This window comes from Nycticebus coucang, chromosome 21 (assembly GCF_027406575.1).
Source record: "Nycticebus coucang isolate mNycCou1 chromosome 21, mNycCou1.pri, whole genome shotgun sequence".
Taxonomy (NCBI): domain Eukaryota; kingdom Metazoa; phylum Chordata; class Mammalia; order Primates; family Lorisidae; genus Nycticebus; species Nycticebus coucang.
In genome coordinates, this window is record NC_069800.1 from 50823898 (window position 1) to 51051879 (window position 227982).

Here is a 227982-nt window from a genome sequence, read left to right on the forward strand (position 1 = left end):
CCCAGCTACTCAGGAGTCTGAAGCAAAAGGATGGCTTGAACCCAGGAGTTTGAGGTCGCAGGGAATTATGACACCACTGCATTCAAGCCTGCAATGAAATGAGACCCTGTCTCAAAAAATAAAAAATAAAAAGTGGGACCATGTTCTCTCCTCTCCTCCAAATGCCCCAATGGCTCCCTATCTGAGACTAAGAACCAAAGCCTACCAAGGTAGAAAAATGGCCTACCAACCTCCCCCACAATCTGCCCCCCTCCAGACCCCATCTACTCAAGTCACATTCACTGATTCCCTCTGCTAAGAATGCTCCTTCCTCAAATGCCCCCATGACTCCCTCCCTCCCTTCCAGTCTCTGCTCAAATATCACCTTATCACTTCTGACCACCCCAAATAAAATAGCAACTCCCTACTCCTACCCTAGCCCTAACCCTTCCTCTCCATACCACTTACATGTTCATCTTTCTCCACTAAGGGCGATGATATCATTTTGCTTACTGTTCTAGTTTCAGCATCTAGTACAGATTGCCTGGTGTCTTGTAGGCACTTAATGTTCATTGAATGAATGTTCAATGAAGAGTTGTTAAATGAAGGCATGTGAGATCAAGATGCTACTTTTCCAGAACATCAAGTAAAACAATCCCACAGTTCACAAACTGAACTCATTTTCCAGTAAGTCACATCGACAAATCAGTCTAATGTTCTGAAGGACATTAAATATTAAAGCCCAACTGGGTCTGAGCAGAGTAACTTTTGACTTCAAGATTCATGTTTTCAGTAAGATTTTTTTTTTTTTTTTGGCAGTTCTCGGCTGGGGCTGGGTTTGAACCCAGCACCTCCAGCATATGGGGCTGGCGCCTTACTCCTTTGAGCCACCGGGCCGCCCGTTTTCAGTAAGATTTTAATGAGATGTACCTTACAACTAATTCCCACAAATAATGGAATGCCAAAACTTTTATCCAAGTTGGATTTAAGTTACTAGGTCACTGGAACTTTGTCCTTTTCACTCCCTACTCCCCTTCTGACAACTTTGTATGAAAAGAATATGTATCGTTCTTCATTCTCCAGTGACAGCTATGTTAATGTAACAGCATTGAGTAAATACTCAGACCACTAGCTTAAAAAGCAAAACAAAAAGGACTTAAGAACTAATCTTAATTCAAGTAACACATTAAACCCACTTAACATGAACTTGAATTAAGTAGTTCACTATCGTGACAATCACTTCACTACTCTCCATAAAAAGGGTAAGGCAAAACAGTAGCTGTGAAGGTAAGGGGGAGGTCGTACCTTTATAACCAGAAGCTTGAATAGCTTGGATTAGTGGTTCTCAAAGTGTGGTCTGCAATCCTTTCAGGGAGGATTGAAGAGATCAAAACCATTTTTATGGTACTAAGACATTATGGGGTGAGTACCCCTAATCCAAAAATCCAAAATATGAAACTTTTGTTTTTTATTGCCCTCAGCAGAGTGCCATAGCATCACAGCTCACAGCAACCATCAACCCTGGGCTTAGGTGATTCTCTTGCCTCAGCCTCCCAAGTAGCTAGGACTACAGGTGCCCACCATAATGCCCAGCTATTTTTTTGTTGCAGTTTGGCTGGGGCCTAATTTGAACCCGCCACCCTCGGTATATGAGGCTGGCGCCCTACCCACTGAGCCACAGGCACATCCAAATACAAAACTTTTTGAGTGCTCAAATAACATGCACATTGAAATATTTCAAATTTTAGGACTAGGGATGCTGAACCACTAAGTATATAGTGCAAATATTCCAGAATTTTTAAAAAATCCAAGATCTGAGATATACTTCTGGTCCCAAGAATTTCCTATAAGGGATACTCAACCTGTATTTGGCTTTTTCACACTCATTCTCACAAGTACACAGGAGGTTTGCTGGAGACATCAAAATGCATGGTATCCTGAGAGTAAATGTAGAAGCATATATGAGAATCTTTTATTAAGCCAAACATTAAACAGATTTGCAAAAATGTAGAACAATGCCACTCTTATTATTTTGGAAAAGTTATTTTTCATTTTAATTGTTTTATTTATGTATTATGTTAGCTCATAACAGGTTGTTTTTAATTTTTTAATTTCTTAATTTCTAATATGACAAATTTTGAAATATAAACCACAGAAACAAAACTTCGGGGTCCTGAAAAGTGAGTATAAAGCAGGCTAAAAATTTGAGAATTGCTGCCTTAGATATACCAGTGTACTTTCTATTAAGAAATCTGTTACAGCTTCTAGTGCTGTGATGGGCATTTTGCTGCCTCACTGGAACCACTACCTTCAGGTGTTACTAAATCTACACAAAGCTAATAGCCAGCAGGTGACCCCTACTACTTAAGCAAGGTCAGAGCTTTTCTAGTGAATACCCTCACCACTTCTCTCAAGTATAAATCACCTATTTGTGAAGCCCATACCCCATGATCATGAATTAGCCATACAGCCAGTGGGATGTTTTAATAAACACTCTAAACCTATTTTGTAATATAAATCTAACAAACTTTCTGTTAACATTCTGTTAGCACAGCTAAACACTGTCACTACATTTGATCGATATGCAATGGTCTAAGATAAAATACAAGCTATGTGGCATATGCAAAATTCATTTTGGAGCTACCTGAAAATGACAGGGATTTATTCACCCTCCAGTTGAAACTAAGGACAGATTTTTTTTTTTTTTTTTACCAAACTTTGAAATTTTGGGATGGTTGACCAGAAATGTACACAATTCTCTCTGGGGATTGCTGGGATGAGAGGGAAATTCATAGAAATAATAACCATTCTGAGATACAAGACTTATCTCACAACTAATTTCAAAAAAAAAAAAAAAAAAATCCGTATGTAATAATGCCAACGGTGAGGAAGATACTTACTAGTTTCAAATAGTACATGCCCTCCTTCCAACTGAAGCAGCCAACTCCAAGCTGCTTGAGAAGCTTCATGTAACATGCCTTGCAACAAACAGCACCAGCAAGGGTTTACTTAGTGATGGTTAATAATTCTCTCAAACAATACAGGGCAGGCCAGCTAGTTTATTCAAATTGAATCTAAACTTTAGATCTCTGGCTTAACAATAACATTAAAAACGTTTATAGATACAATAAATCTTGTGTTAAATCAGAGATGGTTTAAATTAGTCTTGTAACTTCTAATATTAAGGGCTGGCAACTACAGCACAACAAATTTTCAGTACAGTTACAAAACCACATCTGTGTTTCCTTGGCTACCAAATCTTAAACAGATCTAAAAAATGCACTGTATTACAAAGGCTTTTATAACACACTCCCTTCTGCCAGTTTCCAGTAATTATGGTTTCTTCATCCCCCAGGGACATTTCTAAATGAGAGGGATTTTCTTTGATCTGCTTGCCTTGATGGGTATGTAAGAACTCAGAGAGCAAGTTTAAAGAATGAAGATAAGATTAACTGAGATGCCAAGAAAAGTTTTTATTGCAAGCACAGTGAGCAGAAAGAGATGTCTTCTCACACAAAGTGGCTGCAAGGTCTGTCATTAACTAAATCTCTTTGATAACCCTTCATTGGTTTAAAGCAAATGGATTAGCTTCCTGCTATCAGGTGTACATCATTTCTGCCATGTGGGACATTTTCTTGGGAATATACAAGTAATACTCCATGTAGCCTGATAGGTCCTCAATGGTCACATCATCCACATAGACTCGAGCTTGCTCAGAACAGGAGCGAGGAGAGCCAGACAGAGTTCGGGTGTGCAGTGACTGAGAGTAGTCCTCAAGGGTTGATCTTCGTTCTGGAGCCAAAGGAGGGACATTCTGCAGGCCTGAAAAGGAATACACCTCCATATCGTGCCATCTCTTACACTGGCATTCCTTGCCTATGCATGCACATGGCTTGCCCTGGTTTAGCTTGGAAACAGATCGAAAGTCAGAGAGATCACTGGCTTTGAGACTTGCTTGGGAGACTTGGGTAGCATCAGAGGAGTCTTCTTTCTTACTCTCTGATGGGAGCCTTGGAACCGAAGTTCTCAAAGGCTCAATGACTGCCCCCATATGATTAGCATCAAGAGAAGTTGAGCTTTCTCCTGCACTGAACTCTTTAGGAGTTGAAATTCCCAGCCCACTGCTGCCATCAGGGGAGTCAGTCTGGCTTCTGTGCCTGAGTTGGCTGCTGGAAGAAGATGCTATTGTACTGCAATGAATAAACTTTGGAGGATGAAGGACCGGAGACTTAGAACGTCGACGACGCTGAGTTCTCACTGCTCCTCGTGAAGACTTCCTTGTAGACCTAAGAGGAAAAAAATATACAAGATGTTGGGATACAGAGCCCTCCTAAACAGATACTTTAGAAGAGTTGGAAATTTACCTCCTCTCAGGTTTGAGTCTAAGATCATAAATTTTCCCCAAGAGAAATTTCCAAGAGATGTGTCTGCTTCCATTTTCAAGCTGCCTAAGTCTTCGTGTCTCAAAAACTTCAACATCTTATTAGCAAGCTACAGAAATAGATGAGATAAGGGTAGTTTTTAATTGATTGACTTGGGACAAACAATTGGTGCAGAATGCCTGCTCTGTTCCAACTCCAGCCTTGGGAACCTGGGGGAAGCACCTCACAAAGGCCATTTAAATAGTAAGCCTAAAGGCTGTGCCCTAAACCTGAATGTAGCAGCTTCGGTACCACTGTAAGGTTAAAGCTATAAATAGTCACTGCTATTAAATAGAGAGCAGATTTTATGACTCATTTCTATCACTGATAACAACCTATAAAAAAACAAAGATTTAGAACCCGTGAAGTTTTCAAATACTGGACATACCATAAAGCCATTTATAAAATATTTAACTAAATGAAAGAACTGAACAAAGGAAAAAAAAATAGATTAGAGGAAAAAAACCAAACCAATTCTTTTATTATTTTTTGAGACAGAGTCTCACTATGTCACCCTTGGTAGAGTGCTGTAGCATCATAGCTCACAGCAACCTCAAACTCTTGGGCTTAGGCAATTCTCCTGCCTCCACCTCCCAAGTAGCTGGGACAATAGGCGCCCGCCAAAGCACCCGGCTACTTTATGTTGGAATTGCCAGTGCTGTTTTAGCTGGCCAGGGCTGGGTTCGAACCTGCCACCCTCAATATATGGAGCCAGCGCCCTACCCACGGAGATACAAGTGCCACCCAAAACCAAACAGGATGCTAAAAAACAAAAAATTTTACATTTGGAACTAAACTAAATGGGTGGCCTGAATAGCAGAACACAGCCATCCCCTCTTATTTGTGGTTTCACTTTCCACACCTTAAGGTACCTGTGGTCAACCATAGTCCAAAAATATTAAATGGAAAACTCCAGAAATAAACAATTCATAAGTTTTAAATTGCACACCATTCAGACTAGTGTCATAAAATCTTGTCATATGCTACTCTGGACCCTCTGGGGTGAGAATCATCCCTTTGTCCAGCATCTCCACACTGTACACATTACCTGCCCATTAGTCACTAAGTAGCTGTCCTGGTTATCAGATCAACCGTTATGGTACCTGAACACAGTGCTTGTTTTCAAGGAATCCTTATTTTACTCAATAATGGCCCCAGAATACAAGAATGGTAATACTGGCAATTCAGGTATGCCAAAGGTAAACTACAAAGTACTTCTGCTGTGGTTTGAATGTGTCCCTCAAAAGTTCATGTGTTAGAAATTTGATTCTCTGGCTCGGTGCCTGTGGCTCAAGCGGCTAAGGCGCCAGTCATGTACGCCTGAGCTGGTGGGTTCGAATCCAGTCCGGGCCCACCAAACAACAATGATGGCTGCAACCAAAAAATAGCTGGGCATTGTGGCGGGTGCCTGTAGTCCCAGCTACATGGGAGGCTGAGGCAGGAGAATTGCTTGAGCCCAGGAGTCAGAGGTTGCTGTGAGCTGTGATGCCACAGCACTGTGTTAACTTGATAACTTTTTTTGATAACTTAAAAAAAAAAAAAAAAAAAGAAATTTGGTTCTCGGAGGTGCCAGTACCTTAGTGGGTAGGGTGCCGGCCATATACACCCAGGCTGCAGGTTTGAACTCAGCACGGGCCAGCTAAAATAATAACAACTGCAACAACAATAAAAATGGCCAGGCACTGTGGCAGGCACCTGTAGTCCCAGCTACTTGGGAAGCTAAGTCAAGAGAATCACTTAAGCCCAAGAGTTTGAGACTGCTGTGAGCTGTGACGCCACAGTACTCTACCCTACAGCTTAAGACTCTGTCTCAAAAAAAAAAAAAAAAAGAAAGAAAAAAAGAAATTTGGTTCCCAATGCAGCAATGTTGAGAGGTAGGACCCTTGAGGGGGTGATAACTCTTCAGTACTAAGGGCTCTGCCCTCATGAATGGATTATGGGTTAGAGAGAGAGTAATTTAGCTATCAAATCCATAGTAATGAAATGATGCGTAGGCATTGTATTAGGTATTACAAGTAACATAAACATGATTTAAAGTATATAAGAGAACGTACATAGGATATATATGCAAATACTACACGATTTTGTATAAGAGATTTGAACATCCTCCAATTTGGGTATTCGTGACAAGGGGTGAGGGGAAATCTGGAACCAATCCGATCCCCAGGGATACTGAAGGATAACAGTATATTTACCAAAAGGCCATATATAACTCCAGGGGACAAGTTTCAAATATATTTTATGCGGAGTTATACAATGTAGAGGCCCTATTTACTAATAGTAAGTCTGAACTAAAAAACGTTAAGAAAGTGACCCCATATGGAAGGTCTGAGGTAGAAAAATGGTGTGTAAATAACTATAAACAAGTAGAAAAATCTAAACAAACACTATTTAAGTAATAATAACAAAATTCTGTGAAATCAAACAAAACCCATCAAACCATTTTTAAAACAATTTTTTTTTTTTTGCAGTTTTTGGTTGGGGCTGGGTTTAAACCCGCCACCTCTGGCCTATGCGGCCGGCGCCCTACTCCTTTGAGCCACAGGCACCACCCTAAAACAAATTTTTTAATTAAAAATTATTTTTCTGATTTCTGGGGAAAAGGAGAAAGGTACGAAGAAGAAAGAAAAGAAAAAAAAAAAAAACATAAAAATCCAGGCTTGGCTCCCGTAGCTCAGTGAGTAGGGTGCTGGTTACATACACCGAGTCTGGTGGGTTCGAGCCTGGCCCGTGCCTGCTAAACAACAACTGCAACTAAAAAATAGCTAGGTGTTGTGGCGGGCACCTGTAGTCCCAGCTACTCAGGAGGCTGAGGCGAGAGAATCACTTGAGCCCAAGAGTTGGAGGTTGCTGTGAGCTATGACGTAACAGCACTCTACCGAAGGCGACATAGTGAGACTGTCTCCAAAAAAAAAGCCATAAAAATCCAGCTATATATCATTTTTATGAGACTATCTAAAATTTAAGAACACAAAATGGAAACTATATTAGCTATATTAATTCCAGACAAAGTGGACATAAAGACAAAAGCCATTATGAGGGATTAAAAATGTCACTGAATAGTGTAAGTTTCAATTCACCACGAAGAAAACATTCTAAACTTAAATGGACCTAGGTTGTATGAACCTAACAAAATAACCTCAAAATATATAAAGTAAAAATATAATAACCTATTTTTTCCTAGACACTCAGGAAAGAAAATTCAATAATATTTTAAGGTATTGGGATAAAAACTATCTCAATAAGAAGCTCTTACCCGGGCGGCGCCTGTGGCTCAGTGAGTAGGGCACCAGCCCCATATGCCGAGGGTGGCGGGTTCGGACCCAGCCCCGGCCAAACTGCAACAGAAAAATAGCCGGGCGTTGTGGCGGGCGCCTGTAGTCCCAGCTGCTCGGGAGGCTGAGGCAAGAGAATCACCTAAGCCCAAGAGTTAGAGGTTGCTGTGAGCCGTGTGACGCCATAGCACTCTACCTGAGGGCGGTACCGTGAGACTCTGTCTCTACAAAAAAAAAGAAAAAAAAAAAAAAAGAAGCTCTTACCCATGCCAACTATCTTTAGATGCACATGTGGTTTTAGGTTTGGTATCATCTGCTGCTGTTCTGACGGATGCTCTGACACTTGTGCCCTCTCCAACAGAAAGAGATGCTACGGACCTGAAGAAAAGACCAAAGTTTACTGCTATAGAAAACTGTATAATGAGAACTGATTACTGTTACCAACTCAAATACAACTTTTATCAATGCCTTAATTTTCTTCCTAGTTTGCGTTTCAAAATTTGCTCTGGTAAATATTCCTTCAAAATCAAATTTAAAGGATTCCTAAAAGCCCACAGTGGCAAAACCATAAGCAAAAGAATGATTCATAAGTGTAACCAGGAGGATATAAATAGACTTTTAGGCTGTTTCTCTGGGGCAGATCAGGCCTATGTCCAGAGAGAATGCTAATGATACTGGCCGGTTATTTTACACGGGCAAACTAGAGCTGTGAGAACTAAGTTTAGAAGCAAAAACTTTAGGAGACTCAATCTAACTTAAAAATGAATACTTATTCATGTATGCAACTTTTAGAAACATATTCTAATTTTTACAACTAATAAACTTGAAATATTACTGAGTTAAATATTTGTGGTTTAAAATTACACAGATAACATGGGATTCCCAGTAAAAATCATAAAAAAATTTGAAAGAGAGAAAAAGAGAATCCATCCATAATCTCACAAGCCAGAGACTGCCAATGTTTAACATTTTGGCATAAATCCTTCCAGACTTTTACAATACACACACACACACAAAAAAAAACACCTACTATACATGCTATGGTAGTGACAAAATCCTTTAGGAAGACATCAAATCTATTTATGTAAAAAGATGCTCAATGAAACACAAAATAAACAGTAGCTGGGAATAACGTAGATATGCAACAATAGAGAAATGCTATGTTATATAAATCACAGCACACCTATACAATGGAATATTAGGACTTTATTTATTACTTTTATTTTTTAATTTTTTTAGGAATTGATTAAAAATTAAGTATACAAAGAACTTGCAATGATATGGGAGGATGCTTATGAGAAGAAAACAGCATAAATAAATACCTATTCATACAATTTCAACTATATTAAAAATGTCTATATGTCAACCAGTTATAATAAATTATAATTCTTACTTCTTTTTATCCTGTTTTTACAAAGTGTTCTATAATAAGCATATATTGTTTCATAGATAAAAAGGATTATTGCTTCATAAAAATATGTAGAGATTTGTTGTGATAAGACAAATACCATTAGGAATCAAAACCTGCTGAACAGGATCCCTCTAAATTCCTCGCAAAGCTTGGTTAGTTTATGAGTCAGTCACTCAGATGTCCCATTTTTAAACTGGCAATAATATGAAACAAGTAGAAATGAATGTTACACTACACAGGTCTTATTCTGCTTAGTCATGCTAATGACTCACCCCTTATACTCTTATTTGGTTTTCTCAAATGTTCTCTACTGTTCCTTCTCGTCCCACAATTTTACTCAAGGCAGATAAAAGCTACAAATATATAATTTTTGACCATATATTATAGATACTTCAAAAGTTTTTATAATGTTCCAAGTAATTTTTAGGGATACCAAAATGCTTATTTTATATTTCAACTTCATAAAACATCAGCAAAGAAGTTTGTATCAAGAGCTACTTACATAAATTTATACACTGAGATTTTTATGTATATGCATGTGTATACATTCCTAGTATTTTCCCAATTTAAAAAAAATGTTTCTATACAAGAAATCACAAAGGAATAAATATACTCCAACAACAATCTGTAACTGATTCTCTGCTTTGTTTCTGTTTCCCAAAATGGCTTATCAAAGGACTGATATGAAATAGCAAGATGACCATATTGGAGAACCACTGGAAGAAAAGTGCTGTTTTGAAATATCATAGAAGCAAATGTAAAACACCTGTAACACCTACTGGGAAAACCTCTTAGCATAAAAATCTTACCATTTGGTAGGCCACAAATAATTCTAGTAATAGGGTGACAGCTACACTATTATCTACTTAATTTTTACTTTGTGCTAGGTACTGCATACTTCAAAGTGACATAAAAGAATGATTAAGAGTACAGGTCTGGAGACAAATTATCTAGGTTCTAATCCTGGCTCTGCAACTTCCTACCAATTTGACCTTTAGCAAGTGACTCAATTTGTGTCTCATATGTGAACAGAACAGACAGTAATATCTATCTTCTAAGGTAAGGTGGTTGGAAGAGTAAATAATGTGCATAAAGTACTTTATCCAGTGTTGAAGGCACAGCATGTAAGTAATAAACATTAGCAATTGTTATTTATGGAATGTTCTACTCTTAAGATTTCAGTGTTTGATTTCCATTCATCAAAAGAAAAATTCTTGTATCCATTTAATTTTGAGATTTCTTTTGGTCTAGGGCAAAGAATCGGGGTGAGAAGTCTTACACAGAACATTCTGCAAAGGGTAAAATATTAACATTCAGATAGCAGCTGGTCTGCAGGTGCTCTAATTAGTCTGACCAAAGGATCCAAGATTATTGATCTCAGTGACAGAACCTTACTGAATAGAGGTTTCCATAGTGATAGACTCAGCAATCACAGACCATGAAATCGACAATATATTCACAGATTTCTATTGAGCCAATTCACTTTGACTGAAAATACTGTCATTCCCTTGAGAAACATGAGGAAATCCATGATGGGACAATGCTTGATAATCTCTGATTAAAAAGAGAAGGGGAGGAAGCCTCCTTAAAGAAAACACCTAACCTTGGAGTACAAATAGCTGCTACTTATCAAATTTAATAGAAGAGTTTCTTTTTAAAATATAACAATACCCTGCAGAAACTGGTGACATGTCACACTATCAGTATTTATATCTTCTAAAAATAATGAGAAATAATAAAAGAAGAAGGGGAAAGAAACTGCGTATAATTAGTAAATAAATGATTCTAAATAATATATTACATGTTTAATTACCCTGATGCATCCACTCTTAATTTCTTGAAAGCGGTTTGTAGACTCTCCTCCTCTCCATCCTTGGCTTCAGATTTCATTGTGAAAGTTTTTACACTACTACGGATGTTCCCGTTAATACTAAAAAAGAAAATAAAAATAAGGTAAGCAAAGAGAAAACAGGCGCAATCAAAAGCATGCCTTTTGTTAAAAATATATATTCCTGATATCATTACTGTTGGAAGAAAAAAGCAAATTTTTATTTCTAAAAGGAAGTTTAAGTGTAGATAATTAGGACACTTTAGGCTTTATATAAGAGGAAACAAATGAAGTGATACAGAAAATGGACAGAATTTAAAGTCTCTAAATACTTGGTGCCAACATCTTAACTACACAGTTTTGGAAACTACATCACCTGAAATCTATGTTTTAGTTACTTTCTAACAGGGAAAAACAAAATCTCAGTTGATCTAGAAACCTATGGACAAAATGACTTTTACATCTGAAAAAAGAAAAAAGCTCAAATCAGACCACTCTGATTCTTTAAAATGGAACAACTCTGAGTCTTTAACCAACTTTTTGAGGCCTTGCATTTTCAGGGCTTAACAAAAAAAAAAAAAGTGATACTGAGCTATTTGTCTGGTCTAACACTAACAATTCTAGTTCATAATACAGGGCAGTGTATTTCTAAAGCAATCAATATTCACAAAAACATGTTTTAGACAACAATAAGTTACCATAGTTAAAGCAGAATTAGAAACTTCTTTTAATGCTTACTGATTACACTCTTCCTATAAAGTTTATACCTTCATTTCGTTTTTTTCATAGCTTTGAATAATTATTAAACAAGAAAGAAAATAAGTGAACTATACTTGCAACTCAAACAAGAAAATTTTTCTTTAGACAAAACAAAGAAATAAAGAAAAAACAAAATTACTGTGCTGTAGATACACCTTTAAATGATCTCCTCTTAACTACATAGTCTGTTTAACCAGTTTTCCATTTCTCCCACACAAATTTTTATACTTAAAGAGGATAAAAGACTAACCAAAGCAACAAGGAACACAACAAAGTCTGTTAATAAACCCTTGAATGCAGTTTCCAAATTATTTTTTCACTTGTAGTAATTAGTACCAAATCCCAAAGAAAAAATAAGCAAACCATTACCTATAAACATATCACAGGGATCAGAAAGGAAAAAAAAGGTGAAAGGAAAAAAAAGGTTAAACAACAAATGGAAGATAGAGAATTTTTGAGGCCTTCACTTTACCTCTTAATTTCTAAGCTGTTACCCCCTACTCCCCACCCCCACCCCCATGGCACACTCAGAGTGAGCAGTGCCTCTTTGGACCCTTGGGTCCTCTCTGATTCCGTATCTGCTCATTTCTTGGGGGTGGGCTTGATGTAATTGTGAGACCTCTACTATTCCAAAGGTCAAAGTGTCATAATGGCAAAAAAAGAGACAAAGAATCAAGATTTTTCACTGTTTATCTATATATAGAAGTTAAGAATTTAGGAAGAGCTATCTAGGGAACCCTGAAAACAGTCTCAAAAGAATTCTAACAGAAAACGAGCTTTCACCTCAACTTAAGACATTTAAATACACTCCCCACACATATTTTGCTGATTTATTTAACTAGCACTTTAACATGAGGAAACATTCATACAATTCTATGCTTCACCAGTCTCTAATTCTTCTCAATTTAGAGCAGGATCCTTTCAAATATACAATAATGGCCTATATATCTGGGGGAGGAGTGAGCGAAGATCATTTATTCTAATATTTTCAAAGTTCCACAGCCTCCAAAAGAGTGCTACTGCGTTGTAAACAAATTCTTCCTGCTGCCAGGACTAAATTAAAGTTTGACTTATAGTTCTCAATTACCTTATGACTAGTCAAAGGGTAGGTCCTTACACAGATTTAAAAAAAAAATCACCTAAGCCAGTCTCCCCAACCCACAGACCCCATACAGTCCTCCTTAGGCGTCTCCAAAAATTAGTCAATACTTAAGTAGACATCACATCTAGGTATAACTGCTGAATTCTATAGCTGGAAATTCATCCCTTCCACAAATGTTTACAGAATTCCTACCATGAGTGTAGCACTAGATCCTAGGGATAGAAGCTTCTGAACTCCATTTCTGTAAGGACTGGAATCTCATTCCTGCCCTCCAGGACCAGACAATATAACACTGTCCACCCACACATGTAACTTTTAATTATACCATGCTGACTTACTATCATGGCTGGTGACCATGCTAGATGTTAATACAAATTTAGCATTCTAAAAGATCTGCCATCTAAAAAACAAAATAAAAATCTGGCTACAGACTAAAACTTCAGGTATGAAGTCCTGTCTAAACTATTTTCAGAATTTCAGCATTTTGATTACTCACCTTTTTTTTGTTCAGTTATTTTAACCCAGAACAAACATGAGTCGTAGACATGACTTTAAATACCAGATGAGAGCCATGTTTGTAATTACAAAAAGCTTATTATGCTCTGTATTCCCAGCTTCCCATTCACGGAAAGCAAGAGCAGTCCAACTAACTCCTGACTACAGATATAATTGGTTTGTCCTTCCTCATTAACTATTATTAATAAAATTGTCAAACACATTCTTGCCGTTTTCACTGCAGTGACTTATTTAAGTTGAATAATCTCCAAAGAGATCTAACTTTTAAAGGCCTATTAGAAGTTATTTGTATTAAGTAAAATCACACAGGGCAATTTAACTTTGCCTTGGATTTTCCCCAATCTTTCAAAAATGGTCAAGTTCTTCTAAAGTTCCTCCATCAAAAGGGCAAATTCCTGGTTTTCTCTGTCGACGACTCTGTGTCACAATCTAATTTACATCTTGCCATTTTAACCAAGACCTCTTGAACCCCAAGCCTCGGTCTAACTTTTCCAGGACCCCCGAAAAGACCTGAGAATCATAAATAAGGGATCCGCGAGTAAGCGTGTCATCCACAGTGTTAAAAGATTTCAAAAATTTCCCAGACCAGCGGAGAGCGTGAAGTCTGGGGTAGAAAACCCTGCCCAGCAACTCTGCAAGAGGTAAACAAGACCGAACTGAAACAATCGGCACCTAGGACAAAAAACACATTCACGCCTCTCTTTGCACACCCACTCATCCCTTAACACTCTCAGTGCCACAGCCAAAACACTACGTTAATCCTTTTCACCCAGACTCTGGCTCTGTCGCGGTTAAACAGAGTCGGGGGCAAACTTGGGGGACATGGAAATAAGGGACAACGCCGAATGGAGAGCTGTCCAGGGCGTCTACCCGTCCAGGGTCTCGAGCTGAGAAGCTGCCCCCTTCAGAGGGTCTCCCGGCCAAAAAGAGCGGCTGGAGCAGGGCCAAGGCACAAGGAAAGCAGGAGAAGAAAGGATTGAGGCCGAAGAGAAAGGGGCCAACGAGCACCGGGCTCACAAGCTAGCACGAAAGGGCGGGAAGGGGCAAAGGGCGGCCGACGAAGGCAAAAGGGGAAGCTACGGCTGGGCGGGAAACCGCGGAGGAGCGGGACCAGGCGGGGGCAACCGGAGAACTAGATGGCGGACTGTTGGCTGGGGAGCTCAGGCAGGTCCAGGCCGCAGGGGAAGAGGGGACGCGGGGAGGCCGAGGCCCAGGCCCGGCCCAGACAGTCAACGCCGGGAAACGACGAGATAGGAGGCAGGCGGGCCCACAGGAAGCCGCCTGCGACCAGGCCGGGCGTGGAGGCCGAGATGCGCTGCCGCGGCCCCTCCCCGTCACGTCAGGACACTTACCTCCTCGCAGCTGGGGCGCTCCGGTGATCCGGTCCCGTCAGTTCAGATCGTCTCTTCCCCGAGCGCGGCGCCTGACTGACCCGGATCCAAACCCGCGGAGAGGGGGCCCGCGCCTCCGGAGTCGCACTGCGCCTGCGTCACTCAGGGACACGGCCCGCCCCCTGATCATGCTCCTCCCACCCCAGTGACTAGGCTGAGCTGCAGGCGGCGGCTGCGCAAGCGCGGGGCGGCCGCCTTGCCTCTTAAACGCCCGGCACCTGCCTTCTCGGAAGCACGTGCGCCTATGTCATTTCCTGTTATTCTTTTCTGTCCCTGCTCCCTCCCGCGAGGTTAGCTCCAGACTGGCTTTTGGGGCGTGCCTGCTTCCTCCTCTCTGTCAGGTGAGTGAGTAGGCGTTATTTTTCTCAGACTGCTTCCACTTCCCTGGCGTCTCTTTGTGCTTAACCCTCTACCTGGAGGCACCTAGAAGAGGGAATTCCTCGGGGGTGAGGACGGGATGTTGGAGTCTTTGTCGCAGTCAAGCCCTAAGCGTTTGGTTTGATAAGAATCTGGACCGCTTGCTTTATCTCCTGGGCTCCAACACGAGCCCTCTCCTCCTAGGATCTTTGAGGTGCCGTAGAGAAGCGAGTAGGTATTGGATAGGGCCACGAAAGTGAGGCTAGAATTGGAATTGAATTGAAATGCCTTCGCTTTTGATGTTCCTGTTGTTGAGTTGACGCATCTGCTTTCTGTCTCTGGACCTCAGCTTCTCCATCTAGTAAGTGAGAAAGTTGGGCTGTACCAGCGAATCTCTCTCTCTTTTTTTAGGCGTAGACTCCTTTAAGTATATGGTGAGAGCTTTAGACCCTTTAGCCAGAGAAATGCATACCAAATTTTGCAACAAGATTTAGGCAGTTCATCTAAGTAGGTGATTTTTAAGGATCTTTTTACTTTTATACCCCGAAGGTTGCTCCAATGGCAGGCAGGAAATGGTGATCTGTGCAACAGTCTCCACCAACTTCATCACCAGGACTGATTCTGTAGATGTAATTGTGCCCTTTCCTCTCCTGCCACTCCCTTGCTCCACGTCTACACTGCTCAAAGCTTCGTGGGAGACGATGACTTTCCTCAATAGAAGTCTCTGGCATTGCCCAGCCCTAGAGTGAGGATTTTTCCTTGAACCAAAACTGTACCCTCCCTCCCCCATTCCCCATACCTTAGGTATAGCCAACTAACTAGAGTGCCTGCTGAAGATTGTTTAGCTATGTCCAACTGAACCACAGTCAGGCCTTGGAATGCCTGGCCTTTGTCTGGAAATGAAGTCTACAATTTATTGTATATGGTTGTTAAATAGTCAGCCCTGGGTAAAACATTTTAAATTTCTCTTTGTTCATAACAAGCTCAATAACTGACAGCAGTGGGGGGGAGGGGACCATTAACCGCCCTCTACTGAGCAGCGGTTATGTACATATTCTTGCATTTAATGCTTTTGTGATTTTACCCATTGTACAAAGGAGGATGACTGGAGCTCAGGAAGATTTGTTCTAGCTCTCCTTGTCTTGTGTCACACAGTGCTATTAAGTCAGAACTTCAGCTGTCTTAAAAGCCTGTTCATCAGGCGGAGGGAGGGTGATTGGTGGGATTACACCTGCGGTGCATCTTACAAGGGTATATGTGAAACTTAGTAAATGTAGAATGTAAACGTCTTAACACAATAACTAAGAAAATGCCAGGAAGGCTATGTTAACCAGTGTGATGGAAATGTGTCAAGTGGTCTATAAAACCTGTGTATGGTGCCCCATGGTCGCATTAATGTACACAGCTATGATTTAATAAAAAAAAAAAAAAAAAGCCTGTTCATCCATGGCTGCCCTTCTCCACATCACTTGGGAAAGAATAAGACAGCAGGGCAGCGCCTGTGGTTCAGTCGGTAAGGCGCTGGCCCCATATACCAAGGGTGGTGGGTTCAAATCCGGCCACTGCTGAACTGCAACCAAAAAATAGCCCGGCGTTGTGGCGGGCGCCTCTGTAGTCCCAGCTACTCAGGAGGCTGAGGCAAGAAGAATCACTTAAGCCCAGGAGTTGGAGGTTGCTGTGAGCTGTGTGATGAGAGCCATAAAGTGACTCTGTCTCTACAAAAAAAAAAAAAAGACTAAGACAGCAGAAAATACAATTTTTTTCAGATCTTGACAAGTGAACAGCATCAAGACTAAATAGTATTTGTAAGCTGCCATTTCAAAATAATAGCTTCAGATAAAATCTAGTACATGATGGAGGGCAAAGGCTATGTCTGGATCACTTTGAATTCCAGAGTATAACATAATTCCTGGGGGTTAGTAGATGCTTAATACAATTTTGGTGAATTCTCACTTTACCTGATGTCCACCTGTTACAACATTAAATACTAACACCTACTAAGTTGAAGTATTTGATATTTTTGTAAGCACATCTCCATTGTAAAGTTATGATGGAGAATGTGACTCATTACTCAAGGAATACTTAGAAGATAAGAATCTTTTGGGAATACTGAAGTCTCTTAACTCATGCACCTGATGTCGCCTGAAGGTTTAAGTCAGTGGTTCTCAACCTCCCTAATGTCACAGCCCTTTAATAAAATTCCTGTGGGTCCCGACCCACAGGTTGAGAACCGCTGGTTTAAGCCATTATACATAGGACTGGCTCACTGTGTGGTATGTCATGACTTGGAATGAGATAGAGAAGCTGCAAAACTTGTGATCTGAGTGAACAAAAGCCAGACCTGGCTCTGCGCTCATAGCACGGTGGTTACAGCCCCAGCCGCATACACTGAAGTTGGCAGGTTCGAACCCAGCCTAGGCCAGCTAAAATCAACAATGACAACTGCAACAACAACAACAAAAAAATAGCTGGGTATTGTGGCAGGTGCCTGTCTAAGGCAAGAGAATTGCTTGAGCCCAAGAGTTTAAGGTTGCTGTGAGCTGTGATGCTGTAGCACTCTACTGAAAGTGACAAAGTGAGATTCTGTCTCAAAAAAAAAAAAAAAAAAAGCCAGACCTTTCTCTTATTCCAGCAACACAGGGTCATTTTAGCCATGGAGGGGAGAGGGCGGGACCCTGAACTTGTGTTTGGAAATTATCTTGGTATTAACTTAATGCATATAAGTTAAAGTAATTTAATTTAAAAGCTATGTATGGTGGGTAAAAAATTCCTCAACTGTGCTTCCTTCTTGTTACAGGTATCTTAGAAGTAATTAAATAGAGACTTAATTCCATCTTTTTTCTTTCTTTCTTTTTTTTTGTGTGTGTGTTGGGGGGGAGGACAGAGTCTCAAGCTGTTGCCCTGGGTAGAGTGCTGTAGTATCACAGCTCATAGCAATCTCAAACTCTTGGGCTTAAGCGATTCTGTTACCTTACCCTCCCAAGTAGCCGGGACTAGAAGCACCCGCCACAACGCCCGGCTATTTTTTGGTTGTAGTTGTCATTATTGTTTGGCGAGCCCAGTCTGGATTCAAACCCGCCAGCTCCAGTGTATGTGGCTGGTGCTCCAGCCACCTGAGCTACAGGCACCGAGCCTTAATTCCATCATTTACACTGCAGAAACGATGAATTTATATAGGAAGATAATTTTTTATTTTAAAAAATAGCTTCGAAGAAGACAAGTTCAAATTCTTAAATTTATTTCCTTACCAATGTGGCCGCCATCCTACCAGTTGGTAATCTAGAAAAGTATTCTTATCCTTTTCTTTATCTCTACATTTTTTATTGAATCTAAGCTGTGTATTTTCCCACAATTTAGCACCCTTAAAATCTGTACGTCTTGGAATTGACAGTGTGTCCTGGTATAGTGTAATAAGTAGTATTTTTTTTCTTTCTTAATTGTACCTACAACAAATGGTGAGTCTTTAGAGTTGATGAAAATACAGTATGTCCCCACAAGAGTTGAGGCACATAGTTGGCACTCAGTAATTGTTTATCAGAGAAAGGCATTGAGTGTTCACCCTGTAACAGAAAATACGTATTTTTAATCCCCATAATCATCCTGTTACGAAATACTTCCTGTTACCAAGGCATTGTGGTAATGGGAATTAAATGTGTGTGTTGATCATTTTGGAAGGCTGGTGCAGTGAACAGAGCTGCTTCTGGTGGCTCAGCTCTGCTGTGGGACCTCAGTGTGTCAGGTTGCCTCTTGTGTCCTCAGTTTCCACTTGTTCTTTTAGTGAACACCTGCTGCTTGCCTGGTGCTGTGCAGAAGCTCTTTAGTCTAGCTGGAGAGCCCCCAAATCAGTAGAAACACAGGATGCTGTGTAGGTACCCAGGAGAGTTGTCTAGCCACTTCTGGAAGTACAGGGCAGTGTCTGGGAGAAGCTCCTGGGACAGTTTGAAAAGTCAGTTTGCCTTGACAGTTGGAGGGGTTAGAATGAGCCTGCAAAGGGAAGCCAGGCCAGCTCAGGGAGAGAGTTCTGTTAAAGAGCTTGGATTTTGGCTTGGCACCTATAGCTTAGCAGCTAAGGTGCCAGCCACATAGACCAGAGCTGGCGGGTTCGAATCCAGCCTGGGCCTGCCAAACAACAATGATAACTACAACCAAAAGATAGCCAGGCATTGTGGCGGGCGCCTATAGTCCCAGCTACTTGGGAGGCTGAGGCAAGAGAATCGCTTAAGCCCAAGAGTTTGAGGTTGCTGTGATACCATGGCACTCTACAGATTTTTGTCCAGAAGATCATAAATGATTTTCAGCAAACTGGTGATATCTCAGCAATTTATATCATTCTAGCAGCCTCTTAAAAAGCAGCTGGGGTTGGGGGGCGTAAAAGTTAGAAAACACTTGGCATTATCTTGGGGAAGGCCAGAGCTGAAACCCCAGCTAAGGACAGTGAGGAGGCTGAGCAGGGATGTCTGGCCTAAGTGAAGCCAGTAGGTGGCCCATTCACTAAGGAAGGAAATCTGGGAAGAAGAACAGGTCTGGGGAGTGGGAGAGTTTGCTTTTGGTCATACAGAGTTTGAGGTGCTGATGAAAGGAATCGGGTCAAGAAGGATCTTAAAGCCCATGGCGAGGAGTTTATCCAAAGGTTTCTCCTAAGAATGATGGGAGTTAAGGAAAAGAAAAGAAATGACTGCATTCATTTTAGTAAGATTATTCTGGTCTCAGTGTGGCCTGGGACAGTGATCTAGGCCTAAGGTGGCAGTGATCTAAAGAAAGGTAGCCACAAGTATTTAGAATAAATTCACAGATCAAAAAGTTGTACAGATGAGGCTTTGGCAGGAGATTGAATGTAAACAATGAGAGAAAGTCAACAATGGTATTTTGCTTTCTGGTTTGAGTATCTGAAAGGATATTATTGCCTAATTAAACTACCGAATCCAGTTGACAGCAAACAGAAAGAACAACTTGTAAATGGAAGATAATAACGGCAAATACTAGCTCTGGGTACGTGTCAGAAAACTCATTTTCATTCTCATGACAATCTTATAAAAATCACTGTTCTCTTCGTTTTTCCCCATTAGGAGACCAAAGTAAAGAGAAGTAACTCATCTGAGGTCATATACCTAGTATGTGGTAGAGCTCGAATTTGAACCTAGGCTGCCTAGCTAGAGTCTGTGCCTCCCTGTGCTGAAATAGCTGTAAATGAAAAGCTCAGTTGGGACTTGGTGTTTGAGAGATCCATCAGGCAGCCACATGGAGGTGTCCAGGTGGAAAGAAGATATATGGAACTGAAGCTCACATGGAAGATTGTGGAGTCTGCGTATAGGTCGCCTTAAAGCCACCAGAAAGGATGAGGACCCCCAAGAAGCGAGTGAGAAATAATAGGAGGAAAGAGGCAAGGGGAACCCTGGAAGGCAAACATGATCATTCACTTGTAAGGAGGATGTTTTCCCTTCCTTGATTTGGCATCTGGCTTATAGATCATCCCGTTAATTATTGAGTCCATCCCCCTAAATTGAAAAAAAAAAAAATTGTAGAGATGGTCTCACTGTGTTGCTCAGGCTAGCCTTGGACTTCTGGCGCAAGCAATCCTCCCACTCAGCTTACCAGGCTGCTGGCATTACAGGCGTGAGCCCCACACCTGGCCCATTCCTGCCTAATTTGATCAACCCTGGGTACCTGACAAAGTAGATCCCTAGGACCCACTCCGGTGGTGATCCTTCATCCTCCCCACTCTCTTCTACCATGAGCTTCTACTTGATGTCCAGTTGGCTTCCCAAGGCATCTGCTTTTTGGCCAATGTCATTTCAAGGCCACTCCCTGTCTGTAGTATGCCAGTAACATGTTACTTAGAACTTCTTCAGCTACCCCTTTAAGTTATTTTTTAGCCTTTTATCCCTATATCTCTAGCTAGATTCTAAATTTCTAGAGGACAAAAAGCATCGATTACATTTTCTTTTGCTTTCCCACCACCCATAGCCGTCGTTCCCCTGTGTGGGTTAGATGCCCCCACTCTGTCCCCAGCACTTCACTCACAGCACATCAGAACAGTGGCTGCATTTTGCTCACCTATTCTAGCACAGGGCCTACCATAGCATGTGGTTGAACTACCATAGCATGTGGTTGAGTGACTGAGCCAGGGGGTCCACCAATCAGTCATTCAGTCATCTCAGCAAATAATTCCATTTGCCTGCTGGGTTTTTAGAGCTGTGACTAGGAACTGTGGACACCTTTGACAGGTGATTTGAGCATCAAGGTCTTTCACACCAGTCTCGTTTTGGGAAGTGGGAATTAGCTGCCCTTTCTTGTCATTCTCTTCATAGCCTGTCATTTTGGGAGTTGAAGTGTTGGTAACAGAAAGGGCGTGAAGAAGGACTCTGTGATGTCTTGATAAGCAACCTGACCACGCGCCTCTGTGCAGGTTCCCCTTAAGACTCCAGTTAATCCTCCCATCTCCAGGAGGGGAGGGGGGCGAGAGGCTTTTGGTCTTCCTAGTATCTACTGATTACCACCAGAGGGAGCCTGAGGATCGTAGGGCCTCTTTCCTTAACGGTGCTAAAGCCTTTGTGGGATTTCAGACTTGAAGACCCAGGGTTGTGAACTGCTTGCTGTCTCACTCAAATTGTCATTCTTTTGAACTTTGCAATTTGAACTACATGATAACACTAGGGAGATGTTAAGGCTAAAAACAGAATCAAGTGTAGCTACAAAAGATAAGAATCTTTAGAAAGTAGTGGAAGTGCCCAGGGCCCAGTGGCTCATGCCTATAATCCTAGCACTCTGGGAGGCTGAGGTGGGTGGATTGCCTGAGCTCACGAGTTTGAGACCAGCCTGAGCAAGAGCAAGACTCCACCACTAAAACCCACCAGGCCTTGTAGCGGGCTCCTATAGTCCCAGCTACTCGGGAGGTTGAGGCAAGAGAATCGCTTGAGCCCAAGAGTTTGAGGTTGCTGTGAGCTATGACGCCATGGCACTCAACCCCGGGGCAACTGAGTGAGACTCTTGTCTCAAAAAAAAAAAAAAATAGAAATAAAGTAGTGAGAGTGGCTTCTGGGGTGATGGTAATATTGTTTCTTGATGTTGGTTGTGGCAGTGTGTGCTGTAACATAGTATGTGTGCATTTTTCTGTATGTATATTTAAATTTCAATTAAAAGCTTTAAAAACTTAAAAGACAAAAAAGACCTCTATGTGGTGGCGCCCATAGCTCAGTGGGTAGGGTGCCGGCTACATACACCAGGGCTGGTAGTTTCAAACCTAGCGCAGGCCAGCTAAAACAACAATGACAACTGCAACAACAACAACAAAATAGCCAGGTATCGTGGCCGGTGCCTGTAGTTCCAGCTACTTGGGAAGCTGAGGCAAGAGAAACTCTTAAGCCCAAGAGTTTGAGGTTGCTGTAAGCTGTGATGCCACAGCACTCTCTGAGGGCAACATAGTGAGACTCCGTCTCAAAACAAAACAAACAAAAATAAACCTCTGTGTGTATACCACAAGATATTAGATTAGGATGTTATATTTTTTTCCCTTACAATTCTTAACCTTAACTGAGTTATTCCCTTGAGAAAGCCACAAATCCCAGGTGAAGAACTTTTGCAGCAGCAGTATAGAAAAAATGAGCAAAAGACATGAATAGATGGTTCACAGAAAAAGAAATACTAACCTTATGAAAAAATGTTCAACCGCAACCTTCAAAGGATAAGTGCTTATTAAAAGTGCACCGAGATACCCTTTTGAACCTATCAGATTGGCAGAAATTCCAGAGTTTGATAGCACATTCTGTGGATGGGGGGGAGGCGGGGGCAGGTGGGGGGTGGTAGGCAGCAGGCTGGAGGGATTGTAAAGTAGGTTCCCTGTTAATTCAGTAATATCTATAGAATTACAAGCCTAGGAATCTACCCTGTAGATGGTATTTGTAGTTACATGTAGCAATTTATGCAGAAGACAATCCATGTAACATTGGTTGCAATAACACAAAATTCCATCTGTAGAGAACTGGGCAAAAAAACTGGTACACAGAGTGATATGTTATGTACCTGGAAAAAAGTTTGAGGAAGCTCTGTGTACCCTGAGGAAAGATCTATAGGGTATATTATAAAATAAATGAAAAAAGCAAGATACACAGCTAGGAATATATGTTTGTTTTGCTTATGTGTGTGTAAAAAAACACTAACAAGATAAGAAACCTAGAGAAGTGTTTTTCAGAAAAATAGCGGGCAGGCAGGAGGGGCCAGGCTTCTTAATTTGTATCATGTGTTCTGATTTTTGAATCACATCAATGTATTACCTGTGCAAAACAAAAAACCTAAAGAGCCCCTGCCCTAAAGCTGTTGAGTTAAGCCTTTAAGTATTCATAAATTATGCCATCTGCCCAATTGCAGAATCCCTGAGTTTGGATTTGGGGGTTGATTTATCTGTGTCTTGGTGAGAGTCTTCAGCTTATTCTATATTTGATCTATTGGATGACAGTTTCCTGGCTCAGCCTTGCCTTGCCCTACTTGTGTTCTAAACCAGTCTTCCCCCTCAAATATTAACACTTGAGTATCATTTTTCAAATGCTATTTGATAGTATTTCTTCTCTCCTTATACATACAGGAGCATCCAATTCTGCCTGAGGGAGAAAGAAAGGTTTCACCATAGAAGTGTCCGCAGAACCCATTAGATAGGAGATCTGACTCTGCATCCTATTCTTTGCCTGTCCCTGTATCTCTTCTTTCCTTCTTCCTCTTCTAAGACCAGCCCCTATCACATTGGTTCTCACCTCTGCTACCTTCTCAAGAAACTCACAGTGTTCTGAACATGAAATACACATTGTATCTTCTCTCATATCAAAAAAAAGAAAACAAAAAATGGAAACCCAAACAATGCCCCTTCCACCCAGATTTCCCCTAAGGCTCCTTTTTCTCTTTTCTCTCTGTTACAGCTAGAGTCAGTGTGTCTGTAGGGTGTTCCAAAAGTCTTCATACATAGGAAAATGAACAGGCTTGTATTTTATGTCTTAATACTTTTTATACTTTCAGATACCCTAAAAGAATGCCACTGTCAAAAGAAGAGCGTACTGAAATAATCCTCATGGCTGGTTCAGGCAGCTGTCGCAAGGTTGCAATGGACTTTAACAGGAAACATGGCAAACACATCACACATGACACTGTGGCCAAACTTATTGAGAAGTTCAAGAAAACTGGAAGTGTCATGGATCAACAGAGAAGTGGACATCCACTGACAAAGGCACAGCTGTCCAGGTACTGGCAGCATTTGCAAGGAGTCCGCAAAAAAGCATTCGACAGTTATCTGCAGAAACCGGTGTCAGCAGGTCAAGTATCCAGCACATTACAAAAAATGAAAAATGGCATCCGTACAAAATGCAAATGTTACACCATCTTCGTGAAGATGGCCCGGATAAGAGGCTTGAATTTTATGAATGGGCTCTAAACAAACTAGACAAAGATGTAAACTTCACAGCTGACATCCTCTTTACTGAGGAAATCAGTTTTTATGCCAGCAGAGAAGTCAGTTCCCAAACCTGCGTTACTGGAGAGCAACCCAAACTGGATGAGTCCATCAAAATGCAAGGTGCTAGAAAAGTGATGGTGTGAGGCGGGATATGGGGCAACAGAATGGTTGGACCTGTTTTCCTTTGACACAAATCTTACTGCCGACTTTTACTTAAACATGCCACAGTACAACATACTGCTCTCTCTCAAATGAAAACGGAGACTGTCCATCTTATATGCAGGACAATGGGGCACCACCTCATTACGATACCCCATGTCAGTGCACTGCACTGGTGGGATCCGCAGGTTCCACTGTTGTGGACGAGTCACCGCAGCCCCGTGGAGTAGCCACTTAAACGTTGTGATTTACAAGGAAAAGATTAGAAACATGGATCGTTTAGACAAGGAATGCATTCCAAACGCAAATGCTTGCCTAACAACAGATAATCTTGAAACGGGTTCACCATGAGTGGGAGAGAAGATTGCATGTGTTTGCAAAAAGAATGGCCAACACCTAGAGACTATTTTGTAAATACAGTAGAACCTCCGTAGTTGAGCACCTCCCTAGATTGACCCCCTCCCTAAGTTGACCTAATTTTCATAGACAGGTCATGCACCACGTGTACAGATCAGTACAGTAGAACTAGTTTCTTACGTTGACCAGTTTATTGCAGTCCCTTCGGTGATCAACTTCCAGAGGCTCTACGGTATTTTGTAATGAGTATTTTGTAAACACAGGCACATTTAGCTACAATTTCCCGTTTTCCCTATGTATGATGACTTTTGTCCTGGTTTTGCTTCTGTCCTTCTTTCCCTTCCTCCCTCTCTCTTCAGCCTCTTGCAGCCAGATTCCCATTCCACTGAAACATATCTCGCCAAGGCCATGAATAATCTTTGCTGAATCCAGTGGCCCCATCTCATTCTTAACATTGCTTGAGTTCTGCGCACTGCCTGACACACGACACAGCCTCCTCCTTACCTGACTCTCCTCCTGGCCTTTGCAGCCACTGACATGGGGATGTTCTCTAGGACTCTCCCTGTATTTTTCTGAGAACACTTCCCCCACCCATCTGCTGATCCGCAGGGCCACACTTTGCCTCTTTTCTCATCTCACACTCACTTCCTGGATGATCCTGGTCAGAGAATAGAGAAAACAACCCTGACTTGCTCTGATGGGCATCCGTGGCAGGGTCACGTTCCTATTGAGATGTAAAAACAATGCAACTTCCCTTTCTGCCAATCGCATTTTCCTCTCAAACTTCCATTCTCCCAAGGGTGGGGAGCGTTGCAGTCTCTTTCAGTTTCCATCACTCAGTTTTACATACATGCTCGATATATCAGGGTTTCTCCTCTGTCCACTTCCATTCCCTTGGAGGGCCATCTGGGTATCAGGGGTAGGGGGTGAGCTGTCTCAAGCTTCTCAGTGGTTCTCTGTCCTTTACTGGTCTTCTCTGCCATATAGCCACTCTGAGCTTGTCCCCCAGGATTATGGTAGAACCCACCAAGATGAGGCTGACCTGACTGAGTTTCTGAGCAGTGCACTACCGTGCTTAAATAATCATGAAAATAGTGTCTGTAGTTGTGAGGTATTCATGTGCCATGTCCCTCAAATTGCCACCTGGCCTCACTTTGTCAGCCTTTCTTAGCATATCACTGAGGCATATGGACCCTTCCAGATCACCTACGTGGCACCCCCAGATCAAGGGGAAAAAGGGAGCTGCTGTTGCCCAGCACACAATCTCCCAGGGCTCCTTAACAGTTCAGGGGCAGCCTTGGCATGGTCACTGGGAGGCTCCTCTGAGAGGCCAGTGCTATCTTTGGGCTGTGCTTGGTGAAATGGGACATCAGTGTTCCCCAGACCCATCTAGGTGCTAGCACCACACAGGGGATTTGACCTTGGAAGAGGGTGGGCCAGAACACTTGCATCTGAACCCTTGTCCTGCCTTTTCTCCTTGGTAGCACCAGTAGGCTTTTTTTGTGTGTGTGTGGAGACAGAGTCTCACTTTATTGCCCTCAGTAGAGTGCCGTGGCATCACACAGCTCACAGCAACCTCCAACTCCCGGACCCAAGCGATTCTCCTGCCTCAGCCTCCCGAGTAGCTGGGACTACAGGCGCCCACCACAACGCCCAGCTATTTTTTGGTTGCAGTTCAGCCAGGGCCGGGTTTGAACCCGCCACCCTCCGTATATGGGGCTGGCGCCCCACCGACGACTGAGCCACAGGCGCCGCCCGCACCAGTAGGCTTTTGTCCCTTGTGGTTTGGGAGCTTGTCTTTTGCCTTGGTCTATGTCTTATCCACAGTGCAGCTTAGTGAAAATGTATCCTCTCATGCCCAGGTTCTCTTGATCTGCAAAAGGGAGACTTAGAAATTAGGAAAAAGTTTTGTACTGTGGACTTCAGAAAATTTGAATTTAAAACTCCAAGCTGATCACATGGCTAAGCATGGCGGGGAGCTGCAGGCTAATTAGGAACTATCAGCAACAGCCCTGCGTTGGTTTAGATCTCAAATCTCCTTTCCACCTACCATGGCAGATGTGCCTACTTCTTGGGCGGCAGGGCAATTTGATTGTCACACCAAGACTTTGTTGAAAGCTTGGGGAACCCATCCTTCTCCAAGGGGAGAAATGGGTTGCTATTACCCAAGGGGGTGGAGGGGAAGGGGGCAGCATCAGGCAGCGTCCGCTTGTAGTTCACACATCAGTGTCTCCAGCTCATGTGTCTCCTCCACGCCACACCTCTGTCTCTCCACTCTGCTACTAGTCATCCAAGAGAATGTCCCTCAAAAGCCTAGTAAAATATGATGTGTTTCATACTGAGCTGCTTATCTTTCCCTCTAAGCCGTGTCTTCTGGCCTTTCCTGGTCCCTTTGAATTTTATTGAATGACATTAAATTTGACCACCTCCCATCTGTTTGGCAGTTGGGTTTTCAATACTGTCCTCTTGTATTCTGGAAATATTTTAATGTGTTGATATTTTCATAATATCCAATTTTAACAAAAGAAAAATATGTCTGTATAGAAAATTTAGGAAACATAAGATTACCAGCCCTTTGGTCCCAGCACTCAAGGACGTCCGCCATAGCGTTTATCATAGTGTTACAGAAAGCCTAAGAGCCACAAGGGCTCTGCTAGCACCCCTGTCTCCCCATGCCCACCCTCTGGTGTGGCCTTGGCCACAACCCAAGCCACTCCTCTGAATAATGGGAATAACAATAAGGCATGCTTTAGAGAACTTGGAGAGACTGAAATGGATAAGGAGATGGAACCCTGCCTGGCTCAGAGCAGCCAATGTTAGCTACTGCTATTACTATTACTACTCTTAATATCATCATTACTGTTTTAAATGTGTATATTTTTAATGCTGATAAAAGTGTAAGTTTTATATCTTGCTTTTTTTTCGTTACTGTTAGGAGCATTTCCATGTCAAAATATTCCTTAAACATGACTTTTGTGACTGTATAATCCATCGTTTAAATATATTGGTAATTTATTTGGGAACAGTTAGTGTATAACTCTGAGCTGAACCCCTTTGTGTGAATGTATACATATAGAAATGTGTGTGTCTGTGTGTGTCTACATCTGACCACGAGACTGATTATTTTTTAGAACAGACTTTTACCCCTGGTACTCCTATGTGAGAAGTGTGAACTTTTTAAAGCCTCCAGTAACAGATAAATTGCTTACAAGGGAGGTAATCAACCACACACACGCAGCAGTCCATGTAATGGGGCCCGCCCCACCACACCCTGTCTGGTAGTGAGTGGGACTATTTTAAGGTAGCCTTTGTTGACACTATTTCTTTACAAGATGGGTTTTACTACATTCCCCTGGGATAATGGTCCCATGACCAAGGAACTTCCTTCTACATTACTTTTTTAAAAGTTAAGTTAACCGAGCAGTTCCATAAATCCTGGTGGACATATTAACCTGTTCCCTGCCTGGTCTGTTTTCCTGCGTGTGGAAACATAATCTGCAGTGCTGGTAATTCATTGGTTTTTCTTATTTTCTTGTTGCCTCAGCGTTGAGATGTTTATCATTGTGTTATCTCTCCCTGGTGACAGCACAGGTCTCAAAGCCCAATAGTAGGTTCTAAAGAAATCTGACTTGGCTTAGGTGGACCGACACATTTTGGTTTGGTTTGGTTTTTGTTTTTTTTTTTTTTTTTTTTTTTTTGTAGAGACAGAGTCTCACTTTATGGCCCTTGGTAGAGTGCCGTGGCCTCACACAGCTCACAGCAACCTCCAACTCCCGGGCTTAAGCGATTCTCTTGCCTCAGCCTCCCGAGTGGCTGGGACTACAGGCGCCCGCCACAACGCCCGGCTATTTTTTTGGTTGCAGTTTGGCCGGGGCCGGGCTTGAACCCGCCACCCTCGGTATATGGGGCCGGCGCCTTACCGACTGAGCCACAGGCGCCGCCCTGGTTTTTGTTTTGTTGGACTGATTCATTATCTCAGCTCTGTGTGTGGCCTTCCCAACTTCCATGCCAACACAAGTGCCTGTTACAAGTTTATATTTCCCTTCCGCGTTCTCTCCCTTGCAATTATCCTACTAGTGTTGTAAACTTCCAGAACGAGAGCTAGAGTTTTAGTCTGTTAAACTATCATTGTTAAGTGCTTTATAATTTACAAAATGCATTCAGACGTGATTCCTTTGATCCTCAAATCTAGAGGTAGGTACATTTATCTCCATTTTATAGATGGGGCCCAGAAAAGTGAAGCCGTTTTATGAGTTGGTGAGTGACAGAGACAGATGTGCTTTCTAGAAAATTTTGCCTTCAGAAAAGGAGAGCCAGAAGGATGAAAATTATTTTAGAGAGATGAATACCAGCTGTGTTTAAAGGACTACGCGCTGAAGAGGAGTTGAAGGTGTCGAGGCCCAAGCTTGAACAGGCATGGATGTTAGAGCCATGGTTCTAAGAGCCTCTTACAGCACCTGCTGCTGTTAACTTAAGGGGATGCAGCTGAAGAAACATCCTGGGACTCCAGAAATCTGGGTTCCCCCTAGATCTCTCCAAGGTCACCACTTCCCTGGGCCCTTCGGCACTGTTCTTCTGAGTCTCAGTTTCCCCATTTGCAAAATAGAAATAACCACCCCTCTCCAACTTAGAAGCATTGCTTCAAGGCTCTGATAAGGCAGTACATGTATGGATGACACTGCCTTGGGGACTTTATAGTGGAGCACAAGGAGCCCCGTAAGCTGGGCTTGCTTACTCCAGGGGACGGGAGGGCGGGACTCCAATCATGGTTCTTTTTCCCCTTTCTTCCTTTCCAGCTTCATATTTTTATCTTTATTATTTTACAGTGTCCTTGTAAGACAACACAAGTGATGCTGGAATATTTTAAGTAGAAACAAAAGATTCCATGTGCTCCCCCGTGCCCTTGAATCCTACTCTGCAGAAAGACAGCTGTTTGTGGTTTAGCACACTTCCTTCTAGGCTTTAACTAAGCAAAATCCATACATAGTTCTATGTATGCACTTTCATAATACATACACACATACACTTGTTCATATAATTTTTTGTTTTTAATTTTATAAAATGTCTTCCACATTGTCCATACCTTGCCTTTTCCCCTTAATAATTTTATCTTGAAGACTTTGCTACATCAGAGTTCAAATTCTTTTCTAGAAAGGCAGACATAGAAATTCTTTTCACCCAGGAACAGTAACCCACGCCTGTAATCCCAGCAGTTAGAGAGGCCAAAATGGGAGGATCGCTTGCGGCCAGGAGTTTGAGACCAGCCTGGGCAACTTTGCAAGACCTTATCTCTAAATACTTTTTGAAAAATTAGCCAGGCATGCTGGTGTCCACCCAGGAGTTCAAGGTTACAATGAGCTGTGAACACGCCACTCCACGCTAGCCTGAACAACATAGTAAGACTGTCTACAAAATTTTAAAAATAAAAAAATTATATCTGTGCATTTGATATTTAACATATTATTTAATTTGGATCATTTCCTATTTTTAAAATATTACCAATGGTGCTGCGTTAAACTGCTTGTCAAATAAGTTTGTACTCGCTGAGCATAGTGGTGGGCACAGGGAATTCTAGATACTCGGGAGGGTAAGGCAGGAGGATCGTTGGGTGGCACAAGAGCTTGAGTCCAGACTAGACAACATAGTGAGATTGTCTTTTAAGAAATATGTCCACCAAAAAAAAAAAAAAGCCAAAAACAAGTTTTTACTCTTGTAAACATATTTTGAAGTGAAATTAATGACACAAATTTTTTTTTTAGATTTCTTTTTATTTGAGACAGAGTCTCATTAGCCCTCGGTAGAGTGCTGTGGCATCACAGCTCACAGCAACCTCCAAATCCTTGGGCTTAGGTGATTATCTTGCCTCAGTCTCCCGAGTAGCTGGGACTACAGGCGCCCACCACGATACCCAGCTATTTTTTTTGTTGCAGTTTGGCCGGGGCTGGGTTTGAACCCACCACCCTCGGTATATGAGGCCAGCGCCTTATCCACTGAGCCACAGGCACCGCCCAATGACACAAATTTTAATAAACAGGACAATCTCCTACAACAAAGAATTGTATCAACAAAGCCAATGTTGAGAATTCCTGGCCTATACCCTTGCCAGTACTATATTGCCATTCTTTTTAATCTTGCCAATCTGGTAATTTAAAAAATGATACCATGTGTATGGTGCCTCTTCAGAATAATGGAGTTATTTTTATTTCTTTCTTTAAATATTGTTTGAATTTGTTATAATGAACATGTAATTTCTATAATTCTTGTGAAAACCATTAAAGTGTTTTTTTAAAAATCTACATTGACTGACTTTGCAATCTGTTCTTGAGTTGCAATTGTGTAAGTGCTTATTTTTCCCCGATAAGGTATAGAACAGTGATTTTTCAACTGGGGTAACTGTGAAAAATTTTAAAGGTAATTAATTATTTTCAAGAAGTTCAAAGCACAGTAAGTATATATACATTTTTTTTTGATCAACATAATTTAAGTCTGCCATGGAAGTTTAACTTTAGTTTCAAGTGTGCCGTGAGATAAATAAGGTTGAAAAACACTAGTATAGAAAGAAGTTCCTCCGTGTGGGTCTCGAGGAGCCATCTTTGCTTCAGGTTCAAGTCTCTGACCTTCAGAATTTCTCCATTGCTCTTACAAAGCACTTGCACCTGGTGGCGATGTCTCTTAAGAATAATCTTAGCCCAGATCTACTCCTCTTCACAGACTGGGGCTCCAGAACAAAATATGCCCTGTGGCTGACCTTAGGAAATCTAGATCACCTACTATGGGCTCATCTGCCCAGACATCAGGCAGAAACCTCACACTCCTTCCTCAGCTTTGAAACCTGAGATCCACTTGCCCTGCGAACTTCAAGCTGAGCCAAACCCCCTTGCTGCATAGAGTCTGGTAGGGCATGAAGGCAGTCACATCCCTTCACCTCCCTTAGGTCCTATCAGAGTAGAAATGGAGTGGGGCTCTGTACTAAGCCTTGTGGGGCACTTGGTCTGTACTCCCAGGGCAGTGCCTCCCTCCCCCTCTTGGTTCAGAGCAATCCAGAGCCTGCCAGGATGACATCTCTGATGGACTTGTCAGTATCACTTGGCTGTTCCCAAGAAAATCTCCCATGTGGCAGCCTTTGCAAATGTATGGAGTGCAGTCCCCCAGTTGCAAACTCTCAAAGCAAGCAGACAACTCCTGGCCCTGGTGCCAGAAGTTCTATGCATTCCATTTGCAGCCCAGTGTGGTTTTACAGACAGGCAAAGGCATGGAGGCTACCCGGCCTACTGGCTCTGCACTCTCTAGAATCTACACAAACCACGTCGGGAATGGAGCTTCCAAGTCTAGAGGTCAAACCCCCCTGTCTCCCTGGGCAACCAGAGGAAGCCAAGCATCTACTCAGATGGCAACCACCACGGAACAGATCTGGGATGGAAACACAGGCCCCGTGAGTAAAGGGTTTGCCTGAGGCGGTACCGACCTGGGTGGAGCATGGGGACTAGAAAGGCATGGGCAGAGCCAGGAAATTCCCAGGGAGGGGCTGACCCAGAGGACTGCTTTACTGAGCCTAAGATACACCCGGCCCTCAGGGGATCGTCAGCCTATAGACAAAGGAAGACAGGTAGCTAGAACTGACAGCTAACCTAATACAAACCTGCAGGAGCAAAGACAGGGTCTGAGGTGCAGAGGTGTTTCCTCTGGGAACTCAAAACAGCTTCTCTTCTGCAGGGGAATTTAGCAGGGACAGAAACAAATTCCCGCAAAGTTGTTCTGTTCTGTTCTGTCAGTAACATCAATCAGGGGCGGGGCTGGAACTGAGTGAACACCCCCCAGCCTCCATCAAGCACCCGAGGTTGTCAGGCCTCATCTCCCCCTGCTAGATAGAGGCAGAGTGCAGTGGCCTGGCTGAGCAGAAATAGATATCCTTGTGATTTAGACAGGTGCAAACCCCTGGAGTGTCTATTCACTACAGGCAACTGGGTCAAAGCCCTGCGGACTATCAGTGACTGGGTGTGACAGAGGTGCAAGGTGGGGAAGGAGGCATCAACCTTCCCAGACTGATCTATTTGCTGAGTGGGTCCTCCTGACTCCACAGAGCACTGGAGCAAGCCATATCAGAGTAGGCACCAGACCCCTGCAATCCAGTTGCCAGAGACCTTTTAAACTCTCCCACTTGAGACAGGTGCCGACTGAGACAATTGATTTGGACCTTTTGAAATGAGCCAATCGCCCGAGGACTATTCAGGTAGTGCCCTGGGTGTGGGGTTGTAGGAAGGTTTGATTTTCCTTTTCCAATTATTGCCTGTGGGGGGCGGGGTGACTTAATTGCTGGTATTTCTCCACAGGTGAGACTTCAACCCAGAGTAACTGTTTCACTAGGGTCGAACAGAGACCAGCTGAAAACAAGACAGAACCACTTAGCCTCACAACACCAAACAGGTCCCCAGTTTCTCAGGCCATAGCACTGTACAGGTCCTCAACAAAGCTCCAGGGGAAAAAAATCAAATGCTGTAAAACAATCATGGAGTGGAATCAGCACAAAAACTCTGGTAACATGAATAACCAGAATAGATCAACCACCCCACCCCCACCCAAGGAAAGATATGGCAGATATAACTGAAGATCCCATTCATAAACAGCTGGCCGAGATGTCAGAAATCGGATTCAGAATTTGGTTTGCAAACAAGATTAATAAAATGGAGGAAAATTTGGAATTGGAAATTCGAGCAGCAATTCAAAAGTCGGAATTAGAAATTCGAGGAGAAATTCAAAAGTTGTCTCAAGAATTTAACGAATTTAAAGACAAAACCACCAAAGATTTTTATGCACTGAGGCAAGAATTTGCAGCCCTCAAAGATCTGAAAAATACAGTAGAATCACTCAGTAACAAAGTGGAGCAAGCAGAAGAAAGGATTTCTGACATTGAAGACAAAGCCTTTGAACGCTCCCAAACTCTCAAAGAGGAAGAGAAATGGAGAGCAAAAATGGATCATTCTCTCAGAGAGCTCTGGGATAATTCGAAGAAGGCTAATATCCACCTCATTGGAATCCCTGAAAGTGATGAAGTGGCCTCGCTAGGCACAGAGGCCCTTCTCCATGAAATTACAAAAGAGAATTTTCCAGACATGCCAAGAGATTCTGAAATTCAGATAGCAGACAGTTTCAGAACCCCAGCATGACTCAATCCCAATAAGATATCCCCCAGGCATATCATAATTAACTTCACTAAAGTTAATATGAAGGAGAAAATTCTGAAAGCAGCCAGATGTAAGAAATCCATTACCTACATAGGGAAGAATATTAGAATGACTGCAGATCTCTCTGCGGAAACTTTTCAAGCCAGAAGAGGGTGGTCATCCATTTTTAATCTCCTAAAGCAAAATAACTTCTAACCCCGGATCCTGTATCCAGCTAAACTGAGTTTCATTTATGATGGAGAAATTAAATACTTTAATGACATTCTATGTTGAAGAAATTTGCCATAACCAAACCAGCTCTTCAGGATATTCTCAGACCTATCCTCCATAATGACCAGCCCAATCCTCTACCACAAAAGTAAACTCACTCAGAAACTTTTGATCAAACTCCAACTTCCACAGTGGTGAAAGGATTAAAAATGTCCACTGGACTTTTGAAAAACTCAATACCCCAAATTTTACCAGACTTATCAATATTCTCCATTAATGTGAATGGCTTAAACTGTCCTCTAAAGAGGCACAGGTTAGCTGACTGGATACAAAAACTCAGGCCAGATATTTGCTGCATACAAGAGTTACATCTTACCTTAAAAGATAAATACAGGGCGGCGCCTGTAGCTCAGTCAGTAAGGTGCCGGCCCCATATGCTGAGGGTGGTGGGTTCAAACCCAGCCCTGGCCAAACTGCAACAAAAAATAGCGTTGTGGCGGGTGCCTGTAGTCCCAGCTACTTGGGAGGCTGAGGCAAGAGAATCGCTTAAGTCCAGGAGTTAGAGGTTGCTGTGAGCTGTGTGAGGCCACGGCACTCTACCGAGGGCCATAAAGTGAGACCCTGTCTCTACAAAAAAAAAGAAAAAAGATAAATACAGACTCAGGGTAAAAGGGTTGTCATCCATATTCCAAGCAAATGGTAATCAGAAAAAAGCAGGTGTTGCAATTTTATTTGCAGATACAATAGGCTTTAAACCAACAAAAGTAAGGAAGGATAAGAATGGTCACTTCATATTTCTTAAGGGTAATACTCAATATGATGAAATTTCAATTATTAATATCTATGCACCCAACCAGAATACACCTCAATTTATAAGAGAAACTCTAACAGACACGAGCAACTGATTTCCTCCAGCTCCATAATAGTTGGAGATTTCAACACTCCTTTGGCAGGGTTGGATCGATCCTCCAATAAGAAGCTGAGCAAAGAAATTTTAGATTTAAACCTAACCATCCAACATTTGGACTTAGCAGACATCTACAGAACATTTCATCCCAACAAAACTGAATACACATACTTCTCATCAGCCCATGGAACATACTCCAAAATCAATCACATCTTAGGTCACAAGTCTAACCTCGGTAAATTTAAAGGAATAGAAATTACCCTTGCATCTTCTCGGACTACCATTGAATAAAAGTTGAGCTCAGTAACAACAGGAATCTGCATACTCATACAAAAACATGGAAGTTAAATAACCTTATGCTGAATGATAGCTGGGTCAGAGATGAGAATAAGAAGGAAATTGCCAAATTTTTGGAACAAAACAACAATGAAGACACGAATTATCAGAACCTCTGGGATCCTGAAAAGGCAGTCCTAAGAGGGAAATTTATAGCACTGAAAGCCTTCCTCAAGAGAACGGAAAGAGAGGAAGTTAACAACTTACTGGGACATCTCAAGCAACTGGAAAAGGAAGAACATTCCAACCCCAAACCCAATAGAAGAAAAGAAATAACCAAAATTAGAGCAGAATTAAATGAAATTGAAAACAAAAGAATTATACAACGGATCAATAAATCAAAAAGTTGGTTTTTAGAAAAGGTCACTAAAATAAATAAACCTTTGGCTAACCTAACCAGGAAAAAAAGAGTAAAATCTCTAATCTCATCAGTCAGAAACGACAAAGACAAAATAACAACAGATTCCTCAGAAATTCAAAAAATCCTTAATAAATATTACAAGAAACTTTATTCTCAGAAATATGAAAATCTGAAGGAAATTGACCAATACTTGGAAGCACATCACCTTCCAAGGCTTAGCCAGAATCAAAGTGGAAATGTTGAACAGGCCCATATCAAGTTCTGAAACAGCATCAACCATACAAAACCTCCCTAAAAAGAAAAGCCCAGGACCAGATGGTTCCACAACAGAATTCTACCAAACCTTTAAAGAGGAATTAGTACCTATATTACTCAACCTGTTCCAAAAGGTAGAAAAAGAAGGAAGACTACCCAACACGTTCTATAAAGCAAACATCACCCTGATCCCCAAACCAGGAAAAGACCTGACAAGAAAAGAAAATTATAGACCAGTATCACTAATGAATATAGATGCAAAAATATTCAACAAGATCCTAACAAACAGAATCCAGCAACACATCAAACAAATTATACAGCATGAACAAGTCGGTTTTATCCCAGGGTCTCAAGGCTGGTTCAATACACGTAAATCTATAAGTATAATTCAGCACATACACAAATTAAAAAACAAAGACCATATGATTCTCTCAATTGATGCAGAAAAAGCTTTTGATAATATCCAGCATCCCTTCATGATCAGAACACTTAAGAAAATCGGTATAGAAGGGACATTTCTTAAACTGATAGAGGCCATCTACAGCAAACCCACAGCCAATATCATATTGAATGGAGTTAAATTGAAATCATTTCCACTAAGATCAGGAACCAGACAAGCTGCCCATTGTCTCCACTGCTCTTTAACATTGTAATGGAAGTTTTAGCCACCACAATTAGGGAGGAAAAGGGGATCAAGGGTATCCATATAGGGTCAGAAGAGATCAAACTTTCACTCTTCACAGATGATATGATTGTATATCTGGAACACACCAGGGATTCTACTACAAAACTCTTAGAAGTGATCAAGGAATACAGCAGAGTCTCAGGTTACAAAATCAACATTCATAAATCGGTAGCCTTTATATATACCAACAATAGTCAAGCTGAAAAAAACAGTTAAGGACTCTATTCCATTCACAGTAGTGCCAAAGAAGATGAAATATTTGGGAGTTTATCTAACAAAGGACGTGAAAGATCTCTATAAAGAGAACTATGAAACTCTAAGAAAATAAATAACTGAAAATGTTAACAAATGGAAAAACATACCATGCTCATGGCTGGGAAGAATCAACATTGTTAAAACGTCCATACTACCCAAAGCAATATACAATTTTAATGCAATCCCTATTAAAGCTCCACTGTCATACTTTAAAGATCTTGAAAAAATAATATTTTGTTTTATATGGAATCAGAAAAAACCTCAAATAGCCAAGACATTACTTAGACATAAAAACAAAGGAGGAGGAATCACACTACCAGACCTCAGACTATACTATAAATCATTAGTGATCATAACAGCATGGTACTGGCACAAAATAGAAGTAGACGTCTGGAACAGAGTAGAGAACCAAGAGATGAATCCAGCTACTTACCGATATTTGATCTTTGACAAGCCAATTAAAAACATTCAGTGGGGAAAAGATTCCATATTTAACAAATGGTGCTGGGTGAACTGGCTGGCAACATGTGAAAGACTGAAATTGGACCCACACCTTTCACCATTAACGAAGATAGACTCTCACTGGATTAAAGATTTAAACTTAAGACATGAAACTATAAAAATACTAGAAGAGAGTGCAGGGAAAACCCTTGAATAAATCAGTCTGGGCAAGTATTTAATGAGGAGGACCCCCCGGGCAATTGAAGCAGCTTCAAAAATATACTACTGGGACCTGATCAAAGCTAGAAAGCTTCTGCACAGCCAAGAACCCAATAAGTAAAGCAAGCAAACAGCCCTCAGAATGGGAGAACATATTTGCAGGTTATGTTTCTGACAAAGGTTTAATAACCAGAATTCACAGAGAACTCAAACGTATAAGCAAGAAAAGAACAAGTGATCCCATCGCAGGCTGGGCAAAGGACTTGAAGAGAAACTTCTCTAAAGAAGACAGGTGCACGGCCTACAGACATATGAAAAAATGCTCATCATCTTTAATCATCAGAGAAATGCAAATCAAAACTACTTTGAGATATCATCTAACTCCAGTAAGATTAGCCCACATCACAAAATCCCAAGACCAGAGATGTTGGTGTGGATGTGGAGAAAAGGGAACACTTTTACACTGCTGGTGAGAATACAAATTAATACCTTCCTTTTGGAAAGATGTTTGGAGAACACTTAGAGATCTAAAACTAGATCTGCCATTCAATCCTATAATTCCTCTACTAGATATATATACCCAGAAGACCAAAAATCACATCATAACAAAGATATTTGTACCAGAATGTTTATTGCAGCTCAATTCATAATTGCTAAGTCATAGAAAAAGCCCAAGTGCCCATTGATCCACGAATGGATTAATAAATTGTGGTATATGTACACCATGGAATATTATGCAGCCTTAAATAAAGATGGAGACTTTACCTCTTTCATGTTTACATGGATGGAGGTGGAACATATTCTTCTTAGTAAAATATCTCAAGAATGGAAGAAAAAGTATCCAATGTACTCAGCCCTACTATCAAACTAATTTATGGCTTTCACATGAAAGGTATAACCCAGTTATAACCTAAGAATAGGGGGGAGGGGGGCAGAGAGAGAGTGGTGGGATTACACCTGTGGTGCATCTTACAAGGGTATATGTGAAACTTAGTAAATGTAGAATGTAAATGTCTTAACACAATAACGAAGAAAATGCCAGGAAGGCTATGTTAACTGGTGTGATGAAAATTTGTCAAACGGTCTATAAAACCAGTGTATGGTGCCCCACGATCACATTAATGTACACAGCTATGATTTAATAATAATAAAAAAAGAACTTCTGTGTCTCTTCCTCTTTTTATAAGGACTAGAGCCTTATTGGGTTAGGGCCTCACCCTTACAACCTCATTTAGCTTTAATTACTTCTTTTTTTTGAGAGAGAGAGAGTCTCACTATGTCACCATCGGTAGAGTGCAGTGGCATCACAGCTCACAGTAACCTTCAACTCTTGGTCTTAAGCGATTCTCTTGCCTCAGTCTCCCAAGAAGTAGCTGGGACTACAGGCGCCCGCCACAATGCCTGGCTATTTTTTGGTTGCAGTTGTTTAGCTGGCCTGGGCCGGGTTCAAACCTGCCACCCTCAGTGTATGTGGCTGGCGCCAAGCCCTTAATTACCTTCTTAAAAGCCCTATCTTCAAATATAGTCACCTTAGGGGTTAGGGATTCAATATATTAATTTGAGGGAACACAATTCAGTCCATAACAGAAGGAAAACCAGAACCTCCAATTAAACAAAATAAAAAACAAAAAACTCCATTCATAATCTCCTCTTACCCTTCTTTGCACCCACCCCAATATAGCCACATAACTATTATTGAGCTTTAGTTGACTATCCTTCTATAACTTATATGTTTTAAAAATTGAATTGTACATATTTTTTGAAAACATATGTTCTTATACATTGTAAGCATTTCAATAACCTAAACTAAATAGACTTTTTAGGGCACCTATTATAATTGTTACCTGTTTTTAAAATCCATACATATCAAAAAAAATAAAAAAAAATCCATACATATCATGACATCTTCCTTTCTCATGTTTAGTGAATGTAAGTTATTCCAAGTTATGGATATACTCTATTTTTTCATCTCATCTCCTATTGTCTGGACACTTAAATGTCCATTTTCTATGGACATAGTGTCTTAGACTTGTGCTAATAATAATTTCATCCATCTGAGCATCAGTTTTGTCATGTGTATTGTCAGGATAATAACAATATCTATCTCAGTTAAGATAATATTGGTAAAGCGCTTAGCACGGTATGTGGCACATAAAAAACTCTCATAGCATTTATTACAGTTACTATCAATTTGTACAAACTTGAATACCTAGCCAATTGTTTCCACAGGGATAAATTCTTAAAAAGTCAAATTCCAAGATCAAAGCATAGGCACATCTGAAAGACTTTTGCCAAATTTTCCTCCTGAAAGACCAGGAAAATCCCCAATCTATTGTCTGAAATGGATTTTTGGGGGGGTGTGTGTCTGTGTCTGTCACCCTGGGTACAGTGCTGTGGCACCATAGCTCACAGCAACCTCAAATTCTTGGGCTTGAGCCATCCTCTCGCCTCAGCTTCCTGAGTAGGTGGGACTACAGGCATGCACCATCATGCCTGAACCAGGGAGGCTAATGTAGCAACTAGGACTTAATAAAAATGTAGCTTCCTGGTAACCAAGGAAGCAAGAGAATCCTATGGCCACAGAACATTTGTTACCTGGTAGAGGAAGGACGCTGATTCCTTACCAGCCCTGCTTACACTCCTGGGGAGTGCCCAGGAGTAGAATGACCAGGTGGGGGCTTCGAAGCTTATCTTCCTATTATAACTATTTGCATCTGCTGTCTCTGGGTCTGCTTTTGTATTGGCTCAATGCTAAATAAATTGAAACGCAGTATGAGGGAATTATGGGTGTATCAGGAACATCATGTAAAGTTCCCATGCACGTATCCTGAAGGATACACTCTATGGCGGTGAAGACATTATAGGCTTTCTTTGGGCTCATCTGGTTATGCGCTGGTCTCCCAGGTGAGAGTGTGACCTTGGACCAATGACTTGACATCTCTGAGCCTCACCTTCCCCATCTAGGAAAAATGATTATTGGGCAGATGAAATGAGAGGATGTGTGTAAACTGCTCAGGTTGAGAAACGCTGTCTGTGCTGTTGTTTCTATCACTATCATAACCTTATGGCCAGAATACAGACTCTGGAGCAAAACTGCCTAGGTTCAAGTCAGCTCCATCACATGCGGGCTAGATGACCTTGGGCAAGGTCACTTAGCCGCTTTGTGCCTCAGTTTCCTTCTGTGTAAAATGAGGCTGATAGGATTGTTATGAGGGTTAAATGAGTGGATGGTTGTGAAGCCCCTGGAACAGGGCCCGGGCGCACAGTAAGCACTAGGACTAAGTGCTTGCAAAATAAATGATAGTTTGTTCCCTTCTGCCCCTAGAGACCCTTCAGGGGAAAACTTAGAAAATAACAGTTTCAAAAGTGAGAGGAGTTATTTTCAGACAGTAATTTCTAAAAGGAATAGATGTCTATAACCACGATTGTCCTAAGAGGTATCTGCTTTTTGGAAGATTGTAAGGCACCAGTGCACGCGTTGATAATGGTGGAGTCTTTGGCAGGTGACCGGTCGGATATGAGCTGTTTTGGGGGCCCTGCCCCCTGCCCTGAGGCTCCATGCACCCTTGCAGGGAGCCTGACAGAGCTGGTGGCTTTTCTGGTGCAGACCAGGGACAAACCTGAGGGTGAGGGGCGATGGGGAGGGAAGGAGCTCCCGGGATCCCCTAGCCCTTCCCCCCACCCCACCCCCACCCCCCGCGTGAGTAATGACATTCACAGAGGAGGGAGGGAGACCGGCAGCTCGGCGAGGCCATGTGATGCTGGGCGCGAGAGAGCCGCTGCCGCTGTCGCCGGAGCCTCTTCCTTTCCTCGGTCGGATTGAGGGCTGTCATGGCGACCCCCAACAACCTGACCCCCACCAACTGCAGCTGGTGGCCCATCTCGGCGCTGGAGAGCGATGCCGCCAAGCCGGTGGAGGCCCCCGACGCGCCCGAGGCGGCCAGCCCCGCCCATTGGCCCCGGGAGAGCCTGGTTCTGTACCACTGGACCCAGTCCTTCAGCTCGCAGAAGGTACAGCCCGCGGCGCCGGGAGCGGGGCGCGCATGGGGGCCGGGCGGCTGGGGGGAGCGGACCCCTGCAGCTCGCGGGGTCTGAAGGCGGTGAGAGGCTTCAGCGTGAGGGTGAAATCTGGGCTTTGGGGGGGCCCCCGAGGACGAGGACGTGGAGATACAAGGGTGCTCTCCCGAGAGGTGACCGGCCCTGCTGGGCCCCAGAAGCACAACCTCCAGTTCTGGGAGCATCCATTCTGCCTGTTTCCCTCCCAGAAAAACCCGGTCTCTTGAGGGGCTGAAAAGAGAGACAAAGGCAAGAGGAAGGGGTTGGGCACTTCTGAGAAGGCGGCCTGTCGTGGGGCTGCAGGGAGGAGGAGAAGCGCTTCCTGGGGTCAGACTCGCAGGCCAGCCTCGGGCCCTCCCTCCGCGCTGCTGTCCTGGACACTGCAGACCCCCAGGTCACAGCTCCTCTGCCCCTCTTTCCGGGCTGCGGGCCTCCTTCTGCTTGAGGCTTCGAGGGTCTGTCCCCAGTCGTCACCTACCCGACCCCCCTCTTGAACTGAGAAGGAAGGAGTTAACCCATCCCCTCAGACCGGCTGGGCTCAGCCCATCAAATCCGTGTTGCTCTTAAAGACACAGAGTGGCTCTGCCCCTTAGACCCTTCTCAGACCCAGGGGAGCTGGGGGGAAATTGGAAATCCAGTCTGGTGCTGAGTTTCAGGGCTCCAGCTTTCTGGCGGTAAGGCCATGTACTGCGTCCCTAAGACAGGGACGCCATCTGCCACCCCAGGCGGCTTTCCGGGGCCCGGATTCAGCACCATGGCCAGGGCCCACAGGAGGGTCCCGCCGAGGCCTGCGCCGCACCTGCTGCCTGATCTTCCTGCTCCTTTTCTTCCTGGAAGGTCCTTTTGTTCCAGTCACTCGTTTTCCAGATGGAAAAACAGATTCCGTGGAAAGAAATGGCCTTGGAACCAAAAGACCTGGGTTTGAGTCTTGGTCCAGGCTTAGTTTCATCATCTGGAAAGTGGGATAATAATAATAGCTACTTCTAAGCACGGGTTGTTGAAGAAGCAGTGTAACTTAGTGTTCTAGGCTGGCACTGTTTAAACTTGAGCATGCATGAGAATCACTAGGTGATCCTGGTTAAGGCTGGATTCTACCCCAGAGATTCTGATTCTGTAGGTCTGGAGTGGCACCCAAGGTGCTGCCTTTCCACCGGGCCACTATGGGATGCTGATGAAGCTGGTCCACTGATCACCCTTTGAGTGCCCCAGTTTAGAATATAAACTCTGAGGCCAGATAGTCCCCAGTGGGAGAGCCATCCTCCCCACTACTCACTGTAAAGCATTAGACAGGTCATCCTGTCTCTTCAAAGCCTCAGTTTATCAATCTGTGAAATGGAGCTAATGAAGTAACTTCCTCAGAGGGCTATTATGAGGATGAAATGTGACAGGATGCACAAAAAATTGCTGATAGCAGTGCCTGACAAGAGGTTAAGGCTCTGCTAATAATGGGTGTTATAAGGTTATTAAAACTCTAGGTAAAGGAGGGGCCAAGTTTAGCCAAGGTCATAGTGGGACTGGGACTCGTCCTCAAATTCTGCACATATTTGCTGACCACCTACCACGGCAGGCTTGTGGAAAGGGCTGGGGGTTTGGAGATGAATCAGACTGACCTTCAGATTCCAGAACCTCTTCCCACCTAGAATCTCAAGAATCAGGCCTCAGTGGCTAGGACCAGAGGGCAGGGCAGAAGTACCTCCTAGAACCATGCTGATGGAGCCTCCTGCTCTTCCCCACTAGAATATTTTCTATTCAGCTTGAGGTAGCCCCTTAGTCAAGGCTAGGACTATATAGTACAACCCCTCTTTTGACCAAGTTTCTAATCAAGCTAGCCTGGGGGGACCTCCCCTGTCGTGGTCTTCTCCCTGCCTAGGGGCTCATTGTAGATTCTAGAAGCAGTGTAACTTGGCAGAAAGAGCATGATCTTGGCAGTCTGATAGTCCTGGGTTCCATTCTCATCTTGGATACTTCTTGGCTGTGTGACCTTGGGCAAGTCACTTCACCTCTCTGTGCTTCAATGTTGTTATCTAGGAAAGAGGACTTTTACACCTAACTCTGCAGAGTTCTTGGAGAATTTAGAGTACATAGGCTTATGTTAAGTGCCTGGTGTGTGGTATGTGCCTAGCAGGGAGGTTTTCTTCCTTCCCTCCGGTCCCAAAGGGCCTTGCCGGCATGAAGGTGACAGCCCCCATCATGAAGCATGTGAGAAGCCCTGAATGGCACATGGACTATTAATAGTGGGAAACAGCCACTTCTAGGATAGTGGTTCCATCGGGCATCTAGGGACCATTACAGACCTGGAGGGCAGCAGGACAGTGTGGAAATCCAGGACCCAGAATCTGGGGCCAGAATGCCTAGGATTCAATCTCAGCTCTACTACTGACCAGCTAAGTGATTACTGCACAACCTCTCATGGCTCAGATATCCACATCTGTAAACTGAGGCTATTATTAGTGCCCCACAACAGGATGGTTGTAAGGATTCAGCAAATGTTCCCATGCAAATCACCTACCATAGGGCCTGGCCATAGAAAGTGCCAGTTAAGTGCTGGGTGCTATTATAAAGATATGGATTTTGGATTCAGCCACACATGAGGTCAAACCTTACCCTGCTACTTCCCAACTGTGTGACTTTGTAAAAGTGTCTCCCCTTCTCTAAGTTTGGTGGTAATTGCAGTACCTACTTCAGAGGGTTGGGAAGACTGAGTGATATCATGCACGTTCCCATACTCAGCACGGTGCTTTAAAAAACTGCATACTATAGCCAGGCGTCATGCTAGGCGCCTGTAATCCCAGCTACTTGGGAGGCTAAGGCAAGAGAATCCTTTAAGCCCAACAGTTTGAGGTTGCTGTGAGCTGTGATGCCACAGCACTTTACCTAGGGCAACATAATGAGACTCTGTCTCAAAAATAAATAAAAAATAAAAATGGCACACTAATAATGAACTTCCAAGCACCATCACAAGTGATGGTTTGGAGCCACAGGGTTTAGAGAAGCTCTAAATGCATTGTATAAATGTTAGTGTGCTTCTGAGGCTGTTCCTGCCCCCAGCCTCCTCCTCTTTTGTAGGGAGGAATGAGCTTGGGAGGCAAAAAAATGCAGGGAAGTCAAGAGACCAAGATTCTCTAGACCAACCGGCTGTACAACTGACCCTCCTGGTCTTCAGTTTTCTCGACAGGAACAAGGACTAGACACTTGATATGACCTGCTGCCCTCCAGCCCCAGGCTGGAGGAACTGCCCTACTTCTCTGTGCCCCCTCTGTCCTCATACCTGCCAGCTCTTCAAAATCAACAATCAAGATTGCTACTTCCCAGCTGTGTGTCTTTGAGCAAATCGCTTACTATCTCTGTGCCTGTTTGCTCTTTTGTAAAATGAGGGTACTAGTAGGTACCAGTACCTACTTCACTGAGTTTTGTAAGGATTTAGAGTTAAACACGGAAAGCCCTTAGAACAGTGCCTCACACAGAAGTGCTATATAAGAGTTTACTGTTATGGGTGGCGCCTGTGGCTCAGTCGGTAAGGCGCCAGCCCCGTATACCGAGGGTGGCGGGTTCAAACCCGGCCCCAGCTGAACTGCAACCAAAAAATAGCCGGGCGTTGTGGTGGGCGCCTGTAGTCCCAGCTACTCGGAAAGCTGAGGCAAGAGAATCGCTTAAGCCCAGGAGTTGGAGGTTGCTGTGAGCTGTGTGAGGCCACGGCACTCTACCGAGGGCCATAAAGTGAGACTCTGTCTCTACAAAAAAAAAAGAGTTTACTGTTATTATTGCTGTTATCTCCACCAGAGTGAGTCTCGGAGGGCCATCCCTGCTCCCTGAAGCAAGCCTGGTTCAAGGTTCCCTTACCCCTCCTTCTCAAGGTCTGCCCTGTCTTGAGTGTATATGTGGGGGACCCCTGGCCCAGCCTTCAGCCCCCAGGTCCTCACACCCAAGTGTGGCAGGAGGGAATCAAGAGGAGAGGAATGACCTCTACTTCCCACCCTGGCCTTGCCTTTTGAACTCTTGGGCACTGGCCCCTGGCCTTGTCCAGGCTGCCCTTGACCACTTATCACCTTTCCCCACCCCAGAGGAGACCCAGAGATGAGAGCTGATGGTGGCAACGACACAGCACATCTTGTTACCTCTCTGCTCATAAGCCTGCAGTCACTCTCCAAGCCCCTTCAGGAAACATCTAGAGTCCTCACAATGGCCTCAGACACCTGTAGGGTCTTAACCTTGCTTTGGTCAGGATTCAAGTTGGAGGAAGCCTCTGGATCCTTCTCAGAATAATGTCTTCAATTGCATAAAATAAAATTTATAGGATTTTTAGGTTAGAAAGCAAACCAATCTTATTGAAGCATAGCATTACATGTATTATTACATAATAATACATACTATTATAAATTAACTCCTCTATATAACACAACCTAGTGGCAGATCTGATAACTACTGTCATACTGAAGTCGTGATGAGTATGCATGATATTTTGAGGTAACTGTAACAACTGCAAAGTGATGAAAATATCTGATTCCTGGTGGTGACAATATTGCAGGCACAGCTAACACTACCATACTTTTATCGCCTACATTCATAATTGAAGAGAATGCTGATTGTCAGTTTGAGATGACTGAAAATAAACATGTAATTTTCCCATCTAAGTTCAAGGACTCCCTGAATTGATTCATAGACCCCTTGGCCCAGGAGTGTTGATCAAAAGCCCCCACACATGATCCTGTCTGCTTCTCTCCTCCCTGTCTGTCCCATACCCTGCTGCAGCTATGTGGATATATTCACTGTCACTCCGATGTCTGATGTGTTTAGGGGCTTTGCACTGTCTGTTCCTGCAGCCTGGAGAGCTTTTGCCCACATCCTGTGTGGATCACTTCAGGCCTTTGCTCAAATGCCACCTTTGCGAGAGGGCTGCCCTAACAGACCACCCAAAAAATGCCTCTGTCACCTTTACACTCTAGCACCTGATTCCCCTTCCCCACTGTAGTTTTTCTTTTCTCTGAGGCACTCCACAACTTTTGACAGACTGAATCATTTTAACTCCTTATCATCTGTCTGACCCCACTAAGTGTCAGTTCCCTGAGAGCCAGGATCTTTATTTTGTTCATTGGCACTCAGAACAAGACCTAGCACATTGTAGGCACTCAATAAATAAGTTTTAGAAAGCGATGAATTTGTAAATATAAAGCATTATATTTTAAAAGTATATTAAAAATTAGCTAGGTATTATGGCAGGTGCCGACAGATCTAGCTACTCAGGAGATTAAGGAGGAGAATCGCTTGAACCCAGGATTTTGAGGATGCTATGAGCAAGGCTAATGCCATGGCACTCTAGCATGGGTGACAGAAACTCTGTCTCAAAAAAAGAAGGTATATTTAAGAAAACTGCTCTTTAAAAAAATCTATTAATTTCGGGGCGGCGCCTGTGGCTCAGTCGGTAGGGTGCCGGCCCCATGTACCGAGGGTGGCGGGTTCAAACCCGGCCCTGGCCAAACTGCAAACCAAAAAATAGCCGGGCGTTGTGGCAGGCGCCTGTAGTCCCAGCTACTCGGGAGGCTGAGGCAAGAGAATTGCTTAAGCCCAGGAATTGGAGGTTGCTGTGAGCTGTGTGAGGCCACGGCACTCTACCGAGGGCCATAAAGTGAGACTCTGTCTCTACAAAAAAAAAAAAAAAAAATCTATTAATTTCTTTTTAAATGGTATTTTAAATAAATTGGGGCTCAGAGATGCTAAGTGTCTTTTACAAAGTCATACTGCAACTAAATGGCTGGGCAGAGATGCCAACCTAGGTGGCGTCTTCCAAACAAGGGCCTGGGTGAGGAGGGACAGTGCCTAACCCATAACAGTGCAACACCCATGGGTGATTTTCCCACAAGGAAAATGGTTTACCCAGAGATGGCTGATGTCTGGTCATGCTGAGTGGTGACCACTTCACTCTGATCCAACCTCCGGGAGGCAGAGATGGCAGATGGCCTTGGTGGCTGCTTGCCCTTCCCTTGGGCTTGACTTCCTCTCTGGGTCTCCCTCCCCCACAGGGTGACACATGGCCTGCAGCTCAGCTAAAGGTGAAGGTCTCCTTGGCCACCTGCCAGGATGACCCTGAGGCAGCTCCAAGCAGGATTATTGTACTCTAAAGATAGTCCCCTCCCCAGACAGCAGCCACACCTGACACCTTCACTGGAGCTCCAGGCTAGAAGGAAGGCCAACTTTCTGGACCTGCCAAGGGCAAAGACATGGTTTGGTCTCTGTTTCCATTCGTTCAGAGCTCCCAGTTCTGCTCAGAGGTTGGAGGGCCAGGCTGAGGCCCCAGGATGCCAGGGCTGGCAGGGATAAGAAAAGGGAGCCATTTGTTCCAGCTGAACTCCAGAGCACAGGCCACCCATAAGCTCAAAATACATACCTATATGTCCTCTCACTCTTGCACACTCATGCTGACACATGCACACACACAAGGCCCACACTCACAGGCACACACCCCCTCACACCCACATTCATGCAATACTTACACATACACTTGTCCTTGCACACCACACTCACGCTCACACAGGCATGCACACTCACTTGCTCACTCATACACACACTCAAACAGATGCCACCCCAGTGTGCTGCTCACTCTCTGCAACATTTCCTCCCCTCTCTCAGACAGAACCAGCAGTTTCCTCCCACTGCCAAGGGCAGAGGCAGAGCCAGCCCTGCCTTCTGCATGGTCGTGAATGTAGTAGTGTCAGCTCCCAGCGTGGCTGCAGGGCTCTCCATGACAGAGAGTCCAGGACCTTCATTTGCTGATGAGAGAAAGGATGCTCAGAAAGGGCAGTGATAGAGCTAAGGTCACACAGTATTGGTGTGGCACGTCCTAGCCCAGAGGCTCTGCCTGCACCACGGGCCTCACCTAGGACCTGCTTTGGGCTGATGGAGCAAATAAATCTATGACTGAGTTTCAGGTGTTCAGAGGTAAATTACCTCTTTACAGTCCACAGAGCAAAGGGAGGGTTCGTGTTAGCTGTGAGGATGGGGCATCAAGCAGGGGTGCAGGGCAGTCTGTGTGCCTGAATAATGTTAGTGATGCTAGAACCCCTGTATTGCTGGGACTCTATCCACATCACTCCATATCCACCCCATGCCAGCCTTGAAGGAGTGGATTCCATTCCTTACTTCACACAAACTTGAAATCAGAGAGAGAAATCAAAAACTTGAAACTTGGACTTGTCCAAGGTCACATAACAAATAAGCAGTGGAGCTAGGCTTCACATTAGGTCTGTCTGCCTCTAAAACCTGGTTTAATACAAGTAGCTAAGACACAGTACCTGTACTGTGTGCCAGGCACTATTCCACAGAGACATTTAATCTGCACAATAGCCCTCTGAGGAAACTGCTGTAGGATTCCTATTAGGAGGGGAAACTGAGGCACAAAGACGTAAAGCTACTTATAAAGCCAAGTCATCCAGCAAGTATGTGCTAGAGCTGGGATTTGAACATACCCAGTGCGAGGTTCTGCCTACAACGCCATGTTGTCTTTTGGGAGTGCTTAACTCCTAGTGTCCAGCAGGGGTACTGGGGATGCCCAGTTCCGGGAGCTACCATCTCATGTGTGTCTGGAGACCCTGATTTGTGAAGGGAATAAGCCTTTGCTTCTCTCAGAGATGCCCTCCCTCTCCCCTGGACTGGGGCCAAAAGGTAGGGAGAAGAGTGTAGGACTGAAGCCACTTGTCATCCTCTTGCCCGAGGACCTTGGACAAGCCCATCCTTCTTTCTGAGTCTCAGTCTACAGGTAGAGGGCAACTAGACTAGGAGGTCTCTAACTATGTTCTAGCTCAGAAATATCAGGCTGAGTCAGGAGCATGCCCCAGTCTCAAGGCTGTCTGTTAACTTCTACCAGCTCAAATGTTTGTCTGGACCCCTCTAGAAACATAAGGAAAGACTCAACAGAAGGCAGGCCCAGAACTACCTGGAAGGAGCTCTCAGGGAAGAGAGCACTCATCTGGGGTCAGGAACTTGGCTTCCAGTTTTAAGTCAGCTGCTGGATTGCTGGGTGACTTTGGATAGGTTACTTACCCTCTCTGGCTTTAGCTTTCTCATCAAGAAAAACAGAGCAATACTCCTTCTCCTAGGGGGTTATTTTGTGTATCCAACCAGGCTGCTAGATGAGAAGGTGTTTGGGAACAACAGAAGGCTCCACCGATGTTGGCAAATTATTTTTCACCCCCGCTTTGTCCAAATAATTTGAGAAATTTAGCTATTGATTATGATGATGATAAGAACTTCTGTGAATTTCCTGGCCAGATCCACACCTGGAGGCCAGGCTGAGTGTCCAAGTCGTGATAATGATAATCATAAATAGAGTCCCACCTATGTGCCAGATATTCTGTTGGTATTGTTAATACTCCCATTTTACAAATAAGGAACCGAAGCTCAGAAAGTTTAAGGAATTTGCCCACGCTCACACTAGGAATCCTATCCCAAGTGTATGAAACCCCGCCGCTTAACCACCAGGCGGCGCTGCTGCTTGCCTCCCGAGCAGTGCTCTGTTCCTCCCACCACCAGGCGTACGCCCTGGGAGATACAGCCCCAACCAGAAAGCCCAAGAGTGGGCTGAAAGCAACAGTGTCCCCTCCCCCACCTCTGACCTCCTCTCCCGCACGCCCCGCCAGGGCAGTGTGCCCTGTGCCGCCCGCCTGCCCCACTCTGACCCTGGCGCCTGCAGGTGCGGCTGGTGATCGCCGAGAAGGGCCTGGCTTGCGAGGAGCGGGACGTGAGCCTGCCACAGAGCGAGCACAAGGAGCCCTGGTTCATGCGGCTCAACCTGGGCGAGGAGGTGCCTGTCATCATCCACCGTGATAACATCATCAGCGACTACGACCAGATCATCGACTACGTGGAGCGCACCTTCACAGGAGGTACGGCTGCTACCGCCACCCAATGCCATCGGCTCAGACAGGGCACACCCTTCCCACCCGCGGCCTCGGGAGGTCTGGGGAGACTCGCTGGGGCTACGGGCAAAGACGGTCTCCCCTGTAGGAGACACAGGGCTCAGATGCCCCCCCAGCAACCACAGAGCCACAGGCACAACCACAGGTCCCTGGGGACCCCAGACTCAGGCCCTTGATACTCCAGGGAAGAGGCATGGCCAGACACCCTCTAGGAGTGCTGGGGTAAAGGCCCCCTTCCCCAGGAACTCTGGAGTCACAAGCATAGCCACAGACCCTCAGGAGCCCCCTGGACATGAGCAGGACCCAGACTCCTTTCCAGGTCCCCACAGACAGAACCCAGATCTCCCACAGGACCTGGGAAAAGGCAAGACCCAGCACTTTCCCCCTCCAGGCCTCAGACTCCCCATAGATAAGATCTCAGACATCCAGGAACCCCACAGAAGAAGTACAGGGCCCAGACACCTCCAAACAGAGGCAGTTAGTTCCCAGACACTCCAGAACCCCCAGACCCAGGCAGGGCTCAGACACCCCAGAATGCTGCAGACAAGAGGCAGAGCCCAGAAATCCCCAAGCCCCACAGACAAGTGTAGGGCCCAGACACCCCTGAGCCCTGCCTCTGTCCTCTCCCTCCTTCAGCATTTCTGTAGGCCCAGCCTGTGCTACTCACCTACCACGGAGGCAACGCTTGGGCGGGGATCAGGGCCCAGAAATGTACTGTTGAAAAAAATATGAATTAGCTGCCAACATGTAGAAATCAAGGCAACCTGAGTTTTAATCACCCAGGTTGCCAGCTTTTCTTGAAATCCGGCAACATTGGACCCAGACTCCCACAGGGCAACAAGTCTGAAGCTGAGAGAGGCTGCCCCTCAGGGGGACAGCATGGGCCCAGGCATCTGGGTGGAGACATCTTGGGTTCAGAGTGCTAGAGGGCCGTGGCCTTGGCAGGGCCCTCCACTGCCCAGCCCAGCCCCTGTCGGTGTCCCACAGAGCACGTGGTGTCCCTGATGCCCGAGGTGGGCAGCCCGCAGCACGCACGGGTGCTGCAGTATCGGGAGCTGCTGGACGCGCTGCCCATGGACGCGTACACACACGGCTGCATCCTGCACCCTGAGCTCACCACCGACTCCATGATCCCCAAGTATGCCACGGCTGAGATCCGCAGTGAGTGCTGGGGTGGCCGAGAGAGCCCCTTCCCTTGCACCCTCGTGGTTCCATTCTTCCTTTCAAGGGGAGTCCTCCCTCCTGCACCTTGTGCTCCCACTCCAGGGGCTCGCTCTCTGTCATCCCGGTCTTCCTCCTCCTCTCCCTGGTGCCTTCTCCAGGTGACCCCGCCTTTCTCTGCATATCTAGGGATTCTGACTCTTTGCCTCCTGCTGGCTTTTTCTACCCTTTTCTCTCTGGCCTTCCATCTCTTTCACCCTGTTTCTAATTGTCTCTCTCCTCCTCTGCCAGTCTCTCTCTCATTCCCCTCCCCTGCCCCTGGCTCTTATCCTGCCATCCCATACAAAGTCTATGGGCCTGTCTGTCCCTCACCCCCACCCCAAGGCTTGTTTTGTCCAACCAGAGCTGGGGAACTTCCTCCCAGGAGTCCCAGCCACATACCCTCAGGGTCAAGGCCCTGGGAGGGACACCAACAAACAGGGCTGTGGTTGGTGGCCAAGGATACTGAGTGACCCCAGGTTGGGGCAATAGTCCCCACCCCATCTAGTGTGCTACTATTGATGTGCTTAAAAGGGGGTTAAATGGGTACACAGGTTCTTGCAATGCAAGGATTATTTCTAGAAGGAGGCACCAGACGCTGCCAACAGTGCCTGCCTTTGGGGAGCAGAACTAAGAGACTACAGGTGCAGAGCAGAGAGATTTAATTTTACTGTATATTCTCCAATATTGTTTGAATTTTCAACAAATATGCATATGTAACCTGTTCAAAAATAAATTAGAGAACTTTTAAAACCTAATACCAATCAGTTATGAGCAGGGGAGCAGGGAAGCAGTGGGACCATGGGGAAGCCCACCCCAGCTTCTGGGGCACAGGAGGCTTCTGAAACGCAGCAACAACCAGAACTGAGTAGCAGGTGGAAGGGAAAGACAAGAGAGAATCAGTCCAATTTGGTGGACAGAAGGAAGTTGAGTGTGGTGGGACGGTAGCCCCAGGTAGATGGGAGTGGTCAGGGAGTGAGTCTAGGGACGTCTGGCAGAATCAGGATTTTATCCAGAAAGCAGTGGAGAAACAGCGATGGGAAGTGACATGGTCAGATCTGCATGCTACAAAGATCATTCCCCAGAGGGAAGAATGGATGGGCAGTTACGGGCCACAACTGTTACATAGGTGAGCAAAATTTGGGACCTGGATGAGGACAGAGGCAGTCTCATTGCTTCTGGGACACACTTCCAATCCTGCTCTGAGTTGTTGGAAGGTGCCTAAAAGTCAGTGAGTCCAGAGCAGGCCCAGCCACCATCCCCCTTCCAGGAGGTAGAGAGGATCTCCAGGCTCCAGCCAGCTGAGGGAGGGCCAGGGGACTCACAGGAAACAGAATGAGTACAAGCCAGGCTACAGCAACCCTCAACTCCTGTCATCAGCCAGAGGTCTTCTCTCAGCCTGGCCTGCTGTCCTGGGATCTAAAGAGAGCCACATGGACAGCCCAAAGTGACCAGCAGGAGGGAAGATGCTGTCCTTGACTTTCATATTCATAAAACATAAATGAGACTTAATATAGCCCCGATGCTGAAAGAGCTGGGAATGTGTTTACTGGGGTTTACATCAGGCCAAGTGGGGTGGTAGGTGATGAAATCTCAGACAATGGAGCTGAACAACTGCAATGACCCATTCCATTCATTCCTTTATTCATTCATTCAACACTCGCTGGGCTCCCGCTCTGTGTCAGGCCTGTGCTGGGTTCTAAGGGGACAGAGATGAATCTGACATAGCCACTGCTCTCCAGAAGCTCAGCTTCTAGTGAGAGACATAAACACGTACATCTAGGGATAACCACATTAGCATCAACATTCCCATATACAGCAAGCAGTATAGGCTGTGCACTGCACAAGTCCAGGGGCACATTAGTCACATCAACTACAAGGTTAATAGGGTTGTGCCATGGCAGTGTACACTGGGGAACAAAGGCACTGAGTGGTCATATCTCCTAGAGGATGAGGAAGGGCTTCATGAAAGATCCTGCAGCTGGATCTAGAAGGTGGATTTCAGGAATAGAGGATAAGCCTGTTCCAAGAGAAAGAAGTAGTGTGAGCAAAAGCCTGGAGGTTTGGGACAGTCCGGCACAATCTGGGAATAGTTAAGCAATTGGAGTGGCTGAAATGTACCCTTCAGGGACAGAGACACTTGGGGGAACTCAGTGAAAAATGGAACAGGTGAAAGGGAGACCTTGCAGGCTCTCTTAGGGCAAATTGAGGATCTGGGACATTATCAGAGGGCAGGAAAGAACCAGGCTGGGTTCTAAACAGCGAGTGGAGTGGCCACTTGTGTGTTTGCTGAACTGTCTCTCTGGCAGAGGTGGGGAGGAGGGCTTGCAAGGCAGAGAGAGGCAGTGATAGAGCTGGAACTGACCGGAGGAGGTTTAATGTGAGAAAACATGAGAAAGATGGAGGAGGAAGGTCAACAGCCCTGGGCCTAGTTTGCTGTAGGGAGGAGAGAGAGGGAGGAGTTGAGGACAAATCCCAAGCATGGGGCTTGAACTTCATGCGGGGTGGGGGTGGGGAGAGGGCGCGCTGCAGTTTGGGAAGACGGCAGGAGGAGAGGCAGGTGCTGGAGGGAAGAGGACCAGGACCAGGGTCTGGGTACTGTCCATCTTTGGAACCCCTCCCCCTCCTCCTTGGTGAGCTCTCCTGGCCCCTGGGTCCCTCCCAGTAAGTTCAGTCTTTGTTAGACATTGGCCATGCCATGTGCGGGGTTTTTCTCCCACTAACCTGAGCCTTGGGCAAGCTGCTAGCTCACCTGTCCCTTGTAGGGGAGCCTTCAATGTCCTCTACATGCTGCCCACTGCTGTGGTGCTTCTCTCACCAGTGTTTGGCTGGAACCTCCTTCCAGTTGTGTGAGGGACGTGATTGGGAGGCTCTAGCTCTCAGAGGGACAGGACCTTTCCTATTCTCTCCCCAGGACATTTAGCCAACGCCACCACAGACCTCATGAAATTGGACCATGAAGAGGAGCCCCAGCTCTCCGAGCCCTACCTTTCTAAACAAAAGAAGCTCATGGTGAGGCTGCCAGGCCACATTTTCCATGGAAATTAACTGGGAAGAGCTGGTTCTAAGTAAAGGATCTGATGATGACATGAAGCAAGACAACCAGTGGCTGGTGCTTCTAACCCTCCCACCTCTGTCACTTACTGGCTATTAGACCCTGGGCAAGCCACGGCTGCTCTGGGACCTCAGTTTCATCAGGGGTTAGGCTGTGTCCCTAAAAGCAGAGCAGTGAGTAGAGGTTTGTGGAGGTATCAAGGGAGTGCTCAGAGGAGGAGCCAGGAAGGATGGGCGGGATGGGAAGGGAGGCAGCCAAGTGTCATCTGACCTCCAGGAAGCTCTGGAGCTTAAACAGTGCCCCCAAATTGGTCCATCTGAGGCAAGGGGGCAGCCTGTTATACCCATATTATTAGTGATCGGCTACAGATCATCTGGGAAGAGGGGTAACCTCCTAAGTCTTTCTGAGCAAGGCAGTTCCTCTTTGGTTGAAGGCAATTCTTGGAGAAGCAGCTGTGTGCCACTAGACCAATCTCCCAGCAGCTGGGTGTGTAAGTGCACCAGCTCCGTGAGAGGGACCCAAGCAGGACAGCCCATCTCTGGGGAGTGTTGTAAGCACCAGATGAAGGTGCTTTGTGACAGTGGGTCATCCTATGCCCTGGGGGATATTTGGAGGCTAGGTTTGAAGAAGGGGGTTAGCAAAGCTCCTTCCATCCCGGGACACCCTGGCTCAGCTTCTCTGACTCCTGTCCTGCCCCCAGGCCAAGATCTTGGAGCATGATGATGTGAGCTACCTGAAGAAGATCCTCGGGGAGTTGGCCATGGTGCTGGACCAGATAGAGGCCGAACTTGAGAAGAGGAAGCTGGAGAACGAGGGTGGGTGCCAGCCCTGGGGACGGTGCGAGCTGCAGCCCACCCCACCCCTGCTCCTTCCCAGCCTTTTTTCCCCCCCAAAGATCTCAGAAGACTTCCCAAGTGGTTAGGATCATGGGCTACGCAGTCAGATAGACCTAGATTCAAGTCCCAGCTTGGCCACTTATTAGCTGAGTAAACCATGGGTCAGGCGCTCACTTCTTTGGACCTTAGTTTCCCATCTATAAAATGAGACTAATAATAAGACCTAGCTCAGAGAGCTGCTGAGACACCATGTGAAATATTACATGGAGAGTGCTTAGATCAGGGCTTGGCACATAGTAGGTGTTTAATTAAGGTCGGTGAAGATAATGTGGTGGTGGTGACCACTACCCACCATACCATCTCACCTGCCCTGCTCCTTGATCTGCATCCAAACATCTACAACTCACCTAGACTCTCCGACCTTGACCCTTCCTCCTTCCAGGTGGGTCTCCAGACCCTGACATGCCAGCTTCATTCCCACCGCCACACCTTTGCTCCTGCAGCTGCTCCCTCCTGGAGTAATCTCCCCACATTCTCTGCCTCATTTTCGCCTATCACACACCAGTCACACACCACAAGAAGAGCTTTGCCACAGCTCTTCTTCGGATTTCATTCTGGACCTTTGTATCTAGCTCTGGCTTTGGAGATTTGTCAGTCTTGCCTCCTCAACAGTGCAACTTTATGGAGCACACAGCTCTCTGTGCATCTGTCTATGTGAATGGGAAGGCCACAGAGCCCAGGGTCAGAGCGGGATCAATTGGAGTTAGAGTTCCAGCTGCTCTGCCTGTAGTCTGTGACCTTGGACAGATGGCTTTCCCTGTTGGAGCCTCAGTCTCCTCATCTGTAAAATGAGATGGTGATAATACAATTTGAAACCTTAACCCCATCTTGCTGGACTCCTGTGAAAAATGGAAAGCGCTCAGCACAGCGCCTGGCACATTACTTACTTAATATCTGTGACAGCTAACAGCAGGCACATTCTCCAGGTGAGAAAATTTACACAGCTCAGGGCAAGAACAGATTTCCTCTCCATCGGTCCAGTGTTCTTTCCAGCATCTCACAACTGATACCACAAACACAAGACACATGCAGAAACCTCATGTCCCAAATAGGGACAATCGTCCCTACTGATGCCAGCTGCCTTAAATCCTTTCTGGAAAAAACATAGTATGACTAAGTGATGAAAAACAGTACACACCTCAAGGAGAACTTTCCTGATTCTAGCAGAGGAGGAGCCATCACAGGAGAGCTCTCAGTGCTTCTGAGACTGGCTTTGGGATCAGTCTCAGCTCTGCCCTTCTCTCACGGGGCGACCTTGAAACTCAGGTGTATGTTATTGATTCATGCATTAGTGTGTCAGGGCTGCTGTAACAAAAATACCACAGCCTGAGTGGCTTAAACAGCAGAAATCTATTATCTCATAGTTCCAGAGCCTAGAAGTCCAAGATCAAGGTTCTGGTGGGGTTGGCTTCTCCTGAGGTCTCTTTCCCTGGCATGCAGGCAGCTGCTATCTTGCTGTGTCCTCACATGGCCTTTCCTCTGTGCTGCACACTCCTGGTGTCTTTGCATGTCCAAATTTTCTCTTATAAGTACATCAGTCACACTGAATCACGGCTCACACTGACCTCCTTATTTTAACTTAATCATCCCCTTATAGGTCCAAAGACAACCACATTTTTTTTTTTTTTTTTGTAGAGACAGAGTCTCACTTTATGGCCCTCGGTAGAGTGCCGTGGCCTCACACAGCTCATAGCAACCTCCAACTCCTGGGCCCAAGCGATTCTCTTGCCTCAGCCTCCCGAGCAGCTGGGACTACAGGCGCCCGCTACAACGCCCGGCTATTTTTTGGTTGCAGTTTGGCCAGGGCCGGGTTTGAACCCGCCACCCTCGGTATATGGGGCTGGCGCCTTACCGACTGAGCCACAGGTGCCACCCGACAACCACATTTTGAAATACTGGAGCTTCGGGCTTCAACCTGTGAATTTTGAAAGTAACACAATTCGGCCTATAAAAATGTATCTATTTAACAACACTAACTGTGTGTCACGCACTCGTCTAATTGTTTCACAAATTTCAACCACTTAATCCCCATAATACTTGTAGGATGTAGGTAATATTAGTGATCCTGTTTAACAGATGAGGAAACTAAGGCACAGAAAGGTTTAGTAACTTTTCCAAGGTCCCATAGAAGTGGTAGAGCCTGGACTCAAACTTCAGCTCCTGGAGTCTGAATTCTTGGCCCTAGCTGTGGGTTCTCATTTCTTCTATAAAAGGGAGATAAAACGAGTGCCTACTTCCCAGGGCTGGTGTAACACTTAATCCCCATAATACTTGTAGGATGTAGGTAATATTAGTGATCCTGTTTAACAGATGAGGAAACTAAGGCACAGAAAGGTTTAGTAACTTTTCCAAGGTCCCATAGAAGTGGTAGAGCCTGGACTCAAACTTCAGCTCCTGGAGTCTGAATTCTTGGCCCTAGCTGTGGGTTCTCATCTCTTCTATAAAAGGGAGATAAAACGAGTGCCTACTTCCCAGGGCTGGTGTAAGGATCAGTGAGAAAAGACACGTCGGGCTTAGCACAGCACCCAGTGCATAGTATGGAAGTGTAAGTATTAATTGGTGTCATGATCAGGGATACACAGAATCTGACCTGTGTGGTCAGAGCTGATAGCCCAGAGAACACATATTCCCGAGGGAGATTTCTACACAGGGAGGAGCCTGATCCTAACCTCTGACCTGACATCTTCTGAGAGGAAACTGCATCACATGGCCCCATGGTGACATGACAGATTGTTCAAGATGGAGAAGTGTCAATAGTTCTATGTCTCTGGGTGGGGGGGGGAGGGGGAGGCAGATCCCCCAAGAAGGTGACTATGGGTTTTAAAGGCCTAGCTGGGCCCACTTGGCCTCTGTTGTTCATTTACCCACCAGGATGCCTGAACCTGAACTGGGGGTGGGTGGGGGGCACTCACACTCTCCGCTTCTCCCCTGTGGGCAGAATGCAGAGCTGGTAGGTATTATCAATGTCATGCCACAGTTCAGAGCCCTTGCGTGAAACTAGATGATAAGAATGCAGGTTTCTGATCAACTACCCTCTAGCTCTGTGACCTTGCAGAATTTGCTGTACCTCTCTGAGCTCTTCTGCAAGATGTATAGAATAATAGAATCTGACAGTGAGGATTCATGAAGACAGGAAGTGTTGAGCACTTTGCACAGTATTAGGCTCAAGACATTATGCCTTCGAAACAGTAGTTTTTTTTAAAAAAAAAAATGACTATTACCATTCTTTCTCATTCATTTATTCAAATATTTACCAAATACCTACTGTGTGCCAGGCCCTAGGGATAAGATTATGAGCAAAACCCAACACTGTTCTTGTTCTCATGGAGTTTACAATCTTGGAGAGGAAAAAGACATCAGTCAGGGGATCCCGTAAGTAAACACAGAATTACCAATACCGGTAAGTGTCAAGATCAACGATAAATAAGCACGACAAATTGGATGGAGTTTCTTTAAGGAGGCGACATTCAAAGTGAGATGAGAAGGAGCCTAGTGAAGAGCAGAGGAGGTGGGTCCCAGACTGAGGGATGCTCTGAGGAGGGAGAGTGCTGGGACCTCTCAGCTGTCAGACGACCACGGGGAGACTCACGGTGGCGAAAGTGACATGAGTGAGGCCAGAGGGAGTGAGAGAGGATGAAGTGAGGTCTTGGGCCCCAGAGCCTGTATTGACATGTTTAGATTTTATACGAAAGACTGTGAGAAATCTTTGGAGAGGTTTGAGAGGTGGATTGTTTCAGTTAGATTTTGCTGCATGACAAACTACTCCAAATCTGAGTGGCTTAGCAAAAGAACCTTTTATTTGCTCCTGCTTTGTGGCCTGGCAGTGTAGGCTGGGCTCAGCTGGGGCGGCATGCCTCTGTCCCACAGGGGATGACTGAATTCACTTCTCTTTGTGGCCGGTGGGCAGTTGGTGGCTCATTGGCTTGTGTGCGGTTGGCTGGCTGTCAGCAGGGCCAGTGGAGGTACCTGCACCACAAGCCGCCTGTCACCCTGAAGCCTAACCCAGGCTCATTCACGGAGCGGTGGTTGCAGCGAGAGAACAAAGTCCCGACATGAAAATCCTCCGTAAGCCTCTGCTTATGTCACATTACTGAAGTCCATGTGCTAAAGCAAGTGACCTAGCGAAGCCCAGATGAAAGAGGTGGAGATTTAGTCTCTACTTCTTGGTGGCTAGAGCAGTCAAGCCATGCTCCAAAGGGACAGGGGGTGTGCACTGGGAATGGGAAGGGCTTGTGGCCATTGTGGCAGTCTACAAAGGGGTAAGGTCTTCCCAGCCTATGTTTAAGAGCACGAAATACAGCCCTTACTCAACTTGGCTCCACCGCAGGGAGGAGTCTACCGAGTAATTCATGGGTATACTTCGAAACTACCACACCTGCCCTGGGACTCGCCCATGGTGAGGGGACTCAGCAAAGTGACTGAGCACTGGCCAGTGAGGTGGGAGGACCCTTGTGTCATAGGAGTCGAGAAAGGATTACATCTTAAGGAGGCAGAATGGTGTCTGATGCTGCTAGGAAATGTATGTACACCAGAACAGGAAAGTGTCCCCTGGGTTCCTGCCATGGATGTGGGTGGTGGGAGCTTCATTGGAACATGGGGGCAAAAGCCAGATTGGAGTAAACTGAAGAGAGAATGGGAGGCGAGCAATGAAAGTGGTGAATGTGGCACCTCTTTTGCAAGCAGCGTGGCTGTAGAAGGGAACAGAGAATGGAGTGGTGGCTGAGGAAGGACGTGGGGTTCCAGGAGGAGCTGTTTTAAGATAGGTGATGCACAAGTGTATTCTCACGCTGGTAGAAAATGTGCCTGGCGAGGAGGAATTGATGGTGCCAGATGGCCATGCAAAGGCCAGGGCATCCCAGGAGAACACAGAGGACACCTACAAACTGGGTGGCTTGAAGAGGAGTCCCTTACAAATGCAGGGACTCCACAAGGCAAAGATCAGTGCTCAGGCCTAGGGCCATGGTCATGAGGTCATGAAGACAGAAAAATAAGCCAGGCATTGTGGCAGGCTCCTAGAATCCCAGCTATTTAGGAGGCTGAGACAGGAGGGTCACTAGAACTGAGAGGTGAGGAGTTGGAGGTTCCTATGAGCTATGACACCATGACACTCTAGCCTGGGCAACAGAGTGAGACTCTGTCTCAAAAAAAAATAAAAAAGAGAGAGAAAATAATAATAACAGAGGTAGTATAAAGATATGGCAAAAGTCATTGAAGTTGGACAGGAATGAATGACCCTTAGGAAACATGCAGGGGACAGCAGACAAAGGCCAGAAATCCACCCCATCCCTCTTCTCTCCCACCCTAGGGCAGAAATGTGAGCTGTGGCTCTGCGGCTGTGCCTTCACCCTCGCGGATGTCCTCCTGGGAGCCACCCTGCACCGCCTCAAGTTCCTGGGACTGTCCAAGAAATACTGGGAAGATGGCAGCCGACCCAACCTGCAGTCCTTCTTTGAGAGGGTCCAGAGACGCTTTGCCTTCCGGAAAGTCCTGGGTGACATCCACACCACCCTGCTGTCAGCTGTTATCCCCAACGCATTCCGGCTGGTCAAGCGGAAACCCCCCTCTTTCTTCGGGGCCTCCTTCCTCATGGGCTCCCTGGGCGGGATGGGCTACTTTGCCTACTGGTACCTCAAGAAAAAATACATCTAGGGCCAGGCCTGGGGCTTGGTGTCTGACTGTTGGTGTCTCTGTGCTGTGTGATTCCCAACAAGCTCTCCATAACTCACTGTCTCATGAACATGCGGACAGCCATCCCCACCCCTCGTGAGTAATCCCGTCGTCAATGTGAAAACATTCCATAGTTTAGAAGTAGACATTGCCAATGCCGTGACTTGAGGCCGTGGCTCTACTAAAGGAGAGAAAGAGGTGAGAGAAAGGAAAGAAAACAGAAACAAAACGCGAATGCCTTTTCTTTTGATGCAAGGTCTCAAGATGGAACCGTGGGGACTGGTTGGGATCAGAGGTGAGTTCCAGGCCATCTCATCCACCAGGGCCCAGATTCTGGGAGGTGCTGCGGGCTGCAAGGGCCTGACCCCTCACCTCCCCTTCCCTCTTGCCAGGGAACTCTTCCACAGAACAAAGCCAACATCCAGACTGGACTCTTCTAAGCAGTCCCTCCAGGTGGGACTGGAGAACCAAGACAGGTGGGAGGCAGGGGCTCCATGCTTCTCCTGGACATGCGCTGAGACCGCACTGGCTTGAGCCAAGGCAGTGGCACCAACAACCAGGCCATGATTGGGACCAGCACCATGAACACACCCATTACCCTCCAGATTTGGCCAGCGTGTTTCGTTTGGCACTTATGTAACAGAAATCCTTGATGGCAGCATCTATTATCCTCTTCCTACTTGGAGTTGCATTTTCCTACCCTGTGGGGTGGAACTTTCAGTAAAAGCCATGTTGACCTCACACATGGTCATCCTCAGCCCAAGTGCAGGGGTGAGTTTGGAAGTGGATGAACCCAGGTTCCTCTCCCAGCCTCTGCCCAAGCCTTCTCCTTCATGCACACCCCTCCATCACTCCCCCTACAGTGCACTGTGCCACGCAGGGGGTCTCTGCACCCATGCTGCCACCCTGGTTGGGTCTTACATTCCTGTGCCTTTTGCATGATGGGAAAGGGTCTAGTGTCACTGCCACTCATGCTTAGAAGCCACTGAAAGCCCCCAATAAAGCTTCCTGGAGGAAGAGTTGCTTTTCATTTCTAAAGGGGCCAGAAGGGTAGAGATGTGAGGTTTCAGACTCGGTCTTCTAGAGATGTGAGGTTTCAGACTCAGTCTTCACAAGAGCAAGCAAGAGTTGAATCTGGGTCTAGAGCTGTTGGGTCTAGAGCTGGCCTATGAGTAGACTTTCCAAAGCTCTGATCTTGACATAAACCCACCTCACTTGGGCACACTATTTTATAGTTTACACAGCATGTTCACAACCATTTTTTCATGTTAACCTATACATGGGCCTTAGGGCGTACCCAGGGCACCTGTCCCCAATTTCCCACAGGTAAAAATGTGTTCAAATGCCCAAAGAATATTAAATCCTTTATAGAACACAAGGAATAATTTTGTTTATTTCCCAGAAAAAGTATAAGAATTTAAACATTTTTTTTTGTTGTTGTTGTTGTTGTAGAGACAGAGTCTTACTTTATGGCCCTCGGTAGAGTGCCATGGCATCACACAGCTCACAGCAACCTCCAACTCCTGGGCTTAAGCGATTCTCTTGCCTCAGCCTCCCGAGTAGCTGGGACTACAGGCGCCCGCCACAGCGCCCGGCTATTTTTTGGTTGCAGTTCAGCCGGGGCCGGGTTTGAACCCGCCACCCTCGGTATATGGGGCCGGCACCTTACCAACTGAGCCACAGGCGCCACCCAAGAATTTGAACATTTTTTCATCGAGGTATAAAGAAAAATTAGCTGGGGCCAAGAGGGCAAGGGTAGAACTTAGTGACCACAGACACTAACCACCTCTTGGACTGCTCAAATATCCACAGAGACCCTCCTCACTCATAATTAAACCTCTACTCAGGAACAATGAGCTAGCACTCTGAGAGGCCAAGGCAGGTGGTTTGCTTGAGCTCACAGGTTTGAGACCAGCCTGAACAAGAGTGAGACTCCTCTTCTCTAAAAATAGCCAGGCATTGTGGCAGGCCCCTGTAGTCCCAGCTACTTGGGAAGCTGAGGCAAGATAATTGCTTGAGCCCAAGAGTTTGAGGTTGCTGTGAACTATGATGCCATGGCACTCTACCAAGGGCAGCAAAGTGAGTCAAGAAAGAAAAGAAAGAAAGAAAAAGAGAGAGAACAATGAGAGAGAGAGAGACAGAAGGAAAGAAAGAGAGAGGAGGAAGGAAAGGAGAGGAAGGAAGGAAGACCTAGCTGGGTGCACCTGTAATCCTAGCACTCTGGGAGGCCAAGGCAGGCGGATTGCTTGAATTCACAGGTTCGAAACCAGCCTGAGCAAGAGTGAGACCCCCCATCTCTAAAAATATCCTGGTATTGTGGTGGGCGCCTATACCTTGTAGCTACTTGGGAGGCTGAGGCAAGAGGATCCCTTGAGCCCAGGAGTTTGAGGTTGTTGTGAGCTATGATGACACCACGGCAATCAATCCCAGGGCGACAGAGTGAGACTGTCTTAGGAAAAAAAAAAGAACAACGACCTCATCCTTACTCCTCACAGGATCAGCTGCCCTCCCAAAATGAGATGTTCACCCTCTCTCGGAGAATGAGACTCACGAAGCCCCATCAGGCCGCAGCAGCACTCTGGATGATGCTGGATTCACTCCTCATTCCTCTTCTAGCTCTAGAGCTCACAATCACATCTCAATATACTGCAATATTAAAATGTAAATGTAACCATCACCAGCATTCCTAATGGTATTGGATGCATACATACATAAGCAACAAAAAGGAAAACACTCATGGCTTCTGTGGTGCTCATTTCCGTAATTGACTTCAAGGCCATGGCTGACACTTTTCATTTCCCATTTTGTGTGCCTCAGCTGGGTGGAGCATTTTACCTGGTGAAACAACTCAGACTTTGGTGGGCCTTGGGTTGCTGTGGTCTTCCATTAATCTTTTACGTGTACGACTGGACATGGAAGTATTATGGGGCATCCCAGAGAATCCCCTAGTTTCATGCCTCCCTGCATAGGAGCAACCCAGTTTACCGTTGGTAAGCAGGACTGGTCACCCTACCAGTAGAGTGACGTGCTTCTTTGCCTATAGTTTCCATGGTATGAGGAGCTCCAAATGCCAAGCAGCTGTCTCAACTTCTGATTCAGTGGAACTACTGACATGCTCCCCCAGTGGGAGGGTGCCTCCCTTGGGACCTATAATCTCCAAACCATCAAAGTCCAAAGTTTCAGAGTGGGAAGCAACAGTTTTGCGAATGGGTTACTTCATGTAATAGTGAGAGTTACTGTTGCCTCCACCTCAGCTGTTTTGAGCTACGTTTTTTCAGCTGTGGGACAAACAGTGCTGTGGTTGGTTCAAAGTATACACTGCCCCCTACAGGAAAACGCTTAACACTGCAATGTCCCCAGCTGTCACAGTCTCCAACTGGTCATTTCTATGTTCTCTCAGTCCAGCTGCTTCCAAGGCAAAACGGTACAAGGTAAGGCCAGAAAACTCCACAGGTATGATCACACTGCTACATTTCTTTTGCTGTAATGTCAACTCTTTGGTCCGGAGTGATGTTAAGTGGCATACCAAAACTGTAACCAAGGTACTGGTCAGTCCATGTCAGAGAAGACAAATCCATACACAGGATTAGTAAAGACAAATCACTTCTCCCTCTATGATGGATGGAGTTCAGTGTAATCAATCTTCCATTACATGGCTAGCTCCTATGGTGGATGACGCCGTATCAGGAACCCTACAAGTCTGGCCTTCAATAGTGGTAGTAGCTAAATCGGCCTGGATGAGAGGAAGTCTGTGTTCTTGGTGTGGATGCACCCAAGTCAGTGGTAGGTCTTCTGAAGGGCCGAAAGAAAGATCATGGTTTACACTCCTGGAAGTCACAGGGCCTTTCCTCAGGGAGATCCAACCTTCCCTGCACTCATGGGGCTCTAGGACTCTGAACCAGGTAAGAGGTTGTGAGTCTCTATTGTGATGACTGCTGCAGGATAGTTCTCCAGGTGGCTTGCATTGACCCAGTTCCCCCATCTTTCTTGCTTATAGTTCTCAGATGTACAGTAGAATGTGTGGGAATGTAGTATCTTGGGACAGGAAAGGATTGGCCAGGTCATCCTAGAATCTGTTCCAGTCCTCCTAGAACAGTGTCCTACAATGCCTTAGTTTGGTGAATCACATTTCTCCTGCATATAGAACCCAAACCAGGCTTCTTTCTGGGATCCTCAGGTTTGTGGCAAGTGGGCACATGCATTTGAGACACTGCACCTGGGTAGCCTTCCTGAGCCTTGGGGACCAGGCTTCTGTTGTCCCTTGTCTATCTATAAGTAATAAATCGGCTTCCTGTAACTTGTGCATGTGAGTGTTCTACCTCACTGGACTCAGAGAAGTTGGTAATCAGTAACTAGGTAAAGTTAGGCCTCTGCTCACTGGTATTAGAGTTTTTCTGACAATATAGGTCAAATAAAACTTCAATAAGCTTCCCATATATAGAAGAACCTCCATAGCTGACCACCTCCTTAAGTTGACTTAATTTTCATGGACGGCACATGCACCATATATACATATCAGTACGTAGGTCTAGTTTCTTTCTTCCTTTTTTTTTTAGACAGTCTCACTTTGTAACCCTGGGTAGAGTGCCATGGCATCACAGCTCACAGCAACCTCAAACTCTTGGGCTCAAGTGGTCCTCTTGCCTCAGCCTTCCAAGTAGCTAGGACTATAGGCACCTGCCACAGTGCCTGGCTATTTTCAGAGACGGAGTCTCACTCTGGTGCAGGCTGGATTCAAATTCATGAGCTCAGGCAATCTACCCACCTCAGCCTCTCAGAGTGCTAGGATTACAGGCAGGAGCCGCCACACCCAGATGAGGCCTAGTTTCTTATGATGATCACTTATGTATGTTGGGCAATTTGTTACAGTCCCTTGGGTGGTCAAATTGGGACCTTACGGAGGTCCCAATTTTGTTTCTAGGGACAATATGATCAATTCACCTCCAAAAAAAGTCTCTGTGAGTCGGGGCGGTGCCTGTGGCTAAGTCGATAAGGCGCAGGCCCCATATACCGGTGGTGGGTTCAAACCCGGCCCCGGCCGAACTGCAACCAAAAAATAGCCGGGCGTTGTGGCGGGCGCCTGTAGTCCCAGCTGCTTGGGAGGCTGAGGCAAGAGAATCGCTTAAGCCCAGGAGTTGGAGGTTGCTGTGAGTTGTGTGAGGCCACGGCCCTCTACCGAGGGCCATAAAGTGAGACTCTGTCTCTACAAAAAAAAAAAAAAAAGTCTCCGTGGGTCAAAACATTCCAGTTGCTCTGGCTATGATCCCAGGATGTTAATTGTACCCAGATCACCTCCAGCAGTATGTGTTGCCACGTGGGTCCTGCTACTCCCCACCAAAACCAGAAAGTCCCTTTCAGTGGTGGCACCTCCCCCTGTCACCCCAGGCTACAGAGGACTGTACCCCAGAGCTTTTGAATGATGCTGGTGCTTTCTTTACCAATTCTTTGCTAAATGGCTTAGTAAAAGAAGTGCCCTCCACACCTTCTTGGTGAACTCAAAAGTAGGTGAAAGGACCAAATCATAAGGAGTAAATCTATCCCAACATTCCTGTCTCCTGAAACCTCTGGTGTCCTCCCTCTAAAGTCACTTAGGGCAATTCATTGTCATCTCAATGTCAATGAATGTAGACCACCACTGAGCCCAGATTTCAGTCAATCAATACAGTAAATTATTTTATTAGAGCCACTTTCAAATGCTGGGATAATATATTGAATCTAGACTCTCCAGTAAATGCAACATTTTTTTTTTTTTAAGATAATACATCACTCTGTCATCCTGGGTAAAGTGCTGTGGCAACATAGCTCACAGCAACCTCAAACTCTTGGGCTCAGGCAATCTTTTTACCTCAGCCTCCCAAGTAGCTGGGGCTACAGATGCCCACCACAATGCCCAGCTAGTTTTTCTATTTTCAAAAGACACAGGTTCTCACTCCTGTCAGGCTAGTCTCAAAATCCTGAACTCAAATAATCCACCTGCATCAGCCTTCCAGAGTGCTAGTATTATAGCATGAGCCACCGTGTCAGCCAAAATGCAAGCGTATTGATAAATTTAATTCAACCCGGCAGGGTTTGCTCTTGTTGGCTCTACCTTTATAATCCATTCCCACACATACTAGCCCAGGTTTCTGTCAACAGAATATTGTGATTCTTTTGTGTCTCAGGCTCTTCTTGTGGGTGAGACTTTATACTTGTTCCCCTGGTTTGCATTGGTCTGGGGGAAATAAAGGGTGCTGGGGTAGGTCTGAGGAGATGAGACATCCCTTCGCAAGGCAACTGCCTTGAGTGAGGTCATTACGGTGTCTTCCAGCCAGAGAAGAATGGTCTTTTTAGAAGAAGAGTAAGGTGTTTCCACTGTCAAAGGAGGCTGAGGTTGATTTGGAAGTCCCAGGTTGTCAGATTGATCAGAGCTTATCCAAAGGGCTCCCAGCTATTTCTGAATAGCCCCCACAGGTGCCGCTGAAGTAGAGGCACTGCTGTTGCTCCTGAAGATCATGAAACTCCACCGTTGTTGCTGGAAAGGAAAACAGGCTACTCCCCAGCTCCCACTGATGTACTAAAATGCTTTTGATGTTGTTAGAGCCCAGGACCATTTGTAATCACCTTCAGTCATCCACTGCCGCTGACAAAGGCCATTGCTAGAATTGGGGAAAAGAATTAAAATGTCCTCACTTCCACCTCCTGCCCTCTACCACTGTCCCCCATTGGCAAAACACAAAGGGAAGCGAGAGGAATGTACAGGAGAGCATGTGGAGGGGTAAGTGTGAAGGTCAGAGACAACAGACATTGCCCAGTACACTAATCTTTCTGAATTTCCAGTCTCTCACTACAAACACAGAATTAAAAATTCACACCCTTGTGGGTACACACCTGGTGAAAAGAGAACACTCGTACACTGTTGGTGGGAATATAAATTAGTACAACCTTTGATCCTTCAATCCTACCACTGGATTCTACCCAGAGGAAAAGATGAAGTAAACATCACCCTGACACCCAAACAGAAAAAGACCCAAGTAAAAAGGAGAACTTCAGACCAATTTCACTAACGAATATAGATGCAAAAATTGTCAACAAAATCCTAGCCAATAGATTACAGCTTCACATTAAAGTAAATCATGCATCATAATCAAGTAGGTTTCATCCCAGGGATGCAAGGCTGGTTTAACATACACAAGTCCATAAACGTAATTCACCACATCAACAAAAGCAAAAACAAAGACCATATGATTCTCTCAAAAGATGCAAAGAAAGCATTCAATAAAGTTCAGCATCCTTTTCTAATTAGAACATGTAAGAATTTAGGCATAGGTGGCACATTTCTTAAACTGATTGAAGACATCTATGACAAACCCACAGCTAATATTATACTGAATGGTGAAAAACTGAAAGCGTTTCCACTTAGAACTGGAACCAGCCCAGGTTGTCCTCTGTCACCACTACTATTCAACATAGTGCTGGAAGTTATAGCCAATAAATCAGGCAAGAGAAGGAAATGAAGGGTATCCAAATGAGGGAAGAGGAGGTCAAACTCCCTCTTTGCCGATGACATGATTTTATGCTTAGAGAACCCCAAAGACTCAACCACAAGACTCCCGGAAGTAATCAAAAACTACAGAAATGTCTCAGGATATAAAATAAATGTCCAAAAATCAGTAGCCTTTGTATATGCCAATAATAGCCAAGATGAGAAGCTAATCAAGGACAAAATTGTCTTCATAGTAGCTTCAAAAAAAAAAAAAAATGAAATATCTAGGAATAGGGAGGCGCCTGTGGCTCAGTCGGTAAGGCGCCGGCCCCATATACGGAGGGTGGCGGGTTCAAACCCAGCCCCGGCTGAACTGCAACAAAAAAATAGCTGGGCATTGTGGCGGGCACCTGTAGTCCCAGCTACTCGGGAGGCTGAGGCAAGAGAATTGCTTAAGCCCAGGAATTGGAGGTTGCTGTGAGCTGTGTGAGGCCACGGCACTCTACCCAAGGGCGATAAAGTGAGACTCTGTCTCTACAAAAAAAAAAAAAAAGAAATATCTAGGAATACACATAACAAAAGAGGTGAAGGACCTCTACAAAGAGAATTACACAACCCTAAGAAAAGAAATAGCAGAAAATATTAACAAATGGAAGAACACACCATGCTCATGGCTAGGAAGAACCAACATTGTGAAAATGTCTATACTTCCCAAAGCAACCTACAGATTTGGTGCAGTCCCCTTGAAAATAACAACATCATATTGTCAAGATGTGGACAGAAAGGTCAGGGAGTGTTACATTCCTTTTTCAGATGAAGAAATTGAGGCTCCAAGAAATGAAGTAACTCGCCCAAGACCACACATGAAATGGGGGGGCAGAGTGAGATCTGAGCACAGCTCTCTTGACTCTCTGATAATGTTTTGATCATTCACTTCCAAAAAAAAAAAAAAAAACAAGCAGAGTTTGTTGTAACTGGGTAATCAAGCTGAAGCAGCGTGGCAGACTGGGAGTTCCTCTACACAGGAACTTTACCCAAATGCCGAGGATATGGCAGACAAAGGCAGAGAAGGTGCTGCAAAATTTAAACCCACATATACCCACCCGGTGTTATGACCCGTTGGAGATGACACTCGTATCAGCCCCTAGCAAGGCTAAACAGGAGCCATCCTGACCTGATTATTCAAGACCTTTTTATTAGGGGTTTTTGAAAGTGTGCATACACAAAGGCAAAAAGTGAGAAGGTAACAGTTTCATGTTTCAGTTAAACAGGCCGTCCTTTGTTCAAGGAAGTAAGCTATCAGGCTCAAGGACAGAGGTGCACCAAACTACTGAGCAAAGAAACTACTTTCTGTAGGATTGAATGAGGGAAAGTTACAGCCTACAGTTCAGGATGGCCGCAGCTGCAGGGTATCTGCAGGGAAGTTATCAGTTATTTTTTAGCTTTATTTATACCTGTCTCGAAGCTGCTGATCTCTATCTAGACATTTCCCAGACTATTTTCTCACCTACTCTGCTGAACATTCCAACACACCCTCACCATCTTAGACGGCATCACAGTGGAGGGGCTGAGGCCCAGAGCCATTTTCCCAAATGAGTCCTTGGGGACGCCAGCCTACTCTAGCTTTCACCCATGAGAGATAACTGCTTGAGGGCTCCATGATTAGAGCTGGGGAGGACGCAGTGCGTCAGCCCCTTCTACCTGCAGGAGCAGGAGAGGAAGAGCAGTGCGACCCCAGGCTCGGAATCCCTGCAGGAGGACCAGGAGGGCCTTGCACACACTCCTGCAGCACCTGCCCTGGATCAGACTCCTTAAACAGGACCCAATTTCCAGCCCTAGGGAGTCTCCAGCCCGGGCTTAAAGGTAAGGGGAGTTCTGGAAGCAGCGGGGAAGCAATTTTTAGATAAGTGAAGGCTTAGCTTGGACTACTAGGGAAGGGGCCGAATGATCAGCCAGAAGAGGGGAGGTTTGTTTGGTCCCGCTGAGACTCGGAGATGACTGCCCGCAGAAAAGATGGAGAAATCCATCTCAGTTGGGAGCTAAAGAGGGTCGTTCATTGTTAGAAGAGTTTGAAATTCTTCCTACAACCTACAGAAGGACTTGCCCAACTTGCCCACCAAATGCCTAACACGTGGTGGCTCTTCCAAGGGCATGGCGAAGAAGGAGATGGAGCACGGGGGTTTGGGGAATATAGACTCATCAGGGTGTCTCTGAGCTTTTTTAACAAGAGGAAAGAAACACCAGGGGCTAAGAGAGTACACGTTCTGGCGTCTCCCATTAACAAAGTGGTGGCGCAGATGTGCACAGAATCTCTTCCCTGTATTCATTCTTTTTTGCCCTACCTTCAAGTGTGTTTATCTTCAACTGCATGGTCACAACTTGGTCATGGGACGCCCAGCTTTTATGTGACAGTATGAGAAAAAGAAGACAGAAGACCACACGCCCAGCAAACTGGGCCCACATGGCCAAAAGGCCTTAGTTTTCTCATCCCTGAAATGGAGCTGATAATAATAGCTACTGTCTATTGGATACTATGTGTTAGGAAATTTACATAAATTATTTCTAACCTTGAGAAGCACAGATTTTTAGATTTCATTGATGAGGAAACTGAGGTTCAGAGAGTTCAAGCACCCAAGGTATAAGCAGTAGGCTGGATGACTGTTCCTCCCTAACAGGATTACACATTCACAGCCTTTGACCTGAAATTCTGCAACACCTCCCACAGTAGGTCTATTCCCTGTGCAGTTGGTGCCGGGCTTGTCCATGTGACCTTCTTGTCATATCCTTCCTTGTTGGCATGGAAGGATGTGACAGGAGCAGAGGCTTTAAATGTGTATAGTGTGACGAAAGGATGTGGTTGCTGTCACTTTAGTCTGGACAGCAGAGGGAAACAAGGGGAACAGAGCTGAGCCCAGCACAGTGGCCATGCAGCCAGCAGCAGAGCTTGCCAGCTGAGGCCGGCCCTTGGCAGCAGAGCTATACTTGACCTGGGGGCATTTGTTGCTAAGCCAGCGAGCTCTATGGTGGTGTGTTACAAAGCATTATTACAGCAATAGCTGATAAATACAGTGGCAGATGTGTTAGAAGCCAAAGCTCCTTGCTATTTTATCTATGGTCTAAGTTTTGGGGAACTACAAGTGAGAAAACACAGTAAAAAATCTCAGGCACCAAATTAAAATATCAAGAACAAATGCTAGCTATTGATTGTATTCATTGTTGCTTTTTTTTTTTTTTTTTTTTTGAGACAGAGTCTCACTTTGTTGCCCTCGGTAGAGTGCCATGGAGTCACAGCTCACAGAAACCTCCAACTCCGGGCTTAGGCAATTCTTTTGCCTCACTCTCCTGAGTAGCTGGGACTACAGGCACCCACAATGCCTGGCTATTTTTTTTGCAGTTTGGTGGGGGCCGGGTTTGAACCCACCACCCTCGGTATATGGGGCCCGCGCTCTACCCACTGAGCCACAGGCGCCATCATCGTTGCTTTTTAAAATTATGATATGGATGACACTAAGTCATTGCAGGGTTATTGGGGACATTAAGGAGCTATCGTACACAGGCATCTGAGCGAGACATTCAGAAGGCAGAAACAAATGTCTTCAAGCAGCCCTCATATGTGCCCTACATTGTAAAGCTTATATTTTCCAATCCATGATTTTATTAAGCCAAAGATCAGAGAAGCAGAAAGAAAGCATTCCCCTTACTTCATAGTTGAGTAACAAGCTCAGAGAGCCTGAGTGATTTACCCACCTACCTTACAGATGAGGAAACGGAGGCCCACAGATATGAAGGGACTTGTTCAAAGTCACACCGCCAGGGGGTGCGGCAGAGTCAGGATTTGAATTCAGGCAGTCCGTGGCAATCTCCTCACACCTTCGCTTCTCTAAGTGTTTTCTGTCAAAAATCTCTGAGCTGTGACAACGTCAGGGTGTGTTGTGAGAACACTCTGCCTTGGATGCTCAGCACCCCGGTCACTGGTTTCGTGCCCAGCTGGACCGTCAACCCACTGAAGGAAGGGCTGTCGGTCTCTCAGTTAATGCCGCATCCCCGCGGCCCAGCACAGAGCCTGGTACACTTGCTGCTCCTCTCTGCGGTGAGCCGCTGTGAACCCCACCTGGCACTTCAAAACACAGGCTCAGAGCGCTGACTTGGCCGAGGACACACAGCTGTGAGATCCATCAGCACCAGCCCAGGCCTCTCCACCTTCAGACTCCACACCAGACAAAACTTCCTCATTCTTTTTTTTTGTAGAGACAGAGTCTCACGGTACCGCCCTCGGGTAGAGTGCCGTGGCGTCACACAGCTCACAGCAACCTCCAACTCCTGGGCTTACGTGGTTCTCTTGCCTCAGCCTCCCGAGTAGCTGGGACTACAGGCGCCCGCCACAACGCCCGGCTATTTTTTTTGTTGCAGTTTGGCCGGGGCTGGGTTTGAACCCCCCACCCTCGGTATATGGGGCTGGCGCCCTACTCACTGAGCCACAGGCGCCGCCCCAACCTCCTCATTCTTTGCAGTGACTACATTCTGTCACTAAGACAGAGTTACCATAATGTATTTTAACTGCTTGACATTTGAGTCCTTGACAATTTTTCACTCTTACCAACGGCTGTAATAAAATCTTTGCCCATGTTTTTAAGCATTTCCAAAGCTGAAATCGCTAGACTGAAATTACCAGGTCTGCACATTTTAAGTTTGGATACTACAGGAAACTCTGTTACCCAGAACGCAAGCAACTGGCACGTGACCCTCCCCCCAACAAAAAAATCAGAGTTGAAACTTGGTGCGAGGTGCCATCAGGAAGCCCACACTTCCTGTATCACTCCTGTGGCTCCCACAGGTTCTCTGTGTTAATGTGTTACTTCAAGTTAAAAAAATATGGTAATGAAGTTGAAACTATATTGACTGCCATTTAACTCAAACTGTACCCTCCATTTACAAAGCTGTTTTATAATACGGTAAAACTGTGTTACAGTAAGTGAAGTTTGTCATTGTCTTAATTTGCTTTCATTAATGTATTTCAGGATTTTTTTTTTTTTTGTAGAGACAGAGTCCCACCTTATCACCCTCGGTAGAGTGCCGTGGCCTCACACAGCTCACAGCAACCTCCAAATCCTTGGGCTTAGGTGATTCTCTTGACTCAGCCTCCCAAGTAGCTGGGACTACAGGCACCCGCCACAACGCCCGGCTATTTTTTTTTTTTTTTTTTTGTAGAGACAGAGTCTCACTGTACCGCCCTCGGTAGAGTGCCGTGGCGTCACACGGCTCACAGCAACCTCTAACTCTTGGGCTTACGCGATTCTCTTGCCTCAGCCTCCCGAGCAGCTGGGACTACAGGCGCCCGCCACAACGCCTGGCTATTTTTTGGTTGCAGTTTGGCCGGGGCTGGGTTTGAACCCGCCACCCTCGGCATATGGGGCCGGCGCCCTGCTCACTGAGCCACAGGCGCTGCCCAACGCCCGGCTATTTTTTTGTTGCAGTTTGGCTGGGGCTAGGCTTGAACCCGCCACCCTCAGCATACGGGGCCGGCACCCTACCCGCTGAGTCACAGAGGCCGCCCTGTATTTCAGGATTAATATTAAGTCACTATGGAGTTTATGGCATGGTAACATATGGGATATAGAATTATCCTATTTTTATTTATTTATTTTTGCAGTTTTTGGCCATGGCTGGGTTTGAACCCACCACCTCCAACATATGGGGTCAGCGCCCTACTCATTTGAGCCACAGGCACTGCCCAGCTACACCTATTTTTAATAGTAACTCTCAAGCAACCAGAAACTACATTTATCTGGAATCTACCTATCCCCATGGATATGGATAAGGGGGTGATGACTGTATCAGGTCACCATCTAAACAGGTGATACCAATTTACCATCCCCTTGCCCCCTGAGGTACAAGAATACCTGTTTTCTGTATAGTGTGTGTTCAATGTTAACCATCCCACCTCCCTCGGCGCCGAGACTGTATTAGAGGTTTCTAGAACAGTTCTAAGGGTGTCTGAACTGTACAGGATTTCTCTTAACAGAACCTACCTTCTTGACAGCTATTAAAAATATTTTGAGACCCCATCTCTACTAAAAACAGAAAAATTAGCTGGGCGTTGGGGTGGGCACCTATAGTCCCAGCTACTCGGGAGACTGAGGCAAGTGAATTTGAGGTTGCTGTGATCTTGACGCCATGGCCCTCTACCCAGGGCAACAAAGTAAAATTCTGTCTCAAAAATAAAATACAATAAAATAAAACAATATAATGCTTTGATTTCAGAAACTTTTTTTTTTTTTTGTAGAGACAGAGTCTCACTTTACTGCCCTCGGTAGAGTGCTGTGGCACCACACGGCTCACAGCAACCTCCAGCTCTTGAGCTTATGTGATTCTCTTGCCTCAGCCTCCTGAGCAGCTGGGATTACAGGCGCCTGCCACAACGCCCGGCTATTTTTTTGTTGTTGCAGTTTGACCGGGGCTGGGTTTGAACTCACCACCCTCAGCATATGGGGCCGGCGCCCTACTCACTGAGCCACAGGCGCCGCCCCGATTTCAGAAACTTTTTAAAAGATTTTGGCAGTTTATCCCTCTGGGAATTAGGTTCAGTTCTCGTGTCTAGTAAGCCCATGTGAACCCAGGCAATCAGGTCCAAACTAAAGCATAGTGTTGACGCAGGGGGGAAAAAAGGAGGCAGGGAGGTGATCAAATGCTCCCAGAGGTCGGTTCCTCCATCACTCACCAGGAAACCAGCTGCCACCTCAACTCTGAGTGGGAGGTTCTTTTCATGTTGTTTCCAAAAATAAAATCCATAACCAGCTTGGGAAGAACTTTTCCTCAAGCAAAACAGAGAAATAGAATGGAGAAAATTAGAAGAGTTGGTGAGATTATTCAGTCCACCCCCATCATTCATTAGATGAAAAAATTGAGACCCAGGGATGCTGAGTGATTAGGTCAAGGTCACACCAAATAGCAGAAAAGACTGTCAGAATGCAGCTCAAAGCCTGGTATTCTAAGCTAAGTATTTTCGTCTGTTTTGTGCTGCTACAACAGAAGACTGCAGACAGGTAATTTAAAAAGATCAGACTTCTTACAGTGCCAGAGGCTGGGAAACTCTAAATCGAGGAGTGAGCATCTAGCCAGGGCCTTCTTAACTCCATCATCTCATGGCAGAAGGGAAAAGGAAAAGAGATTTTGAGAGGGTCAGCTAGGGTGGGCGGGAGGTTGAACATAGCCTTTATAAGAATACCACTCATGAGGGTGGCACCTGTGGCTCAGTGAGTAGGGCACCAGCCCCATATACTGAGGGTGGCGGGTTCAAACCCAGCCCTGGCCAAGCTGCAGTAAAAAAATAGCTGGGCATTGTGGCGGGCACCTGTAGTCCCAGCTACTCGGGAGGCTGAGGCAAGAGAATCACCTAAACCCAAAAGCTGGAGGTTGCTGTGAGCTGTGATGCCACAGCACTCTACTGAGGGTGACAAAGTAAGACTCTGTCTCTAGGGGAAAAAAAAAAAGAATACCACTCACCATTCCCACAATAACAAACTCATGCCACCAGTAATGACATTAATCTATTTGTAAGGGCAGAGCCCTCATCACCTTTTTTTTTGGTTGCAGTTTTTGGCCCGGGTGGGGTTTGAACCCGCCACCTCCAGTCTATAGGGCTGGCACCCTACTCCTTGAGCCACAGGTGCCACCTGAGCCCTCATCACTTCTTAAAGGTCCTGCCTCTCAACACTGTGGCATTAGCAAGAAGTGTCTTGGATCTGTACTGACAGTCCTTTCAGTCTGTCTTTCCTCCATTCTTAGTTGCTTTTGAAAATGATAGGAAAATCAGGTTTCTTAAAAAAGAATGTCTGTCGGCGCCCTTAGCTCAGTGAGTAGGGCGCCGACCACATACACCAAAGCTGGTGGGTTCGAGCCCAGCCTGGGCCAGCTAAACAACAATAAAAGCCAGGCGTTGTGTTGGGTGCCTGTAGTCCTGGCCACTTGGGAGGCTTAGGCAAGAGAATCGCTTAAGCCCAAGAGTTGGAGGTTGCTGTGAGCTGTGACGCCACAGCACTCTACCAAAGGTGACATAGTGAGACTGTCTCAAAAAAAAAAAAAAAAAGATGTCTAAATAAAAATCAGGGTAACATTTCCACATGCCTTTGCATGTGTTGTTCTTACTGCTCTGGATTCCCATCTCTGCCCAAATGCTTGAACTCCTCATCCTTCAAGACCCCCCCAAATTGTGACTTTCTGTGAAAATATTCTGATTCTCCAGGGCAACTGGTTGTTCCTGCTTTATGTTCCCAGGCCCTGACCTTGCCCCAGCACGCAGAGCACTTTATGGTGGAACTGGTGCTTCTCCACAGAGTAAAAATTCCTCAAGTGCAGACATGTACCAAATGCATCCTTGGAACCTCAGCTCATAGCTTAAGCGACAAAGAGATGGACTTCGGAGCACAAACTCCGTGCAGCGGGGTAGGGACTGTTCTGCCCCAGCTCCGAGCTCACAGCATGAACTCAAGGAGGATTTGTTGCTGCCAAAAGAATCTAAACAGGGAACTTTCACAGTGGGAGGAAATTCTAACCTTGGAGCCATGGAGCTTTCCACAGATACTACCTTGAGGTGCCAAGCAGGTCAAGCTGGCAAATGAGTTCAGTAACTAGTAGGCACAAGTAACTCCCACGTGCACAAGGGCCTCCAGGGCTACAACGCACTTGCAGAGAGACCTCGTCTGAGTGAACTGCTCTTCACTGCTCCTTCCAAGGGGGTTACCTCTTCTTCTGCCAACAGGAATACCCCCAAGTCAGGCTGATCTAGACCTTAGTATTGTAAGACACAAAAGTGTCATGGAGAGAAGGAACTAAGAAATATGTAACTGAATATACACTTACTTTACAGGACTTACAGGAAAACGTGGGCATAACCACAGACACAAAATACCCCGTATGCAATGAGTAACTTCAGAAAGAATTATCTACATTCTTGAAGGGGATTCTGGACTTCATTAAGCACTATTAGAAAGGAACACCCGTTGGTTGCTGTGAGCTGTGTGAGGCCACGGCACTCTACCGAGGGCCATAAAGTGAGACTCTGTCTCTACAAAAAAAAAAAAAAAAAGAAAGGAACACCCGAAACACAGGAATGTGGGATTGCATTACCTCCAGTTTATTTTAATGTGCTTGTTTACACACACGATCTGTGGCAAGAGCCCGTCTCTAAATACAATCTGGTACCCAGACTATGACAGATGCATGTGGAAAATGAGGCTTCAGTGAGTGAGCCTCAACATGGAGAGGCAAAAGCAGCATGCCCATGTTCAGGGATCACAGACCCCCCAAAGTCTCTTGGACAGCACCACACTTTTCAAAACAATCAATACAAGACTATTATTTTGTAAAAGAGGAGACCTAGACTCCAGATGGCACCCAGATGTTAGTTTCTCTGCTTTCCCTAGAGGAGCCAGGAAGTTCTAAAGGCCTTAGTCTATTAAAAAGGTGGCAGAGTGGTTACCACCTGCTAAGCTCATAGATTGGGCATTTTACATATATCATTGCCCTTGATCCTAACAGAATCGTATCTACTGTACAGGTCTGCCATGGTCATAAAGGTATGAGTGGTGCCAAGATATTATGCCAACCCACATCTCACATTTGCCTGAGCCCAGAGTCTTTCACTAACGCCACACTGTCTCTTATAGGGATTGAGAGCCCGCTCCCAAGGAAAAGGCCGATTGCGGAGCTCCAACAGGAGGCTCGGCAATCAACACTTTCCACGTAGCGTTAGTTCAATGCTGAGCTTGAATCAGACCCACATGAGAAGAACATCTGGAGATTTAAAGTGTGACAAAGGACTTCTGGAGACACACTGTGCCTATTCCCTTTTGGTGCTGAACATGAAACTTAGGAGCGATTTCAATCCCTTCAGCAAGCTCCCGCCATCCACCCCACCCTGATTCCCGCCCCCGGTTTGTGGATATAAACTCCACGTGGCAAAAAAAAATCCTCTTGCCGGACCTATCACTTCCTGCCAGTGCATCCAAAGCACCACAGGGACACTTCCAATACCTCATTGTCTGTGCTTCTGTCCCTTCGGATACAACATATCACGCCTCACACTGTTATCAATAAAGTTAACCTGAAGCTCAATGGGATATAAAATATTTTAAATATATCTTTATGTTAAAAAAGGTACCATTGAGACTTACCCTCAACTCCTGACAACCTAAACTTGAGTCAATGCTTATCAGTAATGCTATTATCAGGCTTGACTGAGGAGAGAGGGCCATCAAAGCAGCTATTTATTTATTTATTATTCTGAGACAGAGTCTCACTCTAGTGCCGTGGGTAGAGTGCTGTGGCATCATTAAAGCTCACAGCAACCTCAAACTCCTGGGCTCAAGCAATCCCCTTGCCTCAGTTTTTCTACTTTCAGTAGAAACGGGGTCTTGATCTTCTTGGTTGGTCTCAAACTCCTGAGCTCAAGCAATCTGCCTTGGCCTCCCAGAGTGCTAGGATTACAGGTGTGAGCCACCACACTTGGCCTATCAAAGCAACTTTAAAAATGATTATCCAAACAGCAGGGTTGGTTTAAAAGGCTTAAGGAGATAGTCTGGGAGAGGAGAGGAGCCCTCTCACCGGAGTGTAGAACTATGCCTTTGACCAAGCATGGTGGCTCACGCCTCGAATCTTAACTCTTGGAAAGCAGAGGCAGGTGGATAGCCTGAGCTCACAGGTTTGAGACCAGCCTAAGCCAGAGTGAGACCCTGTCTCTAAAAAGTAGCCAGGACTTGTGGCAGGCGCTTGTAGTCCCAGCTGCTTGGGAGGCTGAAGCAAGAGAATCACTTGAGCCCAAGAGTTTGAGGTTGCTGTAAGCTATGCTGCCACGGTACTCTACCAAGGGCAACAAAGTGAGACTCTGATCCTTCACTCTCACAGCAAAGGCCACAGAATGACAAGGCTGGGAACTGAGGAGTTTTGAAAGAGGAAAGAAAAAGTGAACTGATTTCTAGGCTCGATGAACAGAGCCACCTTTGGTTTGGTCTGGTTGATGAGGCAAGAAGAGGGAGGAACCAAAATCACGCCACCATTTATTAGTAATAAGGAGGATTTTGCAAACGGGTTGGCTTTTTGCCATCAGAGGGAGGCATTTGACTTCACTTCTGAATTATCATAATCTTGTCCAAAAGGTAAAAATGCCCTCAGCCACAGCAGAGTGATCAAGGCACCCAACACAGGACCCCGAAGCACCGTTCAGTCTGTATCACTCTTCTGTGGTCAGGAAAGTTTCAGTGCAAATATGTATTTTGCAAAATTATTTTGACTTAGCTTAAAATTCATGAGGCTTTTATTAAAATGACTGCTTTCTACTTTTATTCTTCACAGAGAAAACAGCCCCATGAGGTGGAATTTAATACTATAAGGTCAGAGTTTGGTTTATAAAAAGTAACTTAGTGTTCTAGAAAAACAAACGAAACAAAACAACAACAACACCACCTTAGAACAATCTACATGTGCCAAAGTGCAGCACTGGAGTTGTCTGTTATTTTCAGGAGTTTTGTCAGCAAAGAACAAATGCCATAGTTGTTATTAAAACCATATAAAGTATTTGCTCAAAATAGAAGAAAATAAAAGATTGCCTTATCGTTCTAAAAACCAACATATAATAACAGACAACAGACAGAAAAGATCATTGTTCATTTCCGTAAGAATCATCCCACAGAGGCAGGCACTGCCCTTTAACGGGCCTGTTTTGTGGCCATTTGTAATAGATAACATTCAAGGAATGAAACAAATACTACAAGAGAGTGTCCTTCAGGAGTTTGGTGTTTCAGACCCTTGCCAGAAATAAATGCTTATGCAAAATTGGTCAGAGAGAAAGGCTGTTAGACAACAGCATTAACAGCCATTAAACTTAAAAGGCAACTTGGATCAGGAAGAAAGTGCAGGAGAATCCTGAGGCCACACCACAGGAGCTTTCCTGATCCTGTCCTTTCCCTGAGCCTTAGCTCTCCCCTCTAGGGACCAAAGCCTTGTTCCAGATTAAGGTCAAGTCTTACCAGGAACAAAAAGTGCCTGACTGAGAGTGGTGGTGATTGTGACACAGATGATGTTGCCAAGAATAGCCTGGGGGCTAAAGCCCCCACTCCCCAGATTTCACCACAACCCAACCCGAACTGCCTGGTAAGCTTCCCCTCTAAAGTAGGATCAATAATTTAGCCAAATAACTAAACAAAAGAAATGATAAAGTTATCACTGTCCTCCCTTTTGTCTCTATTTTATTTCTTGTAACTCTCTTGCTTCAAATTCAAACTAGAGCTCTGGGGAGGAAGTCCTGGGGAAAATGATTTCAGATACCAACACCCATATGTCCCATACCAGCCCAGCAAACCGAACAAGGTGCCAAACACTTTCTGGGACAAGTCGTGGAAATACACAGCTGTGCACAGAAACATCAACACCCAAATGCAAGTCAGGAAGCCCAGGGCGACGACCAGGGTGGTGATGACCGTGTGGAGGCAGTGGCTTCGGTCCATCTTCACCTCATGCAGCACAGACATCTCCTCCACAATCATGAGGGCACAGAAGGTCAGCAAGAAGGAGTGGCCTGAGATGTCAAAGCCGTGCCAAAAGCCTCCTTCCCCGTGGCACTGCTGCTTACTCTGGTACTCCTTTCTGACCCTCTCCAGAGCTGGCGAGTGGTAGCAGCTGCCTGTGTAGTGTTCGATGTTGGAGAAGAGGGCTGTGCAGACATACCAGATGGCCGTGCCCACGAGCAGGGTGCTCAACCGCCTCAGGACCAGGCCTGCTCTGCCTGTCAGGTGGTAGTTGGTGAGGGCAATGAAAGGCAGGAGAAGGCAGAACGTCCAGGCCCAGGCCATTTTGACAAAATACCTGACAGAGGAGGAAAGTGGAAGTGAAGACAGGGAACACGGCAGAGGAGAAACAATGTCATGACTCAGGTTTCTAGCCTGCCAAGGGAGGGAAAATGAGAAAACTCAATCAAAGCTGTAGATCACAACAACTATCACGTTCTTCACTTATTTCACTTCACTTACTAAGCACATCAAATGCATTAACGATTTAATCCTGTAACAATTCTATGAAGTAGGGACTGTTCTGACCCTCATTTTACAGATAAGAAAACTGAGGCATAGAGAAGTGTCATGTCCAAAGTGGACGCGATTAAGGGGTGAAGCTGGGATTCAAATCCAGGGTCTGTGGTCTTAAGCACTATGTTATTTACTCAGGAAAGTATTACTAAATGTCGTGAGTTTTCACACACATTTACTTCCTCATAGAACACTATAGTGACCCTGGGAGGGAGGTCACCCTGTCCCATTTCATAGACAAGGAATCTGAGGCCCAGAACAGTTCAGTACCTTGCTCAGGGTCACGCTCACACAACCAACAAGCACAGTTTAAACCACATTTTGGATGGCCCCAAAGCCTATGCTGTCTCTACCATACCATGGTTTTTTCCTAAATGGTACAAAGTCTTGGAACAAAGAGCTTTACTTCAAGTCAAAAAATTCAGGTTCAAATCCTGACTCTGACTTAACCTGTTACTATACCTTTCCAGGCCTCGGTTTCCTGAACGATTTTTTTTTCTTTTGAGATAGTCTCACTCTGTTGCCCCAGGCTAGAGTGCCCTGGCGTCATAGCCCACAGCAACCTCAAACTCTTAGACTCAAGTGATCCTCAGCCTCCATGAGTAGCTGGGACTACAAGCATGTGCCACTCAATCCAGCTAGTTTGTTCTGTATTTTTTTTTAGTAGAGATGGGGTCTCACTCTTGCTCAGGCTGGTCTTGAACTCCTGAGCTCAAGCAATCCACCCACCTCAGCCTCCCCAGTGCTAGGATTACAGGCATGAGCCACAACACCCAGCCAAACCAGATGATTTTTAAATCATTTCCAGATCCAATGATCTACTAGTTCCCTTACATTAATTAGCACAGAGGTTTGAACAAAACACCAGAATCCATGGCTACCCCCAAACAGCAGGGACTTGTCTGCCAGGCTGCTTGGCTGTGCACTGCTGCTTACTCTGGTAAGCAGCTGCCTTGTCTGCCTCCTGTGCTCATGAAGGGTGGTGACCTGGGGACCAGCTGCAGTAAACACACGGCCCAAGATGTGGGGCCACCACCACTTTCACACTCTATTCTTAGCCCAGCCTCTCACAATGGGTGAGGAAGGAACATCAGCCAGGAACAGAAGGACTCTTTCTTGGGTTCCAGTAGTTTGTCAGGCACCACCCAAGTGCTTGTCACTAAAACATTCACTGGGACTGATAAGGAAGATACTGCCCCAGCCAAGACCTATCAGGCATTTGACCAAGCTGCCTGGGAGAGAAACCAAGTTTTTAAGTAGATAACCAAAGTTGGGCCGAGTTTCAAAAGATGCTGGAGACACTAATTCAGCAGAAAAATTAGGCTCACATCAAAGGACCAGTTTTACCTTTCAGAGTTTCTCTTTTTTACCGCAAGTGTTTCCATGCAATGAACTTTTTTAAAAAAGAAAAGGAGTGGGTGGAATTAAGGAGATGTTTCAAAGAGCCCAGCTGGCAATGCTTTTCTGGGCCACTGCCATGCACTCAGGGTGGCTGAGAAGTCCAAGGACCAAGGAGATCCAGGGGAAAGGTCATAGACTGAGGGTTCCACTCCTCTGTGAGTATCTGGGAGTGGGGGCCTCTCTGTCACAGGTTGGGGCAAAGTTCTCAAAGAGGGGAGGAAATCTTTCACAGATGGTGATGGGATTCTGTCACAAGCTGGGGTTGGGGGAATCTTACACAGGAAGGCACAAGGGAGGTGACATCTGCCAAACAGGGCAGGGGCTAACTCCTAACTCCAAGGGGAGGTGGGGGAGGAAGCGACTAGGCTGGTTTATCTCACACACACACCCCCCACTCCACACCCCTACGAACACACACAGACCTGCTCCCACTGCCTGCCCAGTCAAATTCACGATATCCTATTTGGGTCCGCAAACACGAACTGCAAGTGACACTAACTATTCCAGGATCCCTCAGTCGCGTGCAGGCGCTATTGTCACGACTGGGAGAAGGACTACCCTTGCAATGACTCGTCCACCAAGGCAGCTAGCCCGCAGCTTTTCGGGAAAAGTCGACAGAGGGCCGGCTTGGACGGGGACGGGAGAGGACACGGGGTGCACTCACACGTTGAGGACGTTGCGCTTGTTGCTCAGGTAGCTCTCGGGCAGCGGAGAAAGCTCCTTAAGAAGGGAGCCCCCCAGCATGGAGGCCACCAGCGCCCAGGGCAGGTAGCGCCTCACAGCCGCCCGCACCAGCGTCCCGCGGAGGAACCACGCGCAACGCTCCAGATGCTCCATCCCCGACCTCGTCGGCCACCGTCCTTCTCCCGTGCCCTCTCAGCCACCGTCTTGCCCTTCGCCCGGCTCCCTTTGAGCGCATGCGCGCCACCAGCGGGCCCCACCCCTCGCGAAGCGTCCGCGCGCTCCCCCTCGTGGCCATTTGTGGCCCCTGCAGCGTGCGGGTCTCCAAACTCTTCGCTCCGCCTCTCTTTCTTTCTTTCTTTTTTTTTTTTTTTTTGTAGAGACGGAGTCTCACTTTATCACCAGTGGTATAGTCCTGTAGCGTCACAGCTCACAGCAAACTCCAGCTCTTGGGCTTAGACGGTTCTCTTGCCTCAGCCTCCCAAGTAGCTGGGACTACAGGCGCCCGGCTATTCCGCCTCTCTTTGTGTTCTCGCCCGCCGCCAGGCGACGCGCTCGGGGTACTGCAGGGTGCACTTGGCCTCTGCGTCCGGCCCTGGTCTGCGCTTACTCGAGTATTTGCTAGAGGTTTGGGGAGAATAAATGTAGCCCTGCAGGAATTGGAACAGTGGTCTCCAGCATCAGATAGAGACGTTTCCTCCATTTGAGCCTTAGTTTTCTCATCTGTAAAATGCGGGTGACAAGTGATCAGCCTTTCCCAAGAGGGGTTTATTATGTTGGTCCCGGTATAGGGACATGAAATTTTTCAATTTCTTTCTTTTTTTTTTTTTTGAGACAGAGCCTCAAGCTGTGGCCCTGGAGATGGGAGATGTTAAGGAGATGTTTAACAGAGCATCACAGAGCATCACAACTCACAGCAACCTCCAACTCCTGGGCTCAAGCGATTCTCTTGCCTCTGCCTCCCGAGTAGCTGGGGCTACGGGCGCCGGCCACAACGCCCAGCTATTTTTTGGTTGCAGCCATCATTGCTGTTTGGCGGGCCTGGGCTGGATTCGAACCTGCCAGCTCAGGTCTATGTGGCTGGTGCCTTAGCCGCTTGAGCTACAGGCGCCGAGCCTGAAATGAAATTTAATTAAAAGGTAATTAAATGTAAACTTAAAGTGTTATATTTACTTTCACTTTTAAAACAGCTATGTATATTGAATGAAAATGGGTTAATGGAGATCACACGAGGGTGTCAGTGACTCAAGTTACCCAGTTTATCCCAGAGCAGAACCTCTCACCCACCCTTGTGGCTGGGTGTCTAAAGGAGCATTTCCCAACCTCATCTTATTCCTTTACCCCTATATTAGTTTCCTGTGGCAGCCGTAGCAAATTACCAAGAACTCAGTTTAAAACAACAGAAATTAAATAAATAAATAAATCAGAAATTTGTTCTCACAGTTCTAGAAGTTAGAAGTCCAGAATCGAGGCAGCTGGCTGGTTGGTTCCTTTGGGAGCCTCTGAGGGAGAATCTCTTCCTTCCTGGCTTCTGGTGGCTGCCAGCAGCTCTTGGCATTCCTCGGCCTGTAGTTTTGTAAGGGCAATCTCTGCCCCATCTTGGCTTCTCCCTTCTGTGTCTCTGCCTGGCTGTCTTCTCTCCTGTTATAAGGATACCGGTCATTGAATTTAGGGCACAGCCTAACTCCAGGTTAATCTTGAGATCTTTAATTTAATTACGTCTGCAAAGACTATTTCCAAATAAGGCCACATTCCTAGGTTAGGATGGGGGCATATCTTTTTAGAGGTCATGATTCAACCCATTACAGCCACCTACGCCACTCTTGCTATGTCCATATGCCATCAATTATATTATTTATTTAATACTGTGTCTATCTTTAAACAACACACATTTATAACATATACCTACTGAATAGCTTCCCAAGTAAAATTATCCATGAAACCATGGATTCTGTATGCCAGTTATGTTTCTTCTATTACAAGGAAAGCATTTGTATTAAAATAGTCTTCAGTGCTGGCTGCCTAAAATAATCTCATATTCCTGTACCAAAGATGGCCACCACGCTTTGGGAAACTCTTGTCTGATTTATGCCTAGAGGAGACTGATGTTTAAAATCTTGTGTAGAAAATAAATAGATTAATGAAAATAAAAGTAATAGGCTTGGCACCTGTAGCCCAGTGGGTAGGGCACCGGCCACATACACTGGGGCTGGCAGGTTCGAACCTGGCCCAGGGCCTGCCAAACAACAATGATAACTACAACAACAAAAAAAAAATAGCCAGGCGTTGTGGCGAGCTACTTGAGAGGCTGAGGCAAGAGAATCACTTAAGCCCAAGAGTTTGAGGTTGCTGTGAGCAGTGACACCACTGCAGTGACACCATTCTACCAAAGGTGACATAGTGAGACTCTGTCTTAAAAAAAACAAAAAAGAAAGAAGTAAAAGAAAATAAAAATAATAATTCCTAAAAACTACTTCAAGATTATCTTCATATTTGTAAATTACATTTATCTGATCAGCATTCTTAACTAGCAAGATGTCTCTGGGCATTCCAAAAACTAGCTTTTAGGGCGGCGCCTGTGGCTCAGTGAGCAGGGCGCCGGCCCCATATACCGAGGGTGGTGGGTTCAAACCCAGCCCCGGCCAAACTGCAACAAAAAAATAGCCGGGCATTGTGGCAGGCACCTGTAGTCCCAGCTACTCGGGAGGCTGAGGCAGGAGAATCGCCTAAGCCCAGGAGTTGGAGGTTGCTGTGAGCTGTGTGATGCCACGGCACTATACCAAGGGCAATAAAGGGAAACTCTGTCTCTACGAAAAAAAAAAAGAAAAGAAAAGAAACAAAAACTAGCTTTTAGAAAGAAAATAGAAGCTCGGCGCCTGTGGCTCAAGAGGCTAAGGCGCCAGCCACATACACCTGAGCTAGCAGGTTCGAATCCAGCCCGGGGCCTGCCAAACAACAATGACGGCTGTAACCAAAAAATAGCCGGGCATTGTGGTGGGCGCCTGTAGTTCCAGCTACTTGGGAGGCTGAGGCAAGAGAATCGCTTAAGCCCAGGAGTTGGAGGTTTCTGTGAGCTAAGATGCCATGGCACTCTACCCAGGGTGACAGCTTGAGGCTCTGTCTCAAAAAAAAAAAAAGAAAGAAAGAAAATAGAAAGATGATTATATCAATTTGGCTTTTCATGATTTGGAGTAAAAACTATGCAGCCAGGGGCACCTGTGGCTCAAGCAGCTGAGGTGCCAGCCACATACACTTGAACTGGTGGGTTCGAATCCAGCCCAGGCCCGCCAAACAACAGTGATGGCTGCAACCAAAAAAACAGCTGGGTGTTGTGGCAGGCACCTGTAGTCCCAGCTACTCGGTAGGCAGAGCCAGGAGAATTGCTTGAGCCCAGGAGTTGGAGGTTGCTGTGAGCTGTAATGCCACAGCTCTCTACCTAGGGCAACAGCTTGAGGCTCTGTCTCAAAAAAAAAAATAAACTATGCAGCTAGAAAAGTTTTACCTGGGGCGGCGCCTGGGGCTCAGTGAGTAGGGTGCCGGCCCCATATGCTGAGGTTGGCGGATTCAAACCCAGCCCCGGCCAAACTAACAAAAAAATAGCCGGGAGTTGTGGCGGACGCCTACAGTCCCAGCTGCTCGGGAGGCTGAGGCAAGAGAATCGCTTAAGCCCAGGAGTTGGAGGTTGCTATGAGCTGTGTGAGGCCACGGCACTCTACCGAGGGCCATAAAGTGAGACTCTGTCTCTACAAAAAAAAAAAAAAAAAAAAAAAAAATTTCAGAACTTTTATGTATTTATTTTGGGGACTTAGGCAATTCTCTTGCCTCAGCCTCCTGAGTAGCTGGGACTACAGGCACCCGCCACAATGTCCGACTATTTTTTTGGTGCAGGTTGGCCGGGGCCAAGGTTTGAACCGGCCACCCTCGGCATACGGGGCCGGCACCCTACCCACTGAGCCTCAGGCACCACCCTGCCTCCATTATTATTAACCTCTGGCTGCCTCTCCTTCTGGCCTGAGGGGAGGACTAGTCACTCCCTGGAGTGAGGCACCTGAGCAAACCTGGTGTCTGCCAGAGGCCAGGCTGCCTGACTGTCTAACTGGGAGGGGGCTATACTCACTGGTTGGGCCCTGAAACACACACAGCCCCAGGCTACTCGTTACCTGGGCCCACTGGGGCAAGGGTTAGCAGGGCTGGTCCTGAGGGCAGAGATTGACTTTACTCATCTGTAAAGGCCGGTGGGAGGAGGGGTTCTCGAGACCCTGTACACACCCAGTAGCCTTGAAGCCCCTCCTGCTCCCTTCTCTGGCCTCTATCTACTGCAGACCTAGTTCTTTCTGTGTCAGTCAGTCAGTCACAGGGCCAAGAGCTGGGAGCTCTTTTTGCCTGAAAGAGCACTGGTAAAATTAGAAAGAAAAGCAAGAAAATGAGTGTCCCAGTGTCAGGATGGCACTTTACCTACACGGTGGAAGGAGGGCCCGGAGATCTAGGGATTTCCATGGTGCAGACAGTGTTCTAGCTCATTACCTGGGGATGGGGTAGTCACATAGGTGTTTGCTTTAAAAATATTCATTAAACTAGGCTGGGCATGCTGTCTCACGCCTGTAATCCTAGCACTCTGGGAGGCCAAGATGGCAGATTACTTGAGCTCAGGAGTTTCAGTCCAGACTGAGCAAGTGTGAAACCCTGTCTCTAGTAAAAAAAATTAAAAAAAAAAATGGCGGACTGTTGCAGTGGCTCATGCCTATAATCCTAGTACCCTCCAAGACTGAGGCAAGTGGATTGCTTGAGCTCAGGAGTTAGACACCAGCCTGAGCAAGAGCAGAGCGAGACCCTGTCTCTAAAAATAGCCAGATACTGTGGCAGGTGTCTGTAATCCTACTGGTGAGGCTGAGGCAAGAGGATCACTTAAGCACAATAGCTTGAGGCTGCTGTGAGCTATGATGACACCACTGCACTCAACCCAGAGTGACAGAATGAGACTTTGTTCCCCCTGCAAAAAAATTCATTAAACTGTACATTTATATTTTTAAAATCTTGTATGTTTGTTGTATTTCACAATAAAAAACCTGGGAATAAACTGCCTAGGCTTTAAGAAGAGAAACTATTTTACTGAGCCTTACTAAGCACCAGGCACTGTGCCAAGTGCTTAAGTGATTTTGACTCTCCTTTCTCACATCAACCCCAGGGGTAGGTGTGTGCCTACTGTTATTACTCCATTCTGCAGATGGAAACACTGAGGTGTAAAGAGACTAAGAAACATAGCCAAGGTCACACAGCTAGCAATCCTTTAGAGCCAGAATTCAAACTAAGGTCAGTGTGCCCTGTGGGGCAAAGAATACAACTACTACCCCACACTGCCTTCTGGATCTGGAGGGTGCCCTTCTAACCTCACCTGCCTTCTGACAATAAAGACCTGCGTGGCCATGTCACAGTTGATAAGTTCTAGAGGCCATATAGTACCTTGGTTAAGAGCACGGTCAGGCAGACGAGGGCTCTGGTCTAGACTCAATGTTTACCTTATTTTTCCTGGTTTAATGCATTCTAGTACATAAAGCCCATTCATGGTTTTGGCCCAAACTTTCAGGACAATGCTCCTTGAGAAAGTGGCTGGCTCTTGGTTAGGAAAGACACATCTGGGGAGGGCTAACGTGCCCCTGGTAAACGTGCAGATTTCAACTTCCTGCTCTGGGAAGTCTGCCCCTTTCCTCCCCACCATGTCAGGGCATGTGCAGCTCGTGGGGTGGGAGCTTCTGAGGCTGCTCGGCCCACCTGGAGGCAAGACAGGTCTTTGGGGCCTGCACCAGGCTCCCAATACCCTCTATAGGGCCTGGCCTCGGGCCTTGGCCCTCGCCCCGCACAACCATGACCCATCTCAACAGCCTTACCACAGCCGCCTCCCTAATCATAGTACTCGGCACAGGCCACTCTGCCCAGCTCCCACTGGATCCCAGATACTCTTGGACTGGAACCCTGTATGCCCAGTGGTCCCAGGAAGCACGCTGGGCTCCCCCTCCTGAGCTATACCACCCATGTATAATGTGCAACCTTATTTTTCTCTCAAAAATTTGGGCAAAAAAATACATATTATACATAGCAAAATTTGGTATTCTCTCTCCTCATCTCTGTTTTCTCACCTGAAAGATGAGAACAGTGTCATAACGTTGGCACCTGGATAAGTATGGGAGATCTTATTTCGTCTGTGGTATACAATAGGTGCACAATAAGTGGTAACCTCTAAAATAAAGATGCTCATAGTAGGTTGTGAAATAAGCCAGGCAAAATGTCACTGTCCCCATTTAACGGATGGGAATGTTGACTCAGTTTTCACACCGCTACAGAGCTGGAGGCCCAGAGGGTCCCAGGTGTCTGCTCTGGTCCCCTACCTGTTGAACTCTTGGGATCTAGCCCAGAGGTGGCCTTGGGCTCCAGCTCCTGGCCCCACCCAGGAATGTGAGGAGCACACCGGCCAGTAGCCAGGCCTTTTCCCTCGAGCCTTGCAGGCTGGTGACATAGCAAATTCCCTGGCCACACCCATCCATCCAGCTGTCTGGGCTGGACCTGGGTGAGGATTTCCCTGTCCTACAGCCTCTGGCCCCTGAGGTCGCAGGCTTCACCCAGGGGCTTCCAGGTACTCCCTTATGGCCGACGCATCCTCTCACCTCTGTCAACCTCAACCCTTTTGTACCCTGGGGTGGGAGGAGGCTCTGCCTCTGAAATGGTGCTGGTCCTTCCTGGTCTCAGCCCCACAACCAATTGTTAGACGGGACTAGACCTTTTTGATACCCAGGAGAGTGAAGGGGTTCCTGGCTAAGCCCCTGAGAACACCCTGCTCAGCATCCTTAATGGGAGAGGGAGGGTAGAAAAGGACTCCTTGGGCGGCGCCTGTGGCTCAGTGAGTAGGGCGCCGGCCCCATATACCGAGGGTGGCGGGTTCAAGCCCAGCCCCGGCCAAAACTGCAACAAAAAAAAAAAAAAGAAAAGGACTCCTTGGGGCAACCCCTTGCTTTCAGAGTTCTGGGGGGTCCATGAGAAATCAGCTCCTAAGCTCTGATCTGCTCTCCTCACCTTCCTCCTACCCCTCCCCCCCACACCCCACAGGACGCCAGGCCTGGAGACAGAGCAAAGCTTTGAAGGCCTCCACCCCATGAGAACCTGCTTCTCTTTACTTCTGCGTCCATCTCTCCATTCTCCTCTCCATTCTCTTTGAGACAAAGTCTTCCTTGGTTACCAGCTGGGCTCAAGCCATCCCTGCCTCAGCCTCCCAAATGAGTAACTGGGATTACAGGCTTGAGCCACCACGCCAGGCTTCATGACCTCTCGCAGTCTCTCTACCCTCAGTCCTCTGTAAGCTGACCCCAAAGTACCCAATTCCCTCTAGCCTCAGTCTGCACCCGGGCCCCCTGGCCTTACCCTGCGTCCCTCCATTCTCCTCTGTGTTCTAGCCTCCCCTTTGCTCAGATAACCTGTTATTTTTCTGTTTCTGGCTTAGCTCTCACCTATTACTGACATGACTAATAAAGTGTTTGGAAGATTCTTGGGCTATTGTTCCTCTACAAGAAGTTTACAATCAGCTTTCCAACTTCCTTCAGAAACCTTGTTGGAGTTTTGATTGAGATGATTTTGAATCTATCGATTAATCTGGGCTGGGTGAGATGGATAATAGATAGATAATAGATAATATATAGATAATCCTAGCACTCTGGAAGGCTGAGGTAGGTGGATTGCTTGAGCTCACAAGTTTGAGACCAGCCTGAGCAAGAGCAACCCCCCCGCCGCCCGTCTCTTCTAAAAAAAAATAGCAAAACTAGCCAGGTGCCTGTAGTCCCAGCTACTCAGGAGGCTGAGGCAAGAGGATTGCTTGAATCCAAGAGATTGAGGTTGCTGTGAGCTGTAATGTCACCAGGGCACTCTACCAGGATGACAGAGTGATACTCTGTCTCAATGGGAAAAAAGTGAATCTGGAACGAACTAACAATACACATAAGTTTACTAATAGTAACCTGGTGTGAGTCACTGAGGCTACAGAGACGAATTAGACATAGCACCTTCCCTCGAAGAGCTTATTTGTTTATGTTCTCCCTTTGTGTTTCGTTTTATTTTGTGCAAGAAGATCTTACTGTACCTATTTTACAGATGAGGGGACTGAGGCTTGTGAGTTGATGTTGTGACTTGCCCTAGATGCCGTGGTGAGGAAGTGGTGGGGTCAAGACCCCCGCCCACCTCTGCTTGGCTCAAGAATCTGCCCATCCGGGGTGGCGCCTGTGGCTCAGTCAGTAAGGCGCCTGCCCCATATACCGAGGGTGGCGGGTTCAAACCTGGCCCCGACCAAACTGCAACCAAAAAATAGCCGGGCGTTGTGGCGGGCGCCTGTAGTCCCAGCTACTGGGGAGGCTGAGGCAGGAGAATCGCCTAAGCCCAGGAGTTGGAGGTTGCTGTGAGCTGTGTGAGGCCACGGCACTCTACCGAGGGCCATAAAGTGAGACTCTGTCTCTACAAAAAAAAAAAGAATCTGCCCATCCAGTCAGTTAGGTCCATGGGTTTGGTGTGTGTGTCTCTGTGTGTTTGCAGGTAGGTTGTGTTTCTACGTACTCAGAGCGGAAAAGCACCTGTGTTTAAAGATGAGTATATTGTGGAGTTGCAGGGGGTGTGGGTGTGTCTGCTCTATTAAACGGTGACTTCCATTTGAGTTGGTGTCGGGGTCTCTAGCTATGTGTATACAGTGGGGGAGGCTAATGAGTCTATTAGGGAGGGTATCTATGTGTATTGGGTAGGAAATGTGTCTTGGGGGGCAAGAAGGGATATTTCTGTTGGTATGTGTTTTTCCTAATGTAGGATTTTAGTTGTATGCTTGTATTGAAAGAACCCTTGTAAATTAGACAAAGATTTTTTTTTTACCATAAATAACTCTAACTTTTTTTCATAAAGGGTTTAAATGTTTTAAGGATAGGATAGAGTTACCTCATAATTATAAAAATTACTTACAGAATAACATTTTTTATTAAGGTGTAATTTAATTGTAAATGCCCAAATCTTGTGTATAACGAGATGAATTTTTACATATGTAAAATTCATCCAGGTAATCACCATCCAGAAAAAAAACGTAAAACATACACAGCTCGGGAGGTTGAAGCAAGAGAATCGCGTAAGCCCAAGAGTTAGAGGTTGCTGTGAGCCGTGTGACGCCACAGCACTCTACCCGAGGGCGGTACAGTGAGACTCTGTCTCTACAAAAAAAAAATACACAGCACCCCAGTAGGAGCTCCCTCCTGCCCCAGCTGAGTCAATAGTCCCCCAAAATAGCCACTGTTCTGACCTTCATTACCCTAAACTAGTCTTGCCTGTTCTTGAACATCTTGGAATGACACAGGGCTTCTCTTTGGGGGAGGTTAATAGCCAATATTGAACACACTTTGCCTTATGTACTAAGAACTTTCCACATCTCTCTGAATTTCCTATAATCGCCAAAGATGGTAGGACCTGTTTACTGTTCCCATTTCATAGATGAGAAAACAGAGGCTCAGAGACTGAAGTACGTAAGTTGCCCCAGGTCACTCAGAGCTATCTAACTCCACAGCTGTGGTCTTTGCCTACTAGACCACCCTGCCTCCCTCTGGGTGTCCTGTGGAAGAGGTGATACTGCTTGTCTGGGAGCAGACAGAGCATGAGACAGAGGCTGGAGCTCAGAGGTGGTGTGATCCATTGTCTGAGGCGTTGGCTTCTCTGAATCTGTCCAGAGGCCTCTGCAAGTCCCCTGCCAGGGACTGCCACCAGCAGCTCAACCACCTCTTTGAATCTCAGTGTCCTAAACTGTTAGAAAAAGATTAAAGTCCTCGTACATGGTTAAGGCAGTAACAGAAGAAAGATGTCACTGGATAAATTACTATTGACTTTTTTTTTTTTTTGAGACAGCGTCTTGCTCTGTTGCCCAGGCTAGAGTGCAGTGGCATCATCATAGCTCACTACAACCTCAAACTCCTGGGCTCAAGCAATCCTCTTGCCTCAGTTGGGACTACATTGCACCACCACACCTGGCTAATTTTTCTATTTTTTGGTAAAGACGGGGTCTCATTCTTGCTGAGGCTGGTCTTGAATTCCTGGCCTCAAGCCATCCTCCTGCTTCGGCTTCCCAAAGTGATAGGATTATAGGCACGAGTCACCAGCCTGATTTAAGTTTTAAAAGATCTTTTTATTTAAAAATAAAATATAAATATAGAAAGTCACATAAAACAGGGCGGCGCCTGTGGCTCAGCAGGTAGGGCGCCGGTCCCATATGCCGGAGGTGGCGGGTTCAAGCCCAGCCCCGGCCAAAAAAAAAAATAATAATAATAAATAAATAATAAAATGTTTCCTAAATCTTTAAAAAAAAAAAAAGTCACATAAAACAAACCTGGAACTTACTGGGTTATTATAAGGTGAACCACCTATAATCACCAGCCAGACCAAGAAATAGAAGCCTCTCAAAGGCCCCACCCCAGTCACAGCCTGACTTTGATAGTATTTCCTTGTGTTTCCTTATAGTTTTATAACCCAAATACATGGCTTTCAAGTCCAGTGATTACCCTCACATCCCCTTTGTTTCCTTAGTTTATGTTTTAGAAAACCTGGTGTATTTGATGTAAAGCTTTGAGCACATCCTGGGTCCTCACTGGTATTTTCCACACATGTCCCTCTCTGTAGCTCCCTCCCTCTTCCTCCTGCATGAATTTGAAGTAACATAGATCTGAATTGCAATCCTGAGTCTACTAGTTCCTGTGTGACCTTGGACAAGTCACTGAACCTCTCTGAACCTCTTTCCTCAACTGGCAAATGGGAAGGTGACCTATAGTAACCTCTCTCAAGCACCAAGCTCCTGACCCACAATTTCTTCTCAAAAACAACTTCACTGGGGATGGTGCCTGTGGCTCAAGGAGTAGGGCGCCGGTCCCATATGCCGGAGGTGGTGGGTTCAAACTTAGCCCTGGCCAAAAAAAACAAAAAAAAAAAAAAAAACTTCACTGGGCAAGAAGATCACTGGGGCAAGAGTCAGAAAGACCTTGCCTTGGAATCCAGTTTCTACTGGAACTAGCTGTGTGAACTTGGGCAGATTACTTAGCCTCTCTGAGTGTCCACTTCCTCATCTGTAGAATGGGGATTTTTTTTTTTCCTTTTGAGGCAGAGTCTCACTGTGTCGCCCTCGGCAGAGTCCCGTGGTGTCACAGCTCACAGCAACTTCAAACTCCTGGCCCCAAGCGATTCTCCTGCCGCAGCCTCCCAAGTAGCTGGAACTACAGGCGCCCACCACAATGCCTGGCTATAGCATGGGGATCTTGACCCCAAACCTCTGAAGCTGGGATGAGGCTTACATGAGTTCATGTACATAAAGCATTTAGTGCCTGCCATTTAATATATGCTGTGTAAATGATGGTTGTTGTTATTATTTATTATCATTTATTTACTGACTGCTTTATCGACTACTTGCTCTGTGCCAGGCATTGTTTCAAGTGTCTTAAGAGGTACTAATTCATTCAATTCCCACAACCGTGCCAGGAGGTTGCCTCATTTTGTAGATGAGGAGACTGAGGCATTTAAAGTTTAAGAAACTTTCTGACAGCCACACAGCTAGCAAGCCATGAACCCAGGATCCAGAGTCTGCAGCATTCCCCACCAAGCACTCTGCCTAGAATCCTGCCATGCTCTGGAGAATGTCTCCTCCACTTCCCCCAGCCCAGAATTCCGGTGGGGGTGAGGACGGAGGATGGGACAGCCTGGGAGTAAAATCCCCCCACCAAGATGAGAAAGATGTTCTCAGCCTAGGGGAAAAAATGCCCAGGGCTTTATCATCCCTGATTGTTTCCTGCCCCACCCCTTAACACTTTTATCAGTGCGAATCTGCCAAAGTCAAATTGGGAACAGCCTCCTTGGATGAGGGCAGCAGAGAAGGTCCCCCCAGGTGGAGCGGCCAGGAACATTGCTGTGTGTTTGCTACTCACTGATTTTCTGGGTTTCTGTGGCTGTGTGGACACGTCAGGTAGGAGATGGTGGTTTTATCTGTGTGGCTGGGCTGTGGAGCTTCCTCCAGTGTCTGTCTCTGTGGAGAGGCAGTGTGGGATGTACAACCCGTTTCTGCTACTCACTGGATGTGTGACCCCAGGCCAATAACTCACTTCTTTGTGCCTCAGTTTCTTCATGTATATAAAAATGAGTTTGGTGATAATAATAGTATCCTTCTGAAGATTAAATGAAATCATCCATTGTAAGTGGTTTGGAGAGAGCTGGGCATAACTTCACACTCCCAGGCTCCTAAGTGCTAAGGCTGTTTGTATCTGCCTCCCCTGAGCTGCAGAGCTCACCCTGCTGTGCTAAGTGTCTCCAGTGGAGTGTTCAAAGCCCAGAGAAGGCTAGAGATTTGCCTCAGGACACCCAGCATACCAGAGGCAGAGATGGGACTACCCTGAGCTGGTCTTTCTTGTCCTCCCGGTGTGGTGGGAAAGCCCTGCAGGGGTCAGGAACTACTGCTGCCCCCCCTCCCAGCTCTGTCCTTCCCGCCTTCTGCTAGTGGCCCGCAGCCAGCCTCCTAGGCTCCGGAAGTGGCTCCCGCAGGAAGGTGCATGCTCTGGAAGCCTGCACTGTCTAGGCTGTTGGGGTCAGGGCTGGGCGGCTGCCTGGAGCAGGAATTCCACAAGCATCATCATCTGCCCGGGCTGGGCCAGCCACCGGAGTCCAGGTGCAGCCCAGGGATTCTCAGAGGTGGCTGGAAGAGGCGTCTGAGGATTGCAAATGCTGCAACTTGTATTTTTGTATATGACACCTTTCTTGTTGTAAGTCTACCCTCTCCCATGACAAAAATGATTCTTATTATTTGTGGGGAATACAAGTAATAAAGAGGAGAAAATTGAACTCTTTCTTTGTTTTCTTTCTTTCTTTTTTTTTGAGACAGAGTCTCAGTCTGTCACCCTGGATCCCTGGATAGAGTACTGTGATATCATCACAGCTCACAGCAACCTCAAACTCTTGGGCCCAAGTGATCCTCTTGCCTCAGCCTCCCAAGTAGCTGGGACTACAGGTGCCCGCCACAACGCCCAGCTATTTTTAGAGATGGGGTCTTGCTCTTGCTCAGGCTGGTCTCAAACTACTAAACTCAGGCAATTCACCTGCCTCGGCCTCCCCGAGTGCTAGAATGACAGACCTGGATGAGAAAATTGAACTCTTCCTTAACCCAGAAGTTCAGCAACTCAGACACCAACGTGGCTTTACCAGCACATACACACACATGTCCAGCCATCTGCATACTCACACATGCACCTGGACACACACACGTGTGACACACAGACACTCATACACACAAGCATGTGAGCACATGCACAAACACATACACAAGTGCACACAAACACACATACTTAGAGACCACACAGTATGCCCCAGCCAGAGTTCTAAGTGCTCCATAAACGTTAACCTACTTCATCCTCATGGCAGTGCTATGAGGGAGGCGCCACTTTTTCTCCCACTTTGCAAATGAAGCACAAAATGATTTAGTAACTTGCCTAGCACCCAGTTCATGAAGGAGTGGAATAACAGGGTTTTTACCCAAATCCATGGGCCTGATTAATTATGCTGCCTGGTGCTGTTTTAGTGGCATCGTGATGAATAGCCCCCTACACTTTTTCCTCCTATGCAGCTGTATTTGGTTTGCCAGAAAGATGGCTTCATTTTGCACACTCACAGTCAGATTTGGATTTGAATCCAGCTCTGTTGCAGACTGGCTGGCTTTTCTTTCTTTTTTTCTTTTTTCTGGCTAGCTTTTCTTTGGGCTTGTTCCCTCACCTCTCTTGGGGTTCAATTTCTTCATCTGTAAAATGGGCAGCTATCCTACCCGCTTCTGAAGACTGGCTGAGCTTGTGGGTAAAGCACTCAGCCCTGGGCCTAGCACTTAGTAGGTGCTCATCAGACAGAGCTGTAATAATTGCCTATCCTGAGGCTGGATGAGAAGTGCCTTAATATGTCGGGGTGTGGAAGGTACAGGGAAGCCTCTGGGTCTGGGGTCTCCTGAGGGGGATGAGAATTTTTTCCTGGAATCCCTGGCCTGTTGCCACATTCCTACACGGACCAGTCCTGGACACTCCAGGAGCAGCAGAGATGAGAGGGGCAGGAGCAAAGCCCACAAAGCTGCAGGTGGAGCCTCCAGGTCCAAGCCTGGCCTGCCTGGAAGGGGAAGGGTCTGCGGAGACGTCAGAGGCCATCAGCTCCCAGGGGACCGTTAAAGTTGCTGTGCTGCCAGGTGGGCTAGGGTATCTGCAGACATTCCCAGCCTGCTTGGCTGCCCCTGCTGGCTGCCCGTCCTGGGTATGTGGCCCTGGGGAGCCTGCTGCCTGGTCTCTTGTGCCTCTCCGCCTCACTTGTCTTTCTCTGACTTTCTCTCTCCTTCTTCTCTGTTCTTTTTTCCCCGTTGTCTCTGCCTCTCTCTCCCTCTATTTATTTATGTCTCCCACATTCTCTGCTGCCCCCCCACCAATAAATGTGTACGTGCCTCTCTTTCCTTTTCTTCTTCTCTCTCTCTTTCCATTCCTCTTCATTCCTTTTCTCTGTATCTCGTTTTTTCCCATCGCCTTCTGGTCTGCATTTTTCCTCTGCCTCTTCGGTGCTCTGCCACCCTGTTCTCTCTGTGTCTCACTCTCAGGGATGACAAGGCCCTGCAGTGTGACTTGGGGGCATCACCTGAGCCCATGCAAGTAGGATTGGTGAAGAGGATTTGTGGGCTGGAGAGGATGGCCGTCTGTCTCCTGGGCTGGTGGGACAGAGCCCCGGCGTTGAAGTGGTGGCACCATCTCACCCCAGGCCTGGTCTGGGTTAGCCACCGTCTGGGCATTTCTTCCTGTTGGTCGACATGCTCAGTCCACTGGAGAGGGAAGGGAGGGTGCAGGGCATCTGGGCCAGAGCTGCACAGGAGGTCTTTGCAGGTGCCCAGGGAGTAGCATCCTCTGGGTTGGCGGTGCTAGAGAACACTCAGGGTTTGTTGCTCTCGTGCCTGCCCCTTCCAGGCAGTCGGCTCTGATTGCACGAAGCAGACATGTGACCCCTCCAGCCAGCACCGTGGGCCTGGCAGGCCTGCTCTTCTGGGCAGTCCAAATAGTGAATGCCTCGAAGCTGCCCTCTGCTTCCCTCACCCTGACTCGGCCTGAAAGCACAGCTATGCAGCCCCTGAGTGGCCTGGGGGTGCCCCAGTACCACCGGAAATACTACATCTCTGCCCAGGACATGAGTGTTTATTGGATTATCACAACCACATCCAGGCCAGCATGTACCCACCCGCTGCCAACATGGAGTACATGGTGAATTCCAACACCCCAGGGCTCCTTCTAGCAAACGCCAGCTGACTCACCTTGGCCGGTCACTGGCACTGAAGAGCTGGACCATTTGCCAGCCTGGACCCCACTCATCAGAATCTGGGTGTCTGGGACCCGTGAAAAGGGCAGGAATTAGTCTGTCCCTGTTACATATGAAGAGACTAAGAGATTGCACAGATCTCCCAGTGAGTACTTAGGGAGCACTTTCCGTAACCATGAGTGTACGCCTCGTCCTTAAAGGTGAAGGTCATTTTCCAAATGAAGAAGCTGAGACTCAGAAAATTAATCTGTCTAAAGTCAACCAGGATTCCAATCCCTGTCTGCCTGCTGCTAAGGTCTTGATCTTAAGCAGCATAAACCCTGCCCAAGAATTTCAGCTTCCTGCGGAGAGGAGGGGAGCAGTGGCTAGCTCTTTCTGTGCTACCATGTCTTTGCCCTAGGGGTGTGCCTGACACACTCAGAGCATCCTCAGGGAGACTGTGGAAGTAGAGTTTGGAGCAGTGGGGACAGGCACCGGGAACTCAGGCTGAAGAAAGGCAGCAGCTGAGCAGTGGAAGTGGGATGTCTTCTCTCAAAGAGGCAGGGCTGGTGGCATCACTTGTCCCCCCCTCCCAAAAACAGACTGCAGTGGAGGAGGGAAGCATCCACCTTACTGTGACGCCTTCCAGGACCACGGTCCCAAACAGACCTGGAGAGGTAGGCTTCTAGCCCACCCACAGACTTCTTTAGGGAGCTAAAGAAGTCTCCCTAAAGTCACTCCTCAGTCTCCCTAAAGTCACCCTCAGTCTCCTACATTTGTGCCGTGTCTGTTGAGTTACAGGTCTGTGGAGCCAGCCTGGGCTCAGCCTTGTGGATACCGCCAAAGACAGACAGATAAGACCTTTCCCTTGAGGAGCTGATACTAGAATGAGATATACATGATACATTGTCAGAGGTAACGAGACATTGGAAAGGGACAGAAGGAGCAGGGATGGCAGGCAGAGGTGGGGTCATTTATTTGTTCACTGACTCATTCATTCATTAGCACAGGACTGGGGCTTTTTTTTTTTTTGTGTGTGTGTGGTTTTTGGCCGGGGCTGGGTTTGAACCTGCCACCTCCGGCATATGGGACTGGCGCCCTACTCCTTGAGCCACAGGCGCAGCCCAGGACTGGCACCTAGAACACCCTTCATTTTTCTTTTTTTTGTAGAGACAGAGTCTCACTGTACCGCCCTCGGTAGAGTGCCGTGGCATCACACGGCTCAGAGCAACCTCTAACTCTTGGGCCTACGCAATTCTCTTGCCTCAGCCTCCCGAGCAGCTGGGACTACAGGCGCCTGCCACAACGCCCAGCTATTTTTTTTGTTGCAGTTTGGCCAGGGCTGGGTTTGAACCCGCCACCCTCGGCATATGGGGCCGGCGCCCTACTCACTGAGCCACTGGCGCCGCCCCCACCCTTCATTTTTCAAGCAAATGGCACGTTTACTGAGCACCCCTTGGGTGTACAGGGCACCTGCCCTAGCAGGTGTTTAATGCAGCATGGAAGCATATGGAGCCAGATGTCTCACCAGGGAGTCTGGGGAGGGCCTGATGTTCAGGTCCTTCCCTCAGTTTACCCCTTGGGAGCATGAGGGAACACTGTTCTGCTCGTCCTTAAGAGATGATGAGTCAGACAACCCTGGTGGGGGGGGTCTGACCCCTCTTTTGGATCCCTCATTTTTTCTTCATTGACTTCTGCCCACGGAACAGGTGTTTGGCTAAACATCTGTCACTCAGAAGCCATTTCTCCCACAATCCCTAGAAAGTTTGGGTCCCATTTCACATTCTCACACCCACCGGGATCATAATAATTGATGACTCGTTTGGTGTCTCCTTTCCTTGTTAGACTGTGAGTTCTCAATGCTTCGTAATATCGTTCAGCAGCCAGGTGATGTGCCTTGTGCCTGTAATCCCAGCATTCTGGGAGGCTCAGGCAGGTGGATTGCTTGAGCTCACGAGTTTGAGACCAGCCTGATCAAGAGTGAGACCCCCGTCTCTAAAACTAGCTGGGCATTGTGGTGGGTGCCTGTAGTCCCAGCTACTCAGGAGGCTGCAGCAAGAGAATCGTTGGAGGCCAGAAGTTTGAGGGTGCTGTGAGCAATAACTCCACGGCATCCATATGGGTGCCAAAGTGAGATTCTGTCTCAAACAAAGAAAAATATTGGTCAGCATTTGCTGAATGAACAAATAATATCTCAGAGGATTCCAGAAAGTCAGATCTGGAAGGGAAATAGCATTTTATTAAGTGACACTTTTTTAGTTTATAAAACTTGGGTAATTCTGGCTCAGCGCCCGTAGCTCAGTGAGTAGGGCACCAGCAACATACACCGTGGCTGGCGGGTTTGAGCTTGGCCCAGGCCTGCTAAACAAGCAAGGTGCAGAATAGAATGCAGCTATTTGTCAAATTACACACACACACACACACACACGTGTGTGTGCGTGTCTATAAATGTTTATACAGGTATAGAATGTCTCTGGAAGATAATATAAGAAATAGTGGTGATTGCCTCTGGGGAAACAGGAAGGGTGGCTAGAGGGATAAGTGTAAGAGATTACAGACTTTTCATCTTTCCTGCTTGGATATCTTATATATGAAATTTGTGCATGTTGTCACTATTAAAAAAAGCTTTTGCTACCCAGGGAGGCTTAGGCAGGAGGATCACTTGAGCCCTAGGAGTTGGAGGCTGCAATGAGTTATGATTGCACCCCTGCACTCCAGGCTTCATAACAGAATGAGATCCTGTCTCTAAAAGAAAAAAAGAAAGCATTTGAATTAAAAGTTTTCATGTTGGGCGGCACCTGTGGCTCAAGGAGTAGGGCGCCGGTCCCATATGCTGGAGGTGGCGGGTTCAAACCCAGCCCCGGCCAAAAACCACAAAAAAAAAAAAAAGTTTTCATGTTAAAATAAACACATTTAGAAAATGCTATAAATACAAATTTAAAATTAGCTATTTTCCCATCACCCTGGGTTCAGTCACTTCCAGGGACTGCTGAGAATTCCTGGATAAATGCTCAAGGCCCTGCTCAGAGCCACAGAGCCCCTGAGATTGAAGTCTAGTCAGCAAAAAAGGGCACCAGACTCACAGGAAGGGACCTGGGTATAGATCTTGGCTCTGATGTGGACTTGAGGATGACCTTGAAGTCATAGGCCTTCTCTGAGCATCAGATTTCTAATTCATCAAGTGTGTTTGTTGTAGGGTTCCAAGGAGATATGGGAGAAATGGCTCCAAGACTCTGATGGTGGTTAATCTTCTGGAGCATTTCACGGCCATTCTTCCTCCAGGTCCGGGATAAGCAGCTAGCCAGGTCTGCCAAGGCCTGGCCCACCCAGAGCATCTGGGCCCATGGGCCCTCACAGCTGATGAGATATGTGGGCCAGAACCTCTCCAACCATTCTGGCCAGTGAGTAACCCCTCTGCCCTTCTTTCACTCAGTCATTCAACAAACGTTCATTGAGTGCCTACTCTGTATCAGGTGTTTCACTTGGCAGTAGGATGCAGGGGTGGACAAGGCAGGCAAGCTCCCTACCTGCAGGGAGTCCACCTTCTATCACTTAGGACAGACAGGCCGTAACTGGCTGAACAATCACCTGCACAGACCATTTTGGAGAGTGAGGAGTGGTTTGAAGGCTCAAGAGGCAGGATGAGGGGTCAGAGCCATGTGGAGCAGAGTTGGGGGGCAGAGGATGGTGGATCAGGCCCCAGGATGATCCGCTAAAGCCTGAGAATGGCAAACCACTCTTCTGACCTCACTTCCTTACTACTATTCCAACTGTTGAGCCAGAATCTGGGACCTTCTGATCTGGGTGGCCTTGGGAAATTCTTTTCACTTTCTGAACCTTGGTATCTCTGTCTGTAAAACAAAGCTGCTGGCCTAGCTTAGTTCATTCCAGACTTGTAGATTCCACAGACCAGTATAATTTCAAAAGGATATTTAAGAGACTGCCACACAATTTTCATATTTTTATTTTGCCAAATAAGGATATTGGAAAAATAACTGTCCTTCCCTGCTCACCATTCTGCTGTAACCCCAGAAAAGTGGGAAAGTTGAGATTACGGCCAGTCCTTTCAAACGAGCTCCGTGGAAACTCAAGGTCCTGTCTGCATTTTTTCATGTCATCAACTACTCAGGGCCAGCGACAGGATGTGGGAATGGTGAATGGTCCCTCAGAGCCCCACAGAGCAGACATTAGGGGGTTCAGTCTTTCCTCAAAATCATCTCCCTGTCGCCTGTCCTTAAACTCTTCCTGCCAGCCTTCAGCCTACCCTGTGGCCATCTCTTGAGAGGCTCACAGTGGAAAGGAAATGGTGCTGGGGATAAGATGTGCCACTGTAAATTATGAGTGTGAATTCGCCAAGATTTTCCCCCTTATTGGTTCTTTTGTGTACTTGTGTCTCTGTGGAGGGGTGGGAAACCCGTGACTTTAAGGCCACATGTGCTTCTAGGTCCTTAAGTGAGGACTTTTGGCTGAATCCAATTTTTTTTTTTTTTTTGTAGAGACAGAGTCTCACTGTACCGCCCTCGGGTAGAGTGCCGTGGCGTCACACGGCTCACAGCAACCTCTAACTCTTGGGCTTACGCAATTCTCTTGCCTCAGCCTCCCGAGCAGCTGGGACCACAGGCGCCCGCCACAATGCCCAGCTATTTTTTGGTTGCAGTTTGGCCGGGGCTGGGTTTGAACCCGCCACCCTCGGCATATGGGGCCAGCGCCCTACTCACTGAGCCACAGGCGCCGCCCTGAATTCAAATTTTTTTTTTTGGCCGGGGCTGGGTTTGAACCCACCACCTCCGGCATATGAGACCAGCGCCCTACCCCTTTGAGCCACAGGTGCCGCCCTGAATCCAAATTTTAAGAAACAAAATTTTTGATTAAAAGGGGTGCAGTGGAGAAAGACAAAGCGTTTCTTGCCTCCTTTGGTGCTTACAAAAGAATAATCTTGGACTGGGTGCAGTGGCTCACACCTGTAATCCTAGCACTCTGGGTAAGCCAAGGCAGGAGGATCGCTTGAGCTCAGGAGTTCGAGACCAGCCTGAGCAAGTGTAGACTCCATCTCTAAAAATAGCCAGGTGGGCTCGGTGCCATAGCTCAGTGGTTAGGGCGCTGGCCACATACATGGAGTTAGCTGATTTGAACCCGGCCCAGGTCTGCTAAACAACGACAACAACAAAATAGCTGGGCATTGTGGCAGGTGCCTCTAGTCCCAGCTACTTGGGAGGCTGAGGCAAGAGAATCGCTTAAGCCCAAGAGTTTGAGGTTGCTGTGAGCCGTGACATCATGGTACTCTACCAAGGGTGACATAGTAAGACTCTGTCTCAAAAAATAAACAATTAAATAAATAAATAATAATGGGGCAGTGTGGCATACACCTGTAGATCCAGCTACTGGGGAGGCTGAGTCAAGAGAATCACTTAAGCCCAAGAGTTTAACATTGGTTTGAGCTATGATGCCATAGCACTCTACCAAGAATGACAAAGTAGGACTCTGTCTCCAAAGGAAAAAAAAAAAAAGAGTTCAAGGGCAGCCTGAGCAAGAGAAAGACCCCATCTCTACTAAAGATAGTAAAACTAGCCAGGCATTGTAGTGGGCACCAGTAGTCCCAGCTACTCTCAAGGCTGAGACAAGAGAATCGCTTGAGACTCAGGTTGCTGTGAACCATGATGACACCACAGAACTCTACCCAGGGCAACAGGAGTGAGAGTCTATCTCAAAAAATAAATAAATAAGTAAAAATGTTTTAAAAAAGAACAACCCTGAAATCAGAAAGCTGCAGGTTCCCCACCCCATGGTCCAATGACATTTTTCTTCCCTAAAAATACAAGCTACCCTGTCTGAGAGGCCTGCCTCACACACGGCCCCTCACAGGACAAGAGCAAGTGTGTTTTCCTGAGCACTTACTGTGTGCCAGACTCAGGTAAGCACTTTACATGGGTGGTCTGGCTTCTGTTGGGAAAACCCCTGTGAGTCAGGTGCTACTATCCTCATTACCATTTTTTTTTTTTTGAGACAGACCCTCAAGCTGTCCCCCTGCGTAGAGTGCGTGGCATCACAGCTCACGGCAACCTCCAACTCCTGGGCTCAAGTGACTCTCCTGTCTCTGTCTCCCAAGTAGCTGGGACTACAGGTGCCCGCCACAACGCCTGGCTATTTTTTTTGGTTGCAGCCGTCATTGTTGTTTGGCAGGCCTGGGCTGGATTCGAACCCACCAGCTCAGGTGTATGTGGCTGGCGCCTTAGCTGCTTGAGCCACAGGCACCGAGCCCCTCATTCCCATTTTTTAAAGGTGAGAAAACCAAGGGGAGGGAAGGTGACTTACCCAGGGTCCCCATCAAGCCACTTTTCCACTCTCCCACCCAGCTTCTTTTTTTTGTAGAGACAGAGTCTCACTTTACGGCCCTCGGTAGAGTGCCGTGGCATCACACAGCTCACAGCAACCTCCAACTCCTGGGCTCAAGCGATTCTCTTGCCTCAGCCGCCCAAGTAGCTGGGACTACAGGCACCCGCCACAACGCCCAGCTATTATTTGGTTGCAGTTCGGCCGGGGCTGGGTTTGAACCCACCACCCTCGGTATATGGGGCCAGCGCCTTACCGACTGAGCCACAGGCGCCGCCCCCAGCTTCTTTTACATTCTCCCGCACCCGGGGACCACTCAGTGGTAGACCTGGTGAGGTCTTGGTCTGAGGAGAAGCAGCATTACCTGTTTTCTGCCCTGAAGGACTGTAACCTGCACTGCCCCTGGCACAACAGCGGCTCTGTTTGCTCCCACTACACCCAGTTACTCCTCTGCCAGGACTGGGATGGGGGAGCAAATCCTGGTCCGTTAGAAGAAAAAGAATGTGGCTCAGCGCCTATAGCTAAGGGTGCCACCTACATACATCAGAGCTGGCAGGTTCAAACCCAGCCCGGCCCTGCCAAACAATGATGACAACTACAACAACAAAAATAGCCAGGCATGGTGGCAGGTGCCTGTAGTCCCAGCTACTTGGGAGACTGAGGCAAGAGAATTGCTTAAGCCCAAGAATTAGAGGTTGCTGTGAGCTGTGACATCACAGCACTCTACTAAGAGCAACATAGTAAGACTCTGTCTCAAAAAGAATGTGGTATAACAAATCAGAATTAAAACAGACGCCCTTTTATTAAGATATACCCCTCCAGATCTGTGGGTTCTGTATCTGTGGATTCAAACAGCAGCAGATGGAAAATATTTGGAAAAAGTGTCTGACTGAACATGTACAGGCCTTTTTCCTTGTCATTACACCCTAAACAACACTGTATAACAAGATACAGTATAACCACTGTATAACAATATAGTATTTACACTGTATTAGGTGTTATACGTCATCTAGAGACGATTAAAGTATACGGGAGGATGTGCATACGTTATATCCAAGTACTACACCATTTTATACCAGGGACGTGAACATTCTTAGATTTTGGTACCTGGAGGGGGTCCTAGAACCAATCCTCTGTATCTGTGGATTCAAACAACCCACCAATGGGTTTTGGTATATCATGTTACTGATTTTTTCAAATTGTGGTAAAATATCTTTATAACACAAATTATTATTATTACTATTATTATTTTTTAGAGACAGTCTCATTTTGTTGCCCTCGGTAGAATGCTGTGGCATCACAGCTCACAGCAACTTCCAGCTCTTGGGCTTAGGCGATTCTTTTGCCTCAGCCTCCTGAGTAGCTGGGACTACAGGTGCCCACCACAACACCTGGCTATTTTTTTGTTGCAATTTGGCTGGGGCCAGGTTCGAACCCGCCACCCTTGGTATATGGTTCCAGCGCCTATTCACTAAGCCATAGGCACCACCCTATAACACAAATTATGCCATCTTAACCATTTTAAGTGTACTTGGTATTGATTATAATCACAATGTCATGCATCCAGCCCCATTATTTCCAAATCTTTACATCAGCACAAAGAGAAACTCTATTACTCAATAACTCTCTCTCCCATCTCTCCTTAAAAGGTGGTGGTCTTTTTTTTTTTTTTTTTTTTTGGTCTATCACTTCTTTCAGTTAGTCATCTTCCCTTGACTTCTAACTATTTTCCCATGTATATATTGCAATCTTTATAGGCTTAAAATTACTGATCTTTTCTTTTGGAACAATTTCTTCAGACAAGCATTTCTCTCTTTTTTTTTTTGCAGTTTTTGGCCAGGGCTGGGTTTGAACCCACCACCGCCAGCACCCTACCCCTTTGAGCCACAGGCGCCACCAGGTGGTGGTCTTTTGAGAGGATTAATATAGGAGCAGGTAGGATGGATTTGGGACAAAGCTGTTGAAGAAGTGCCCACAGTGGCCATGATGAGACTCGGTGGGTACGTCCCCCAGGGCTGAATTGAACTTATCATCTCATTATTCTAGCTCTCATTTGTACAGCACTCATGAAGTCACCAAGTGTCTTCTCATAGCTCATTTCACTTAATTTTCACAGACATCATTCAGTTTATTTTAGTCAGAGGAGAAAAATCAAGTCTCAAGAAATGAGGCATCTTCTCCTGTCACTAGGTAGCAGGTGACAGAACCCAGAACCAGACTCAGAACTGCCTACTCTGGGGGGAATGCGTGGAGTAAGAAAATCAGCCCTTACAGGGGAGTCACTTGTTCGCCAGGCACATTCACACATACCTCCATTTGATCTTTGCATTTCTGAAAGGTTAAGGGTCAAGGGGGTCTTCTTGTGAAGACACAGCTTCTAGATGTGTCTTGCCCCAGGGTACTCGGATAGTCAATGGCAGTCCTGAGATTTGGACATCCGTGTGAAGGTTGCTCACCTAAGGTGGGAAGGTTGCTCCTCTGTCCCCCAACCCTGCTTCCCTGAGACCTTTTCTCTTCCAGGGGTAACTGGATCAGCAAGGCCTCAAACAAGATGGGGAGGCCGTATTCTGCCGGTCTACCCAGCTACCAAGGCATCTGCAATAGCAGCATGTGCTTCTTGGGGCTGAAATCCAACAGGCTCCTGTGGGTCTGAATTTTCCCAGTCTTTGGCTGGGCCCACCTTCAAAGATCCCTCTGCAGACACTGGGGGTAGAAATGATTTCTTTTTCTTTTTTTTGTAGAGACAGAGTCTCACTTTATGGCCCTCGGTAGAGTGCCGTGGCCTCACACAGCTCACAGCAACCTCCAACTCCTGGGCTTAAGCGATTCTCTTGCCTCAGCCTCCCAAGTAGCTGGGACTACAGGCGCCCGCCACAAGGCCCGGCTATTTTTTGGTTGCAGTTTGGCCGGGGCCGGGTTTGAACCCGCCACCCTCGGTATATGGGGCCGGCGACTTACTGACTGAGCCACAGGTGCCACCCGAAACGATTTCTTAAAAAAGGATATGAGTTGGGATCACCCCACTGAATGTTCTCTCCTAGATCCCCTTTCCTAGGCGTTTAGCATGTGTCAGAAGAAAACAACCTCCTTGCCTTCCTTCTTTCCTAAGTGACATCTGTCTGTTCTCCGGCCTCTGGGAAAGAGACCTGCATCTTTTATTAACTCAGTTCCCAGAGAGCCAGGGCTGGAAGGCACAGGACTGGCATCTCGGTTTTGTGACTCAGAAGACTTTCTCCATACAATGAAAGGCATTTATTGTATCATATTTAGTCTGAAACTCACCTTCATTTACCCAATGATAAGTAACAAGCTTCTGGGAAGCCTTGGAGGATTTGTAGTTCCCTCCCTGAGTGGTGCCCATGTCACATCCATGCTTCTAAAAAACAGTGAAATTAACTGTAGACATCCCACCTCCACTCTCAAGACACATCACTGGGGCCACCACAGGGTCCAGGCCTCCTTTTTAGAGATGGGCATGCTGATGCCCAGAGAAGGGGTGTGGTTTACTCAGAGCTACCCAGCTTGTTTTCCATGACGAGATGGCAGTTCAGGCTCTGACAGCCCCTTCCTGCTTTCTGACAGAGCCCAGAAGCAAAAACCAAAGCTGGCCTGAAGGAGCTCTCTCTTTCTGGGCCACTTTTTCTCTTTCTGTATCTTCTGGGTCTCTGCCTTGGTCTCTCTCTTTTGTCTATTTCTCTGCTTTGTCTATTTTTCTGTCTTAATCTCTGTGTCTGATTCTCTTTCTCTCCCATACAATTTTATTCTCGTTCCAATAAACTATTTCCCTCTCCCCACCCCATCCCACCCAGAGACCAGAGCACACAAAAGTCCTTTTGTCTCCGAGATAGTAAAATCTCCTTCTTCAGACCTTGCCCTCCAGCTGGGCCCACTCCCTGCCTGGTTGGGGACAGTCCCAAAGACTGGGAGGGAGAGCAGGCCCTTGTCACAGAATCCCTGCATTGTTCTGCACTGAGTTTTCTTTCCTCTTGGTCATTTGCACCCAAGCCAGAACTATGCACATTACACTTTTCTCCTCTGCCCCCAGTAAAGTCCAATGCAGTGGTTCTTTCTGGTCCTTCCCTCTATCAGCTCCAGGGAGGGTCAAAAGATGAAAGAAGAGAATTGGGTTTGGGGGAGATGTGGTTAGGGAAAAAACCAGCTCAACCAGAAGACCAGGGGAGGGGACTAACAGCCCATCCTGCCCCCTATTGGTAGACCAATTCGGGCGTGTAAGTACATGTATTATTACTCCATTTTACAGATGAGAAAAATGAGGCTTCAGGTGAATATAAATTTCCAAATGTTGGAAATGAATGAAATAAGAAAACCCAGGACACTGGTGTGAGATTATTATCCTCAGATTTTATCTTCCCTATTTTACTCTTTCATCACGGGCTCTTCTCAAAGGCAGCATCAGAAATGGTGAGCCTGAGCGATCACCTGGGATTCCCACCCTATCGTGGCACCTTTTGTTTAATTGTTTCTACCTTGGTCCAATCTCTGAGTTTCTCCTCTGAGCTGAGAGGCAAGAGAGTAAAAGGGTTAAGACCCTGATCTTTTGCACTAGAGAGCAGATTCAAAAGCAGCTTCTTGGTGCCTCTGTGAAATGGGGATGGGAACCGTGCCAATTCAATGCAATTGGGGGTGTAGGCTGCTGGCAAACTGAGCAGTTCATACAGGTCAGTGCTTGTCATTCTCCCTGTCCTGGTGCTCAGGGCACAGGAGGGCCAGTTCAGACAGCACAGGCTTTGGGAGCAGATGACACTGAAATCTAATTCTTTCTCTGCTCCTTACTAGCCATGTGACCTTATGCTACTTAATCCAGGGATTCACACACCACTTATATGTCCATAACATTTTAAGAAATTGGCATAGGGTTGGCAAATTTTTCCCCCACCTGAAATAAGAATATTAATAGCTTTTTTTTTAATCTAACATTTACTTTCAGCACGGTTTTATGAAAGATAGCACATTTTAATGCACCCATGACCATCAATGGTTGGGGCAGGGATGGGGCCTCCTTGAGGTGACTGAGTCATTACCTGTGAGAATCCAAGCAACCAACTTCTCTCTGCGCCTCAATTTCTTCATCTCGGGGCTTAATTTAGACGTGGCAATGCCTGTATGCAGCTCCCAGTATCCAGTAGGCACTCAATAAACACAGTTCTCCACCCTCCTTTTCTCTTCCACCCCTCCCTCGCTTCTCTACTCCTTCCTACATCGCGCCACACCCATACTTTGGAGCCATAAAACCCAACCCAGGTTGGACTCTTACCTCTCTAGCCCCTCCTGCTTGGTCTCTTCCCTCAGTTTTGGGGGCTGGTGTCCCTTACCTTTAACTACAGGTGCCCCTAACCCCACGGTGCAGGACTGGGGCCCGAGTGGACCGCGGGTCTGGCCAGGTCGCCATTACCATGGTGACAGCAACAGTCCCCAGCCACAGGTTCCCTAAGTGACTGGTTACTCTTTAACGTATCCACCCACCTTGGGTGATTAGAAGAATCAATAAGATAACCGGCTGGTGGCAGCTGGCTGCGCTCACTGCCTTCCTGGTGGACTGGTTCCTGGTGGCCGTACTGCTGTGGTGTGTGGGCCCCGGCTCCTCCATGCCCCGGGGTCCCCAGCTGGTTGGGCTTGGCCATGGTCAGCGTGAATGCATCCCTCGGGGCTCCGGTGGAGAGTCCTTATGGTAAGTGGGCTGCGGACAGGGGAGGACTGTACACAGCACGACGAGGATCAGGTTTGAGAGGCCACAGGACGGCTCCCTGTGTGTTTCTGATGGTCCCAAAGCCCTTCCAGGGTCTCCTCTCCACTCCCAGGCCTGTGGCTGGCTGGCTGAGCTCAGGCTGGGCCTGTTCAGTGTGGGAAGTGTTGAGAGGAGCTCTGCCCCAGGGCAGGGGCTTGGCTCACTTTGCCGGCCTGCCCTGAGGCTTTTCTATGCAGCTCAGGGGTCTTTCCAGAATTCCACAGAGTGTGGGGTTGCAGAAGCATCTCCCAGCTTTGCTGAGGGGCAAACTGAGGTCCACAAAGAGTCTTGCTGGGCCTGGGTCATGTAGCTGGTTCCTGGTCTACCCCAGGAGGGGACCCAAGCAGGTAAATGCCTTCAGACCATTGGCCGGGTCCCTCCACACCTGTAGAAAGGGCCGCACAGCACAGGGCGTTGGAAAATGAGACTGAATGTGTGTAACTCAGACGCAAGGCCAGGAAAGTGTGTTACTGACAGAGAAGGGCTGTGCTACTTGGGGTGACCCCAGCTTGTCCCTCAGCAGAGGGAGGAGGTAAATAAAGTAGCCGCATCTTTACTCTGGAATGCCATACTCTTGTTGACTGGAAGACTGTAGATGGAAGTCTCTTTCTTCTCAACTGTCTGCCGAGAAGGAAGAACCTCCAAGTTACGCGAGGTGAAAACAATAAGCTGACGGAACGTGTTTAGTTTCCGACAAAGCGGAAATCGATGTATATATGTACATATGTGTTTTATATTTGCATAGCAAATTTGTGGAAGACACAAAGAAGCTGGTGACACTTTTGTTAGAAGCTGGTGACACTTTTGTTTGTGAGGAAGGAGATTCAAGAGGATGTTTGTTTTGCCTTTTCTGGATTCTTACAAAAATGAGGTGCATTTTAAAAATGTATTAAAATCGCACGCATGTAAGGAGCTTGGCCTCTGGAATCCAATAGCTCTCAGTTCTAGTTCTGTGACTTGAGTCAAATTTGTCAACATTTCTTTGTCTCTGTGGCTTTCCTTCTGAAGTAGAGACATCACTTGGATGTGTCTTAGGGTCACTGTGGACAGCTAAAGGGGACCAAAAGTGTAAAGTCCTCGACACCAGCGACTCATAAATATTACCTCATGTCATGGATAGCTGAAGACAGATGGCCAGTGCATGACAGAACCGGGGACTGGCCTCCTGACTCTGGTCTGGGAGATCTTTTTTGCTTTGCCCCACCATTAAGCAGGATTAGATATCCTGGAAGTAGCAGAGGCTGAACAACCAAACTTCTGGAGGACCCTTCGCACACACCAGCTGTGTGACCTTGGGCAAGACACTTCCCCTCTCTGAACCTATTTCCTCTTCTGTAAAATGGAGATAACAACAGAACCTATCTCTCCGAGAAGGGGGGGATTAGAGGAGATAGCAGAGCTAAAGGGCGAGGCATCCTTTAATCTATAAGACCTGGTATAAAGACACCAAGCACAACTTGGCTGAGCCTGTAGCCAGAGGAAGACCCTGCCCCTCTCAAAGGGACTGGACAGGCAGCTCCCGCAGAAGGACAGTCCAGGTCCTGGAGCAGGAGGCCCCACAGAGTCCCTCTCAGGGGATAACACGATGGTGATTTGACCTGACAGCCTCTCACTGTCTCCAGGTCGCTGCACCTGGTAGGGCGCCCTTGTTCCTCCATCTCGGCCCCTAGCAAGCCTTCAGCAATTGTTGAAATGGCTGGTTGGACGGATGGTGGATGCTCTTTACCCATTAGTTCATTCAATTCTCATAACCACTGTGTCTGAGATAAATCATATTGTCAACTACAAGGGGAGAAGAGAAAACTAAGGCTCAGGATTATTTTTTCTTTCTTTTTTTTTTTTTTTTTTTTTTTGAGACGGAGTCTCACTCTGTTGCTCTCAGTAGAGTACTGTGGCGTCATAGCTCACAGCAACCTCACACTCTTGGGTGCAAGTGATCCTCTTGCCTCAGCCTCCCAAGTAGCTGGGATTACAGGCACCCACTACAACGCCCAGCTAGTTTTAGAGACAGAGTCTCATTCTTGTTCAGGATGATTAAGATTTTTTTTTTTTTAAATCATCTGACTCTAGACCTGCTGCAGTGTAGCTGATGAGGACTCTCTGGTCCAGGCTGGAGATGTGGCTGAGCAGAGAAGAAGGGCTGCAGTGACCAGATTTGCAGCACACGGCAACAAAAAAGGACATTTGTGCTGGGACAGTGGGACATTAGCTGTAGTAGTATGTGTGATAGGGCCTAAAATGCCTTGTTTTCTAGACAAAATAAGACTGGGTTAGCATCTTAGAACTGCTACCTCCCCCTTTTATTCCTTTTTTAAGCTATGTGGCCCTATAAGTCACTATCACCCTCCAGAACTCATATATTTCACCTATAATGTGAGCTAGTGAAGTCTGTTGGGAGGCTCCGGAAGAAACTCACTTTCTGATAAAACAAATCCTCTCATGGGGTTCTTGAATGGGATGGCAATAACTGTCTCCTGAGATGACAATGGCAGAAGTGAGTTGCTGGGTAAGGGACGCGGCACGGCGCAGAGCATGAGTTAGAGGGAGTGGAGGGCACCATGGTGGTGAGGACCCCTAGGAGGAATCCCCGCAGGGTGTGGACCGGTGGCGACGCAGTAAGCACACAGGAAAACCCCTCTGTTGTTTTACTGTCTTGGACCTGAGCAGGACTGTGTCTAAAGAGCTGCTCTTGGTGTGGACTTGGCCTTCCTCAGATTCTGGTGCTTCCAGGGCACCCTGGATTCGACTTCGTCCTTCTCGCCATTGTTCTGATCAGATAGTTGTTGGTATGAATTGGGGTGTCTGTGTCTCCCTGCACCAGGCTGTAAACTCGGAAGGTCTGGGACATCGGTAGTTTGCTCTCCTCACTTGTCTCACAATGCCTCATGCTGTGTGACTGGCATGGAAGAAATGCCCTGTAAGCATTCGAGGAGGGGCTTGGAAAGAGCTCTAGACAATGGTCATCAGTATCGCCCACATCCATCTCTTCCCTTCCCTCCTCTCTTCATGGCGTTGGCTTGTGGTCCTTGTGTTTGTTCCTTTACGACCCATGGTGTCTGTCCTAGCACCAGGCATCACATCTGTACTTAAGCATCTGAAACTGGAGACAGGAGGAGAAGGGGTTTTCCTCAATGCACCTGTTTCTTGTATCCCTGAAACCTCCCAGCAGATTTCCCAAGTTCAAGGGAAAAAAATGAGAAAGTCAAGTCTGGCCTAGATTGGTGATTTTTCTCTTGGGGTCTGGCACACTATGACTCCACACAAAACTGAGGCTTTGGCATAGTCGAAGGGCTGTTAACCTCAGCACCATGGACATGTTGGCGTGGATAATTCTCTATTGTGGGGGTTGTCCTGGCATTGTGGGATATTAAACAGCATCTGTAGCCTCTACTCACTAGATGCCAGTAGCATCTCCCATCAGTCGTGCCAGCCAATAACGTCTCCAGAAAGACAAGTGTACCCCAGCACACACGAAACACCAGCGTGTTATTGATGAGCCAGAGCAGCTGCAGGGAAGTGTCCACCACACTTGTGTATTTTATGACTCTTGTGTTGCAGTAATTTTTTTTTTTTTTTTGAGTGCCAGGATCTAGCTCAGAGACAGATTTGGGGCTGCCCTGAGCGACTGTGCGGATAAGATACTACAGTGTGCTTATCTGTGTCCTAACCTGACTCCTGGCCTTATTACTTTCCTACCCTTGTTTTCATTTCAGTAAGTTTCCCTGGGTTATTTATTTTGGCTCTTTGGTAGTTTGCAATTCTGTAAGTACCTCAAATCTCCTAGAAGGCAAGGTCTACATTTGCCTGATTCTTTTTGTTATACATACAGGCTGCTCCATGTAGATTTTGATGAAGGTTAATTGAATGGATGAATGAACGGGAAGATGGATGGATGTCTGGATGGGTGGATTGGTAGGTGGATTGATGGGTGAATGGATGGATGGATTAATGGATGTCTGGGTGGGTGGATTGGTAGGTGGATTGATGGGTGGATGGATGGATGGATGAATGGATGTCTTGGTGGGTGGATTGGTAGGTAGATTGATGGGTGGATGGATGGATGGATGAATGGATGTCTGGGTGGGTGGATTGGTAGGTAGATTGATGGGTAGATGGATGGATGGATGGTTGGAATAGATGGAAAGATAGATGGATGGGACAAATGGATGAATGAGTACTTATTTGTTTTACCTGAAAGTGAATTTTTCCAGAATAAGTGAATAGATGGGCGGATGACTTAATGAATAGATAGATAGGAAGGGTGGAGAGAAATGAAGATGCAGGTGATACATGGGTGAATAAGTAGTTGGATGGGTGGATGGTTAGGGGAAGGACGTATGGATGAGTGATATGATTGGTGGTTAGGTAGATTAAATGATGAATGGATGGATGGATGAATTACATAGAGTGAGCTGAGATGGCCTAGAATTGCTAACAGCACCTTCAAGAGCTCCGGACAGGACAAGCAAGGAAACAAGTGATGACTTAGCCACTGGCCAATAATTCTCCATCAGGATGGTGCTGTGTCTGTTTCTGCATGCTAGATGAGCCTCGTTTTCCCCAGGTATGGAGGCTTAGTCCCTATGAGCAATAGCATCAACCTCAGGCTAGAGCAGAGGCCGCCATCACAGTGGTTTGGTTCAGCAGCTTTCCCCCTTAAAACTCTGTGAAGGTGGTGCTTTGCTTCAGCTCCCTGTTCCTCAATTTCTTAATCCATCAAATGATGGATGGTTGTTGTAAAGATTCCATGAGCTAATGAAAGAGAAAAGGTGATGCAAACTATAATAGGCTTTGTCCCTGTGAAAGGCCGATGGGGGCCTAAGTTGGGTTGGACAGGGGACGGTGTCTGGAAGGCTAGGGCTGTTCCCACCCTTCATTCCTGAAGTATAGTCTCTGCCCACTCCTTTCCCACCTCCCCTCTCCTGTCATCATCCCCTCTCACCTCAATTCAGTCTTCAGCCCCTGTGGTTCATAAACTCAGTTGCACATGGGAAACTTTTCTTTTTTTTTTTTTTGAAACAGAGTCTTACTATGTCGTCCTTGGTAGAGTGCCGTGGTGTCACAACTCACTCACAGCAACCTCAAACTCTTGGGCTTAAGTGATACTCTTGCGGGCGGCGCCTGTGGCTCAGTTGGTAAGGCCCCGGCCCCATATACCGAGGGTGGCTGGTTCAAACCCGGCCCCGGCCAAACTGCAACCAAAAAAAAAAATAGCTGGGTGTTGTGGCGGGCGCCTGTAGTCCCAGCTACTCGGGAGCCTGAGGCAAGAGAATCTCTTAAGCCCAGGAGTTGGAGGTTGCTGTGAGCTGTGTGACGCCATGGCACTCTACCAAGGGCCATAAAGTGAGACTCTGTCTCTACAAAAAAAAAAAGTGATACTCTTGCCTCAGCCTCCCAATTAGCTGGGACTACAGGAGCCGGCCACAATGCCCGGCTATTTTTTGGTTATACCCTGTTTCCCTGAAAATAAGACATCCTCCGAAAATAAGACCTACTTACAGGAAAGATAAGACGTCCCCTGAAAATAAGACCTAGCGCATCTTTGGGAGCACACCTTAAAATAAGACACTGTCTTATTTCGGGGAAACAGGGTAGTTGTCATTGTTGTTTGGCAGGTCCAGGCTGGGTTCAAATCTAACACCTTCTGGTGTATGTGGTCAGCTCTGAGCCCGTGCGAAACTAACTAATTTTCTTTCTTTCTTTCTTTCTTTCTTGTGTACAGGTTTTATTATTATTATTATTTATTAAATTATAACTTTCTACAGCCAGGCGCGGTGGCTCACGCCTGTAATCCCAGTACCGTGGGAGGCTGAGGAGGGAGGATTGCTTGAGCTCAGGAGTTCGAGGCTTGTCTGAGTGAGAGTGAGACCCCCACTCATGGGAAAAAAATGGAAAAACCCAGCTGGACGCTGCAGCGAGTGCCTGTAATCCCAGCAGCTTCGGAGGCTGAGGCAGCAGGATGCCCACAGCCCGAGTCTGAGGTTGCAGTGAACTACGATGCCATTGCCCTCTGCTCAGGGCCTAGGGTAGAACTCTGTCTCCACAAAAAAAAAAAAAGGCAACTGTGCGCATATACTCATCCCAAATTATAACTTTCTACATTGATGCATTTATGGGCTCCATGCAAAACTTTTTTTTTTTTTGAGACAGAGCCTCAAGCTGTCACCCTGGGTGGAGTGCTGTGGCATCACAGCTCACATGAACCTCCAGCTCCTGGGCTCAAGCGATTCTCTTCCCTCAGCCTCCCAAGTAGCTGGGACTACAGACACCCGCCACAGTGCCAGGCTGTTTTCTTTGGTTGCAGCATCATTGTTTGGCAGGCCCAGGCTGGATTCGAACCCACCAGCTCAGGTGTATGTAGCTGGCACCTTAGCCGCTTGAGCCACAGGCACCAAGCCTGTGCAAAACTTTCTTAGTCACTATTTTCTTTTTTTTGGTTATTGGCTGGGGCTGGGTTTGAACCCGCCATCTCTGGCATATGGGACCGGGGCCCTACTCCTTGAGCCACAGGCGCCACCCCTGTGCAAAACTTTCTTAAACCAACATATTTCAAGGGCTCCATTCCAGACTCAGTGAATCAGAATTTCCTGGCATGAGTAATAAGAATCTGTAACTTTTGATTGAATTCCTTATGTATTTTGGGTAGCCAGGTCATCTGGAATATGCGAAGCGCCTTACTTTGTCCCATTTAGGAAAGGGAGGAAATGAACACCCAGAGTGTATTCTGTCTCCCTCTTCTCCCAGAAGCCTCCTGCATCCATTCATTCCTTGTTTGCTTAGGTGTCTACGGGGGGCTCACGGTGTGCAAGATGTTTTGCTAGGCGCTGGAGGAACATGTGAGGTTAAAACTTGGCTTCAGATCCCAGATGCACCCAATTTGGTGGGAAGACACCAAGCCAGTAGCAAGCAAGGACAGAGGGCCATGGTGTGGCTCAACAGGGCACTGAGGGACTCAGAGGGACTTGGGAGGAGGGGGACAGGCCAAGGGGCTGTTCACCTGGAGGTGTGGATATCTAAGCTGAAACCTGAACATTTAGCAGGAGTCAGTGGAAGAAGCGAGAGAAGAGTGTTGCAGTTGAGGGAACAGCATATGCAAAGGCCTAGAGCCTGGCTACACACCACACTGATTTCACTTGTACTTGACTACATTTCATTCCGTCCTTCATTGTAGGTATCTTGGGACCCATCTGGTTGTTTCATGAATGATTTATCTTGTTCCTAAAGGCATCCTGAGATGCGTTTTAAGTACAGGAACTGTGCCTTCCATTTTTTCTGACTTAACTGCCTCTAGCATAAGGATGGGCCTATAAGGAGGAAAGAAATTTGTTTCCATTTTAGACTCTTCTATGTGATGGGCTGGATGCTGGCTATGTTATATGTCTCCTCTCTGTTAATTCTTGAAATAACCCTGTGGCTCAGTGAATAGGGCGCCAGCCCCATGTACCAAGGGTGGTGAGTTCAAACCTAGCCCTGGCTAGACTGCAACAAAAAAGTAGCTGGGCGTTGTGGCGGGCGCCTGTATTCCCAGCTACTCGGGAGGCTGAGGCAAGAGAATCGCTTAAGCCCAAAAGCTGGAGGTTGCTGTGAGCTGTGACGCCACAGCACTCTACCAAGGGTGACAAAGTGAGACTCAGTCTCTAAAACAAAAAGAAAGAACCTGGTGGCTCCTGAGGCTCAAAGGGGTAGGGCGCTGGATCCATATGCCAGACGTGGTGGGTTCAAACCCAGCCCTGGTCAAAAAACTGCAAAAAAAAAAGAAAGAACCCTCAAAGTTATTTTATAAAGAAAGAAATTGAGATTCAGAGTTGTTAGATGAGTTTCCCTGCACTACACAGCAAATAGGTGATTAAAATCTAGCCTGGCACCAATGTTCCTTCTTTCATCTGCACCTGTCATCCCTCATAATAGCATCCAAGGAGCTGAGACTCTGGAGTCAGGCTGCCTGGGTTCGATGATCAGCTAGTCTCTGTGTGACCTCAAGTAAATTTACTCCGTCTTTTGTGCCTTAACTCTCCACTTGTCAAATGGGGTTGAAAATCACAGCATCTACTGCACACCTTTTGGCTGGTGTGAGACCAACTGAAATGAATGAGGTCCCAGGATGCAACTGTCTGGCTGGAGAGTCAGGACGAGGCTTTGTTACAAGCCTTCTATTGCCTGTGATGCCTGGGGTCTCTGGTTCATGGCTGTGAGCCTGTGTGGCTTCTTTACAAAGGAGGAGCAAATAGGAGGCATAGAAATGGAGATGTCAGACCTGCCCCGGGAGATGGCTGTGGCCCTGGGTGGCTGTTTGTGACCTCATTCAGGTCATTCTGCTGCCTCTGCATCTAGTCTTCTGAGAAATGGAGGCATGACAATCGCTTGGCCCAGCGGATGTCACACAAGGACAGAGTCAGGACAGATGCTCCGGGTTCACTTGTGTTCAAATGGACCAGACTCTCCTCACCCTACAACCTCTGGTTCAATCAGAGACACTCCATTTTGACTTTTGAATGAATCATTTAATGAAAGGACTCCACAGTTCAAAAATGTTTGGAAAACCAGAGACTAGACCCGTGTCTTTTAATTGCCATTTTGACCCAGTAAGGGTCATGCGATTGATTAGCTTGTGTTTGTTCTGGCAGTACTAGGTGATATAACAGGCAAACCCAAAATTTAAGTTAGAAGTTTATTTATCTTTGTCTCATAGTCATCCAGGAGGCCCAGCAGTGCCCTGGCCCAGAATAACAGAAACATCGCTTCTGGTCACACTCCATTGATGACAACTAGTTACATGGCCCTAGCTAAGTGCAAAGGAGTCTGGGACATGTGGTCCTTAGCTGGGCAGAACTAGCTTTAGGCCGGGCTCAGTGGCTCACACCTGTAATCCTAGCACTCTGGGAGGCTGAGGCAAGTAGATTGCTTGAATGAACACCCACTCAAGCCTGAGCAAGAGCTAGACCCTGTCTCTAAAAATAGCTGGGCATTGTGGTAGGTGCTTGTAGTCCCACCTCCTCAGGAGGCTGAGGCAAGAGGACCATTTGAGCCCAAGAGTTTGAGGTTGCTGTGAGCAATAATGCCATGGCACTCAACCCCAGGGCAACTAAGTGACACTCTGTCTCAAAAAATGGAAGGAAGGAAGGGGAAAAAAAGAAAGGAAATAAAGGAAGAGAAAGAAAGAAAGAGAGAGAGAGAAAGAGAAGGAAGGAAGGAAGGATGGAAGGAAGGAAAGAAAGAAAGAAAGAGAGAGAAAGGAAAGAGTAAAATAGAATATAAAATATCATAGTGAGGGCGGCTCCCATAGCTCAGTGGGTAGGGCACTGGCCACATACACTGAGGCTGGTGGGTTCAAACCCAGCCCGGGCCAGCTAAAACAACAATGGCAAGCAATAAGAAAAGAAACAGTCGGGTGTAAAACAAAATAAAAGAAAAATGAATAAATAAATAAATAAATAAATAAATAAAAGAAATAGTCAGGTGTTATAGGGGGGTGCCTGTAGTCCCAGCTACTTGGGAGGCTGAGGCAAGAGAATTGCTTGAGCCCAAGAGTTTGAGGTTGCTGTGAGCTGTGATGCCACAGCACTCTACTAAGGGTGACATAGTAAGACTCTGTCTCAGAAAAAAAAAAAAAATTATAGTGCATCTCATGTAATGCAAGGAAGATTTGTGTGTGTGTGGAGATTGTTTCATTTATGTATGTCTAAGGATAGGTGCTTGTGGTTATGATAACAGCAAAAAATTACGGAGCACTTACTAGGGTTTTATACATATTAACTACTAATTCTCAAAATGACCTTGTGAGGTAAATGCTATCATGGTCATCCCCATTTCATAGAGGAAATGGCCCAACTCAGGCAGTTGGTCTCCAGGATCTGTGTTTTGACTACCACCCTTTACCACCACTGTACATAAAGTATGTGGAAAAAAATGTGTTTCTTACTTAGGGTCATGGTCAAAAGGTTTAAAAGCCACTAGACAGAATGTTCCCAGAGGTTTTTTTACAAACTTAAAAATACCATACTTTTCATAAGATGTACCCTCAGAGTACAGGGGCTGATTTTAGGTTGTACGTGGACACTTTTAAATCGTGCGCATTTATTTTATTGCATGTTAAACAAAGTTATATATAGAATATTAAAGCATGCAATAATATAAAGTATCTTTAAAAATTAACAAAAGTCTTTAAAAGAAAGAAAAATATCAAGTAAATAGTTATTGGTAGATAAAGTACAGATAATAGGCAGAGATGGTAATAGTCATGAAAATGAATAGAGTGGTGTCTCACACATGTAATACTAGCACTCTGGGAGGCCCCGGGTAGATTGCTTGAGCTCAGAAGTTCAAGATCAGCCTGAGCAAGAGTGAGATCCAATCTTTAGAAATAGGTAGGTATTGTGATGGGCACCTGTGGTCCCAGCTACTTGGGAGGCTGAGGCATGAGAATCACTTGAACCTGGCTCGGCACCTGTGGCTCAAACGGCTAAGCGCCAGCCACATACACCTGAGCTGGTGGGTTCGAATCCAGCCCAGGCCCACCCACCAACAATGAAGGCTACAACCAAAAAATAGCTGGGCACTGTGGCAGGTGCCTGTAGTCCCAGCTACTTGGGAGGCAGAGGCAGGAGAATCGCTTGAGCTCAGGAGTTGGAGGTTGCTGTGAGCTGTGATGACACAGTACTCTACCGAGGGTGACAGCTTGAGGCTCTGTCTCAAAAAAAAAAAAAATAACAAAGAGAATCACTTGAACCCAAGAGTGTGAGGTTGCTGTGAGCTATGATAACACAGTGCTCTACTGAGGGTGACAAAGTGAGACTCTGTCTCAGGAAAAAAGAAAAGAATGGAAACAGCCCAAGTGCCCATCAACCCATGAATGGACTAACAAATTGTGGTATATGTATGCCATGAAATATTATGCAGCCATAAAAAAGATGGAGACTTGGGATGTGGTGCCTGTAGCTCAGTGGATAAGGCGCCAGCCACATGCACTGAGGCTGGTCTGTTCAAACCCTGTCCAGGCCAGCTAAAACAACAATGACAGCTGCAACAACAACAAAAAAATAGCCAGGCATTGTGTGGGGCACTTGTGGTCCCAGCTACTTGGGAGGCTGAAGCAAGAGAATCACTTAAGCCTAAGAGTTGGAGGTTGCTGTGAGCTGTGATGCCACAGCACTCTACCTAGGGTGACAGCTTGAGACTCTGTCTCAAAAAAAAAAAAAAAAGATGGAGACTTTACATCTTTTATTTTTACATGGATGGAGCTGGAACATATTCTTCTTAGTAAAGTATCTCAAGAATGGAAGAAAAAGTATTCAATGTACTCAGTACTATTATGAAGCCAATATATAATCACCCACACTTTCATACGAATGATAAAACAAAACTATAGTCAAGAATGAAGGAGGGAAGAGGAAAGAGAGGAGAGGGAAGGGGGGAGGCCCAGAGGAGGGAGGGTAATTGGCAGGACCTCACCTATTTGCACAATATAAGGGTACATGTCAAAACTATTAAGAGTAGAGGGCAGCGCCTGTGGCTCAAGGAGTAGGGCGCTGGTCCCATATGCCGGAGGTGGCGGGTTCAAACCCAGCTCCAGCCAAAAAAAAAAAAAAAAAGAGTAGAGTATAAATGTCTTAACACAACAAGTAAGTGAGGTGAAAGCTATGTTAACCAGTTTGATGTAAGCATTCCAAATTGTACATAAAATCAGAACATTGTACCCCATAAATGAATTAATATACACAGTTATGATTTAATTTAAAAAAAGAAAAGAAAAGAAAAAGAAATGCCTGGGGCTTGGGGGCCAGACACTGAACTTGGCATCAGAAGGTCCAGATCTGAGTCCTGGCTCATTCGTTTTCTGGTTCTCAGTTATTTTATCCTAATATATACTTACTGGGGGGTCAGGCACTGTTCCAAGTAAGTACTATATAAAAATTAACTCCCTTAATCCTCACAGCTGCCCACTGAGGAAAGTAGTGTCACCATAGCCATTTCTCAAGAGAGAGAACAAAGGCTCAGAGAAGTTAAATAGTTTACCCGAAGCCCATAGCTCACGAGATGCAGAGCAGGGATTCAAATCTAAATACTGTATTAATAAGGATAATACTGGCTCGGTGCCCGTAGCATAGTGGTTACAGTGCCAGCCACATACACCAAGGGTGGCGGGTTCGAACCCAGCCTGGGCCAGCTAAGCAATGACAACTGCAACAAAAAATAGCCAGGCATTGTGGCAGGCACCTGTAGTCCCAGCTACTTGGGAGGTTGAGGCAAGAGAATCACTTAAGCCCAAGAGTTTGAGGTTGCTGTGAGCTGTGACGCCATGGCACTCTACCCAGGGTGACAGCTTAAGACTCTGTCTCAAGATATATATATTTATATATGAGGACAATACTATCTGCCCACAAACCCAAAATGTGAGAGGACTTTATCTCCTTCACACAGCTGTCCAGGGACTCCTAACTCCTTCCTTCCTAGCTGGAAAATTGATTGATGACATCTCATGAGAAGTCAACCATCTCCCTACACTGACACTTCCTCAAGTTGACCTAATTTTCATAGACCAGACATGCACCACGGTATGTGTCAGTACAGTAGGCCTAGCTCCTTATGTTGATCGCCTCTGTATGTTGACCAGTTTGTTACAGTCCCTTGGGTGGTCAACACAGAGGTTCTACTGTGTTGAGTTACCTCCAAATGGGCTATAGTCACTGATACATGAGATCTTTCATACTAACAAGTTAACACATTACATTATAACTGAAAAATCAAGAAGTAGCGCATAACCAGGATATTTAGAAATACAATTAGAGGAAAACACCAGGGAAGGAATAAAGCAGCTAAAATAGTTGCAGGCATCATTCTTTTTTTTTTTTTTTTTTTTTTTGTGGTTTTTGGCCAGGGCTGGGTTTGAACCTGCCACCTCCGGCATATGGGACCAGCACCCTACTCACTGAGCCACAGGCACCGCCCATGCAGGCATCATTCTAAATGATGGGGATTTGGTTCAGAAAATGCAGGAGCAACGACTGCCATTATAAGCTTTGTAGTATTTGACTTTTTCAACTGTGTACATATACAGCTTTGATTAAAAAGTTAGAAAGGAGGCTCGGTGCCTGTGGCTCAAGCAGCTAAGGCGCCAGCCACATACACCTGAGCTGGCGGGTTCGGATCCAGTCTGGGCCCGCCAAACAACAATGATGGTTGAAACCAAAAAATAGCCAAGCGTTGTGGTGGGTGCCTGTAGTCCCAGCTACTTGGGAGGTGGGGGCAGGAGATTCGCTTGAGCCCAGGAGTTGGAGGTTGCTGTGATCTATGATGCCACAGCACTCTACCCAGGTTGAGGCTCTGTCTCAGAAAAAAAAACAAAAGTTAGAAAGGAAAGGAGACTAATTTCAAACACCCAAGAATTGGGGCAGAAAGTCATGGAGGGGAAAAAGCAGCATTACAGGAGAAGTTCAGGGTCAAATCCCAGCTGAAAACTCTCTAAGGGATTTGCATCACCCTTAAGAAAGCTCAAGCTCTTTTCTTTGCCCCAAAAGGCCCTGCAGGCTCTGTCTCTTGTCTGATGGTCTCTTGTCTTTCTCCCTTTTGCTGACTCCTGTCAGCCACACTGGCCTCTGACTGCCTTTCAGCCAAGCTAAGTGCTCTACTACCTCAGGGCCTTTGTCCTTATAGTTCCCTCTGCTGAGAACACCTTTCCCCAGACCTTCCCGTAGCTCATTTTTTCTCTCAGGTTGAGCTTTAGCTCGAATGGCCTCCACTCAGAGGGGCCTACCTTGAACACCCAAATCTAAGACTGGCCCACCTCCTCCATCATGGCCAATCCCATTACCCTCTATAGCTCTGACATTACACGTCCATAGATCTGTTTACCCTTTATCTCCTTCATTACAACAGACGTTCCATTACCGCAGGGAATCGGACTGTCTTGCTCCCTGCCATATCCCCATCTTGGAGAACAATGCTTGGCACACAGTAGGTGCTCCATAAATGTTTGTGGAATGAGCAAATACAGATGAGGACAGCTGAGTCAGTGTGCTGAGCAGCTGGATGGGTCAGTGACGTAAGGAGGAAGCTGCAGCCTCTGCCTGGGCTCTGCCCTGGGTAAACAGGCCTCCCTCTGCCCAGACAGCCTCTGTTTGACAACTGTCTGCAGTGGGACTGACCACACCTGGGCCACCCAACTGCAAAGGCCCCAGGGTTCCCTGGGACAAACAGTGGAGGCAGCCATGCCTTGGGAGCTTACTAAGAACAGGTCAAAAAGTTATTCAAATAGGCGGAGGAGGTGGTGAGGCAGGCAGAAGGCAGGCGGCCCTTCCCTGGGCAGAGCCGAGAGAGGCCAGGGCACACACCCTTGGGCAGCTTCTCAGGCGGGACTCAGCTGTCCTCAGGCTCAATATGAAGACCAAGGAAGGAACCCAGGTGTGGTCCCACCCTGGTCCTAACGTGCCATCTCTGGGCCTAAACTGAGAAAGCATGGGCAGATAGGTGGTTTTCGGGGGGGAAAAAAAGTCAGTGAAAACGTTCTTCAAACAAAATCTTACCCGGAAGGCAGTTCACAGGAAGGATCTGCGAGGCGCAAGGGTTAAATAAAGCAAGTGTGAGGTTCAGGAGGCTGCCCACCCTTAGCCCCTTGCCCCTCAGAGGAGCCCCAGGTGGAAACGACTGGACTCCTTATTCTCTGAGGTTCTTCAGCCTGGTGAAGCGGAAGGGAGTGTAGCAGGTGGAAGCATCTAGAAGCTTGTAATCACCCATAGACTCAGATTCAAGCCCCACAGTGTGACCTTGGGCAATTTTCTTGACTTTTCTGAGCCTCAGTTACCCAAACAGTACCCCCTGCACGGTGTCATCCTAATATTGTATGCACAGTACAGAACCTGGCCTTGAGTAAACGCTCAACAGCGGAAAAGCAATGTTTGTTATTAGCTTCATAGCAGAAATGACCAGGGATGGGAACCTGAAGAGCTAATTCCTGGTCTTTGCTGTGAGATGGGAAAACATTTAACCATTCTGAACCTCAGTTTCCTCTTCTGCACGATATGATTTAAACTTGTAAAAATGCTTTAAAGGAGACTTGGCGCCCATGCTCAGCGGTTAGGGCACTGGCCACATACACTGGGGCTGGTGGGTTTGAACACAGCCCAGGCCAACTAAACAACAATGACAACAACAACAACAAAATAGGCGGGCGTTTTGTGGTGGGCGCCTGTTGTCCCAGCTACTTGGGAGGCTGAGGCAGGAGAATGGCTTAAGCTCATGAGTTTGAGGTTGCTGTGAGCTGTGAGGCCATGACACTCTATCCAGGGCAACATAGTGAGACTCTGTCTCAAAAAAAAAAAAAAAAAGTGGTTTAAAAGAGACCAGAGGTTGAGGTCCAGCCCAATTTTTTGTTGTTTTTTTTTTGTTTGTTTGTTTTGGTAGAGACAGAATTCTACCCTATGCCCTGAGCAGAGTGCAATGGTGTCCTAGCTCACTGCAACCTCACACTTGGGCTGTGGGCATCCTGCTGGCTCAGAATCTGAAGCCACTGGGATTACAGGTGCTCGCCGTGGCACCGGGTTGGGTTTTTCAATTTGTTTCATGAGTCGGGGCCTCACTCTCACTCCAACAAGCCTCGAACTCCTGAGCTCAAGCAATCCTCCAGCCTCAGCCTCCCAGTGCTGGGATTACAGGTATGAGCCGCTGCACCCGGCAGCCCACTGAATTTTTCAAAAAATAAAATCTGAATTGACTGTTAACCTTTAAAAATCTTGACTTCCAGTTTCTTTCAAAAAATTAGAAACTGAGAGAGGGCGTGGCTTATGCCTATAATCTTAGCACTTTGGGAGTCAGAGGCTAGAGGACTGCCCCATGTCAGCAGTTTGAGGCCAGCCTGAGCAAAAGCAAGACTCCATCTTTACAAATAATAGAAAAATTAGCCAGGTGTGTAGTCTCAGCTACTCAAGAGGCAGGAGGATAGCTTAACCCCAGGAGTTTGAGGTTGCAGTGAGCTATGATGACACCACTGCATTCCACCCTTGGCAACAGAGTGAGGCCCTGCCTCAAAAAAGAAAAAAGTTTTAGCAACAGTGATTCCCCCTATATGCATGAGGAGGAGTCTCCTGGGACTTCTATTGGGTGTGCTTTCTCAAATTTGCCACAGTCCCCACTATTCCTTAGTGTCCCTACACTGATATTATATCAATGAATATAAACCATTATATCTGCTGCATTGTTTTTCTTACAGGAGAGTGAAATTTCTCATACCCCCATCTGTTCCTTATGTTTCAGTTACCCCTCTGGGCATCAAGGGCTCTTAAGTTTGGGATTGCTAAGACCAAGGGAAAGCTCATTATATGTAAGAGCAATCTTCTGTTTCTGTAGATTTACTGCTTTTTAAAATGTGACTATGAGAACATTTAAAATTACATCCGTGTATTGCACTTGTAGTTCTACTAGGCAGCACTGGTCTAGTCCCTTCAATTCGCTGCTAACTTATTCTGTCTCCATTTTCTATTACTGAATGGACCACTTCCAGCCAAACCTCTTTAGCTGCGTCTCCTCCCCACACCCAAATTATCTTTGGTGTCTTCGCCTTGTAGCCTAGCTACCCCTTCAGTCAGAGGCCAGGCTCCAGGACTCCAGGCGTATCTTCTAGAATTGTCCACATGGGAACTCTCACTCCCAGCCCCCATCTGGCAGCCATTGTGTTCTCTTTATCAAACATTCACATAAAACAATGGTCAATTTGAAACTTAATTACACACCCATTCTTCTGTCCCCTAGCTTGTGAATTTACCCCAAATCCAGAGATTTGAGGGGTGGAGTTGGGATGGGGAGAGGCTTATTTTTTTCCCCTTCTCCAGCTCAAGTTGATAGTTTTTCTAGAGAGAAGGTGGGCTGAGTTTGGGGGAAGGACACAGGTCTGGGTACAGTGGAGGTGCAGAGTTTTGTTTTTGGAAGAGACTGGGTCCATAGTTCCTCTCGAGAGATGAGAGAACCCTGAAAACTTAGGGAGTTGGGAGGAAAAGGAATCTTGGCAGCAATGAAGGGTCCCTTCACAGGAGGAGGCCTACTGTGGTAGTGGCTGAGAATTTGTGCTGCAGAGTCAGAGCTACTCCAGCTTTATGCCCTTGGACAGTCACTTTACCGCTCTGACCCTCATCTGTACACTGTACAGTCATCTCATCTGTTCAATGAGGATAAGAAGTTAAATGAGCTATCTTAGTTTGTCCTCAGCACGAAGGCTCCATAAACACCAGCTATCATTTTACCTTTTGACAAGTGACATTTGGGGAGAGTAAATTTGGTTCTTTTTTGTTTTACTTCTCTGTGTTTTCATAATTCCTCTACTTTCTGATTTAGTTAAAGTAAGAAAAAGTTAATCAGTGAAAGAGGGATAAAATTAAGTGAAAATGTCATCTACACTTAGGGCTCCAACACCAGGTTTTAGAGCAGGGAAAAGGTAAGAGACATTATAGTTTAAACTTCACACACCCACATAATAGCTTAATAAACTGAGGCCCAAGAGGAAAGGCAATTAAGCCAAAGTCTTACGTGTTAGTGGCAGAGCCCGGAACAGAGCAGTGGACAGGTGGAATGGAAAGGGAACATTGAGGTCACTAAGTTAGCCTTGCCCGAGACGAGACCACTCAGACAGAAGGAGTCTATTGTTAGATGTTTGAAAAAGATTGGATTAAGGAAAGCTGCAAAATTTCACATCAGAGAACTTCTTAGACACATGGCAATGCCTTGGCCACTCCATCTAAGAGACAGCGTGCAGGGCCCCTACACAGGTGCCCTTGAAAAACACAACACCTGTTGTTACAGCTTTCTCTGACCCTAGAAGGAGAAATACTATATTTTCGAATATTCCTTGCTGTTTTTTAAAAATAGTTTTCTGGACTTTTTCTCATGGTTGTTTGTCAGTGTACAAATTTTCTAGTATTATTTTAAGTATTATTAAAGTATTAAGTATTTTAAAGTATTATTAAGTATTATTATTATTATTTTTGAGACAGAGTCTCATGAGCTTTGTCGCCCTTGGCGTCATAGCTCACAGCAACCTCCAACTCTTGGGCTTAAGTGATTCTCTTGCCTCAGCCTCCCAAGTAGCTGGGACTACAGGCACTTACCACAACGCCCGGCTATTTTTTATTACAGTTGTCATTATTGTTTAGCTGGCCCAGGCCAGATTCAAACCTACCAGACTTATTTTTTAAAAATTATACTACCAAATTATCTGTTGCTGTTATATAGGAAGGCAGTTGGTTTTTCTTTCTTAGTCTCTTTTCTCTGTTTTTTAAAGAAGGAAAATTATAACTATGCAGAAAATAGAATAATATTGTGAAAATCAATGTATTCACTGTTCAATTTCTCAAATCCTATGACATGGCAATATTTTCTTTGGATTCTTTTTTTATTATAATAAAAAATAAAACATTGTACTTAGAGTTGAGGCGCTCTGTCCTCCCCCTGATACCTTTCTCATAGGTAACCACTGTCAACCTTTCGTGTTTATCATCACTAGACATGTTTTCATACCTTTACCAGACATGGTCACATACATGATATATAATATTATTTTGCATATCTGGGATATCTATCTTTTTACAGGGTCTCACTCTGTCACTTAGGCTGGAATGTAGTGGCATTAACATAGGTCACGGCAGCCTCAACCTCCCAAGGTCAAGTCATCCTCGTGGCTTAGCCTCCCAAGTAGCTGGGACTACAGGCCCATGCCTCCACACCTGGCTAATATTTTATATTTTTTGTTCAGAAGGGGTCTCATCATGTTGCCCAGGCTGGTCTCAAACTCCTGGTCCCAAGGGATGCTCCCACCTCAACCTCTCAAAGTGGTGGGATTATAGGCATGAGTCACAGTTCTCTCCCCTGGAAAATTTGTTTAAATGGTACATCATAAGCATCCTTCAGCAACTTTCATTTACTCCACATAATGGCTTTTTAGTAGATCACCTATTTAAAATGCTGTGTATGAATATCCAAAGTACCTTTATTCTGTTCTTTTTTTTGTTTGTTCTTTGAGGCAGAATCTCACTTTGTCACCCTTGATAGGGTGCCATGGCATCACAGCTCACAGCAACCTTAAACTTTTGGGCTTACACAATTTTCTTGCCTCAGCCTCCCAAGTAGCTGGGACTACAGGCGCCCACCACAACACCCGGCTATTTTTTTGAGACGGGGGTCTCGCTCTTGCTCAGGCTGGTCTCGAACTTGTGAGCTCAGGCAATCCACCCACCTCAGCCACCCAAGTGCTGGGATTTCAGGTACAAGCCACTGCACCTGGTTTTATTCTGTTTTTTGACAATGGAGTTTTTTCCAATTTGTCACTATCTTCAATGACACTCCCAAGAACATTCTTATACCTGTGGATGGGAGTTTCACTAGGGTAACATGCAGGAGTGGAATTTCTGGATCTCAGGCAATGGACATCTTCACTTTCATGAGCTATTGGTAAATTGCTCACACTCACCTACCCATAACACTTCAGCCAGTGGTGTTCAGGAGTTAGGGTTGCTTTGAATCCTCATTGGGCCTTGATTTTGTAAGATAATTCATATAAAATGATACTTCACTTTATAATCACATTTCCTCTCTTACTATAGAAGATGTTCTTTGTATCATTTGGGTTTCCTCCGCTGTGAGTGTGCTTCTTCATATCCTTTACCCATTTTTCTATTGCATTATTTTTCTTCGCATATCAATTGGTAGGAACTTTTTTTTAGCACTTGTAGAAACATCTTTTATACATGAATGGAATCACATAGTATTTGTACTTTTATGGCTGCCTTATTTCCCTTAGCATAATGCCCTGAAGAGTCATCTATATAGTAGTACCATGTGGCAGAATTTCTTTCCTTTTTAAGGTTGAATAATATTCCATTTTAAGGATATACCACATTTTATTTAACCATTCATCCACTGATGGACACTTGGGTTGCTTCCACCTTTTGGCTATTATGAATAATGCTGCTATAACCATGGTTATACAAATATCTCCTCCAGATCCTACTTTCAATTTTTTTGATACACATCAGAAGTGCAATTGTAGGATCATATGGTAATTCTATTTTTAATATTTTGAGGAACTGCCATACTGCTTTCCCTAGCCCTATTTTAAATTCCCACCAGCAGTGCATGGTTTTTCTCCATGTTCACTAATATTTGTTATTTTCCTTTTTTGTTGTTATTTTATAATATCCATCCCAGCAGGTATGAAGTGGTATCTTATTGTGCTTTTGATTTACATGTCCTTAATGATTAATGATGTTAAGTATCTTCTTATATGCTTATTGGTTATTTGCATGTCTTCTTCAGAAAAAATGTCTATTTAATTCTTTTGCCCATTTTTTTTTTTTTTTGCAGTTTTTGGGCCGGGGCCGAGCTTGAACTTGCCACCCCTGGTATATGGGGCCAGCACCCTACTCCTTGAGCAGCAGGCACCACCCTCCTTTGCCCATTTTTAAATAAAGTTTGTTTTTTTTGTTTGTTTGTTTGTTTTTTGTTTTGAGATAGAGTCTCACTTTGTTGCCCTCTGTGGAGTACTGTGGCATCACAGCTCATAGCAACCTCAAACTCTTGGGCTCAAGCGATCCCCTTGCCTTAGCCTCCCAAGAAGCTGGGTCTACAGGCACCCACCAGAATGCCTGGCTGTATTTTTAGAGACAAGGTCTTGCTCTGGCTCAGGCTGTCTCAAACCTCTGAGCTCAGGCAATCCACCTGCCTCGGCCTCCCATAGTGCTAGGATTATAGGCATGAACCACCATGCCAGGCCTAGAGTTGTTATTTTTGTTGTTGTTAAGTTGTTGGTGTTCTTTATATAATCTGTGTATTAACCCTTCATCAGGTACATGATTTACAAATATTTTCTCCCATTTAATGGGTTGCCTTTTCACTCTGTTATTAGTGCTCTTTGGTACACAAAAGTTTTTAATTTCCATATAGTTCAATTTATCTAATTTTTTTTTTTGAGACAGAGTTTCACTATATCACCCTCAGTAGAGTGCCATGGCATCTCAGCTCACAGCAACCTCAAACTCTTGGGATCAAGCGATTCTCTTGTCTCAGCTTCCCAAGTAGCTGGGACTACAGGCACCCGCCATAATGTCTGGCTATTTTTTGTTGCAGTTGTCATTGTTGTTTAGCTGGCCAGGGCTAACATACACCAACTTCAGTGTATGTGGCTGGCGCCATAACCACTGTGCTATGAGCACTGAGCCTATTTAATTTTTTTAATTGCCTGTGCTTATGGTGTCATATCCAAGAAGTCACTGCGTGTCTAATGTCATGAAACTTTTCCTGTGTGTTTTATTCTAAGAGTTTTATAGTTTTAGGTCTAATCCATTTTTAGTTACTTTTTTGCATATGTTATAAAGAAAAAAAGCCCAATTTCATTCTTTTACCTATGGATATTCAGTTTCCCCAACACGAATTTGGTTTTGATAGTATTTTTTTTTTTTTTGAGACAGAGTCTCACTGGATCACCATAGGTAGAGTACCGTGGCGTCATAGTTCACAGCAATCTCATACTCTTGGGTTTGAGCAGTCCTCTCGCCTCAGCCTCCTGAGTAGGGAGGGACTACAAGCACCCACCACAAAATCTGGCTAGTTTTTCTATTTTTAGTAGAGATAGGGTCTCACTTTTGCTCAGGCTGGTCTCAAACTCCTGAGTTCAAGGGACACCCTCCCCCCATCCTCTCAAGAGTGCTAAGATTACAGACATGAGCCATCATGCTCAGCTGTTTTGATAGTATTTTATTTAAGATGTTTGCACCTGTGAGATACTGCTTTGATTAGATCTCTGACCTATTCCTTGAATTCTCTCACCATCCTCCCTGGCAGGTGCTCATTTAGCTCGGGCTTAATTCTTCCAATGACAGGACACTTACTATTTAACAAAGCAGCTTTTTCTCTGGTAGAACAATTGTGTCTGATACAAGGGTCATTTTGAGCCTAAGCTTTGCTCCCAGTAGCATTCACCTATTGGTCCTGGTTTGTCCTCTGGAGTTTTAAGAATCAGCAAGCACTGTTTTCCAAAGGGAACTACTTTGAATTTGTAAGTAACACAATTACAAGTTGGGTGACTACATGTCAGGTTTATAAGACTTATCACATTTATTCTGCAAAGAAGTCTATAAAGAGGTCCTATTATTATTATTTTATTATTTTTTTTTTGTAGAGACAGAATTTCACTTTATCATCCTTGGTAGAATGCCATGGCATCACACAGCTCACACCAACCTCCAGCTCCTGGGCTTAGGAGATTCTCTTGCCTCAGCCTCCAAGTAGCTGAGACTACAGAAGCCCACCACAATGCCCGGCTATTTTTTTGTTGCAGTTTGGTTGGGGCTGAGTTTGAACACACCACCCTCGGTATATGGGGCCGCCCTACCCACTGAGCCACAGGCACCACCCAACATGTCCTATTACTGATTCCTATTTTTTAGATGAAGAAAATCATGCTTAAAGAGCCTATGGTTTTTGAAAGTTCAAACAGCTGTGTAGATGGTGCCATTGCTATCTCAACAGCAATGGCCTCGAACACTGTACCATACCACTTCTCTCCTCTTGTTCAATACGTAGGACTCCTTTGGATTTTCAATGATTGCTCAAGGGGCATAGCTTTCACATCTTGTCCCAACCTAGGAAAATTTTAAGTGTTCTATTAAAACATAAACCAAGCACAATTGTCCACATATGGTCCTCTAAGGATACAATGCAGAGGACCTCTTAGCTCTTTTGACATGACACCTCATTCTCCCCAGTGACACACATAAGACTGGATTAGAGGTCGGGGCAGCCACCCCCACGTAAAATCTCTAGAGTGTTGTTATGTCACCTGTTGCATAGATAATTCTCCCCATCTCACTGTCCAGATGATTTATTTTTAACCAAAGTGGAGGGTTTTTCATTCCTCTCCATCAAATTCAGACATTTGTCTAAACCCATTTGGATCTTGTCATTTTATTTTTTTAATTTTATTATTATTATTTTTTTGAGACAGTCTCACTATGTCACCCTTAGTAGAGTGCCTTTTCTGACAAAGAGAGAACAGAAGCTTTGAAAGGTAAAAAGCATTAAATCAGCATATGATATAATGTTTTATTTCATTCTGTTATTTTTCCATTGCTTTCTACTTATGATACTGGATGTTAAACTGGATAATAACATTTCCTTCTAAAATAGATCTAAGTAAAAAGAAGTGAGTTGATGTAAGAAAAAAATGTTATGTAAGTGGTTTTCAGATAGGACAAAAATCATTATGGTCATAGAAAAATCAGTGAAGCTTTGGAAAGATAGTCAGGGGAGGTTATGCTGCAGTAACAAAACAGGCTCCAGAGGGCCAGGTGAGGTGGCTCACACCTGTAATCCCAGACTCTGGGAGACCGAAATGGGCAGATTGCTTGAGCTCAAGAGTTTGAGACCAGCAAGATCCCATCTCTAAAAATAGTTGGACGTTGTGGAGGGCACCTGTAGTCCCAGCTGCTTGGAAGGCCGAGGCAAGAGAATACCTTGAGCCCAGGAGTTTGAGGTTGCTTTGAGCTGTGACACCACAGCACTCTACCCAGGGTCATAGAGTGTGACTCTGTCTCAATAAAAAACAAACAAACAAGAAAAACAAAAACAGGCTCCAAGTCTCAGTGACTTAGCACAGCAGATGTTTATTACTGACTTACGTACATGTCCACTGTAGATCATCAGGGGTTCTCCTCTCCGTGGTGACTCTGTATCTATTCTTCCTTCCAAGCTACAACACTGGCTCTTAAAGCTTCTGCCCGGGAATAACACAAGTTGTTTTCTGCTCACATCTCATTGGCCAAAACAAGTCACACGTAGCTTCAAAGGAAGCATGAAAGTGTAGTCCTCCTGGGCCTGAAAGGAGGGAAGTGGAATAGTTGAGAACAGCCCACAGATAGACCATGAATAAGAGAGCCTAAAAGAAGGTCTGGAAGATGGGCTGAGTCACGACTCATTGGGTTTGTCTGACTTTGGTTACTATGACCAAGCTTACCAAGTGGCCTTCAGCACCTGTTCTCAGAGATGAGAGTCTGGTCCACCAGGGAAAAGATGGGTCTGACAACACAATTCTGATAAGCAGACATGTCTCCCAGGCAACAACTCAAGATTTCTTTTGTTTGCTGGTGGAGGCAGGAGATACTGTTATATCCTAAGTGGTTTCGGCTAAACTCTGTGGTCAGTTTTTGTCTATTCCCTGAATGAAGACGAGGCAATTTGGGCCTTGGTCTGAGCTAGAGTTTCATTATGTCGCTAGTTTGAAAAGATATTCAGGGGAAGGTATTGGAAGGAGGGGAACTCAAGGGCAGGGTCCTGGTGAGTTGGGATCCTGGTACAATGCTTGGTTACTTGGTTACCAGGAGGCTTCCTGGAGGAGTTTTCTTTTTCTTTTCTTTTTTTTTAAGAGACAGAGTCTTTGTCACCCTTGGTAGAGTGGTGTGGCATCACAGCTCACAGCAACCTCCAACTCATGGGTTTGGGCGATTCTCTTGCCTCACCCTCCCGAGTAGCTGAACTACAGGCACCTGCCGCAGCAACACCCGACTATTATTTTGTTGCAGTTTGGCCGGGGCTGGGTATACACCCTCAGTATATGGGGCCAGCGCCCTACTCACTGAACCACAGGCGCCGCCCCCCTGGAGGAGTTTTCAAAGTAGGGTCTGAGGGCCTGTATCATTCCACCCCAAGGAAGCTCATTAACTACCCAGTGCCTTGCCCACTGTTGATCCTGGCCCCTGAGGTAGGGTACCACTCATCTGAATTTGTATTAATGGCCCCAGATGATTCCTATGGACACTAAAATTTGAGCAGCACTGAATCACTGAGAGAAAATTTCTTGTAAGTTTAGAGGGTTCACATAGTGATTCTCAATGGGGGATGATTTTGACCCTCAAGGAACATTTTTAGTTGTCTGGGACCCATTGTCACACTATGGGGTGGGGAAAGTGTTCCTGGCATCTAATGGGTAGAGGCCAGAGAGGCTGCTAAGTGGCCTGCAGTGCACAACACAGCCTCTCCACAACACAGAATGGTCTAGCCCAAAATATTGGTGGTGCCACGGTCAAACTGGCAGTTTGGGTCCTTCTAAATGTAGGAGCCCAGATGATTTTAAAATCTCTTCATTTATTTTACTCTCTACAATTTCTAATAGAAGCCTAGACTCCTTTCCACTAAGCACCTACTCTGTACGAAGTGTAAGCACTTTATATGCATTATTATCCATTCCTCCTCAAAAAACCTTTTCAGTCATTCATCCAGCAAATATCTATTAAGTACCTACTATGTACTTAATTTTAAACTGTTCATGATGTGGAGGGTACTCTGGGGAATATAACAGACAAGGATCATCTCCCTCACAGGGGTTGAAGTAATGGAAATAGATAATATACAAGTTACTAATCACATGTCTAATTTTAAATTGTGATAAATATTATGAAGAAATGACAAGTATAGGGACCAAAAATAAAAAGGTGAGCAGTGGGGAGAACCTATCTAACCAGGAAGGAGAGTTTTCCCAGAAAAGGTGACAATTAACTTTTTTGCCAGTGATGCAAAGAACCAAGGAGGCATATTCCAGGTAGAGGGGAGAGGATGTGCAAAGGCCCTAAGATGGGACAGAAAAACTAAAAGAATGGCAGAATGGTTGCTGCCAATAGGGGTGAAGGCAGTGGAACGAAATGAAGTTGGAGATGTACGGATATAGAATCAAGGTCACGTACAGCTTCACAGTCTATGGCAGGAATTTTATGAGGTTTATTATGAATGCACAGGAAGTCACCAAAGTTGAACTGGGGGTGGGATCTGATTCAATGTGTGTTTGTGCTAGATGGCTCCTGGCCCCGGAGTGGTACAGCCAGAGTGGACAGAGAAGAGGAAGGACTTTTGTAGACTCGCAGAGATGATGGCAATGTGACAAAGGTGGGTGGGTTGAAGATGAAGAGAGGATGACAATTCCAGATGACCGTCGGAAGAGGCAAGAACTTAATTCTGATGAGTCGGGGTGAGAGGGAGGGGACAAGGACGGTGACTTGCAGGGTGTAGGCTTGAATCAGGGGGCGGTGGTGGAATATGACACGTAACTATTACTCTTATTCTCTTTTTAACAATTGAAGAAAGGAAAGTGAAGCATCCTGCTTCACCAGGCCAGCATATGGACTCCAGTTGAGGTGTGTCTAACCCAGAGGTCATACTTTTCCCTCTCTCCTGTACTCATACATTAGGTTTGATAATGGGGGGGGGGGAGTAATGTTAAATAATAGTAATGTCATTACAATGTCCCTAAACGCTAATGCAAGCTTCTACATGGAACTCTTCCAAAGCTTGGGACCGTCCTCAAAGGTGTCTGCACATTGAGACAGTGCTGGGAGCAGATATTTTGTCATTAGTGGAATGACAGCAAGGTGCTGGCCTTGGGAATTGGTTTTAAAATCCTGCGTTCTGATAGGTGCAGTGCCCAGGCAGGTGTGTGATTGGAGAGAAGTTCGCCTAAGTAACTAAATCGAACGAACTGTGATTGGTCATTATGCTAGCTGGATTTGAAGAGCCATAGTCTGTGATTGGTGGGATTGTAGGGCGGCCTTTGCTGTGACTGGTAAAACCTGTGAGGCTAAGTTTTTCAGCGCCAGTTCCTACATTGGCCACTAGGAGGAGCCCAGGAAGCGCAAAGCTCGGCAGTGCCCAGCAACTCGGCCGCCTCCTCCTGGACGCCCTCCGGCTTACGGCGGTGCGAGGTCTGTCCTGAGCCCTGGGGCAGCTGCGGGACAGAGGAGGGGTGGGGAGGTGTGTCAGGGTTCCCAGCTATGACCTGGGTGGCCACGTTTCTCTGCACAGTTCCTTTGGCCTCTTCCTCTGGCTCCCAGCCCTGCAGAGGACATTGGCTAGCCGGAGAGGTGGGGCTGCGGGTTGGTAAAAGTTTGTGAAGGCCGGGGTCCAAGTTTTAAAAGTGAGACTCTTCTCAGCTGCGCCCTCTGCCAGTCACGGAGTCATTCCCAAGTTTAACAGCCTCCCCTGATATCCTTTAGGACGCAAAGGGCTTTTCGGAGGTAGCATCTTATTGGAGCTTAGAACAGTCCGGGCAGTTAAAGGCCTCTGGATCAGGAGAGTGCCCCGTCCAAAGGGGCACCCTGCCCATCCCCTGGTACGTTTTCCTTGTCTTCATTGCACTTTACCACTATTTGTCATTTACTTCGTCTTTTATTTATGTACCTTTTGCTGTCTGTCTCCACCCTGCCTGCTCTGGCAGAGAGGGAGTAGGGTTGCCAGATTCACCTACTTTCATGTGAATTTGAGATAAACCACACATTTTCAAAATATATGTCCCATGGCGGCGCCTGTGGCTCAAGGAGTAGGGCGCCGGTCCCATATGCCGGAGGTGGTGGGTTCAAACCTAGCCCTGGCCAAAAACCACAAAAAAAAAAAGAAAATATATGTCCCATGCATTATTGGGGATGTACTTTGTACTAAAAAAAAAATGTGCATTGTTTATCTGAAATTCTTATTTAACTGGGCATCCTACATTTTTCTTTGCTAAGCCACAACCCTGTGAAGGGTTGGCATTTTGTTGGTTGTGTTCACTGCTGCATTTCCCACAACATTCCAAGTTGAAGGTGCTCAATCCATCTTGAATGTTTGGATGGACAGACTCCTTCCTTCCTTCATTGTTTCGTCTGACCTATTTCTAAGATCCTGCTGGGTCCTGAGAAGACTGTGGTAAATGGATGCAGTCCCAGTCACCAGTCACCAACATCTCACTAAGCTATGATGACAAAGCTTTGGGAGATGTGAGGGGACAGAGGAGGAACCCCTACTTCACCAGATTTAGCAGGACTTCCCAGAAGAAGATGACTAAGATGAGAACTGGAGGACACGGAGGCAGAGAGAGTGGCGTTACAGCTAGGGGCAGGAGAGATGGTGGGGTTCTGGAAGCTGCAGGTGGCTGGGGAGGATGGATGCGCAAGGTGGACGGGGCAGTCAGACAGAGCTGAGCAGGACACGCACATTGTTACTGCCGGCCGGTCAGGCAGGCACAAGTGCGAGGCCGTGTTGTCATTAACGTGGCCGTCATATAGGTGAGGAAACTGAGGCATAGAGCAGCGAAATGCTTGCCTAGGCTTACAGTCTGAGAGGGAAAAGCCAAGCTTCATACTCAGACAGGGTAGACCTTGAAGACTGTATCCTTCTAGAAAAGCCTCTGAATGAAAGATTAGAACCCCATTTGGAGGATGGAGAAACTGAGGCTCAGGGAGATGGCAGGGCTCTTCCTGTGAATGTCCAGTTCAACAGGAGAACACTAAGGCAGTGCCCAGGGTATGGTTAGTCTCAAGCCCTCCAGAGAGGCAATGGGAGAGCCGCAGGACCCAGGAGTCTAGGCCACTGTGTCCCCCTAGCCTAGGAATCCATTGGGTGGGGTCTCTGGGAGCCCCTTGCTAAGCCCCGTGGCTAATTCCTTGCATGGGTCCTGGACAGGTCTGCAGTTTCCATGGAGACCGCCTCCCACCATCCCTGAAATCTCATTGTGACCAGTATTAAGGGATTAACTCTGCCCGGCAGTGCTCGCAGGGTCTGGGGTGCCGGGGGGCAGCAGGAGCTCCCTCGAGGATGAAGAAGTTGCCCACAGTGCACCAGGAGGAGGATGTCAGACTGGGGCCAGGGCTTCCCCCGGGACCCACCAGGTATGGTCCTGATTTCACATCTGCCTGGAAAGGATGGGGTGGCAGGAGAGAGACACAGAACCGAGGGGAGGATGCCGGATTTGGGGGCAGAGTAGAGAACTGGTGCCCTCGGCTCCCAACCCAGGAAGGCCAAGGGGTGAATGACATTCTGATCAAAGCAGGATCCAGGTACCTGCAACAAAGTAAGGCGGGGTGGGGGGGGTTGGGGGAGCTATAGAGTCTTTTAGGAGTACACCAAGGCTGCCCAAAGACCAACTATTTAATCTTTTTCATTTTGCATTGGAGAAACTGAGGCACAGAGGAGGAAAGTGATTGCCCAAAGTCAGTGAGTCAGTGAACTACAGAAGGTCAGGAATCTAGGGGGAATGCAGCGGTTACCTGAGCAGCAAACATTGGTTAAAAACTCATTGCTAGGGGCAGCGCCTGTGGCTCAAAGGAGTACGGCGCTGCCCCTATGCCGGAGGTGGTGGGTTCAAACCCAGGCCCGGCCAAAAACTGAAGAAAAAAAAAAAAAAAACTCATTGCTTGGCTCAGCAATGTAGCTCAGCGGCTAGGGCGCCAGCCACATACACTGGAGCTGGCGGGTTCAAACCCAGTCTGGGCCTGCCAAACAACAATGATAACTACAAGCAAAAAATACCTGGGCATTGTGGAGGGTGCCTGTAGTCCCAGCTACTTGGGAGGCTAAGGGAAGAGAATCACTTAAGCCCAGGAGTTTGAGGTTGCTGTGAGCTGTGATGCCATAGCACTCTATGGAGGGCGATATAGTGAGCCTCTGCCTAAAGAAAAAGCAATAACAAAAAAAAGTCATTGCTACTTCCGCTTTAAATTCCAAATCCTCCTTCCTGAGCTGGGGTAATGGATCCCCTTAGTCTCCTCCTACTGGGGCTGGTCCCATCAGTCAGGCTTCCCTGTCCTCCCTGCCTCTCCTCCTCCTCCTGACCCCCCCTGCCAACCATGCACCCTGAGGCTGACAGAGGGTTCCAGGCAGGCTCCCTAGTGCTGGAGGACATAGCCACCAGGCCCTGACTTGTCCATTCAGGGGCCATCCCTTCTCTGAGTCCCTATCTGGATAACTCTGGACACTTTTTGTTCCACACTTTAGGAGGTTTGGGGACCCTGACAGCACACTCCACCTCTTGCCCTAGGAAGGCCAGGTCTGCCCAGGAGAGAGTTAAGCTAGGTTCCAAAGCTCTCTGTGCCAGGCTTCCTGGAGATGCCACGTCAGTGCAGAGGGAAAACACTGGCTCTAGACCCAGGTGGAGATAGTTCAAATACTGTTGACCTGGCTCACTGAGAAAATGATGTTCCCTCTCTGAGCCTCAGTTTCCTCACCTGTGATGGGGGACAATACTCTTTCCATCCTCAAAGCTTGCTCTCAACTTCTGTGGAAATATCTCTAAGCTGTGATATCACATCACCAGAGCAAGGGGTAGAACAGTGTAAGAAGCAGGCGTAGAATGTGTGATCCACGCTGCTTCGTCAGGAGAAAGAAACCTTGGAAGGTACATCAGAAAGTGAGAGAAGTGGTTTCCCCAAGGAAGAAGGGGAGAGCAGTGAGAAGAGCTGGGTGGAAGCAAGCACGTCTCCACGTGTACCTTGTTATATTTTGATATTGAACCACGTGAATGTAGAACCCATTCAGAACGAAATGGAACAATTTTAATAAATTAGGTAAAATATCAAATAACAATCACATGTACCTTAATAATGTGACAGGCATGCAGCCAAGAGTGAAACCCCTGTAGAAGGAATTGGCTTCAAGGAACAGAGAAAGCCTGGCTCCAATCTTGACCTAGAAGGGGCCTTTGTTTTAAGTCAATATTTTCTTGCAAATAGTAACAATAAAAATGTTGGGGGCGGCACCTGTGGCTCAGTGAGTAGGGCACCAGCCCCTTATAACCAAGGGTGGTGGGTTCAAACCCGACCTGGTCAAACTGCAACCAAAAATAGCCAGGTGTTGTGGTGGGCGCCTGTAGTCCCACCTACTCGGGAGGCTGAGGCAAGAGAATCGCCTATGCCCAAGAACTGGAGGTTGCTGTGAGCTGCTACGCTACAGCACTCTACCAAGGGTGTTAATAAAGTAAGACTCTGTCTGTAAAAAACATAAAAATAAAATGTTGGTACCCCATGATTGCAAGAGGGACTTTACCTAACAATTGCAATCAGTGTAACCTGGCTTATTGTACCCTCAATGAATCCCCAACAATAAAAAAAAAAAAAAAAAAATGTTGGTACCAAAAATCGGGAGCTCCCTACATGCTAGACACAGTGCCAAAAACTGTCTGAATATCATGCCATTTAACCTGCATTTTGATTTTGTGAGGGAGTTATTATTAATCCCATTTCACAGCTAGGAAAACTGGGCCTCACTGAAGTTTTGACTAGTGAGTTGCAGTAAGTTATAAAACTTAGATGCAAATCCAGGCCTTTCCACTTCAAATTTCAAGCCCTCCTACAGTGGCTCTCAATCTTGGCTGTACATCAGAATAATCTGCGAACTTTAAAAAACTCTGATGTCTAGCACCCCCACCCCCAATCCCAGGATTTGATCATTGGTCTATGATAGGGCCTGGGTACTTTTTAAATGTCCCAAATGATTTTATTTCACTATCAGGGTTGAATCTCAGCTTTATGCTAGACAGAGCTTCTCAAATGAGAAACCAAGGCCAGAGAGGGAAATGACCTTGCCCAAGGTCACCTGGTGGTTGGAACCAGAGCTGGGGTAGGGTTCCCAGGAGCTCACATGAAGCCTTTGTGCAAACAAGAAAAAGGTACCCCACTCTGGGCAGACAAAGCCCCATGGACACTTGGCTTGGCAGTTGCAACAAAGACTACACATTTCCACCCCAGTCACTCTTTTGGCTAGAGAACTTTTGTGCAGTGAGCAACCTATACAACTGTATGCAGTGACCCTGGCCTGACTCTCAGGACTTACAAACACTTCACTTTAGTGACCTACGGGGGGCCCTTAAAAACAAGGGGAGACCAAGGGTGGCTTCTGGGATGTGAGCTCATCCCTCACTGTCCAAACCAGAGTCTGAACCAGGCAGGGGCTCCCCATTATCATTCAGGCCCCACAAGGGCTGAGCAGGCCCCATCTAACTCCCAAGGTCACCCCTGCAGATAAAGTCAGGAACATAAACAGGAGGAAGGAACATAAATAAGAGGACAGCAACACACTCAACTAGATGTCACAAGCCACCTGGCAGGAGGCAGCTTGAAGGAAGGCTCCACCCACAAGGGCCCAAGTCCTCCTGGCTTCCTTCCTAATCGTTCTGCAGACTATGCTCTCCACCTTTCCTCCTTAGCCTGGTGGTCAGCATCTCCCACAATGCCCTGCTCTCTGGCCAGAGTGGCTTCTGTGCCCCTCTTTAGGCCACCTTTCCTTGTCACTCACCATGTGGAAAGGCTGGGCAGCCTCGGGGTTAGGAGCACAGACTCTGGCCAGACTTTTGCCTCTTGTTTCTCATCAGTTGTGTGAATTTGGGCACAGTCTCAACCTCTCCGTGCCTCTGGTCTGTAAAGTAGTGATAAAAATATTACCAGTCTCCCAGAGGGGCCATGAGGACCAATGAACGGACACACACAAAACTCCTAAATAGCCGTGATACAAAATGATCATTGCACGTTTCTCTCCATTTCATCCTGTGACAACATGGGAAGTTAGATATTGTCAGAAAGTCCAGGCAGGGTTCTGCATCTTTCTCCTGATGTCCTGGACAGGACATGACCTAGATGGGTTATAACGTGGAGTCTCCAGTTCTCAGCTCATGGCTACTGGTCGCACTCTGGGGCGGGGGGTGCAAGACTCAAGGCGAGGCCAATTCTCCTGACTTGGGCCTTCTAGGGGCTTCTGGGTACCTTTCTGTTTCCAGCCAGCTTGGGAGAGAGGGGAGCACGGCAGAGGAGGAATTTTATAGAGCCGTCTTATTTACAGATGTCCTTCAACACATCACTCAGGTCCAGAGAGAGCCCACTGTTCCTATTCTGGCTGGAGACCCTGGCTACCTGGGGTGACCTTCTGTGCTTGGACAAGTCACTTGTCCCCGACCTCTATCTCCCCATCTGTACAATGAGGGGATGAGGCTGGACCAGGGGGTTTCCAACTCCCAAATGAAATATTTAGGAAGATGAGATCTAAGAATGAGTCTCTTATTGAAAAAGGGTCTGTGGATAAATTCCCTTGGCCCCCGGGAGCTTCACAACCCAGTTTGAAAAGGTCCAGCATGTCTCTTAAAGGTTCTTCCGGCTGTGACACTGCAGGATTCTAGCACCCCAAGCCCAAAGCTGCCGCCTCGCATCCCTGTTTGGAAAGCTCTTCCTCAGATGCCTTTATCTCTCTTTGGTAACAGAGCAAATTTGCTCAGGACCCAGTACAGGGGAACAAGCAGACTGTTGACTCTTGAGCAAAACCCCAGCCTTTGGAGAGCAGCAGCAGAGGCCGTGGGATGTTCATGGGGAGGCCAGTGGCCTCTTGCATAACCCAGGAGGCCTCTTGCCCACCTAGGCCTTTCCAGGGTTAGGGGTGAGGCAAACCGCAAACTCATGCCCAGTTAATTTTTTAAGGCAAAATCAACAGGCTCAGCAATGATTAGCAGGCAGGTAAGTTGGTCTTAATTGTGCTGAGAAGAGGGAGGGAGGAAAGAGGCCTATAGAGGCCCAGGGATGGGGCTCAGTTATCAGTTAACCACATAGATGTTGTTTCCTTCCAAACCCACTGGCCTTCAGGCCCCGAGCTCCCTCATCTTCCTCACAGAAATATTCCTGTAGCAACCCAATAGCCATCAGTCACTGAGGGCACCAACATGCCACCGTCCACAGTGCTGCCAGGGCCCGAGGGGCTGTGTTGAAGCAACGGGCTCTCCTTGTTAAGACAAAGCTCGCTCACCGCCACATAGCCTTGAGGAAGTCCCTGCCACCCTCTGGGGTTTGTGGAGGGACCCAACGTCCACAGTTCAACCTGTGGCCAGCTGCCATTCCCCTGAAGGTCTCAGTATCTCCATCCATGAAATGGGCAGGTTAGCAGAGCCATCCTTTCCAGTTTTGAAGTTTTGTGGGGTCGGGATTTAATTAAGCTACTGTGTCCTGCACTCAGGGTGCAGAGAGCTGTGTGAACAGCGTTTTGTGAGCTCAAGGAGGAGAAAAGATGCCCAGACGGCAAGGGGGCCTACCTGGTGTCTGCTGTCGTACCAGCCAGCGTCAGATGCCAGCTCCAGGGAGAAGCCAGCCCTCTGCAATGAGGGGCCGAGGTCCTGGTGGGTGGATGGGGCTGCAGGGGTGTCCCCCTACTCCCAGACCTTCAGAGCCGCCAAAGGAAGAGGCAAAGCTGGGCCAGCCTCGAGCCAGGTGGCTGTCTGGACTGGAGTTTGGTCAGTGGTTGGGGACCTATATTGTGAGATAGTTAGGACTTTGTCCACAAACTGGAATTTGAAATTTCAAAGGGGCGAAACTGAAGGGCCCTACCCCAGAGTGGAGATGGCTCTTGGCTTCTTTCCCCCACGACTTTTGTTCTCTGTCTTGATAAGTCTCGAGTTTTCCCTGCACCACTCACAGGTGGTAGGTGGGGGAGACAAAGATAGGAGATAGTGGGGTGGTGAGCGCCTGGGTGGCTGGGCGTGTGGAGGATGCCCCTGAACCTGCCTGTGTCCGGGGATAGGGTCCTTCACTTCTCAGGTCCTTGAGTTCCCCAGCGGTACCAGGATGGTAAAGCCGCCAGCCCTGATGCTGCAGAATTCTGATGTTCTTTCTGGATTCCTGGGAATGAGGCAGCACAGAGAGGGGTGCAGCCCTGGAGCTCTAGAGTCAGACTCGGGTTCAAGTGACAGCCCTTCTGTTACAAGCTGTGTGACTTTAGGCCAGTCACTTCACCTCTCTGAGCCTCAATTTTGTCATTTATAAAGTGGGGATGACAGTAATCCCTGCCTCCACAGGCAGATAATATGAAAAGAGTGGAGGTTCTCAAGCATCAGGCTTAGCACAAAATTTCTCCTTAAACATTAGCTCTTGTTATTACATAACTTAAAAGAAAAATAATGTGGTCCATAGCGGCGGCCCCCTTAACCACTGTCCGCAGCAGAGGCACGAGGCCCCCACCTCCCTTCTCCAGGTCTCCATTTCTCCTTCTACAACATGAATGACCCCGATCTCTCGGTGGGCTCCAAGGTCTTCTGTTGTCCCCTAGAAAGTGCTGCCTCGTGAGCTGGGACCTGACTACCCAAGAGTGAGGGTCAGAGAGAAAAAACAGCTGTTAATGCGGTGGCCTCAAGGTCCTTGTTCATGGCTGGGAAGGAAGCCCCTAGGAGCTCTGCTGATTCTGGCAGACTACGTGGCCAGCCTGGAGTCTTGGCATCAACGACCAATGACAAAAATCACTACTGTTGCACTGTATCCCTACATTTACTTGGTCGTTTTGTGTCATTTTACACCTAAACTATGCCTGCGAAGAAGTTTTCAATACAATTTTTCTTATGCTGAAACTCAAGCTGAGAGCGGTAGAACCAGAGGTCACAGAATTTGGTACACGTTCATTAGCACTGCCTGGATTCGGGCCAGATCGGCCTGACCGCAACATCTGTGACTTATGCCCCTAAAGCGAGGTGGAGGGAAGGAGGGCTAAGAAGTTTACAGTATTCTCTCATTGAATCTTCATAACAAACTGCAAGGTAGGCCCATTTTACAGAAAGACAAACTGAGGCTTCGAAAGAATAACTTGCCTTATGCAGACAGCTGGAGAGGAGCCTATTATCGGATGGGCCCAGAATGTAAACAAACATTGGTGTACAGGCCAGAGACCAACCCCCCACTCAGTCTGCACAAAGAAGCTTAATACTTTTCTTTTCCTTTTTTTTTTTTTTGAGACAGAGCCTCAAACTGTCACTCTACGTAGAGTGCCAGGGCATTACAGCTCACAGCAACCTCCAACTCCTGGGCTCAAGCGAGTCTCCTGCCTCCGCCTCCCAAGTAGCTGGGACTACAGGCGCTCACCACAACACCTGGCTATTTTTTAGTTGCAGCCGTCATTATTGTTTGGCGGGCCCAGGCTGGATTTGAACCCACCAGCTCAGGTGTATGTGGCTGGCGCCTTAGCCGCTTGAGCCATAGGCGCCAAGCCGAAGCTTAATACTTTTCTTTTTTTTTTTTTTTACTTTTTTTATTTATTTATTTATTTATTTTTGTGGTTTTTGGCCGGGGCTGGGTTTGAACCTGCCACCTCCAGCATATGGGACCGGCGCCCTACTCCTTGAGCCACAGGCGCCGAGCCGAAGCTTAATACTTTTCATAAGCATAGAGACAAAATCCAGGCCAATGCTTGTGACAGTTGCTCTGCTGCCTGCTGTATTTCCTGGGTGCCTGTATGGAAGCCTCTAAGCACTGCAGGGTTTGAGTTCTTCCTCGTTGTAGAGCCTTGAGATGTTGCTTTCCTTTTTCTCATTAGTTAAAAATTATTTTTTTCCCCCTTGAAGGAAGGGAATGAAATTTTTTATTGATACATAATGATCGTACATATTTATGGGGTACGTGTGATATTTCCATACATGCATACAGTTCGTGTTAATCCAGTCAGGATAATTAGGATATCCATCACCTCAAACATGTATTCTTTCTTTGTGTTTGGAGGTTCTAAATCTCTTCTAGCTATTCTGAAACAGACAATCATGGTTAACTGTCGTCACCCCACTGTGCTATTAAACACTATAACTTACTCCTCTAATCTAACTGTATTTTTGTGCCCATTAACCAACGTTTCTTCATCCCCTGAATGAAACTTTTAAGACCTCCAGATACTATACTAAGCACCTCCATGTCTCATTTTTTTCCACTTCCTTTTTTTTCTCCTTGTACAACATAGGAGGCAAAAAACATTGTACTAATTTGCTTTGTAAGGATTTTTTTTTTTTTTTGAGATAGAGTCTCACTCTGTCCAGCTAGGTAGAGTGCTATGGCATCACAGCTCATAGCAACCTCAAACTCTTGAGCTGAAGCAATTCTCTTGCCTCAGCCTCCTAAGTAGCTGGGACTATAGGCACCCACCACAGTGACCAGCTGTTTTTAGAGATGGGTCTCACTCTTGTTCAGGCTAGTCTCAAACCTGTGATTTTAGGCAATCCACCTGCCTCAGCCTCCCAGAGTGCTGGGATTACAGGCATGAGCCACCACGCCCAGCCTGTCAGGATCCTTTTTATATGTTATGTTAAGGGTCTGTTTGGTATCCCATTGAAACGTTCCTTGCTGCAGTTCAACGTCTGCTTATTTCAGAGACACAGGAGGACTCTTACAACCTTAGCCACTGTTACAGAATATGCAGAATAGTAATTTAAAATTTAAAGTTGTGGCCAGGTATGATGGCTCACACCCATAATCCTAGCACTCTGGGGAGGCCAAAGTGGGAGGATCTCTTGAGCTCTGGAGTTCCAGACCAGCCTGAGCAAGAGTGAGACCTAGAAAAATTAGCCAGGTGTTACGGTGGGTGCCTATAGTCCCAGCTACTCAGGAGGCTGAGGCCGGCAGATCACTAGAGCCCAGGCATTTTCATTGCAGTGAGCTATGATAATGCCACTGTACTCTAGCCAGGGTGACAGAGCAAGGCTCTGTCTCGACATAACAGAGTAAAGTTGTAACATAAATAATTTGAAATGGAAACACAAAGCAAAAAGCCTGAAATATTCTGTGTGTCCTATGTTCTCATATTTATGCAGCTGTCTATGAATGCAAAGACTTGTTCCAGCTACTTGCACTTGTAATCCACAAAGATTCTGGCAGCTGCCACCTCAGTCTTCCCTCTGTACTATCACAGTTTGATTTTTCACAAAAAAAAAAAAAAACAACAAACTATATAGTAGCAACGAACACAAAAAAGCAATAATGACTTGCCTGAGGCCACAGAATCAGTAGATTTTACAGGTGGTGTGTCATTTATATGAAGGATATATATCTAGAAGATATTATTTGGAGTTGGCTAAGGATGGGATGAATTATGTATGTAATAAATTATGCAACTTATAGTTGATGAGTGGATAGATTTTCTTACGGGCCAGGCTGTAATGTGCTGGAACACGAATCTGGAATGTGTCTCATAGTCGTGCGTGTTGTGCGTTTGGTAAGGCACAGTTTTGTGTACTTAGCTCACCGGGCGCAGGGAGTGTGCCTAGCATTATAGTTCTTGTATGTGACAGGTCATGTATATAGCATGGCATGGTTGACCTGAGTTGATTCATTCAATTGAATCTGAGCTGTCATCTGGAGAAAGATGCATTGTTATTCTTGTTACCAATTAAACTCTGACATGCTAATGATCGCATTCCACTTTTGGAAATGTGGTTGTGCGCCTCTTTGGATCAACAAGGCACCATTTATAGAGGATGTGGATTGCTGAATTGTCCTGGACGTATCTGTGCAGAGAATAGCTGTGCATGGCCTGTCATAGCAGTCAGACAGGTAGCAGGGATCTGGGTCGGCCCCCGGAGGCCCTTCCCAGAGCTGCCCTTCACTATCCTTCCATGTTTATCACTAATCATGTCTTCTTTTTCTGCCCAGCTCTGCACTATTCCCAAGGCCAAGGGACCTGGGACCAGTCATTTGTGGGGTTGGGGGGGCCCTCTCTTTTCTTCCCTCCCTTAGAATCTTGTCCTGGTCAACAAACAACTGGGCGAGGATCACCTCTCTTTTTTATAGATGGGGAAATTGAGGCCCTGAGAAGAGATGGGACTTCGGCAAAGCCATTTGAGTAGTGACAGAGCTGGTTCCTAAACCCAGGTCTCCTGACGCCAAATCTAGCCTCTCTCCTCCTCCAGAACAATTGCTCCGTCTTTCCTCCCCCTCAACCCCCAGGAAATAGCACTGCAGGGTTATCTTGGCTCCAGGGGTAGGATAGAGGGAAAAGAATGAAGCTAAGCTGGACAGAGAAAGGGCTCTATGGGAAGGATGGTCCTCGTACCCCTCAGACGCACACGCCTCGTCCCCTCGTTTACCCACTCAGTAATCCACCACCCACTCACTCAGTCATTTACTCATTAATTCACTCTGTCTCTAATGCACTCACTCCTAATTCCCTCCCTCGTCCCTGGCTCTGCTCACTCCTGCTCACGGATGTCATCAAGGCCCTCCCACCGGCCCCTCCAGCTGCAGTAGAGAACAGTCTCAGGCCCTTATACCTCTGTCCTCGCCCTCTACCTACTGTGTCCTGACATTACCTCCAGCTAGATTGGGAGCCCAGAAAGTGTCTGCATGACAAGACAATGAGGGCTGGAGGGTTAAGAGGGACAGGGTGGGCAATGAGCTGAAGACAGGCAGGACCAGCTGCACGATTTCAGGAGCCGAGTCCAAAATGAAAACGCACAACCCCTTGTTCAAAAATCACGAAGACTTTCAAGATGGCAGCAGCAGAGCATTGACCCAAGCCCAGGGGCTCTCTAGGGGGCTCTGTGTGACTGCACCGGTGGCTCTCCCATGGAGCCCACTCTGAATGCAGGAGATGCGTGGGAGACACAAGGGACAGAGAAGGAGACACAAAACGGAGAGAGTGAGGAGAAGGAGGGGTGGGCAGGGGCCAGGCACTGTTGGGTGTTTTCTTTCTGCAATTGCACTCACTATTCAAATCACGCTTTGAGGTTGATCATACATTTCACAGAGAAGGAAACTGAGGCTCAGAGGGGAGAATCATTTACCCAAAGTCACGATTGGTAGGTGGTAGGCGCCTGAATGCAAACCCAGGTCTGTGGGGCTGCAAACCTCCTATCCACCTCTCCTCTCTGGGAGGAGGGAGGGTGTGAGGGACAGGAGAATGTCACAGGGAAACCAGAGATGGAGTCTGTCTGGGCCAGAGCAGCTGGGGGCTGTGAGGGCTGGTGGGGACCATACCAGGATCACAGGGAACAGAGGAGGGGACCTAGAGGTGAGTCTGACCCTCCCAAACCTCCAACCTGTTCTGCTCCCAGGGGAGGCAGAAAGACAACTCCCAGAACAAGCATCAGATGATGTGAGTGTGGGGCCTGGGATTTGGATTTTAAGTCATGGGCCAGCAGGTAGCTTTATCTCTGCAAGAACAGTGCAGATAGAAGTCAATGATTTGGGAAGTTATTGAAATCAGACGTCTTGGAGGTGGGCTGTCAGAGTCTGATCATATCAGTTACAATGCCGGGCTTCGGGGGACAATGGCTGGGGGGTGGCTGAGTCAGGGATCGGACAAGTGCAGGTGAGTTATAGAGCCTGCCCCATACAATTGATAAGTGAGTATTGATGAGTTAGGACCCCAACACTTGTAATTAGCACCCCAAGTGTCAGCCAGAGACCAACAAACAGCCAAATCCTTGCAGCCCCGCCCCGGCTATCCACCAGAGAGGGGCTGATTAACCATTAACCCCTACCCCTCCCCAGCAGAGCCTCCACCCCTTCCAGAGGCTAGGCCCAGACTCCCAGCACATCCTCCCAGAGGACGGTTTGAAACGAAGGCAGAGAGAGAGGGCACCTGGGAGGACACGGTGGGAGGGCTGAGGGTGGGGGCCAGGGCTCAGCCCAGAGCCTCTGGGGTGGGCATCGTGGGCAGGGGCAGTGGCCGAGGTGTGGAGGCAGGGGAGAATGCGCCTCTCCAAAACCCTCATCGACATGGACATGGCTGACTACAGCGCTGCACTGGACCCAGCCTACACCACCCTGGAGTTTGAGAATGTGCAGGTGTTGACGATGGCCAATGGTAGGTGGGGGCAGGAGTACCCAGGTGTGCCAGTGGGGCAGGTGTGCCCAGAGGAGTGGATCTTTGGCACTTAACTTTGGGGTAGGAGGAGAATGATCGAGAATGGTAGCTGGGTCCTATAGGCTAGCACAGGTGTTACCAGGTGAAGTAGATATGGCCAAATATAGCGACCAGAGGCTTTCTGCGTGAGAGGAGGCCTGGAAGGGCAAATCTCCAGAAAAATCAGATCCCAAGTATTCTCCTCTGCCCCCCGCCCAGTCCTTCTGGTCCCTGTTACTTCACAGCTGCTCTGTTCCATGCAGTGACACCACAGTTTCCTCCCTCTTTGCATCCAGCTCCAGTAATTCAGCCTAACATGGCCCCTTCCTGAACCTCCTAGGCCTAAGGTGCGGAGAGATGGGAAGGAACATTCTGTCCCTGGAGATGGTGGCTGGAGGCACACCTGCATTTCAGAGTGTCTTTGGGACTTTCCTAGGGGAAATGGGAACTTAGAGAAAAATGGAGTTTTCAGGGAAGTTTGCTAAGAAGCAGCATGCGTGTGACTGTGAGTGTCCAAGGTAAGGTGCCTGTGTAAGGTGGTTTGCATATGGGCAAATGCGTGCCTTTGGGAACACGTTTGGAGCACTTCTTGTGTTCACGTGTCTGCATGTGCTCATTCTGTATCTGTTTCCATGTGTACTTGTTCCTTGAGTGGGCCTGTGTCGGCATCTCTGTGGAGTGTCTGTGTCTTGCCTGTGAGTGTGTGCGTCCGTATGTGCTGTGTGCGTGGCCTTGACCACGCGTGTTCGTGGATGGGCATATGTTTGTGTGCCCTGTGTGTGGGCATTTTATCACTTGACCATCTTTGTGCCTTCGTTTGTATGTGCCATCCCCTCTGGTGTGCACAACTGTGCAGACCCTACCTGTACATTTTTCATCTCGCCTTTTGCCGGATGAGGTTGACATCAGCAACACATCTGTTTGTTTCAGCAGATTTTGCTGCTGGTGCCTCCCCAGGTTTACTTACCTGCTCCAACATCACTGAGATCGCAGCATCTGCGGGGTAGGCCACTCTCCTCCGCAAGGAGGTGGGAGAAGGGAGGCAGCGTGGAGGCCAAGAAGGGCCCTAGTGGGACCCAAAGCAGCCTCAGAGGAGGAGGCAGCTCTTCTGTGGCTCAGGGGGTGGCTCCAGCTGTGGCCTGGAAGCTGGTAGTCAGCACAGCTGGAAAGGGGAAGAAGCCACCAGGCACTGGCTATGATCAGTCTCACCAGGGGCTTTCCTGCCCCTGCCGTCCACTCACTGTGGGACCTTGGGCATGTCACTTCCCCTCTCCTAGCAGCTGTATTTTCTACAAAATTAGCTTCATTTCCCCATGCCAGCCAGCTTTTAGGTGTGTCAGAGGCTTGTATGAGGGTCTCAAGAGGAAAACACACTGGAAATGGTAAGCAAGTTGCTACTGCACTAGGCAGAGTGTCATGTGTCCCCGCAGGGACAGAATGTGCTGTCACACTCCTAATCACCACCCAGCCCTGGGCTGTTCCCTGGGGCATCCCCATCAGCCCTCCAGAGCCCAGGAACCATGGGCTCCTAAGGGGAGGGGGACAAGCTCTTCATTTGGGGAGTCCCAAAGACAAGGCAGCATCCAGCTCTGAGCTCAGAAAGATCTGGGCTAAAACCTGGCCTATGTCCTTCCTACCCGAGTGAACAAGGCAAACCATTTTTCTCATCTATAAAATCAGGATAGAGACTAGTGCCTGCCCCCCAGGGCTAACCAGAGGATAAGTAAGATAAGATGCCTGAGCGCTTAGTCCTGGTAACTGGTCCTGGCCCCACACAGATGGGCTCAAGGACTCTGACTGTCTATAAGAAGAGTCTCCAGTATTCCTCGCTGGGGTTTGAAGTGGTCTCCGAGTCAGGGTTATGTGAGGTTGTCCTCCCAAGTACATCCCAGACTGGTGGCTGGGAAGCTCCAAGGAGATCTCCTGCCCATCCCCCACCCCCAATACAGCAGCAGCCACAGGGGCTTCTGGTTTGTTAAAGGACCGGGTGACACCATGACATAAATCCCACTGCTCAGCTTGACAGTGGTGTGAAGACCTAGGCAAGTCACTTGCCCTCTCTGAACCTCAGCGTTGCCCCCTGAAGAATGGGAGTGAGGAGCTGACCTCACGGGGAGACAACATACATAACAGCACCCAGCCCACCCTGCCCAGGAGGTGGGGGCTCCTTCCCCAGCCTCTCCCTGAGTGACCAGGAGTTGTGGGGTCAGCTTCTCTGGAGGTTGGGGGAGGAGAGGCTGAGGGAGAAAGGCCACCAACATGGCTTAACAATTATCCCCATCTCCAGGAATAATTCACCAAGTGGAGGGGGCTGCACTCCGGGCACACGCGGAGTCTGGGGTGTCCGCCAGGCAGAGGCAGAAGTCTCCCTGTGCGCGAAGCCTGGGAGTTCTCCTCTGCAGAAAAGTTTTATTTCACAAATGCTGATACATGCTTACTACCTGCCAGGCACTTCATGCGTATTGATTCCCTGAACCCTCCTAAGAACCCTAGGGGGGTATCGTGTGCCCAGTTTTACAAGGGAAGGAATGAAAGTGCAGAGAAGGAGACCAGCTCAGCCAACATCACACAGCTGCAGAGTGGGCAGGCTGGGATTTACACCTGGGCAGAGGGCTTGTGACTTTTGTGCTTTTACCTACAAAGCGATGGCCCTCTCTAGTTCTTACCTGATGTCCCCTTAGGCAGCTGAGGTCAGATTCAGGGTGTCTATGAAAATGTGTGTGTGTGTGTGTGTGTGTGCTGTAGAGTGTGCACGGGCACGCAGTTTTCTGTCCGTAGGGTCTATTCTTGGTGAAAGATTTGCTTGCAAAAGAAGGGGTTCAGCTGTTGATATATTTTTTTTTTAATTTAAAACAACCAGATCATTCAAATTGATGCTCTTTTTTATACCTGAAGAAAGTGAGACCCAGGGGAAATTGAAGCAAGGGAAAGGAACTTGCCCATGGTCAGAGGAGAGTTAGTGGCCCTGGCAACACTAGCATCCAGCCCAAAGCCTCCTTTGCCGCCTGCCTAGGATCCCCTCCCCACATTTTTATAAATGTAGTAGCTTCTGCCTCTGGGATAAGAGGTGTGTGAGGCTGCCATGACCCTCTTAGGAGGGCAAGTGACTGTCCTTGGGGCATGTCCTCCCTGTTCCCCAGAGTCTACAGGGGCCCTGGGCTCCAAGCTGAGATCCACTGGGCCCTGGTCACTCGGTAAGGAATGAGGAGAATGACCTGTTTTAGGGAGCAGCCAGGGAGCATTTGTTCTTTCCACAGCCCCCTCTGCTCAGTTAGGGGGCGACAGGGGTTGTATCCACCCTGGAAGGTGACCAGGTCTTCACTCCTCCCCATAGAAAGCCTCCATTTCAGGGAGAAGCAGACCCTCACAAATGACTCTCTGAAGACAGTGTCACAACCATCCCCAATTTCTAGATGAAGTTCCAAAAGGCCAAGTGACTTGCCTGTGGCCACCAAGGGGAAGATACAGAGTGGGGACATCCCTCAGACTTGGCTGGGGCTGAAGCCCTGGAAAGACCCCTCCACGAGCCTCCTCTTGGTCTCTGCCTTTCCGCCCACCCTGAGGCCTCACTCCCTTTTCTTCTGGCACAGACACATCCCCATCAGAAGGCGCCAACCTCAACGCGCCCAATAGCCTGGTTGTCAGCGCCCTGTGCGCCATCTGTGGAGACCGGGCCACAGGCAAACACTACGGTGCCTCGAGCTGTGACGGCTGCAAGGGCTTCTTCCGGAGGAGTGTGAGGAAAAACCACATGTACTCCTGCAGGTGAGGAGACCCAGGTGGGGGGGCCTCGATTTCTATAGCTGGGAAATGGGTGCACTTGGGCTCATGTCCCGGAGTCTGGCTTCTCCCTGAGTAGGTCCCAAATGTATCTGCCCTTTTAGGCCTTCAATGCTTTCCTGGTTTCTTACGTTCATGAAACATGTGTCCTAGGAACCCCATTTATACTGATCATAAAGCCATTGGCCACCCTTTAATGAACACCTGCCATATGCCAGGTACCATCCTAAGTCTTTGCAGGTATTTTACTGTCCCCATGAGCACGCTGTTAATTTTCCCATTTAACAAACGAGGATTCATGAGGTTTAGGGCCAGGCTTCCTCTGAAGCTTAAGAAGGTGGGCCCATCCTCCAACCTGGTGCTTTTTCTGGGACAAATGGTCGATTGGCCCCAGGTCTTTCCACCTACCCCCAAGGCTTCCTGAGGCCTTGGAGAGCCATCTTCCAATGCCATTCTAGGTAACAACAAGGAAATCCTAGGAGCTTTCAGCTGTGAGCACTGGCCATGTGCAGAACCCGTGCCCTATCCATGGGTGATCTCATCCCCTCTGTCAACACCCCTCTGGGATGGTCACTGTTATTATTTCCATTTTATAGATGAGGAAGCTGTGGTTTGGAGGGCTGGGCTTTTGCCCAAGGTCACTCTTTTTGATTCAATGGCAGGGCCAGGGTGGACATTCAGGGCCCCACCCATAACCACTGTGCAGCACTGCCTCTACTTCCTGCATCTTCCAGAGAGAGGCTCATGTGGACCGAGTCCTGACCACAAGCCATGCCCAGGAGCCTGCCGTGGGGGCTTGTTGTTAAAGGACGTGGTGGGAATAGCCGGGCTCCGGTACCCAGGAGGCTAAGGCCCCCAACTCAGCTCTTCCTCCAGCCAGCTCAGTGACCCATGGCCACAGATTGCCTCTCTGAGCCTCAGTTTCGCCATGTTTAGTAGGACGGGATTGGACTCTTAGGGAGTCCTAGGACCTCTCCAGCTCCTGGTTGGTTTGCACGAGAACTCTGGGGATGAAGGGATAGAGCACGGAGATTGGGGGTCCACCTGATGGCCAGGGGCCCTAGTTCTGTCCTAAGAGAGGGAAGTTGTTTCTTCTCCATCCAACCATCTAAAGCCCTCCCCAGATTTAGCCGGCAGTGCGTGGTGGACAAAGACAAGAGGAACCAGTGTCGCTACTGCAGGCTCAAGAAGTGCTTCCGGGCTGGCATGAAGAAGGAAGGTGAGCCCCGGCCCTTCCCGTCCCGCTGCCCCACCCGCACCCGCGTCTGGACAGTCATTTACAACTGTAGCCACACTTTATGACTCAGTGACAGGCCCCGAGGTGACTGGCAAATGACTGAGAGGAGGGAGGGCGTGGAAATCTGACCATGGGGAGCGGCTGGGCTGGGTCTTGAGAAAGATTCGGAGATAAGCACCCACTCTCAGCTACTCAGGCTCCCAGCAACCACCACCCCACCTGCCTGCACACTGCCAGGCAGCCTCGTTGGCTGTTTTTTTTCTTAATATAATCCATGTATTCCAAAGATCAGGAAAAGTGTGGAGAGTGACATGGCAAACATCCAAGTACCCACCACCTGACTTCACAAAGGTGATAGCATGGGGAGCCCTATTCTTTAACTTCCCATCCCAGGGACAAGGGCTTCTTCAGACATGAGAACAAGACCCCAGACTTGTTCCAGCTGCAGGGAGAAGGGAAGAGCAGAGTGCGGCATTCATTAAGGTCTTGCCCTGCGCAGGACTTTTTCCACATTTGATAGCTCCTCTCATTCTCATGACACTGTGGGGACTACTTGCAAACCCCCGCTTTGTGGATGAGAGAACTGAGGCCCATAGTGGTTAAGTGACTTGCCTGAAGCTCCACAGCTGGTCGTTGGAAGACCTGAGGTCTGAACCCAGAGCTTTGTGCTATTTGGACAACACCTTGGCACTGCCTACTTTATGCCCTCCACACCCCAGAGACATTTAAAATTGTTTTCAGCCCAAGCAGAGGAAGCAAAAATCTTTTAACTGCTTCTCAAAGTAGCTTGAGTTCATTTGCAAATTTCTTCCTTTCCTTCTCTCAACTCAACTTTCCCAGCTCTGGGATAAGCCCCCAGACCAGCTCATCTGGCCTGTACCTGTGTCACTGGCCAAACCCTGAGTCCAATCCTGTAAACACACAAAAACACACATGCACACACACAAACACCCGGGCATGTACCCCACCCCAGAAGAAGGAACCTGAGACTCCACCTGCTCCAGGCCCACTGGAAGGAGGGCAGGGGAGGCTGTGGCAGCTCCCCCATCCCCTGTCTCTGCCTCTGAGCTCCTATTTCTTTCCTTTTTTTTTTTTTTTTGAGACAGAGCCTCACTATGTCACCCTCCGTAGAGTGCTGTAGCATCACAGCTCACAACAACCTCCAACTCTTGGGCTTAAACGATTCTCTTGCTCAGTCTCCCACGTAGATGGGACTACAGGCGCCCTGAGCTCCTATTTCTTCTGCTGCTCCTTCCCTCTTAAACAACTTCTGTGTCTCACCCCTACAGGGCCTAAGTTTCATGAGCACTGTGGGAAGATCTGGGCTGCCTAATTCTGATGGAGTGGGGAGTGGTCCCCAGGGCCCCCTGCTCCCTAAATATGGCGATTCTAACACCCGGGCTGCTTGTCCGGGGGGGGATTTTCAAACTGCAAATTCTATCCCCTCAACTCAGCTCTCAGTGGGGCTGAGCCTCTCTCACCCACTGTCACTTCCACTCTGTGTGATGAATGGTGTTATGAATGGGAATGTGATGCATATATGAACGATTGGAGCCAAGAAAAGATTAAGAACTATAGTCTAAGGGCCTAACATTTTGTGATTCTAATAGTCAGTGATACTATTATCCCAATAGCCTAAGGTTATAGGCACTGATTGTCCAGAGGTGTTGTCCAGGGGGCACTGTGTTTGAGAGAAAGACTCTCTCAGGTAGAAATTTACAGGCAGGTGGGTAAGCAGGTGGCAGTGCCTGAGCAGGTGGTTACCTACCTGGGCTGTGTATGGCCTGGTCACACACATATGGCCAGTCTTTATATATGTCTCTTGTTAAACATCCAGAGTCATTCCACCTGTATAACTTTAGGGAAGTTTCTGTGCCTTTTAGGCTACAGTTTCTCCATATATAAAATGAAGGGGGCTGAATAATGCCCCCCTCAGCTCTATGATGCTATTCCATGCTCCTTGACCTACCTGCACGAGTACACACAGCCCACCAAGATGTGAGCATTTGTTCCCTGGTCTCCCACTGAGCTGCTGCAGGGCCACCGGGTCCCATACTTGGCTCCTAGATGGGGAATGAGAGCTCCAAGCTGTTCAGCCTTGACATAGCTGTTTGCTTCTTACAGAAACTGACATTCTGCCAGGAGGATAGGAGAGTTGGCCAGTGGCAAGTGAATGTGGGCTGGTAAACATTGGTGGTTATTTACATGCCTGGGTTAACTGGAAGATCATGACACATGCAGTTTCTTGGTCGCTTTAATGAAGGGACAGGGTGGCAGAGTATTCAGCTGCCACTGTGGTCAAGACCATGGGAAGTTAGGATATCACTAGCTCCACTTAAGTCTTCCAGACCCCAACACCTCTCCTTAGCCTATTAGGAAGTTTCCAAAGCCAGAGAAAGTCGCACTGATTAGGAAAGTTGGGACAAATCCTCATTTCTTTTACTTGATGACATGAGGAGAATTTGGGGATTGAAACCTAGTCTCTTGAGGACCAGAAACCATGAGCTGGAAATTCAGGATTTATAGACCAGCTGGGTCTACAAGAGATCATCAAACTTATGCCCTCATACTTCGTAGATGAGGAAACTGAGGCTAGAGAGGTGTGATGCGTCAAGGGTGGAGTCAGGACCAGAACTCAGGCTCCCAGAGTCCAGCAGACACCAGGCTCCCTGGAGTAGAACTTGGGGTGATCAGCTTGGGAGATGTATTTTCTGGCCTGGATTCCCGAATTTCTCCTGGACCACAAGGAAGGGCTCCAACTCTCATAGGCCTGTACATCTTAGCCAGAGGATATCCCATAGTGGCTGAAGGGGCTCCCTGAAGGGTTAAAGACTCCAGAGAGAAAGCTGGGTGTCAGTGTGCCAACAGCAGGCTCTTTCTTATGACCCAAGGGCAGGGAGACAGACACCTGCCTGGGCCTCAGCTGTCAGACCCAGAACCAATACCTGGCTCCTGGCATCAGAAACCCAGCCACCCAGAGAACAGGACCAGGGGTTGCAGGAGGTGAGGGTAGGTAACAGGCTGGAGGCCATCTGATGCCACCTTCCTCAGAGGTGCTGGCCAGCTCCCCACGGGCCCCCACCCAGGGGTTCTCTGGAAGACAAGCTCGTCACTTCTCCGCCTCTGCCCAGGTCGGTTAATATTCAATAGAAGTTACATTAGGTCCCCGACCCTGCTAATACTGAGCAAACATTTGGAAAACATCATTCCGTGACTGAGCTCGCGCCGGGCACTGATAACGCCCGCCTAACCTTGAGGAGCTCTAGCCGCAGCTGCTGACAGCAGGCCTTTCATTCCGCCCGCCGGCCACTTGGCGCCCTGGGGTGCGGGCGCTGGCAGGGCTGCGTGGGAGGGGTGGAGAAGGGTAGGGCGGGCAGGGCAGTGGGGCTCTGAGCCGCCCATGCAAGTGGTGAGTCTCTGCCAGAAGACGGCTAACCCTGGGGTCTCTGTAATATCCCTCTGACCCTTGGGCTCAGTGTAGATTGACTTTTATATTCTTGGATTTCAACACTGGGTGAAAATCAAGAGAAAGTGGAAATAGGGAGCTTATAAGAAGTAGGGCTAGTCTCACTCACCACCTTCTTTCACTCACTCAACAAATACTTATTAAGCGCCTACTGTGTGCCAGGTTCTGCCTAGTTGCCATGGCTACCGTAGTGAACAAGAGAGATGGACTTCTGGCTCGCTGGAGCTTTGCTCCTTGTATGACAAACAATAGAGAAATTAACAAATAATTCTACAATAAGTGGGTTGAAGACAAATAGAATGGGAGCAGAACGTGGCAGGCGTGCTATGGCAGACAGGGTGGCCGGAGTGGGTATTGCAGAAGGCAGTGTTTGTACAGAGATGTAAGTGAAGAGAAGAGGCCGCTGAGTTGGGGAAGAGAATCCTGGTAGCATCGGCAAAGGCTCAGAGGGCAGGCAAAGGCTCAGAGGGCAGGTGTGCAGCTGTGTCCAGGAGGGAGGCAGGTTTAGGCAGGGACAGGCCTTCTAGGACTTGTGAGGTGAGGAGGCAGTGGTTTTGAGCATCTGGGGACATGACCTGGATGTGGATGAAGAGGTCCCTCCATCTCCTGAGAGGTGCATAGATGGGAGGGGCAAGGCCGGAAACCCCAGGAGAAGAGCCTGTGCTAACCCAGGAGACTGGGGTGGGAGAGCCAGAGAAGCAGAGAATGATGCCCAGCCTCCCCATTCCTGAGATAGAAGAGAGTGCAGGGAGCCGGCTGGGAGGAAAAAGCTTAAGGATGGGGAAACTGAGGCCCAGAGAGAGGACTCAATTCCCAGTAGCACACACAGAGTGGGGCAGATTCTGGCCAGGAGTCTGGGTCTCCTGGAGCCTTGTCCTCCCCACTTCGTGCTTTGGCAGAGCTCCTTCCTCTTGGATTCCGAGGGAGAGAGAGGGTTGGGACAGTGGAAGGACTGTCTTATACATTAGGCTGGGATTGACCCCTGGTGGGCCAAAGCCTTAGGTCCCTGAGTGCCTGGGAGAGAGCCTAGCAGTGAGGCAAGAGAGAGACAGAGCCTGGCCTTGCTGACCCTTGGGAACACGTGCAGCTCCAGCTGACGCAGGAGGCCACCAGGGAAGGCAGGGGCCTCGGATACCCTCATTCAGGACCCCCTGGGCTATTTCCTCATCACCAGAGCAATTGGCTTTGTCTGCTTTACTTTCTTCCATGTGGAAAGAAAAGGACCTTTTGTAGAACAAAGCTTGAAAATCTGTCATGTGGGCAGCGCCTGTGGCTCAGTGAGTAGAGCACGGGCCCCATATACTGAGGGTGGCAGGTTCGAACCCGGCCCCAGTCAAACTGCAACAAAAAAATAGCCAGGCATTGTGGCGGGCACCTGTAGTCCCAGCTACTCTGGAGGCTGAGGCAAGAGAATCGCCTAAGCCCAGCAGTTGGAGGTTGCTGTGAGCTGTGATGCTACAGCACTCTACTGAGGATGACATAGTGAGACTGTGTCAAAAAAAAAAGAAGAAGAAAATCTGTCATGTATCAGATCCCCTCCTCCATGCCCAAGACTTCTCCTAAGTCCTCGGCCAAGCCATTGTTGTCTTTCACATCCCTGGTGACAGGTAGATCATTCCTGCAGCCTCCCCATTGTGCAGAGGGTAGTGCTGGTGTTGGGAAATTTCTCCCACAAGCTAAGCTAGACACCATCTCGCCTCATTCCTGCACGCTGATGTGGGCTCTGCCCTCCATCTGCTTCCACCCCTGTGTCTCCAGAGCAGCCCTGCAGTACTTCTTTCTGGGTTGAACTCTCTCCTCCCGCTCCTTGACCACTCATTGGTCCTGGATGCTCCCAACCCCCTCACCCCATCCCTGTGCTCCCTCCTCACCTCTCTCTGCCTTCTCACAGCTGTGCAAAATGAACGGGATCGGATCAGCACGCGCAGGTCAAGCTATGAGGACAGCAGCCTGCCCTCCATCACTGCCCTCCTGCAGGCAGAGGTCTTGTCCCAGCAGGTACCAGGATGCCCGTCCCACTCACCTGGGAACCCCCAACATTGAAGAAGAGCTCATCCCTCCACCTCTGTCCTCTGCAGCCAGGCCTGGAGCAGTGGCTACCACAGCAAGAAAGCTACATAGCCAGCTTAGTAGCAAAGACAGGACTCAAACCAGGGTCTGGTGCTCTGGCTCACTTTCTAGTTCACCCTGCTGCCTGCATCCTACAGGCCAGCAGAGTCTTTGCTCTCACCCCAGGCCTGAGATCAGCTCAGCCAGACAGAACAGAGCAGTAGGCCAGCAGACTGACAGCAGTGTCAAACAGGCCCAGCTGGCCCCTGGCTGTGTGACCTTGGGCAAGTTGCAGCCGCTCTCTGGGCCATGGTTGCATCATCTATCAGAAGAGAAAGAGAATTTTTCCCTACTTCTTCTCCAAGGCTGAGGGATTCTGTAGGGCTCCACAGAGCTGGCAGAGGAGGAGGCTGGAAGCCAGCAGCTGTGGAAGGCCAGAGGGCGCCCATCTCCCTTCGGCCTGCTTAGTTCCATCAGCCATTTCTCCCAAGCTTCCTTCAGAGCTGGAAGGTTCCCACAGACCAGCTCCCTCCACCCACCCCTTTCTATACAGAGAAACTTGGCAGAGGGTGGGGGGTGCTCTCTGCAGAGGACAGAGAGTGCCACAGGGCTGGCCATCCTCAGCATTTTCCTTATCTCCTGCAGATTAACTCCCCCATCTCCGGGATCAATGGTGACATTCGGGCGAAGAAGATCGCCAGCATTGCCGACGTGTGCGAGTCCATGAAGGAGCAGCTGCTGGTGCTCGTTGAGTGGGCCAAGTACATCCCTGCGTTCTGTGAGCTGCCCCTGGATGACCAGGTGAGAACGGACTTGGAGGTAGGCAGTGACCCAGGGTCTGCTGTCCACCTGGGATATGGCCTTGGACGAATCTGATTTTTCTTAACAAAACACACATGGTCCTCACATGTGCCTGGAACTGTTTAAATGCCTTTAGTAACTCATTTAATCCCTCCAGCAACACTCTGAGGTAGATACTATTATTGTTCCCATCTTACAGGTGAGGAAAGTGGGGCACAGAGAGGTTAAGTAACTTGCTCAAGGTCACACAGCTAGTATCCAGTACATCTGGGATTAGAGCGCTGCAGGGAAGCTCCAAAGTCCAGGCTCCGAACCATCCACCACTCCTGGGGGGTGTTGACAGCAATTAAGGGCCAGAGATCAAGAGATTTGGGTTTAAACTCTGACTCTAGAGACTGGTTCTCTAGGTGATCCTGAACAAATTACTTCCTCTCTGTTGGCCTCAGTCTTCTTATCTATAAAGTGGGAAATACAAAATTCACTTCAGGGTGTCGTTGGGAGAATTGAGGTCATTATTGTCTGAAAAGTGCAAAATCATGTAACGGAGACCACAGCTGGCCTCCCTAGATGTCAGTTTCTCCTTTCTTTTTTTTTTTTTTTTTTATTGTTGGGGATTCATTGAGGGTACAATAAGCCAGATTGCAATTGTTAGGTAAAGTCCCTCTTGCAATCATGTTTTGCCCCCATAAAGTGTGACACACACCAAGGCCCCACCGCCCTCCCAGTTTCTCCTTTCTATCCCACCAAGATGGCGTAACTCAGCATTTTGTTTTCCAAAGTACATTCTTTGGAAAACTGACAATGTCCCAGGGAAATAAGACAGGGCTGAGGGCAGGTGGCATGTGTCTGTGGACGATGAGTTTCTGAGATACCACATATGAAAGCTCCTGCCAAGAGCACCCCTGTAGACATGTTTCCTCCCTAGGCAAGGAGAACTGGAGTGGGTCACCTTCCCGACTTCGGAGGAAGCGTACCATTTTGCTTACCATTTTGCACCTTTGTGCAAGATACTGACACTGTGTGCCACCCACTAGAACATCTAAGAAGCCTCGGGGTCCAGGCAGCATTTAGCTTTGTGACTGTCAGGGCTTCCCAGACTCCTCTGGCTCCAGGCCCTCCTGGAAGCCACAGCAAAGACACTCTGTGAAAGCTCAGCCCCACACAGGGGCTGGACCCTGGCCCTCTCCCATGGTTCCTCCCTCTGTCAGGGGAGTTGACAGGGCAGGGATCATCTTGGTCAGTGTGCCCTACCTTCTCCCCTGCTCCTGGAGCTGTGGCCATGGTCCCCTCTGCTGGAGAGTCTGCATTAATGTTTAATCCCTCCTGTTCCTTCCCAGGGGCTTAGCAGGGCAACGAGATACCCCCAAACTGAGCAATTGTTAACCTCAATTTCCCACCCAAACTTTTCTGGCTGGGGCTCAGAGCATTCTCAGAGAGCAGTGATGGGTGGCCAGTAACACAGGACAATCATTAATCCCCCCGCCTACCTGCCCAACCCCCCCCTCCCCAGAACAGCAACCATGTCAGGGGTTGAACCTGGGACCAAGAGATTGTCCAGCTCACCATTCATGGTATACAAAGAGCTCATCCTGCCCAGCATGAGTGGGTACACCTGGCACAGCTGGGGTATCGACCTCCAAGGATACCCCAATTCTGTCCACACAGTCCTAGGAACCAACTAATTTGTTCTGGTCATCAATCTATTAAGACCTAGAAACTAGAGATGATCAGATAAGGGGATTGCGGCCTAGAGAGAGAAAGACTTTTGTCTACAGCAGCACCACTGGGATTCAAATCCAGCTGGAGACCCAGTGGGGTGACTGACAAAAGCCCTGTGCAGCACCAGCGTATACTGTGCAGCACAGCGTATAGTGTGCAGCGCCGGCGTATACTGTGCAGTGCCAGCGTATACTGTGCAGCGCCGGCGTATACTGTGCAGCGCCAGCATATAGAAGGTATTTGGTAATGTGCATCCTTCACCTCCCTTCACACCGGTCATGGAAAGTGGATTCTCACATTCAAGGCTGTTTCCCATTTTCCTCTTTCTATGTTTTCCTCATGGAGTTCTAACCATGGGGAGTTAGAAGGCATAGGGACAAGTGGCTGCCCAGGCATCCTAGATCTAGAGAGGAAGTCTTGATATTTGCACTTTCATTCATTCCTCCTTTCTTTCTTCATTCAAATATTTGTTGAAGACTTACTCTGTACCAGGTATTTCCATGACTTACAACAATGTCACCTCCTTAGAGAGGCCTTCTCTGCTCTCTGCATTGCTCTGTAACATGCACTCTTCACCTTCCTTTCTTCACCCTCTCTCCTTCTACCTGTCTGGCTTCCTTACCCCCTCATCCATCTCTCCTTCCTTCCTTCCTTCCCTCCCTCCCTTATTAGCACTATCACCCTCTGTCCTATTTATTTGTTTTCTACTTTATTATCTGTTTCATCCCCTCCTCCATAGAATGTTAGTTCTATGAGGTCAGAGACCTTGTCTCCCTCTCTTTTTTTTTTAACCTTGTGTTCCATTGTCTAAAAAAGTGTCTGGCACTTAGTAGGCATTTAAGATTTGATAACTGGAAGAAGGAACAATCACATGAATGAATGAACAAAAGCATTTTAACATCTGGTTTGGCTTGTGATAGAAACTCTAAGCTCCCTAACCCAATCTGGAAGATAAGATCCTTGATGCTACCAGCCTAATACTATTTTTTACCAGCTCATCTTTTGGTTCTCACGCAAGCATTAGAGCAGGTGGTTCTGAAAGCTGGTGGGAGATGTCCCTCTAAGAAGCAGCTAGACTGACTTCGGACTCCAGGCTTCAAAGGCTGCCATGTCTTCCCTGCAGAAAAGGGCCCTGGGAAGTAGATTCTCCAAGGACCAGTGCCCACACCTTTTGCCTTGGGAAGAACCAGCCCTGAGAACTAATATCCACATCCAAGTTCTTGTAATCAGAATCCTAGAATCTTGCAATGTCAAGGGAACAAATGCCCTGGAGATCTTCCAGATCAGTGACTTCCCAAACAGAATTGCCCTTCAGCATCAACAGAAAGAGCTTGTTAAATGCAGATCCCTAGGCCTGTCCCATATGTGCAGACTCAGAATCTCTGGTAGTAAGGCTTAAGAATCTGTGTTTTTAAGTGCAACAATATTGCATAATTCTCCATACCTGTTCCACGAGTATTTGGGACTCACAATTTTAAAACTTTTGGGAATCGTTATATGTTTACCATGGAATACTAATCAACCATTGAGAGGAAGGAGACTTTACATCTTTTGTATTAACCTGGATAGAGTTGAAACACATTCTTCTTAATAAAGTATCATTAAGAATGGAAAAGCAGGGCGGCACCTGTGACTCAAAGGGGTAGGGCGCTGGTCCCATATGCTGGAGGTGGTGGGTTCAAACCCAGCCCCGGCCAAAAAAAAAAAAAAAAAGAATGGAAAAGCAAATATCCAATGTACTCAATACTAATATGAAAGCAGTAGATGATCTAATACACGCCCACACAAGAGAAAACATTCCATCCGAGTTGGGGGAGGGGCACTGAGAGAAGGGGAGAGGTGAGAGGATTGGTGTGCCACCTGATGAGCACAATACAAGGGTAAATGGCACACTTTTTGGATGTGGGACACAACCACCAGAAGGACTCTACCTAATGAATGCAAATATTGTAACCTAGTTATTTTCACCCTCACATTAACCTCAAATTAAAAAAAAAATACTTTTTAGGGTCATAGTCCCATTTGAGAATCTCAAAAAAATGCACATAAATTGTTGCTTATAGTTTCATCAGGCTTGGGGGGTGGGGTGGGTCCAGAGAGGAGCAGCAGCTTGCCCAAGGCCACAGCAGTTCAAGCCAGAGTCAGCACAAGGTCTCCCAGCTCTGAATTCATGTTCTTTACCCTTCCACGTTTCTGCTGAATCCTTTCCAGGTCCCTCGTTTGACCAGTTATGGGAGGAGGACCACCGTTTTACAATGCCCATGATAAAGTTCAGACAGGCAGAGGCAGAGTGAACATTAAGCTGACATTCCCGGGGTCACAGAATTGGCTAGGAGCTTTCCCAAGGGTGCAGATGCCAGACACTGTCCCTTCTGTCTTCCAGGTGGCCCTGCTCAGAGCCCATGCCGGTGAGCACCTGCTACTCGGAGCCACCAAGCGATCTATGGTGTTCAAGGATGTGCTGCTCCTAGGTGAGGGGGCCACCTGCCCCAGCTGAGCTCTGTGGAGGGCAGGGCCCGCATGGCACGCACCCAGCAAGGGGAGATTTGTACAGGGGGACACAGGGGTGAGGGACACGGGCCACGAGTGATCCTTTTCTCAGACTTGTGAATGAAGGGCTCTAGGAAGACTTTTCTACGCAGATGCGAGGAAATGTGGGTACAAGGAAGAACATTTTCCCTACATTAAAGTTAGAGCACAATCAGAGTTATCCTCAGAGTTGCTCAGGCCTTCTGGTATTCTTTCTGGAACAGGAGCAAGAAGTGGCCAGGAAAGCACAAAGCTCCAGTCCATGTCACCTGTGCCTTCCTGATATATTTATTATTTGAAATGCTTATAAAGCACACCCCGTATGCCAGAGACTCTGCTCACTTTATAGACATCACCTCTTTTAAAACAACAACTAAAGGCTAAGGGAAGCTCTATTATTTATCTCCATTTTATAAGTGAGCAAACTGAGTCACAGAGAGGTTCAGTAACTTGTCCAAATATAAGCAGCTGCAAGTGGTGGAGCCTTTCAACCAGGGCAGTCCAGCTCCAACTTGTCATGTTGGCAAAAGGAGCTTGGGAAATGTGAAAAGGGTCCTAGAAAGCCAACCTGATGACTTCAAGCTGCTCACACCCCTTAATCTGCACCTCAGCTTCCTCATCTGTAAAATGGGCATGACAGTCCCTGCAGGTCCTCCTTTCCTGGGCACCAGCTGCGTTGCCAGCTGAAAAGCTAAAACTAGAGGAGAGGTGGGGGGCCAGGGTGACTGCCCCATCTCTCCCTGTTGACCCCTCCAGGCAATGACTACATCGTCCCCCGGCACTGTCCAGAACTGGCAGAGATGAGCCGGGTGTCCATGCGTATCCTTGACGAGCTGGTACTGCCCTTCCAGGAGCTACAGATAGATGACAATGAGTACGCTTGTCTCAAAGCCATCATCTTCTTTGACCCAGGTACAGTCCACACCTCAGTCAGATTCTCCTACTGGGTTATGTAGCCCGAGTTCACAGCCTCATCTCATTGTTAACCACAACCAGGAGGGTCGTTTGCATCAGCCACATTTAACAGATGAGCCAAGTCCAAGTTCAGAGTGATGATTTGACTCGACAGGGCACACCGACTCCAAAGACCTGGATGTTTTCTTTCCCTTCCTCTCTTTCCTCCTTCCTTCCTTCTTGTCTCCTATCTCCCTTCTTTTCTTTCATCTTGGCTTTGTTTTGTTTTGTTTTATTTTTTTACTTAGCCTTGACTCAGTCTTCACCTTCAAAAAAATTTTATCAAGGGCGGCACCTGTGGCTCAGTTGGTAAGGCGCCGGCCCCATATACCGAGGGTGGCGGGTTCAAACCTGGCCCCGGCCAAACTGCAACCAAAAAATAGCCGGGCGTTGTGGCGGGCGCCTGTAGTCCCAGCTGCTCGGGAGGCTGAGGCAGGAGAATCGCTTAAGCCCAGGAGTTGGAGGTTGCTGTGAGCTGTGTGAGGCCACGGCACTCTACCGAGGGCCATAAAGTGAGACTCTGTCTCTACAAAAAAAAAAAAAAAAAATTTTATCAAAATAATATCTGAACATACTTAAAATGCAAATGGTTCTCCCCACTCTACCCTACTTTCCTGGCTGAAGCTGCTTCCCCAGGAGAAGCATTTCTGATTCTTTTAACCGTTTCTTCTGGAAGTTACCTCCACAGTTCTCAAAAAACTGCTAGGCCTTCAATTTCTTTTTTTGTAGAGACAGTCTCACTTTATGGCCCTCGGTAGAGTGCCGGGGCGTCACACAGCTCACAGCAACCTCCAACTCCTGGGCTGAGGCGATTCTCTTGCCTCAGCCTCCCGAGTAGCTGGGACTACAGGCGCCCGCCATAACGCCCGGCTATTTTTTTGGTTGCAGTTTGGCCAGGGCCGGGTTTGAACCTACCACCCTCGGTATATGGGGCCGGCGCCTTACCGACTGAGCCACAGGCGCCACCTGGCCTTCAATTGCTTCCTTTACTCATTTTTGATTGTGTCTTTCCCCCCAGGATGGCCAAGGGTTTTGCTCTTCTCTGTCACTATTCCCAGGTTTTCTCTCCATCCTCCCAATATGTTTTTGTTATTTTTGTGTTTGTGTTGACTATCTTTGCAGCTTCAGGCTATGTGATTTTATGCTATAATTTCTTGTCCTATCAACTGTAGAAAGAAAGTATTCCCCAACCATTCACTCAGTTAGATGGAGATGGAATATCCCTCCACTTCCCTTTGGCTTTGGACTCTTATCCGGCCCTTCCTTCCTACTGACTTTTGCACCTGCTTCTTTACAGAATGTCTACAGTCATGTCTTTGTGCACAGCCTGCTTTCATTTCACGAGGTCAAGGTGCCCAGCCCTGGAGGCTTGCCTGTTTCTTCTCTTCCCTACACAGTAGACAGGACCTACTGTGTGCCAGGCACTGTCCTTAATGCTAGGGGCCTGTCTGCATAGAGACCACCTCTAGCAATAATAGTACTAGAGAAGAACAGGACTGCCGTTGATTGAATGCTCACTCAAGCACTGTTTGAGTAAAGTTTTCAATGCTTTATGTTTTCAATGCTGGGGCGTGGTGGCTCACACCTGTAATCCTAGCACTCTAGGAGGCTGAGGTGGGTGGATCACTTGAGCTCATGAGATCGAGACCAGCCTGAGCAAAAAATAGCTAGGTGTTGTGACAGGCACCTGTAGTCCCAGCTACTCAGGAGGCTGAGGCAAGAGGGTCGCTTGAACCCAGGAATTTGAGGTTGCTGTGAGCTATGACGCAACAGCCCTCTACGGGGGCAAGAAAGTGAGAACTCAGTCTCAAACAAAAAAAAGAAAGCAAGTAAATTGGCTCAGTGCCCATAGCACAGTGGTTACGGTCCCAGCCACACACACCAAGGCTGGCGGTTTCGAACCCAGCCCAGGCCAGCTAAACAACAATGACAACTACAGCAAAAAAATAGCCAGGTGGATGGCCTGAACTCAGGAGTTGGAGAACAGCCAAGCAAGAGCAGGACCTTGTCTCTAAAAATAGCTGGCGTTATGGCAGGTGCCTCTAGTCCCAGCTACTTGGGAGGCTGAGGCAAGAGAATCACTTAAGCCCAAGAGTTGGAGGCTGTGAGCTGTGTTGCAACAGCACTCTACTGAAGGTGACATAGTGAGACTCTGTCTCAAAAAAAAAAGAAAAGAAAATTAAATGCTTTATGCAGATTATCTTACTACATGGTACCTGTGACATAGGGATTATTATTATCTGCACTTTGCAGATAAGGAAACTGAGGCAGAGGGAGATTGATTAACTTGCTCAAGGTCACATAACCAGGAAATGACAGAGCTTGGATTTGAACTTCAGACTACCTATCAGTCCCTATCTGTCTATCTCTCAAGCCCAGGCTTACTTAACCACACACGATTCTCCATTGCCCAGAGGATGAGATTTCTATTTCCAGTTGCCTCTAGAGCCTGGCCCAGGCTGTGTTCCCCTCAGTGCTCTGCATGGGCCTGTGTAGCTTGACCTGCTGAGTCAGAGGCAGCGGCCTCCAGTAACCTGGAGGGGCAGGACACCTGGTCTGGGGCCTGGCAGGTAAGGTGACCCTGGCTCTTGGTTACACAGCCAAGGCTCAATAAATGTTTGTTAATTAATGAAATAACACACAAACCTAGTTCAGTGCAGAGAACTCACTGGAAATGTGAGGGGGGGGTTCTCTTTCTGACACTTGCATGGCTCATAGAAGAGGAAGTAAGTGCATTATCTTCATGAAGGTCAAAATTAAAGTACTGGATGACCTCTTGAATTCCATTCCAGACTGAGGATCTACAATTTATGCACTAGTTGTTTTTTTTTTCATTCCTCCTTCCATCCATCTGCTCATCCCCTCACCCCATTCAAAATTTAGTAAATATCAACTACATGGTTGGTGGATTTCAAATGGCCCATTATTGCTGTCCACACACAGCCTAATTGAAGGACAGGTACATCCTGTGTGGTCAGAGTGATGGAAGAGCCGTAGAAATTTGGGGATAGAAAGAACCTTTGTGATGCAGACTTAGGAGGGTAAATGGAGGAGACTTCCTAGAGGAGGTGAAACCTTACCTGCACCCCCAAGGTGAGAGGAGGCAGGAGCCAGGGAAGGTGAGACTGTCCCAAAACCACAGAAGCAGCAGGCCCTGTGGCCTAGACAGTGCGGCCTCAGCTGTGGGCCAGAACCTCTAGCTCACATCGTGGCTCTGCCAGCAACTGGCTGTGTGGCCCAGGGAGAGTTTTGTCCTTACTCCGTGCCTCAGTTTCCCCATGTGTAAGATGAGGATGGCAGGTGCCTACTGGGCGTGTTCCTAAAGTCCTGCCTCCCTCCCCTGTTCTCCACTCCCTCGGTTTATTGTATCAGGAAATGAGGCAGAATGGAAACCACGAGTCATGTGAGGGTACCCTGCTTGTTGAGGATCCTGAATCCCTGTCACAGCTGGCTAGCTGGGTCCTGACTTCCAGACACTTCAGCTGGGCCCTGCTGCCCTCCCTCCTCCACCCCTTTCCCGTTGCAGATGCCAAAGGGCTGAGCGACCCCGGCAAGATCAAGCGGCTGCGCTCGCAGGTGCAGGTAAGCTTGGAGGACTACATCAACGACCGCCAGTACGACTCCCGCGGCCGCTTCGGGGAGCTGCTGCTGCTGCTGCCCACCCTGCAGAGCATCACCTGGCAGATGATCGAGCAGATCCAGTTCATCAAGCTCTTTGGCATGGCCAAGATCGACAACTTGCTGCAGGAGATGCTGCTGGGAGGTCCGTACGGAGTCCAAAGCAGGGTGGGGGCGGGGAGCCCACCAGGAGACATGCCTCAAACAGACCTGAGCTCTCCTCTCAGCTCCCTTGCTTCTCCACTGTTTGGCTTTGGGAAAGTTGCTTAATCTGCCTGAGCCTCAGTCTCCCCATCAGAAAAATGGGGACAGGGACAATGGCACATTTGTTCAGGCACTGGGAGCCAGCCACTGTTCTCAGTGGTAGAGATTTGCCCGCCTGGAGGTTGTGTGTGTGTGCATGTGATGTGTGTATGTGTGTGCATAACAGCTGGTGGGAATGGACAATAACCAGATATATAATAAAGAAGATAAATATAACTTTCGCAATAAACAGGAAATTAACAGAGTTTAACTAAAAAGAAAGCCCCTTTGTATAAGTGGACCAGGGGAGACCTCTCTGCAGTGGCAACTTTTGTGCTAAGACCTGATAGAAAAGGAAATGGAAGATTTAAAAGCCTAGAGAGGTAGTTTACACCTGTAATCCAAGCACTCTGGGAGGCCGAGGAAGGTGGATTGCTTGAGCTTGGGAGTTTGAGATCAGCCTGAGTAAGAGCAAAACCCTGTCTCTACTAAAAATAAAAACCCTAGCTAGGGCTGGGCTGTGTGTTTGAGAAGGAAAGACAAGGTTGTGAGATGGGAAAGATGTATGAAGTAATGATAGAGATGGCCAAAAACCAAATCATAAGGCTTTGTGAGCCAAGGACAGAAATTTTAATTTTATTTTCGTGGCAGCTATCGTAAAGAGAGATAAAAATCAGACTAGTGTGTTAAACAAAACTCTGCAGTTGTTTGATAGAGAGTAAATTTCAGGGGGCAAAGTGGAGCCCCTGAGAATATTGTTACTGCAGCCGTGTGAACGTTAACAGAGGCTTGGACCATGGAAATGGAGACACAGAGATAAACTTGACCATCTGTCTGGAGGAAGAACCCACAGAATTTGCTGATTGGTCAGATGTGGGGAGGGAGGAGAAGAGGAAGAGTCGAGGACAAAGTCTGCATTTTTGCTTTAAGTAGCAGAAAAATGATGGAATAATTTACTGAGATGGGAAAGGAATGGGTATGGGGGGAGTGGTGAGGGGTGACCTGAGAGAACCATCTTGGACTTCTTTTAAGCATGAGGTGATTATTAGATATCCAAGTCGAGTCATCAAGGAGGCAGCGAAGGTAGGAGTCTTGCTCAAACACAAGATGCCAGGAAGCTCCATGGCCTGACTTCCTGCCTCTCCAAGTCAGAAGAGGGGTGCAGTGGAGACAGAGGAAGGAGACTAGCCAGGGAAGTTCCAGAATCCAAGAGAAGAGAGTATTTTCTCTCTTTTCTTGGAGAGGAAGACAGAGATTTCATGGTGTGAAACTTCAGGAGGCAGTGGAGGGGGAGAAGAAGGGAGGAGAAAAGAGGCGGGGTGCCCATCGCACTGGCAACATGGAGGCCCTTGGCAGTTGTGTGGCAAGCAGTATCAGGAAGCTGGGAGGATGGAAACCAGGCTGGAGGGTGCTCCAGAGTGAGTGGGTGGGAAATGAAGAAGTGGAGGTCGAGTACACATGTTGGCTAGGAAGGGAAGCCAGGAGGAAGTCTGCGAGGGAGCTGCTGGAATGACAGAGAGTGGAGTCTCATCTGCGCTCAAAGAGCAGTCATGATGGGTTGACAAAGAGTGAAAGTGGGGTCAGTGAACTGACAGCCTAAGTAGGGCTGAAGAATTTTTGCAGTAAAGATACTAGATTAAGGAATCTGGAAAAAACAGAAGGCAAAGTCAAAGCAAGGATGTTTGAACTTGAGATTTTGGAGGTAATACAGTTCCTAGTGATGACATGGCTGAGAGCAAAGGTTCTCAACTTTGGCATTATTGATATTTGGAACTGAATAATCTTCATCATGGGAGGATGTCCTACACATTGTTTATCTGCATCCCTGGCCTCTACCCATGAAATGCTAGTAACACTTCTTTAGTAGTGGCAACCAAGAATGTCAAACATCTCCTGAAGGGCCAGAATCGTCCCCAGTTGGGAGATGCTATCATGTGGAAGCTCATTTAATTCTCATTTTGATCCTGTGACTGTGAGGTAATTATGAACCAGGTGTCATTGAGATCAAGGTCAGGGGCTTGTGTCTGTTGCCAGATAAACTTGGGCCCTGTTATCTCACCTGCAGAATGGGATAATAATGGCTATAGGATTGTTGGAAGGATCAAATTATGTAAAATATGAAAAGAGCTATGAAACAATGCCTGGCACATGATAGGTGTTTGATAATTGTTAGTTATCACTGAAAGATGTACTTTAGAAGTCTCTTACAAGGCTTAAACTTTCATCATTGTCATATTACTGGCCATGGTCTATTACTAAACTGTACCCTATGTGGTATATTCGTGCCCTGGCATATTGTTTCAGGAAATCACTGTGTTCCAAAGACTTTGCTAGGCCCTAAAAGAAAAAAGAAAAATACACTGTATGGGCGGCGCCTGTGGCTCAAGGAGTAGGGCGCCAGTCCCATATGCCGGAGGCGGCAGGTTCAAACCCAGCCCCGGCCAAAAACCAAAAAAAAAAAAAAAAAAAAAAATACACTGTTAATTGTCATGCTCAAAGACAGGAGAAATGGTTGTTCCCAAAAATTGTGCTGCGGATAAATTACCATGAGAATTCTAAGGAAGGAGAGGAAGGAGGGTGAAGAGAATCAGGAAAGGCTTCCAAGAGGAGGAAATATCTGATCTGGGGTTTGGACTTAGGGGTATGGGGGGTGGAGAAGGCATCTCTGAAGGAAGATGCAGTGAAACAGGAAAATAGAGGGGGGACATGGGTGCTATAAATAGGCCGGGTCGACTCAAGCAGAAATATGGAAGATGAGGTTGAAAGGTGAGTTGGACCAAATGGTTGAAGGAATTTCATGGCAAGGAGCTTAGAGAGCCATTGATTAAATCCAGTATATTATTACGCAACTAATACACTACTCCTTATAATATTTAAATGACCTCAGAGCTACCTTATATGCTCCTTGTTTTTCCAAATTACATTTGTCCTCTTGGTTTATTGGGTCCTCTCAACACCACGGTAAGCCTTAGTTTACCAGCTCTGGAACAGGTACCCAACAGGCACTGTCTGTGTTGGATGGGTGGTTGGTTGGCCACACTTGAGGAAGATGGTGCCTCAAGCCTGTGGTCTTTATCCTCTCCTGATGGATCCCCTCTCTACCTTCAGGGTCCTCCAGTGATGCACCCCATGCCCACCACCCCCTGCACCCTCATCTGATGCAGGAACACATGGGCACCAATGTCATTGTTGCCAACACGATGCCTGCTCACCTCAGCAATGGACAGATGTGTGAGTGGCCCCGACCCAGGGGGCAGGCAGGTGGGCAACCTGGGATCTACCTGGCAAGGGGTGAGGATGGGGGCCTAAGAGTTCTCTGTGCTTCAGGGTAGGGGAATGAGAGGTGGGTTGAGATGACTGGTGAATTGACAGCCTCTCCTGAATAAAGTGGTCCTTGCAATGAGGCAATCCACTGGATGAGGGGACCCAAAGGGTAAAGATGTTCACTGGGTGAGAAGTCCATTAGGTGACATTGTCCAGTAGGTAAAAATCTTCATTGAAGTAAGGCTTCAGGTAAGGCTATTCATTAGACAATTAGATGAGACTGTCCCTTGGGTCATGATGTCCACTTGGCCAGACCACCCTGTGAGATAAAACATTTAACATGTGACTTTGTCACTGAGCAAAGATCTTCAAAGAATAAGATCATCAGTAGGATGAGGTGGTCATTGAGATGACATAGTATTTCATTGAGATTGTTCTTTGAGAAAGTTGTTCATTTTTTAAGTTTTATCTTAGAAAGTCACTCAGAGGAAGAAAGTTGTCTATTGAATGGAGTTGGCCAGTTGGGTCAAAGTAACTTTCTGAACCTGTAGTGAGGGTGGGGCCAATTAGTTTCTATTACCCATCTCCTAAATAACCAACAAATGGTATTTTGGGGGGGCATTTCTCCCCGGATCTCAACTGCTTCTCCTCCAAGAAAGAGTCACCCATCTTATTGCTCTTGGGGACAATCCAACCAGGGCCCTGCTTTGGGAGAAACAGCCCAAGATTCCATATCAAATTATGGAAGAGATGGGTGGTAGGACCTTCCAGACTTCTTAGAATAGAATTTATACTTCATGAATGGGGACCGACAGAATGTTTGCTCCATGGAGACCTTAGGGATTATCTGATTCAATACTTTCCTTTTGTAGAAGAGGAAACTAGGTCAGAGTTGGGGGAAGGGTGGGAAAGAGATTCGGGGCTCTTCATTTACTCCCTCCCCTAAAGGCCGGAATTTTGAGCAGCCCCTTTCTGTCTTTTTGTCTTTCCAGCCACCCCTGAGACTCCACAGCCCTCACCACCAGGTGGCTCAGGATCGGAGCCCTACAAGCTCCTGCCAGGAGCCATCGCCACAATCGTCAAGCCCTCCTCTGCCATCCCCCAGCCAACCATCACCAAGCAGGAAGTCATCTAGCAAGCCGCTGGGGGTCGGGGGCTCTGCTGGCTCCCCCCAGCCCCTTCAGAGAGCACCTGGTGATCACTTGGTCTCAGCAAAGGAAGGAGTGACACCAGGGCAGTCCCAGAGTGTTAATAGAAAGGGCGAAGGGCCCAAGCACGTGGGCTGAGGGCCACATTCCATTGCCACCTTTGATGCCCTGCTCTGGGAGATATGGTTTTGACTTGGGGAGACCTCAGCTGGAAAGTCCTCTGCTGCCTTGGACAACTTATCTCTTGTTGAAGCCACTGCCTTCACTTTCATCCATATCTACCCCCAAGATCACCCCTGAAGGACTGCTGTCTGGAGATAACACAGGGCCCTGCTTAAATCCAGCTCCCTGTCCCCAGACTGGTGCTGCTTCTCTCCTAGTCCCCATCATGGTATCCAGGGGCAGAGCACCTCACTCCTCCCCCTTCTGCTGTCCCCATTGCCAACACCCCTCTCCCTCCACTGTCACCCTCCTAGGCCATCCTTTCTTCTTCAAAGTCACCTCTCCAGAAGCTGGGAGAGGCTTGCAAACAATCTCCCAATCATTCTCGGAACATCTCGTAATCCCCACCTGGGGCTGGGCAGAATGCAGGAGACTTTATTCCTCCCCACTTCCTCAGGGACATGCGTGGGTCTTCAGAAACGGCCCCTTTAGGCTTTCGACCTGAGAGCGAGCCAAGGTCGACAACCACAATGGGAACTTGGAGGGAGGGCTGGTGTGGTCAGAGGAAGCATCTGGGAAGAGGCAGACTGTGCACCAGGCCTTTGAGGAAGAGTGGGATTCTGGGGTAGAGCAGGGGAGACAGGACATTCCAAAGAACAGCTTGGACAATGGCCTGGAGGGAGGAAGGATGGCATGGGAGAGAGAAGGCTCCGAGAGAGGGCCTGGAATGCTGGGCTGAGGCCCTGAGCTGGGGAAGGGTGCAGGGAGGTGAGCTTTCAGAGATAAATACAGCGAGTGGGGCAGGGAGGGAGCAGGAAGGTCAAATGGGGCTGATGATGTCATGCAGGTGAGAGTGACATGGCTTGGGAAAAGGTGAACGCTCAGATTAGAGGGGCATTAAGGAGAATTACCCCCAGGGCCTGTCTCTAGCTCTCTCTTACTCCCAGGCACTGTCTTAAGGCATTTGACCTGTGTCCTCTTATTTTATCCTCCATAGTATCTAGAGCAGTGGTTCTCAACCTTCCTAATGCCGCAACGCTTTAATACAGTTCCTCATATCGTGGGGACCCCCAAACATAAAATTATTTTCATTGCTACTTCATAACTGTAATTTTGCTACTGTTATGAATCGTAATGTAAATATCTGATATGCAGGATGGTCTTAGGCAACCCCTGTGAAAAGGTCGTTCAACCCCCAAAGGGGTCACGACCCACAGGTTGAGAACTGCTGATCTAGAGGTTGCTACCGAAGATGAAGTTGAGTTCTCAGAGGTGATGAGATTTTTTTCTGAAATTTGTGCAACTGATATGAGTGCCAAGTCAGGACTTGAACCTTGGCTTCCCCAGATTGGGAGCTGTTAACCACAGTAGCTGAACATCTTCTCCAAAAGGGCCCCTCTGTCCTCACTGTGATTGAACTGTGGGACTTCCTGACTCTTTCAGCAGCCTCAGAAAGGAAAGGCCCATTCTTCCCAGGAGCCCAGCCAACTTTTGGGACTAAGATTGGCCTGAGGCTGCACTAAAATCCACTTAGGGTCCAGAATCCCGTTTACTGATAAATGTTGAGGAGAATTCATGATTCTTGACCCCTTGTCTCTTTCGCTCCCCAAGTCTGGGGGCGGGGGTGGCAGGGGTCTGGTTCCTGGAAGACAGACCAATCTGGGCAAGCCTGGGGGTGGGACAGTTTGAGAGTGGGGCAGGGTGTGAGGCCTGCTCTGGGGATTGACACTCAAGGTCCATTCTTGACATATTAAACCCCAGGATGGAGCAGCCAGCACCTCATCCATGCAGAATCTTGGAAGCTTTGGGTATAGTCTGGAAAACGCCATTGGCCAGTGGGAACAAAAGGGATGGGTCCTTGGGATGGAGGTATGGGTATGTAGCAGAGTGAACTGTTAGAGAGACTGACCACCTACCCTCCACCCAAGGCTGACTCTTCTGAGCGGATGGGAGCAGTATCCTAGTGCCCAGAAATTCCACCATTGCTGATTATTTCTTTTTGCACGGAATAGACGCATGCACAGTGCATCAGAGAGAAAGCTCCACATCCCCAGCACTGTCAGGATTGGCCCTCCCTAGTCCACCAAGCCAAGTTCCCAGTCCCAGGAGACACTGCTCCCTGCACAGAGCCCCTAAGCATCCCTCAGCCACCTTACTCCAGGGCCCCAGAATCCCTGCCAGCCACTGCAGATACAGCAAGTCAGGGCAGCTGGAGTCTTTCTGGACACTGTGGTCATTCCCAGTCTGTTCCTTTACCCCCAAAGTGTGGCTCAGGCCTCTGTCATGGGAGCTACATTGAAATAATATCCCATAGCTTGGAGTGGGGTAGCGGTAGCCTTCAGTGGCAGCAATCTTTTGCAGCAAAAGGTGGTCCTTTCCTCCAATCCACCCTTTCTGGAGGAAAAATCCATTCCACTTTAGACAACTTATTGCAATTCAGGAAACATGAAACAAAGAAAAGTTTACTTTTCTGAATCAAAGCTTGATACAACATTGGAAAATCTTTTTCTCTTTTTATCCCTCCTACCTGAGTTGTGGTCCTAAAACAAAATCCGATGGACCAAAACAGGGCTGTTTGGGGGCAAGTGGGGGCACATAACTCCCCCACCAACACAGATCATTCTTCAGGCAGCTCTCGGGAGCTTCTAGAATCCCTATGGCTCTCCTAAGAGTGGATGGAGGAGGGAGAGAGTTGGAAATGGATGCTCTTCTATTCCTGCATGACCAATTCAACTGTTTTTGCCAATTTTTCTGTGATCCACCCTGATTCAGAAGAATTGTGAAATTCTCATCAAGCAATTTGGGAATTGGGCTGGGTCCCGTCAGATGGTCCCACACCTTCCTGTGGTGTGAGGGTCATTAGGTCCTGTGCTGACCTCCAAGAATCCATTACTGCCGCCCCATGGGGCAAAGAACCAAAAACCATTTCTTACTCTTGTGTGTTTTAATGAAAGTTTATAAAAACAAATAAATGGCGCATATGTTTTCTAAGTCTTAGCATGGGTGTCTTTTCTTTCAGGTGCTATAAGTAAAAACAAGGGTAATCTTGTAGTTCATTACAGTGTACAAAACACTTTCAAAGCCATGATTAGTTTTAACCTCATCAAAAGGAGAATAGATTAGACGTTATAATTACTTTACAGATGGGGAGACTGGGGCTAAGGGGAAGCGATTTTCTTTGAGAGGCAGAGGGGGACTTCCAACACTGGTGTCTTGACTCCAGGGCCTCAGTATGTGGGGAGAGTCAAAGTTGATCCTCCCTCCTGAAAAGGGAAGAGACAAGAGAAGAGGTTCTGGAAAAATAGCAAGAGGGTCCAACAGTCTGTCACCTACCATCAAGGTCGACAGTGGAACCCCTTTTCTGGGTCACCTTAACCAGCCTGGTAATCCTAACCTATCAGCAACAGGAAATGAGTAGCCACAGGAACATTTCATAAAAGTGTTGTTTTTTTTAAAAAAAAGAAGAAAAGCAAGGAAGGCACTTGAGAATCTCCAGCCAGGTGTGTAGACACTTAGTCCTCTCCCCTGCTAACCTAGGCAGGTGGCCTTGTGTCTTGGCCACCACAGACCACAGGCTCATATTCTCCTGGGGATGTGATTATAGCTGGCTTGTGAGAGCTGACTATTAGCTTCCCTTCCCAACTTCCCGTTTGCCAATGTCATCTTAGTAGCTTGAAATCGGCCACAGTAGAAGCATTTATACCACAAGGCCTGACCAATGACACAAATCAGGGCTTTCTTTCCTGTAGAGCCGGTTGTTAAACATTCACCAGCACACCACAGCATTCAGTGATGGCTGGACTGTGGCATGCCTGGATATGTGGCCCTTGGGAATGAGGGTAGAGCAGGGTGACTCTTTTAGCTCCTCCAGAACAAGAGAGGACAACAGCTCTATTCTGGGAATAACAGTCTTGGAAATCAATGCCACCTTGGACAGGTCACTACACCTCTCTGAGCCTCATCTATAAAATGGGAATGATATCTCCTTCAAGGGATGTTGCCAGGATTAATAGAATAAGGTAACAATAACCGTGAGAGCTGCCGTTATATGAGGTGTACCAGGGAGCTCTCCACCAGCCCCTTTCTGACAGGTAAACTGTTAAGTTCTCCAGCCTCCAGAGCACCCATTAACTGCCTGCCTGATCCCTGGGGCTTCTCCCTCCTTCCCCCATACTGTCCATCCCTCCACTCATCAGCACAAGGAAATGTTCCCAATAACATTGTAATGGAGACCTGGTCCATGCCACTGCCAGCATGGACATGGTGGGTGGGGGCCAGAGGAGGTGATTTGAGTCCTAAATTGTGCTTAACAAATCCATATCAAAACCATAAACCCTGGGCTGCCATAAATTCCTCTGGCCCCAACCCCTCCACCTCATCAGCCCTTTGCCCCAGTTAATCTCAAACCTCATAACAGGCAGCCAGGCAGTCAGGCTTGGTTTCCATTTCAGTTGCTAAATAAGATCAGCTCGGGTGACAAATGGCAAAATCCCCATTTTAGAGATGATAACACTGAGGTTCAGAAAGGTGGAGGAACTTGTCCAAGGCCACGCAGCTAGAAAGCCATTGAGCCAGGAATGGAGCCCACACTACTTCTACCAACCCAATGAATGGCCTGCTCAAGAATTAGGACTTCTGAGGAGTCTCCTCTTTTTAGCCCCCCGACAAAGATTGTTTGCCGGAGCCACATTACTAGAAGCTTCTTATCCCATCATCCTAAATGGAGCCCCTTGGCTCAAAGGAGGCACCAGAAGTAGAAGGGACCTAAGTGATAAGCAGCTTGAAAGTCCACAGAAAGCTCCAGGGAGTATGAATGCCCCTCCATGCCACCTAGGTGCGACTGCTCTACTTCCAAGGGCTTAGAACCCAGATCGCCTTTGATCCATGTATCTCAAGTCCATGTGTCATATGTAAATTCCAAGACATGATCTAAGATCTGAGTCACAGGGTCCCACGTAGCTGTTTGATCATGGTGGAAGAAACCAAGTCATGACACCAAGGGCATACTGAGCACTTTCTCTTTGCCAGACATTGCTGGATGTCACTGAACCCCCACAACAACCCTCCGAGGCAGTTATTCAAGGAAGAAAGGCCTTGCCCAAGGTCCACAGCTGGTGCCACCGCTGATCCAGCGCCTACTGTCTGGCTCCAGGGGTCACCATGAGAGAATGGAAGGGGATACTGTTGGCTCTGTCACTGCATGGTGGGCAAGGAGAAGCATGAACTGGGGAAAGGTCATCATGTGACAAATGTCAACGGGGAAAGCCACATGTCATGTCATCCTGGGATTATGAAGAAAGTGCTCCCTTCTGGAGCTTTCCATTTTCACATGGAGGGAAAATGAGAAGCCCTTGGCTACTAAGAGCCACAGGAATAAGGGGACGTCTGGTGAGTGGTAGTGAGGGAGAGCTGGCTGTGCCCTGGGAGGGGGAGTGCTGTGTCTTTAAATTGGTTCATCACCATTCTATTTACTTTTGTGTTTTTAGAGACAAGGTCTCACTCTGTCACCCAGGCTGGAGTGCAGTGGCACAATCAAAAGCTCACTGTAGCCTCAAATTCCTGGGCTGAAGCCATCCTCCGGCCTTGGCCTCCCAAAGCGCTGGGATTACAGATGTGATCCTGGCCTGTTATTCTCTTTATTTAAACTTTAGGTCACTGACATAACTAGGAAAACAGTATCATTTGCTGTAAATAGGTGATTGCAAAATTAAAGTGAAAAGAAAACAATGTTCTTTTTTTTTTTCTAATCTAATTTGTTTTTTTTTCTTCTCTTTTTTTTTTTTATTAAATCATAGCTGTGTACATTAATGCGATCATGGGGCACCATACACTGGTTTTATAAACAGTTTGGAAAACAATGTTCTTAAGCTGCAGCTGGATGCAGTTGCCCAGGGATCTGCTCTTTGTTTCTTTATTAAAAATGAAAATTGTGGGGCTGGGTGCAGTGGCTTATACCTGTAATCCTAGCACTCTAGGAGGCCAAGGCAGGTGGATTGCTTGAGCTCACAGGTTCAAGAGCAGCCTGAGCACGAGCAAGACCCCATCTCTAAAAACAGCCGGGCGTTGTGGTGGGCTCCTGTAGTCCCAGCTACATGGGAGGCTGAGGCAAGAGAATTGATTGCTTAAGCTCAAGAGTTTGAGGTTGCTGTGAGCTGTGATGTCACAGCACTCTACCCAGGGAGACAAAGTGAGACTGTCTCAAAAATAAAAATAAGTAAATAAATAAATAAAAATGGAAATTGACAAGTATCAGAGTTGTTAGTATAAGTGTAAAGGCACTTTCTCCTTAAAGTTTTCAGGGGAAGACCTGTAAAGAGAAAGACTCTGGGGACAATGTCACTTACTGCCATTCCTGTGCGTCCCTGAAACCTTCCTGCATTCCACTGCAGGCCTTCATCCCACTCCTGGAAGCTCATCTGGCTAGTCTGTGCACAGGTGCTGGGGGACTCAAATACTTGGCAGAAAAGTCTGGAAATGGGAAGGCTCTGGAAATTTGAAGCAGGGAAGTCTGTGGCCAGATCCATATCTTTATTTAAAAATTGCTCTGGCTAGGCTGGGCATGGTGGCTCATGTCTATAATCCCAGTACTCAGGGCTGCCGAGGCCGGTGGATTGCTTAAGCTCATGAGTTTGAGACCAACCTGAGCAAGAGCAAGACCCTATCTCTACTAAAAATAGAAAAAACTGAGGCAAGAGGATCGCTTGAGCCCAAGAGTTGGAAGCTGATGTGAGCAGTGATGTCATAGCACTCTACCCAGGACAACAAAGTAAGACTCTGTTTCAAAAAAAATTTTTTTTTGCTCTTCGTGCTTTGGAGTAGACTGAATTTTGGAAGGGGTGTGATGAATGAAGAAGCGCTTGTCCTGGGTCAGGTGAGAGACAGTAACGTCTGCATCAGGGTAGTGGCAGTAGAGTAGAAGAGAGAACCAATCCAAAAGATATTCATTCATTCGTGCATTTAACAAATATTTAGTGATTGCCTATGGCTCATTGAGCACTTTTTTGAGTCTGAGAGGTGGGCAGGGCAAGACGAGATAGGGCCTTCTAGGCCATGAGAAAGAGCTTACATTTTATAATAAAATAATATAATAAATGCCACTTATAGTAAATGCCATAGGAAGTTCTTATAAGTAATGCCTTCATGTTTTTAAAAGGCCACTCTCGGGCGGCGCCTGTGATTCAGGGAGTGGGGCACCGGCCCCATATACCAGGGGTGGTGAGTTCAAGCCCCAGCCAAAACTGCAAAATAAATAAATAAATAAAAATAAGTTATTTTTCAAAAAAAGGCCACTCTCTGCTTTAGAAGTGGAGTACATCAGCCTTAAAGAAAGATGGAGACTTTACCTCTTTCATGTTTACATGGATGGAGCTGGAACATATTCTTCTTAGCAAAGTATCTCAAGAATGGAAGAAAAAGTATCCAATGTACTCAGTCTTACTATGAAACCAATTTATAGCTTTCATATGAAAGCTATAACCCAATTACAGCCCAAGAAGAAGGGGAAAGGGAAGAGGGAGGGGAGGGGGAGGATGGGTGGAGGGACAGTAATTGGTGGGACCACACCTACGGTGCATCTTACAAGGGTACATGTGAAATTTACTAGGCGTAGAATATAAATGTCTTAACACAATAATTAAGAAAATGCCATGAAGGCTATGGTAACCAGTTTGATGAAAACATTTCAAATTGTATATAAAACCAGCACATTGTACTGGTTTTGGTACTGGTACCATGATTGCATTAATATACACAGCTATGATTTAATAAAAACAATAATAATAATAATAAAAAGAAGTGGAGTACATGGAAAAAGAGTGGATGCACAGAAGCCCATAGGCGGCCTGTGCAGTGGTCTGAGTTAGAGATAATGGCAGGGTTGATGGGGGTCGTGTAGCAGGCAGAATTCTAAGACAGCCCCCACAATGTCTGCACTGGGTATATACACACCTTCTCTCAATTATTCAGATGCTAAGCTGGGTGCTACTGTAAAGGGATTTTGCAGATGTACTTAAGGTCCCAAACCAAATGACTTTATGATGGGGAGATTTGTCTTGGTGAGTCTGACCCATTCAGATGAGTCCTTAAAAGGGACTGGGCTCTTTCTGACAAATGAAATTAGCAGTGTGAGAAGGATTCCACATGAGAGAAATTCTCTGCTGCTGGCTTACAAGACAGAGGGGGCCACTTGGCAAGGAGTGTGGGCAGCCTTCAGAAACTGAGAGACCTCTGGCTAACAAGCAGCCAGGAAATGGTGAGCTCAGTCCTACAACCATGAGGAACTGAATTCAGCCAACAACAGGAATGAGCTTGGATTCTTCCCTAGAGCCTTCAGGTAGGAACATAGCCCAGCCGACACCTTGATTTCAACTGTGTAAAACCCTGGCAGAGAGAACCCAATCATGCTGCATATGGACCTCTGACCCACCAAACTGTGAGATAACAAATGGGTGTTGTTTCAAGTAACTACATTAGTAATTTGTTATGCAGCTATAGAAAATGAATACAGCCCAGGTGTGGTGGCACATACTTGTAGTGCCAGCTACTCGGGAGGCTGAGGCAGGAAGATTGCTTGAGCCGACTAGCATGAGACTGCAGTGAGTTATGATCGTGCCATTGCACTCCAGCCTCGGCAACGGAGTAAGACCTTGTCCCTTAAAACAAGAAAAGGAGGAAGTGTAGGTAGCAAATATATTATAAGTGAGGACTTCACTCTGGCTCACACCACCGTCAAGGCTGGAAAGAGGAAAAGGAGCCAGCAATGAACAAGTAAGATGGATGTAGTGATTTTGCTGCAGGCCTACTATGTGCTAAGTACACTGGATGTCCTCTTTGTCTTCCCTGGTCACCTTGGTGAGGTTGTGGGCAGGTGCAATGAACTATCATTCTTATACAGATGAGGGGAAATGACTTACTCTGGCTCCACATACAGGATAATCATGGCAAAGTAAGAATATCCACCGGGTGTGGCCCGCACGCTATTTGTCAAATGAGTGAATGAATGAAAGAGGGAATGAATACCTCTGTGCTCCAGGTGGGGATTTTTCACCAAAAGACTCCACCTGAGGATCTGAGAACATGGTATTTTTAGAGAAGTTGAGGCCATAAAGCTTGCTCCATTTCCTGACTTTCGCAATCCCCAGCCCCTCCCCCTGTGGTGCTGAGATTGCTCCCCGGCCTTGGGAAGGGTTCCTCAGGCTTATCTCAGGGGGACAGTGAAACTGTAAAAGCCTTTATGGCTTTCAGATCACGTCTGGCAGGGGACCGATTGTTGCCATAAACCCAAGCCTGCTAGGTGGAAGAGGGCAATGCCCTGAGCTGAGAGGAGTTGGGGACAATTGAGCAATGCCCAGGGAGTGGCCTCTGCTGAGCCAGGTACTTTGGGGCCTGTGGTCAGGGCCTGTCACAGGCTTACCTCATTTCATCCTCACATAAACCCTGAGAGGCAACAAACAGTTGTTGTGATATCTCTAAAAAGTCCATGACACGCCCTGTTTCATATTACAATATCTCCAAATTAGGATGTGTCTTTAAATCAATGGCCTCCCACATAGCTATTGGGTAGGTCAGGTGGTGGCCATGACCTAGTTTGCTCTGGTCATTATTTCCGGTGGCCTTACTGGACAACCGCACTCCCTTTGCATTTAATCACAAATAACTGAAGGACCCATTTGAGGAAGGCACCCGACTCCTGGTTGTTTCCTGAAACCTTCCATTGACACCTTCCCATAAGAGCAAGAAAACACCAGGGGCAAAATCCGCAGAAAATCCTGGCAACAGTGGCGCATCCTTCCATGAAATGTGGCATGATGAAAACATTTAATAGTATGGGAGATGATATTGCACGAAAAAAACATAGATAGTGAAGACTCTGGGTGGAAAAGTGACCTCAATGAGCCAAGTACTGACTGTGCAGAAGTTTTAGGAAAAAAACATTTTTTTTCTTTTTTTTTTTTTTGAGACAGAGTCACATTCTGTCACCCTAGGTAGAGTGCAGTGGCATCATCATAGTTCATAGCAACCTCAAGCTCCTGGCCTCATCCTCTTGCCTCAGCCTCTCAAGTGGCAGGGACTACAGGTGCCTGCGGCAACACACAGCTAGTTCCTCTATTTTTAGTAGAGACGATTCTTGCTCTTTCTCAGGCTGGTCTCAAACCCTTGAGCTCAAGCAATCCATCCACCTCGGCCTCCCAGAGTACTAAGATTACAGGTGTGAGCCGCTGCAGCTGGGTAGGAATTTTTTTTTTAACTAATTTATCTCACTTACATTTTTCTTTTTATGTATGTACAAAAGTGAAATATGGTTTCTTTAAAAAAAAAAAGTCTAAGTCTCAAGGAGCCTTTTTCATAAAGATAAAAAGAAAATCACAAGTGATAAGAAGGCATTAGTTAGTAATTCGATTGGCAGTGTGCTTTCTTTCTGAGTGCCTCTTACAACTGAAAGTGAAAAACACTCATGCCTCTTACAACTGAAGCTCCTTAGGTCAGGTTTCCCATTTCATAGATGATAAAACTGAGGATACAGAGGGCACAAGCCAAATAAGCTGGGGCTCAGCTCTCTCTGTCAACAGATCCTGTGCTCTAATATCTGAGACTAACCTGGATACAGATTAGTGCACAGACTACTTAGTGTTCAGACCCGGGAGACTAAGACCTCCCAGGTCTTGCCCCAGACAAACAGCTCCAACTCTGCCATCCCATCATGGGAGACAGTGAGCTGCTCTGTTGTTCAAAATTCAAGCACAGGAGGGTGGCAGGAAACGTTCTTCCCAATGGAATGACCCCCCTCCCCCACCACCGCTTTCGTCTGCCCACATCAGCAACCCTAATCCGGCCAAGTCCACCCCAATCAGGGCTGCTACACACCCTTCACTCTCTTCCTGGGGCCTTTAATCACCTGGTCTTAAACCAAGTAAACCAGGATCCTCCCTCATTTTGCAGAGGAGGAAACTGAGACCCAGAACGGTTCCTCTGCTCAGGACATCCTTTCTTTTTTTTTTTTGTAGAGACAAAGTCTCACTTTATGGCCTCCGGTAGAGTGCCGTGGCCTCACACAGCTCACAGCAACCTCCAACTCCTGGGCTTAAGCGATTCTTTTGCCTCAGCCTCCCGAGTAGCTGGGACTACAGGCGCCCGCCACAACGCCCGGCTATTTTTTGGTTGCAGTTTGGCTGGGGCCGGGTTTGAACCCGCCACCCTCGGTATATGGGGGCCGGCGCCTTACCGACTGAGCCACAGGCGCCGCCCCAGGATGTCCTTTCTTTTGATCCACTTTGAGTTCCCTGTTCTCCCTTTCCAGCTTGTCTCTTCTGGATCTAAGAAATCTATAAAGTCAGAAAGAACACTGGATTTTGAACCCTGGATTCCAGGGACTGCCATGCCACTGACTCACCTGTGACTTTGAGAGAGTCAGGCAGAGGCACCATCTTGCTGAGAGGTTGGGGCCAAACCACACCAGACACCTGTCCCATCCCCATCACATGCTGCCCCTCCCTGCTTAGAACACTCCAGGGGCTTCTCATTAGTCCTGGAACAAATTCAAACTCCTACCAGGGCCCGAGGCCCTATATAACCTGCCTTCTGATCACACGCCCAAGGTCATCTCCCTGTGATCACTCCATCCCTTGGCCTCCTCCCTGTTCCCTGACCCACCAAAGCTGTTCCCATTTCACAGCTTTTACCCTGATATTCCTTTTGTCTGAAATGTTCTTTCCTTAGATCTTCCCATGGAAGATCTTCCCTTAGATCTTCCCACTTCCTTCTAAACATTCATGTTCTGCTTAAATGCCACCTCTTGGCAAGGCCTTCCCTGATCAACTTAGCAAAATATATGAGGTTTTTCAGGCTGTACAGTCTCCATTGCTACTACTTAAATCTGCCCTTACAGCATAAAATCAGCCATAAGCAATATGGAAGTGAATGGTCATGGCTGGGTTCAAGGGAAACTTAATTTACGAAAGCAGACAGCAGGCTGGATTTGGCCCATGACCCAAGTTTGTGCCAACTCATTGTATGGTTTGATTTTCTTCATCACATTTACAACTATCCAAAATCTTCTATTTGTTTATCGATTCATTGTTCCTCTACACTTCCCTCCCTAAACTGTTAATGCTGTAGGAATAGAGACTTTGTCGATCTTGCTCAATGCTGCCAAAGTAACCAACCTCCATCCCTGTTTCCTGGTATCCATACCATTGTGCAGTCCCCTCCCAAAGTGAATAGGGCTGTCCCATGGAATCACCAGGACATTGTGGAAATGATGGAATGTGACTTTTGAGGTGATATAATGAAAGGCCTGTGGCTTCCATCTTGCCATCTTAGATCACCAGTAGCCATATTGTAAGGACACTCAAGCGCTTCTACCGTGAAGTCCACATGGAGAGGAGGTGAGGCCTCCTGCCAACTGCCAACCACACAGACAAGCCAAATTGGAAGTGAATTCTGCAGCCCCAATGAAGAATTCAGGGGACCATGGTCCCAGCTGACATTTTGACTGCAACCTCATGAAAGATCTAAGCTCAAACAGTGCCTCGGCCATGCCTGAAGTCACAGCACATAAAAGCTATGAGTTAGGGGCCGCACCTGTGGCTCAAGGAGTAGGGTGCCGGTCCCATATGCTGGAGGTGGTGGGTTCAAACCCAGCCCTGGCCCAAAAAAAACCACCAAAAAAAAAAAGCTATGAGTTAATACATGCTTATTGTTTTAAAATTGGGATAATCTGATATGCAGCCATAGATGATGAACACAGGTTCCTGGCACAGTGTCTGATACATAGTATATGTTCACTTAATAGTGGCTAATAAATAAGTTAGGTGATTCATAAATATAGGACACATTACAAAAATATTTGAAAGACAAACATGATATTTATATGAACAAATATAAAAATATACATTAAATACTATAGAAGGCACAATTAAAACTTTCCAAAGAAGTTGATAGTCCTTGGACAAGATGCCTGTACAAGAACCTTCCGACCCTGAGACTGTAAGCTTCCAGGATTGTTAATTTCTGGTATCTAACACTCTCTATGTCTAGGATTGTATGATTTGGAGATTTTAGGGTCTTGTTTCACCAAGTCCGTGATTCTAAAAGTTCACAATTCTGCGATTCGAACATCTTGTGACTCATTTATTCATCACAACTCTCTGTGCCAAGCACAGTGCCGGGAGCTAGGAATTCAGTAACAAAAAAATAAGAAAGAAAGAAAGAAAAACAAAAAGACTGTTTTTTGCCTTCCTGTGGCTCATGAGCTGCTGAGGACACAGACAAGTCCACAGGCACATAGATGCACAGTGAGCTTTGTCATGTGGGTAAGCACAGAAACCGGGCTGAGAAATGTGAAAAGGGAAGAGGCACCAGCTTAGAGCTAGAACACACAGTGCATCTGGTCAACCAAAACTAGTTCGGTATGAGCTTGGGGGAGGAGGGGAGAGAAGAGGGGTGGGGTGGTAAGAGACTGAGGCCAGATGGCAGAGGACCTGGTAAACTATGTCAAGGAGTTTGAACTTTATCCGGAGGGCAAAGGGGAGCCAGTGAAGGGTTTTAAGGGAAAGAGTGACATGGTCTGCTTAGTATGTAGTTTGGAAAGATGCCTCCAGCTGCTATATGCATGTTTGGAAGGAGAAGAGGTGGGAGAGAAGTCTGGAATGAGACCTCAGGTGAGAAGAGAAGGGCTGAGTGGATAGGAGATGGGCCCAATCAAGACATTTCATCCACGGTGTGGTGAATGGATGGTGGGGGTGGCTACATCCGGGAGCCCAGGACTCCTGGACTTCGTGATTGTGAGATTCTCTAATTCTGCGTTCAATACTCTATAATTCTTTGACACAAAATGCCCAATGACATCACTAGAAGTTTATACTCCTGACCTCACCACCTCTGTCCCTCCTTTCTGAGCCTCAGTGTCCCTTGCTTACAAAGTGAGGACTATCACCACTGTCCCTGCAGAGCAGCCATGGGGGTGACAGCTGGTGTATTCTTGGCACCTCTGCAAAAAGGTGACCCCATGGTAGGCGTGTTTGCCCTCAAGTGCTCAACACGCAAGCATGGTCAGGAAAGAATCAGAATGGAAAAGCAGGACAGGTAAGGAAGAGCCCATCCTTGTCCACTTGTGGGGACCTGGGCTTCTCTGGCCTTTGGACTTCTGCCTTGGCATCTGGTGGCCAGATTTGGTTGTTTCCTTCTGGGCACCAGAAAGTTTAAGGGCTGCTTGTGGGGTTCCCCATTTCTGTAGCTCCACCAGCTCCCCCTCCAGGTCTTAAACTTGTGCTGCAGACACACGCTAGTGGTAGCCAGGCAAGATCTGCTCTTCCCTGGACAGGTCCAAAGCAGGCAAAATCCCACCAAGGTGATTGGAGCTGACCTGCTGCTCACAACGCAGCACCCCATCTAGGCCATGCTGTAGACTTTCCCTCCTAGGCTACTATTTCATTGGCTCCAACACATGCAGCTCTTTAGAGATAGAACTCTACTTCATCTCTCCAAAACATGTGGTCTCTTGAACCACTCCCAAAGTTTATGTGTGCACCTGCGTTAATTAACTTCTTGCCAATGGTTCAGTTTTAATTCAGTTTAATCCACAAAATGTCAATTGAATAACATAACTAAGGGCAAACCCCCAGTGCTGGCAGGACCCTGGGAGGCCTATTCACTGCTTGGAGGAGAAGATAGGAGGTCAAGAGTGGTGGGCCTCAAGCTTCACAGTGCTGAATAGAAGAGCTGGGCTCAGAGTCTGACGCCAGAGGACTCATCATATTTCTTTGTGCACAGTAAATGCTCCACAAATGTCCATGAAGTTAAATTGAACTAGGAGTTTCAGTGACATAAGTCATATACATTTTCAGGCTAGCGTGTGCCCAACTATTTCTGAAAGGTGATGAGAGACCAAAGAGAAAAGTGGCCTCTGGAAAGATAGACTAGGTAGCTATGGTCAGAGGTGGTAGGAAGGGTTCCTATCTATTTTATGACCTTTTGAACCTTTTTTGTTTGTTTGTTTTGAGACAGAGTCTATGTCGCCCTCTGTAAAGTGCTGTGGCATCACAGTTCACAGCAACCTCGAACTCTTGGGCTTAAGTGATTCTCTTGTCTCAGCCTTCCAATAGCGGGGACTATAGGCACCCGCCACAACGCCCAGCTAGTTTTGTTTTGTTTTGTTTTTGTAGAGACAGAGTCTCACTGTACCGCCCTCGGGTAGAGTGCCATGGCGTCACACAGCTCACAGCAACTTCTAACTCTTGGGCTTACGTGATTCTCTTGCCTCAGCCTCCCGAGCAGCTGGGACTACAGGCGCCTGCCACAACGCCCGGCTATTTTTTTTTGTTGCAGTTTGGCCGGGGCTGGGTTTGAACCCGCCACCCTCGGCATATGGGGCCTGCTCCCTACTCACTGAGCCACAGGCACCGCCCTACCCAGCTAGTTTTTGGTTGTAGTTGTCACTGTTGTTTGGCAGGCCTGGTCTGGGCTCAAACCTGCCAACTCTGGCGTATGTGGCTGGTGCCCTAGACTCACAGGCGCCAAGCCAACTTTTTGAACCTTTTGAATGTTGTATTTTTCACCAAGTGCATACAGAATGGAATCAATCAATCAAACAAACAATCCAGTGAGCCAGGTTCTTTGGGAAGTCCTTGGCTTTTGGGCATGCTGTTCCCTCTGTAATATGCCCTTTCCTGGGTTTTCTCCACCTGGAAAACGCCTATACACCCTGTGAGATGTACTCAAATGTCCTGTCTTCTGCGGCCTATCCCCATGTCCTTTTGATGGTCCCTCTCCTTTGATCACCACCTCCACGTGCACACCAGCCAATCCCTACCCCTGTCTGTCCTCTCTGCCCTCTGGGAGGCATCTGTGCCTTCTGACTTCCCTTTGCATTCAGTCAAAGGGAGGAATCAATGGGAGATTAAAGGGCAGGATGAGGGAGAAACGGGGTATTCATGACACCACCCACACCTCCTTGTTTTGGCTTAATTTTAGCAGAGGCTACATTGCTCCACGGTCTCAACTCCCGTCTTGGCCTCACTTCCATGGTTCCAGTTATCTCTGGGTCAAGTAACACTGTTCTCTCCTTGCCCTTGGGGTGCTAACAGCTCCCCACCATTGCTAGGCCCTGGGTGCCTCACTTCTGTAAGCACTCCCTTCCTTCAACTCGCTTCAGGTAAGCCAGTGGTTCTCAACATGGGGTCCCCCAGGGGATGCTTGGTCATGTTCTGGATACACTTTGATTGTCATGACTGGTGGAGGGGATGCTACTGGAATCTAGAGGGGAGAGGATGCGACAGTGCTAAACATCCTACCATGCACAGGACAGCCCCTCAACACAGAATGCTCCAGCCTCAAATGTCAACAGTGCTAAGACCAAGAAACCCCAATTTATGTCCTTGGGACTCCAACTGTGCCCTGCCTGGAGGTGGACAGTTCATGGCTAGACTCCTGCCACACTTTCTTCACTGTAGTTTGATTTGCCAGTTTCCACACCATCTGCTGATCTCCTCTTAATGCCACAGAGGTGCAAAGAACTAGTATTTTCCTTCAAGACACCTCAGTGCAGTGGAGAGAGATTCAGTGAGCAGCGTCCCCCAGCAGTCTTATGTCCTTGAAGACAATGTCTCTGTTATTCCCCACATGGCCCCAGTAGTAGGAAATCAGCAGACATTTGCTGACTGGGGCAAAAGAGCCTTCAAAAATATCTTTAAAGAGACAGAGGGCTAGCCTCCATGAGTAAACCAGACGTAAGAAACCTGGTGAGTTTCCCTATAAGAAAAATGCCAAGGTGACTGGGTGTGTGGCTCACGCCTGTAATCCTAGCACTCTGGGAGGCCGAGGCAGGTGATTGCTTGAGCTCGCGAGTTCGAGACCAGCCTGAGCAAAAAGTGAAACCCTGTCTCTACTAAAAATAGAAAAAACTGAGGCAAGAGAATCACTTGAGCCCAGGTTGGAGGTTTCTGTAAGCTATGATGATGGCACTCTATCCAGGGCGATAGCTTGAGTCTCTGTCTTAAAAAAGAAAAATACTAAGGAAATGACAATCAAGCAAATATTTATGGAATGAATGAATGATAGTCCTAGGGATATGTTTGAACAGGCAAGAGAGAAGACAAGTACCAGTGTCCCATATCTCTAAAATAGGTATAATCTTAGACCCTCCCTCCTAAACTGGTGTGAGAATAAATTTAAAGGAAATTAAAGTGTTGCCTAGTACAATACAAAGTTTTGTGATTGGCGCAAAATAAACAGTGCCTACTAGCTGTCCAGGGAAGCGATGAAGGAAATGCCGCAAGATAGGGGCTGGGGAAGAGCATTGCCACTAACGTGGGGCTGCTTTGCACCCCTGGGCCTCAGTTTCCCAATCTGTAAAATAAGGAAAACGCAGGTAAAATTAGCGCTTTGCAGATATTATATTATAGGAATACATTAGAGAGTTCAACAATATTATGACTCAAACATCATTTAAAAAATCAATGCAAAAGGCCATTCTTTTTGTTTGTTTGTTTTTTGAGACAGTCTCACTTTATCGCCCTGGGTAGAATGCTGTGGCATCATAGCTCACAGCAACCTCAAACTCTTGGGCTCAAGCTATTCTCTTGCCTCAGCCTCCCAAGTAGTTGGGACTATAGGAACCTGCCACAACGCCCAGCTATTTTTTTAGAGATGGGGTCTCGCTCTGTCTCAGGCTGGTCTCAAAACTGTGAGTTCAGGCAATCCACCTGCCTTGGCCTCCCAGAGTGCTGGGATTACAGGTGTGAGACACCGTGCCTGGCCATGGCCACTCTGTTAAATTATAGGGAAATATAACCATCAGAAGGCCTAGGGTGCCCTGCTCATCCTGTTTTGTTCAGGGCTTTTCCAGTTTTAGCACTGAAAGTCCTGTGTTCTGAAATCCCTCTTAGCCTCTGCAGACTGCGGCATCTGGTACCCTAGCAGGTCAGATTTTTTTTTTTTTTTTTGGCCAGGGCTGGGTTTGAACCCACCACCTCCGGCATATGGGACCGGCGCCGTACCCGCTGAGCCACAGGCGCTGCCCAGCAGGTCAGATTTTAAAGATAATAGCTACCATATATGGAGTTCTTATTTTCTGCCAGTCATTGTTTAATGACTTTACAAGTATTAGTTCATTTAATCTTCACATTCCAGGCTGTCTGGGTTTGGAGTTCCCATATTTAACTATGACCTCTACTATATATATGATGACAATAATGATACATATATATGTAATTACATATTATTATATATATAAATTATATATGATGATATTATATATATCATTATTAAGATAGAGTCAGACAGAGTCTCACTCTGTAGCCCTTGGAAGCAGTAGTGTCACGGTTCACAGCAACCTCCAACTCTTGGGCTCAAGTGATCCTCTTGCCTCAGCCTCCCAAGTAGCTGGGACTACAGGTGCCCGCCACAACGCCCGGCTATTTTTAGAGGCATCTCACTCTTACTCAGGCTGGTCTCAAACCTGTAAGCTCAGTCAGTCCACCCACTTTGTCCTCCCAGAGTTCTGGGATTACACGCATGGGCCACCGTGCCCCACCTAGATTTGAATATATTTTAAAACCTCTTTTGAAAGTGGGGCGTGGTGACTCACCTGTAATCCTAGCACTCTGGGAAGCTGAGGCAGGTGGATTGCCAGAGCTCAGGAATTCAAGACCAGCCTGAGTAAGAGTGAGACCCCCATCTATAAAAATAGCCAGGCATTGTGGCAGACACCTCTAGTCCCAGCTACTTGGGAGGCTGAGGCAAGGGGATCTCTTGAGCCCAAGAGTTTGAGGTTGCTGTGAGTTGTGACGCCGCGGCATTCTACCAAGGGCGACAAATTGAGACTTGTCTCAAAAAAAATAAAAACTTTTGAGATGATGATAATAACAATGATGGTAATAATAATAACAATGGAAATATATTTATAAACATTTTTGAAATAGCCATAATGACAACAAATGTGTTAAGTATGCCAATGTATATTCCGGAGTTTAACCCAGTTTAATTGACACGCTAAGCTGGGCTGCCAAAGTGGCCTGTTGTTGCACAGACATCAGAAAAAAGTATTTTTGGCCACTTCTGCTGAATTAAAGCTGGAGTGAAAGATTCAAATTTCTACAGGCAAAAAAAATAAATAAATAAATAAAACAAATGTCTACAGGTACAGGTAGTTAATGTCAGTGAATGGCTGTAGGACAAAAGGGAGTGGTAGGGATTGTGGCAAAATGAGAATGGAATGCATGTGCTGGGAAGATGGAGGCAGGACTGAAGTCCAGTACCTTGGGACTGGGGCCCCAGCAATGGCAGGTCCTCCAAGAGAGGCCAGACATCCATCTTCAATGGCAGCTAATTCAATGAAAACAAACTGTGTCTGTGAGCCAAACCCAGTCCCTGCTTCCCTTCTTCCCCCAAACTGAATGTGTATTCAGATTATCAGGCAGGCTGTTAAAAAAAAAAATCGGGCGGCGCCTGTGGCTCAAGGGAGTGGGGCACTGGCCCCATATGCCGGAGGTGGCGGGTTCGAGCCCAACCCTGGCCAAAAACTGCAAAAAAAAAAAAAAAAAAAAATCACCATTTGAAACTGCGATATATTCCTACAGTGGAACACTGTAAAGCAAAGCACTGTAAAGCACTGTACAGCTACAGAAGAAAAATACGGATGATATTGCAAATATAAGCCAGACACGAAAGAATACACTTAAAGTTATTCCATGTAATTCCATGTAGAGACCACCCAAGACAAAACTGTGCTCTGGTGTTAGGAGTCAGGATTGTGGTAACCCTGGAGAGGGGCAGTAGTGACTAAAGGGAGCTTCTGAGTGCCAGGGACATGGTGGTGTTCATTTTGTGATGATTCACTTAAGTTTTGAGCATTTTTTTGATATCTGTTCTATCTCAAAATATATCTAAACTTTTTTTTTGTTTTTGAGACAGAGTCTCACTCTGTTGCCCTGGGTAGAGGGCCATGGCATCATAGCTCACTGCAACCTCAAATTCTTGGGCTTAAAGGATCCTCTTGCCTCAGGCTACTGAGTAGCTGGGACTTACAAGCACCTGCCATGACACCCAGCTAGTTGTGTTTTCTTTTCTTTTCTTTTGTTTTTCTATTTTTAGTAGAGATGGGGTCTGGAACTCCTGATCTCAAGCAATCCACCAGCCTTGGTTACTCAGAGTGCTAGGATTACAGACCTGAGCCACTGTGCCCAGCCTATATAAACATTTTTGAAACACATATGCATAGTTTGTTACTATCTGGGAATATTTCTCTGGACAAAGCTGGATTGTGTTTGGATAGAAAGGAAACCAAATGCTGAAATAATCAGATTCCGAGTGCAGGAAATACCTGATGACTCTTTTTTTTTTTTTTTGTAGAGACAGAGTCTCACTGTACCACCCTCGGGTAGAGTGCCGTGGTGTCACACAGCTCACAGCAACCTCAAACTCTTGGGCTTACGCGATTCTCTTGTCTCAGCCTCCCGAGCAGCTGGGACTACAGGTGCCCACCACAACACCTGGCTATTTTTTTGTTGCAGTTTGGCCGGGGCTGGGTTTGAACCCGCCACCCTCAGCATATGGGGCCGGCGCCCTGCTCACTGAGCCACAGGCGCCACCCTGATGACTCTTTTTGAATAAATGAAAAGAAGACAATTGTCAGAATGCCCCAATCTGAAATTGCAGTGTTTGATTAAACAGCCTCATTTTTCCTCAAGGCTTGCTTTAGCCGCTAATGTCAGTGTTAGGATTCGTGTCTGTTTGACTCTCCTCTTTACCCAAGTTCTTGAGCATTTAAAATCATAATTTCCATGGATTTTACACATCCAGCTTTCATGAGAAAATGGTTCCACAGCTAAGAGAATATGAGAAGCTGAAAGCTGAAGTTCTAAATTCTGCCTCTTTGAAGCAAGTTGCACGTGGCAGGATGGATGGGTGGGAGGGGAGTCCCCATGGTGGGGCACGCCGAGTCCAGCAGTTAGGAGGCTGCCACAGCCACTTCTGCAAAGGCATGTCTCCATTTACAAAGGGTCTTTTCATCCCCCAGTGACTCCTTAGCACACAAGTCCCAAGGGCCTGCTCAGTGCCAGGGGACAGTGGCGCCACGTGTATACAATCATCGAAAGCCATGACTACCAACTGTGGGTAGTGTCGTGAAAGCAGATGGCCTGGTGACCAGCTCTGATCTCTACCCCGCCTCCCAACAATCCAAACTGATCCCTTCCCACCGCCTCTACTCCTCTGTCCCAGCTAGCCCCGAACTTCATGATTCTACAGCCCAGTTGCCACCTCCTCTGTCCCCTGCCCCACTCAGGCCCCTAAATCCATTCTCCACTGTGTTTTTCTAAAACACAGATCAGAAGATGCTCACTCCCAGCCCTACCCCTACCCTGCACCTGACTTGAAAGTCACCCCATTCCCCATAGAGCAACATCCAAATTCCTTCCCTCAGCCCCCTGGGCTCCACTCCCTCTCACTACAGCGACAAGGTCCAGCCTCGGGGCCTGTGGTGCCCTCTGCCTGGAGTCTTCTACGCTTTGGAAACAGTTGCTGCTGCACTTGTGATTCAGATGTCCCCACAAATGTCACCTACTCCCAAGAAACTGGCAACACAGGGGCCTCTTGGGAGGAAGATTGCAAAGCTGGGGAGCAGAGGGAAGCTCTGTGTGGCTTGCACACCGTTTGAATTTTGCGCTGTGTGCATATTCACAGAAATTCAAAACAAAAGTGTCTCTTTGGAGAGGCCTTTCTAGGGAGTGACCTTCTCAGTGACTTCCTCTTAGGGTGCTTGAATTTCCCCTCGTGAAGTCCTTATGACAGTCTGTAATTGTCTTGTTTGTCTAGGGTTTTATTTTTTCCTTTCTTTTGTTTAGTTTATTGCCTAGCTCCCCTTCATGAGGACAGGGACTCTGTCTTATCCACCACTGGGCACATGGTAGGTGCTCAAGAAATATTTACTGAATAAATGAAAAGAGAAGGGAGGGCAGGAAGGAAAAAATGTCTGAGTTGGCCATTGGGAGTTAATCGGGCAACGCTGGGGGTGCAAGAGTTGGGCTCCGTGCCAAGCAGAGGGAACAGGTGGCAGTTAGAAGACCTGACTGAAGAAGGTGTGAATGGAACTGGAGCTGAGAGAGCCAGGGGTGTGAGGCAGCAGGATTGTGCCCATTCTACAGATGATCATCCAAGGCTCAGAGACACAAGTCATCCAGTGTGACGGGGTCTGAGTTTAGAATCCAGGTTCCCACGCAAGATTAAACAGAATCTCAGTTACTGAGCATCTATATGTATTCATTCCTGAGGTGAGTACCACGATCCCTTCCTCATTTGCCAGATAAAGAAAGCAAGGCACAGAGAGGCTGAAGGACTTGCCCAGGGTCACACAGCCAGGAAGTAGCCAAACCTCAGGTCTTTCCTTGGTTCCCACATGGCTATTCTCCACCTCCCAAAGCTCAGTCCAGAACTCAGGGTGGGCTGTGAGCTCAATCTCTGATCCTCCCTGGAGGTTTGGACAAAGCCAGGAAATTCCATGAAAACCTCCAAGGATTGGGTTCCCCTAACTCCAGACTGAAGGAACAAAACCAACCCTGCTTGCAAGGCTGCTGTGAGAAAAAAAGTGATAAAAACAATTATAGGACTTGTAAGTGATAAAAATAATTGTAGAGCTTCTGGCAAACAGCCTGAGCTATAGAGATACTGACTAATGATAGGAATTTATGGCCCATGGGCCCAGCCTTTCTAGGCTTGGATGATAGGAGCAGGTCACAAGTAGGGTCACGGGCAACTCCCATCAGCCTCCGTGATGGGGAGGCCAAGCCTCTCTCCCTGGCCAGTGATCTCAGGGGCTCTTGGAAAGCCATTCCCCCTGCCCATGGGCCACCCTAGTCATCCATCTGGTGGGAACTGGTATCTCTGTCTGATTGCCTCTCTAAAAACCTTAAATGATTAGCACTCTACAGTGACTTAGTTCACTCATCTATTCTCGGGGCCCCATCTGAAGGCAGGGGACAGATTTTGGTGGTGGTGGGCAATCCAGAGGGGACAGTGATTCACTCTTCCTGTGTCCAATGAGGATTTCCCATAGACTACTCTGTGCCACAGGCCTTACTGGGAGGATGGCAGTGACTGGGACTCCAGTGACTGGCCCAGGGTCACAGAGGGCCCTAGGACAGGGGAAAGTCAGGGCTGGACCTTGGGTCTCTAACCTCAAGGATGGTGGTCTCACCACTACAAACAAGACTACAAGTGTCCTGATCATTCCCTCTTAGGATTCTAGCCCTCCCTGCGGTATTTTCAGCTAATTCTTTTTTTTTTTTTTTTGTGGTTTTTGGCTGGGGCTAGGTTTGAACCCACCACCTCCGACATATGGGACCGGCGCCCTACTCCTTGAGCCACAGGCGCCACCCTCAGTTAATTCTTAAAGACATCAAAAGTGCCATTTAAGCTGGGTATAGTTCCAGCAACTCAGGAGGCTGAGGCAGGAGGATTACTTGAGCCCCAAGTTGGAGGCTGCAGCAAGCTATGATCCTATCACTGTACTCCAACCTTGGAAATGGAGCAAGGCCTTGTCTCTTTAAAACAAAACCAAAACCCAAAACCACATCTTTTGAACCCTATATTGGTTTTTATTTAAAAAATGGAACCTACTTGTCACAAAAGCTCAAACAATACAGAGAAGTACAAAGAAGAAAGTCCCAAATGCCAAAATTATACTACCTGGAGAAAAATCACCCTTAGCAGAGAGCAGAGCTAAGCAGCCAAGAGCACAACCTCCAAGGCCACAGTGCCTGGGCCCACGTGCCAACTTGCAAGCCAGCTGTTTCCACCCCAGTTTCCCCACCTGTAAAGTTGTATCATGCAGCACTTGCCATCCTCAGAACCGTAAGGAGCACAAAGTGAGTTAACTGCTCACAGTGTGCTTAAGGCAGCAGCTAGCAGAAGCAATGCCACTCACCTGGTTGTTCAGCATACCCTTCTCAGACGTGGCTTTATATGGACACACTGCACTGTTCGTGGCTGTAAGGTCTGGTTTTTCATATAGTCAACAGGATGATCTAGGCATCTTTCCTTGTCCATACACTTGTTTCTGTCGGTGAGAACTAGATTTAAGGGCTTGACAACTTACACATTCAGAAGCCCCTCTCTGCTCTAGATCCAAGGTAGTGCTTCTTGAGTGCCTGCTGTTTTCTACCTATCTCTGCGAGAGCTTTCTGTAGATCCCTAAGGCAATCCTGTGAGCCTCTATCCCAAAGTGTGGAAACTCATTCTCATCCAGGTGTTGTGGCTCTTACCTGTAGTCCCAGCTACTCAGGAGGCTGAGGCAGCAGGATTGCTTGAGCCCAGGAGTTTGAAGTTGTTGCCTGGGAAACATAGTGAGACCCTGTCTTTAAAAAAAAATTAGAAAATATTAACTGGGCATGGTGGCACATGCCTGTAGTCCCGGCTACTTGGGAAGGTGAATTGGGAGGATTCCTTGAGCCCAGGAGTTTAAGACCAGCCTGAGCAACATAGCAAGACCTTGTCTCTAAAAAAAAAGAAAAAGAAAAAAATTAGCTGGGTGTAGTGGCACATATCTGTAGTCCCAGGCACTAGGAAGACTGAGGCAGGAAGATCACTTGAGTCCATAAGTTCAAGGCTGCAGTGAGCTCTGATCACACCACTGTATTCCAGCCTAGGAAACACAGCTAGAAGCTGTCTCTAGAAAAAAGGAAAAAACAAAAACCTAGGGTTCACAAATAGCCAAAAACCTCGAACCCCAAATATTGGACTCCAGAAGCAGAGCTCAATCCCCAAGTTATAGCCCCCTTGCCCATCAGAGCTGAAAAACAAGCAGGACTGAGAAATCTTGGATTTGGAGGCAAGTGAACATGACTTTGAATTCCTGCTTTGTCACACACAAGCTGCATCTGCTTGAGCCAGTTCCTTACCCTCCCAAAGCATCAGTTTTCTCATCTCTAAAATGGGGCTGCAAATACCCATCTCACAGTGTTTTTTTAAATATTGCTGCTACCTGGCTAGTCACTGCCATTTCTGGAACAGCATTTTATGTAGGGCTCTGTGCTTTAACTGAGAAGCACAGGTAAAGCAAGTGAAGAGGAATTTCAGTTCTCCCAGAATGTACATTTCATAATGGCAGGACATTGGCTGTTTTGCCCATTGTGTAACATCAGGACCTAAAAGAATGCTTGGCACATAGTAGATGCTCAAGAAATTGCTGAATAAAGAAATGAATCTAACTTAGCCAATATCTATGACTAACAGCTCTGTAATTTACTAGCTTTGTGACTTTACACCCAGCTAATATTTTCTTTTCTTTTCTTTTTTTTTTTTAAGAGACAGGTTCTCACTATGTTGCCCAGGCTGGTCTCAAACTTCTGAGTCCAATCAATCCTCCTGCCTCTCACTATCGGTGACAGCCACTATGCCTGAATGAGAACTAATTTCTACACCTGTGGAAGCAAGTCTCTTCAAACCTCTGAACTTCGATTTTCTCCTAGGTCTAACAGGTGTGATGCTAACAGCATTTACTGAGAACACACACTGTGCTGGGCACTATTCTATGTGGTTGATATATAATATCTCCTTTAAACCTTACAGTAGCCCTTATGGGACTACTATTAGCCTTTTATGTGTATTAAAATTGAACTAGCTAAGGCTCAGGGATTAAGTAACTTGACTAAGGTCTCCCAAGTAGTAGCAGGTGAAGCTAAGATTCACATCTCCCACGCCTCTGACACCACAGTGCACCCACTCAACAGTACAATGCCTTGTCAAGGGTAACCCGCCCTTGTCCACCAACAGGGGGACTACAGATACGATAATACATTTGTACCATGGAATACTACCCAGCACCAAAAAAGAGCATGTTACTGACAACCACACCAACGTGGGTAAGTCTCACAATTAAGCTGAAAGAAGCCAGGCACATAAGAGCTGCCAGATAAAATACAAGATGTCTGGTTAAATTTGAATTTCAGAGAAACCATGAATATGTCCCTCCCCAAAATTCAAATTTCAGTGGCATCTGGGATTTTTTTTTTTGAGACAGAGTCTCAAGCTGTCACCCTTGGTGGAGTGCTGTGGCGTCACAGCTCACAGCAACCTCAAACTCTTGGGCTTCAGCAATTCTCTTGCCTCAGCTTCCCATGTAGCTGGGACTACAGGCATCCTCCACAATGCTCGGGCTATTTGTTGTTGTTGTTGCAGTTGTCATTGTTGTTTAGCTGGCCTGGGCCGAGTTCAAACCCTCCAGCCTCGGTGTACGTGGTCGGCGCCCTACCCACTGAGCTACGGGAACCGCCCAGCATCTGGAAGTTTTATAGGCTAAACCTGGCAACCCTAAAGACCTCATAGATGTGATTCCATTTATCTGAAGCTCAGAAACAAGCAAAATGAATAAATGGTGAATAAATGAATAAATGAAAGTCAGGCTAGTGGCTGCCCTGGGTGGGCATAAGGATGGTAGAAAAGGTATTAGAAAAGTTTTACATCTTTATATGGATGGAGCTATGTATTTCATGTTCTCATGTTTTACAAGATTTGTGGATTATAAAAATTAAATTATTTTTTAAACAAAGAATATGTTTAAAATTATAAAGAGTCTGTATACAACTCTGTTACTGATAGAGTGTTTGCAAGGTTAAAATGAGGTAGAGTTTGTGACTTAACACGTTTTAGAATCTCACAGTGGGGTTCAATAAATGGAAACCATTGTTCCATGTAACGCAGCAGCCCTGGCACCGTTGTCACTCCCTCCCGGTTTTTCTCTATTACAGATTGGTTGGGGCGCCCTCTGGTGTCTACATTTTGTCATAGCCTCTCAGGGCAAAGAACGCCCGTTTAGCCAAGCTTGGAATTTCAATTCCAAAGGGCAATGCTTTTCTTTTCTTTCACTTCAGGACCATATAAAACAGAACCAAAATCCATATTAGACCAATGGATCCCAAATACAGCTCAAGCCCTGCTCATGATAGGCAAATGTGTCAGGAGGCGGCAGAGGAGAGCACAGATTATCTCCCCTTGATTCAAGTGCAAATCACAAACATTATCTAGTTTCACAGGAACATTAGTAATAATATTTGAACGTGGCATTGCATAAGCCACAAAAATACTCTGACACTAACAATAATCACGCCTAGCTCTCAGTGACAGTTTTCTGTACCAGGAACCCTACTAAGAGATATGTGTTCACTTTTATCTTTAATCTTTAAAATGACCTGTGAGGCATGTATTGCCTTGTAGTCTGCTTTTTTCTCCATCAATAGTATGTTTTGGGCATCTTTCCATGTCAACAAACAGAGCTGTGTCGGTACTTGATTCAAAGGCTGAGAAACTTAAACAGTCAACAGCCACTGCCCAGGTGAAGATCAATAATAGTTAACATTTATTGAGTGCTTTATTACACACCAGGCCCTGTGCTAATTGTTTAATATCAACTATCTCTCACCTGATCCTTGAGGCAATCCCAAGGTAGGGTCTATTACTATTCAGATGAGGAATCTGAAGCTCAAAGAGGCATAGGAACACACTCAAGGTCAGACAGCTAGTGTGAATTTTTTTTTTTTAATGGCATTATTGGCCAGACATGGTGGCTCACACCTTTAATCTCAGCACTTTGGGAAACCGAGGCAGGAAGATCACTTGAGGCCCAGCAGTTCAAGAACAGTCTGGGCAACATATCAAGACCCTGTCTGTATAATAAAAAAAATTAAAAGAGCATTGTTGAGATATAATTGATGTGCAATAAATATACATATCAAAAATGCATAGTTTGGTGAGTTGTGAAATATGTACCTACCCATGGAAACACCACAGCCAAGAGATGAGTGTTTCCATTGGCCCCAAAAGTTTCCTAGTACCCCTTTATAAATCATTCTACCCCCATTCCCAGGCAACCACAGTCTCTATAAGTTACTTTCTTTCACTACAGTTAGCTCTACAGTTTCTAGAATTTTATAGAAATGGAATCATAGAATTTGTACTCTTTTTTATGACTTCTTTCAGCATAATTATTTTGAGATTTGTCCATATTTTTTCATGCATCAATAGTTTGTTCCTTTACATTGTTAATTAGTATTGATTTTGATACATATACATATTAATGACATCTCACAGTTTCCCCATTCTCTGTGGATGGATGTTTTTCCCCCAGTTTCTGACTATTGCAAATAAAGCTGCTATGAACGTTCATGTACATGTCACGGACAGATGCTTTCATTACTCTTGGGTGAATACCTAGGAATGCAATTGCTGGGTCATATAAGTGTATATATAACTTTTTAAGAAACTGCAAACTATTTTCCGGAGTAGTTGTGCTATTTTGTGTTTTCACCAGCAGCCTGCAAGCGCTCTTATTACTAGGGCCCATCTTTCTAATCACAGTCTTTCTAGATGAACTCATTTTTTCAAACAGTGGATCCAAATGATGGTTTCTTAGACTTTTCTGAGCCTCAGCTTTTTTTTCCAATGTATAAAATGGAAATAAGTATGACAGGTAGTGAAGATGGAGTGAGCTAACACCCAGACAGTGTGTGGTATAATATGTACTTCATATAAGGTGGCTACCCCATCTCATCTAGATGGCCTTCAGTAAGTGTGGTCAGCCTGCAGGAATAACAATAGCACCAATGACAGTGCCAGGCACTGTGCTAGGTGCTTGGGTATGTTGAGCCCTTGCAAAGCCCTGTGAGGTGTGAGGCTGTTTTCCTTTCACATTACAGATGAGAAAACTGAGGTGTAGTTGCCAGTCATTGGCCAAGGTCCCACAGCAATGAAGTGATGGTGGTGGAATTTGAGTCTACGTCAGCTTGATTTGGGGTCCAGAAGTCCTGGTAATGGAGTACCAGATCCAGGCTAGTGAAATGAATGGCCAGTCACAAAAAGCACCTTCTTGTGCCCAGGGTCATCTTCAGTTCTTCAGAAGCAGAGCTTGAGGCAGGGATTAGGTACCCGTGGTTTATGAAAAGAGAAACCTAAAGGGGATGAAGGGAAACAGGAAAGGGAGGGAACCAAGTATGGATGTGGTCTCAGGTAAATTCTAGCAAGGGGGCTGGCCTTTTGCACATTTGTACTGTCAGTTGTTGGCTGAGAGCCTCCCCATGGCTAAAGGGAACAGCATCCTGGGTGAAGCAATTCCCGAGGTGATAATTCTCAGGAGGACAAACAGTTTACCATTAGAATCCAGTAACTGAAGCATCTGGGGTGATGACTTCATAAAGGGCTCAAGAGGTTCCCAAAGGCACCCACACTTATTGCTGGCTAATGAATCAAGTTTTAGAACATTCTGGAACATTCCTTTCCCAGACTTGTTTTGGAGAATTCTCTGGGAGCAATTGTCTGTCATGTTAAACAAAACTGACATGTGAGGGAGGGGAGGAGACCTAAAGAAGGAGCTGCCTCCACCCAGCACCCGAGCTGGCTGAGGGGAGAAGGTTTAAACACAAATCAAATTGAGAGTTTCAACTGATAGCTTGACCGGAGATTCTAATTTCTAAACTGATACTGAGTTTGTGACCTAAAGTGGCCATAGAATCGTCTGTTTTCTGAGTGAGCAGAAGAGGCACAAGGGTCGGGGGGGTTCCACCCATCAGCAAGGAAAATGTCAGGTGAGAATGCATTTTAGAAGGGACACTGGGAGACAAAAATAAAAGTGTGCTTTGATTATGTCACAGGTCAGGTTTATGAATATGGGGATAATGAAAGGTCATGGCTAAATCTTAGCAGCTGTGGGCTTTAGACTGTGCTCTTGAAAAATGATCACTGGTTGTCATTGCAGAGTTTCCTGGTGACATAGCACCAGTTTCATGTCAACCATCCTGAACCTTAATTTCCTGATAGCCTTCCTGGGAGTGACAATACCCACCTGATGGGGGTGATTGTGAGGGCTGAGTGACGTGATGAACTTTCAGAGCTGACACTCTGGGATTCCATAATCACAGACCTGCAATGCTATCTTCATGTAACCATTCACAAGTGACTTTGCCTCTCTGGGTAGTTTTCTGGTGTGTCAAATGGTGCTCATGAGAGCCTCTGCTCCGTAGCACCTCTGAGGTTAGTGGAGTGAATATATATAGTGCTTAGCACAGTGCCTGGCTGAGTAAGAACTCTGCCTGTGCTGGGCATTACTAACACAATGGAGGGTGGGCTGCTACCGACAGAACAGGGGGTGTGGGATCTCCACCCCTTCCCGTTCCCTTACTATTCCAGGCCCTGTTTTGGAAATACTTCAGCCCGGCTGGGATCCAGGGCCCTTGGGAACAAAGAGGACGTCCTGTACCTCCCAGCGAGCTGCCATGCTGACTCAGGTTAGGAAATCAATGTGTGACCACAAAAACACAACTGGGTGCTTACCTCTTCTGGGAAATACACACAGCCAGCCCATGGGCACCTCTTTGTTCCAATGCTGAGACGTGGCTAGCTCTGTTCTAGGTCCTGATCCTGATGCTCGTGGGCAAAAGGCTAGCACACCAAGAAACAGGAGTCTCTGGTCCCTGAAGGCACTCCAGGCCCCTGGGTCACAAGCTTCGCATGACCCTCTGATTGGGGTCAAGCATGTCTGGTGCTTGCCAAGCCTCTGAAATCTCCCAGCCCTCATTTGGACGCTTCTCAAGCCAAACCAGGCTCCGGACCACTGGTTGGGCAACCGGTGACCTCAGACTGGGTCAGACCTATCAGGTGAGCATCTGTTTAAGATTATAGAACATTTTGTTCTTTAGAATCCCAAGGGACAGAATCTTCCCCACCCCTAGCTCTAGCCCCCTCCCATCCTTTACTGCCATTTACTTAACTTTGGGCAAGTTCCTTCACTTCTTTGAGTTCCAGTTTTCCCATCCCTCAAATCCAGGCTAACAAACACCTTCACCTTCCAGGGCTATTTTCAAGACTCAGGTAATGGGTGTCAGAGGATAGCACACACATTGGCAGAAACTCAGTAAGGGGGGAGGTTATATATAACTGCAGACAGGGACTCTGCAAAGAACAGCACGGCAGGTATACTACAGTGAGGGACAGTACAGAGCTGGGAGCCAGACTGCCTGAGTTCAAAACCAGGCCACTCTTCCACTTCCTGTGTGGATGTGGGTAATCCCTCTGAGCCTCAGTTGGATTCTCTGTAAAATGAAAATGATCATAATGGGGTTATGAGGGTTCAATTAGATTAGATGCACTGGCAACAGTGCCTGGCACATAGTAATCACCTAATAAGTATTAACTTTTTTTTTGAGACAGAGTCTCACTTTGGTTGCCCAGGTTAGAGGGGCATGACGTCAGCCTCAGACTCCAGGGTTCAAGCAATCTTCCTGCCTCAGCCTCCCAGGTAGCTAGGACAACAGGTGCTCGCCACAATGCCCAACTAATTTTTTCTATTTTTAGGAGAGACAGGGTCTTGGTCTTGCTCAGGCTGGTCTCCAACTTCTGAGTTCCAGCAACCCTCCTGCTTCAACCTCCCAGAGTGCCAGGATTACCAGAATGAGCCATCACAACCAGCCAGCAGTAACTATTTTTAACAAGTCAAGATTTTTGAAAGGATTCACAGGGAACTTGCATTTAGTGAGTATCTACTATGTACCTAGTACTAGCGGAAGCCATACATTCCTATACCTGTGTATGAACATATATACACACACATACACATATACAAGGCAGGTACTTCTGTTTTCACTTTTTGTAATCTTTAAAACATAAAAAATACACCGGAGGTGGTGGGTTCAAACCCAGCCCTGGCCAAAAACCACACACACAAAAAAAAAAAACAGATGAAGAAAACCACATGAATTAAATTTGTAGCTTATTGCGTTATTTCCGGGCAAACACCCTTGTAACCAGCACCTGGGTCAAGAAATACAAATTTTTCAGCCATCCAAGGGAAACCCCACCCCATGCACTCCATCCCAAAAGTAATCACAGCCATTTGCTTCAAAAGTAGCCACTAGCCTGACTATCACAGTCAGTGTTTATTTGCATTTCTTTATGGCTTAACTATCTGAGTGTGCCTTCCTAAACTTTATAGTTCCATGTTGCCCATTTTTTTAAAACTTGATTTTTTTTTTTTTTTTTGAGACAGAGTCTCAGTATGTCACCCTTGGTAGAGTGCCATGGCATCACAGCTCACAGCAAACTCAAACTCTTGGTCTTAAGCAATTCTCTTGCCTCAGCCTGTCAAGTAGCTGGCAGTACAGGCGCCCACCACAACACCTGGCTATTTTTTTATTACAGTTGTCATCGTTGTTTAGCAAGCCTTGCCCTAACCACTGAGCTACAGGCGCCGGGCCTAAAACTTGATTTTTCTTAAGCCTCTTTTAATCTATAGGTTCCCTCCTCCATCCTTTCCTTTTCCTTGTAGTTTCTCTGTTGAAGAATTCAGGCTGCTTGACATGTAGTTTCTCAAAATCTGGATTTTGTTGTTGGATCTTCATAGTACAATACAGCAGGCCCCCTGGCCTTAGCATTCCCTGCAAATTAGCCCCTGGATCAGACCCTGGTTCCATCCTTTTAGCATGATTAGAGGTGGTGCTGAGTTCCTTTTCAAGAATCACGTGTATGGCTGGAGTTTGTTCTTTTTTTTGGATGTGAGCTGCCACTGTGTACAATGGCCAGATACATTAATGCATTGTAGGTGGCAAGATGGTAACATCACATCATTTTATTAGCTGTAACTTTTCCTTTATTTATAGTTTGGTTCCCCAGTGCTACAGTTCATTTAGGAAAGATGAGATCAATACTTGATTCTATGAAATCCCTTTTCCCATGTAAGGTAAGATATTCACAGGTTTCAGATATTAGCATGAGGACATGGTGGGGGGCATTATTTAGCCTATCAAAATCTGATAACCCTAATGCTAGGAAAGCTAAGATATTCACAGGTTTCAGATATTAGCATGAGGACATGGTGGGGGGCATTATTTAGCCTATCAAAATCTGATAACCCTAATGCTAGGAAAGCTATGTTAAATAGTGTGATGAAAATGTGTCAAACAGTCTATGAACCAAGTGTATGGTGCCCCATGATCATACTAATGTACACAGCTATGATTTAATAAAAAAATTTAAAAAATAAAAATAAAAAATAAAAGGACTTCTTGAACAATCAGAAATGCTGATTCCAGATGTGTAGCAGGAAATGCATGAGATGAGCCTGGAATATTTTATGGGACCATAAAATAAGGAAGCCAACAAAGGTTATTAGAGTTATATCAAAAAAAATTAGAAGTTGGCCAATCATGGTGACTCATTCCTGTTGTCTTAGCACTCTCGGAGGCCAAGGCGGGAAGATTGTTTGAGGTTGAGAGTTGGAGATCAGCCTGAGCAAGAGTGAGATTCTGTCTCTACTGAAAATAGAAAAAAACGTATCCGGGTGTTGAGGCCAGCACCTGTAGTCCCAGCTACTTGGGAGGCTGAAGCAGAAGGATCTATCATCGGGCAGAGACTGTGTGTTCTTGTGGCCCTGGAGAGTCACTTCCCATCTCCCTAGTACTCCTCTTGCCCCTGGGTGGAGAAAGGAAAAGACTATTTAATGTCATCTCTTGGGACTAAGAGTTCTGGACGACCACAATTTCTCTCTAGAAATGGTTTAGCGTCGGGCGGCGCCTGTGGCTCAAGGAGTAGGGCGCTGGTCCCATATGCTGGAGGTGGCAGGTTCAAACCCAGCCCCGGCCAAAAACCACAAAAATAAATAAATAAATAATAAAAGTATTAAAAAAAAAAAAAAAGAAATGGTTTAGCGTCTTTGCCCGAAATAGAGTCTTAGATTTGCCTCAACGTTGCAGTTGCACAAAATATTTGGGGAGTTGGGGTGAGGGTTTTAATGGACTAGGGAGACTAACTAGTAAAGCCTTTTCAAGCTATCAAAGCAGGAAAAAAAGAATTATTGAATCAGGATCCACAGCAAGAATCATGTTACAGATGAGGAAACAGAGGCCAAAGGCGGAAAGAGGACTTTTCCAAGGTCACTCAGCTAATGACAGCCAGATGTCCCCAATCTCTGCTTTTAGAGCAACCAGTCCTAGAGCAGCTGTGGTGGGAGGAATCCCGCCGCCAGGTGGGGACAGAAGCCCTGCTTTGCGGGGAGTTTTCGCACATGCGCACACCGGGCGGCGCCCCGCCTTCCCACGCCCTGACGCGTCACTTCCGGCGCGAGGGGCCGGGCCGGGCCGGGCCGGGAGTGCGGGTCGGTTCTGTGCGCGCTGCAGGACGAGGCTCCAGCCGCCGATTGACCCGCGCTCCGCCCCGTAACCGGGCCGGTGAGTGCCCGCGACCCCGTCCGTGGTCCCTGGGGGCCGAGGAAAGGCACCCCTGAGAGGGAGGGATAACCGGAAGCGGGGCCCAAAGGAGCGAGAGACCCCAGGAAATGGGGACACCTGGGGAGGGGGTCACAGCCGGAAGTGGGGGGCCTCAGAAGGTTGTCAGCAGGCCATGGGGGTCTCTGGGGTCCAGGACAGATGGCTGGCTGACCTCTCCGTGTTGGGGGGTGGCGTGGAGAGGAAAGTAATGCTCCAGCAAGTGATGGGCTCCAGGTAAAGATTCCCAGCTTCACCCTAACAAGTGGTGGTTGCATCCCATAATGTCCACCTATCACCTCACTCACCATACTGTGACTGAGCCCTGGAGATTAAACAGCAAACTCCAAGTGGAGAGTAGAGATTATGAGCTTAGGGTGGGGCTGGATGCATCCTTGCTCTGGCTTATGAGGTGTGTACCCTTGGGCCCATCACTTAGCCTCATATATTCTGCTGATATTTACAGAGCACTGGTATGTGTCAGACACTGGAACTGGCAGTGAATAAGGTAGGCTAGTTCTCTGCTCTTGTAGGATTTACATTCTAGGGGACAGCTTCCTCCTTTGTAAAGTGGAAACCTGTAATAGTGCTGTCGCCAAATATTGTGAAGATTCAATAGGAAAATGATGTATAGGGCTTAGCACCATGCTTGATACATGGCAAAACACTCAAGAACATATTATCTCTTTTCATCATTCCTCTATGATACAAGCTTCACAAGGCAAAGCATTAGATTGTTGCTGCTGTGTCCCCAGTATCTGTTAGCACAATGCCTGACACATAGGGCGGGTGATCAGAAATTATTTGATAAATGAATGGGTGGTGAAACCGGCCCTGAGGAATTTCATGACACTGGACTGCAATTTCTTAAAGAAGAAATATGAACCCAATGCTGTGGAAACCTGGAGAAAATCACCTGGTTGGGGGGAGGGGTGGGCAGGAAAGGCTTTAGAGAGGAGGTGACATTGCAGCTTGAAGATGAGTTGTCTGGCTAGGAACAAACAAGGAGAGGAAATTCCATGCAATGGCTATCAGAAGCACAAGAGGTGTTCTGATAATGGTGGGTCATTCATTTGCTGGCACTTAATATGCATCAAGGTGGGGAAGAGGAAAATGAGTTCCGAGAGGAGCATTGAGGTGAGGCCTATAGCCCGTTGACACTGCAGTTTATCTCACAGGTAAACACTTAACTAGATTGCATGCCTCTGTGGGTTTTTTTTTTTTTTTTTTTTTTTTGGCCGGGGCTGGGTTTGAACCCACCACCTCTGGCATATGGGACCGGCGCCCTACCTGCTGAGCCACAGGGTTGCATGCCTCTGTTGGTGACTTCCTTGGAAACAGACCCATCATTGTTTTTCCATTCTTCACTCAGCATACCTCTGCCAAGCAAATTAAACTCATTCAACAAACATTTGTGGAGTGCAGACCTCATGTCTAACAGGATGTTAGGTGTTGAGTTTAAGGTGATGACCCAGACAAACAGGAGTGTTGCTCATAAATTGCCTGCAGACAATTACAACAGTGTGGGAGAAGTGCTATGCCAAAAGAGTTGTGTAGGAGCCACCTAACCTGGCTGTCAGCAAAGGCTGCCTGCCTCTAGCCACCCTCATCATTCACCTGGATTATTGCAGTAGCTGCTAAAGGGTCTCTTTGCCTCAGTCCTCATCCTCTAGAGTCCATTCTCAAGACAGCAGAGTGATCCTTTAAAAATACAAATCAGGATCATGTCACTTTTCCCCAAACCCTCCATGTGCCCACCTCACTCAGTAACAGTCAAAGTACTTACTGACCCACAAAGCCCTGGCCTTCCCCAGCAAGTCTCTGAAATCATCTGCTACTATTTTCTACTATTGCTTACTTGGCTCTTGCTACACTGGCCTCCTTGCTATTCCCTCCCACCCCCGAAAGCCAGACATGTTCCTGCCTCAGGCTTTGCACTTGTTCTTCCCCCAGATATTCATGGTTTACTACTACTCCATCTTGGCTCACACGTCACCTGGGTGAGGCCTTCCCTAACCACCTTCTTTAAAATTGTATCTCCTTTCCCTGGGTACCTCCAGCTCCCTTCCATGCTCTGTTTCTCCATGATACTTACCACCTTATAGTAGACTATGGTTTATGTTGTTTACTGTGTCTTCCCCCATTGGAATCTAAGCTCAATGAGGTTGGGGGTTTTGTTCACTTTTGTATCCCTAGTACCTAGAAGAGGGCCAGGTACATTGTGCTCCATGTCTGTTGAATGAGTGCAGTGGCATTTAATCAGGACTCAAGGTTGGCCAGGGGAAAAATTGGAGGGAGCATGGTAGCTGGATGAAGCAGAATGTGCACAGGACAACAAAACACACCTTTGAGGGAAGCGGAAGAAGCTCCTTAGAGCTGGAAGTTGGAATGCAAGGAACGGAGCTGGCAGATCTAAGATTTAAAGGAAATGACCTGGTTGCAGAGGACACTGTAAGAGTCCAAACTAGGTGCAGTTAGTACAACAAAGGTATGTGTAGGGATCTCCCAGACGGTCTCCACTTTCCTTCTTGAGCTCATAGGGGAAGGCCAGTGACACCCCATAGATAAGAGCTTGGGCTTTGGTGGCATGAGCTTGTAGTCCCAGCTACTCGGGAGGCTGAGGCAGGAGAACCACTTGAGCCCAGGAGTTTGACGTTGCAGTGAGTTGTGATGAGGCCACTACATTATACCCTGGACAATAGAATGAGACCCTGTCTTAAAAAAAAAGAGAGAGAGAAAAAGAAAAACAAAGAAGACTTGGGCTTTGGCATTAGCAGCTGTCCTGCTGCATTGGAATACCTAAGGCGAGTGTTTTGTTTGTGTTTTTCATTCAGTAAGTGTGTTAGTTCATGCCCTTCAAGAAGCAGAGACTACGAGATTAGATATGTAAGAAAGTCAAGGCAACACCTGTGAAGGGCAAAGGGGAAGGAACTGGAGAAGTCAAGAAGAGCCTTTAGCAGTGATGTGGGTCTGCCCCCTGTGAAGGATGTTTGGGCAGGAAGAATGTCCCTGACTACAGTGCAGGCCTAAGAAGGGTTTGGCCAGGCCAACAAGGGAGCCCAAGATGCCTGTTAGAGGAGTCTGTGAGACACCCAGGCATTGACCGGGAGAGATGTGTGGAAAGTGTGACATCCCCTGGAGGTAGATTCAGAGGGACAGCAGTTATTCCCAGCAGGAGGCCTGACCAGTACATTTTCTTTTTCTTTTCTCAGTCTCGCTTTGTCACTCTCAGTAGAGTGCTATGGTATCATAACTCACAGCAACCTCAGACTCTTGGGCTCAAGCAATTCTCTTGCTTCAGCCTCCTGAGTAGCTGGGAGTATAGGCACCTGCCACAGTGCCTAGCTGTTTTTAGAGATGGGGTCTTGCTGTAGCTCAGGTTGGTTTGGAACTTGTGAGCTTAGGTGATTTGCCCCCCTCGGCCTCCCAGAGTGCTAGGATTACAGGCATGAGCTACCATGTCCATCTGAGTGCATTTTCTTGACTGCCATGTTGAGTTACATTGGTACAGGTAAAAAAATTCAGACAGTATAGTGAAATGTCTCTTTCACATTTTATTTTTAATTTTTCTTCTGGAGACAGGGTCTTACTCTCTTGCCCATGCTAGAGCACAGTGGTTCAATCAGCTCACTCCCACCTCGAACTCCCAGCTCAAGGGATCCTCCTGCCTTAGCCTCCTGAGTAGCTGGGGCTACAGGCATGCACCACCACACCTAATTTTTATATTTTTTTGTAGAGACTAGATTTTGCTTTTTTACCCAGGCTGGCCTCTAACTCCTGGGCTTAAGTGATCTCCCTGCCTCAGCCTCCCACAGTGCTAGGTTTTTTTTTTTTTTTTTTTGCAGTTTTTGGCTGGGGCTGGGTTTGAACCCACCATCTCCAGCATATGGGGCTGGCACCTTACTCCGCTGAGCCACAGGTGCCACCCACCCCACAGTGCTAGGAATACTGGCCTGAACCACAGTGCCTAGCCTTCCTCATTTTAAATGTTCTATTCTCTTAGCAGTAAACATTGCTAACAGTTTCTTATATCTCCTTTGAGAAACTTTCTGTGCATTCACAAATACATATATACTTTAAAAACATAAATGTGATTATTTTGTACACACTATTCTGCAACTTGCTTTCTTTTTTCTTAACACATCAATTTGTAAAGATCTGTCTGATTACTTTTCATGACAGGATTGTAGCCCATTCACCTGGTAATATTATTTAACCACTCTCCTACTGATGGTGCAGGTAAGGTGTTTCCAGTCTTTTATCATTATAAATCAATACTTGTGTTTTGTGCATACATGCAAGCGTATGTTCTAGAAATGGAATTCTCATAGATACTGGCAAACTGCCCTCCAAAGAAGCTGTGTCAATTTATAGTCCTATCTCCAGCAAGCGTATCAGAGTCCCTCTTTCTTATTTTTGTCAATTGGAATCTCAGAGTTGCTTTAATTCACATATATGTCACAACAAAAGGTTGAGCACCTGTTCATACATTTATAAGCAAAGCCGTGGTGTTCAGCGAGGAGTGCGTGTATTCTGTCCTAGCTGCTCAGTACCTCCCGAGCAGGGCTCACATCTGTGCATTTGGTTCAGATCCAGTTCATCCCCCAGGTTGAGAAACCCTGCCCTGATGTTACTTGGCTTTGACAAAAGTGCTCCTGTCCCCCACATCATGCTGCCCTGGGAATGAGCACTGCTAAGCTTTATTAACTTGGCTTGGGACTTCTCTGTTGGCAGGGATCCTGGTAGCTCATGTCCAAAGAAAGCGACTCTCTGAGAACCAGCCCTTCTGTGGCCTCACTCTCTGAAAATGAGCTGCCGCCACCTGAGCCTCCTGGCTACGTGTGCTCGCTGACAGAAGAACTGGTCACCAAAGCCCGGGAAGAACTGCAGGAGAAGCCAGAATGGCGACTTCGGGATGTGCAGGCCCTGCGTGACATGGTACGGAAGGAGTACCCGAACCTTAGCACGTCCCTTGACGACGCCTTCCTGCTGCGCTTCCTCCGAGCCCGCAAGTTTGATTACGACCGGGCCCTGCAGCTCCTAGTCAACTATCACAGCTGCAGGAGGAGCTGGCCTGAAGTCTTCAATAACCTGAGGCCATCAGCCTTAAAAGATGTCCTCGCTTCCGGATTCCTCACAGTGCTGCCTCACACTGACCCCAGGGGCTGCCACGTCCTCTGCCTCCGCCCAGGTATTCTCCTGGACTGTTGTGGGATGTATCTGTCCAGCACCGTCTTCCTTCCCTAGTCCCTTTTTTACCCCTTCTTGTAGTCAAAGCTCATTTGATTACAGAGACAAAAACCTACTCAAACCAACTTGAGAAAAAGGGGAGGATTTAGTGGTTAACAGTGGGGAGTATCTCCCACAACCAGAGAGCTGAAAGTACAACAACTCTGCTAGGCCCCCAGGATCCGCCAGCCATTCTCCCTGGGGCTTTCCTTCCGACAGTCCACGAGTCCTCAGGACCACACATTTCTGCTGCCTTTTGCATGTGTCCTTTACATTTTTTCCTGTGGTCTGGTTTTCCCTGCCCCTGTATACGTCGCTAAATCTGGCACCCTTCAGCTCTCAGGTCTATCTGACTGCTCAATTAAGTTCCTCTGTGCAGATTCCAGATCTCTAGGGAAAGAGTCTGGTAGGCTAAGGAATCTGCCCCAGTCTAGGACACAAGCATGGCTGCCAGCACCCCCTGACCTCCTCTGTGGGTAGGCTGAGGTACAGGAATCAGCGACGTCTCCTCTGACCTTTCCTTCCTTTCCTCTACTTTGTTAAGCCACTGATAATATTCACTTTAGATTCATTTTTTGATCTTAGCACTTCCTGATAGTAATCAGGATGGCTTACATTTCTTTAGCGTGGTAGTTTGGAATTGGAGGCAGCTCCCTGCCACCTCCCGGCAAAGAGCATTTAGTAATGCTTCCCAAAGAGCATTTAGGCATGACGAGGGAGTATAGAACTTGAGACTTCTGATCCTCAATCCTGTTCTCTTCCAGATTCCAAATGCATTATAAACTTGAATGTTCTCCACTCCACCCCGAACCTCCACGTTTTCCGTCAAAGCAGAGCTTAGAAAAACAAAATGAAAGTCATATGTAATGTTTTTCCCAAGTAAGTCAGAGAATGAGAATGCACTGATGGCCCTCTTTTGCTTGACCATCCAAACCCCTCTAGAAGGCCAGTTGGACAAGGAGTGGACACTGCCACATACTTCCTTGTGCTTTTGGTCATTCACCAAACTCTCTTTGGAGACTAAACCATCCTCCAGCATTTACTATGTACCAGGCACAGTGTAGAGTGGTTTACCTGCTGTTTTAGGCACTTTTCAAAATTTCTTGGTCCCCTGAAATCTGCAGTGCATTTAAAATGAGCAGTGCACTGCAGATTTCAGGGCACCAAGAAATCAAGAAATACCAGTTAACTAGCCGGGCGTTGTGGCGGGCGCCTGTAGTCCCAGCTACTCGGGAGGCTGAGACAAGAGAATTGCTTAAGCCCAGGAGTTGGAGGTCGCTGTGAGCTGTGTGAGGCCACGGCACTCTACCGAGGGCCATAAAGCGAGACTCTGTCTCTACAAAAAAAAAAAAAAAAAAAGAAATACCAGTTAACGAACTTTTCTGCTGCAACTCTGTACTCAGCTTATGGGAATATTACAAAACAGAGATGACCACACTAGTTGTACCTTTGCTGTGTGGTTTCAACCCTTTGCCTGTGAGATTAATTTTTTCCTCCGTATGTCTGGAGCAGATCTGAGCCCTTCCCCACTGACCCAACTTTTTAGCAGATACCTTACGCAGAAGGTTTTATTCTCAACTAGGTATTAGCTTCGCCTGTTTTTTTTTTTTTTAATCTTTTAAATTAAAAAATTTATTTTTATGTTTTTGTCATTTTCTTTATTGCCTTATAACTCCAGCTTAAAGGAGACCTTTTTTAAAGCCCTTTTAAGAAACATGTGATTGAAAGGGATGTCATCCATGGGGCGGCGCCTGTGGCTCAGTCGGTAAGGCGCTGGCCCCATATACCGAAGGTGGCGGGTTCAAACTCGGCCCCGGCCAAACTGCAACCAAAAAATAGCCGGGCGTTGTGGCAGGCGCCTGTAGTCCCAGCTGCTCGGGAGGCTGAGGCAAGAGAATCGCCTAAGCCCAGGAGTTGGAGGTTGCTGTGAGCTGTGTGAGGCCATGGCACTCTACCGAGGGCCATAAAGTGAGACTCTGTCTCTACAAAAAAAAAAAAAGAAAGGGATGTCATCGAGTTCTGCAGAGGCAGTTTTAACCTGTAGCAACATTAAATAGCAAGCTGGCACAATTTTTGGACAAAGATTTTTCATAATAATTGTATACCTCGTTGGTGGCAAATGTGAAGTTTTGTCTTTCTAAGAAGGTGGCCTATAGATCTCGGTGAGATTTTCTTGAGAACAGTGGTTAACAGTCAAAAATTAGATTCATCTTTTTCCCAAAGAGTGGAAGAATTATTAAATATGTGGAAAGTCTGTTCTGGAAAGGGGCGTTTGGTGAGGGATCTCCTGGTAGCATTATGCTTCATACTTATAATAATCCTGGGGTGTATGAATTAGGATTATCTTGGGGTGGCATGTAACAAAAAAATTCAGGATGGATGAAACAAAAAAAAAGAGAACTGATTTGCGCAGACAACTGAAATCCGAGCATAGCTAGACTCAGGAGCTCAAACTCTAGCACTGGAAAACTGTTTCCATTGCTGCTGCCCTCAGCAGGGGCTTCATTCCCAGGTCCTCAGGAATCTCAGGCTCACAGCCTCACCACTACAAGAGGGAAGAGAGATCTTTTTTCAGAGGGCCAGGGTCCCAGAACTGAGTCTCGTTGGTTCAGCTTGACCTGACTTGGATCACACTCTGTGGCCAGGAAGAGGTAATACCAGATTGGCCAATCAGTCCCCAATTACTTGCCCACTTCTGGAGCCAAGAGTCAAGACAGTTCTATCCAAGGGTATATGTGAAACTTGGTAAATGTGGAATGTAAGTGTCTTGGCACAGTAACTGAGAGAATGCCAGGAAGGCTATGTTAACCAGTGTGATGAAAGTGTGTCAAACAGTCTGTGAAGCTAGTGAATGATGCCCCATGATCGTATCAATGTACACAGCTGTAATTTAATAAAATAAAAAAAAAAGACAGTTCTATCCAAACTGTGTGTCTGTAGTGGAGGAGGTGGTTCCCCAGGGAAAACCAGGGTGGTATCATGAAAATAAGAGGAAATATCTAATAGCAGAAAGCATAGGTGTCCATGGAGGTAGGTGTTCTTAGCCCATTCTGTTTTATTCTACTTGTGCATGGTGAGGAAGGAACTTGCCCAAGGTCACACAGCTAGTAAGCTTCAAACCCACAGATGTGTCTGACTTCAGACCTCATGCTTTTAACCTCAACACTCAATTGCATTTCCATTTCAGAATGTGCTGCTATGTTTGGAGTTAAGAAACATCAGTTGCTGCCTAAAGTGTCCCATTGACTAACCTAAATGGAATTATGACCATTTGGGTATCGTTTCCATTTTGAAACAGCAGTTTTAGAAAGGAGACAAATCTTTGATCTCTTATTACTATTCACTTCTGTAACATACTGTCCATCTTTTATGACCTTAGACAGATGGATACCGAGCAACTATCCAATTACTGAAAACATCCGAGCCGTATACTTGACGTTAGAAAAACTCATTCAGTCTGAAGAAACCCAGGTGAATGGAATTGTAATTCTTGCGGACTACAAAGGAGTGAGCTTATCAAAAGCATCTCATTTTGGCCCTTTTATAGCCAAGAAGGTGATTGGCATCCTCCAGGTATGGCCTCTTTCTGTTATGTACATGTTCTGTGGTTGCTCTGGCTGTCCCCGGGCCATGTCCATTTACTGCCGGTCCCACATCCCACTCCTGCAGTCAGAAAAATATAAGAGCATTAAGGGAAGAATTTAAAAGCCCTATGTATCACCCATTCTCATCAGGATCTCCAGGACTTTCTAAAGAAAGTACTTTCAATCTGGAGAAGGTCAGCATGAGGGCAAGAGTTGAAAAAACAAGAAAATGCTTTTTGCCTATCTTTTTCTTTCTGGTCCAGAAGACAGAGGAGAATTCTCCTAAAAAACAAAACTGAGAAATTGTGCTTCTGCCCAAGTTTCTGGAGCCCCTCCTGGCCTCTGTGGACCTGGGGACATGGGAGATGGTCTGTGTTTTGGTCAGATGCTTCACACCTCATGTGCTGTATCTCAGCACACAAGTCACTGGGGACTATAAAGTTCCTTCTGTATCTGCACAGTATTTAATGGCTTGCAAAGTACTTCCAGGAATCCTGTGAAATAGGCTAGGCAAGAATTACTTTTCCTTTTTTTTGAGACACAGTCTCACTCTGTTGCCCAAGGTAGAGTGCTGTGGCATCAGCCTAGCTCACAGCAACCTCAAACTCCTGGGCTCAACTGATCCTCCTGCCTCAGCCTCCCAAGTAGCTGGGACTACAGACACTTGCCACAACGCCTGACTAATTATTCTATTTTTAGTGTAGAGAGGGTCTTTCTCTTGCTTGGGCTGGTCTCAAACTCCTGAGCTCAAGGGATCTTCCAACTTCAGCCTCCCAGAATGCTAAGATTACAGGCATGAGCCACCATGCCCAGCCTACTTCTCTGTTTTGATAGATGGGAAAACTGAGGCTAGGGAATGTACAGCCTCACCAAAGTCTCCCAGCTGTAACATGTTTTGATTCCTTGTTCATTCTGACCCACCACATTGGGTGCGGTCTCTTGGGAACTATGGGGGCAGCAGTGATTATAACATCCTTCCCATTGAATTCCACAAATTCAGTGCGTATCTGAGCCCTTACTATGCACAAGTCTTATTATTTACACAAATCAATGCCACACGTGGACATTATCCTAGACTTGAAATCTGGCCTTGAGCAAATACTCTGGCTTTCCTTAGCTTGCACTTTTTTGATGCCTTCTGCTGAATACCATGCAGATTCCAGTGTCAGGAAACAGTTTAAATTAGTGTCTTCCTAGTACTATAAGATAATCTGCAGAGGAAAAAATTTCTAGGGTTAGTAAGTTTGATAAATGTGGTCTCTTTTTTGTGAATTTCCCCATATGCATTTTCATATTAAAGGCTCTGAGCACGGCTGGAGTTAAGGAACCCTGTTTGACTATGTTTAGTGTACTATATTTCTGCTGTGGGACCCTATTTTGTATCACATCTAATAACATCCTGAAAAATATGCTTGGACAATCCTGATCTAGGCCTGATACTAGCCAGACCCATCCACGTAGACTAGGACCGTTTTTTGCAACAAAGGATCAGCTCTCCTCCTGTTTGCCTTACTCTCTTCTAACCTGGTTTTGGGTCCCGGGACAGACTTTCCTGCAGGTTTGTCTTCCAGTTTAACCTCCACTTGGGCTGTCTTTGAGGAGGCCATGAGGATCAGTTCAGATCAATGTTGGGGCTTAAAATGAAGATTTAACTGGGGAAGGCAGGAGCATAACGGTCCTCCAGATATTCTAACATCCCTTTGCCTTCCCTCCACAGGATGGTTTCCCCATTCGGATAAAAGCAGTGCATGTAGTGAATGAACCGCGAATATTTAAAGGCATTTTTGCCATCATAAAACCATTTCTGAAGGAGAAAATAGCAAACAGAGTAAGTGATCTTCCTATTGATTTCAGAGACTTTAATATTTTTTCCTCTCTTGATTTTATATGTGACATCTAATACTTAATTATTTTTGCCCAGTACTAAGTTGGAAAGTACAGTGTTACAGATAAAATAAATGAACAATCTTTTTGTGAGGAGAAGATGAAATTAATAAGAATGTTTGCCAGTGGAGAGAGCAGAGCAAGGATTTTTGCCCTAAGTGCCTCCCTGTTGGGTATCATGTAGACTCTTTGGCATGCTGGCTTGGGCATTGTGATCCAACATTGCGTTGTATGTGAAAGAAGATATGGAAAAGAGGAGGAGCAAAAGATAGTCACAGGACAAATAGCTTAAAAGAGTTAGTCATTTCTTTTCTTTTTTCTTTTTTTGAGACAGAGCCTCAAGCTGTCACCCTGGTTAGAGTGCAGTGGCATCATAGCTCACAGCAACCTCCAACTCCTGGGCTCAAGCGATTCTCCTGCCTCCGCCTCCCAAGTAGCTGGGACTACAGGCACCCGCCACAACCCCCGGCTATTTTTTGGTTGTAGCTGTCGTTGTTTGGCGGGCCTGGGCGGGATTCGAACCCACCAGCTCAGGTGTATGTGGCTGGTGCCTTAGGTGCTTGAGCCACAGGTGTGGAGCCTTTTTAAAATTTTTTTTTTGAGACAGAGTTTCACTCTGTTGCCCAGGCTAGAGTGCCCTGGCAACAGCCTAGCTCACAGCAACCTCAAACTCCTGGGCTCAAGCGATCCTCCTGTTTGAGCCTCCCAAAAAGCTGGGACAACAGGCACCCACCACAATACCCAGCTAATTTTTCTATTTTTGGTAGAGATGCGTCTTGCTGTTGCTCAGATTGGTCTTGAACGCCTGAGTTCAAGAGATCTTCTTGCCTTGGCCTCCCAGAGTGCTGGGATTATAGGCACAAGCCACTGCACCTGGCCCTTAATGGTCATTTCTTACTATAGAATCTTTGGGTTTAAACATGCTATATACTGGGGGTGGCACCTGTGGCTCAGTGGGTAGGGCGCCGGCCACATGTACCGAGGGTGGCAGGTTCAAACCCAACCCTGGCCAAACTGCAACAACAACAAAAAAATGGCCGGGTATTCTGGCGGGCACCTGTAGTCCCAGCTACTTGGGAGGCTGAGGCAAGAGAATTGCTTAAGCCCAGGAATTGGAGGTTGCTGTGAGCTGTGACGCTACGGCACTCTACCAAGGGTGATAAAATGAGACTCTATCTCTAAAATAAATAAATAAATAAATAAAATAAAAATGCTATTTATGCCTGAGCTCAGTGGTTAGGGTGCAGCCATATACACCAGGGCTGGCAGGTTCGAACCCAGCCTGGGCCTGCTAAACAACGACAGCTACAACCAAAAAATAGCCAGGCATTGTGGCCTATAGTCCCAGCTACTTGGGAGGCTGAGGCAAGAAAATCACTTAAGCCCAATAGTTTGAGGTTGCTGTGAGCTGTGACACCACAGCATTCTACGAAGGACAATATAATGAGACTGTCTCAAAAAAAATAAATAAATAAAAATGCTATTTAAGCCTTTCTGTTTACCTAATAGGTTGTCTCACTGTATAAAGTTTGTGGAGCAATTCGAGATTTGCAATGTGTGTTAGCTTACCTCTTATTTAGAGGGTAGATGACACATGAGAAGACAGCCTTCCTTTCTCTCTGAACCTCTCCCAGGACCACTGATTCAAATAGGATGGGTAGTGTTTTTCTCTACCTTTCCTAGGCCTTGGGAGGTCACTCCAAAGAATGGGCCCTGAATTTTACATGCTTTTTCAAAGAGTACTCATATAGAGATAGAGAGTCTCAAGGTCGCAAAGGAGGTGACTTAAAAGTCCCAGCTACTCAGGAGGGTGAGGTAAGAGAATCGCCTAAGCCCAGGAGTTGGAGGTTGCTGTGAGCCGTGTGACACCACGGCACTCTCCCGAGGGTGATAAAGTGAGGCTCTGTCTCTACAAAAAAAAAAAAAAAGAAAGAAAAAATCCATATGTCGATTTCCAGGCCCTTTCTCTGAAGATTTTGATTCATTAGCTCAAGGGCTGAGCCTAGGGATCTGTGCTTTTAAAATTGCATTAGATGATTCTGATACATAGCTAAGTTTACAAACAACTAATTTAGTGACCTCCTGCCTAAAGGAAGTTTTTGTTGTTGTTGTTTTGAGACAGAGTCTCATTACATCGCCCTCAGTAGAGTGCTGTGGTTACACAACTCACAGCAACCTCAAACTCTTGGGCCCAAGCAGTTCTCCTGCCTCAGCCTCTCACATAGCTGGGACTACAGGCGTCCACCACAACACCCGGCTATTTTTTTGTTGCATTTGTCGTTGTTGTTTTAGCTGGCCCAAGCTGGGTTCAAACCCACCAGCCTCTGTGTATGTGGCTGGTGCCCTACCCACTGAGCTATAAGCGCCACCCTGTTTGGAACTTTTACCAAAGCAGCCTTTGCATGAGTCTTTTACATTTGTGAAATGGCCTTATTTGTAGCCCATTATGTTGCTCATGCGTTCCTTTGAACATTCATTCATTCATTCAAGAATATTGATCAACTACTATGTGCAAGTATGTTCTAGCTGGACAAACAGACCCAAATCCCTGCCCCTAGGAAGCTTACATTCTTCTAGAGACAGTATTATCTACTATTAGAATGTGGTAAGTGCTATGGAGAAAAATATAGCAGAGAAAAAGGATAATGTGTGTGAGAGACAGGGAACGGTTACAGTATTCAGTGGGATGGTTAGAGGTGGTGGCATTGCATTAGGTGATTCTGATACATAGCTAAGTTTACAAACAACTAATTTAGTGGCCTCCTGCCTGGCAGCTAACCCATGTCGGTTCCTAAAGATTGACATTTGAGCAAAGATTTGAGAGGAGTGAGCCACACATCTAGGAGACCAGATGGGAACGTGCCCAGGTCACTGGAAGAGCAGCTGGGAGGCTGCAGCTGGCATCAACAGAGGAGAGGAAAGAGTGGTTGAAGGAGTCAGAAGTAACGGGCTGAGATTGTGACAGGCCTCGTGGGCTACCTGAGAGGTCAAAGATTGAAATAAAAATCATTCCGACACGTGAAATGAAAGGGAAATGGAATCCAGGTTCTGTTTTGGCAAAACCAGCTTTTATTTGCACCCTGGTGAGGACGAGACGAGTTTGAGAAGGAACTCAGCTCATGGATAAAGATGGATGGATGGACCTTTTAAAGGTCAAAAGGGGGTGGTGCCCATAGCTCAGTGGGTGGGGTACTGGCCACATACACAGACCTGGTGGGTTTGAATCCAGCCCAGGCCTGCCAAACAACAATGACAACTACAACAAAAAAATAGCCAAGTGTTGTGGCAGGTGCCTGTAGTCCCAGCTACTTGGGAGGCTGAGGCAAGAGAATCGCTTAACCCAAGAGTTTGAGGTTGCTGTGAGCTGTGACGCCACAGTACTCTACCCAGGGGGACATAATGAGACTGTCTCAAAAAAATAAATAATAAAGGTCGTAAGGGTGGGGGTTGGCCCATTCACCTTTTTTAGGTGGGACATCCATTGGAAGGGTCAGGGTTAGTTCTATTTGGGTGAGTCCACTCCATTTGGGTGGGTCCCTACATTGAACTAACTCCATCACCATCATATATACAGACTTCGGCTTTTAGTCTGTGAGGTAGAAGTTTGTAAACACAGGAATGACATCATCTGACTTGCATCGGAAGTTTAGTTTGCAGAGGGCCAAGAGAAGGAGCAAGGAGACCAGGTAGTGAGAAGTGATGGTGGCTTGGTACCATTAGGGTGGCTGCAAAGTGGTTGGATCTTGGATATACATCTCGCAGGTCCTGCTAACAGGACATGTGGTGTAAGAAAAGAGAATTAAGGATACTCTAAGCTTTCTGGGCTGAGAAACTGGAAGGGGAGAGTTGCCATTAACCTTTCATTTCTTCATTCAATAGACATTTGAGCAGCTAACATGAAAATTTCTGCATTACTGCTTAACCTAAGGATATGTGTTTTCATTTCATTCCCCTTCAGTTCTTCCTCCACGGGTCTGACTTGAACTCTCTCCACACAAACCTTCCTAGAAGCATTCTCCCCAGAGAGTATGGGGGCACAGCTGGAGAGCTGGACACTGCCACCTGGAATGCAGTACTACTGGCCTCAGAAGATGACTTTGTCAAAGAGTTCTGCCAGCCTGCTCCTGCCAGCGACAGCATCCTGGACCAGGCGCTGCTGCCTGAGGGACTGACCTCAGATGCACAGTGTGATGACTCCATGCGAGCTGTTAAATCACAGCCGTACTCCTGTTACTAGGTAGTCCCCTGTGTAACCATCTGTAAGACCTTTTTTCTTTTGAGAGGCACAAGGAGAACTTAAGGTGCCAAGGATTCGGTCTTGTGCCTTGTAATTAAACTGCAGCATGGAGGAACAGCCCTCGAGATTTGAAGGTTAGCCAGTCATGGGTTACTTGAATCATTCCATGGAAGACATGGAACATGTCCCCGGTGATTCCCAAACATTTGGAATCCCAGTTTGTAACTATTAATCAGGAAGCTGTATCTGGATTTTTTTGTTTTTTTTTTTTGTAGAGACAGAGTCTCATTGTACCGTCTTCCGGTAGAGTGCCGTGTCGTCATACGGCTCACAGCAACCTCTAACTCTTGGGCTTACGCGATTCTCTTGCCTCAGCCTCCCGAGCAGCTGGGACTACAGGCGCCCACCACAACGCCCGGCTATTTTTCTGTTGCAGTTTGGCCGGGGCTGGGTTTGAACCTACCACCCTCGGCATATGTGGCCGGCGCCCTACTCACTGAGCCACAGGCGCCGCCAGTATCTGGGTTTTTTAAAATCTGTTTTTATGCATCTTGGAAACAAGAAAAATCAGGAACAAAGTCACTTTGGTCCCACTTTCAAGAAAACCACCTGATTGGCCAGTCAGCTCTGCTCCTATGAAAACGTTTGGGCTAAGCCTGCAAAGTGGCCTAATGTGTGGCTCTGGGAGTTTGTCTTTTACATGAACTCTGACCACAGACCTTGGTTGCTCATTAGGAAATTCCATGTTTGAGACCCCAGCTACTATTACTGGGTTTGGAAAACACCTTCACTGGACATCAGCACAGCATCAGGACATCAGCAGCACCACCTGATCAAATTTGGAAACCTGAGACTTCAAAGCACCTCTGGGATTCATTGGTTGAATCTTGCAATAGAAACTTAAGTTTTCCCAAACCCAGAAAGCCTTAGCCCTGGTTCTCAATAGAATCATACAGGGTCCTAGAAGTATATGATCTTACTCAATCTAAAATACTGGATTCCAGGTGTATAAAAGTATTCAGCCTAGGAATCAGAGATCCGGACCATAGGCATGCAACTATGGACAAAACCTCTGTGGGCCTCAGCTTTCTCAAAAATGTATAAAATGAGGTGGGTGAGATGACGTCTAGGGCCCATCTGGCTGCTGAGGTTCTGGGATTTGGTTTAGTTACTGAATGTTAGATTTTCTGTCTAGAAAAACACTATCTAGATACAAGTAGTTGGATTCCTGTTTTTCTGTGGTACACATAGGCCTTTCCATGAAGAATGTGTCACCATTTGGCTTTGACTGCAAAGAAACTAGTATATGTATTCCTGGAACTCATTGATACCAATATCCTTTGAGTAGTGATGGTTAAACTTCAAAAGATGGCTTTTGTGAGGCCAGGTGAAATGATCATGATCTTGAATGAGCCTTTCCATCCCTGAGACTCTGGTAGTATATTATAAACCTGACTATAGTGGTTACATTCCTTGGGATTCTTAGATTCTGGTTTCTGGATTTCTGGGTCACTTCTGGGGCCTCGGTCCTCCCAGACCCACATGAGTTTCTCTCTCTGGTCTGGGTGGATGAACCAGCTGAACATCATCTCCGCATTTCAGCACTTTAGATCTTTCCAGCCAAGATTTCAGCCCTAGCCCAAGCATCAAATTAGGTGGTTCATATGATGGCTATCACCCTATTTCCTTTGATATTTACTCTATGTGATTATGGTGTTAAATTGTGACAAGTACTACATGTTGTGTGTGTACCTCCTCCATGCATTTTTAGACTAAGGAGGCAAGGCAGAT

The 227982-nt window shown here is 46.8% G+C and overlaps 6 protein-coding genes and 2 long non-coding RNA genes across 19 annotated transcripts; 4 read left to right on the plus strand and 4 right to left on the minus strand.

Annotated features, from left to right (window-relative positions):
* Nucleotides 1-3021: 3021 nt before the first annotated feature.
* OSER1 (oxidative stress responsive serine rich 1) lies at nucleotides 3022-14763 on the minus strand. Of its 3 annotated transcripts, none has more exons than XM_053574030.1 (4): nucleotides 14644-14763; nucleotides 10900-11016; nucleotides 7940-8053; nucleotides 3022-4265 (listed from the first exon to the last, which is right to left on the minus strand). In XM_053574030.1, the coding sequence occupies exons 2-4, from the start codon at nucleotides 10974-10976 to the stop codon at nucleotides 3578-3580; spliced, it is 879 nt and encodes a 292-aa protein (XP_053430005.1). In that variant the 5' UTR covers nucleotides 10977-11016; nucleotides 14644-14763; the 3' UTR covers nucleotides 3022-3577. The 3 variants fall into 3 exon arrangements, with proteins under 3 accessions (XP_053430005.1, XP_053430007.1, XP_053430006.1); XM_053574032.1 differs by having other exon boundaries at nucleotides 10888-11016; nucleotides 14644-14726; XM_053574031.1 differs by lacking the exon at nucleotides 14644-14763 and adding an exon at nucleotides 13272-14593.
* Nucleotides 14764-41573: 26810 nt separating this feature from the next.
* GDAP1L1 (ganglioside induced differentiation associated protein 1 like 1) lies at nucleotides 41574-61634 on the plus strand. The gene is made up of 6 exons (XM_053573793.1): nucleotides 41574-41853; nucleotides 50582-50774; nucleotides 51795-51968; nucleotides 54922-55019; nucleotides 55763-55877; nucleotides 61264-61634. Exons 1-6 carry the CDS (start codon nucleotides 41674-41676, stop codon nucleotides 61605-61607), a joined length of 1104 nt encoding a protein of 367 aa, XP_053429768.1. The 5' UTR covers nucleotides 41574-41673; the 3' UTR covers nucleotides 61608-61634.
* A 16905-nt stretch (nucleotides 61635-78539) lies between these two features.
* Nucleotides 78540-84489, minus strand: FITM2 (fat storage inducing transmembrane protein 2). Its single transcript, XM_053573794.1, has 2 exons — nucleotides 84229-84489; nucleotides 78540-81945 (listed from the first exon to the last, which is right to left on the minus strand). The coding sequence occupies exons 1-2, from the start codon at nucleotides 84399-84401 to the stop codon at nucleotides 81330-81332; spliced, it is 789 nt and encodes a 262-aa protein (XP_053429769.1). The 5' UTR covers nucleotides 84402-84489; the 3' UTR covers nucleotides 78540-81329.
* A 13868-nt stretch (nucleotides 84490-98357) lies between these two features.
* R3HDML (R3H domain containing like) lies at nucleotides 98358-108767 on the plus strand. Its single transcript, XM_053573758.1, is given in 8 exon segments — nucleotides 98358-98509; nucleotides 98899-99009; nucleotides 99260-99480; nucleotides 99483-99550; nucleotides 102867-102985; nucleotides 103193-103203; nucleotides 106235-106400; nucleotides 108435-108767. Coding segments are annotated over 8 exon segments (981 nt in total). The 3' UTR covers nucleotides 108568-108767.
* A 2679-nt stretch (nucleotides 108768-111446) lies between these two features.
* Nucleotides 111447-180013, plus strand: HNF4A (hepatocyte nuclear factor 4 alpha). 5 transcript variants are annotated; one of them, XM_053573799.1, is made up of 10 exons: nucleotides 111447-111603; nucleotides 155643-155817; nucleotides 156957-157051; nucleotides 162427-162533; nucleotides 163230-163385; nucleotides 167488-167575; nucleotides 168390-168545; nucleotides 172114-172350; nucleotides 175557-175739; nucleotides 176705-180013. In XM_053573799.1, the coding sequence occupies exons 1-10, from the start codon at nucleotides 111555-111557 to the stop codon at nucleotides 176845-176847; spliced, it is 1389 nt and encodes a 462-aa protein (XP_053429774.1). In that variant the 5' UTR covers nucleotides 111447-111554; the 3' UTR covers nucleotides 176848-180013. The 5 variants fall into 5 exon arrangements, with proteins under 5 accessions (XP_053429774.1, XP_053429775.1, XP_053429771.1 ...); XM_053573800.1 differs by having other exon boundaries at nucleotides 111448-111603; nucleotides 175557-175709; XM_053573796.1 differs by lacking the exon at nucleotides 111447-111603 and adding an exon at nucleotides 151742-152013.
* Nucleotides 111631-145829, minus strand: LOC128573568 (uncharacterized). 3 transcript variants are annotated; one of them, XR_008376481.1, is made up of 5 exons: nucleotides 145496-145793; nucleotides 143722-143841; nucleotides 135316-135507; nucleotides 134190-134276; nucleotides 111631-114760 (listed from the first exon to the last, which is right to left on the minus strand). It is a non-coding gene; the product is annotated as an uncharacterized LOC128573568 (long non-coding RNA). The 3 variants fall into 3 exon arrangements; XR_008376482.1 differs by lacking the exon at nucleotides 111631-114760 and adding an exon at nucleotides 140962-141100 and having other exon boundaries at nucleotides 124988-134276; nucleotides 145496-145829; XR_008376480.1 differs by lacking the exon at nucleotides 111631-114760 and having other exon boundaries at nucleotides 124988-134276; nucleotides 145496-145783.
* A 139-nt stretch (nucleotides 180014-180152) lies between the features above and the next one.
* LOC128573569 (uncharacterized) lies at nucleotides 180153-207470 on the minus strand. Of its 2 annotated transcripts, XR_008376484.1 has the most exons (5): nucleotides 207335-207455; nucleotides 205871-205956; nucleotides 201277-201369; nucleotides 200940-201071; nucleotides 180153-180285 (listed from the first exon to the last, which is right to left on the minus strand). It is a non-coding gene; the product is annotated as an uncharacterized LOC128573569 (long non-coding RNA). The 2 variants fall into 2 exon arrangements; XR_008376483.1 differs by lacking the exon at nucleotides 205871-205956 and having other exon boundaries at nucleotides 207335-207470.
* On the plus strand, nucleotides 207370-227663 carry TTPAL (alpha tocopherol transfer protein like). Of its 3 annotated transcripts, none has more exons than XM_053573805.1 (5): nucleotides 207370-207658; nucleotides 215992-216448; nucleotides 219866-220059; nucleotides 221788-221898; nucleotides 225913-227663. In XM_053573805.1, the coding sequence occupies exons 2-5, from the start codon at nucleotides 216007-216009 to the stop codon at nucleotides 226189-226191; spliced, it is 1026 nt and encodes a 341-aa protein (XP_053429780.1). In that variant the 5' UTR covers nucleotides 207370-207658; nucleotides 215992-216006; the 3' UTR covers nucleotides 226192-227663. The 3 variants fall into 3 exon arrangements, with proteins under 3 accessions (XP_053429780.1, XP_053429781.1, XP_053429779.1); XM_053573806.1 differs by lacking the exon at nucleotides 207370-207658 and adding an exon at nucleotides 207848-207871; XM_053573804.1 differs by lacking the exon at nucleotides 207370-207658 and adding an exon at nucleotides 211114-211221.
* Nucleotides 227664-227982: the final 319 nt, after the last annotated feature.

Coding starts and splice junctions, on each gene's coding strand:
- FITM2 (XM_053573794.1), bottom strand. CDS start 84,401: ATGGAGCATCTGGAGCGTTGCGCGTGGTTCCTCCGCGGGACGCTGGTG. Junction 81,946..84,228: donor AAGCGCAACGTCCTCAACGT/GTGAGTGCACCC, acceptor CTCCTCTGTCAG/GTATTTTGTCAAAATGGCCT.
- OSER1 (XM_053574030.1), bottom strand. CDS start 10,976: ATGAAATCTGAAGCCAAGGATGGAGAGGAGGAGAGTCTACAAACCGCT. Junction 8,054..10,899: donor TTAAGAGTGGATGCATCAGG/GTAATTAAACAT, acceptor TCTTTTCTTCAG/GTCCGTAGCATCTCTTTCTG. Junction 4,266..7,939: donor TCTAAAGATAGTTGGCATGG/GTAAGAGCTTCT, acceptor TTTTCCTCTTAG/GTCTACAAGGAAGTCTTCAC.
- GDAP1L1 (XM_053573793.1), top strand. CDS start 41,674: ATGGCGACCCCCAACAACCTGACCCCCACCAACTGCAGCTGGTGGCCC. Junction 50,775..51,794: donor GGAGCGCACCTTCACAGGAG/GTACGGCTGCTA, acceptor GGTGTCCCACAG/AGCACGTGGTGTCCCTGATG. Junction 55,878..61,263: donor GAGGAAGCTGGAGAACGAGG/GTGGGTGCCAGC, acceptor CTCCCACCCTAG/GGCAGAAATGTGAGCTGTGG.
- TTPAL (XM_053573805.1), top strand. CDS start 216,007: ATGTCCAAAGAAAGCGACTCTCTGAGAACCAGCCCTTCTGTGGCCTCA. Junction 220,060..221,787: donor AGGTGATTGGCATCCTCCAG/GTATGGCCTCTT, acceptor TTCCCTCCACAG/GATGGTTTCCCCATTCGGAT. Junction 221,899..225,912: donor AGGAGAAAATAGCAAACAGA/GTAAGTGATCTT, acceptor ATTCCCCTTCAG/TTCTTCCTCCACGGGTCTGA.
- HNF4A (XM_053573796.1), top strand. CDS start 151,899: ATGCGCCTCTCCAAAACCCTCATCGACATGGACATGGCTGACTACAGC. Junction 167,576..168,389: donor CAAGGATGTGCTGCTCCTAG/GTGAGGGGGCCA, acceptor TGACCCCTCCAG/GCAATGACTACATCGTCCCC. Junction 175,740..176,704: donor TGGGATCTACCTGGCAAGGG/GTGAGGATGGGG, acceptor TTGTCTTTCCAG/CCACCCCTGAGACTCCACAG.